The sequence below is a fragment of the Dendropsophus ebraccatus genome, chromosome 3 (genome assembly GCF_027789765.1).
Source record: "Dendropsophus ebraccatus isolate aDenEbr1 chromosome 3, aDenEbr1.pat, whole genome shotgun sequence".
Taxonomy (NCBI): domain Eukaryota; kingdom Metazoa; phylum Chordata; class Amphibia; order Anura; family Hylidae; genus Dendropsophus; species Dendropsophus ebraccatus.
In genome coordinates this window covers 139,252,817-139,531,137 of record NC_091456.1, presented here as the reverse complement: position 1 = coordinate 139,531,137, position 278,321 = coordinate 139,252,817, and the positions used below count along the sequence as shown (strand labels likewise).

Below are 278,321 nucleotides of genomic sequence, written 5' to 3'. Positions count from 1 at the left end.
AAAACACAGGTGAGTAGGTGCAGGTAATCCCTCACAATAGATAATATGAAATATAAATAGCAAAACAATACAATACATAAAAGGGTAAAAGCACAATGCATTTCCAAATCGGACTGGCCTCTTCCTCTTTCAGCACCTGAGCAAGAGGCCAGTCCGGCCTGGAAATGCATTGTGCTTTTACCATTTTATGTATTTTATTGTTTTGCTAATTAAATTTTATATTCCATATTGTCTGGCCCTTGTGGTGGATGACCTGCACCTACACACTTGTGTTTTGCATCAAGTGGATTGGAGGTTGCTGTTCCTCTTCAACTGTTATCTGACATATGTATGTTAAGATAGTGATTCTATGGAGTTATGACTGACCATCTGCTTCTCGGCACTATATACTACTAACATCAGGAGCTAGTTACAATTTGATTAAAGTGCATAAGCCCACACACCGCTTCCAGTTTCCTGATTTGTGTAGGTCTTTAACTTAAAAATGGTGCAGCCCACGTGGCAACCACCAGTGGCAACCACCACCTCAACAACAGCGCCACAGGAGGGAATGGCCCAGATGTCCAGCAACCCCAATTCTGCCAGACATAGCACTTTGGGCCACACCACCTGCAGACACAGTGCCGTCACAGCAATGGCCGCCGCATGGAACCAACACCATACAAGGAAAAGCAGATGCATTAAAGACACCTTACCCTGTGCTTTCCCTTTAAATGATGTAGTTATTGATACTTCCCTGTGTCCTTTGAAGTGGTTGGCTTGTAATAACCACTAATTAGACAACGTATGCTGAAGATAGTTCCTTAATAAATTTTACCTCTTTAATTTGTAGTTATAATAGGGCCAAGTACGTAGCTGCTGACATAGTCAATCAGTGTTACCAAAGTAATAGAAAAGTCTTTCTGGTGCAGGCAAAGTTTTTACTGCATTCAAGAAGTTTATTGTCTCCAAGTTACTGTAGATAGCATGTCCCTGTGCTTCCTCTATCTTCTACTTGGATGAAACCAAGGTGTTAATATGATTCCATTATGTATTTTCTTTGGATGCAGTAACAACACCAGGAGTATTTTTTGTGTGTGTGGACTTGGCAGTGGATGTTTCTGGCAAACAATACATTATACTCAGTGCATGACCAGCGAGGAACTGATTGTCGCTGAGGAATTCATTAACGAGACAGAAAAGATGGCTGAATGCCCGAGATACTTTGTTGGAAGCTGGGAAATGTCAATGCAATGTGAACTCTGTCTGATATATTTTCTAATACTTTCCTGAAATTTAGCATTTTCGGTATAATCTATGTACACGGGGAGCAGTTTCACTGGTCTTAAACCAAAGCTGCTTCATTGGTCTATGGAATGTTACTTATTTATGTAGAAATCTACTTATTCCAATACATTGAGGAAGGTTTAACCAGACTTTACTGGTGCACAGCAATTACAGTCTAAAAGAATCATTTGTTCTTATTGTGAAAAGCAAAACGTGAAGCTTTGTTGGGAAACAAATTAAATCTGTTTAAACCTCTGAGATGGGGTCTGCGCTGCGACAGTCCTAACAAGGCCCAGTGCTTGGAATTGCCTACAAAGGAGCTGAAAAGAAAAAATGCAGAACAGAAGCTCTATGTATCTGTGCAGTTTTAATGTATTTTTAAGGGAATCTGAATGACAGTAAAATTTGAAAGAAAAAAAAATACACTATAGACAAAAGTATACCTACACGTTATAGATTTTAGGATATCCCATTTTAAATAATAGGCATTAATATGGAGTTGGTCTCCTCCTTTGTAGTTGTAACAGCATCCACCCTGGGAAGACTTTGAAGGTGTCTGTGGGAATTTTTTGCCCATTCATCCAGGAAACTATCTGTAATGTTGAATGAAAGGACTGGGCTCACAATCTCTACTCTAGTTCAACCCCAAATGTGCTGGATTGGGGTTGAGGTCAGGGCTCAAGTTCTTCCACACCAGCCCCCCTCCTTCATGCCTTTATGGACCTTGTGTGTACTTGGGCACAGTTATGCTGTAGCAGAAAGGGACCAAACCCAAAACATAGCATCCTGCATTGATCCTAGTAATTTTATAGTCCACAACACCATTTTCAGCAAAATGCATGGACAGCCCCCAGAGAATGTCATTTGTGAGACGCAATTAACTGTGAACTGTGAGGCCAATAAAAGTCTATGGAGCCAGGGCCACAAATCAGTACATGTCCTATGTTTCTGCAGTTCAGGCTTCAGGAAAATGCACTGACCATGGAATCACAGTTCTTAAGATTGGCCAGCCTAAAGTGACTCTGTACCCACAATCTGACCCCCCCAAACCGCTTGTACCTTCAGATAGCTGCTTTTAATCCAAGATCTGTCCTGTGTCCATTCGGCAGGTAATGCAGTTATTGTCCTAGAAAACAACTTTTAAACTGGCAGCCCTTGCCTCTATGGGAGTGGCCTAGATTGTGTATGCATTAGGCTGGCACACCCTCTCTGTCCCTCCTCCCCACCCTCCTTATCATTAGGAATGCTCCAGGCAGATTGCCTCCTATTCGTCAGGTGGATCATTAAGTCACCTGTGCAAATGTTCAGCATGGAAAAAATGTTCCAGTGGCATTCCTAATGATGAAGAGGGAAGGGAGGAGGGACGGAGAGGGTGGTGCAAAGTTAGGGCACAGATACTCCCGTTGGGCACAGGGCTACAAGTTTAAAAGTTGTTTTTTAAGAAAAAAACTGCATCACCTGCCAAACAGACCCCAGGACAAATCTTTGATTAAAAGCAGCTATCTGAAGGTACAAGTGGTTTGGGGGGGGAGCTCAGATTGTGGGTACAGAGTCGCTTTAAAGGGAATCTGTCATCTGCAATTCACATTCTAAACTGCTGACACTGGAAGATAGCTGTTAGATCATTGAGACACATGGTACCTTTCATATATGAGTCTGGACTTTCAGAATGTAGAGAAATGGCTTTATTCTATAATAAGAAGAGTCAAAGAGGCATTCTCAAGCTCATGGAGAGCAGCAAGCTATAACACTTCCTCCCTCTCCCATACCTGACCCTGCCTGGGACTCAACTTCCAGGTGTCAAGCAGGGACTCCAGATTGCAGCAGATCAGGAGAGACTAACATCACTTGTACACCACTTCAGCTAAATATATATATATTAAAAAAAAAAAAAAAAATATATATATATATATATATACACACACACATATCAGCTGACAACCCTTTTAACTGAAGATGACAGAACATTTTTGCAAGATTTTTTTCTTGCTTAAAGTCCATCAAATCCCTGAAAGCCGCTTCCTCTCCAGACATATTCCGTAGTTATGCAAAATCCAGGTCACTCCTTGTTTATCACACAGATACTGTACATAAATACTGGAGTGGTTACTATGTACACACCCTCACCTGTCAGTAAAGTCTATAGGTCATGTTCAAAATCTACTGATGTTACTGTACCTTTACCTTTTTACAGACCTTCTGTACTTGCCTTTTCAGGTACTGTATCAGTTTGTAAGCCTGGAACTGATGTAGAAGCATTTCTGTGCCCTTAAATCAGGCTGAAAACATACATTCCCTTTTGTGACAGTTTGACAGTACTGTTTTTAAGCCAAAGCCAGAAATGTTGCAGCAGGAAGAAGGGCAATCTTTTCTTTATATTTCCCATTCATTTTGAAGGTACTCCTGGCTGTGGCATAAACAACTGCCAAAGAAACTGCATAAGTATAAACTTTAATGTTTACTGCTAAGACTATTAAAGATTAAAGGGATCCACAATTTGCATATGTTATTAAGTGGCTGTAAACATGAAAAAAAATAAAGATACTTACCTACCCATCTCTCCTGTAGCTTCCAGTCCAGTAACTTTTGGTCCCCTGCTGGTCTCCATGCCTTTATACTTCTAAGATGATCTGTCCCCTTAGTCATTTACAGGACACCCCAACTGATCTGAAAGTATGGGCCATGCCAATTACCTCCCCATCCTTTTTCCTACACAGGGGCAGGATAGGCTCTGTTGGTGACCATAGCAGTCATTTAAGAAGGTACGCATTTCCCCTGAGTCACTAAAATTAAGCAGGAAAGAAAGAAAATACTTAATAGGGTTAAGTTCCAGAGAATAGTTTTTTGCAGGACACAGTTTAATAGGAAAAGATTCTATGCGTTCACTTACTGGTTTAGCGGGAAGGTCGTTATGTTGACACCAACACAAGAAATTGCATTTCACCAGAGACTGGTAAGTATAGGATTTTCTTTCCCTATTTAACGACACACAGTTAGGGTCCTATTATTATCAAGTGATTTTTGGTTTTCTCCAATTAACCGTAAACAATCCCAAATGAATGAATTAAATCGTTCACCATAACACATGGAACGATAGTGGTAAGTTTTGATTGTTCATACACTCTGATAAATAACAAATAACGAACGAATAACGAACGAATAACAACGATTTTATGGTCAGCTCAAAAGATACGATCAACAAAACACAAACTAATTTTCGTCAGTTGTTCGATCATTTCCACAAAAAGATTATCGCTTGAATTGAAACGACATAATGATTTTTTGCACAATAATCTGTCTGTCTAACAGGGCCCTTGGATTAGAAAAAAATTTGGAATACCCCTTAAGGGTACAAACACACACAGCAGATATGCAGCAGATTTGATGGTGCAGATTTGATGCTGTGTTCAGTTATTTAGATCAAATCTGCTGCGTTTCTGCTGCGTATTTGCTGCGTATCGCAGCAGTAAATACGCAGCGTATATGCCGTGTGTGTTTGTACCCTAAATGTTATTGACCTGTCTTGCTCCTTCTTAACCAGTCCCTAGTGTTCTTTTTTTTAAAGTCATAAATCGTGCCAATCAACAATCTTCTAGATAACCACCCAATTCGCCTATCAAATGTTCTGCACCTGTTTCTACAACATCAGATAATGGGACAAACAGACTTTCCCAAACACATCTTAAGAAAGCCTACAGCAGTTACAGTAGCAAAAAATGGATGAGATTAAAAAAAATCATATTCATAAACTGCAGAAAAAAAATCTGTACAAAAATCCATGTGTAAATTGACCTACATTTTTTTGCAGTTTTCATTCTGCATCAACATCTGTAGTGGCAAATCAACAATCAATTCGTACCACAATCCATACAATTGGGTGTGGATTTTCAACTGTACTTTTGGTGTGATAAAGCTACAGATTTGTTGCCACACCCCTTCAAAAACTGTCGGAAGAAAGGTCATACACAGAAACTTTTGGCTTGGCCACTAGTTCCTGAATTCACTAATGGAAGGGGAGGGGTAAGAGAGGTTTACCTCTCCCTAAGCAAAAGGGTTGGGTGGTGATTTTCTATCACATCCAACCCCTATCACCACTGTCACGTTCTGTCTCTATTACATGGGACGATAGGGCCCTATTACACGGGACGATTATCGTGCAAAAAATCGTTTAAATTTAGACGATAATCGTTCTGTGTACTTGCAGGCAACAATCAAAAAATCTTTCGGATGTTGTTGATTGTTGATTTAGATCTGAACCTAAAATAATCGTTAATTGTTCGCTAATTGTTCGCTGTAATTCCACATTCGTTTTTTCGTAGTAATGACCGTAACTAACGATTATCGTTCTGTGTAATATGGTGAACGATTTCAGGTTAACGATAAACAATGTTGTTTGCGATCGTTTATCGTTATTCGCTAATCATTAAAAATCGCTCTGTGAAATAGGACCCTTACACCTTAGATTGATGGCAAAATCAGCTGTGAGTGGCGTGTACAGCTGACTAAAGTCTAGGGTGTATGGTGAAGATATTGTTAGCACAGTAAGGGGTTCAGAATCTAACTGGACACGGGGTGCAAATAATATTACTGATGGTTGAGCAAGAATATGTTTATTTTTACATTTTTGTAATGAAAAACTTCTAGTTTCTTGGTTCCAGGGCACATAATATAGAGGTGAATAAAGAAGGACAAATTCTGCTCAGAGGTGTGGTCTTCAGAGAACAAATAACAAGAAATTCCAGCGCTCAGGAAAAGTCCAGTTCTTCATTTGGCTTTATGTAAAATCTAGATTCACACACGTGTGAATCTGGATTTTATTTGAAGCCAAATAAATAATTGGGATTTTCCAGAGTTCTGGAATTTCTTGCTACATAACATGTAAATGCACAGACATAGAGTCCTATTATACAGAGCAATAACTTGCTGAACCAATTCAGCAGATTATCCTCCCATGTAATAAAGACAACGTTCAGCCAAAGAAACAGTCACTGGCTGTTCGTTGTAGTGTAAGCTAGCTTACAAATCATTGGCCGTGCATAGCTTCTTGTAATAGCAATGAGTGGCTGACAGCCGAGCAATGTGAAAAAATATTTATAGACTTTATACTTACCTTTACACACTCCCCTGTGTCCTCTAGCTTCTGCCCGCTCCCCGCAACTGCTGCTGAAACTTATAAGCTATTCTCTAAAGTGACAGGCTGCTCAGCCAATCACTGGCTGCAGCACTGTCCTGTCTCAGCCAGTGATTGGCTGAGTGGCCTGTCACTTCAGAGACCAGCTCAGATGTGGCCAGTGGCGGCTTTGGGAGCTGGCAGAAGCTAGAGGACACCAGGGAATATGGACAGGTAAGTATAAAGTTTATTAGTTTATACTTAAGGCAGGGCTAACACTGTCCGTGCACATCGCTTGCACTAGTCATTGGGCCGTGTAATACGGCCCTTAGGGCAATGATCCAACACAGGGGCTTTTTACTGGACTGCCTTAATATCTTGAGTGAGAACCAAGCTTAGTTATTAAAAATAGTTTCATTAGTACTATCTGTATTGCTGAAATAAGTAACTGGAAATAATTTTCCACGCTGTACTTTTAGGCCAAGAAAATATTCTGACATTGTAACGCTTATGATCCTGCTGGATTTGCTGACCTCATCCCGTCCATGCAGCTGAATTTGATCCACACTTTTATTGTACACTGAGAAAAGATGCAGGAATGACAAAGCCATTTATTAGTAACCCTAAGCCTCCACATCCAGAGGAGCCCTAACAAAGCCAGACTGTGCATTTATGTGCCTTTTATGTCAGTATCCCTGTGCAGGCATAAAACGTAATAGTAAAGCATGCAGCCATAATGACATCAGATTACTACATAGGGATTGATTTCATAGGAAAAATAGCAGTCCTAGCACAACCCCTATTTTTGTTACTTTATGATGCAAGGGTTGTATGTTATGTCATCAGAATTGCTAATATATGGTCACTAGAATGGTGGAGGAGCCAGGGGAACCAAAACAGACCATCTTCATTGGTGCTAATGGACAGCACCGTAGTGACTCTCCAGTCTATGACAGGAAAGTGTTTGACAACCATCATAGCTATATCTCTTATCTCCACATAAACATATAACCAGTGCTGGTTTGCAGTACCTTTAGTAGGCAGGTTTAATCAAGTGGCCGGGCTGCACAAATGATCACTGAATCATTTGTGCGGCCATTTAAATGAACCCATACACCTTCAGGCTATGTTCACACTACGTATATGTCCGGCCTCATATTTTCGCGGCCGGACATATATGTGTTAAACTCCGGCTGGGAATTTACGCAAGTTGCGGCCGCCTACGTACGGACCGCGAACTTACGCCCGTAGTCTACTTACACTTCCCGAGCACCCTACGTAGCGATCTGACAGTGGTCTTTTACTTGGAAATCTTCGCCTAGCCCCGGACACGCCACAGAACCTTTTGGATCGGCACAAAAAGCTTGCAAAATGAAGAAATCATCACTATGTACAGGACCGCATGTTACGCTACGGGCGTAAGTTACAGCATTTTCGTCCTCAAACAATGGTCTGGTTCGTTTTTTACGATCCGGGTGTAAGTTCGTACGTAGTGTGAACTGTGCAGCCGTACATCGATTACTTTTCATTGTACGCAAACTACGTAAGTCTCCTGCCGCTTATTCATGGAACGCGCTACGTCCGGAGACTTACGTAGTGTGAACATAGCCTCAATAAGAGTTTGTCTTTCAATCTCCCCAATACACGTGTTCCATGTGTTCACTGTGGTGAGAGGTAAGATACTACCAGTCAACTCTGACACCAGGCTAGTTCTCTGAGATCAAATTGGTCATTAACTGAGGTTCAATCATGATGACCCCTATATTCACCTATGTAATCTATAGGTGGGGGACTCAGGAGGCCCTGATATACTTTAAACTGATAGCTGATACTGATACACTAAAACATACAGCAGCTGATAAGTACTGGAATATAATACTTATATAATATTTATAACTTTTTGACACCAGTTAATTTAAAAACTTTTTTTTCTCTGGACTACCCCTTTATGGGTCTATCTCTAGAACAACAGCCCCTAGCCCTATCCAGACCTGATGCTGTGGCCAGAGGAGGCCAAGGTTATAAAAATGGCCTACCATAAGTAATATCGTTTAAGAAATCATAAGTAGTATCAATAGATTGGTGTACATCTAGGTAAAATTTGTCTGCTATTGTCCAGGTGGGATGGGGTTCCCATATTAGGAATAGACAATACTTCTGCCTTGATCCAAAAGCTCCTTTGTCACATAAGTAGTAAGGCTGGGTTCACACTACAGTACATTTTTGCAATCTGTTTTTTTTTCATTAGTTTTTTGGAAAAAACAGATGCATGTGTGTGCATCCGTTTTGATCTGTTTTTCCATTGAATTCCATTATAAAAAGGAACGGATCAAACGGATCTGTTTTTTTTATGGACACAAAAATAAGGTCGACTGCATTTTTGTGTACGTTAAAAAAAAAACTAATCCGTTTTTTATAATGGAATTCAATGGAAAAATGGATCAAAACGGATGCACACACATACATCCATTTTTTTGGGGAAAAAAAGATGAAAAAACGGATTGCAAAAACATAGTGTGAACCCAGCCTAAGTAGTATGAGAAATAGCTTATGGTAGGTAGGGGGCACTGTAACACATTCTGCAATGGGGCCGAGGTGCTTCAAATCAGGACTTTACCAGGACTTTGAATGTTATAGTACCATAGTACCAGTATTGGGTTCTCCAGCCACTATGTACACCTCTATTGTCATCACGTTTTATCGATTACTTTCTGGATCTGCTGATGTTTATTTATGTACAAGGATTTAGTTTATGATGGATACATTATGATTTCCCTCTTTAGCACTTCATGCTATAGAGTAATGATGAGTCATCATATGTAGATAATACAGCAAGTACACCCAGAGGAGCAATTTAACAAAAACAGCACTTTTCCAGAATGGGAATCTCAGTGACATCACAGACTGAAAACCAGAACCAGATGAACTGTGTCAGGCTGGATGTACAATGTGCAGCCAACCAGCTGTAGAAACAATAGCTGTTCATAGACAGTCACCAGCTGTTTTAGCGAGTCAGTCGGAGTGTTCCTGGACGCTTTATTTGACACTTGGAATGCATCCCAGCGGCTTTCTCAGGTTTTTAAAGCAAAAAATTGCAGCTCTCGGAGACATCACTCATAGGATTAAAATCTGCTGTTTCAATATTTGGCTTTGGAAATAATATGTTTTAACAATGAAGAAATGAGATGTGAGTAATCTGTCTGAAGTACATGCACATTGGAAATGACAAACAAATCATTAGTAACAATTTAAATGAAAATCCCGATTAAAGTATTGGGTACAGGATATTCTGAATTATAGGTACACACATTAAAGGACTCTTCCATCATGAAGAAACAAGAAAAAGTATAAAACCTCACCCTTTACCTCTCTCCAGATCCCCCACAGCTTAACGGTCCCCGAAGGAAGTGCCCCAGAGATGTCATTGTATACTGTGCATGGGATGCTGATGCCAATCACTGGTGCCAAGCTGGTGCACCTATCCACTAAGGTCTCTGACTGATAACGCTATACATCAATATAGTGACAGGAAAGGCAGCAGAGCTGGACCAGGAGCAACCAGGTAGGGGAGTTTTTCTTTTGTTAAAGGGGTTTTGTGGAGATAAAAAATTTTTTTTTAAATAAGCTGGTGTCACAAACTTATATAGATTTGTAAATTGCTTCTATTTAAAAAAAAAAAAATCAAGCCTTCCAGTACATATCAGCTGCTGTATGTCCTGCAGGAAGTGGTGTATTCTTTCCAGTCTGACACAGTGCTCTCTGCTGCTATCTCTGACCATGACAGGAACTGTCCAGAGCAGGAGAGGTTTCTTTAGGGATTTGCTACTGTTCTGGGCAGTTCCTGACATATACAGGGGTGGCAATTATGTTATATCCCGTAGGTAAATTTCTCAACTCTTTTTACCCATTTAATCTGATTTAAAAAGCCAATAGATCTCATTCAAGTTTCTTTTTCTATGCTCTGAAAATGTGCAGGAATATCTTTGGATAAGTAAAAAATAAAAAAAAGACCCCCAAAGCAAAAATATGTTTTTAACTATATAAAGAAAGTACATTTTCCATCAGATTCTATTTAGTAGAATCTGCTTTCTTGTTGTAAAATAAAGGTGCCCAATATACCAGAAATTAATAGCTGTTTAGGTATCAACGCAAACTATACCTTCTATGGAGATGATGGTGGTTGCCAAACCTATACAATCGCCGTTTTATTTTCAGCAAAGCATCATGGAGGTGGTAGCAGTGCTGAAATGACACATCCTGGCAGGTCTTCCTACTCTCTATTACCTCCTGGATTACCTACCTGGATTGACAGACAGGGCTCTGTACCTCAGTCAAGAAGGGGGATGGGAAAGGTGGGGGTGTGCATCTTGGCTCCACCTCTTTGGCACATGGCTGATGAATAAGGTGATTTTCTAAGTTTGGTAACCAGCATCAGCCTCTATAGTCTTGTATATCCTAGGCCCTATTCCACGGAATGATTATCATCCGTATTCGGCCGATATCGGCCGCTACGAACGATAATCGTCCCGTGGAATAGAGTGCAACGATCAGCCGACATCGTTCATGTCGGCTGATCGTTGCAGTCGCTTGTCTTTCAACATGTTGAAAAACAAGCGACTGATATAGCAGCCATCTGCTGCCGTCGCTCCGTTGAATAGGAGCATCGGCAGCAGACGCTGCTATATCCTATGGGCTGCCTACAGCCCCCCCGCACCTCTTCGCCGCCCCTCCCGCACTCACCCGATCGCTGCAGCCGCGCCGAATAGCGGCGGCAGCGAGCGGGGAACGAGGAGCAAACGAGCGCTGAGAGCGCTCGTTTGCTCCTCTGACGACCCGTGGAATAGGGGCTTAACAGCTATCCAATGGTGTCTTCAGCTCTAAGCGGCAAACAGAGCTAACTAATTCCCTTTATAATTATAATCTACCACATAGGCACAGAATAATTTCATTCTGTGATGGAGAAAGATCTATGGTGCATATAGAGTAGAAGCAGCCCATGCATCTGGCGGTATGCTTTAGAAGAGCAGGAGCCAAGCTCAAGCTTCTCCCCATGTTGTAAAACATAGGGCAATAGTCAGGCCACCTTTACACTAAGGGCCCTATTCCACCGGACGATTATCGTTCAGATTATCGTTAAATCGTTCGAATCTAAACTATAATCGTTTGGTTGAAATGCAGTTAAAGATTACCGACCGAACGAAAAATGGTTGATCGCTTTATAAGACCTGGACCTATTTTTATCGTTGCTCGTTCGCAAAACGTTCGCAAATCGTTCGCATTGAATAAGACATCGTTCGGTCGTTTGCAATAGATACGAACGCAATAGCGAATAAACAGCGAAGAAAAAACTATTGCAAATACGATCATAAGTAACGATTATCGTTCCATGGAAATGAGTGAACGTTTTCAGGTCTTTCGCAATAGCGGTCGTATGAGATCGTTAATCGTTAACGATTATGCAAACGATAATTGTCCGGTGGAATAGGGCCCTTAGACTGGGGTTATAAAAGTGCTGGAGAAATTGAGATATGTAGTATGGACCGGTACATCCAGGTAGATGACGATTCTAATTATTTTTCCTGGGAACCTTATACTTCATGGGTAGCTGTGGAAAACAACACTCCAACTTGTGAGCACTCAGTTGCTGCGGCTGCTCCTGATTGTTAATGCATTATGTTTTATCTCAAGTTCTTCAGTGAAATCCCAGCTCTTTCATCCATTTTCCTGTCTGTGAAGATACTTTTCTAGTTGTTATAGTTACCGGCCTTTTAAGTTCCACAAGTATCACATGGCAGAACATCGTACATAATTGACTGAACAATTGGCAGTGTATGTTATATAGTATAACTGTATGTTATATAGTATTGTCGGCTATGACTCATAGGTAAAGGCATTTATTCCTGAAATACTAAAATCATGTAGACAAATGAGGTAGCTGATCCTAGGACATTTGCTGGACTGTGACTTTGTGCACAAAGTATTATGAAATAGACAGAAATAGCAATAATAATGAATTAACATAACACCATGCTCTGCTGGCAAGAAAGCATGCCATTCAGTTTTTTTAAACAAAGCTAACAGAGGTAGAGTATGGGGCAATGTACTTTTATCATCAGTACTAGTCAAAACAGTTGTGTTTGCGTTCATGATGGTTAATTTATTTTTTACTGAGAGCAGTACTAATTGGTCTAAAGGCCCTATTACACCAAGCAATTATCTTCTGCATTTGTCTATTAGGGCCGATAATCACTTGGTGTAAGAGCAAGTGTTAAAAGGCAATCAATGATCAGCCGACAGAGGGAGAATATATGGTAAGTCCTGTCACAGCAGCGTGCAACCAGTGTGAACAGTAGTATTGTGGCTACCTCCTTTTGGCTTGCACATCTCCTGGGAGTGTTTTAAAAAGAGTTTAGTTGGATCCTTTATGCCCAGTTACAGTATGTAGACTTATAGTCCAACAGAGGTCAGTGTTAGGAACCATCTCTCTGAGGTCACCTTAAAGCGAATGTACCATCGCTTTAGGTTCGGCAAAGCTATAAAACCAATGGAATCAACGGAGCTGCATCATAGAGGGGTGGGGGTTTCCTCCCACTGATGGCGAGCCGTCTTTAACGTAGTGAGATGGTACACTCTATTTGATCAAATAGATTGCTAAGAACCTCATTTAAAAAAAAAAATCTTTAGGACAGGTTTTTATTTTATGTACAATGGAGGTGGTATGTACGGCGAGTCCTGACACTTGCAGTTTGCTGCAGCATTTTTCTGTTTTTGTACGTCTGGTGACATGTCAAAAGTTATTTTTGATGCCAGATGCTCTTTAAAAAAGACAACCTTAAAGGGATTGTCCAGAATTTTAAGCATCTTTTAAAATTTTATACCAGAACTAGTGGTATTATTGTCCATGGTCTGTGTCTGGTATGTGGAATTCAAGTTAATGGGAGGTGAGGTGCAATAAGAATTACCGCAAATAAACAAGTGTGGCACTGCATGTAGAAACAAAGACGACAATGGCAGTAGCACTTGTACATATTTTTATTAGAATGAATGCCGAGAATGCTGGCGATGAGGACTTTCAGTGCACACACCTGCTCCTTATCTGCCAGCATTCCCAGCTTCCCCTGTGCTAGTGAGCTCATAACTTTCTACAATCACAGGGAGAGTTCATTATATAGGTGAAAGAACAGGGTTCACTTGTAAGATAAGCCTGAAATGTGAAGGGTGAACATCTAATGAGTGATTCTTACATTCTTGAGTTACAGTATTAACAGTGAGGGTGTAGGGGTGCTATAGCTAAGATGTGCTTATGATGTTTCTAAAGATTTTTTAGTCAAGGGCAAATATAGGGCAAAAGAGAGATTTTAAGTAGAGGAAAAGAGGTTTAACTAAATGTTAAATGGAGGCAGGCCCGCTTCTGCCATGAGGCGGAATGAGCCTTCCGCCTCAGGCGGCAGATTTTGCGGTCCGGCAGGGGCGGCATTATGTCCCCCCTGCTGTCATTTTAGTTAAGTATTACTTAACAAAAATGACAGCGGCCGCCTGCCTGTCCCATCGTCCGCGCTCTCCGTTGTCTCCACATCCAGTCAGGTCCCGCGACATCACCCTGCAGCTGGCATCGACCTCCAGGCTGCTGTGAGTGCCCGGGGTCGGCGGGGGACGCGCTGGGGCGATCGGGTCGCGCGGGCCTCCGGGGGGTTGTTGCGGTTTGGTTTGATGCGGTGTGGGTGGTGCAGCACGTCCCCCACCGACCGCGGGCACTGACCACAGCCTGGAGGTCGATGACAGCTGCAGGGTGACGTCATGGGACCTGACGGGATGTGGAGACAGCGGAGAGCGCGGGGCGGCTGCGGCGCGGGACAGGTGAGCGGCTGGCTGGGGGGGGCGTCACTGAGGGGGTGGCCGTCTGAGGTTTGCCTCAGGCAGCAGAGACCCCAGAATCAGCCCTGGATGGAGGTGGGGCGGTAGAATCACATGGACTATAGGGTCTGTTAGAGAAAGGTGGAGAAGACAACAATTGTCCCGTGTAATAGAAGGCAATGATCAGCCGACATGAACGATGTCGGCTGATCGTTACTGTTGTTTGTCTTTCAACATGTTGAAAGACAAACGACTGTGATAGTTAGTAGATAGTGATAGACTGGTAGTAAGCGGGAAATGAGAAGCAAATGAGTGCTCATTTGCCCCTTTATGTCGCCCCATGTTATAGGGGCTTTAGTCTCACACATTGCATCATATAGCCCCTGCAGTCTTTCCTGTATAGTTGTATATAAATTAACTGTCACAGCTTGGGTTTGGCAGTTCAGGAGTCAGGTGGATGTTGTAGGCATGTTATTGTGGTCTAATTTTAACTCATAGAGGATGTTTAACCTCATGGTGGTAAGGTCCTCAGTAAGGGACCTGGGAAAATGTATCAGAGATGGGTTAGTAAGATTGGTACCCCATCAGAGGATAGTTGGGAGACTATTGGGAGGAATATCACCCTGGTCTCCTTGTGTGAAGCACACAGGCTAATCCAGTACAGGATTATCCGGATGACCTACTCTTCTCCTCTCATGCTTCAGATGATGGGGAGGTGGAGAACATCTGACTGCTACAGATGTACTCAGACTTGAGCGGATATGGTTCATGTTTTTTGGTCCTGTAGTGCCATCCAGTCATACTGGAGAAATGTATGGAAGGGCCTTAGAGCGAAAACTAAGACTGATATCCCTTAATTGTGGGAGACACTACAGGGGTACAAAATAATATTAAGTTGCTTAGTAGATGTCTATTCTATGGACGCTTGACGGTGTTGTGTCATTGGTTTGCACCGCGAGCTCCATCATTAATAGAATGGCGTAATAGAATTGGTAAAGTTTACCAATATAAAAGAGTATGGTTTGCCCGAAAGAAGAAAGGTGAAGAACAATTCCAGGCGGTTTGGGTAATATGGTTAAAGTGAGTAACATAAACTATATATCACTTGAATAAAATCTTTATCCACATATCTAGTAAAGGGGAATTCGTCTTTTTTTTTTTTCTTTTCTTTTATCCTGCTGCTCTTGAGGAGGGATGGGTGAGGGTGGGGTTTGGGGATTGTGGGTGGAGGTTGTTATAAAATGCCTATGTTTGAATTGTTGTAGATTATTCTTGCTAGTAGGTTCGCATTTTAGTGCACTTTGTCCGCTGAAACGATTCCTTTTGGAGGTTTGGAGGATAGACATCACTGAATAAGGAAAGGATTTAGTATAGATGATTTGGTGTATAGATAGCTGGATGTGGCGGCCCAAATAGGCTGGAGTATGCTATGTACAGTGGAGAACAGTGGGGGGAAAAAGTATTTAGTCAGTCACCAATAGTGCAAGTTCTCCCACTTAAAAAGATGAGAGGCGTCTGCCATTTACATCATAGTAAACCTACAAAGAAATACTGTGCCCAGATATAATACAAACGCAATTAAATTTTATTGATGACACAAACATATAACAATATACATAATAAAAACACAGACTAAATCAGAACGGATGATGACAAGAAACATGGGTAAAGTGCATATACTACAGTGCCGGCCTATAACATAAATGTGCAAAAATGCAAATGTTGTAAGTATATCAAGTACGATGCCTGGCACAATCAATAAATAGGATCTACATATTCAGTAAGGGTTCATTATAGTAAACAACATGTCCTAAAGGACCATGAACCAATCTCACAGACAACCATATCGCTGAACCATTACCTGATCTATGTGTTCATACAATACCCATGAGGTGCGCCCCGACGCGCGTTTCGGCAACACGCCTTTATCGAGGGGTGGCGCCACACTACTGGATCTGATCTTTTATATCCCCTATTCCTGGCTCTAACCAATGAAAGAACTCCATTCCACATATAATGATAACAATCACCTGCATGTATCGTCGGCGCATGTTCCCAGGGCCGTCCGTCTCAAACACTTCCGGGTCCGAACACACATGACCCACGCCAAGCGTGATCATGTGACAGTGCTCCGAGCCGCAAGTGATGTCGGGAGAGACCTCGCTCATGCGCACACATGCGGACACGATAAAGGAATGCATAAGTCTCATCAGTATGTAAATAGGCGTACTACCCAATCAGCTGAAAACCACATTAGAAAGTCCCCTAACATGGTTGCTATTTAATCAAATCTAAATTTCATTAAAGTCCCCCCAAAAAGAATATAGTAAAAGTGTATAAAACAGTCACATAATTCAATATATATAATTCAATTTATACACATTTATAGACTGTTTTATACACTTTTACTATATTCTTTTTGGGGGGACTTTAATGAAATTTAGATTTGATTAAATAGCAACCATGTTAGGGGACTTTCTAATGTGGTTTTCAGCTGATTGGGTAGTACGCCTATTTACATACTGATGAGACTTATGCATTCCTTTATCGTGTCCGCATGTGTGCGCATGAGCGAGGTCTCTCCCGACATCACTTGCGGCTCGGAGCACTGTCACATGATCACGCTTGGCGTGGGTCATGTGTGCTCGGACCCGGAAGTGTTTGAGACGGACGGCCCTGGGAACATGCGCCGACGATACATGCAGGTGATTGTTATCATTATATGTGGAATGGAGTTCTTTCATTGGTTAGAGCCAGGAATAGGGGATATAAAAGATCAGATCCAGTAGTGTGGCGCCACCCCTCGATAAAGGCGTGTTGCCGAAACGCGCGTCGGGGCGCACCTCATGGGTATTGTATGAACACATAGATCAGGTAATGGTTCAGCGATATGGTTGTCTGTGAGATTGGTTCATGGTCCTTTAGGACATGTTGTTTACTATAATGAACCCTTACTGAATATGTAGATCCTATTTATTGATTGTGCCAGGCATCGTACTTGATATACTTACAACATTTGCATTTTTGCACATTTATGTTATAGGCCGGCACTGTAGTATATGCACTTTACCCATGTTTCTTGTCATCATCCGTTCTGATTTAGTCTGTGTTTTTATTATGTATATTGTTATATGTTTGTGTCATCAATAAAATTTAATTGCGTTTGTATTATATCTGGGCACAGTATTTCTTTGTAGGTTTATTATATTGTTTTGCTGTTGTAGCACCCAGCAGATTACCCCCATTTAGTTTATAGTTTGCACTTGCTTGTTATATCTTTGGGGTGGAGTATCGGCTAGTACATTTTCTGTTTCATTTACATCATAGGTAGACCTCAACTATGAGAGACAAAATGAGAAAACAAATCCCGAAAATCACATTGTCTGAATTTGTAAGAATTTATTTGCAAATTATGGTGGAAAATAAGTATTTGGTCACCTACAAACAATCAAGATTTCTGGCTCTCACAGACCTGTAACTTCTTCTTTAAGAGTCTCCTCTTTCCTCCAATCATTACCTGTAGTAATGACACCTGTTTAAACTTGTTATCAGTAAAAAAAGACACCTGTGCACACCCTCAGTCAGACTCCAAACTCCACTATGGTGAAGACCAAAGAGCTGTCAAAGGACACCAGAAACAAAATTGTAGCCCTGCACCAGGCTGGGAAGACTGAATCTGCAATAGGCAACCAGCTTGGAGTGAAGAAATCAACTGTGGGAGCAATAATTAGAAAATGGAAGACATACAAGACCACTGATAATCTCCCTCGATCTAGGGCTCCACCAAAATCTCACCGCCTGTTGGTTCAAAATAATCACAAGAACGGTGAGCAAAAATCCCAGAACCATGCGGGGGGACCTAGTGAATGAACTGCAGAGAGCTGGGACCAATGTAACAAAGCCTACCATCAGTAACACACTACGCCGCCAGGGACTCAGATCGTGTCCCAGATCGTGTCCCAGACGTGTCCCACTGCTTAAAGGACAAGTCCGGCCAAAATTAATTTTTGATATGTTGTTACTTATGAAAAGTTATACAAATTTCTAATGTACATTAATTATGGGAAATGCACATATACTGCTATTTCCCTTAATTTAGTAGATCAGGAAGTGTTAGAAATATCTCTGAAGAAGTGACGTCACGACCCAGGGTGTAATTCCTATGGAGTGTCCAGCAGGGGGCGCTCTCTATATAGAAGTCTATGGGACTTTATTGTTTCTATGGGTTTCTATGTAATGTAATGTAATGTAGTGTACAGTGCTTTATTGAATGAATACATCTATGGAATACTTTGGGGAGCAAGTGTCCTTGCTCCCCAAAGTATTGCATAAATGTATTCATTCAATACATTCAATACACAGTAAGCCCGCCGATCCGCCGCATTTCCGCCGCATTCCCGTCGATCCGCCACACGCTGATCCGCCGCATTCCCGCCGATCCGGACCATATACATTGAACTACAGCTCCCATCATCTGCTTCTAGTATGAACAGGTGATGGGAGCTGTAGTTGGGTAAGGGATATGACATGCCGCCGGGCGCAGGGGGGAGCCGCTCAGTACACAGGAGCGCTCCCCCCTCCTCCTCCTTCCGTGATAACTTCCGCCTATATCAATGCTGAGTCCCTGCCTGGCCGCCGCTCTCCGCTCTCCCCCCCATACATACCGGCTCCCGGCATCAGCGCGGACACCAGGATGCATCGGGAGCCGGTATGTATGGGGGGGGGGAGAGCGGAGAGCGGCGGCCAGGCAGGGAGTCGGCATTGGTATAGGCGGAAGTTATCACGGAAGGAGGAGGAGGAGGGGGGAGCGCTCCTGTGTACTGAGCGGCTCCCCCCTGCGCCCGGCGGCATGTCATATCCCTTACCCAACTACAGCTCCCATCACCTGTTCATACTAGAAGCAGATGATGGGAGCTGTAGTTCAATGTATATGGTCCGGATCGGCGGGAATGCGGCGGATCAGCGTGTGGCGGATCGACGGGAATGCGGCGGAAATGCGGCGGATCGGCGGGCTTACTGTGTATTGAATGTATTGAATGAATACATTTATGCAATACTTTGGGGAGCAAGGACACTTGCTCCCCAAAGTATTCCATAGATGTATTCATTCAATAAAGCACTGTACACTACATTACATTACATAGAAACCCATAGAAACAATAAAGTCCCATAGACTTCTATATAGAGAGCGCCCCCTGCTGGACACTCCATAGGAATTACACCCTGGGTCGTGACGTCACTTCTTCAGAGATATTTCTAACACTTCCTGATCTACTAAATTAAGGGAAATAGCTCTATATGTGCATTTCCCATAATTAATGTACATTAGAAATTTGTATAACTTTTCATAAGTAACAACATATCAAAAATTAATTTTGGCCGGACTTCTCCTTTAAGCCAGTGCATGTCCAGGCCCTTCTAAAGTTTGGATGATCCAGAAGAGTATTGGGAGAATGTCCTATTGTCTGATGAAACCAAAGTGGAACTGTTTGGTAGAAACACAACTTGTCGTGTTTGGAGGAAAAAGAATACTGAGTTGCATCCATCAAAGACCATACCTACTGTAAAGCATGGGGGTGGAAACATCATGCTTTGGGGCTGTTTCTCTGCAAAGGGGCAGGACAAATGATCCGGGTACATGAAAGAATGAATGGGGCCATGTATCGTGAGATTTTGAGTGCAAACCTCCTTCCATCAGCAAGGGCATTGAAGATGAAACGTGGCTGGGTCTTTCAACATGACAATGATCCAAAGCACACTGCCAGGGCAACGAAGGATTGGCTTCGTAAGAAGCATTTTAAGGTTCTGGAGTGGCCTAGCCAGTCTCCAGATCTCAACCCTATAGAAAACCTTTGGAGGGAGTTGAAAGTCCGTGTTGCCGGAATGGGCCAACATACCAACAACAGTTTGTGCCAACCTTGTGAAAACTTACAGAAAACGTTTGACCTCTGTCATTGCCAACAAAGGATATATAACAAAGTATTGAGATGAAATTTTGTTACTGACCAAATACTTATTTTCCACCATCATTTGCAAATAAATTCTTACAAAATCAGACAATGTGATTTTCTGGATTTGTTTTCTCGTTTTGTCTTCCATAGTTGAGGTCTACATATGGTGTCAATTACAGACGCCTCTCATCTTTTTAAGTGGTGGAACTTGCACTATTGGTGACTGACTAAATACTTTTTTTCCCCACTGTATATGCGATGTACGTAAACATTGTTGTATTGTAATTTCGTTTTTTTATTTATTTATAATATTGTTATATATTGAATGAAAAATTAAAAAAAAAAAAAACACATAGTGGTGAACAGGCTGAGCCTTGGAAGTGGCCACCCGTAAGGATGCCATATTGGAAACATCATCCAGGGGCTGGGACAGTGATTAAGCACAGGAGTGAGGATCTTCAGTAGGGTCATTGGTTCCCTTAACCCCTTAGTGACCACCGATACGGCTTTTTACGGCGGTAACTAAGGGTCCTTATTTTGCTGCCATCAGCTTTTTACGGCGATGGCAGAGAATAAGGCTGCGGGGCTGGTTATAGCGGCGGCTGTCGGTAAGGGGGATTACCGGTGCCGCCGACGCCTTTCATCTACCCCCGCCGTGAATCTACGGTGGGGGGAGATGAAATAAGTGTCCCCCAGACCTCAGATCAGCCCCCCCTAGTAGGGCGATCACTAACCCCCCTCCCCCGGCGGCCATCAGATCCAAGATGGCCGCTGCCATCGCTGTGAACAGACTAATGTCTGTTCACAGCGATGGAAAAGTTAAAATGAATGAAAACCCCATTCTCTCCGCCACCAGAGGGAGCGGAGAGCATGGGGCAGTGATCGGGAACCCCTGTGGGGTCCCGGTACAAGCGATCAGCGGTATATACTATATACAGCTGATCGCTTGTGCCACGTGCATCCCGGCACCTTTTATCCCCTGTCATCATGAATGATTGGTGACAGGGGATAAAAAGTGATGTCCCCCCACCCCCCAAGTCGCCCCCACCCTCCCTGTCACCCCCGTCCCCCAGTCACCCCCCCTACCCCTTATACGTTACCTGATCCTGGAGCTCCTTCCTCTTCGGCGTCCTGGCTGGTTGTGAAGTGCGCATGCGCTCCACAACCAGCCAACTCTGAAAATTTAAAGTGACAGAGACCAATTTGGTCTCTGTCACTGAACTATGATTACTGTGATAGAAAATATCACAGTAATCATAGTAATACAGTGAAAATGAATGTATAAAGTACAAAAAGTGACATACAAAAAAATAAAAACACACTTTTTATTATAGTAATAATTGCAGTTTACTCCCAAATTACCCCTAACCCCCCCCCAGATTACCCGTAAACACTGCACGTTGCCCATAACAACTGCACGTTGCCCGTAACCACCGCACGTTGCCCGTAACCACCACACATTGCCCGTAACCACCCCAAATTGCCAGTGACCCCCTCCAGATTGCCCGTAACCACTCCAAATTACATGTACCCACCCCAGATTACCTATAAGCACTTCAGTTTATCAGTAACAATCCCAGAATGTCTGTAACCCTTCCAGGTTGCACATAACCCCCCCAGGTTCCCCGTAATCACGCCAGATTACATGTAACCCCCAAGATTGCACGTAACCACCGCACGTTGCCTCTGACCATGCCACGATGCCTCTGACCACCGAACGTTGCCTCTGACTACCGCACGTTGCCTCTGACCACCACACGTCGCCTCTGACCACGCCACGGCACCTCTGACCACCACACGGCGCCTCTGACCACCACACGGCGCCTCTGACCACGCCACGGCGCCTCTGACCCCCCCAAATTGCCAATGACCCCCTCCAGATTGCGGTGCCCATGCCAGATTACAGGTACCCACCCCAGATTGCCTATAAGAACTTCAGTTTATCCGTAGCCACCCCACGTTGCCCGTAACCACCAGAAGGTCGTAACCACCCCAGATTGTCTGTAACCACCTCACGTTGCCTGTAACCACAGCAGGTTGCCCGTGACCACCGCATGTCGCCTCTGACCACCGCACGTCGCCTCTGACCACGCCACGGCACCTCTGACCACGCCACGTCGCCTCTGACCACCGCAGGTTGCCTCTGACCACCGCAGGTTGCCTCTGACCACCCCAAATTGCCAATGACCCCCTCCAAATTGCGGTAACCATGCCAGATTACAGGTACCTACCCGAGATTACTTATAAGCACTTCAGTTTATCCGTAACCACCCCACATTGCCCGTAACCACCCCACGTTGCCCGTAACCACCCCAGATTGTCTGTAAGCACTGCAGGTTGCCCGTAACCACCACACGTTGCCCATAACCACCACACGTTGCCTGCAACCACCCCACGTTGCCTGTAACCACCCCAGATTGTCTGTAAGCACAGCAGGTTGCCCGTAATCACCACACGTTGCCCATAACCACCCCACGTTGCCTGTAACCACCCCAGGTTGCCGTAACCACAGCAGGTTGCCCGTGACCACCCGATGTTGTCCGTAACCACCCCAGATTACCTGTAACTACCTTAGGTTGCCTATAACCACCCCAGACTGTCCGTAACCACCCCACATTACCTGTAATCTCATTTTTTTTATTTTATTTTAGTAACTGCGCTATTCTAATAACCATTACTAGCTGCGTATTTGTTCCAGTAAATTGGCGCTCCTTCCCTTCTGAGCCCGGCTGTGTGCCCATGCAGTGGTTTATGCCCACATATGAGGTACCATTTTACTCAGAAGAACCTGCGTTACAGATTTTGGGGTACGTTTTCTCTCATGTTCCTCGTCAAATTGCGAAATTTCAAACTAAACCAACATATTATTGGAAAAATTCGAGTTTTTCATTTTTACTGGCCAATTTTGAATACTTTCCTCTAATACCTGTGGGGTAAAAATGGTCACCACACCCCAAGATGAATTCTTTGAGAGGTGCACTTTCCAAAATGGGGTGACTTTTGGGGGGAATCTATTCTGCTGACACTACAGGGGCTCTGCAAACGCACCTGGCGCTCAGAAACTTCTTCAGAAAAATCTGCACTTAAAAGGCTAATTGGCGCTCCTTCGATTCTGAGCCCGGCTGTGTGCCCATGCAGTGGTTTATGCCCACATATAGGGTACCGTTCTACTCAGGAGAACCTGCGTTACATATATTGGGGTGACATTTCTCTCCTGTTCCTCGTGAAATTGAGAAATTTCAAACTAAAGGCACTGCAAACGCACCTGGCGCTCAGAAACTTCTTCAGCAAAATCTGCACTGAAAATGCTAATTGGCGCTCCTTCCCTTCTGAGCCCGGCTGGTTGCCCATACAGTGGTTTATGCCCACATATGGGGTACCATTCTACTCAGGAGAACCTGCATTACAGATTTGGGCATGCAGCTTCTCCCCTGTTCCTAGTGAAATTGAGAAATTTCAAACTAAACAAACATATTATTGGAAAAATTCTAGTTTTTCAATTTTACTGTCATATTTTGAATACTTTCCTCTAATACCTGTGGGGTCAAAATGGTCACCACACCACAAGATGAATTCTTTGAGGGGTGTACTTTCCAAAATGGGGTGACTTTTGGGGGGGTTCTCTTCTGCGGACACTACAGGGGCACTGCAAACGCACCTGGCGCTCAGAAACTACTTCAGCAAAATCTGAACTGAAAATGCTAATTGGCGCTCCCTTCCTTCTGAGCCCTCCTGTGTGGCCATACAGTGGTTTATGCCCACATATGGGGTACTGTTGTACTCAGGAGAACCTGCGTTACAAATTTTGGGGTGCAGATTCTCTCATGTTCCTTGTGAAATTGAGAAATTTCTAACTAAACAAACATATTATTGGAAAAATTCAAGTTTTTCATTTTTACTGTCTAATTTTAAATACTCTCCTCTAATACCTGTGGGGTCAAAATGGTCACCACACCCCAAGATGAATTCTTTGAGGGGTGTACTTTCCAAAATGGGGTGACTTTTGGGGGGTTTCTCTTCTGCGGACACTACAGGGGCGCTGCAAACGCACCTGGCGCTCAGAAACTTCTTCAGCAAAATCTGCATTGAAAAAGCTAATTGGCGCTCCTTTTCTTCTGAGCCCGGCTGTGTGCCCATACAGTGGTTTATGCCCACATATAGGGTACCGTTGTATTCAGGAGAACCTTCTTTACAAATTTTGGGGTACTTTTTTTCTCTTGTTCCTCGTGAAATTGAGAAATTTCAAACTAAACAAACATATTATTGGAAAAATTTGAGTTTTTCATTTTTACTGTCTAATTTTGAATACTTTCCTCTAATACCTGTGGGGTCAAAATGGTCACCACACACCAAGATGAATTCTTTGAGGGGTGCAATTTCCAAAATGGGGTGACTTATGGCGAGATTTTACTCTGATGGCACTACAGGGGCACTGCAAACGCACCTGGCGCTCGGAAACTTCTGCAGCAAAATCTGCATTGAAAAAGCTAATTGGCGCTCCTTCTCTTCTGAGCCCTCCTGTGTGCCCATACAGTGGTTTACGCCCACATATGGGGTACCATTGTACTCAGGAGAACCTGCGTTACAAATTTGGGGGTACGTTTTTCCTCTTGTTCCTCGTGAAATTGAGAAATTTCAAACTAAACGAACATATTATTGGAAGAATTCGAGTTTTTCACTTTTACTGTCTTCTTTTGAATACTTTCCTGTAATACCTGTGGGGTCAAAATGGTCACCACACACCAAGATGAATTCTTTGAGGGGTGCACTTTCCAAAATGGGGTGACTTATGGGGGGTTTCCTCTCTGCTGACACTACAGGGGCACTGCAAACGCACCTGGCGCTCAGAAACTTCTTCAGCAAAATCGGCATTGGAAAAGCTAATTGGCGCTCCCTTCCTTCTGAGCCCGGCTGTGTGCCCATACAGTGGTTTACGCCCACATATGGGGTAGCGTTGTACTCAAGAGAACCTGCGTTACAAATTTTGGGGTGCATTTTCTCTCATGTTCCTTTTGAAAATGAGAAACTTTAATCTAAACGTATATATTATTGGAAAATTAAAATTTTCCATTTTTTTACTGCCTAATTGTGAATACTTTCCTCCAGCCCCTGTAGGGTTAAAATGCTCATTATACCCCTAGATTAATTCTTTAAGGTGTGTAGTTTCCAAAATGGGGTCACTTATGGGGGTTTTCAGGATACCAGACTTCTAAATTCATTTAAAAAAAAGAACTGGTCCCTAAAAAAATCAGTTTTGGAAACTTTCATGAAAATGTGATAATTTGCTGATAAATTTCTAAGCCCCATAACACCCTAAAAAAGTAAAATATGTTTGCCAAATTATGCCAGAATAAAGAAGACATATTGGTAATGTGACTTAGTAACTAATTTATGTGCTACGACGTTCTTTTTTTTAGAAGCAGAGAATTTCAAAGTTCATAAAATGCAAATTTTTTTAATTTTTCATGATATTTTGATGTTTTTCACAGAAAACACACAAAGTAGTGACCAAATTTTGCCACTAACATAAAGTGCCATATGTGACGAAAAAACAGAATCGCTAGCATACGTTAAAGCATCACTGAGCTATAAGAGCATAAAGTGAGACAGATCAGATTTTGAAAAATTAGCCTGGTCATTAAGGCCCAAACTAGCTGCAGCACGAAGGGGCTAAAGTTGCCTCTTATAGAATGGCAAGACAGAACGTGCCGCCCCCCTGAATTGCTGTCTGGCCGGGTGCTGCATGCCAGACAGGTTAGAATTTCACCTTATTTGTGAATTCCAGTGAATCCCTGCTTGGTATGTCTTGACAAGCCCCGCCCCGTGTTGTTATGCCCCACCCCCTGTATCAGCGGTAATTGCAGAATCTTACCCCACAGAAGTGTAGCTTCTGCCCAGCACAAAAAATCCCTTCTACCCCACAGAGCACAACTGCTGAAGGAGGTGCTCAGCATCGGACCTGAAGCTGTTGCTCTTGTGCTCAATGCTTCTCATTCATCTCTTGTCATCTCTCAGTAGCAGAGACGGGAGCTAAATGCGGTATATCTGGCTACATGGGGGCTAACCTGTGGCATACATGACTACATGGGGGGGGGATAACCTGGCTACATGGGACATAATCTGTGGCGTTGTGGTATCCTACCACGGGTGTTACTATTATATACAAATATACACCCTTCGTAAAAGCCTGTACTTATTGTACTTGTGTGGTGATGAAAGTAGTGATAAAGTTTCGCCACTAGATGTCGCTGTTATAGAAGTATGTGTTCAGATGCTGCACAGCTGAAGTGTGTAAAGGGTTATAATTTGTTTGTATGTCACATGGATCTGCGAACCTATATGAATCTTGTTTTCTTCTGTTCTCTCTCTTTACTTCTTCTATTGCACTCTTCACCCACTCACAGCGCACGTTAGTTACGCTGAGGAAGGAAGTCACATGGGTAGAGGAAGTGTGAAGGTCTTTCGTGTTGGGCATTGTAGAGGAAGGATGCAAGCTAGACAGCTCTCTACAGTGATCCTCCACGGGCCCTGGCCCTCTGCCAGGTCCCCTACTCAGGTCAGTCAGAACCTCGTATGGGTAGGACGTCAGATAGGACACCGCTAATAGTTTTCTTCCCAGTAATGCTACACAACCCTATGCAGTGTTAAGCCCCTTTCAAGTCAGAGATAACCTCAACCCACGCCGTGGACTAGGAGTGTAACAGAGCAGGACAGTATCCACAGACAGCAGTAAGCTAGGAACTGATACAGATAGAGCAAAGTTGTGCAAAGCCTAGGAACTCTACCTCGCAGCGTGGTTGTCAGCAGGGAACCATCAGCATTCCGCTCACCCCAGGTAACAAGGTCTGGGGCTTGTGTCACCCCCTAGGATGGTTCAGCCAAATCTAGTGAGCATTAGGTGGTGTGAAGACCCAAAGGCAGTGGCGTAGCGACCGCGAGGCCCCCCTTGCCACCACACTGCCCCCTTCCTCTCGTGACCGCAAGCAGTGTTTTGCTTGCAGTCACAAAAGGCTGGTCCCCCAGCTTACACCCAGCACCCGGCTCCCTGGCTCGGTCCTGTCCCATCAGTGACCTCTGTGTGCTCCAGGGAAGTACTTCCGGTGCAGGGAGCTTCTGTAACAAGCGCCTCTGAGCCGGAAGTAACATCCCCAGCGCACAGAGAGCTCACTAGTGTGTGTGCTGCCGGGGATGGGACCGAGCCGGGAGCCGCGCGTCAGCCGGGGAGGTGACCGAGCCTGCAGAAGAGAGACATGGAGGGGGAGCGAGTTGCAGGTGAGTGTTTTTTTTTCTCATCTGCTTTGCACAGGAGGGGTGCCATCTATAAGGCTGATACATGGGGGGGCTATCTATAAGGGGGATACATGAGGGAGCCATCTATAAGGGGGATACATGGAGGGCATCTATAAGGGGAATACATGGGGGCATCCATATGGGGGATACATGGGGGGCATCTATAAGGGGGATACATGGGTAGGCCATCTATAAGGGGGATACATGAGGGCATCTATAAGGGGGATACTTTGGGGCCCATCTATAAGGGGGATAACATGGGGGCCATCTATGAAGGGGGATACATGGGGGAGGGCCATATATAGAGGGAATCATGGGGGCCATCTATAATGGGGATAACTGGGGGCATCTATAAGGGGGATAACATGGGGGCCATCTAAAAGGGGGATACATGGAGGCCATCTATAAGGGGGATTACATGGGGGGCATCTATAAGGGGGATAACATGGGGGGGCATCTATGAGGGGGATAACATGGGGGGGCATCTATAAGGGGGATAACATGGGGGAGCCATCTATAAGGGGGATACTTTGGGGCCATCTATAAGGGGGATACATTGGGGGGCATCTATAAGGGGGATACATCGGGGGCCATCTATAAGGGGGATACATAGGGGCCATCTATAAGGGGGATAACATGGGGGCCATCTATAAAGGGGAATACATGGGGGGAGGGCCATATGTAGGGGGAATCATGGCGGCCATCTATAAGGGGGATACATGGGGGCATCTATAGGGGAATAACATGGGGGTCCATCTATAAGGGGGATACATAGGGGCCATCTATAAGGGGGATACATGGGGCCATCTATAAGGGGGATTACATGGGGGCCATCTATAAGGGGGATACATGGGGGGCATCTATAAGGGGGGATAACATGGGGGAGGCATCTATAAGGAGGATACTTGGGGGGCCATCTATAAGGGGGATACATGGGGGGGCATCTATAAGGAGGATACATTGGGGGCCATCTATAAGGGGGATACATGGGGGGCCATCTATAAGGGGGATACATAGGGGGCCATCTATAAGGGGGATACATGGGGGCCATCTGTAAGGGGGGTAACATGGGGGGCATCTATAAGGGGGATACATGGGGGGCATCTATAAGGGGGATAACAGGAGGGGCATCTATAAGGGGGATAACATGGGGGGGCATCTATAAGGGGGATAACATGAGTACTACCACCCACAGAAAGGAGAAATGTCTCAAGGAGTGTGTATTTGCTGTGTTGGTGTAGAACGAAGAATTACAGAGTCTCTTCACCATAAATAAAGTCTAGTTTACTCAGTAGGTACTTAGGTGCAGCAGAACATACAACTTTGCATTGACTTGATAAGACACTTGATAATACAGGATCCAGATCTGTGATCAGAGTGTAGCGGATAGTACAGTCATGCTGAGTGAGTTGCATGAGAGTCCCAACCCAAGTAGTACAGTGCTTTGCCGGGATGTTGGAGGATAAGCAATAGAAGAATACTTGAAAGAGAACACTAGTGCCTTTTCAATGACCCGTTAACCACCTGTTGCCTTACCAGCAGGGCCGGGACAAGGAGTTTTGGTGCCCTAGGCAGAGAAGGCAAATGGCGCCCCCCCCCACATTAGAATTGGTTCTCCTCGCACAGTATAATGCCCTGAATGTACCCCCACACTGTATTAAGAGCCCCAATACATACAGTAGTTACCTTATAACACTATTTCCACCATACAGTGATTACATATTACATGAAAACTGCACTGAACAGAACAGAAAGATATCCCCAATGATACCATTCCGTAATACCGCCACACCATGACCCCTATCACTACAACCCTATAACTGTGCAGTTACATCCAGTGACTCACATGGGCCGTCTTCTCCGATCTGTCACATTTTCTTTTTCCCTCCATCCAGCCTGGGCCACCTAAAAGTCGTCTTCTGGCTGTGAATCTTCTCTCCAGAATCTGTCAGAGAAACATTTTAGGCTCCAACACATACAGTAGTTAGCCCCCTCTGTACCCCTATATAGTAGTTACACTCCTTTGTGCCCCCATAGTTTTAAGGTGTCCCTGTGCCCCAGTATTGTAGTAAAGCCCCTCTGTGCAGCCCCAATATAGTATAGACTGCTGTGTGCTGCCCCCAGAAATATATAGACCCCCTGAGTGCTCCCCCATAAATATATAGATCTCCTGTGTGCTCCCCCAGAAGTATATAGAACCCCTGTGTGCTCTCCCAGAAGTATATAGACCCCGTGTGCTCCCCCAGTTATATATATAAATCCCCTGTGTGCTGCCCCCAGTTATACATAGACCCCCTGTGTGCTGCCCCCAGTTATACATAGACCCCCTGTGTGCTCCTCCAGTTATATATAGACCCCTGTGTGCTCCTCCAGTTATATATAGACCCCTGTGTGCTCTTCCAGTTATATATAGACCCCTGTGTGCTCCCTAACCCTTCCCATATAACAGTAATTCTCCAAAACAGACAAAAAAAAACCCACTTATACTCACCTGGGCCATGCGTCTTCTCTTCACTGCACTCTTGTGGCAGAGTTACCTGCGGTCACAAGAGGCCGCTCTCCCCATCGCATAACAGTGCACCAACACACCCCTGACCCTGCAGAGCATCACATAACAGTCCACCCACACACCCCTGACCCTGCAGAACATCTCATATCTATGCACCCACACACCCCTGACCTGCAAAACATCTCATATCTATGCACCTACACACGCCTGACCTGCAGAACATCTCACATCTATGCACCCACACACCCCTAACCTGCAGAACATCTTATATCTATGCACCCACACACCCCTGACCTGCAGAACATCTCACATCTATGCACCCACACACCCCTGACCTGCAGAACATCTCATATCTATGCACCCACACACCCCTGACCTGCAGAACATCTCATATCTATGCACCCACACACCCCTGACCTGCAGAACATCTCATATCTATGCACCCACACACCCCTGACCTGCAGAACATCTCATATCTATGCACCCACACACCCCTGACCTGCAGAACATCTCACATCTATGCACCCACACACCCCTGACCTGCAGAACATCTCACATCTATGCACCCACACACCCCTGACCTGCAGAACATCTCATATCTATGCACCCACACACCCCTGACCTGCAGAACATCTCACATCTATGCACCCACACACCCCTGACCTGCAGAATATCTCACATCTATGCACCCACACACCCCTGACCTGCAGAACATCTCATATCTATGCACCCACACACCCCTGACCTGCAGAACATCTCACATCTATGCACCCACACACCCCTGACCTGCAGAACATCTCACATCTATGCACCCACACACCCCTAACCTGCAGAACATCTCATATCTATGCACCCACACACCCCTGACCCTGCAGAACATCTCATATCTATGCACCCACACACCCCTACAGAACATCTCATATCTATGCACCCCCCCCCCCCTGCAGAACATCTCATATTTATGCACCCACACACCCCTGCAGAACATCTCATATTTATGCACCCACACACCCCTGCAGAACATCTCATATCTATGCACACCCCCCCCCCTGCAGAACATCTCATATCTATGCACACACACACCCCTGCAGAACATCTCATATCTATGCACACACACACCCCTGCAGAACATCTCATATCTATGCACACACACACCCCTGCAGAACATCTCATATCTATGCACCCACACACCCCTGACCTGCAGAACATCTCACATCTATGCACCCACACACCCCTGACCTGCAGAACATCTCACATCTATGCACCCACACACCCCTGACCTGCAGAACATCTCATATCTATGCAACCACACACCCCTGACCTGCAGAACATCTCATATCTCGCACCCACACACCCCTACAGAACATCTCATATTTATGCACCCACACACCCCTGCAGAACATCTCATATTTATGCACCCACACACCCTTGCAGAACATCTCATATCTATGCACACACACACCCCTGCAGAACATCTCATATTTATGCACCCACACACCCCTGCAGAACATCTCATATCTATGCACACACACACACCCCTGCAGAACATCTCATATCTATGCACACACACACTCCTGCAGAACATCTCATATCTATGCACACACACACACCCCTACCCCTCCCCCTGCTGACCAATGCCCTCAGTGTGGCTTACCTCCTGCTGATCTTATACACTGCCCTCACTGCCTCATAAACAGCCTAGGAAACTAGCTGCCTCATAGAGCATAGCAAAGGAAGATAGCTCCTCCCACACTGGTCACATGGGCATGATGTCATCAAAGGTCCTTTACACCTCCTGGACACTCTATTCCTGCTGCTGTATGTAACAGTTACAGTGCAGGGCGGGCCGGCAGACAGGCAGGGGGGCGAGCGGGGGGTAGGATGGATGGGTAAATAAATTACTTACCCATCCAGATGGCGCCCCCTGACGTTTGGCGCCCTAGGCCATCGCCTACCCCTGCCTACTCTTTGTCCCGGCCCTGCTTACCAGTATCGGGGAAACCATCCTAGTGGGTGACACAAGCCCCAGACTCTGTTAACTGGGATGAGCGGAATGCTAAGGGTTCCCTGTCCACACCCGCTCTGCGAGATAGAGTTCATAGGCTTCTAGCAACTTTGCTCTATCAGAATTAGTTCTTAGCTTTTTGCCTTTGTGGATACTGCCATGCACTGTGACTCTCCTTTTCCACGGCGTGGGTTGAGATGATCTCTGACTTGTCCTCTTCTGTGAAGGTTCTAACACTGCATAGTGTTGTGTAGTATTAGTTAAAAATAAACTGTTAGCTGCGTCTTGTCTTGCTTCTTCACTGTACAGGAACCTGACTAAGACTGCGACTGGGGACCTGGCAGAGGGCCAGGGCCCAAAGGAACCGCTGTAGGGAGCATTCTAACTTGCGTCCTTCTCCTACGGAGACCAATATCGAAAGACCACACACTTCCTCTACCCACGTGATTTCCTAATAATAATTTTTATTTATATAGCGCCAACAGATTCCGCAGCACTTTACAATTCTGGTAGTACATACATAGACATAAATTTAGACATTACAGAGATCTACATATAATTATCCATACATGAGGAGTGAGGGCCCTGCTTGCATGCATGAGCTTACAGACTATTAGGAGGGGTTTTGAGACAAAATGGCAGAGGGGCAAAGTCCTTCCTTTTTAGCATGGTCCGGCCATCTTTATAAATAAGGCAGTGCAGGTAAAGATCACCAACTAATTCCTGCATGCTACAGGTCTAAGTGCTTAAGTGCCTGGCGTATGTATTGGGGGGAGGGGGGGATCAATTTAGGGAACCCGGTAAGCCTGTTTGAACAGATGTTTTTTGAGGGCACGTTTGAAGCTTTGGGTATTGAGGTAAGACTAACAGTCTTGGGTAATCCATTCCATAGAACTTGTGCAGCTTGGGTGAAGTCCTGGAGACGGGAGTGAGAGGTGCGGATTAAGGTGGTTGTTAGTCTTAAAGGGGTACTCCAGCAGGCTGTCAATTTTGGGATCTGGCCAGGAAGGAGGTGGCTGAGAGAAAAAACGTCCACTTACCTCCCCAGATCCAGCGGCGGTTCCCATATCATGGCGCTCCGGTCCCCGGCTGCTTCCTGGTGTCTGACACGGGCTCAAGACATGACGTCTCAAGTCCGCGTTAGACACCAGGAAGCGTCCGGGAACCGGGGACCGGAGCACCACGATACGGGACCCGCCGCTGGATTCGGGGAGGTGAGTGGATGTCTTTTCTCTCAGCCACCTCCTCCCTGGCCAGATACCAAAATTAGATGCAGGTGACAGGAACATGAAAGGGATTGAATATGGGGAATGACGGACAGATCAGAGTCAAACATAACCCAAAGGCAGCAGGCTTGTTGTCTATCTACAGCTACTGTAAGGTGCGCTGTGAATGGGTGAAGAGTGTATATAGAAAAAGTAAAGAAGAAAGTGATAGGATAGAAGAAGGAGACACTCTGATAGGTTCACAGATCCATGTGACAGATAAGCAAACCATAACCCTTTTCATACTTCAGCTGTGCAGCAACTAAGTGCATATACTTACAATAGCAACATCCTGTGGCGAAACTTTATCCCTACTATATCACTATTTACTTTGCAATAAGTACAGGCTTTTGTGAGGGGTGTAACCAATAGCAACACCCATGGTGGGACACTAGACTGCACTGTCCTTCACAGCATACCCTACTCTCACATCTGCTGGTAGGTTTTGGCTCCTAATGGGAGATACTAGCAGCTGATTACCTATCATGCTGCCTGTATCTCACAAAGGGGGCACAGATAGATGGTGCAGGGATGCTGGAGGCTTCCAGGACACACAGTTAGTAGTGTGTGGCCAGTCTCTTTATACACACAATGCTACGCTCAGCTGCTGACAGAGGCACTATACATTGAGGGAGGCTGACACCCCACCCCCAGCCTAGCTGTCCCCCCTCCCTATACCCCAGTGTAGAGGTATCAGTATAAGACAGTAAGAAGTTAATGTAATGATGCTTAATTGTCTAGAGCAGTGAAGGGGTTAATGACAGAATCCCTGGTGGTCTAGGGCAGTGAATGAGCTGATGTTAGTATACCTGGTTGTCTATAGCAATAGGGGCTTACTTACAGTATCATAAGTTGTCAATGCCAGCGAAGAGGTTCATGGGAAAAAAAAACTGCCAATATATTCCCATAAGGCTTGGGATACTGGGAATAAAAGTTTTGTTCAACTTAATTCAGTTCAGTTTCATTTCAGTTGAATTATTATTTAAATTAGGTGGTTTGATGCAATGGAGGTGGGACTAAAACTGATCCACCCCATCCACCCGCTGCTGGTACTTTGCAGTGAAGTCACTCCAGCGCTCATTTCTGCAGAGCGCCAGATGAATATTCATGAGGCAAGGCAGACGGGGTGGATCAGTCTAGTGAGGGTGTCAGCCCCGCCACTTATTGCTTTACAAAGAACTAAAACACAATGGGGGACGTTTAATTACCCTGACAAATTTTCAAAGAGGTGCCTCAATAACCCTGACAAATTTACAAAGAGGCGTATGCCTCTTAGTACTAAGTAAATCTGGGAGGACTTGCGCTTGTCCCAATGTACACCAGCCCTGAAAAAGGGGTAGATTTCTGCCATGGTTTACGCCTAAGCCATGATAAATTAGGTGCAGGAGGAGTCCGCGTTTCCTCCCCGCTTGACCACGGGCAGATGGGCTGGGCTTACGGCTGGAATATGCACAAATCTTTTCCTCTTCTGTGGCGTTTGCCAGGGGTGCATCTTTTATAAATTTGCCCAAAGTCTAATAGATCGAGTTCACCATGCATTTGAAGGAAATGATTAGGTGTTAGCGTGCAATAACTTACAATAATGCATACATGGAGAGAAAGGAGCTGCCACACCTCACATCTATGGCTGACACTAATGCCTCTGGGCTGCATTTAAAAACCCATGCCAGGATGTTGGTATATAGTTTGATCAAACCATATTGCCTCATGTACCACGTACAGGTCCTCTGGCCCTCACTAAATCAATCAGCGACCGCCAACCCCGCAAAGCATGTAACAACAAGGGGGGGGGGGGGGCAGAATAGTCCTGCAACCCCACTGTCACAGGATCAAACCCACTGGGCTCCCACACCCTGCAGGTACCACTGGCAGAGAAGACGGCTGCCAAGCAACAAGAGTGTGAACAAGGTGTTACTACTCACCAATGCACCAGTAGGTAGAATGTGAGAAAAGGGAGGTACTTACCATATGTGCACAGGTGCTTCCTGCTAATTGGGGTCACATGGGTCTTACAAGGAGGAGTGCTAGGCACTCAGAAAGGGGAGAAAAGTAAAATACGAACATGGAGAGAAAGGAGCTGCTGCACCTCACATCTATGGCTTTAGTGTAGGGACTCATGTGGGCCAGGGGACCTGCACAGGATACATGAGGCAATATGGTTTGATCAAATTATATACCAACATCCTGGCACTGGTTTTAAATGTAGCCGAGAGGCATTAGTGTCAGCCATAGGTGTGAGGTACAGCAGCTCCTTTCTCTCCATGTTTGTATGTTACAATAATGCATCATACACTACTACACTAGGAAAGCTTTGGGTGCTTTTTATCTGCTCATGATTTACAGATCTTTTTCATTACAATTGGAACTTTCTTGTTTAAAGGATGTTATCTATATGGTATTTACTATGCCTCGCCTAGTCTTGACCCTATCAGCCAATACAGACAGACAGCTAAATCTGTTATATCTGCTAAAGTCTGATGAAAATTAAAGAACCATTGCATTTTAATCCTGGCTAAACTTGAAGGTTAATTCCACTGTTTTATTCTTTTAAATGAAAGATATACTGTACTGTATAAACATGTGTATCTTATATGGTATGTATATCAAGCATCATGGTCATCAATGAGAAGGAGGCCAGCTAGGTCACTACTCATCCTATGGGTAACGGGTTTATGCAGGGTTATTTATATTCCTCTTGCCAACTTGAGGCGCTGGTCACCAGGATAAAATTAACACTAACTATTTAACCGTAAGCTATTCTGGGCAATGACGCCTCTTTAGTTTCATTGTTTGCTCATTTGTTTTGATTACTTGTCATTTTACCTTACCTATTGTTCTAATTATAAAGCAAAGCAGAATATGTTGGCACTATATAAATACTGGAAATAGCCATGCTTCAAAACTTTCTATACAGCCAGTTATTTCCTTCCCTGATCCAACACAGAGTCTGCAGGTGCCCAGTGATGAGCTGTCCATGGTGAGATAGTGTGCCCTCCCGCTAGTGTGATACATAGATTGCCTCCTCTTGGAGGCAATAAAAATTGTACCCTGTCCTGGGTGGCAAGCAGTGTTAGGGCTGTATTACACGTAGTGTGAAAGAGGAGGAAGCGAGCGTTGACCTGTCAGGTCAGCGCTCGCTTCTTCCTCGTTCCCTGCTCACTGTCTGTGCTATTACACGCACTAACACTGACTATCTTTAGATAGTCTGAGCGGCCCATTGAAGAGAGCAGTGGTCTGCTATCGTGATTATTTACCCACAGGCGCTATTACACCAAATAATTCTTATCCGGAGCTGCCGGTAATTGGCCAAGTACGTACGATAATCGTTTGGTCGAATTGGGTCCTTAGTTACTACGTTTTTCATTTTTTTCCCCTATTTTTTAACATTTAATTTGGTCTTGTATCCTGACCTCGAAGTGTGTGCACCCTGACCACAGACTATGGGCCCTATCATACGGAGCAATAATCTGCTGAATTAGGCCAATTCAGCAGATTATCGCTCTGTGTAATAGATTGTATATGTATGTATGTATGTATGAGCAGTATTATAATTTAAAGTATAAACAAATGTGACAAAACCAGAATTTGTGAATATGCTCAAGATCTCTTGTCACTATTAAGTTACAAGGTAGATTGTGATCTAGTCAAAGTTTCCAAAATAACTTTTGATGATATGTGCATGCTATGCTGAGAATGCACTGCAGAAACAACAGGAATAGCTCTACATTGTGTCTTTCCGGAAACATTGCTCAGCGAAAACTGCAATTTTTAGCAACCACTAGAGAAGAGAGCACTTAAAATAGCATATGTTTGGGTTCGCCCAAATCCAAACTGGTGGTTGGATGCAGCCCCAAGGCTGTCGGGGAAATATGGATACAGCCATAGGCTATGTTCACACTACGTGAAGAGACCAGCCGTTCCATGACCCGGCCGGGTCATGGAACGGCCGGTCTCTGCACAGATCATCCCGGCCGGTACTGCAGTACCGGCCGGATGATCTTTTAGCCGCAGGGTTCTGATGTGGGCACATCAGCGCGCGCCCGCATCAGAACCTCCCACAGCTCACAATGAAGCAAGCGGCCAGAGACGCTCGCTTCATTGTGTGAACTGACAGGTCTTTCTGCGGCCGCAATTCACTGAATTGCGGCCGAGAAAACTGACATGTCAGTTATTTGCGGCCCCGTACCGGATCCCAGCCGGAGCGTATACAATGTGTATACGCTCCGGCCAGGATCCCATACAAGAAAAGGCAGTTTCACACCGTACAAAGTCCGGCCGTTGTTGCCGATGGCAACAACAGCCGTACTTTTACATAGTGTGAACATAGGCTGTATCCATGTTTTCCAGGACTCCCTAGGGCAGCAACCAACTTCTTTAGTTACCGTTAATCAAATGCAGAGAGTTCAGGTTTGGACAAGAGCAAATGTACTTGAAGTTCGCTCATCTCTAGTAACCGCCAAACGACATTACAGGTAAGTTCATCTATGATCCAGTACTACAGGAAGTTTACCATCAGAATATGCCCTGTGTTACTTGGCAACAACACATTAGGGCTGGGTAACACTACGTATATTTCAGTCAGTATTGTGGTCCTCATATTGCAACCAAAACCAGGAGTGGATTAAAAACACAGAAAGGCTCTGTTCACACAATATTGAAACTGAGTGGATGGCCGCCATATAACAGTAAATAACGGCCATTATTTCAATACAACAGCCGTTGTTTTAAAATAACAGCAAATATTTGCCATTAAATGGCGGCCATCCACTCAATTTCGACATTTTGTGATCAGAGCCTTTCTGTGTTTTCAATCAACTCCTGGTTTTGGTTGCAATATGAGGACCAAAATACTGACTGAAATATACTGTGTGTAAACCCAGCCAAACAATGTAATTGGCCATTTTTGGGACATAAACGTCCCTTTTACTGCTTAAAATATTGCCCAAATTAATGTGTATGAACATGCCCTTAGGGAGGCCTAGTATGATAACATATACTGTACATATATATTTATTGCATTTCTTACTGTGTTAGAAGTAGATTTCAAATCTATCTCAATCTATAAGATACCTTTCAAGGTAAACTAATATTGATTACCCTGCCTCCCATTGTCTCCTATGATTGTCTCCTAAGCCAGGTCTAAACTGCCATTAAGTTCTGTGAGATGAATTCTCCATGAACCTGACGTGTTTTGCAGCACATCCCACAGATGCTCCGTTAGATAAACATCTGGTCCATGTGGAAACCAACAACTGGAACACTTTATCATGTTCGAAGACCATTCCTGTGCAATTTCTGATATGTGGCAGGTGCATTATTCTAGAGAAAGGAGCCAATGCCATTAGGAAATATTGCCACCATTAAAGGAGTATTCTCGAGCAAAATACAGTAATACGACTTGTCAAGTTGAATATCTTTGCAAATACCTTAACATAGCAAACTTGTTTTCTTCTCCCTATATACCCGCTATATTCCCCCCTTCGTTTACAGCTCATTGTCTAGGGCACTATTGGTCTCACTAATATATATATATATATATATATATATATATATATATATATATATATATATTAATATTAGAAATGAGTGAAGCAGCCAGAAATTCGTGTTTGGGTCAAATTAGTTAATATTCATGAATTGAATCTAAACAAATTTTAATGAAACAGCCGAACTGTAGTAGCTACAGTACTGGGACTATGACAGAAGGATGAATTTGTTAATGCATGTTCTTTTACAGGTGTCATAAAATTGGAAAATAACAATTTAGAAAAAATGTCAGTCAGCCAGTCAATCATCAAGTTTCCGCTATGGACTGCAGTGGACATCGGTGGACCAGCGGCATAACAACAGTTTTCTCCCAGGAAAGCAGTGGACATCGGTGCATCATGAGGTGGCGGGTAGGGGCGCAGCTAATGTCTCCTGGGCCCTGATGCGAGAGGTCAATCTGACCCCCTCCCCCCTTTCACAACCAAGTGATGCTACTGGTATATATATATATATATATATATATATATATATATATATATATATACACCCCAAAACAGATATTACCAATAACACCAGCATATAGGAAAAAAAATTATTATCACCATACATAATACCGCCATACTGTTACTGACCAAATCCTGTATACTGAGACCAATATTATCAATAATACCAGTATAAAGAAAGGAAATATTACTAACACACCACAACCAGTACCATCACCACCATATTGTTACTGACTAAATCCTCTATACTAAGACCAATAAAACACACTACCAGATAAAAGTAACAAATAATACCACCACATACTGACTAACACCACCGGTGCTACTGAATAACATCCACTGTACACAGATCACTATCACCTCCTCCAGTCATATAGAGGTAGAGCCAGCTTTACACAGGTTCTGAACACCATTGACATTACAGTGCAGTTATATCAAGTGATTCACAGGGGACATATTTTCTGATCGGAGTTCTTCCCTTTTCATCTTCTTCAGACAAACATATAAGGCTCCTTGCTCCTCACCATCCTCATCTCTCTACAAACTGCACATCTGTATTGGCCCCTTTACACGCTGATTTAGTGGGTAGGCTGACTCTATGTAACCCCCTTATAGTATATGCCCCCCCTATGTAGTCTCCTTATAGATGGTCCCCCTCTGTGTATCCCCTATAGTATGTCCCCCCTATATAGCCACCTTATAGATGTCCCTTGTTCAGTCTTCCATATAGATGGCCCCATGTGCATCTACTTGAGAGCCCCCCCCTCTGTGTAGACCCCCTTTAGTAGATGACAACCTCTGTGCATCCCCTATAGTATATGGCCCTCCTCTCTGTAGCCCCTCCTTATAGATGGCCCCTGTGTGTACTCCACAATAGTAGATGCCCCCTCTATACATGCCCTATTGTATACACCCCCCATGTAGTTCCCCTTATAGATGCCCCCCATGTTGTCCCCCTTATACATGCCCCCCTATAGATGGTCCCCTTATGTTGTCCCTCTTATAGATGGCTCCCCCTGTGTTGTCCCCCTTATAGATGGCCTCCTATGTTGTTCCCCTTATAGAAGGCCCCCATGTTGTTCACCTTGTAGAAGGCCCCCCATATAGATCCCCCCCTATGTTGTCCCCTTATAGATGCCACCCCATGTTGTTCACTTATAGATGGCTTCCTATGCCCCCCCTTATAGATGGCCCCCTCTCCCCCTATGTTGTCCCCTTATAGATGGCCCCCTCTCCCCCATGTTGTCCCCCCATCAATGTCCCTCTCTCGCCCTATGTTGTCTCCTTATGGATGGCCCCATCTCCCCCTATGTTGCCCCCCTTTATAGATGGCCCCCTCTCCCCCTACATTGCCCCCTTATAGATGGCCCCCTCTCCCCTACACTGCCCCCCCTTATAGATGGCCCCCTCTCCCCCTATGTTGCCCCCCTTATAGATGGCCCCTCTCCCCTATGTTGCCCTTCCCTTTAAGATGTCCCCCTCTCCCCATGTGTTGTTCCCCCCTTATAGACAGCCCCCTCTCCCCCTATGTTGTCCCCTCTTATAGATGGCCCCTCTACCCTATGTTGTCCCCCTGCCTTATAGATGGCCCCCTTTCCCCCTATGTTGTCCCCTTCTTTATAGCTGGCCCCCTCCCACTCCTTTATAGATGGCCCCCTCTCCCTCCCTTATAGATGGCTCCCTCTCCCCCCTCGCTTTAGATGCCCCTCTCTTTCTTCCTTATAGATGGCCCCTCTCCCCCCCTTATAGATGGCCCCCTCTCTCCCCTCCCTTATAGATGGCCCCTTCTCTTCTTCCCTTATAGACGGCTCTTCTGACCCCTTATAGATGGCAAGTTTGCTAATTTAAAGAAAACTATCAGCAGATGTGTACATACAAACCTTCTGATAGGTACTTGTAGAGCACAGGAGTCAAACTCAAGACCTCCAGCTGTTACAAAACTACAATTCCCATCATGCCTGGAGACCCATTTCTGTATTTTCTGCGCTTTTATGGGTTTTTTTAGCCAAATATATGTAAATTCTGGTACACTGGGGGATCTTCCTCAACCCCTCAGTGCACCAATCCCGCCCATCCGTAATCTAGTCCTTCTACTTCTGTATATTCATATATGCATAGTAGTGACGTCTCCCTCCTTGGCTCAGATCTTGCTCTAGCCTGGGTGCTATTATTGCGTGAGATCTGGGGAGGCACTACTTAAGCATATATGATACCGCATAAGTAGGAGGCATAGGATGGACGGCCGCGATGGTGCAATGTGGGTCTGGGGAACACCTCTAGTGCACCAGAAGAGCTTATTTACGTATTGGATTTGGCAAAAAATACAGAAAAACGACACAGAAAAGGAAGACAAAAGATCAGTGCTGGAATCTGCTTGTCTTCCTCTACAGGTACCTATCAGCAGGTTTGTACAGTATGTTTAAACCTGTTAATATTCTCAGTTTAATGTATTTGCAAAAAAATTTAACTAGACGAGCTACACAAAGTTTAGCCATGTTAGCTGAGATGGGAATAACTCTTGAAGAGGCATGTTTGCTCTGCAACATTGTTTAAAGGGGTTATCAAAGATAAGAATTATTTCAAATTTGGCAGTATATGGTATATGTCATGGTACATGAATGGTACACGTCATGAATGCCAGGGTACAAGGTTTCCTTACAAAACTTTGTACAGAGCAGCACTAGCTTGCCTTCTTCCTCTGTGGGCCCCTGCATACCCCCCCCCCCCCCCCGCTCTCACTTGCTCGCTGCCGATGCATGGAATAGCGCAGTCAGTGTGTGGGGAACAAGGAGCAAATGAGCGCTGACAGTGCTCATTTGCTTCTCATTTTTTGCCCCGAGTAATAGGGGCTTAAGGGTATGCTCACATGTAGTGTACACACTGTGGATTTTCTATGGCTGATTTTACGCTGGAGATTTATGCTGTGTTCAATAATACTAGAATAATAACTCAATATAAATAAATGACTAAGCACACCATAAAACATACCCTAAAAGGGTTGATGATATACATATATTTGAACTACCACAATAAAAAGTACTTATATACATGTTTAACTCCTTCATGCCCTTTCTTTTAGGGTTTGGTTAAACATTTATTGGATTTGTAAAGGAAAAAAAAGTACAGTAATCGTTTGGCTTTCCATAGAAAGTAATAGGAATATACCTACATCTCAACAGGTAGAGAATTTACAAGACTGAAGGAAAAAAAAATCATTCAGTAAATTATGCTCAGTACTTATTCACTTCTACTAAAAAAATAATAAGTAATAAAGCTCAGTGCTCATTTATTACTAAATCAGACTCTTTCTGTGATAAGAAAAATCTAGTAGGTGGCGCTGATAGGTTACTGCTGCAGAACACAATGCTGTGAGCACAAGGGAAAGTCTATAGAAAGGAGAGAGAGAGAGAGGAGGAGGAGGAGGAGGGAGCAGCACAGGGGAGAAGGAGGAGGAGAGATCTCACACACTGTTACACAGCCTGAAAGCAACAGGCAGGAGAAGAAGGGACCTGAGTGCAGGATCCTGGGATCCATCTGCCCCTGAGATCTACTCGTTTTCACTGGATTGAAGCATCTTCTTCAAGAGGGAGAAGTGAAAGGTGTAGCAGCTGCTAACAGGATGCACCATGAGGAGATCTCACCCTTGCTTAGACCCAGATATGGCTGTAAGTGCATGCAATGCTTCTACCCTTCTCACCTGCAGGAGAGGTCAGAGCTGGGGGCACAAGTCCTGCCCAGACCACAGAACACCCAGATAGGACTATATGCATCATGCATGTGCTGGGGTTCCCTGTACCTCACCTGTTGCTTTAAAGTCTCACTCAGTTTCATTGTTCTGTTCTCTCAGTGGAGCAGCAAGTTTTTTGGAGGGATGTGCAGAGTTGAGCAGTTCTTTTCAGCCATGTGTGAAGCTGTTGCTTTCAGATGGGATCTCACCCTTCCAGGTGGACTCATTGTAGCCTGCAATGTTATGATTGGTCATTGTTACATGTTTTACTTACTGACATGAAGGGTGAACTTTACTAAGTTCCTATCACCTGAGCCATTGCAGGGGTGTAGCATTATATGAAGCTTGGAGATGGTGGGGGGTCAGAAGTTCTCATAACTTTTTAATATTTTAGTGGCTGAAAATTCAAGGAGCGTAATGAGATTTTAGGTTCTGTTCACATTCGAATTTTTGCTTTTAGTATTTTATTTTTAACCGCAGTGCTAGTGTAGCCTATGGTATTGTGCCTGCTGTTAAAAAAAATACGGATGTTCAACAGAAACTTCATTTTTATTGATCATTGGGATTCAGTAGATCAGACAAAGCTGTCATGATACTATAGAGTAGATTCATGTGTAAAGAATGTTTTATAGCCAAAAAATGACTTGAACTATTGAATTGCTCTTTACTGAGACTATGAGAAGCTTCTTTATCTGTTCCTTGGAAAGCTGTGTGATAACCAGTATGGCCAACAGGTACTGCAGAGTATGTAATGCAGAGTTCCTATAACCATGAACACAGAATGTGCCTACTTGTATGTTCATGCAACTCCCACTGCAGTATGGATCTATAATAATATCCAGATTTCCATTCAGGAGTCTAAGAAAGTTGGATGACAATCCCCTTACACGTTCCAACGTGGATTATATTCATTGTCGTATACACTGAAGATGGAACTAAGAAATGGTCTGAACAGGGTTTTTAGCAGTGTGACAGAAGAGGACAGCTCAAGGACATATCTTCTGCTGTTCATTGACTAGGCAGGTTCTATAGAAGTCTTCCTTATCCTGTCGTGATCATATATATGAATGTTATCAGTCGTCTCACTTTGAGATTGGAGCAGTCCAGACGAGCTGATTATAAGTGCTATATCGCAATGACGTCTGACTGCACAGTGAGTTTCATTCTGAGTGACATCGCCTTTCATTGTACTTTGACCAGAAATGTTCCATGCTCTTGATCCTATATGAGCAGACAATTGCTGTTCTGTTATCTGTGTATGTGCAGTTTGTCTATACAGTATATACCATGCATCCTATGCATAGATAGCTCAGAGGTAACATTATAATTATTACTTTTTAAAGCTGTTCCTATAGCGGTCATTCTGCACTGCTTGCCCATCGTGGTCCAGTTTCTGATACCTCAGCCTATTCAATCTCTAGGAGACCTTTTATACCTGCACATTGGTGCTTCTAGACACACAGTTTGCAGAGAACTGAAACAGCCATTAAAGTGAGGAGGGTTGCACATTGTGTGTGGGGGAAGGGGGATCAGCAATGCTGCTGCACAGGAAAAACTTTGAAGGAGTTGCAGCACTGGGGCCCATTCATTGTGCGAATAATGTACCGTCCTGGGAAGAAGATATTTCTCATTGATATTTTCTCTTTGACTTCTCCTTCTCATCATTTTTAGTGGGAAGACCACCTTTATAATTCTTCACAACACCTTCAGCATATGGCAGGTTTTCTGATAGCATGGTATATGTGTATTTTTGTATTCATATTACTGACAGCTGTCAGTTCTGGTCACCAGACCTGTGCTTGGGTGAAGACTTGTATCTGTTGTTCTGAATGCACTTGTGAGACACCAACCTGTGGCATCAGCAGTGTGCAGAGAGACTGTTACTGGGCTGTGCAGTGGTTTTCACTATAGGTAAATGACATGTTATCTAGTATTACCTGTAACTAAAAACAAAGCAGAAACATATCTAAAATGTTGGCGGGTTCCCAGAAAACGTGTAGTTATAGGAGTTGTCCCAACTGGACAACCCTTCTGCAAAAAGAAGGTTCCGCACTCCCAAAACCCTTGGTGTTCAGCCAGTGAGATATGTCACTCTGCCACTTGTGCAGCAGTGTAATACATCAGAGCCAGTCCTGCAATTCTAGGGAATGGATAGCCATTTAATACATGCTTACCCAACGCAGGCCTGAGTGGGAGACCCTATTTAAATCCAGAGTTTAAACATGTGTCTGGTGAGCTGGAGCTGTCCAGGATGAGAATGCTGGATCCAGTGAATCCAACCATCCCGTGCCCCATAGACTAAAATCGTAGCTTTGGACAGTAAAGTGACCCTGTATTATGATGTCTGCACGGGTTAGTAATGTATGTTCAAATATTAGGACATTCTGAGTCAAATATAGAGGGATTCTTGGCTTGTGATCTCCAATAATAAGCTAAAGCAGTGATTCACTACAAAGAGCACCTCTCTTTTCGTTAGACCATTCATTTTAAAGTGTTTCTGCCATCTTGACATGTCTATTTAATGGGCTTTTTTTTAATACTGGTCAGGGTCTGGTGGGCATTCAGACCCCCACTGATAGCTTAATGCTTCTCCAGCTTCATTTAGGCAAAGTGCTTCTCTCCACATCTTGCTGGTTGTTTCTTAGTGAGCCTAAGCAACCATCTTCTACAGCAACAAGCACAACAAGAAGAGAAACACTTGGGCTACATTCACATGTCCATTTGTTTTTAAGGATGAAAATCTGTCTACTCTCATTTTTATCTGCAAAAAAAAGTCTGTATTGCATCCATAGTGTCTTCCGTATTGTAATCCGTTCCGGAAAAAATGGGAGTGGCAAAAATGGTTGTCATTAGCTGTCCCATTCGCCCCTAAAAAGGTCACATAGTCATCGGGGGTCCCATTTTACAGTCATAAAATGCTTGCCAGGACATTTCTGGCAGGAGGAGCTTGGTGATTTCCTAAAAAATGGATCTGTGATACAAATGGTTTCGTAGATTGCAATGCACTCTCTGCAAATTTTGCACTGTCCATAATCTTCTATTGGGGTGTCTGTTCCGTAATTACAGACCGTATTACAACACTTCCTTTTTTTTTTCTTTTGGATTGCGAATCTGCAATATGAGTAGATCAATTAAAAATATTGGGTTGTAATAGATTCCGTATTTCCTGGTCCATAAAAACGGATGAAAAATACTGCCGTGTGAATATAGCTTTAGCCACGTGCTTCTCTCATCCACTTTAAGAAAAGGATTGTGAAGGATGAATTGCCCACGCCAACCAAGCAGATCTTGATTGATCATAACAAACTGCTTGCTCTGGGCAACTGCTCCACTATGCATTTGTACTAGTGTGAACTCGGCTTTGTGCCAGTATTTCTGGTGCCATTTTCCTGCTGGTGGCCAGCGTTTGTGCCTCATAAACTGCAGATCTGATAGCTGCTCCTCTGTATTCTGCATAATGCATTATAAAGGGATCAGGTTGACTACATTGCCATGTAAAATGGCCAAAGCTTTGTAAATCAATTTCTCCTCTCTGACAGGTTTATGCCACGGCTCACAATGAGTAATGCCTGGATGAAATGGCACTTTATAGATAATAAAGCATAGCGCTAATGAAAATTATGCTCTAGTATTTCTGGCCCCTGAGATTTGTTGGTCACGTGACGGTGGGTTTAATGTAATGTACACTTCTTAATGCTGTCTCCCTTCTTGTGTCCTTGTGAATGCTCTTGATACTTCTTACCATATGCAACATTGTGAACCAAAATTCTGTATTCTAGTCCTTCTAGAATAGACTCTGTAACCTCTTACATTTGTGGAGCTGTAATATCCGGTGCAGAATGTAGACTATGTTCTTATCGGCATCAGAGGCTCTGTTCACAGGCTTCTATAGCTTTCGACATGGGAAAAATAGTGCTGCATACAGTGTTCAACTTTCTGAGTAAGTGGCCGACTTCATAATAAGCCCGTGGGGTCTGTTAAGCACCCCTTGTGTCCTTCATACAACAAATTTAAGTCCCTATTACACTAAGCGATTATCGGCTGTGTTTGTCCGATACCGACTGTTATGGCTGATAATCGTTTAGCGTAATAGAAGACAGCGATCAGCCGACATGCACGATGTTGGCTCATCGTTGTCTTTCAACATGTTGAAAGACCAGCGATCACCATAGCAGTGATACGCTGCCATCGCTCCGTGGGCTGCCCGGAGGATCCAGCGATCACCCGGGCAGGCCCCCCCCCCTGCGGCCCCCTGCTACTACCCGCTCGTAGAACGATGAGCGGTGAACGAGGAGCAAGTGAGCGTTGACCTGACAGGTTGACATTTGTTTGCTCCTCTGAATCGCCCTGTGTAATAGGGGCTTTACAGTTATAAATGGAAGCTACCAAGGGAATCTGTCAGATCCCTACCAGGTGGAGCTGCAGATAGGTGTGGCATTTCAGCTTCCAGGGACAATACTATAAACTCATAGCTGTGGCACTTAAGCTTCTGAGGAAAAATGCAGTTTTATATCTTTGTAAACGGCCATGCATTTAAGCTGGCCATCCAGATGTCTGCACCAATTTGAGGACCAGACAACCTTCTTATGTGAATGGTGTTGGCAGAATGTTAAAGGAGATGAGGACTGGGCATTTGGATTCAACATGCCCCTTCATTTTGTTTTCAGAAGTCTGGCAGCAGCTTGCTTTTCATCTCCCTATTGAAAAATCTTTAACACACATCACATGCATAAATGTTGGCCATCGGCCTTCAGCTATCCTAGGTTTATGGCCATTAAATATGTATACCTGGGTAGGAAGGAGTGTGTTTACAGAGAGTGCAGAATAAGCGCACGCTGGACATGTCTGTTGGTATTTAGATATTAGTGGAACAAAGCATTGGGTTGTAATCCAACGTGATTCCTCCTTACCCCTACAACAAACTCCAGATTATATGGTTGACATTGTTTAGAGAAGAACTGCACTTTACTTGATAATTTTAGAGATAAGGGCTCATATTCTGAGCGAATCTATGTTTCGACTTGGACTCATTTTTTGAGTTAGAATAATTAAATCTATTGATGCGAGAAATGGCCCAAACATAGTCAACAGATACATTGTCATTCTGTTTTTGTCAAAGTAACTATGCCATGGAGTACACAAAGGTGATGTGAACCCTGCTAACTGATTTATTAAGTGTGTGACAGTCTTTCTCACCCCCCCCAATACATATAATTTTAGAATATATATTTTTGACTCTTATCAACCACAATTGAAACTTTTTTTTAATCCAGAGAGTTAACTGCTGAAAAACAAGATTGGAATTTTGACCAATATATGTTTTAGGAACACTGCCATCTATATACCGCAATGGCTGTGTTCCCCCACGAAATCTTTAATGAAATTTAATATATATGTTAATGATTTTGAAATGTATTGTTTGCGACTTTCATTCATTTGTGTTTTGCTTTTTACATTTGTTTGTTTATATATATATATATATATATATATATATATATATATATATATATACATATTTATTTATTTATTTATTTTTAATATTGCATGTTTTCTTAAAACGAAATCTTGTACTGTAGTTTGATATTTACAAGAGGCTTCTCCTGGGAGAACATATGCATCCGGTGAATGATTTGCACAAACCTTACTTTGCAATAGAAGTTATGCTTGAGCCAGCAGTGTCTGCATGTGATTTGTACACTTGTACTATGATCTTGTGAACTATTTATTCAGTGCATAGGGCTCTCATGACTTCAGTGCAGCATGTTAAGTACGTTCTTTTCCTGTCGTTCAGAGACGATTCTCAGGAAGTGGTTTGGGTGTCACTAACTGATCTCTTGTGACCAAAGTGTAAAATTAAAAATCTTCATAAATATAAAAATAGCCAAACCAACAAGAGGGCCTGTCTGCTACCTGGACACGTCAGTCTTAGCAAAAGTGTATTTCCTATGTAATAACTGCTTCAGCTGTCCAGGCACAATGGGAGCTGTAGATTTGCCACAAGTTTGGTAACACTGACTGACAACAATCTGAAGGCACATGACGTTATCATTGTGAGTAGTAGTAAGTGAATCTGTCAAAATGTTTGAGTTTGGCAATGTTATCGGATATACAAATGCTTGGCGTTTGATTCTCTGCTGGGTCCTAGGGTTGCCAGGAACACATGGATACAGCCTATAGTCTATGGCTCTATCCGTGTTTTCCAGGACTCCCTAGAGTGGCATTCACATTCGGCAGCAGCGGTGAATCAAATTCAGGGTTTGGATAACAATTGCTAATTAGTCATTAGTTATGATTATTGTCAAGTTTAAGTGCAGGAAACAAAACCATTGTTTAGTGTTGTCATAATTAATTGTGTTCATATAATCACTGCTAATGATACAGTATCGGTAAATGGTACTTGCTGATGGAAATGCACATCCCATACTCTAAACCAGGGGTACTCAACAACTTTTAGTGAAGGTCCACTTACCGGGGTCTATAGTCAGGTGAAGGTCCGAGCTGAACATCGTTTCACAAACGTTCAACTATTTACATACAGAATTGCTGCTTATTAGCGGGAAAACTGGCATTTTTTCCTCTCTAACCAGCCCTTTGATATAAGCTACAAAGGGGGTGACTGCCCTGGTAGTGTATAGCACCCCTGTGTGCTCTCCCCCAGTAGTGTATAGCACCCCTGTGCTCTCCCCCTGTAGAATATAGCCCCCTGTGAGGGCCCCCTGTGATCTCCCCCCAGTAGTATATAGCCCCCTGTGAGCTCCCCCCAGTAGTATATAGCTCCCCCCAGTAGTATATAGCACCCCTGTGCTCTCCCCCTGTAGTATATAGCCCCCTGTGAGGTCCCCCCAGTAGTATATATAGGCCCCCTTTTGCTCTCCCCCTGTGATCTCCCCCCAGTAGTATATAGCCCCCCGTGCTCTCCCCCTGTAGTATATAGCCCCTGTGATCTCCCCCCAGTAGTATATAGCCCCCTGTGCTCTCCCACTGTAGTATATAGCCCCCTGTGCTCTCCCACTGTAGTATATAGCCCCCTGTGCTCTCCCACTGTAGTATATAGCCCCCTGTGAGGTCCCCCCAGTAGTATATAGGCCCCCTGTGCTCTCCCCCCAGTAGTATATAGCCCCCTGTGCGCTCTACCCTTATAGATGGCCCCCAGAGAAAAAACAAAAACAAACCCCAACTCACCTAGCACCTCGCTCCCCCGCTGCGCCTGTCTTCTCTTCTCCAGTCGGTCCGGCCCCCGGCTGATACGCTCTCTGGGGATGTCCTGGGGATTTCCCAGCAGAGCGCGCCCCACTGACCTCAGTGTACGCCGTCGGCCTGCACTCCCGGTAGAGCAGGCCGACGGCGTACACTAAGGTCAGTGGTGCGCGCTCTGCTGGGAAATCCCCGGGACATCCCCAGAGAGCGCCTATCAGCCGGGGCCGGACCGACACTGCCCCCAGCCCCACAGGCGTACTGCAACCTAGGGACAGTATGCCTATGGGGCGGGAGGCAGTGCGGTGGGGAGCGGGACCTCCTAACTGTCCCGGAACGGAATGGATCCGGGGCAGTTTGGAGGTCTGACCAGGGGTCCGGACAGCTGGCCTCCGCGGTCCGGGTTCGGACAGCGGTCCGCCAGTTGAGGACCCCTGCTCTAAACGATTTTTCAAAACAGGATTTTTCTAGTAAACTGTCCTAATATGCATGTGGGCCTTCCTATTCTCCCCTGACAGATGATTTTTTTTTTTCCTATCCGAGCATCCATATACAGTATATAGGTAAATTGTGTGACAGGTCCCTACCTATCAGAACTTCTGATGCACTTCTATAACATGTCAGATTGATGCAGATTCTTCAAAGGATGTATTCTCTGGGGAAGGATAGATGTAGACTGACAGTATGCAGGGGTGGATTAACTTTACTATAGGCCTGGGATGTTAAACCCCCCCCCCCCCCCACACTCCACTCTCCCCCCCCACTCCACTCTAACTATGGCAGCACTAGCATGATGTTTACAGTACGGGATAGATAATGTCATGATGCCCTGATTTGTGCAAAACTGAGGTTAAAAAAAGCAGCGACTGTTTGCAAATCATGACAGATGTGTAGCCAGGGGCAGTACACCACTAAAAGTATAAGACTAGGTAGCCATGCACCCCCCCCCCCCCTCCGCCCAGTTGTGATGGCAACTGTATTATACCCAATCAGTATTATGCAAGTGTACCATAAACAGGGTAGGATTTATGCAAGAAATTTTGTAAAAAGAAAAAAAAGTGCTGCAGAATCTGTTGGCGCTATACTAATAATAATAATAGAAATAATAATTAAAAAAATAATATAATATATAATAATAATAGTTATTGTTGCTGTTATTATTTACACCAACCAGTGTGCAGTTGTGACTGTGCTTAATGTCAGGTCTGATAGGAGATTATCTGAAATCACCTCATTATCTGACCTTCTAAAAATCTGTTTGCAAATGATGTTTGAAAACAAAGAAAGATGACAGTAGGGGTTACTATTTGTTTCAAACGCAGCAGGGTTACTATTTGTGTAAAGGGGTAATTCAAGGGGCACTCTCTCTTTATAAAATAAACTTTAAATAAGTCAAAACTTTATTGGTGGAGAGTAGAGATGAGCGAACCTGGAGCATGCTGGAGTTCATCCAAACCCGAACGTTCGGCATTTGATTAGCGGTGGCTGCTGAAGTTGGATAAAGCCCTAAGGCATTGTGGAAATCATGGATATAGTCATTGGCTGTATCCATGTTTTCCAGACAACCTTAGGGCTTTATCCAACTTCAGCAGCCCCCGCTTATCAAATGCCGAACGCTCAGGTTTGAATGAACTCGAGCATGCTCGAGATTCCCCTCAGTGACGTATCCCTGCTTTGCAATGGGGGTACCAGGCCTGCCTCCAGTGTTCGGAGTCGGGCCAGTGCTCAAGCAGAAAATGGCTTTTGACATGTCTCACTAGGTTATTTTGAAAGAATACTTGTGGGTGACAGGGACACGGGGCCTCTTGGGTTTTTTTTCCTGGTGGAAGATATTGGGAAAGCATGGAGCAGCAGCTTACCCCCTCCCTTCCTAATTCGGAGCACAGAAATGTTGGGCTGAGAGTGTTCGTTCAGCTGACAGCTTTGTAATATCTATGGCAAGCCTTGGCCAGATTCATTACGGAATAATTTTAGGAAAAAGAACTATTTTTAATCTATAAAAGATTTATTTGTTGTTGCCAATGGCTGCTATAAAGGGGCAATAAGTCCAGGTCGTCTGGCTGAGGCTGATAACTTAGACCTGGTTTGTGTTCCCTTCCCTCTCATCATTATGCGGAGAGCACTTGATCTGCCATGACGGATAATGAGGTAAACATGCCTGAAGAATATTTACACCGTCTTCTCGGTAATCTGTTGGGACTCGTGAAAAACAGAAAAGCTTAACAACTGTAAGGAGTATATAAACAGCAGATGTCAATGGCTACGTTAAAGCAACATTTCTCTTTTATAGGCAGGTTTTTATGGTGAATTTGTGGATTCCTTTAGTGTATGGAGACTGTTTTATGCTTATGATTTGTGTTATGTTTTCGGGCCTATTCCATCCGGCATCCAGTTTATTAAGAATTGTATGATAATAAGACAAGGCCGTAGTTTTACTCCGGAAAGCTGACCTTTCACTTTTTCTTTAGTTTCTTTGCAATTTCTGTGATGTTTAACCTTCTGGAGATGAACAAGCCTTGAGTACACTCGGGTTTGTCCGGACCCAAACACACAGCATTTGATTACCGGTGGCCTAATGAAGTTGGATGCAGCCCTAAGGGCCCTATTCCACCGGACGATTATCGTTCATATTATCGTTAAATCGTTCGAATCTAAACGATAATCGTTCGGTTGAAATGCAGTTAACAATTAACGACCGAACGAGAAATCGTTGATCGCTTTATAAGACCTGGACCTGTTTTTATCGTTGCTCGTTCGCAAATCGTTCGCATTGAATAAGACGCCGTTCGGCCGTTCGCAGTAGATACGAACGCAATAGCGAAGAAAAAAATGATAGCAAATACGATCATAAGTAACGATTATTGTTCCATGGAAATGAGTGAACATTTTCAGTTCTTTCACAATAGCGGTCGTTTGAGATTGGTAATCGTTAACGATTATGCGAACGATAATCGTACGGTGGAATAGGTCCCTAAGGCTTCCTGAAAAATATGTATACAACCATAGGCCAGGTTCACATTCTGTAAGATAGCGACCGTCCGTTGGAGTGTGCCCGCATTCCATTTAACTATAGGCGAAAATGTAAAGTGCAGCCGGAGCCACACTGTACATTGTCTGCTCTGTCAGTCTTGAATAGCGGTCGCACAAAACTGACATGTCAGTTTTCTGTGCGGCCGCTTGGAATGCTGGCCGTATTGTATACACTCCGGCCGGGATTCCAAAGACTTAAATAAGATTGGCCAATTTATTAAATAACGGCTGTGGTTGCAAAACTGCAACTACGGCCGTTATTTAATAAACTTTCACATTGTGTGAACTTATATTTTTTAGGGCTTCCTAGGACTGCATCAAACTTCTTCAGCCATTAAAAAGAAAGCACACAGTGTTTGATTTTCAAAGTGTAATGTGTAACCTTTAAAAACTTTTGACATGTCACCCAGATATGAAAATGGAGATCCAACGGCACCATGAAATGAAGTCCATAAACACAGCCTGTGCAGGTAAATGCACTGTGGAAAAATGACATTCCCACTGTTGGCAAAAATCCCAAGATTTTATTGCAATGCTTGACAGTGCCTCTATGGTCATAACGACGCTGTTGTACAATGGACATGCAATAAAATCTTTGGCTTTCTGCTTCAAAATTGGAAACTGTTAGATTCCATCATTGTCACACAAATATGTCAAAAGTTTTGATCAGGCTGCTCAAGGGTGTTCAGGTCCCAACTAGGGATGGTTCGAACCCTCCGAGGTTCCGGTTCGTATGAACCCGAATGCTCGGCATCAGATTCCCGCTGTCTGCCCGCTCCATGGAGCGGGTGGATACAGCGGGAGGACCGCCTGGAAAACTGGGATACAGCCTATGGCTATGGCTGTATCTCAGTTTTCCAGGCGGTCCTCCCGCTGGATCCGCCCGTTGCACGGAGCGGGCAGACAGCGGGAAGCATTACCGAGAGTTCGGGTTCGTACGAACCCGAACCGAACTCTGTTTGGACCATGCCTAGTCCCAACTGCTCACAAGAGCCAGAAGAAGCACATGGCAGAGCAATTAACTGGCTGGATCACTGGTCTCATGGCAAAGATTATAATGTACCCCCCTATAATGGTGCCTACATATGACTTGGATCATGAGCCTTGGGTCATCTCCCCTCCCTTTTGTTTGTTATATGTATTTCCTCTCTGCCTCACCCAAGGGTGAAGAGGATAAAACAATGAAAGCCAATGCCCTCTATTTATAGCAGCCACATGGTCTGCCTCCATGTAACCTCTGTCCTCGGGTGCTGCAATCAGTTCCATTACATTCAAGGGGTGTTTGACACTTGTATAAATTGGTTTTGCTTGTAGACCTTTGATCCTTTGTGTTCTGTGTGTAACTTTGGCTTGCACTACCCTACTTCTATTGAATAAACTCAAAGCAGAATGTAGTCCCTAATGTCTGACAGGTCAGGTCGGAGCTATTGCTTTCATGATGTGATACCTCAGCATTCTATACATAGTGATCAGAAGGAAATTCCCATAGTGGCAAATAGCTGTTAGTGTATGTATGTATATATATATATATATATATATATATATATATATATATATATATATATATATATATTATATATAATATGTATTGTGTTTTTGTTTTTTTATTAAAAGAAATAGCTAAGCATGTAAATGAAAAACTTACAAAAGCTTGAATGATATATAGGTATATGTGTAAAACAATCCTCTACCTCAATAGAATAACTCGATACGTAATGAAATGTCAATGAGTAAGCAAAGGGCTTGTAATAGATGTGTGCACGCATGAGACTTATGACCTCCTTTTAGCTTCTGCACGAGTTGTGGCTTTTTCCTATGAAATAGGGTAGTAGGGTGGAACTGTGTGTCATAATGTCGATTGCTAATCCAGTTACTGTTCATTTGAGTCGGCTATAAAATAAATTGAGGGACAGAATTCACAAAGTGGATGACCTCCAAGTAAAACTCTCAGAAATATCACTGATGGCTGTGGTAAAGGGTTCATCCTGTACACACTGGGGTAGATTTATCAAACATGGTGTAAAGTGAGACTGGCTCAGTTGCCCCTAGCAACCAATCAGATTCCACTTTTCATTCCTCACAGGCTCTTTGGAAAATAAAAGGTGGAATCTGATTGGTTGCTAGGGGCAACTGAGACAGTTTCACTCTACACCAGGGGTACTCAACAACTTTTAGTGAAGGTCCACTTACCGGGGTCAATTGTCAGGTGAAGGTCCAAGCTGAACATCAGTAGGAAACGTGTTTTGTTACTTTGTCACAAACGTTCAACTATTTATATACAGAATTGCTGCTTATTAGCGGGGAAACTGGCATTTTTTCTCTCTCACCAGGCCTTTGATATTAGGTACAAAGGGGGTGACTGCCCTGGTAATATATAGCCCCCCTGTTGCTCCCCCAGTAGTGTATAGCCCCCCCCTGTGCGCTCTCCCTCAGTAGTATATAGCCCCCTGTTGCTCCCCCAGTAGTATATAGCCCCCCTTTGCACTCTCCCCCTGTAGTATATAGCCCCCTGTGAGCTCCCCCCAGTAGTATATAGCCTCCCCGTGCGCTCTCCCCCTGTAGAATATAGCCCCCTGTGAGCTCTCCCCAGTAGTATATAGCCCCCCTGTGCGCTCTCCCCCTGTAGTATATAGCCCCCTGTGCGCTGTCCCCCAGTAGTATATAGCCCCCTGTGAGCTCCCCCCAGTAGTATATAGCCCCCCTGTGCTCTCCCCCGTAGTATATAGCCCCCTGTGAGGTCCCCCCCAGTAGTATATAGCCCCCCTTGTGCTTTCCCCCGCTAGTATATAGCCCCTGTGAGGTCCCCCCTGTAGTATATAACCCCCTGTGCGCTCCCCCCAGTAGTATATAGCCCCCTCAGTAGTATATAGCCCCCTGTGAGGTCCCCCCTGTAGTATATAGCCCCCTGTGCGCTCCCCCCAGTAGTATATAGCCCCCTCAGTAGTATATAGCCCCCTGTGAGGTCTCCCCTGTAGTATATAGCCCCCTGTGCGCTCCCCCCAGTAGTATATAGCCTTCTCAGTAGTATATAGCCCCCTGTGAGGTCGCCCCTGTAGTATATAGCCCCCTGTGCGCTCCCCCCAGTAGTATATAGCCCCCTCAGTAGTATATAGCCCCCTGTGAGGTCCCCCCTGTAGTATATAGTCCACCTTTGCGCTCTCCCCTTGTAGATGCCCCCCAGACAGAAAAAAAAAATAACAAAAACAACTCACCTAGCACCTCGTTCCCCGCTGCGGCTGTCTTCTTCTCTTCCCGTCGGTCCGGCCCCCGGCTGATACGCGCTCTGTAGGGATGTCCCGGGGATTCCCCAGCAGGGCGCGCATCAGTGACCTCAGCGTACGCCGCCGGCCTGCACTTCCGGGAAGGACAGGCCGGCAGCATACACTGAGGTCTGTGGTGCGCACTCTGCTGGGGAATCCCCGGGACATCCTACAGAGCGCGTATCAGCCGGGGGCCGGACCGACACTGCCCCCAGCCCCACAGGCGTACTGACATCTAAGGACAGTACGCCTATGGGGAGGGAGGCAGTGCGGTGGGGAGCGGGACCTCCTAACCGCCCCGGGACGGACCGGATCCGGGGAGGTTAGGAGGTCTGACCAGGGGTCCGGACAGCTGGCCTCCGCGGTCCGGGTTCGGACCGCGGTCCGCCAGTTGAGGACTCCTGCTCTACACCATGTTTGATAAATCTCCCCACCCCATCTACAAATTCTGCCGCTTTTGGTATAGTACACAACTGCATGGAGGCAGTCCCTCAGGTTGGTTGTAGGGCTCAAATGGACTAAAGATTTAATTGACTCCTTATTCTTTCTCTTGGCCTCCTCCACACATACAAGGCGTTGTCAGAGGGTTATTTTTATTTTTTCTATACAGAAACGAATTTAAAATCCTGTAACAAATGGTATAAATGTCAAGTGCAGTGCAAGAAACCACAACATGGACGAGGAAAGCAAGCAACAAGCCTAAAGGTCTCAGATTGGGTGCTGGGGTAGCAGAAAAGCATGAGATGCTCCGGTCTTTTGGGTGAGGTGATGTAATGGCATTGACATAACATATTTGAAGCATTTTGACACTGCGCCCGTCCCATCTGTGAATTCCCTGGCCGTACATTTTTCTTTTAATATCCGCTATGCCTGACACTTGCTTTCACCAGGTCTATTGTCATTATCAGTGGTTTAGTAATTTGCGCTTGCTCTATTATGTATTAAGCTCGAAAGCAGAACAACTCAATCCATCAAGCTGCAGACACTCCTCCTCAGAACACTAAACTTTTTCCCAGACAATCTTCCTGTTCCTCCACAATTAGCAGAGATGTAAAAGATCATGTATCAGGTGTAGAACGTCTGGGGAGGAAGATGACCCATCAGATTAGTGGTTTTGGATTCCACACTGTCCTCCATTGTATGGTCTGCGAGACGTCCATCTTTATTACACTGCAGTAAGGGAAGAATATCAATAATAAACTATGTGTCATGTCTCCAAAACCATAAAAAAACTCTATGAAAAAATAGATCTTTCACACAATGAATCCTCTGAGTTGTCTAAGATTAAAGTCTGTTTTTTTTTCTTTTCCTAGACTAAACTGCAATTTTAGATGGAGCCCAAACATCAGTTTGAGGCTGTTCCCTAACCTTGGAAAATACCTTTTTAAGTTTTATTTTTAATCTAAAATGTTAAAGGAGTTGTCCGGGTTAATAAGATGTTTTAATACATGGTTGTTCGCTTGTAAGAATAAAAATTAGTGATAATCACCCCCCAAAGTTCCCCTTCCAGTCCCCCGTTCAACATTGCTAGTTCTTGCTTGGAGCTGCCTGCGCAGCTAATAACTTATTAAGGTGTGGCATCACTGTTTAAAATTTTGTAAACCTGGATAAGGTTTGGGTTTACTGCACTCAGGATAGCTAATCAGTCACTGAACAGTGGGGTGCCAACACCTGGCAACCATGCCAATTAGTTTTTTGGGGCCCACTCTGCGCTGTAAATAGAGTTTTTCTCTGTTCACTATCTAGTGGTGGCGATATGTAACTGGAGCTCAGCTCCTGTTCAAGAAAATAATAGCCGAACTGCAAATACAAGTTACCAGTGCCTCTCAGTGAACGTAGACCACCTCCATTCACTGTGTAATGTGGGTGCCAAAGAATGGATCGACACAGATGCCAGGTGTGGGCACCCTGATGTTTTGCCCCCCAAAAAACCTTTAACATCTTTAGGAGAAGTCCAGCGAAAATTTTTATTAAAGTATTATAATGCCCCCCAAAAGTTATACAAATCACCAATATACACTTATTACGGGAAATGCTTTTTAAGTGCTTTTTTCCCTGCACTTACTACTGCATCAAGGCTTCACTTCCTGGATAAAATGGTGATGTCACGACCTGACTGCCAGAGCTGTGCGGGCTGTGGCTGCTGAAGAGAATGATGGTAGAGTAAGCCTTGATGTAGTAGTAAATGCAGGGAAAAAAGCACTTTATAAGCATTTCCTGTAATAACTGTGTATTGGTGATTTGTATATAACTTTTGGGCGGCAATACAATATTTTAATAAAAATTTTCAACACAGTTTTCATTTAAAAGAAGAAAAGGTTCTGAATGGGTTAATCCGTGCACATTACCTGTGTAGCTGCTGAGGTGATACTGGGTGTTTTTTTTTTTTTTCCTGGCCTTTAGAATCCTTGGCAGGGCAATGTACTTATCAGCACAAGTCCTTTGAACATTGTTAATAGTTAACTCCAAACAAGGGCTTGAAATGACAGTCCTGTAGCTGTACTGGGTGCACTGAGCCACAGATGCCGTTCCCTCTGCAGACAGTATTGTTTTCAGATCCTTGTGTTAAGTCTCCTCCCTCTCATCCTCGCCTTGGGAGCTCAACAATAATGCACAATACACTTTGTAACAGGAAACGTAAACACTGCGGGAGAAGATTTTTGCTTTAAAGCATATCCTACCACTTCCTGCTCTGTGAAGCATAAGACCCTATCATATATATTCAAACTTCAGAGGAGCCACATCTTCCTTCATAAGGCAGAATATAACCAGAAAACCTATAAATATCCTTGCTTATTCTCCCGGGGTTTCTCTAGTACAACAAAAGTCCAGCTCATGTCCTACTATTCACCACCTCTGTACCTGCTTAAATCTGCCTACCCCATTTGACTGATAAATCACTACCATGGTTGGGAGGGCCCCTTGGACTTAAATCTCACCAATGGTAAAGCGATATAGAGATAAAAAGGAATGCTCAAAGTCATGATGAAAAACTCTATTTAGCCATGTTCTAATTTACACTCCTGTTTTTCTGCTGGCAGGTCAGCTTTATGTACCAGTGCCACCCAATGTAAAGTAAATGCAAGCATATAGTACTAATAATATATGCACAAGCCTGGAGGACAGAAATGGCTGCACATCGCACCCATGGTTGACACGAAAGCTTGTTCAGCTACATTTAAAAACCAACATCAGAAGTTAGTATATAATTTGATCAAATCATATTGCCTCATGTACCACATGCAGGTCTCTGATACACATCAGTCCCTAACCAAAAAACATCACTGTGCCGGTCAGCAAACACAATGCCCGCAAAGCGTGAGCAAGCAGAGAAGGGGGGCCACGGAATGGACCTGCAACCCCAATGTCACAGGACCAAACCCCTAAGGGCCCCCCCGAACCCCGCCGGCGGAGATGGTGGATGCCAAGCGACACAAGTGTGAACAAGCTTTTACCTCTCTCCATTGCTCCTGCAGGTAGAATGGGAGAACACTAGGAGTTCCTCCCCATATGTACACAGGTGCTTCCTGCTAATTTGGATCACATGGGTCTTAAATATAGTATAGTATAGTATAGCATAGTATATAGTACTTATAATACTTTGTAAATTCCAACGTACAGTGAAGAGATGCATACAGTACATAAGCTATAGCTAAAAGCAGTACAATGTCTATATAAAACTGTTATACAACCAATAGGTGCCAATCCTCTTTTTTTAAAATCCCGGAAGCCACCCATGTTTATCATGTAGCCCTGTGTGCCTCTCTGAGCCCAGTGTCATGGCTGTGTGTGGGCCGGCATAAAGAGATGTGTAGGATAAGCTTTTATTCTAAATGGATTGAGGAGGATTAGAATGTATACGTTCCATGTATTAGAACAGTGATATGTTTCTGTAGGTGGTATTGCCAGCATTATCATTGGGCAGAAGATTTATGATGTAAAACAATTCCAAGAATAGCTGCCTCCTACCAATTCTACAAACGTAGGAACTACGCATATCCTACCTATACCCTTGTCAGCTGCTAGATCAATGTAAGACGTAATATAAATGGTAATGCGGATATTCAGACTATTCCTTCTAGGTTGATTCCACTGTATGATGGCACTTGCAGTTCTACTAGAGAAGTGCATTAGCTTGCCCCTAGGCTTGTGAAGATTATCAGGGTTTTTTTTTTTTTTGCCTTTTTTGCCTACTTTTCTGCACTGTTGGCCAGTTACTATTGAGAATAGACCTTACAATTTGTAGTTCAGCTTGTGGTTGATGACTCACTTAACCATAAGACTGTGATTAAACTGTGAATAAAGGCCTGAACGGGCCCAGGCTGATGCTTCAATCCAAGCTTGGTAAAGAAACAATACATAGAAGTGTGAAATATTTGTGACCCATGTGAGACAAAGGTATTCCAGGTATTGCCCATTTTCCTCCTTGGGTGCATCCATTCACACTATGCTGAGGTCATCTTCAGTTCAGTCTAGAAGATGTCCTCTCCCAGCATAATTGAGTTATCTTCATCAGATGCCTGCATTATCTTGGTGACCACTTTTGCTTATGTGTACAGTGTGATAGTAGAATTTGAGGTGGAGATAAGATCACAGGAAATGGTAACCACACAGCAGGAGGCAGGTGAATTCTCCAAGTCTGCTCTCACCAGATAATCCTTATCAAACATTAGATTACAGATAATGTTGCAACCTCCACCCAATTCCAGGCTTACTTAACTACAATTTAGTCCTTTGAATGGGTCATTATCCACTGTTTTTTCTTTGCTTTCTGGCAAGGAGAAGGTATTAACTTCAAGAAAATGAAGAATAAACACAGATTTGCTTACAAGGGTATTCCTACCTTCTATAGTTATCCTCCTAAGGCTGCATTCACACGTTCCAAAAAATTGTCTGTGGTCACGGATTCGCGACCACGGACAATTTTGGGAGCCATTCAAGTGAATGCAGCCATTCGCGCAATCCGTACCGCGACCCCCACTGCAATCCGCACTGCAAAAAATAGGACATGTCCTAGTGCGGATCGCGGCACAGATGCATTACAAGCCAACCAATAGAATTAATTTAAAAAAGTCTAAAGCCAGACTTATCATACACGAATCACTGTAAAAACTTTGGAGCATCCTTAAGCTGACTAGTATAAGTTTACATTGTCGAAGTTTTAGCATTAATAAAAAAATATCCCCCAATGTTTGCTTAATAGGTCAATTTTCTGACTTTGTGAAATATACATCAAACAAATAAATACTTTTAATTCACAGCATCTGTTTTTCCAGATTAACTAGAGGAAAAATGATGACATCACACATCAGTGTTGAGGGAAAAAGTAATTTGCATTTCTGAAATGCAAATACTGTCACAATGCAAAGTCGTTTGAAGATTAAAGGGCAAGTGCTTTCAGACCCTACCGAGTTGTGGGCCTTGGCTGAATGAAAGAAAACATGGCCTCCACTAGAAAGCTGTTGATTGATACAATGGAAAGGAATATAAAACTACTTCACATTGGGAATCTAAGATGGAGTGTGGCAAAGATGTTGATTGTTCCCAGTCAGCTGTGTGTCAGATTTAGTGAAAGCATAAAGAAAAAGGTAAGGTTACAGAAAGAAAACATACAGGCCGTCCGTGGCCATTAACAAGGGATGAGATCTGTGTGCACTTGCAGTGGTCGGGCCGCATGAACAGTCCCTGTGTTGTTTGTGCGGCCATTTGAATACATTGCTATCAGCTCTATTACATGGCTTAATAATAAGCAACAAGCAAGCGCTGATCTGTCGGGTCACTTACTTGTTCCTCTATGAGCTTGAGAAGGGGCTGCCCGGCTGATCTATGGATCATCTAGGTGGCCCATAGAGGATAGCGGCCGTCTGTCTCTGTCGTCATTGTTTTTATTCAACGTGTTTAAAGACAACAATTAGCCAGCTTCACGCATGTTGATTGTTGCCTTTTACACCAAGTGACTATTGGTCAAAACAACTGATAAGTGGCCAAATAAGGCCGATAATCATTTGGTGTGATAGGGCCTTAAAAAGAGAAAGTTTACAATGGGGTAAAGAGATATGATCATGAAGTGTGGAGGATTGGTTTACGGAGCCATTCAGTATTGGCCAAGGAGGTGGTGATGAAACTTTTGTCTGGTGCCATTCTAATGAAACCTATAAAGATGATGCCAGAAGAAAACCATCACATTTCCCTATCATTTATCATATAGGGTAAGGGGGAGATTTATAAAACATGGTGTAAATTGAAACTGGCTCTGTTGCCCCTAGCAACCAACCAGATTCCAACTCTCATTTTCCAAAGAGTCTGTGAGGCATTAAAGGTGGAATCTGGTTGCTAGGGACAACTGAGCCACTTTTATGCTGTGTTTACACGGAACGATTATCGCGAAATTTGCACGATAACGGTCGAATTCGGACCATAATCGTACGTGTAAACGCAGCGAATGATCAAACAACGAACGAGAAATCGTTCATTTTGATCTTTCAACATGTTCTCAAATCGTCGTTGATCGTTCGCAAAAAACTCGCAGATCGTTCCGTGTAAACGGTCGTCGCGAAAGTCCGGCCCCCCACGCTTGCAGCCCGGCCCCCTGCTCATCCGCAGCGCGGCCACGCATCCTAAAGCCCCCTGCGCCGGCTAGATCGCCGCCCCGATCACGAGCATACCTTACCTGCTCGGTGTAGCGGGTGTTCGAAATTCCTGGCTCCCCTCTTCAGTGCATTGATTGGCTGAAGAGGGGAGCCGGGAATTTCAAACAGCTCCTCTTTAGCACTGATTTGGCTGAAGAGGAGCCGTTTGAAATTCCCGGCTCCCCTCTTAAGCCAATCAATGCACTGAAGAGGGGAGCCAGGAATTTCGAACACCCGCGGGGCGGGGGATGTATGTTTTGTATGTGAATGGCCCCCTTCCCGTGTTCCCCGACCCCCCCCCCCCGCCCGTGTACCCGGAAGTGTAGTGCAGTATACATACCTGATCCGTGTCGACCGACCCAGTCAAAGACGTCATCATCGGGAGGCCGGCCGACCCGCTCCTGCCGTCCCTCATGTCAGCCACCCTCTGCCGCGTCATCAGCTGCTCAGCCGCGATTGGCTGAGCATAACTCTGCTCAGCCAATCGCGGCTGAGCACAGTTATGATGCGGCAGAGGGGGGACGGCATGAGGGACGGCAGGAGCGGGTCGACCGGCCTCCCGAAGGTGACGTCTTTGACGGGGTCAGTCGACACGGTCCAGGTATGTATACTGCACTACACTTCCGGGTACACGGGAAGGGGGCCATTCACAAACATAACATACATTACAAAGTTGTATAACTTTGTAATGTTTGTTATTTTGTGAATAATTTCTTAGCGCCGCACTACTCCTTTAACTTTATTTACCAGTATATGCGTTTTTATTATACAGTTTAAAATAGATCTCAACGTTACAAAACCCCTTTTAAAGGGGTTATTAAGAGTTAGAAAATAAAATGAGGTCACTTTCTTCCAGAAACAGCACCCCTCCTGTCCTCAGTTTGGGTGTGATTTGCAGCTCCGTTCCATTAAAATGAATGAAGCTAAATTGTAATACCACACACAACCTGAGTACAGGCATGGTGCTGTTTTTGCAACAAAGTAGCTGTGCGTTTTGCTATCCTGAACAACTCCATTAAATATCGTTTACATTTCTAGTATTGTAATACATAGTGGATTTTCTACTTGCAAATCCACTGGAAAAAAATGTATAGTATTTTCAGCCTACATAAGAGTACCCTTACAGATATCAGACATTTACCTTGAATTAAAATCCAGCCATAAGCTGTGAAGAATACGACGTCGGCATCCGCTTTCATCCTGCTGATGCCAGCGCGCAGAGGTCCTGCTCTCAATTTTGTAAGTGTGGTCACTTTGCTGCGTCTAGCTCGGTATATCTTCTATTGCAGAGACTAGTCACCTCTGGCCTGACATAACACAAATATTCTTCATAGCGCTGGCTTCATTACGCTTTAAAGCACGTTCTGCGGAAAGAAACTAAATTTTTGCTATTATTCGTTTTACCTTGTACCTCACTGACTCATCCCTGTATATCTGATCTCGACATGAATGGCGCTTCACATTTCCTGTGCCAATTATATCTTTGTGGTAGAAGCCGAAATATTCTAAAAAGAGGTCTTAGCACTTGAACAGTTTAATGTCAATGCGGCTTGAATCATTTGGAACAAACAAGGATTATCTGCCTGGCCTCCACAAGCACAGCGAGAACCCCGCTTATAAAAGTACTTCAATGTTCTTTTACTATTGATGTAGGGTTTAGACGCAAATACAATTTGTGAAAAGCAGAATGTTTGTAATGTGTAGGTCTTTTTCATTTGTAGTTTTTATATTTTCTTCTCATTCATAAATTTAGACAATATTGGATGCCATTTGCTGCTCCTGGGATACGTGAGTTGAGCCTTCCTTTCATGCCTCCCACATTTTTGGAATAAAGCTAATCATTCGATAAGTGTCAATGTTATTGTGATCAGCCAGCAATCTAATGTGTGTGTCTTTCTAAAGGTGGCCAAACGATAGTTCAGCCGTCATTTTTCTCTCTTCCAGCTCTCCATACACAGGAACATTTAGCATGGCCAAGTGTTCTTGTGTTCTCTATGGGGAGTGGAGGGTTGAGCAAGATCATTTATCGGTGGACAAACCATACCACGACAGCTTAACTCCCTACTAGTGGCAGATACGGGTGATAGGGTGTATGAGGATTTTTTTTAGATATCTGGAGGAGAAAATGATTGAGAACATTGGATTTTAACAGCTTTTATTCTCAGGTTGATAAGCCCCCAGAGAAGTGTATCAAATGTGTGTGTGTGTGTGTGTATAAGGAGATTGTCTGGATAGGATAAATTCTCCTGCATCATTTTCCCTTCTGGCTCTGTAATTTTTGTAGTGGAAAATGGCAAAAATAAAAAGCCTGATGAAAAGCAATGTATTTATACTACGTGACCTGTGGTCAGATTCTGCATGAAAACGGATCATAATGGAATGGATATATGGGAAGCCAGCTTACACAATTTAATGAAAGTCGAAAGACCCTTAATCATGGCATACGGAGCACGATACAGGCGCACATTAGGTACTTCCGTTTCAGCCCTCCTAAGCCTTGTTCACGGCACCAAGTCCATCTAATATCTTAACATTGTCTAAAGACGTGCTGGTAGTAAGTAAACACAAGAGATGAATAAACCTTGAGCATGCTCTGGTTCGTCTGGACCTGGACACCCTGCTTTTAATTACTGGTGGCTAAAGACTTCGGATGCATAGACCATAGTCCATGTTTTTAATGACTGTCTAGGGTTGCATCCAACTCCCTTCACCACCAGTAATCCAATGCAGAGTGTTCAGGTTCAGACAAACCTGAGTATGCTCGAGGTTCGTTCATCTCTAGTATATCTGCTATATGAACCTATATCTGGATAACTCCTCCTCTACCGATCTGTTTACTTAGCTCGACTCTGAAGTAGAGTTCTTTGAATGGATTTTTCACCAGTTCTGTAAGCTGTCATGTTTTCTGGTTTAGCGCGTTGCTAAATGTGGATTGATGCAAGGAATTTCTTGGCATAGGACACAGATGACCTATATAGAAAAATGGAAAAACTGGGATGCGAACATTGAGACAGTTTTTCCCAGTAAGCCCACAGTGGGAGATCCACAAGGCTCTACACGCGAGCTATATAGAATTACCCTGTGATTATCACAATTGTCAGTTTTAAGAATGTTTATTAACTACACATTATTCATGCAGTTGGTATTATCTCCCGAGGGAATCCCATAGTCGCTTACAAAGTGGATATTGAGCGCTACCACAATTTGATCTTTGTCCTTTTTAGCTTTGAGCTCTGGATGCAGAATGATTGTGAGTAATGTTCTATTTGTACTAGAGTGAGTTAGCTCAAGGAGGGAACGTATTAGCAGATGTGTATCACTGCCGAGGAAATCAGCTTTTCCATGAATGCAATGGATCTTATCTGAGATTCAAGAAGTTACAACATCATGCCAAAGCCCGGTGAGAATACGGCATAAGTAATATAATATGTCCGGTTACAATGAAAATTAAATGGAAAAAACTTCAAAGGCGCAAAAATGCAATAAAGAATATTCCATAGAAGGGTGATTCAGAATGTGAACACTAGGTATCATACACCTTGCTAGTCTGACGTGCAGAAATCATGTAATGCTAAAAGATTCAAAGATACAAGACGTTTAAAGATTCAAATTTCACTCCCTGTCCCTCTCCGTTTTTTGTCTTGCTGCAGAACACAGATTCCATTATAAGTCTATAGAGCCCATCTCCTGCAGCAAGACTAAGGGTGCCTTTACACAGAGAGATTTATCTGACAGACTTTTGAAGCCAAAGCCAAGAACAGACTATAAACAGAGAACAGGTTATAAAGGAAAGACTAAGTAAACGCAGCATAGTGGGGGGGGGGGGGGACATTTATTAGGGTGTGCAGTGACCATTTTCTGATGCAGAGGGGTCAAATGCCGATAGAATTATTTGCACACGCTTGTTTTACAAATACATCTTTGCATTGAACTTCTAAACTGCTTTAACACCAGATCAAAGCATCAACACCAGATAAGATGCTGAATGAGGCAGTGTTGGAGCATGTTGCAAAAGAACATGTTTCAGTATCTGGCACGCTAAAAAAAAAAGAAAACACCCCCCCCAAAAAAAAAGTTTAACACACAAGAGGAAGTCCAGAGTGTTTTTTTTTTTTTCTTTACCGGCAAGGGCGGAGGGGGTGGGGAATGAATAGGGTACAAGTACTTACCTCTCCCTGATCCCCTAAATCAGCCTGCCAGAAGGCCCGGGACCCCCGCCGGAAACCATTTTCCCTCAAGTTGTGCCGATTTCACAACTCAACGGGGAAATGCCCAAACCAGCTGATGGACAGCCCGCTCAGCCAATCAGTGACTGGCCCGGAGTCCCATCTCAGTCACGTACTGGCTGAGCAGGCTGTCAATCAGCCAGGTTGTGATGTCGGCAGCAGAGGAGATCCTGGACCCCGGTGGGGGTCACAGGGCTGGTCAGATGGCAGTTCCCCCCCCCCCCCCCCCCCATGGCCTGCCATTTCCAAAAACAAACCCTGAGGCCGGACTTTTTGTTTAAATCAAATTTCTTAAAAGAAGTCATTTTCTGACGACACATTCCCTATAAATATCATTTCAGGATATGTTCACAGAACATAAAAAAATTACAGATATAATTTCAAAAATATAACGTGCTCCTCTGTCAATGGAAAGTATTCTGTCAGTGCAGACATTGTAGGAAAGAAAGCTTTTAAAATAATAAATATGTCCTTTATTTATGGTTGTGTTTTTGTAAAATACAGTCATCCAAAAATATGAGCTCAAAAACATTGTGTGAACATGTCATCATACTAAATATTTAATACTCTCATGTCACTAAATTTGTTCTACAGTCCTGATTTGTAAATCTATTTATGCAGCAAAATAGACAGTGTATAACTGGGGATTAAAGTATTAGTTTTTTTTTCCCAAAAACATGTCAGAAAAAGAAATTAAATTTCTTCAAAACCCTTTTCTGTAAAACTATATTCACAGCAGGGGTTGCAGACACATGGTAGGTAGGAAGCCTGTTTCCCCCCCCCCCCCCTTAATTGCCATTTTTTATTTACAGTTTACTTGAACTTTTTGGTTATTTTTTAACCCTATTTTGTTTTTTTAATGAAATATTTACAAGATGTGAATATCTAATAACCACTTCTATAACCTCCCACTCTTGTAGGAAAACAAATGTAATTACTGCTTTATATGTATGCTATTAGCCCTTGTAGCCATAGCTGGTACTTTAGGTGTTCACTTGGCTCTTAAATAAGGACTCTGTGGCCTCTGGAGTCAACTCTTTCACTCAATAGATCATTTTGTTAATGAAAAACGCTGTAATAATTGAAGTACCTGCTTGTCTTCAAGAAATGTCACATTATAAAAATAACTACATCTAGTATGGCAAGGAAATCGGCATGCAAAACATGCTCAGTCGTTTCCATGGCAATCTTAATAAGCCGGTCTAGACCTCAACCAGCGACACTGATTCTTGTTCTTCTCTGCACTGTTTGAGCACAGCCCCAAGTTCACACTATGGAATGTTTAGAAACTTTATCCCAGTTTTCCCGTAACAATCTGTGGAGAAGCAAAGATTTGTGTGTGTGTGTGTGTGTGTGTGTGTTTGTGTGTGTGTGTTGGGGCGACAGACAGATTTTCCCAATTTTCACACATTCTTTTTAGAATCCATATCTATTTTTCTCTTCTCATTCTATATATCCTCCATATTCATATAGTGAATCTTTTTAGCTTTGTCTAGTGGTGTATTTTTTTTCATTGAATAAAATTGCAACTTTTCCTGACAATTTAAGTTCTGCTTAAAATGAGATTTTTTTTTTTTTTTTTTTTGCCAGACCTAGTAAATTATATACCACTGTGCCTCTATATCTAACTTAGGGTGGGTTCACACTACTGAATCCGTGCGGATAAGTTACGGCAGATTCCGATGCTCATTCCCGTTCGCGGTGGCGCCGCTGTGAACGGGAAAGAGCCTTTTAAAAAGAAAAAGATAACACTGATCATCACCAGCAAAAAGTCGTCTATATATGTTAGACATTGCATGTGTTTTTCAAGTGGTGTTGGTGATGCCAAACGCTTCTATCTATAAATTGAAATCAAACAATCAAGCATTGATACACACTAGATGGATGATCATTTCCCTACAAATCATGGTAAAATCATTGTGGCCTGTCGCTGAAGAGAAGGTCCCAGAAGCGTCAGTGGTGAGCTGGGAACATAGGCCAAGGCTGCAGGACAACGGGGGAGTATAGGAAAGTATGAACTTTTATTATTTTTCATGTAAGGGCTGCATGGACATCGCTGACTCTAACACACACACAGCCCTCATTGCACAATAATCGTATATGGGCTCCGTAAGCTGATCTGCCAGAATGTGTGGTTGGGCAGTGTCCTGACCTTGTGTTGTGGGTAGTATTATATTTTGGCTCCATTGAGCTGCAAGACCACAATCTGTGAACATGCGTGGTGCTGTTTTTTCAAAGAAGGCTGCTATGTTTTTCTCATCCTGGACAACACAAATCTTTCCTTATTTTTTACAATGTTCAGAAGCACCATAGACCAGTGCTTCTTAATTCCAGTCCTCATGGCCCATTAACAGGTCATGTTTTAAGTATATCCCCATACAAGAAAAAACTGATGCACTGAGTGTAATGATATCACCTGTGAAATACTGAGGAAATCATCAAACCATGACCTCTAGGTGGACTATGAGCACTGGAATTGAGAAGCACTGCCATAGAGAATAAGTGGCTGGCTGTGCATGCGTGGTATGCTCCAGTAATTCAAGGCCACCATTTTTTCCCCCACTTTCAGCAGGGGACCCAGTGACTAAAATCCCATCAATCCATTAGGTGTGCCTGTCCTGTGGATAGGAGATACCTTGGCGAAATGAAAATTTTCTGGCTTCAACAAACCCGACATCATATTGTATAATGACGTTATAAAATTTTTTACTTTGTGTAGGATTTAGCCTTTAAATCTGTTGTACATGACTTAATATGTGTAGACATCTTGAAGGCCTAGAAAACGTAGTATACATTATATTAGAATATGGAATTTCTTTTCATTGTACACTTCATAAACTGAACCTGGAAAAAAACAATTAGTAAGGTAAATTTTTGGGTCCTAACACTCTTTGTCTGGCTTTGCTCCATGTTAAAATGTCTGCACCACTTAGAGACCATGCGCTAGCTATGAAACCGCATTGTGTGTGACTCATCTAGTCCTGGCATGTGAATGTGTTGTCTGTTTCTTGGTTACTTTGGTATAGAGATTGCAGAACATTGATCATCCTTACTAACGGCATGTACACACTTTGAAATCCCGATGGAAAACCCGTTGCGGATTCCGCAGCTCACACCAGCTAGCGGACTCTGGTGGCCGCGGGCATTTCCACGCCTGCCATAGACGCTATTCTATGCACAGGCAGATTCCGCCGTCCAAAGAATAAACAGCTTTATTCCTTGGACGGACAGAGGAATTTGCCTGTGCATAGAATGGAGTCTATGGTACGGGCAGAAATCAGTGCAGCCGCCGGAGTCTGCGAGCGGGTGCGAGCTGCTGAATCCATGATGGGTTTTCCCTTGGGGTTCTGTTTCATGCACATACCCTAATACAAGATTCACACATGGTGGAATTTTAAGCTGTGACGAACAACACTGTCCTGTATGGGATTTTGATGTAAAAATTTGGCAGTATCGCTGCAATGTTAAAGGTGAAATCCCCAGAAGGTCTGGATTAAAATCTGCATGTAAAACGTTAACATTTTGTGGCAAATTAGTCTATGGCAGTGCTTCTCAATTCTAGTTCTCGGGCCTCACCAACAGGTCATGTTTTGAGGATATCCCATACAAAGATCACCTGTGCTAATACCTGATGCACTGACTAAATTACAGTATATCACCTGTGAAATATTAAGGAAATCCTCAAAACATGGCCTGTTGGTGAGGCCTGAGGACTGGAATTGAGAAGCACTGGTCTATGGTGTAAGGTTATACCATGTGAGAATCTGCTGTAAAAGTCCCCATACACCTTTATTCCTTTGTCAGTGGAAGGTCCATAGGGTTCTCCCAACAAACCACAACCAGATGATATTGGCGGAGATGGGGGTAGGGAGTAATGGAAAATCATAGACCCCTTTGTACTTGGAGAAAGAAGCTGCAGTCAGAGCTCTCCATTGAATATATATATATATATATATATATATATATATATATATATATATATATATATATATAATATATATTATATGTGTGTGTGTGTGTGTATATATGTATATATATATATATATATATATATATATATATATATATATATATATATATATATATATAATATGTATGTATGTACATACATATATATATTCTCACATAGGAGCATTGCTTGGAAGAGAAGAGTAATGCCAAACGTTGATACTGGTGTAATTGTCGTATGGAGTGTACCCTGTGATTTGTATGGCTGCTATATTTGAAGATGTGCAGCGGGTGATGGGTGACTGTCAGTCTTCACTACATAATAGCTGCAGGCTGTGTTATAAATCCAGGCAGCTTGTCACCCAGGACAATTCTTTCCTCCCATGACAAGAACTCAGCTGCAAGTTTTATAATCCTGTCGAGTTTGAAGTCCAAAGTGTTGGAAAAATTGTAATGTGTAGAAGCAATGGTAGTCATGTGAAGTAGTGGTATACTTGCTTTATATTACTACTATAAAAACATATTTAAAGCGACTCTGTACCCACAATCTGACCCCCCCCCCCCCCCCAAACCACTTCGGATAGCTGCTTTTAATCCAAGATCTGTCCTGTGGTCCGTTCGGCAGGTGATGCAGTTATTGTCCTAAAAAAATACTTTTAAACTTGAAGCCCTGTGCAAAACGGGAGTATCTGTGCCCTAACTTTGCACCACCCCTCCGTGCCTCCTCCCTACCCTCTTCATCATTAGGAATGCCACTGAAACATTTTCTCCATGCTGAACAGGTCCTTAACGATCGCCACAGGTGGGGAATAGGAGGCAATCTGCCTGGAGCATTCCTAGTGATGAGGAGGGACAGAGAGGTTGTGCAAAGTTAGGGCACAGATACTCCCGTTTGGCACAGGGCTTCAAGTTTAAAAGTTGTTTTTTAGGACAATAACTGCATCACCTGCCGAACGGACCGCAGGACAGATCTTGGATTAAAAGCAGCTATCCGAAGTTACAAGAGGTTTGGGGGGGACAGATTGTGGGTACAGAGTCGCTTTAAGGTAGTCAAGATACAGTGATATTCATATCTCGAAATGATAGTCTTTAAAACGTCTAAAATAAGATATTGTGGGAACATGGCCTATTAGTTGGATTTTGTGTTTTTGAGGAGCACTGCATAAACTGTATTTACCCACTGCGTCAGACGCACTCATTCTTTTGCCTGTAGAAAAAAAAGCTCCTGGTCCACGGCATTGGGTAGAGGAGAGTTTACTTTACTTCTAAAGTTATTACTTCTGGGACCTGATGGTCAGTGCCTGTGTCATTTTGATTGTTTTTGGGCTATATAGGGAAAGCTAGTACTTTGTACATTGGTTAACTGACTGGTAGGATGGTGGGAAGTGAAGAACTGAAAAGTCTTTCAGACATTAGGAAACAACTTGACAGTAATTCAGGACTATGGCAGCAAAGAGGAGTTCTACTCGTGAACATCTGCTAATGTGTCAGATGGTGCGTCACACAACCTGAGTCTTTTGTAATTTCTTTTAATGATGCAGTTTACATGTCTCTAGCAGATTCTTGCTGTTCTTTTTATCGTTGTGTTACATTACACCTCCCTTGAGAAGTGATCTCTGAAAGTTTCCTCTTGCCCATTGATAAACCTAATGAAGAAAGTGTACACAAATCTCTGCACATGCAGAGAAAATCTCACTTTGCTCATGTCACGTGGTGACTATTTCTAGTTTTCTGTGCATGCTCTGTGACCTGTGCAGTGAGTGGTTGTACAGGGAGGGGGAGAAGATGAGTGCTCTGATCATTACGTATTGTTAAAGGGGTTATCCAGTGCTGCAAAAACATGGCCGTTTTCTTTCAGAGAAAAAACCCACTCTTGTCTCCAGTTCAGTTGTGGTTTGTAATTAAACTCCATTCACTTCAATGGAACTGAGCAGCAAAACCCCAACCAAGCTGGAGACAGAGTGGGGCTGTCTCTGGAAGAAAGTGGCCATGTTTTGGTAGCGCTGGATCACCCCTTTAATGTCCTGATCCAATGTTATAAACAGTATAATCGTCATTGAATTCTGTGATGAGACGGAAACTGATGAATAGTTTTCACTATAGAACAGGAATTGTCAGCTTGTTATTCGGCTTTGTGGTCAGAATAAAAGCTGCAAGATTTTTGTTGTTCTGTAATATACATAGTAAATGTAACATTAGAGGAAAAAAGTCTAAAAAATATGTTTAACATAAACTTATGATGTGGCCCAACTGGGTGCAGTTTCACATATCTATTAAGTCACTGTGTCATTTTAGAGTAAAATTCAGTTTTTCAAAGCACTATTTTTGCTTTGCAGCTATACTTCTCATTAGTGCACAGGAAACTATTTGTATATCACTAGAGATGAACTCTTGAGCATGCTTAAGTTGGATTGTTCGGCATTTAAATACTGGTGTCTGAAGAAGTTGGATGCAGCCCTAGGAAGTCCTGGAAAACATGGTACAGCTTATGGCCTATGGCTGTATCCATGTTTTCTAGAACTTCCTAGGGCTGCATCCAACTTCAGCCACTGGTATTCAAATTCCGGACTCTGGCATGCTTGAGTACAGCTAATCTCTAGTTGCCTGTATAGGATATGACATTCTACACAAACCACATTTTCAGTTTTGTTATAGCATAAGTTGGAGGCTAATTAATATTTTTTTTGTTTTGTTTTCTTTCTTCATATTTCTCTTCCTCTTTTTCAGAATTTTTCACTTGTTAAAGCAAAAAGCTTTCAAGCAATTTCTTTTGTCTTCCAGTCTTGACTACTATAGAGATCTGTACTTTTATCATTTAATTCCTGTTTATTTGTTTGCCATGGCATGTAATATGTAAGTCATAGTTCTTACAGTTACAGACGACTTTTATGGCTTTCATACAAGACTACAGTATGTTGACTTTTAGACACAATGGGCCTACAGACAGTAAAATGAGGTTTAGCAGAGGACAGCCCAACCTGTGGTTTACTCCCTACTATTGTTTGACGTGTTTCACAAATACATTTATCAGTAAAATTTTTATCTATGAAATCAGCAAATACTCATCGGCTTGTTTTCTAGAACTGAAGGTTGAATGGTGAGAAAAATTCCTTGGATAGGACCAATCCATTCTAGTCTGACTTATTATTTATTTCTGTATTTATTTTTAAAGTGCCCTTAATTCCAGAGCACTATATAAGTGATAGGGTGGTGTCAGACAGGTACATAGGGAGAGAGGACCCTGCCCGCGATGGCTTACAATTGAATTGTTTATAAAGTCTCAGCAAACAAACTACCATAGAAGAGATTAAGACTCATTTTCTCTAGCTCCACGCACCATGTAAAAATGGCTAAGATGTCCTTAGTTAAAGGGGTATCCATAGCTTCAAATGTTATTGCTGAGCTTGGCAACGTTGGGAATCCCTAAGAGAATGACTGGCCACGCACTTGCCCAGTGCTCTATTTATACAGGGGACAGTTTTACTCTATTCTATATCCCCTATTACATGAGGCGATTCAAAGGAGCAAGTGATTGCACATGTCGACAGCGAGCGGGTAAGAACAGGGGGCTGCGGGGGCTGCTGGGGGGGAGGGGTTTGCACTGCCCGGGTGATCGTTAGATCGACTGGGCAGCCCATAGAAGATACCCTATTAAAGGGGTAGTGCGGCGTTAGAAAATTATTCACTAAATAACACACATTACAAAGTTATACAACTTTGTAATGTATGTTATGTTAGTGGATGGCCCGCTTCCCCCCCCCACCCCCTGAAGTGTAGTGTACTATACATACCTGATTCGTGTCGACCCTGGCCGCCATCCTGGGGACAATGACGTCGTCTTCGGGAGGCCGGCCGCACCGCACCAGCCCTTCTTCATGCCACCCCCTCTGCGGCGTCATCAGCTGCTCAGCTGCGATTGGCTGAGCACAGTTATGCTCAGCCAATTGCGGCTGATGACGCGGCAGAGGGGGGCCGGCACAAGGGACGGTCGGAGATGACATCATTGGCACAAGATGGTGGACGGGGGTCGGCTAGAGGCAGGTATGTATAGAACACCACACTTCCGGGTCTGGTGTGGGTGGGGGGTAACACGGGGAAGGGGGCCATTCACTAACATAACATACATTACAAAGTTGTATAACTTTGGTAATGTGTGTTATTTAGTGAATAATGGTTTAGCGCCGCACTACTCCTTTAAGCGGAGTGATGGCAGCAGATCGCTGCTATCTAGATCGTTAATGTTTCAAGACAACGATAATCCGGAGTTGTGCATGTTGGCTTATCGTTGTCTTCTATTACACAAGGCCGATAATCGCTTCATGTAATAGAGCCTTGAAAATCCAGTAAATTGGAGGTACCTTTGGATTGTGGGAATGCTACTTTTTAGCACTAGTCTTTATTGACAGCCGTACATATGAGGCATGTGATGACCAACGATTATTTTGGCAGAACTGGCCATGTGTATGGTAGCCTCCTGACCGTCCCAGACAGATGATACCTGTTATTGGAGAAGTCTAAAAACCTCTTACCCTACCAACCTGCTCTCCATTGTAAACACATGCACAGTTGGCAAAGCAGCGTGTACGTGGAGGATCAGTCAAATGACCATTAGGTTTGTTTCACACAAGCATGTTACATGTGTATCTGATGCAAGTCTTGGCCAGATGACCTGTCTGATGACCCAAAATCACAGCTGTCCGTTCAAGTCATCAGAAACACAGAATCATTTACAGACAAAAAACAAAAGGTGCAACAGCAACCCACAGGGCTTACCGTATATACTCCTCCTAGCGTACACACGGTAAACACCTACTCTGTAGATATTAAAAATTAAAATATAATTTTTTTTTTAGAAAAGTGAGGATCTTAGCAAACTATTTGATCAGAGTGTACCATGTCGCCAACGTTAAGGCGTCCTCGAGACATGGACCCTACATTTTCACACTAGCAATGGCCTCTCCTGGGCTAAATAAGCCTACAACTGGGGAGATAGGAGCCAAATGATCTCTTTTATAGCAGCCTTGGGACATGGGTGGAGTGCAGGCCTACAGGAGGTAGCCACACCCCCCACATTCAACAGAAAAAAGGGAAATTTTGGCAGCACATCTATGACTCTGTTCACACTGCAGGTTGCACGCTGCTTGTGGCTTAAGTACAGACAAAAAACAAAAGGTGAAACTTTTTTTTTTGTCTGTACAAGCAGCGTGCAACCTGCAGTGTGAACAGAGTCATAGATGTGCTGCCAAAGTTTCCCTTTTTTCCTGTTGAATGTGGGGGGGGTGGCTACCTCCTGTTGGCCTGCACTCCACCCATGTCCCAAGGCTGCTATAAAAGAGATCATTTGGCTCCTATCTGCCCAGTTGTAGGCTTATTCAGCCCAGGAGAGGCCATTGCTAGTGTGAAAATGCTAGAGTAGGGTCCATGTCTCGGACGCCTTAACGTTGGCGACATGGTACACTCTGTTTGATCAAATAGTTTGCTAAGATCCTCACTTTTCTAAAAAAAATTATATTTTAATTTTTAATATCTACAGAGTAGGTGTTTACCGTGTATACGCTGGGAGGAGTATATACGGTAAGCCCTTACACCTGTGGGTTGCTGTTGCACCTTTTGTTTTTTGTCTGTACTTAAAGGGGTAGTCCACCAAAAAAAAATGTCTTTCAAATCAACTGCTACCATGAAGTGCCAGAGATTTGTAATTTACTTCTATTCAAAAATCTTAAGCCTTCCAGTACTTATCAGCTGCTGTATGCCCAACAGGAAGTTGTATTATTTCCAGTCTGGAGAGCAGGAGAGGTTTTCTATGGGGATTTGCTCCTGCTTTGGACAGTTCCTGACATGGACACAGGAGGCAAAAGAGAGCACTGGGTCAGACAGGAAAGAAAACACCACTTCCTGCTGGACACACAGCAGCTGACAAGTACTGGAAGACTTAAGATTTTTTAATAGAAGTGAATTACAAATCTCTGGCACTTTATGGCACTAGTTGATTTGAAAGAAATTTTTTTTGGGTGGACTACCCCTTTAAGCCACAAGCAGCGTGCAACCTGCAGTGTGAACAGAGTCATAGATGTGCTGCCAAAATTTGAAAGTAAAAATACGCTTGTGAGACACATGTGAAACCAACCTTAGGCTTACAGCTATCCTAGGTGTATGGCTATCTTTACACACTTTGGGGGAGATTTATCAAACTGGTGTAAAGTAGAACTGGCTCAGTTGCCCCTAGCAACCAATCAGATTCCACTTTTCATTTCTCTCAGACTCTTTTGAAAATGAAAGGTGGAATCTGATTGGTTGCTAGGGACAACTGAACCAGTTTCACTTTACACCTTGTTTGATAAATCTCCCCCTTTGTCTTTATTATGAACATATTTTCTATATCGTTTATAGAAGAGGAAAGGAGGAAACTACAGAACTTTTACTTCATCACTTCTTCCAGGAAAAGAAAGGCACGGTTGTTGGCACACTGATACTTCACAACATGATTAATTTCTCTTGTCAGGGCCAAGGTATATCATTGTTTCATCTGCTAGATGAATGGTCACTCCATCCAATTAGATTCTTTTGCTGAATACATTAACATTCAGAGAGTTACTATAGTTTCTAGGAAGATCAAGCGAAGTTTATAGAGACTGAAGAGAGATTTGAAAGGATATGAGAGCTGGACCCCAGACCTGTGTTTTTCAAGTCCTAGAAAGGGGTTGACATCTTCCCAGCAAGCATTAGCCACACATTCCAGGCTTCTAGATTGATATTCTCCTGACAAAAGTGGACGGCAAGTTTTGTCCTCCATTCAGAACACCTAAATTCAACTACCATAAGGGCGGGTCACACTACGGAATTCTCGCGCACAATGTCAGCGGAATTCCGTCAGCTGTCCGCCCGCACATCTGGGTGCCTTTCCGCCGGCCCCATAGACACCATTCTATGGGCCGGTGTATTCCACTATACGCTGAAAGAAGTGTCATGTCACTTCTTTCAGTGGATCGCGGAATACGCCGCCCCATAGAATGGTGTCTATGGAGCCGGCGGAAAAGCGCGTGCCCGTGCGAGCGGACAGCTGACGGAATTCCGCGGACATTGTCTGCTAGAATTCCGTAGTGTGAACCCGCCCTAACTCTGTATGAATACAACCTTTGGTAAGATAATCTCCCTGAAATGTTGACCTCATCTTATCCAAGATGCCTCCGGTCTAGACAACTTGTCCGCTGCTCCCTCCAGTGTGTGAGGAGAGTAAAAGAAGTGACAAACTGTATATATGAGGGCAACCAAAAGAGTTGCATAAGCATGGAGAACACAGAAATGGCTGCACATCACACCCATGGTTGATACGAAAGCTTGTTCAGCTACATTAAAAACCAACATCAGAAGTTAATATATAATTTAATCAAACCATTTTGCCTCATATACCACGTGCAGGTCTTCTGATACGCGAGTCCCTACTCTAGTCATGGTGCAGAGTTTGCCAGCGACCACCACCACCACCGAAAAGCCAGTGCCCACAGGGGGGAGCTGAACGAAGCCCCCAGGGCCAGAGCAGCACCACCCTGCAGGCACGGCCAGCAGAGGCAATGGCCAGCAGCCAACCAACAGAGTTGCACTGTTCTTTCATTGTAGACCTGAGAGACCATACCTCAAATCTTAAATGGGTACTCCTGTGGAAAAATGATTATTTTAAATCGACTGGTTTTAGAAAGTTATATAAATTTTTCATTTACTTCTATTTAAAAATCTCAAGGCTTTCAGTACTTATCAGCTGCTGTTTGTCATGTAGGACGTGGTGTTTCCTTTTCAGTCTGACACAGTGCTCTCTGCTGACATCTCTGTCCGAGACAGGAACTGTCCAGAGCATTACAGGTTTACTATGGGGATTTGCTGCTGCTCTGGGCAGCTCCTGTGTCGTACAGAGGTGGCAGCAGAGAGCACTGTGTCAGATTGAAAAGAAAACGCCAATTCCTGCAGGACTTAACAGCAGCTGATAAGTACTGGAAGACAATAATTTTTATTAAGTAAATTACAAATCTATATAACTTTTTGAAACCAGTTGATTTGAAAGAAAACTATTTTCACCTGAGTACTCATTTAAAAGGCTATTCAGGACTAGCACAGCTACTTTCTTGCAAAAACAGCACCACCCATGTCCTCAGATCACCTTCCTCACATTGTGTGTGGTTCAGCTCCATTAACTTGAACAGAACTGAGCTGCAAAACCACACCCAAACAAGAATGGTGCTGTTTCAAACAGACCCATAACCAACACAAAAACAGACACATTATTACACTTACTTACTTAATATATATATATATTCTACTTGAGCAAGACTATATAGATAAAATCAATAAATATAAAACAAATCATTTTTATAATTCATCCCGGCAGGAACTCTAGTTCCGAGGCGTAAAATCCATAACACCTTGCGTTTTCTAAGTATGTGTAACCAATCCCCACCTCTACTGGGTTTGCAGACCCTTTCCACTGCATAAAGGGAAAAGCCAGATGGATCCCCACTATGTATTTCCCTAAAATGTCTGGATAAACCCGATCTACATCTATTGAAAGCAGAGGTGTTTTGCATGTCGGTGACGTGTTCCATAATACGTGTTTTTAAGCTTCCTTTTGGTAGAACCAACGTATTGCAGTGGTTACAGTGGGCAGCATACACAACATACGTGAATTACATTTGATAAATTATTAAATTGAGTATGTAGCCCCTGTACACACTGATGAAAAAGTCTTGCATTTTTCCGTGAACATACATGTAGAACATCTATTCTCCGCACACTTATAGAAGCCTTGGAGATGTAGCCAACTATTATGTGTGTGGTATTTACTTCTCATATCTCTGGGTGAGAGAAGGTTGGCCAGGGTCTTACCCCTGCGGGCAACACATCTCACACCTGGCGACAGTATCCTTTCACAGATCTTATCCTGAAAAAGAATAGGTAATTACCTTTGTATGAATTTCTGTATCTCTTGGCTAAATGGAGTGGAGAACACTAAGCGCTGGTGTTCAGATGACATCGAACCACCAACGGATGTACTGCGATTTCTATCACTCAAATGGTACGCCCTATCCTGGGTCTCGGCAATCCACCTATTGTTTCAGTGTACGTCTATAATTCTTTGGTGCTAAGAGGGCAAAGACCTCTCTGAAGCAGTCTAGCCTTTACATGGCATTGTTTATAGGTAAATTCACAGTTCTCTTCACTTTATATTAAGCCTAACCCAATTACACATGATAAAGCATAATAAATGTAACTGTGATTCATTACACCCTAACCACTGAACAATATATTATTCTACTTCTCTTGTACAAAGATGTTCATGTTGAATAGCGACAAATCCCAAGGCAATCTTAAAACCACAAAATGTCTCAATTCTTGCTCATTCTTCAGTCGTGTTCTGCAAATTTACAGCAATATATAGGTTGTAAAAAAGGTTGATATAACTTTGCAGACCACGAGGGATGACCATAGTCGACATTAGAAATCTTGTCCATCCCCTCATGGGTGTCTTATTTTACGTCACCTTTGAACTCTCACTGACTTCTACATTTCATTACAATTGTGCGTTTCCTTTTTGAACTGCTGGCCTCTCTTTTCACAAGGTTAATAAAAAATTTTTGAGTTTAAGTGTTATGTTTATAGGTTTAGGAGTATGGTGTTGTCCTTAGACTGAAATTTACAGTGTTGTTAGGATTTTTATGCCTGTCTGAAGCTTCTGTTCTGTTGGACACATTTCCTTAAATATGAGCCTAGCAATCTCCTGATAGAAGAGGGAAAAAACTCCATGTGGGAAAGACTTATAATACATTGTGGCTGTAAGTGTAGATTTCCAAAGGTGAATGTATAAATTATGAACTTTTCCTTTTTTATGGCCTTGTACAACAGAATCTGTGTGCTTATATGATATATTATGGGCTTTTAGGCCCTCTGTGTAGTGCCATATGAAATGGATGCACCTCAAGAGTGCTGTCATATTGACTGTCTGTTCTGGAATACAAGTTATAACGTTTATAGTGCTTACTGATTAACCGCATTAGCACACTGATGGTTAGGGTGGATCTCATTTTATTATAGTGCTTGAAAAAGCACTATATTGTAATCCGTATTCTTCTTCTTCCGCTTCTTCTTCCAGCTATTCTTCTGCGATTAATACAGCCCGAACCACTTTGTACACAGAAACCGTTCAAACTGCATTTCGAAGCCCTCTGCAGTGACAGGTCTATTTTTCATTTCGATCGGATTTGTCGTTTTTAAGAAATTTACGTTTAAAGACCCCTAATTTCCCATAGGAAATAATGGCCCATGGGTAATAATGGCCACACTCTACAGCTTTAACAGCCAATCACAGCACATATGCAAATAGCTAAAATATAGCAGCCAATATAAATTCTAAGGTCTTGTCAGTCAATTCCTGATACATCCACACAGTCACATGTCCACTATTGGCCAATAGAAGATGTAGAAGAAGGAAGGTCCTTAACGATTTTGTCTTACTAACATGAGTAAGATTCTCATGGTAAGTGAGCAATGATCTTTACCATTATAAAGCTGTGAATTAGTGAAGAAGCAGAGCTGAGCCAGTGATCTAGCAGAGCCGATACCCGCATGGCACAGCAGAGCTGAGCCAGTGATGACATGTAGCAGAGCCGATACCCGCATGGCACTGAGCCAGTGATGACATGTACTATGCTGGTATCTGCTCTGCTACAACAGAGGTGAGACAGTGATTTAGCAGAGGTGAAGGTACCAAAGTCGCCCCTTAAGGCACAGTACTAAAGTAGCTCTTTAAAGGACAGTACCAAAGTCACTCTTAAAGGGGTGGTGAATAAGTCACTTACAGAGACAGTTGCTCTTCAAAGGGTGGTACCTAAGTCACTATTAAAGGGACAGTACATAAGCTGGTCTCAAAGGGACAGTATATGGTCAACTCTTAAAGGGTTGGCACCAAAGTTTCTCCTTTAGGGACTGTACCAAAGCCACTCTTAAAGGGAGGGTATAAAGAGTTAGTTTCTCTTAAAGGGAAGTCACTGTTAAAGGGGACTCTTTTCAAGCACTATGTATTTCCCTGGAAATGCAAATCTACTTCAAAGATGGTAGCCAGTTTATATATCCTGGGGGCGTGTTCTTCTACTAAGGCTCATGTCAGTACTTCATTGGCTGAGGTACAAAAAGAGTTGCTTGCATAGCACTAGTGTTTACTTACTTAAGCTTCCAGGAATGTAACCATCTCTACTTGTTTAAAGCCTCTGTAGAAAAATTCAGCAGGGAATGTGATGTAAAGCAAGTTTGCAATATACATTCTTTTTTTTAATCATGCCGTAAAACAATGCTATACTTGCCAGAAATCCAGGTCCAGTCTCCTGAAGGCAGACTTGTGCTGGTTGAAAAAAAGAGACTAAACGCATGAAGTCCCAGCCAGTACAGAGTGTCACGGCCTGATATGTCCATCAATTACATGACTGCCTTCTCTCTGAGCGTGCAGGTGACCTGGGCCTTCCTATGTTTAGCCTCCTTTTTTTTTTTTTTTGTCAACCAGTACAAAACTAAAAAGCTGCCTTCAGGAGACTGGATCTTGATTTTAACCCAGTATTGCTTTGTTTTAAAGCATAATAACTAAAAAAATGATAAATGTAAATTTCAAACATACTTTATATCACATTCTGTTGATTTAGGTATTGAAAGTTATAATGATAGTGACCCTTTTTTAAAGGGCCTGAGAATTATATGTTAAGTAGACATGAGCGTGATTCAAGCGTGCTCCCGTGTGATCGCTCACCATTTTAATACCGGTGGCTGACAAAGTTGTATGCAGCCCTAGTGAGTCCATGTTTTCCAGGACTCCCTAGGGCTGCATTCAACGTCATCAACCACCGGTATTCAAATGCTGAAGGGGAGTTATTAATCAGTTACTAATAGCAGTGAGATGTCTATTTTGAGTCTCTTGCCGCTAGCTGGCCAGTGAGAGGCTTTCAGTAATTTCCAGTTAAATGTACACTACCGTTCAGAAGTTTGGGGTCACATTGAAATGTCCTTATTTTTGAAGGAAAAGCACTGTACTTTTCAATGAAGATAACTTTAAACTAGTCCTAACTTTAAACAAATACTCTATACATTGCTAATGTGGTAAATGACTATTCTAGCTGCAAATGTCTGGTTTTTGATGCAATATCTACATAGGTGTATAGAGGCCCATTTCCAGCAACTATCACTCCAGTGTTCTAATGGTACAATATGTTTGCTCATTGGCTCAGAAGGCTAATTGATGATTAGAAAACCCTTGTGCAATCATGTTCACACATCTGAAAACAGTCTAGCTCGTTACAGAAGCTACAAAACTGACCTTCCTTTGATTGTGTTTCTGGAGCATCACATTTGTGGGGTCAATTAAACGCTCAAAATGGCCAGAAAAAGAGAACTTTCATCTGAAACTCGACAGTCTATTCTTGTTCTTAGAAATGAAGGCTATTCCATGCGAGAAATTGCTAAGAAATTGAAGATTTCCTACAACTGGGTGTACTACTCCCTTCAGAGGACAGCACAAACAGGCTCTAACCAGAGTAGAAAAAGTGGGAGGCCGCGTTGCACAACTAAGCAAGAAGATAAGCACATTAGAGTCTCTAGTTTGAGAAACAGACGCCTCACAGGCCCCCAACTGGCATCTTCATTAAATAGTACCCGCAAAACAACAGTGTCAACATCTACAGTGAAGAGGCGGCGGCGGATTTTGGGATTCAGGGCAGAGTGGCAAAGAAAAAGCCATATCTGAGACTGGCCAATAAAAGAAAAAGATTAAGATGGGCAAAAGAACACAGACATTGGACAGAGGAAGACTGGAAAAAAGTGTTGTGGACGGATGAATCCAAGTTTGAGGTGTTTGGATCACAAAGAAGAACGTTTGTGAGATGCAGAACAAATGAAAAGATGCTGGAAGAATGCCTGACGCCATCTGTTAAGCATGGTGGAGGTAATGTGATGGTCTGGGGTTGCTTTGGTGCTGGTAAGGTGGGAGATTTGTACAGGGTAAAAGGGATTGTGAATAAGGAAGGCTATCACTCAATTTTGCAACGCCATGCCATACCCAGTGGACAGCGCTTGATTGGAGCCAATTTCATCCTACAACAGGACAATGACCCTAAACACACCTCCAAATTGTGCAAGAACTATTTACAGCAGAAGCAGGCAGCTGGTATTCTATCGGTAATGGAGTGGCCAGCACAGTCACCAGATCTGAACCCCATTGGGCTGTTGTGGGAGCAGCTTGACCGTATGGTACGCCAGAAGTGCCCATCCAACCAATCCAACTTGTGGGAGCTGCTTCTAGAAGCGTGGGGTGCAATTTCTCCAGCTTACCTCAACAGATTAATAGCTAGAATGCCAAAGGTGTGCAATGCTGTAATTGCTGCAAAAGGTGGATTCTTTGACGAAAGCAAAGTTTGATGTAAAAACAATGTTATTTCAAATACAAATAATTATTTCTAACCTTGTCAATGTCTTGACTCTATTTTCTATTCATTTCACAACGTATGGTGGTGAAAAAGTGTGACTTTTCATGGAAAACCCAAAATTGTTTGGATGACCCCAAACTTTTGAACGGTAGTGTATGTTAAGACATGAGATCTTGCAAGGACTACTTTTCATCGGTCCTTTTTTGGGAAAAAAAAAATGTATTATTTTCATTACTTATCGGTTATTTTTTCTATATCCTAGATGGGCTTAGTAGTATAGCCTTACTTCGGGATAAGCCCTATATACTGGTAACAACTTTTTGTTACACACCTTTTTGTTTTACACCTAGAGGCCTTTTTGCTATATGTGCATATGGACTTTTGAGTGTTTTTAACGTCCTATAACCCGGTTTTAGAATGAATGAAGATGAATTGTTTGTCTTGTGTACTGTTTTTAGGTTTTATTACTGTATACTGTATATTGGATTGTCTTTTCATTCACAGGACTTTGCTTGCCTATGGTAGGGCACCCACAGTATAAAAACTTTACAGAGGTTTTGTTTCCAAAGCAGCACATAGAGGCCTTAGCGCTATGTTAGCTACATGCATCTGCTGTGGGTGTATGGTCTTAGTAATGCTCTTGCGGCTGGGGATAACAGCTATAATAAAAGGGTACTGAAACTAAAATAGAGCGAAGCAATGGAGTGTTTCAAATGGATTATACTGGGCATATACGGATGTTTTAAAGGGAAAATTTAAGATCTCGTCTTTCAGACTCTATATTTCTATTGTCATGAAAAAAAATCATGAACACACATGGTCTGTGCAGCTTCTTGGTTAAAAGAACACAAACAAAACCAAAAACACTTTATTTGCCTTTGTAACATAATTCTAATCTGCAGATTTTTGCTGCAGCTTCAGCCTGTGTGCTTCCATGTACATTACAAAACCTGAAAACAGTTTTTTAAAATCTGCATCTAAAACTTCATAAAAAAGTCCAAATATAAATGTAGTCATAGCTGTCTATCTCTGACTATCCTTAATAATGTAGCCAAAATGTCGTACAATGGAGCAAATGTAAATCTGCCCTCATTGCTCTGGTGTCTTTATTGGCTTAGCTGATGAGACATGCATAATGGAATGTGTGATAATGCATTAGCATGCGCCTCATAGGGCAGAGCTTTTTTTTATAGCTTTTTTTTATGAATGAGTTCTGAAGATCGTATAGCATTGTTGTGTGTGACGTGGCCATATTCTGGTGTCAGGTGTCCTTAAAACCGTATGCAGATGCTAAGCATGTTTCCTCACATACAGGACTTAGTTGAGGTGTCAGCGGAGCACGTGTTTCATTTCTGCCAGGATGTAGCAGGTTTTGCAGTGACTGCACTTTTCACTGATCACTAATCTACTTAACTATTCGAGAACTAGAGGAGGACATAGACTGCAAACACTGTCAGCAACTTAATATCTCTAGTGTTTAGCCACGATGTAAGGCACGTGTACAGGCTCCGGCAGCCAAGCAGTAACACACTCTGTTGGAGGAAAGCAATTGTATATCTGATGCATTTTGTTTTGCATCAGTAATTATATATACATACATAGATAGATAGATATAGATATAATTACTGATGCAAAACAAAATGCATCAGATATACAATTTCTTTCCTCCATGAGTAATTATATATACATACATAGATAGATATAGATATAATTACTGATGCAAAACTAGATGGATGTATAGATACTGTATATAGATATATATTTTTTGATAGCAGAAAGAATACTCTATTATACAAATGGATGCAAACAGTACTATAAATGATAGGTTGGACATCTGTAATAAGGGGGTCTCCTTGTTTGAGACATGTAACCCACATCTATGCCAAGCACAGGACTGTTCTTAAAAGTGGAAGGGTTCATCCTCTGCTGATCTTCTGAACTTGTTCTTGTTCTAAGGATCAGTGGTGATCCCATAGATCTGGCCCTATCAGAGTACTATTCATAATGAGAATACCCCTTTAACAATACCACTACTTCATGGTCCAAACACAATCATGTGATTTGGATTTGTAGTACATAACTCTATTTACCCACTGTGTAAAGCAGCAATGGGAATACTTTAATTACCTTCTGTTTAATCTAGTAATTAATTTGATAATAAATTTATGGCTCAATTATATTATGCAATTTAATCTTACATGGCACTAATATGTTTCCATGGCAACATTTACATCCAGAGTTTTTTTTTTTTAATGTTCATGGTTATATTATTTTCTTGTAACTAAGTGACAGTTTCTTGTGCCAACATTTCGTGAGTCAACTATTACATATTTTACCAATTAGAAGCAGTGGTAAACAGGATCTGCCCACATTATCTTCTGGATGCAGCTAACCATGTTCTTAGAGGGAACCTGTCGCCAACATGTTGCTATAGACCAGTGTTATTAAGAGGGGGGGGGGGGAGATGTGCCTACAATCCCTATCAACTCAATCATTAAAGGGATACTGCCCCTCTCCCCCATTCTGAGTGGTTCTCCGCACCATCCACAAGCTTCGATGTTGCTCATTCAATATATACCTGTATAAAACTTGTCTGTATCTTTTCTCCGCTCTAAAATAGCCTAATTGGTGAGCAGTGTCATCTAGGTGGGGCTTCATGGCAGTTGGACTCTCTCTTGAGAAAGGGTGCCCAACTGTCATGAAGCCCCGCCTAGGTGACACGTTCCACTGATGAAATGAAGCGGTTTTTGGGCCAGTAAATTTGGGCCAGTAAATTTGGTGGAATTCTGCTGGCCTCAGTGTCCCGCAGTGTCTGTATGGTAGGGCAAGCGCACCTCTGCTTCCTCCCCTCTCCACTCAAAGAATTGACATGTCAATTCTTAAAGTGGAAAGCGGAGGCGCGTGTGCCCTCCCATAGAGTCTCCTTTGGAAAGGAAGCAGGCAGGATTCCGCGGCAGAGAGCTCCGCTGCGGAATTCCGACAAATTTACTCAGTGTGAACTGGCACTTAGAGCAGAAAGAAGACACAGACAAGTTTTATACAGGTGTATGTTAAATGTGCACCGTCTAAGCTTGTGGTTGGTGGAGAGAACCGCACATAGAGTAAGGGGGTGATGGTATCACTTTAAGCTTAGAGTGCACTGGCTGTTTTTTTAGAGAACTGCCTGGCTTATTTGTGATGTATGGAGCAAACGACTCACTGCATTATTGATAACCTAACATATTTCCTCTGTAGGAATGCAGTCTCTGGCACAGGTACAATTTTTTCAATTACATTTTTGTACTCTATTAAGGAGGCAGCCATCTTGCCTGAGCTGTTAATAGCATTTAGAGGGATGCTTTACTGCAAGACTGATATACATGGTCAACAATAGACAAGAGTTGTCCCACTGATATCCATTAGAAAGGTGTCTGGGCATGCCCTGTGATCTTTGAAGAGGTAATTTCACAGGGGACGGGAAGCTAAGCTGTCTATCTACTGGTATCCCCTCTTGCTGTAATTCTGTCCAGATTACTTTCCAGTAGCTACCTCTTTATCATCACAGACAAAACAGGTCTCTACTATAGATAGTAAAATGTAAAATAAAATCAGAAAATTATTACTTTGAACATGGGAATAAGTTCTTACTTTTCCTGCTGAGTAACATTAGAGGGACACTTAAAATCTAATAAAAGTAGGACATCTTAATACAAGTGCGTCCTGTACTTAACAATTAAGTTTTAATCCAGCTTGTTGGCAGTGGTAATTTTAATCTTCTCTTAGTATTAATTTGTGTTTTGGCCGAAGTTCTGTATTAAAAAAAAATAGGAAAAAAAAAACCTGAATCTTGAAACTGTATCAGCGTGGTTCAGCACTACCAGTTTTATTTGAAAGTGGATTAGAAAGGATTGGGCGCTGCTTCCCTTTGGTTTTTCCATATTTCTATAGACTTTGGGACATGGCCATCTCCATTGGAGTCTACAGAGAATGGCTCAGACTTATCAGGTGTAAAATATACATCTGGTGTAAACTGCCCACAGCAACCAATCACAGCTCTGCTCAATAAAATAAAAGCTGATCTGGGATTGGTTGCTGTAGGCAGTTTAACCAGTATATATTTTACACCCTTTGATAAATCTCCCCCAATGTGTGTTTGAATTGATAAACTGAGGTTAAAAGACCTCCCTTCTCCCAGTAGATGAGGGTCCCAAAGGTGGGACCCCAGGGCTGTGGAGTCAGTAAGCCGCAGCTTCGACTCCAACTCAGACTCCTGAATTTTATCAGGAGTGACTCCGACTCCCGACTCCTGCTTCTTCATAAATGGAAACACTGCTAACAATGCCATATTCCTGTGATATAGAGGTCAGTCATAGTGATATACAGGGGGTCACACATAGTTATATAGAGGTCACACAGTGATATAGCAGGTCACTGTGGGGGCACGCAATAGCACACACACACACAGCCTGCTGCAGCCATAGCATACACACACACAGCCTGCTGCAGCCATAGCACACACCACACACACACACACACACACACACACACACACACACACACACACACACACTGCTTGCTGCGGCCTTGGCACACATACACACAGCTTGCTGCAGACATAGCACACACAGCCTGCTGCAGCCATAGCGCACACACACACAGCCTACTGCAGCCATAGCATACACACACAGCCTACTGCAGCCATAGCATGCGCGCACACACACACACACACACACAGCTGCAGCCATAGAACACTGAAGAAAACAAAACTAGCTCCGACTCCGACTCCAGCCAAAACTAGCTCCGACTCCACAGCCCTGTGGGACTCTATACCTTTCGGACAAACCATATAATGTTGGTATGCCATAAACATTTATGATGATGACAATAGTCCATCACATTTTTTTTTTTTTTTTTTACTTAAAGATATTATTTTTCTTCTTATCGATTTTTCTTTATTTTATTTTTTTTATTTTAGGTTTTAAAGTTTTTTTTTGTTTTCTCTTTTTTTTAAAGCAGGGAAGTATTTTTATCTAATGCCTCCTGGTTAGAGAACGCGAGCATGCTCAAGTCCAGTTTTTCAGCATTTAAATACCAGTGGCAGAAGAATTTGGATGCAGCCCTAAGGAATCCAAGAAAACGTGGATACAACCATAGGCTGCACAACGATTGGACTTGAGCATGCTCGAGTTGCGCTCCTCTCTACTTCTCATGCAGTGAAATAAAGCAGCAATACTCATCTGCCCTGATCCCCCCAACGCTACTTGGATGTCACCTGTTCCCCACAATTCTTCCCACTGCCGGATTCCTGTTTTTATTTTGTTTAAAAAATAAATTAAATAAATATTTTTAAGCAGGAAATAGCTGCTTAGCCAATCTCTGGGCTAAATTAAATGTCAAAAGAATTAAGAAGATGACAGCAGGCATTTGTAAAAAAAAAAAAAAAAAAATCTCTGTTTCACCATCAATTATGAAGATATGGTTGTTCCTGTCTGTTTCAAAGCTTCTTCTTCCTATCTAAGGTTTTTTGCCTGTAGAATAGTGGTATTGTTGGAATATTTTATACTCTCCAGAACTATTTCTACAATCCCTAAACTCCCGTTTTTAATGTCAAGTCCTGGATACTGGAGTGCTTTAAATGCAGGATGGATATGATTTAGTAGACCCAAATGGACATGGATATAAAAAAAATATTAATGTAAAGCTTATCTTGGATTTTCAAGCGTAAATGCAATTACAGTGAGAGCAAAATTGCTGACTCGTCAGATATTGTGATGGATTTGTTCCTGATCCCGCTCCCTTTGCTGGATCTTATCTGAGAGTGCCCTTGGCAATGTTTTGAAATGAGGAGATGGAGATAGTTACTGAAATATCCTGAGACATTGGGATGAAGTCACTGTGATCTGGTGAAAAAATGGAAAATTTCCGAGGTTGTGTTGGTATATTGACTAAACCTCATCTTCATGCAGTAATGGGATCTGGGGAACTGAGATCTGCTTAATAATCTTTAGTGACAGAATTAAATTTTTGCAGCTAAAGCCATAATGTAGTAGGCTATGTGTAATGACATTGTTAGAGACCATATGGGTCATTGCACGCTGATATTTGGCCAGTACTTTCAATAAAACGTTAACTTGATGCTCTGGTTTCAGCAATAAAATGTTATTCTTTGTGTAATAAACAGTCATGTAATATTCCAATACACTTTCCGCATCAATTTCCCATGTTTTCCCAAGATCTTGGGTTACTGTCGTTCATTAGAAATTTTTTACTTCCAGTTCACAGAAATCACATAATTTACTACCTGAAGATAAAGTTTTGTCCTTGTCATATGATGGATATTAGGTGCAGGACTGACTGTAGTTAAAGCAAGACTGTATTTAGATACCACCCCCCCCCACCCCCGAACCGCAGTTTTTTTTTTTTCGTCTGCTGAGCTGAAGTCTTTCTTGATCGTGTGTTCTCTATAATGCCTGTATAGCGGGCTAGTCAGTATGATTTTGTGTGTGTGTATATGTGTAATAAATATATAATATATACAGACTGACTATCCTGATATACGTCTACATTATAGCTATATATACACCAAACTGTTAATTTGGCAACGTTTTCCAAACCTGAATGCTCGGCATTTGACTCTCCGTGGTTGCAGGGGTTTAATGCAGCTCTAAGACTGCCTGGAAACCATGGATATAGCCATAGGCTGTATGCATGCATGGGTGTAAAAGGCTCAGTACTGGAAGCCAAACCCAATATATTTAATCATGCAGGTCAGGAAGCGGTGGGGAAGATGGAGGCGTGTATGGTGTAGCTGCTGCACTAAATTTACTGATTGTGATGGGTGGGGGACTGTGATGATCAGCTGAGGGAAAGCATTGCATTCTGGGAACTACTCAACCAGGAAGGGCATAGAAACAATACAGAACAACCCCCCCCCCCCCCCAAACAGATGGATTTTTGGTAGTTTCAAAACTGAGATAGATAGGTAAGTAATGCTATATGCTTCTGCAGAAGTTTCATTTTTTTAACCTCTACCTGGAGTTCCTCTTTAAGCTTGAAAGTAAAAGTAACAGACAGGTATTTGTTTTATCCCATTATCTTTTGGCCCATGATCTAGAGCTGACAGGTTCCCTTTAAGCTTTGCCTTGCCTAAGCTCATGCTCACATTGCAGTAGAGGGAAAAAAACAATAGAATCAAACATTCTTTACTATCCCACTTGTTTGTTTTCTTTCTCATTTGGAACAACATACTGTAGGTTTAAGGAAGTGGAGGATATCAGACGAGTTCCTAGCATTTATCGTCTTGTTTTGTTGTTTTTTTTTTTCCTCCATTTCTCTTTGAAGTAATCCTATAGTCACTTGGTTCATTTCTGAGCTAAATGCACAATTTTATTCCATTACAGTATTTTACGCCTGTGTAGTGTTTACCATAGAAAGTACACAGTGAATTGGAGGAAAGCCCCACTCCAGAGATGACCTCACTCTCCAATATCACATTTATAGAAATCGGCAACAACATCCATATTTAGAGCCTGACATTTAAATTCTGTTGCCATGGGATCCTGTTGCAGCAATATGTCTCTGGCAGCCGCTATGCTTTTACATCATAAGCAGTATAATGCTCTGATATTGCACTTGAGATCTTCCATAGAATACTTTGTTTTCTTATGAGGTTAAGACCAGAATTTGATAGGAAGAGCTGATCCATAATTGAAAACACTGATCAACAAATTTTCAAAAAGTTGTTTGGTTCAGAAATAAAATGATCCATTTCTTAATGATTTCTATGTGCTGAATTCAAATATCACAAGGAAAAATGTGAATTGTCTCTAGTTTCTATGATATGGAAGAGTTCTCATATTACTGTTTTGTGAATTGTATAGAATACAGTATAATAGCCGACATATTTATTCCTTCTGCAATCATAAGGAAGCAAGTTTACTGTTCATAAACTTTTGAAATATATTCATAGGAAACTGAGTTCTATCTGAAATCAACTACAATTTACAGGCAGATCCAAGAAGTTTTACAAATTAATTATTTTTATTGAACTCTGGAATCTAGGTCCTGCATTTACACATGTCTTTTTTATTCATACATTGGATTATCTCTGATAACTGTCCAACAGTAATCTGCAAGCATTGATGGGTTCCATTTGCCCCCATACCTAAGGGCCCTATTACACCAACAGATTATCTGACAGATCTTCTTAAACCAAACCCAGAAATGGATTTGAAAAGAGGAGAAATCTCAGTCTTTCCTTTATGACCTGTTCTCTGTTTATAGTCCATTCCTGGCTTTGGCTCAAAAAAATCTGTCAGATAATCTGTTGGTGTAATAGGGCCCTTAGGCTAGGTTCACACTGCGTTTTTGCAATCTGTTTTTTATTTGTCTGTTTTTTGCAAAAAACGGATGAAAAACGGATGCATTCGTGTGCATCCGTTTTGATCCGTTTTTCCATTGACTTCCATTATAAAAAAAAAAAGATCGAAAAGGATCCATTTTTTTTTTTTAACAGACACAAAAGTAGTGTTGACACCACTAAAAAAACTGCTCGTTTTTTTTTTTGTTTTTTTTTTATAACTAAAGTCAATGGAAAAGCAGAACAAAACGGATACACACAAATGTATCTGATTTTTTTCATCCATCTTTTAACAAAAAACGGATGAAAAACACGAATAGCAAAAACGCAGTGTGAACCTAGCCTTATACCATAACTATTGGTTATTCTAAGATGATGCAATATACCAGTTGATGATGAAATACTGATGATGAAAACTTTTCCCAGTTTTGTATCACAGGCTATGAGAAATATAAAAAGTACGTCTATATCTTGAAAATTAGAGCCAATTTCAAAATTTGAACATCATTTTTGATCTCAGCACCCCAAAATTAGTTAAGTTCAACTGTGTTCATGTCAGAACCTTTTTGGCTGTTGACCAGTGAAATTTGTCAGAATTTATCAGAATTTCTGAGGTTAATCTACTGCAGTTTTATGTGGGAAAACTGTCTATTCCATCTGTAAAGCAAATATTACAGTCACCGTTTTGCAATACTACAGTTGAAATTATTGATCAGGGCACCTTTCCCACCCAAAAGGTCCCTCTTCTTTGAATGGTGCGGCAAAATACCCTTTAAAACTCCCAGCAGGTCAGTCCACTCCTAAAGCAAGCAGTGTATTGCTGGAAGCCCCCATAGACTTGCATTGTATCACACGTACAATGCAAGTCTATAGGGCTTCCAGCAATTCTTTCTACTGTTCATTTTAGGAGTGGACTACAGAGCTGCAAGGAGTTTGAAAGGGTATCCTACCCCCACGGTACACTTTAAAAAGGTTCTCTATTTGGAAGCTCCTTACCTGTTAAAATGGCCTCTTGACAATAAGCTTGCCCAGTATTCTCTCCTATCAGACTCCTATCTGGAGATTATCGGCCTAATACTGCCCTGCGTGATAGACCCACTGAGTAAACACTTTCATGGACCCCACATCTTCCCATGTAATGGGGATATTCAATTGTTAAATAATGAAAGTAAAGGGCTGCACAAATAATCTAGCAACTGTTTGTACGGTCTTGCCTGTATGATAGTGGAACCATGTAATAGGCTCCTTTTAAACAAGCGCCGATCTACTTTCCCCAGTGCTTGCAATTACAGTCGTCTACCCATGTAATGCAGCCCTAACTGTAAAATATCCCTACAGCATAACCACTCTGGCTAAGAGAAAAGGATCCTCAACAACAGTCAGTAGTTGTAGTAGTTGTTGTTGTTGTTGTTTTATTTTTTTTTTAAACCATGTCGAACCGCTGCATAACAGAAATCCACAAGCTATAGTTCATCTGCATAGTAAACGTGATATAAAGAGGCTTATTTTGTCATTTCTGCAGTATAAAGAGCTCTTTACATAAAGGGAGCCAATTCAAAGGGCGGTTTATAAAAGTAGAATGGAGACCTTTCTCCCAGTATCCACTTGGTATATTAATTTTCCTTCAATAGAAAAATGATGGCTAATTTTCACAGTTGGAGCTCAGAATCAGACTACAATGTGCTATTTTCGAACCATGTCTTGTGGGTAGCAGTTTGAAGTCCGAGGTGAGCTCCAGTATCTCTATATAGTATTGGAAGATAATACAGCTGAACTGTGTATTCAGAACTTTAAATATTCATGTGCTGTATGTAAATCAGAGACTTTCAAGGCTGGCTGAGGCTCGCAAGATGCTGATTTACATATGTGTAGCATTGTTTACAGCATGGTGTACATGTTTCTGCTATTTTATATCCCTCTGCGCAGAATCCTTTACATTTATTCAGTATTACAGAAAAAAAATCAGCACATCAAGGTAAAAACACTTTTTGACTAGTGGGCAGAAGATTTTTAAAAGGACGCCTGCAGTTGATTTGATGATGTTTTATAGACCCTTGCTGTACATCCTTTGTGTTTTTTCTGTCTGTCCTAGTAAAGCTTTAGTTTAGCATTGGCTACACTAATGTAAATCATATTTGCTCTGCTCAAGTACTGACTGTACATTAGTTAGCGAGGACGCTTGATCTGCTGAAAACAGAGAGCATCAGTTCCTTTGGTGTTTTTCTTGTACCATAGCCAACACATTGTGTTAAGCACTGTTGAGGCGATCTAGCTGGCTGGAAAAGTAGAAATACATCAATTATTTTCAGCAGGAAAACAAAAGGTTCAATCAAGAAACAATGACTTTTCTATATTTAAAGTTTAAAGGGGTATTGTCCTTGAGCAGGCTTTTTTTCTTTTTTTATACTTTGAAGGAAAAGATTCGTTTAAGCTGTGTCCACACTTTTATATTTCAATTATGTAGACTTTTTTTTATTTTATTTATTTTTACTAAGAATTTTTAGTTCCAGTTTAGAGAACAGCTTATACTGTATATATTCATAAGATACATTAATGAGCCACACTTATGATCTCCCATCACACTGTAAAAATAGAGAAAACATAATCAAAATAATGTTTAACTAGAAGAAAAGGGAATCCATCACTCACCGCTGTAGTAGAAAGGCTCAAAATTTGTCATACCGACTTCATGAAGGGAAGGGATGTCATAGGGTGCAAGACGCGTCTCCTGAGGCTTCGCCCATTACGAGGCTAAGTCCCTTTATCCGGACAGGACTATGGTCGTTACAGGGCTCTGCCCCTTTTTCCGGCCAGGACTCCTGGCTTGGCCTCCAGGCCTAAGCTAGACTCCTAGCCTCAGAAGACGCGTCTTGCACCCTATGCCGTCACCTCGACAAATAAAGTTTGAACCTTTCTACTACAGCGGTGAGTGCAGGATTTCCTTATCTTCTAGTTATACATATTTGCGTCTCATTTGTATCAGATCTAGCACCCTGTTAAGGCTACTTTGTTATATGTTGGATTGTCCAGAGCGAGAGCCTACCAAGATACAGCACTTAACCAAGAGAATACTTTACTGATAAGATCTTTAATGCAATACAGCTTAAAGCGACTCTGTACCCACAGTCTGTCCCCCCCAAACTACTTGTACCTTCGGATAGCTGCTATTAATCCAAGATCTGTCCTGGGGTCCGTTCGGCAGGTGATGCAGTTATTGTCCTAAAAAAATACTTTTAAACTTGCAGCCCCGTGCCCAACGGGAGTATCTGTGCCCTAACTTTGCACCACTCCTCTGTCCCTCCTCCCCACCCTCTTCATCATTAGGAGTGCCTGGAGCATTTCTAATGATGAGGAGGGACAGAGTGGGTGTGCCAGCCTAATGCATACACAATCTAAGCCCCAGCCGTTGGGCACGGGGCTGCCAGTATAAAAGTTGTTTTTTAGGACAATAACTTCATCACCTGCCAAACGGACCCCAGGACAGATCTTGGATTAAAAACAGCTATCCGAAGGTACAAGCAGTTTGGGGGGGTCAGATTGTGGGTATAGAGTCACTTTAAGGGTGCCTTCACACCTTAAAGCATACATTTCCTCCTTGGCGACACGGCTGCATGTCAGGCTCCTGGCTCCAGTCCCGCTCAGCCAGTTAGTGCAAGGCAGCACTGATTGTCTGAGCAGGACTGGAGCCGGGAGCCTCACATGCAGCCGCGTTGCCGAGCAGGTAATGTATGCTCTCGGCGGCAGGCTGCGGGGGGTTAACTCACATACTCTCAGCGGGATGTCAATCCTGCTGCGAGTATGTGCTATCATAGTGATGAATGGCACTGGATCCGCAGCGGATTTAACTGCAGATCCGCAGCGGATTTCACTGCAAATCCGCAGCGTGAAAGCCGCTGCAGGTCCGATAGGTGTAAAGGCACCCTAAGAGTAGCTGCACACATACCATATTGCAGCGGATGCGATGGTGCGGCTCCACAGCAGATTTGATTTAAATAACTGAACACACCATCAAATCTGCTCCGGCTTGTTTGTGCACTGATTGGCTGAGCACTGTGTGATGCTAGTGTGAGGCACTCAAGTCACTGATTGGACAATAGAAAAGTAGTGAAAGGGTAAAATTGCAATTCATCTGAGTGTGACACCTGACGGAGATAACTTTCGACAGGTGGAAGTGGTGAATGTAGTGGCACACCTGTTCTGGGACACTAGACGTGTTCTGGCGAACTCCCTAGGGCTGCATCCAGCTTCTTTAGCCGCCGGTCTTCAAATGCTAAACAATCGGACTTGGGCATGTTCAGGTTGCATACCTACTGTGCTGTAGCCCATCCCAGTCTTATGCAGGTCTTTGGTCTTGACCATTGTGGAGAAGTTGGTTGAATGTTTCTTTTATACAGAAAGTTGAAACAGTTGTATTTGGTACAGGTAATGAGCAAAGAGTAGAAGGGCTTCTTAAAGAAAAACTAACAGGTTTGAGAGCCAGAATTCTTGCTGATTAGAAGGTAATCATATATTTATTTTATGCAATAAAATGCAAATTAATTATTTAAAATCACACAATGTGATAGATATTCTCCTATAGATTCTGTCTCTCACAGTTGAAGTGTACCTATGATAAAAACTGGACGTCATCCTTTGTAGGTGGGAAATCTTGTAAAATAGGCAGTGTATCAAATACTTATTTTCCCAACTGTATAACAAAAAGTGCTTTAATGTTATATGTGACTACTTTATTGATCTGTTAGAGCAGAAATCAGCTGAGACGTATTCCAACACTGCTTGGCTTTTGTGCTGTACTTTATTTCCTCTGTGCACATCTGGCTGCGCTTTCACCTTCTAGTATTGCAGCCTTTAGGATTTGGCTGAACAATATAGAGTTTTCACCAGTAAGACAAAACAGTAACCAGCAGAGGACAAAACTTGAAAACACACAAAAGGAAATGCTCACTATAAAGCCAAACATGAGTCCAAATCCGAGCAGGAAAACTCCACAGCATTCCCTGGAGGCTTAGAAATGATGATTATGTAATTGGCACCAGTTACTATGTAAATATATAGACCATTTATTAAATAGAGCTTACCGTTCTTCAGTAGTGGTCTGCCCTGTAATCATGTGTAGCTTGACTTTTTCTTTTCTTCCTGTTTTCAGCAATCGTGGATGATGAAAGGCTTTCTGCAGAGGAAATGGATGAGAGGAGGCGACAGAATATTGCTTATGAGTATTTATGTCACCTAGAGGAGGCAAAAAGGTAAATAGAAATCCTTATATTATTATTTTAGGCATAGCCGCCTTATGATGTTAAAGGACAACTCCCGCAGGACCCCCCCCCAAAGAACAAAACAAAACACAGACCCCATAATCACCATCCCTCCGGTGACGATCGCCACTCGATTCGCCCCCGCCGTCCGCCTCACCGTCACCGCCGCCCACCGTCCAGCGATGTCTCTCACTTCCGGGTCCATGAGAGAGAAAAGGCTGCCAGTGCGCTTGCGAACTGGCAGCCTTTTCATTGGCTGGAGTGCATCACATGGCTTCCAGCAAGCTCAGCCAATCAGGGCTGAGTAAGCTGGAAGCCATGTGATGTGCTCCAGCCAATGAATAGGCTGCTGGTGCGCATGTGCACCAGCAGCCTTTTCTCTCCCATTCACTTTCGATGAGGACGCCGGAGGAGGAAGAAGACCCGGACCGGCCCCCGGCTCTGACGTCGTCATCACCAGATGGCACCCGAGAGAAGAGGACCGTGATGACCGTAATCGGTCCGGGGGGGGGGGGGGGCGGGGGGCGGGGTCGGAAAGTGGGGGAAGGGGGCCAGACCGGGTATTAAACCACATTACAAAGTTATATAACTTTGTAATGTGTGTTAAATAAGCCAAAATATTATATTGTGGGAGTTGTCCTTTAAATTTTAGTGTTCAAAGGCAATCCCTTTTAAATATGAAATCAGGAGATCAGCTAATCGCTGGTCATCGGAAGAGTCCAGCCTTTATCACTGGGGGAATATATGGCTTCAGGGTATATATTATAAAGGCTGTATTACACGTGTAATCAATCTGCTAGATCTGTCCTCAATTACTGAGCCGATTACACGGTTCAACGATCATGTAGCAAGGACAGCCTTTCCTTTCACCTAGGAAGAAATAAATTTTATACTTACCCATTCTACCCCGGTGTCCTGGAGCCTTTATGCAGCTGTTGCTGCTCCCCTCAGCCGCCTCTGATGCTTCTGGCCCAATGTCTTCAGTGACAGGCAGCAAGACAGCCCCGTTGGCTGAACGACCTGTCTGTACAGATACGGGGCAGGGAACATGAGATAAAGGCTGCAAGACATCGGGGGAGCCAGGACACATAAGTAGAAACTTTATTATTTTCCTGTTACAATGTCATGAGCTGCTGGTTTCTCAACATGTTGAAAGACAACAATCAGCTGATTGTTGTCTTTATTACACAGAGTAATAATCTGCCGAATTGGCCTGATTCAGCAGATTATTGCACCATGTAAATAAGGCCTTTAGTTGCCGGACATTCAAATGAATGGCAATCCCTGTAAAGGCCCTATTACATGAACTGATAATCTGCCAAATCAGGCCGTTTTGGCAGATTATCACTTTGTGTCATAAAGAGGACGATCAGCTGAAGACACTAAGTATCGGCTGATAGTTGTCTTTCAACCGGCTGAAAAATCATCGGCTGCCGATTGCGCATCGATATATGTAACAGCGTTGCTCGGCAGACAGCTGATGACTGTTTAAAAAACAAAAAAAACTGTATACATACCTGTCCAAGGTCCCCGACTTCGTTCTCTCTTCTGCTCGCTGTCCGTACCGCTGCTGGAACTTCACAGCCGGTCTCTGAAGTGACAGGCTGCTGAGCCTGGGACAGGACAGTGCCACGGCTGATCGTTGCCGTTCAACATGAGCTATTACACAAAACGATTATCAGCAGGAACGGCTGGTAATTAGCCAAGTGCAGCCGACAATATTTTCATGCACAGTAGTCTCTGTGTAAGAGAAGCCAGAGTTTACACCAGCTTTCTCTTTAATATGCATATAAGTAAAATAGAAACATGGCATCTATTGTTATAAGGAACCTGTCATTACATTCATGCTAGCTACACCAAGAGTTATTAGGGTGGTCCCCATTGGCATCTGCACCAGTAGCCTTGATAAATTTCTTCCTCTTTGGGTATAGAGAGCTCTATCGAATAAGGCCACCCGAGCTACTGGGAACCCCCCCCCCCCAATGACTTATGGTCCAGGCAATGTGAAAGTGATGACAGGTTTTCTGCACTTAGCTGAGTGGTTAGCCTAATAGTAGACTGCTAACAATCTATCCTAGCTATGTACAGTATGGGTGACATTTATAAAGCAAAAAATGTGTATTTTTCGGTGGAAAGGGGCCAGATGCGAATAAATTTATTCGCAAATGGCAGTTTTGCTAATAAACTATTCGCATCTGGCCACTTTCCGCCCGGTACGCCGGGCTGGGCGGCCCTAAAGGGGGGCAGAATGGGGGGCTATTCATCACTTTCTTCGCAATAAAATAGTCAGGAAACCTACTCCAGCTCTGAGCTGGTGTAGGCTTCCTGTCGCACGCACTGGTGCGCACGGGATTTATGTAGAGGCAGTGGGCCTCTACATAAATCTCCGGACTGTCGGTGCTGCGGGGACATTTTTAAGTCTGGAGCAGAAAACGCTGGACTTAATAAATTTCCGCCTAAGTCTTTAGCCGGGCCATTTTTGATAACTATGATTTGTATGGTTAATGATATGGCCACCTATACGTAATGTTGAGTGGTATGTGACTCTGTGAGCCTCGCCTGTTACTAAGCAGTTATGGAGTAAGGCTCATTTCCTACCTCCAGAGGTAATAGTTATCTTGAGATCTACTCAGTACAACCTGTGCTGCTGTGGTAGGATGCATTCACGTATATGTAAAACATAGAAAACTCTTAGCACATACAGTATGCCTGCAGTGATAATGTATAGGGCTATAATGACAATAATAATTTGGACTGCAGTCAAGCGTTTAGTTCCTTATGTTTTTTTAAGCCTGGGGAGAAAATGATCTAGAAAGGCGCACTTCCCTTCATATCACCCAGCTGCTAGCGTAATAACATAACATAGACCTCTCCTGCGGATTACTGTGCAGTAAAAAGAGTAGGAATGATTTACCTGTATTAAACCACATAGGCTATAGCTTTACTCCGTATCGTATCAAGCTGTTCTACCAAGCAATACAATTCGTAGCTGTAGAGGTGCAAAGGTGGCACTGGTACCGCAAGAGTTAACCCTGCAATTCGGGGAATGCTTCCTGTCCATATACCAGGAGTAGAGCTGGCATTAGTCATACGCTCTCTCCAGGGCTGGATACTCATACAAAACACAAGTTATAAGGTAGCACTATAGGATAAGATGACCCAACGTCCTCCATAAAAGTCACTTTGGTGGTCCTTAGAAGGTTAAGCCTGTGTCTTTAAGATGTGACCTCCTCATAGTACCCCAGTCTGTGTTGAGGAGTATATAATTGTTCAGTTAATTGAAAAAGAGAAATGTGACAGATCAGCTTTCTAGCATTTGGTTTGTGCAGTGAGAGTTATAATAATACACATCCCGTCTCGACCTCTGAACCTATGAATTGAACTGGGGCAGTGGGTGATGGCTCAGCAATTTATTTCCTTCCTTGAAGACTTCAGCCTGGGGTGATCACGGCTACTTTAGATGTGTCAAGTGAATTAATAAAATACATGTGTATTTAAAGGGCTTGTCTAAGTATTTGGTTTTTTTTTAAGATTTGTAACAATTTTTTTTTTCTTTTTCCAGTATGCATTTTCTCAAAATAAGTTTAAACTTTGTATTGCCTAGATTTTTTTTTTCCTTGTATGTCCTATAGTTTTCTACCTTGCATGGCCTAGATTTTTCTACCTTCTGTAATTACAACCAGATACCATAACTTTTTTTCATTGTAATTTTTTTATTCTATTTTCTGTGCATGATTATGGGGCAGCCATCTTGCCCCATTATTCTTTACAGCAGTCACTTAGACCATAGGGATCGGTAATCTAGAGAATATTTTTTGGCTTCTACGAGTTTTCTAAGCATGCTTTGTGACCTGTGCAGAGGTCAGTATGCAGGGAGAGAAAGGGGTAAGAGGGGAGATGTGATCATCACTTAATTTGATTGGCGTATTTTGTGATATGTGTATATGGTAATCTTTACCAACCATGTGTTCTGTTTATCCTTTTTTTTATTTAACAATATTAAACTTTCAGTTATTGCTCCACTAAAAGCCGATAAGCACTACATTTCCAGTGTTTCCACTCCATCATATAAAGGTTTGATTTATTGCATAATTTCCTGCCCTGTTAATATTTAACAGATTCGGATAGGTGCAGCGCAGTGTTTGCAGTGTTACAGGGTGATTGTATTCACATCACTTCCCTCCTGGTTGCTCCCCATGGCCACTTCACAGCCAAGATTGTATAATATATGATTCATATGAATATGATTTTTGCCCCAGCAGTGGAAGCATTAATAATAATTATTAAATTATGAGATTATAATCTAACAGCATTTCAGAGGTAATATGAATGACGCAGATCCAGCAGTGTCACCAGTTGTCCCCTGTGTCTGTTATGTAACAACAGATTGCATACTTTGGGTGCAACATAGCCATAAAATGTCCACTATAAGGCAGACAAGCTGTTTGGTGAATTTTGTGGTTGCTCGCTATAGTTTTGATATGGAGTATTTTATAGCATGGTAACACAGAAGGGGCTCAAAGTAGAACCACAAAGACATGATTTTGACTAACACACGCTTAGGGGTCATTCACATGCTCCTTAATCATGGCTGTATCAATACAGTCCCACAAAGATTTAAAGCTAATGCACCACTAGGTACATCTTTGTTTTTTTTTACATTAAGAGACCGGCACCGGCATCCCTGCGCGGTGGCATGCCGATGCCGTGGTCTTTTTTTTTTTTTTTGACCAACACCCGGTTCCACGCACAGTGCTGGTCTAGTCCCGAGGTATTTACACATGATGTCTATTTAAAAGAACTTGCAGCAATATTTATTTTTTATTTTGTCAGGACCCGCAGATTAAATGGAATCTAAACAGACCTCTAATGCAGATGTGAATCTAGCCTTATATATATGGGCCAGCACCCGGTATATATGTGACCTCACACCTTCTCTCTTGCCAAAACTGCTGCAATCTAATATGTGATGACTAAGCCCTTGTATAGTCAGTGTATGGTGTCTGTTTATCCTAATAAAAGTATCTAATCAAATTCTATGTCCATAGTCTAAAATTACTGCTTGAAGAGTCATGGTTTCCTATGTGAAAAGACTCTGTACTCCAGTGAGAACTTGTGATCGGTGTCCCGTGGCAGGATTAACAAATACGCCATTATATGGAGGGGAGAAACAGAAAATAAATGTAAGGTTGTTGAGAATAAAGGTTACATAAATAACACCCCGGGGAAATCTCTCACCCATGTTAGCAAATAGCATTTTATATTGCTGCAAGTTTCTCCTAGAGTTCAGCATACTCATCTTATGATCAGATCAAGAAACTCGTATAATAGAGATACAGACCTAGAGAATAAGGAGTGGCTGCACCTCACACCCATGGCTGACACTAATACCTTTCGGCTATATTTAGAAAACCAACGCCAGGATGTTGGTATATAATTTGTTCAAACCACTGTCCCTACACTAAAACAACACTGTGTCGGTCAGAGACCGCCAAGCAAGCGCCAACAGGGAAGGGGAGGCCACAGAATAGTCCTGCAACCCCACTGTCACAGGACCAAACCCCTTGGCCCCCCCACACCCCGCAGGCGGAGGAGGCGGCCACCAAGCAACACAAGTGTGAACTACTCACCAATGCACCAGCAGGTAGAAAGGGAGAAAGAGTAGGTACTTGTGTGTGCACAGGTGCTTTCTGCTGATTGGGGTCACATGGGTCTTACAAGGGAGGAGTGCAAGCCACATAGAAAGGACAGAACCTTTAAAATGCAGACCTAGAGAAAAAGGAGCTGCTGCACCTCACACCCATGGTTTACACTAATGCTATAGCATTGTTTACACTAATGCTATATTTAAAAACCAACGCTAAGATGTTTATATAATTTATAATTTGAAATATATATAATGTGTGTGTGGGTATATGTATATGTATATAATATATATAATTTGATCAAACCATATTGCCTCATGTACCACTTACAGGTCTTCTGGCCCACATGAGTCCCTACACTAAACAACACTGTGGTGGTCACTGACAGTGGAGGGGGGGAGGCACAGAACCCCACTGTCACAGGACCAAACCCCATGCCCCCCCCCCCCCCACACCCCGCAGGCTTTTTCTCTATGTCTAAATCATATCATAGAGAGGTGGATCCACATATTTTGGAAACATACGTATACTATCACTTGTGTACCAATTGTTCATAAAAGTATTTATTTTTAAATAAAAAAAGGCATTGTAATGTTTTTCTTCAGAAGTAAAGGGGTTATACAGCATGCTACCCTGGAAATTCCTTTAAAGTGATTGTATCAGGTAAATTCGCTTTAAGTGTTACATGTAAACAGAATGGCGCTGGCGTGGGGGGCGGGATCCTCTTTTTGAACCGCAGCCCACTTCCCACGCACATGCTGGCCTAATAGAGCTGCAGCACAGAGGAGGCTTCCTCCCACTGGGGGGGGGGGCCTTCAGTGCTTCACCCTGAGCTGGTGCTTGGCAACATACTGGCGTTGTGCGCCAGTACCGTTCTATTCATGTGCAACGCTTAAAGTGAATGTACCTGATGGTACAATCGCTTTAAGATTTTGCATTGCATTATAATACTATCTTTAATACTGCTTGTAAGAACCCGGCAAGATTATAACAGGGCCACTTATCAGTTAGGTTCCCTTGGGAGGAAAGAGACTGCCCTCTCCTAGCCATCGCAGAGAGACCTCTGGGAGCCATCCCAGCCCCCTCACCTGCTATGACCCAAGTTACGAGGCAAAAAACCCCCCACTGACATAACTTCCACAGTGTTTCTGACCAGGATTGTGCTCCTAGCCTTAGTTTGCCTTGCACTGTGTTACATGAATCCTGGTCTGCATCCAAAAATGAAGGAGCAATCACCCAGTCCTGCCATGCGCTCATGTCTAGCCTTGGTCAACCTTGGAGTAGAGACCTCCCAGCTGAGCTGTTTATGTTGGCTACCATTCATACCCTGCAGAAGTTGCTTTGCAGACACAATTCTCGAGTTTTTGTAAATCAGGTAGCTCCCCCATTCACTCTAGTTTTTACATTACGTGCTTGGAATGTGATGTTTAACCTCTAAGAGGTTTCGCTGTGATCAGCAGATCCCATGTTTTTGTAAGAGTTACGAGTATAAATCCATGTGGCTGCCTTGGACTATTTCCTCATACTTTCTCTCTCTCGGTTTCATTTTTCTTTTGCTGTGTTGAAACTATTTGGTCATTTGTTAATTCAGGAGGAAAATTCCCCATCAGTTTCTTGCAGAAAGGATTCCCCCCCCCCCCACTCCACAAGGAAATTGATAAATAAAGAAATACTTTGCAGCTATAGGTTGTGATGGAAAGCTGCCTGTCATGGTCATCCACTTTTTTTCTTTACCGTAATTATATTTTGCAATGTAATACAGCTTAACAAGTTAAGCCTTTTGAAGCCCTTCTTAAGATTTACTTTAGCTTTAAAACACTTATATTACTAAAGGGGGTGGTCCGGAGAGTTTTTTTATTCAACTGGTGTCAAAATTTTTTTACAGATTTGTTAATTCTATTAAAAAAATACCAAGTCTTCCAGTACCTCGAGCCTTCCAGTACATATCAGCTGCTGTATGCCTTACAGGAAGTGGTGTCCACAGCAGTAGCAAATCCCCATAGAAAACCTCTCCTGCTTGGACAGTTTTTGCCAGAAACAGAGGTTGCAGAAGAGAGCACTGTGTCAGACTGGAAACTAAACACCCCTTTCTGCAGGACATACAGCAGCTGATATGTACTTGAAGGCTCAAGGTCTTTTAATACTAGTAATTTACACATTTTTTTTCCGGAGTTCCTCTTTAAGAATGCAAATAAGGGCCCTACTAAACGATAATCATCCTGTGTAATTGCAGGCAACAATCAAAAAATCAGTTGTATGTCGATTGTTGATTTAGATCTGACCCTAAAATCATCTCTAATTGTTCACTGTAATTTCACATTTGTTTGCTGTAATTCTGCATTTGTTCACTAATCGTTCAGTGTAATTCCACATTGTTCATTTGCTGGGATCAAATGGAATAAACGATCATAGTAATGATCGTAACTACCGATTGTGGTTCTGTGTAATATGGAGAACGATTTTAGATTAATGATAAGCAATCTCGTTTGCGATAGTTTATAGTTAGTCGTTAATCGTTAAAAATTGCTTTGTCTAATAGAACCCTAAGGATTGGTTCTCTATTACTTATTGGATGGGTAGTCCAAATGTGCATCTTGTTTTTATTGTATTTAATGCTTTTTAATGGACTAATCTATTTAAGCAGATAATCTGGTACATGCTCGATACTCAGACTAAGGGGCCTATTCCACGGAGCGATAATCAGTCGAATCGGCCGATTATCGTTCCGTGAAAGAGAGAAATATCAGTCGATGATTGTGTCATCGGCTGATCGTTCATTTAGGTTCAAACCTAAAATCATCGGTCGCCACCTGCGCATCTCTACGTGAAAAAGCTGGCGTGGCGGGCAACCGACGATTTCAAAATATCATACATTACCTGTCCAGGCGCTGGTCTTTTCCTTCTCCCGATTCTGCACCGCAGCAGCTTCAAAGCGCCCTGTCTGAGCTGACAGATCGGTCAGCCAATCACTGGCAGGAACTGCCGCGGCCAGTGATTGGCTGAGCGGTCTGTCAGATCAGACAGGCCGCTCCGAAGCTGCTGTGGCGTGGGACCTGGAGAAGGAAAAGACCAGCGCCTGGACAGGTAATGTATGAAACAAGGGCTGCAAGGACATCGGTAACGATTGTCAGGCCGTGGAAAAGGCCCAGTAAACGAGCGCCAATCTAGCAGATCGGCGCTCGATTACACCGTTGATCGGGCCCTGCTCGGCCCGTGGAATAGGACCCTAAAGCTGATTCTGAGATGTTCTTTGACGACTCAAACTAAAGATTTCAGTTTATTTATCCAAGTTTTACCCTGACTTCAATACTTTTCTGGAATGTTGTGTGTTGTTTTTTTGTTTTCTTTTTCTTTTCAACATTTTCAGGGCTTTTCACAAATTAAAGGCAGTCAGGGATTAATCTTTTCCCACAGACACAATAGACATTGTCTTTGGGGTGTTTTTGGAATGGCTTTATTTGTTTACTAAGACAATTGGATGAACCTGGAGCTTTAGATACTTTTCTCCTGTTATCTTAAGAGAAGCATCCTCAGATTGATTTCCCCTATTGTTATCCTGCTATATCCAATGTGTAAACTTGTCTGTGGGGGACAGATACAATGTAATAGTGTATGTAATGATTAAATCCCTTCAATAGACAGAAGGATTTGATAAAGTCTGTAAAGATAATGGCGGGTAAGAATTCATGCTATAAAATACTGTATTTAGTAATAGATAACTAAATGAATAATTATTGCAAAGTAGGTTCATTTCCTTTTGGGCATATGTTTCCAACGTGTTTCCAACAGAATTGCTGAGGTCCCCCCCCCTTCCCCCATGTATATTTAATCTTTGGTCATTTCTGGTTTCACAGCAAGGCCTGGGGTTTGAGTGGCCCATGTTGTGTTGGTGCACCTTTATGAGTAGACAACATTTTAAGTGACCGCTTTGGTCTTGAACAGTGTCCATGTAAGCAGGGGGGGGTCACATTTGCACCCATTTTTCAACAAGCTTTCAATCAGCTCTCTGTTCCATCATAGGCAGCTGGCACTTCAGGCTAAGGTGGCTGGGACCTACAAGACCCAATTTGAGGTGGCACAATGCATTTGTTATCTGACTACATCAGGGGGCGGACACAGACTGCATAGGGCCCCTGTGCAAGTATATAGAGAAGTATACAAGTAGAGGTCTATGCAGAAGTATATGTAGTGCAATCATCCCCGTCCCCCAGCTCCCTCCCATGCAGCAGGTGACCTCTTTAGTAACCATCTATCTCATTCCCTTCTGCCTTCCTCCCTTCCTGTGCTGCTCACTCATGTGCCTCCCTCCCCATGTTGCCCACTCATGGGCCTGGCGGGCCCCTCTGTTGGCCTGGGTCCCTGAGCAACTGAACAGGCTGCACAAGTGATATGTCCGTCACTGAACTACTTCCACATGTTTAGGACCCTGTATGATGTCTGTAATTGTGCCCAATCTGCAAAACATTTGTCCGCATTGCATCCGTAACTCCTATTTTTAATGGGTCAGCAAAGAAGGGGAAGGTGATAGTTATATTAGTGGGACTTAAAATGATTACTGATCCATTATTATTTACGATTTGCGAATGTTTCTTTGGACACTCCCACAAACATCTATGGGGCAATTTGTGTCGAAGTTACCAGAGCTTGCCAGTAATTTATGTAGCAGCAATTTCTGAGGATTTCAAATCCGTAAAACTACAGACAGTCTGAACAGCCCAAATGAAATCAATGGGCCCTAAATTTGTCTGTAATTACAGACAAAACTATGGAATGTGTGAATGGGGGGGGGGACACTTTTACTGTTTGAGGGTAGTAGAAAAGCAGAAGCTTGTTTGAAGAAAAAGGCCACCTGGTCCATCTAGTCTGCCCTTATATTATTACCTTTTTATCATCTTGGATCATGTTTATCCCAGGCAGGTTTACATTCAGTTACTGTAAATTTATTTACCACATCTCCTGTAAGCATGTTCCAAGTGTCTACTACTCTTTCACGAAAGTAATATTTTTTTGTGTTTTCAGATCTTTTAACTGACTTCATTGTGACCTTCTGCTCCTTGTATTCTTAGACCTGATTTAAGTTTCAATCTCCCATACTGTACTTTCCACACTCTAGGAGAAGAGAGCAATGAGAGGCATCTTTACTTAATGGTTGCACTTTTCTGTCTCCTCTGACTTTTGTAATGGGGCTGTTTAATGCCTCCATAACAGATTCTATCATCTCTCACACCAGCTTTTCAAGGTATGCACTTTCTCAATGACACACTCCTCAAGAAGAAAGTTAACCCCTATATTTCACAGGACAAATAGTGCAGCCTGCATTGTTATTCCTCCCATTAATATGACGAATACCACAGTGGAACCCACTCCCCCCATTATATATGGATGGGATTGGCCGAGCTCTGATGTTGTGTGACTAATCTGTCATAGCATCGGTTTTCTTTCTGTTCCTGCACTTGAACAGAAAATTGAAGTTAATAACACAGATGTGAACAGAGCCTTAGTGCAAAAGAGCACTTGGTTCTCTTTTCAGCGTGTTTATTTATAATGGCTAAGAGGCTCTTTAATTTCCATCAGTAATAAGAGACTTTAGACTTTTCTCATTGAAAACAGCTTGACAATAATACTAGAGTATGTGTGTGTTCTAAGAAGTCTCATGTGACAATATAGTTTTATTATATTTCACATATAGATGGTAATCTTTACTGGCACTGAGAGATTTAGATCCTAGTCATAGGATTTCTACTTTAGTGCCTCTAAATACATTCAGTGTAATTCCAGCCTTTTGGGTATTCTCAAAGATAGTGCTGCGGATTCACAGCCAGATTTTTAATGTCACAAACAAGTATTAAATTGTGCTTTCACAGTTGATGGACGCTTGTGTGACTTCAGAACTATTTCAGAGCTGTGTTCAACGTTTGAGTCACCGGCTAGTGGGAGAAAGTTCCTTTGTGCCAGAATAATTCCAGGCTGTGGCATCTTGGCTCTGTACAACACACAGACCCTCCCAAGTGCTTTCTGCAAGGTTTAGTTTTGTGATTAAATTGTGAATGACATATTATTAAAAGGGGAGAAAAGTGTTTAAATCGACTGGTGACAGAAAGTTACACAGATTTGTAATTTCTATTTTAACTCTAGTACTTATCAGTTAATGTATGCCCTGCAGGAAGTGGTATATTCTGTGCTCCTCGCTGCCACCTCTGTCTGCAAAGCAGGACAGGTTGACTGCAAAACCTTAAGGGTGCCTTCACACACACCGGATCCGCAGCTGATTTCATGCTGCAGATTCGCAGCGAAATCCGCAGTGGATCCAGTGTCAGTGCATCCCTATGAGAATGCACACTCTGACATCCCTCTGTGAGTATGTAAGTTAACCCCTCGGCAGCCGGAGCATACATCACTTCCTCCCCGCTCCAGCTTGCTTCAGGGGTTCCGGCGTCTGCTTGTCCCTCTCAGCCAATCTGTGCACTGCCCTGCCGCAGCCACTGATTGGCTGAGCAGGACGTCCTGCCGAGAACCCCTAAAGCAATCTGGAGCGTGTAGCTGGTGATGTATGCTCCGGCCAGAGGGGGGGGGTTAACTTACATACTCACAGCGGCATGTCAGCGAGTGTGTATTCTCATAGGGAAGCACTGGCACTGGATCCGCTGCGGATTTCGCTGCAAATCTGTAGTGTGAAATCCCCTGCGGATCTGTGTGTGTGTGTGTGAAGACACCCTAAATCTGATTTCTGGTACTAGTTGATTTGAAAAAAAAAACCTTCTCTGGAATGCCCCTTTAAGTCAGGCTTTCATTATATAGATTCTTTTTAGAGGTTAGCGAACCTCAAGCATGCTCTGAATTGGAATACTGGTGGCTGAAGAAATTGGATGCAGCCCTGGGGAGACCTAAAAACATATCTACAAATTTCTAGTTTTCTATGAATTTCAATTTTTAGCATTGGGAACACATGAATACTCAGCCGGGCCGAGCACTCATATGTATGGAAGGTCTGGGAGAGAACTGTCGGACAGCCACTATAGTTTGTATATGGAGTGGACACACAGAAAGGATGCTCTACATACCTCCCCGGTAACTGGTCTCTGGAGCAAGGCCGTAGTCCATCACTTTCCTGAGACTGTAATAAATCTCTGACAGTTTTTTAACACTTAAAAGTTTCTCAAAGCAACAGGCAGACTTTTAAATGTCCTAGAGAAATATTATGGATTTTTATTTTACCACTGGGGCAATAGATCTGGTAACCTATAGACTAGCCCCCTTTGACCCTCCAATAGTCCAAGCGATTTTAAGAAACTTTGTAATTGGGTTTATTAGGCAAATATGCCATTATCTGCATTCAAAAAGACTTTGCCCAGGTCCCTCCTCCTCCCTACTTTTTGTCATCCACTGCTCAGAATCAGGAAATCTCCATCAGAGGGATCCTGTCTGAGCTATGGGGAGGGGGAGGAGAGACAGAGGAGAAATGTGGGCAGCAAAGAGCAGAGAACAAAGTATTACACAGCGGGGGAGCTATTCAGAGTGCTATTCAGAGGTCAGTGGTGACATCAGAGGGGAGAGCCCGGTGATGTAGCTTTAAATTAACTCTTTGCTGTCCTGTTTTGGTGTTTCATTTCCCTCTCCCCATAGGAGAACAATGAAGACAGGGGGAGAGCTTCAAACTGCTTTTTCATGATAAAAATGCATTTTTCGGCTAATAAACCCAAATACAAAGTTTCTTAAAATCGCCTGGACTATTGAATTCTGCAAAAAAAAAAAAAAATTTTAATGACTGTGACTATTTAAATGTTGTGGATGCACAATAGCTTATGACCCTTCGGAGTTACATTTTCGGTAAGAAATTGTATCTATGGAGTTCTATAGAGAGAGATGGCTCCATTGCATCACATAATGATACATAGGGGTTGTACTCTGCAAGGTCATTCCATATGTAGATTATACAGTACAATCCTGTTTCCTTTGCAGAGACGTAAGATATACAATGATAAGCAGTGTACAATACCTTAGCCACATTGTGTAGGACTTGGAATGCAGTTTTTAAGGATATTAGTGTGTACATTGACTGTATTGTTCAGAAAGGATTGTGTGACAAAGGTCTAGTGTATACAGGACGAGCAGTAGAACTGGATCCTCTCCATTTTAGTTGGATATAGTGCTAGAAAAATCCTTCTCACTTTATTGCCAAATCTAAACCATAGTCATAAAATTGTGTTGTCAGGTACAAATGATCAGGACAAAGCTTCAACCTTTCCGGTTAGAGTTATCGGCTCAGAGCGTTAATCACGATGAATCACACTAAGCTGCTGTGGTATAATGCAAGACTAATGCAAAGCAATGGATACATTATATTGCATTATGGAATTGCTTGCTCTTCATTGCAATTTCATACTATTATAAAATGTATGAACAGTGTATATTTTGTGAATCATTAACTTTTGTAAATGTTTTGCATTACTTATCTCGTATTGGTTCTAAGATACAACCTGTATGATCCAGATCTGCAGTCACAATTCTGCTGGTAGCCACTGGAACCAGTCAATTTGCTTACATACCTACATTTACCCAAGGTCCCACAATGCAGTGCAAATCTAGGACTCTTTGGTATATCACATTGAAATTCAGATTTACCAAATGGTGTAAAATATACACGTGTGTAAACTGCCCCCAGCAACCAATCACAGCAACCAATCAGCTGAAAGCTGAGCTGTGATTGGTTGCTTTTGGAAGTTTACACCAGTGAATATTTTACACCCTTTAATAAATCTTCCCTATTTGTTAAGGCCACCATACACATTAGACCTTCCGGCCAGTCCTGCCGATTTGTGGCCTTACCAGACAATGATTTAGTGTGTATGGAGTCCATCACCTTTTGGAACATTGTGAAAGATAAGTTAGAAGGTCATAATAACATCTGCAGACAGAAGTAGCTGTGGTTGAAAGTCAAAGCTTGACAATATAGGTAATATATCATAATAGGATGATTGATTTGGCTTCTATTTCAAAAAGTGGAGGGTCATTTTCAGGGTTTCAGTAACAATGTGTCATTTTTGCTGCAAGTTGAGCCCTCTTCTGTCTCTCGTGTCAAGCTTCGACATCGGCCACAGCCACTTACAATGAAATGAAATTTCAATGACTGAAAATCTGTTCCCTAGATCTAAATGGGGTCGTGCACTACCACTTCAGAGCTGCATTTACAGTTCTGCCTAAAAAGATAGAAAACGTATTAATATAGTCGTTCCCAATGGCTTGTTATAAGAGTATAATATGACCTTCTATACCATTTATGATATGGGTGAGCTATTACACTTCCCAGCATGCCAATCATCACATCCATCGCTTCACAGACCCTGAGTAAGTAGGAAGTTCTAGAAGATTTCAGTAGTAATGTGAATACAGTCATGGACTGTTATAGAGTTTATAACCCAGGATTAGCATAAGATAAGTAATGTAATGTATGTACAAAGTTACTCTGTTCATTATGTTGCTCTGTCTGTTGTGTCTTCTGCATTAGGATTCAGTGTTTCTTCCTATGAATCCTTGCCCTAGTAGAAGCCATAACGCCTTGCACTACAATGCAGATGTATATTCTGAAATAATCTGTTTGCTTTTTCCGCCCTGTATAGATTCCTAAAAGTTTTCAACCAGACAAGTTGCTAGTGCCTATTCATATTTACAATGAGGGTGTGAGCAATATTCTAAACCTCAGCTTGATAAGCTATAGTGATGTGCCAGTTACCCAGAATTCATTGTCTACTGATTTATGAATGAGTTGGCGCTCTAGGAGAATTGCATGAACTGCATGGCAGCAGCTTACCTGTTCTCTCCCCATGGACAACACATGATCGATATGGCTGTGTGAACAGGAGAGTGAGCTATTGGCTGACAACTGCTAAAGGTGCCCATGAGGGATAAAACTGCCCATGTCCAGAATAGACCTTCATTGTACACCGGAAGTGGACAATAATCTGCCCTAATGTGTATAATGTGTAAAATCTAACTGAATAAAAATTTTCATACTTTTTGACCTCTTTAAATTATATCAGTCTATAGCAAGTGAGTGTGCAAGTTTTCTGGATGCCCTGATATTGTGGCTGCCGTAACACGATAGAGGGAGGCGGTAGATCGCTGCATATGCAATTAAATTAGATATTCTCATAGCACACTAACACAGGATTTCATCATAGTCTTCATGTACTTGGCATTGTTACCTTGGAGTGCTTAGGTCCTGGGTTCAAATTCAACTAAAAGCAATAGCTGCAGTAGACTCTGTATGTTCTCCTCATGTTTGCTTGGGTTTCTTCCCTCCAAAGACATACTGATTGGTTAGTTTGGAATTTAGATTATGTGCTACAATGTGGACAGGGACAATTGAGAGTGATGGCAGTCTGCAGGGCCGGTGTCAGCACAGGGCTTACCTGGGCATATGCCAGGGCCCACAGCACCTCTAGGGGCCCAGAGAGGGAGATGGGTCCGGTGTTCTAATGTGCAGCCCCCTCACTGTAGTGCAGGGGGAGGGGGTTAACATCAGAAGACACAAGACACAAGAGACTGAGCAGGACCTGCACAGAGAGAAAAGGGTGAAGGATCTGATCACATGCCCCAAAGGTCCTCAACCTAACAGGAAGAGGGACAAGACACTAAGCTACAAGTGCTGCATATCAGTCAGTCAGTGTCAATATTATTTGTTTATGTATGTTAGTGATGCCTCAAGTGACTGTGCATAGTGTGTGGATGATGGGTGCATAGTGGATGGATGAGGGGCCCACTGAGGCTCTGTCGCCCGAGGGCCCGCAAAAATCTAGTGCCGGCCCCGGTAGTCTGTGTACAGTTTTGTGGAATATGTTGGCGCTATATAAAAAGCTAGCTATTATCTGCTATTCACAACATCAGAATAAGTGCAGAAGTTTCTTCTTTTACTTAAATAAATGACTGATCGTGTTATAAACATTTTGCATTTGATAGTCATACCCTCCAGTATCTATGGGGGGTTTATATTCAGGGTCGGCTATAGATGATCTGTTTGCGTTAGCACAATGGACTTCTGGTGGGGTTTGATTTTAAACATCCAGTAATCCAGGTGCAAACAAGCCGCGATTATTCTCTGGATCTCTAATTGCTCCGCGGGATTAGAGCTGGAATTATAAATATTTTTTGCAGTCAATTAGACCTTGTAATTAGGCGCTAACTCATAAAGCTGTTTGGCAGCTTATGTGTAACTAAACCTCCTAGCATTGTCAATGGATGGTAGTATGTGAATGCATTTACATTATATTGTTTACGTATTTGCCTTGTTAGTACTCTATTGCTTCTAGAATAAAAAAAATAAAGCTGCTTGGTCAATATTTTTGGTGTATGACTGCCATTTTGTGCATATCAGTCCTATGTGGCCTCCTGTGTCTTCATGGTTTAGAGACTGCACTAAGCAGCTCGGGGATATCTTTGTATACAAGCTTGAAGTCTGTTTCCAGTAACCTGCAGCTCTGGACTGTAATATAGATTATGGCTTTGAAACATTATAAGATAGACATACTTTATGTGTATTATAAAAAGGGTATTCCGAGCTAGCCAGGACTAGTGATGAGGAAACATCCCAATGTTCAGTTCAGATCCTGAACACGAACATAAAAAAAAATATTGTGGTCGGTTCGTGTTCATGTTCGCTGAACATTCACGAACAAATAACGAACGTACAGTAGAAGCGTACATTTCAGTCTACGAACATGCGTACAGATTATCAGGTGCAAAGCATAAATTCCGCAGTTGCGTACAGATTGCGTATGTTTGAGAGTGACACACATGCGCATTGATTATCAGACGAAAAGCGTAAATTAAGCAGTTTTTATCTATGCACATGTGTACAGATTATCAGGTGCAAAGCGTAAATTAAGCAGTTGCATACATTTGCATGTTCCGATATACCATAACCATTCCGATCATCAAACAAGTTGTTCGAGATCGTCAAACATGAACGATTAGCGTCATGTTCGTACAAACATAGGAACATTTACGAACATGTTTGCTCATCACTAGTGAGGATACAGGAGTTTTAACCACTGGGACACCCAAGATTTTAAGAATGGGGTCTGGTCCCATGTTATGTTTATGTGGCAGGTTGCATGTGTACACTGCAGCTTCATTTATTGTCTGTGGTATATGGTTGAGTACAATGTTCCACTATGTTCACCTTCTCCATAGACACAGAGACATTCACTTCATAAAAAAAAAAAAAAAAACATGACTCCAGTCTCTGTTCTCAGGACCATAGAGGTCCTATGGGTCAAATCCCCTGCAATCTCACCCTTTATACCCTATTCTGTAGAGTAGTGGTTAGTGTTTTAACTCAGAGAACCCCCTACAATTATTTTCTGGTATATGTACAATATTGGGGATTCATCAATCTCATCCTCTGTACCCAACACACTAAAATCCATGCCACAAGCTAAAGCCCACCTTTTATTAACAAAAAATTGCCATAGTTAGAAGGGAAACAGCAGTTTGCTATTTTTGTGCCCTAGAAACTGGCATACTACCTCCACTTCTTCTTTCCTCCATAATCCTCATAAATGACTATAAATGTTCAGGGCTTTCTATGGCTACATTCCCTTCTCCCAGATTCTGCTCACTTCAGGTTAGCATAACATTTTTGTTACCTGGTAACACTATGCCCCCAACGAATATTCCGTGCCCATATTGAGTTACATAGTATGACAGTGACACAAGTCTCGGTATTGTTTATTTGCGCTCAGGAACCTTGTGTACACTAAGCCTGCCTAAACACACAGCGTTACAATAGAAGTGCCAAACCCAAATTTGTAGAGTCTGCATGTTCTTTTTATACAGCACGCATGCACTGCTATACTTACACAAGTGTACCGGACTGGTAGGAAAGTGTGATTCTTGGATTTGTGACAGTTTTATTGGGAGAATCGGATACTAGCTGTAGGAAATGCTGAGTGAACATAGCTTAAGGTAGCTTAGTTCAAATGAATTGCTGACTGAGTGTGTCAGTCCAAACCAATAGAGCTCTACATCCGGGACGCTAGTGAGTGGCAAGATAAGACTGGATTTTAATCACTTATTAACCCAGAAACAATGAAGGAAATGTATGTAGATTCTCTGCTGCCACCTTGTGAGATGAGCTGTGATGAAGGATATAATTGTGATGTGTTATGTGCACAATGTGCCTGGGTGTGAGACTAGTGATAATACTCAGTGGATGCACAGTCCATTGTGCTGGGAGAGCTACACCTGCTACATACATAACCTCATGCAGGGTTTCCTGGAAAATGCCATGCTAAGATTCTGTCTACTGTTCCGTAATGCACACTATGTACCCAGAATAGTCTGTAGGGGCACAGCTAGGGGCATCATGCTTGCTCAAGGATCAGCATGTGATCATGCCATCTGTCTCAGCAGCCTTTACTCCAGGTGCTTTTTCCTAGCTTAGAGATTGTTACACTACATGTATGAGACAGTCCTGTGTAGGGCGTAGGGCTTGGCGATATGGCCAAAAAAAACACAATCTTGAGAGAGTAGTTCCCTTGTAGGTACAGTCCGCCCCGATACAGGATGCTGCATTCAGGTCTGATGTGCTCCTGAATACAGTATCTATTTTCTTTTTAGAGCAGTAAACCTACCCTTAGCATGTCCTTCTCACAACTTCTGATTTGTTACAGTGTATTAGTGCAGGTTAGGCCTATCAACTTTTAGGGTACTATTACACGGAACGATAATCGGCCGAATTGGCCCGATTCGGCTGATTATCGCTACGTGTAATAAATGAAACAATCAGCCGATGACAACGATCATCGGCTGATCGTTGATATAGGTTAGAACCTATTTTTGTCAGGCGCCGACCGGGCACCGCTGCGTGTAATAGCGGTGCACGGGCGGCGACTAACGATATACATTACCCATCCACGTTCCAGGGCTGCTCCTGTCGTCCGCTTCTCCCGGGGTCCCGCGCGTGCTCTAGCTTCACAGCGGCCTGTCAGCTGATAGGCCGCTCAGCCAATCACAGGCTGCGGCAGTACCAGCCTGTGATTGGCTGAGCGGCCTATCAGCTGACAGGCCACTGTGAAGCTATAGCGCGGGACCCGGGGAGAAGTGGACGGCAGCAGCAGCCCTGGAACGTGGATGGGTAATGTATGCTAGTTTAGCAAGGGCTGCAAGGACATCGGTAACGATGTCCTTGCAGCTCTTGTTAAACGATTATCGGGCTGTGTAATAGGCCCATTAAACGAGCAACGATCTAGCAGATCAGCGCTCGTTTACAGGTATTATCGGCCCGTGTAATACCACCCTTACTCTAGGATGGGGGTGACAGATCACAGCGGACTGTCCAGACTGAACACAACTATAACAGCACCACAGCTGTGTCAGACCATTAGGCAATTAGACAGCAATGTACTGTCCCCTGCTTTTAACCTTTCCTGTACTGCAGCATAGAGAGGGTCAACAGGGACACTTGTCTTTTTCTGTTGACCTTCTCACAGTGCAGGAGTGCTTCAGCACAAAAAGGGTTAACTGCAGAATGCTATTTTATCGGCTCCTGCACTGTGCGAAGATCAAGTTGGAGGTCGCGGTGTAGAAGTACAGTAGATAGGACATGAATCTAGTAGTGTCGCCTGGTGTTAACCCTTTCTGTGCTCTAACATGTAAGTGATGTAATTAAGATAAGATAATCCTTTAATAGTCCCACCATAGGCAAATTCAGTATTATACTGTACATCACTTACATGCTGCAGCACAGAAAGGGTTAACAACAGGGGACACTACATTCCTTTCTTCTCTGATGTGAGATGCCATATTTTACAGCACCTCCTCAGTGCTTCTCATTGGGGAACTGGCTGGACACTTCGCTGGCTGCTGAGCCATAACTGACTATACTGATGAGGACACAGGGAGCTGCTCGGGGCAGGGCTCATGCACCTACAGCAGCGTGGCTGGTACCATTTTAAATATATGTGTAATCGAATTGAAGATTTAGCAAAAATTTAATTGTGAGGCCCCATAAGGTGCCCAGCCCTACTCTTAAGTAATATGGAAGTATGGGGGTCATTTAACTTCTCATAATGTCAGAATTGGTCCAAAGTTTCATCATAAGTCATGAAAGCCTTGGTGTAGTCCTCCTCCTGCAGGGAACATCTATTAAGGCAGTCTGTGTATAAGCATAGAGCAAGGAATTTAAAGGGTATTTTAGACTCGGACACTTATGCCACATATGTAATATGTGTATTTGGCTGGAATACCCCTTTTAATTTTTCTTTCTGTAAAACTAACTTATCAGTTCTTAGAAACGTGAAGACATGTTTAGTTGTTGCTTGGAAACCCGCTTACTCCACTGATGTTAAATACCATCTGTTATATTAAAATAAAAATGAAATTTATCTGCACAGTAAGTTGCATTTAAAGAATATTCACGTGACTGAGAATCTCCCTGTGTTCTGGCAGTGTTCAGCTATATATGTATATAAGTGATCTCTGGAATCACCTGGATTTCTGCATTGATTAATAAAATGTAGCCTGATTGGTATCCAAGTTATAAATATAGACAAACACAATGTAACAAGCTAATAGCACACAAATATGGACAGATGACAAGGAAGGGAACTTTTATAGCCACAAATGCCCAGTATATTTAAAGGAGTAGTTTAGCAAAAAAAAAAAAATCCTTTCAAATCAACAGGTGTCAGAAAGTTTCAGAGACTTGTAATTAACTTCTATTAAAAAATCTCAAATCTTTCAGTATACATTAGCTGCTGTATGTCCTGCAGGTAGTGTTGTATTCTTTCCAGTCTGACACAGTGCTCTTGGCTGCCACCTCTGTCCAGGTCAGAAACTGTCCAGAGCAGTAGAGAATCCCCATAGAAAACCTCTTCTGCTTTCCAGGCTGGAAAAAATATTACTTCCTGCAGGACATACAGCAGCCGATAAGTACTGTAGGACTTGAGATTTTTTAAATAGAAGTAAATGACAAATCTCTGGCCCTTCCTAGAACCAGTGGATATGAAAGATATTTTTTATTTTTTTTGCTAAACTAATCCTTTAAAGTCTTGCACACCAAAACCTCCTGAAGCATGGTGGAGGGCTCATTGTGGTTTGGTGCAGCTTTTCTGCCTTAGGGAATGAACTCTTTAAACTCATTGTATTCTCAATGATCCTAAAAGTGTTACTAAGCATTTTACAGGATTTTACAGAATGTAAGGACTGCAGGCCATGACCTCAAGCTAAAGAAACATTGGATTATGTAGTGAGACATTGACCCAAGGCACACAAGTAAATTTTCTAAAGAATGGTTGAAAAAGACATAGCTGTGACCCTAACCCTATCAAGATGATGTGGCATGACCTGAAGAGGGTTACCCATACAAGACATCACAGAAATAGCGATGAGCTAAAACAGATTTGAAGGCTGGAATAGTCAAGAATTTCTTCTTGCTGTTGTGCAAATCTGCTATAGGGTTACCTACAAGCTATTAAAGGGAACCAATCGGCATGATTGTGCTAATATGGTTCCCATATGCAAAACAGGAGTCCATGGAGCCTCGGTTGCGAGTCTCAAAACACAGGATAACCAGATATCTCTAGCCTGTTGCCACGGGGTGCCTCCATGATAGGGAGAGCACCACACCACCCTGATAAATAGCCCCTTAAGTCCCACTTGGTTGCGAGTATTGGAACATAAATAGGGAAACACCAGGGTGGCCCCTTTTTGTCAATGTCTAACTCAAGGTGCGAGTATTGCGATCATGACAAGGGCTTGCCAAGGCAGGCTTCCATCCACAGACAGCTGTTTCGGGGTTTTTGCCCCTCGTCAGTGTGGAGTAGGATTCTGGCTACAGGCTAGAGATATCTGGCTATCCCGTCTTTTGAGACTCGCAACTGAGGCTCCACGGACTCCTGTTTTGCATATTTAAATTTTTGGGGGCATCAGTGGAGACTCTTGATTGAGTACTTCATTGGAATTTTTTTCACTGTTCTCCTTGAGTTCAGTGATAACTGTGTTTTGTTGGTTAATATGGTTCCCAGCTGCACAGTATAGATCTACTGTGCAGCTCCCCAAGGCTACCAGCCGTGTCTGCGGTGGTAGCATTACATCTGGGGACAAAGTAGTTTTTTCCAGCACGCGAGGCTGGGAGAGGGGCAGCAACTATCAGGAAGCCGTCCATGACCAGTCACCATTCTCTGCCTGTTGTCATGCGGATGATTGACAGGCAGAGAGGCAACTAATGGGTCTCTCTGCCTCACAATCATCCCCGCACTGCGCACTGACAGGCAGAGAGCCAGGACTAGTCACAAGCAGCTGACAGCAGGATACAGACCAGGGCAGGGGATACAGACCAGGGCAGGGGAAGCTTTTCCTGCCTAGGGCCTGGTGCTATATAGGAAGACTTCAGTATTGTGAATGGTGATTTGAAGTGTTTGTGTGTGTGTGTGTGTGTGTGTGTGTGTGTTGCAAAGCCACTCAAGGAGTAATATGTAGTTACTGATTGCCTTATTCACACTGTCAGTTTTCATTTCAGTATTGCAGCTACAATGGCCTCTTAATGCCTCATTCCACTGCTTCACTTTTTTTTTTTTTTAATGACATTTTCCTTGGGTTAGATCAGTTAGTTTACTCAGCTGTTCAGGGGCGTGTCCAGCTGTTGGCCAATCAACATTCATCGTCACTGGGCCCGTCTGTGCAGAGCAGGGGAACAGATGACATCACTTCCTGCATTTGGTCTCTTTTTGCTGTTACTAAAGACCGAATAACATTAGTGACAGAGCCTTATCTGAACCTTTCTAGTAAGTGAGACACCTAGTGGCAGAATTTATAGCATTGTATTTCATATAGATAACAGGCAAAAAAATGTAAGTAAACTTAAAAAATGTAGTTAGTCACCTCCCCTGCTGATTTAACATTACTTATTGTTCACTGACAGTAGGCATTTAAATAAATGTTCCTATTTTCAGTGAATTATATCATGGGTAGCCTGTCTGTCTTTAATGGGAACGTAAGAGTTGCGTATCCAAGATTAGCAACAGTTCTGAGGATTTCAGGAAGAAAAGTAGCTTTGGCATAAAATATTGCAGTTATTTTATTCTGAAGTACTTGCATCTGTAAACACATTATGAGGTGTCTGCTGTAATAACACGGCTTATGCTGCGCTGCTTCAGGTTGACTTGTTTACAGCTGACAAATACAATGCACTGATCTGAACAAAGAAAATCCCTGATGTTATTATTCAGCTGCTGAAGTGATTTATTACCAGCATCATTGTTATATTTCAGAAAGAATGATATGTGCACTAAGCTCCTGCATTCATATAGTGTAGTCGTGCCTGAAACCATCACTGTGCAGCCTACATGTTGCGGCATGGCTCTTCTGTGGAGTACTGTAGCTCACACTCTGTTCTATCTTTAGTGTCTTTACTTCATGCTTGCCATGTTTTTGGTGTTTCAAAGGCCCATAAAGTGCTGACGGTGCATTAGCAACAGTTTATGCATTTATTTCACGTAGACACAAAACTTAAAGGGGTTATCCAGCGCTACAAAAACATGGCCACTTTCTTCCAGAGACAGCCCCACTCTTGTCTCCAGCTTGGGGGGGGGGGGGGGGGGGTGTTGCTGCTCAGTTCCATTGAAATGAATGGAGCTTAATTGCAAACTGTCGTGTTGTCTCTGAAAGAAAGTGGTCATGTTTTTGTAGCACTAGATAACCCCTTTAATTGAAATATTTCTAACCATTCTATAACTTCTTCATGGCATTTTCGCTAATTCCCCTTTTGCAGGAATCAGCTTCAATTTTCAGTTGTCCTTACACTGCTCACATAGAAGAGAGAATCCTGTTACTCCTCCTATTTTAATAGAATTATATGGGCAACTGTAACCTGATCCCTCAGTGAACTGAATCGCCTCGAGGTGGTCTTGATCAGTTTTTTTGAATAATTTAATACATTTAGGAGGGGATGGGGCAGGAAAGTGGGCTACCATAATCCGTTATATTGGATAGAGAACTGTTCAACCATTATCCGTCCATTGATAACACATTTGGCTCTACTAAACATGTATATTATTTGTGTTTCACATCAATCTCTGCCCCCCTTGCTTAGTGGCACTCTTACTGGGTGCTTACTCTTCGATCTCCTTTTGAGTGGACGTAGCCATAGTGCACATTTTTGCTGTCACTTCACTAAATCTTAATGGACTTCAATAGAGGCTTGACTACAGCACTCGGTTATCATTCCCATCAATGTTGGCTCAGGAGAAGCAATCTGACAGACCTCCTCTGTAGGAACAAAATGATCAAGTTACTTGTAGATTATACAGACATGTCAGTGTTAAATGGATTGATCAGTGTAAACTATCCACCATAGGCCATCAATATCCGATTGCCAGGCACGTCCGCCAATCAGCTGTTTAGCAATCACACTGCACAGTGAATGGAACAAAAAGCAGATAGCACCATTTTCTGTAGTGGCTGCACTGTGTTACTGCAGCTTAGGCTGGGTTCACACTACGTTTTTGCAATCCGTTTTTATCGAAAAATGGATGCAACTGTGTGCATCCATTTTTCCATTGACTTCCATTATAAAAAGAAACTGATCAAAATGGATCCGTTTTTTTTGACGGACACAAAAACCTGGTCGACCTAATTTTTATTTTATTTTTTTAAGAATGGAAATCAAAGGAAAAACGGATCACAGTTGCACCAGTCTTTTCCATCCGTTTCTCATCTGTTTTTCGCAAAGCCTTAGCTGTCATCAAAGTGAGTGGAAGCTGAGCTGCAGTAACCTTACACAGCCACTACAGAAAAATAGGAGCCATCTGCTTCTGGCTGTGTTCATTATAAACAGCAGATCACTAGGGGTGATGGGGGTTAACACACTCGACAGATTTAACATCTGCAATGTTCTTATGGTTCATCAGGTACAAACATAGTATCTGGGCTCCATATGGAGAGGAGGTTGACATTTTGTTCCAGATACTTCTAGTTTACCATCTGCCTAGCTTTAGAAGTATGCTACAAAATAGATCATCTTACAATTTTCCTCAGAAATGTTGTTGAAGTAAACACTCTTCCCTTTTGTATGACTATCTGCCCCGTTTTGTTGGCACCAGAGCAGAACTCCTTTCTATACATAATGGGCCTGAGGTCTCACTTCACTATACGCTGCATAGAAACTTTTAAAGTGAATTCATGTGTGACATTATAGTCATGGACATACATGGTGAGAGGACAAAAGTGCAATTTTGTAGTTACAATAATGTGTGATGGTGGGTTGTATGGCGTGTATCTGCTTGCTCTGGGTATATTGTAATTTATTGGTCTTAAAGCAATCCTGTCGGCAAGAAAGAAAAGGGGAAAAAAGTGCATGGCTATAAAGGACTCTGGGCATACCTCATTGATCTCTCTAGTCTTTTTCGAGGCAATGTGATCAAGAATGGCTGCACAATTTTGCCAGCAGAATCAAGCAATCATTGGCTGATGTATTTCTGCCAAATGCATGTGACTACTATTTGGCCTTGTCGTGGCGGGAATATAGAACTCCCCCGGCAATTTGATATTGAAGGCCTATCCTACAGATAAGGCCAATGTTGTTCCTGGAAACCTTTTCCTCTAAGGGCCCTATTCCACCGGACGATTATCGTTCAGATTATCGTTAAATCGTTCAAATCTAAACGATAATCGTTCGGTTGAAATGCAGTTAATGATTAACGACCAATCGAGAAATCGTTGATTGCTTTATAAGACCTGGACCTATTTTTATCGTTGCTCGTTCGCAAAACGTTCGCATTGAATAAGACGTCGTTCGGACGTTCGCAATAGATACGAACGCAATAGCAAATAAATAGCGAAGAAAAAACGATCGCAATTACGATCATAAGTAACGATTATCGTTCCATGGAAATGAGTGAACGTTTTCAGGTCCTTCGCAATAGCGGTTGTTTGAGATCGTTAATCGTTAACGATTATGCAAACGATAATCGTCCGGTGGAATAGGGCCCTAAGGAGAGATACTGTATGCTAGAGCAGTGCCTCTCACTCTCACTGTGAAGTGGACCTCACCAATGAGGCGCCCCCTGGTTGTGGAGACACAGCTGGGGAGGTGGATTTTTATATAACAATTTATAAGCTTCCAGATGTCATGTTCTCATCCAGATCAGTCATAATTCTGATCACCATGGTTAACATGACTGTTTTTCTTTGCACAAGGTTTTTTAAATGACCTTAGGGGATTGTGGTAACAGAGTATTTTCAGTGCTCTCGGATCACATGGCTGCTAGACTAGCATGGCTGTAATAGATAAATGCCTCTAAGGTTTTTTGTTTTTATCATATTTTCAAGCTCTGAAGTTGCTTGCTAGTTATTTTGTCTTTGTTATATGATGTACAGTTTACCTTGTCCAACAACTCCCTTGTTTCCTATGCAGTGTTTTATGCGTTAGGCTATGGTCACACTTCTAAAGTGGCCTACGGGTGTACAGAAAAGTATGCGGACATACTCTGATGTACTCGAACTGTGCTGCTTCAATTCAGTCCAGCAGAATAGCAGTATATGTATGGAAACGGAGTAAACATAGTCACTAATAGACTATATTCAGTCCCATGAACTTAATAAGCACAGCTCAGGTAAGCAATGCTATGTGTCTTGATGTCTTTCTGCCAGTATGTCGGTGTATACCCCACACATACTGCATTTTGTAGGGTGCAGAAAAAGCTGATAGAGCTACAGTAACTGGTCTCGGCCTGCTCAAAGATACTCTGTGAGGGGCCAGCAAACCAGGCCACAAATTTCAGCCAGAACTTGCTGAGAAACCTAAAACGCTGTTGCTGTCCCCATGCCAAGCTGCAAGAGGAGCAGAAAAATGGCTTGCTGAAAGGTTCTGAAAGCAGCTGACACCATTCCAGGATTTCTTGTCAAACGTAACTCTTTAGTGAATCATGCACTGCACAGAATTACAGTAAAGCAGACCTGTAAGAGTTTTTAAGCTTTCAAAATTGCTGACAGGCTTATGCAGAGGAAAGGGGGAAGCCAACTATACCTGATGTAAATAGCTACTGTTGAAGATGCAGATCACCGTCATAAGTGCCCAGGAGGTGGGAGCTCTGTGTTGAGAGTGTTCCCCTCGTCATCAGTTATGACTGTTTAGAGGTTCCCTGATTGTGTAAAGTGGGATGGATTGACCCATCCCCTCCAGCATTTGATAATTAGGGGGGCTATGTTTTGTTTGTTAAGAACTTGTATTTGGTACAATTTTTGTACTTAATGGGTTTTTTAAGACGTGAATTTGATTAAGAAAATAAAAAGAAATTATAAATTGAAAAAAAAAAAAAAAGAGTACCGGTTGTTAAAGAAAACTTTTGCTGACACTATTAATCCCACTAGGGATGACAGTTAGATAAGGGAAGCAACCGGATGCATAAAAATAAAAGGGGTTCCCTGATTGGATGCTAGAACTCTAGTCATAGCTGAGGAGGAGGGGCAGGGAGTACTCTTAATACAGAGCACTCTAGGCACCGAAAAAGAAGAGCCTATCTTCTGGGCCCTTGGGATGTCCAGAAGCTTTAACGTTTATCTCGATACATCATCACCAATGTATAGGCTTGTCATCAGTTCTTTTTTTTTTTTTTTTTTTTTTTTTTTTTTTATAGCTCAGATCTCCATCTTTGTACAGAACTTAAACTCGTTGCAGAGTGAACTAACCAAAGGTTAGCTCTTTGGATAAAGTGGTTGCACTGAAAACTTGCACGGCAAGTTACAAAGGGGCCTTCATGGGCAGTCATGGTGGGGGTTACGCACTACCTAAGGTGGAAGTGCAGAATATAAGTCCTACCACCCTTGGATGCAATGTCAGGTCAGATTATGACATTTTACGAGAGCCTTCTTGGGTAAAGGTGACAGCTAGTCACTACCAGCATGGCATTTTCAGCAATGGGTCGTAGTTGGAATGCCCTACTCACCTGCCCAGTACTCCACAGCTGCTGTACCAAAACCCCACTATTCTCTGCTGCTCCCTGCATCTTCTGACTCTTTAGTTGAACGGGTCAGTCAGTGGCTAAGATGGGTCACCTCTGTGACCAGTGAGTGGGGATTTCCTGTAGAGTCAACACATAACACTAGACGGTATTATTAAGAATAGTGCAGGGAAGTTCTCTAGCTAAAAAGAAAATGCTATGAAGCAACTATTAACAACTGAGACCTGATGGGTCCTATTTTAGATCAATGGAAATCTACCAGAATGATGGATGTGTTAAATATCTGCATATGTGCAAAGAACATTTGCACAAATATGACACAGTTTGGCACTAACCTCACACCTATGCACATGTTGTATTTAAATATTATGGCATATGGTTTATGTCTGTAACCAACGTAATGAAAGACAAAATGATCAAAAACATATGGACTATGCTTATAGCAAACTCCAAACTGCCCTGATAGTGTGTAACTATAGGATGTACAGACACACAGGACACACCTGAATCCAAAAGATCCCTCTGCCTGGTACGACACCAGTATTATAAATAGACATCCAGGTTAGGCGTCTGCTGCCCAGAATTTGGAGAAGCTACAGTATGTACAGTGTGTAACATTTTGGGCAACTGATAAGGTTTTCAATTTCTTCATCTTCAGCCTTATCTTCATATCCATGCACTGTATTTCACCTGTAAGTACTTGGCTCCCACAAGGTGTATATTAGACACATATGTAGAGTAATTCAAACTCCTATCATTTTGACACTTGCCCCCAAACAATAGCTTTTCATATCACACAGCTGGATTTCGAGTTATGATTGAATGTCTAAAGAAAAGTGAACTCGTCTCATCAATGGATTTGTTCCTTGTGCCAAAACTTTTTTTTGTTACTTGTTTGCAGGTGGATGGAAGCTTGTCTGGTTGAAGAACTGCCGCCAACTACAGAACTGGAAGAAGGTCTGAGAAACGGGGTTTATTTGGCAAAGTTAGGCAGATTTTTTGCTCCGAAATTGATATCTGAAAAGAAGATTTATGATGTGGAACAGACAAGGTTTAAGGTTTGTACTGCAACCTTTTTTTTCCATAACATGTCTGTTTTGCAGGTGTGTTTTCACCCTACATTATGAAACTAAATAACAATGTGTATAACAAATAGAAGACCAATCATTTAGGTAGTCCCAGGAGGCATCTCCCCACCCCACTAGGCTTGATTGACACATCTCTCCCTATTTGTGTATAGGAGATATTATTTATGGTTGCAGAGATGTCCAAAGTTTAGTTTTTTACCAATGTCCTAAACAAACAAGGAGAAGCCTATAGAATTTATCTGTTTGTTATAAATGAAGTGGACCCTACAGGGTAGGGAGAAACTGGTGAATTGTAGCTAATTTGTAATGAGGGAGTTTATTCTGGTTTCAAGCAGCCCCTGATTAGAAACTCCTAAAAGGTTCCCATTAAGAAAGTTGAACAGGATTTTTTTATTTTTTTTTTAAAAAAGGTCTACTATGGTGGCAATCTATCTGTAGATTTTGCAAATAGTTTTGACATGGTAGATGCAAAAGAATATGGAGATTATCGGCAATAAAAGACCCAGAGCACTAAGTGAAAGACCCAGGACACATGCTTTTGGTGCCATAAGCACAAATAACATACAGTACATAATCTAGCATAATCTAAATATTTATTTATTTTTATTTATTTATTTTTACCTATGCATTTTCAACGCCATAACTCTATCTAAGCCAGTGTTTCTTAAAGTGACTCTGTACCCACAATCTGACCCTCCCAAACCACTTGTACCTTCGGATAGCTGCTTTTAATCCAAGGTCTGTCCTGTGGTCCGTTCTGCAGGTGATGCAGTTATTGTCCTAAAAAAATACTTTTAAATTTGAAATAGGAGGCAATCTGCCTGGAGCATTCCTAATGATCAAGAGGGACAGAGAGGTTGAGTCTGTCCCTCTTCATCATTAGGAATGCTCAAAGCAGATTGCCTCCTATTCCCCACCTTTGGCAGCCCGGCAAATGGTCTGGATCGTTAAGGACCTGTGCAATGTTCAGCATGTAGAAAATGTTTCAGTGGCATTCCTAATGATGAAGAGGGTGGGTAGGATGATCGGAGGGGTGGTGCAAAGTTAGGGCACAGATACTCCCGTTAGGAAAGGGCTTCATCTGTGCCCTAACTTTGCACAACCTCTCTGTCCCTCTTCATCATTAGGAATGCTCAAAGCAGATTGCCTCCTATTCCCCACCTTTGGCAGCCCGGCAAATGGGCTGGATCATTAAGGACCTGTGCAATGTTCAGCATGTAGAAAATGTTTCAGTGGCATTCCTAATGATGAAGAGGGTGGGTAGGATGATCGGAGGGGTGGTGCAAAGTTAGGGCACAGATACTCCCATTTGGCACAGGCTTCAAGATTAAAAGTATTTTTTTAGGAAAATAACTGCATCACCTGCCGAACGGACCACAGGACAGATCTTGGATTAAAAGCAGCTATCTAACGGTACACATGGTTTGGGGGGGGTCAGATTGTGGGGACACAGTAGCTTTAACTCCAGTCCTCATGGCCCACCAACAGGTCATGTTTTGAGGATTTCCCATACAAAGAACACCTGTGATAATACCTGATGTAGTATAAATATATCCTTAAAACATGACCTGTTGGTGGGCTATAAGGACTGGAGTTAAGAATCACTGATCGAAGGGGTTTGGAGGTAGGGATGGTCCGAACAGAGTTCAGTTCGGGTTCGTACGAACCCTCGGTAATGATTCCCACTGTCTGCCCGCCCAGTGGAGCGGGCAGATCCAGCGGGAGGACCGCCTGGAAAATTGGGATACAGCCATAGCCATAGGCTGTATCCCGGTTTTCCAGGAGTTACTCCCGCTGTATCCGCCCGCTCCTCTGAGCGGGCAGACAGCGGGAATCTGCTGCCGAGCGTCCGGGTTCATACAAACCCGAACCTCGGCAGGTTCGGACCATCCCTATTTGGAGGTTTAGTTTAGAAGTTTCTCTAATCCCAGCTATCTGTCACAATTTGACTACTATTCAGATTAGATTCTCCTGAGGCACCAGGAAAACCATGATGTCCATGTTGCGGAAAAAGTTGGTAGTTGATTTTGCCAGTATTGCACTTCCTACCTCTATAAACCTATTTTAAAACTGTTTGATTAAGGGGAAGATTTATCAGTAATGTTTTAAGATGCATTTTAAATTAATTTTAATGGATTGCAACAAGGGGCAATATCCAACCTGATCAAAATGATACATACTGTATCATATGCTAGACATGTAAGACACATCTCTAATATATCTGACATGTTTCAAACCTGCATTTCGAACCATATAATTTTCACCCCTTTGATACATTTCATGACTCCACACTTCTTTGTATACAGTAGATATGTTACAAAACAAGAAGTCATAAAAGATGACATAAACATAAAGGGGTACTCCGGAGAAAACAAATGTCTGACACAGTGCTCTCTTCTGCTCCAGTGTGTGACTATACTTAACATTGCTAGATTGACAGGTCTGTTTCTCTTGAGCATTGTCTAGACAGCTTCTCCAGAGTATTTTCTCTTGTAACTGAGCCAGCATGATTATTTACTCAAAAAATTGACATTTTGTAGTTGCTTTTGTCACAGAGTGATGTCTGTGTCGGGAGTATTAACCTAGTTTCATGATGGGATGTTATCTAAGGGCCCGATTTACATGGAGCAATAATCCGCCCGATCTGTAATAATGACAACGATCAGCCGAAGAGACGATCATCAGCTGATCAGTGATTTTTAAACATGTTAAATAAAACAATCACTACAGTAAAAAATTAAAGATTATACTAACCTGTCCACGCTCCCCAGTGTTCTCCAGCCTTGTTCCTGTGCCCCCCCCCCCTCACTACACAGTCTCGTCCATTTTTCCGAACCCATCTCTGAAGTGCCAGGCTGCTTAGCCAATCACTGGATGTAGCGTTGTTCCATCTCAGCCGGTGACTGGCTAAGCGGCCTGTCATTTCAAAGATTGGATCAAAAATGCCTGAGGTTCTGTGTTGAGCAGGGAACACAGGAACAAAGCTGGATGACATCTCGGGAGCCTGGACAGGTAAGTGTTCTCTTTATTTTTACACCAAAGCAAGGGTTGCAAAGACATCGCTTACATGTAATAGGCTCAGTAAGCGAGCACTGATCTAGCAGATCAGCGCTCATTTATATTGTAATCTCGGAACCCAACACTCTAAATTTCAATTATGCAAATTAGAAGTGGCAGTTTTCTAGGTAAACCAAGTGTCCGACCAGCGTTTCGTATGCTCACCAGGAGGTAGTAATAGGTAATTTCATTTGTGACTCCTCCTATGAGAAAAAAAAAAAAAGAGTGGCCCTGATTCACCTCCAAACATGGCCGTTATATCAGAACCTGGGTCAACTGAAGAGCCAGTCTGACCCTGGGTACAGTAATATCTTCTGCTTGGTGAAAATAAGGTTACAGCTGGATGTAATATAAAATCTGTATCTCTTTATGGACTTCTTGGAATTACAAGTAACCCTTTTTACGGTGTTATTGAAATATAATAGCATTATTTTCTATACTAGCAACTTATGGTATAAATAGTAATTCTGTGCTGTTTCTGTTTTTTTTTAGCGCTCTGGTTTACACTTTCGGCATACAGATAATACTGTACAGTGGTTACGAGCTATGGAATCAATTGGACTTCCTAAGGTAAGAGACTGTTTGTTTGGATTCCATTGCTAATTGTTGATAGTGGAATATGACCTTTTTTCAATTTTTAAATGGACATTACATATTAGGGAGTTAAATTTTTTTTTTTTTTTTTTTTATTTTGTGGGCTATTGGTAATTATGTTCAAAGGTTAGAGAGCAAAGGATGCTTGTATGCTTGCATATTCGGTAATGGCATAAATAGCAATTCCCTAGTGTACTTCTGTCATCAGAATAGTTCTTTCTGTTTATAAGTTGAAGTGATCTAGTAATAGAGCAAGGACAGGAAAATTCCTTTTGGCTTTCCTGTTGGCAAGCCGCTCCTTCTGCAGAGGCTGTCGGACACCAGGATCCTGTCCGGCAGCCTCCTCCCCCTATGACCTGTATATAAGAATATACAGTACACAGCGGAAAAGATCCCTATCCTTTCTATAGCCCTGCATTGGTGCTAGACTGGAGCTTGTGATGGGGAACTGCATTGATTACAGCCCTACAGTTCTGGACACAAACAGTGGTGGCAGCAGAGGGACTGTGGAGACCCTTAGTGCTGCCAGGCACTGGAAATATATTTGTAAATTAAAAAATTTTTTTTTGAAGGGTAACTTTAATGTTTTGGAGGCTAGGCTACAGGATATGCTGTGAAAAACCTGACACCCCACTTCTGCTGGGCCCCCGATGCAGGCAATGAAAAGCACTGCTGGTAGAAATCCGTACCTGGCGCGTGCCTGCATCAGGAGCGCGGCAGGTTTTTTCACAGCGTGTCCTACCACCCCAGAAACATTATAATTACCCTTTTAATAACATTATATTACAAACTAATATAACTTTATTAAAACAACATTTTCGGAAAAGAAAAAGCTTTAAGCTTTAACCCCTTAAGGTCAAAGCCTATTTTCGTTTTTGCGCTTTTGCTTATTCCATTTTAAGTTTAAAAGTCCATAGCGCTTGCATTTTTTCACCTAGAGACGTATATGAGCACTTATTTTTTGTGAAACCAATTGTACTTTGCAATGACAGGCATTATTTTTCCATAACATATGCTGCGAAACCGGAAAAAAATCATTTGCGCTGTCAAATTGAAAAAAAAAAACGAATTTGTTTTGATTTCGGGGAGTTTTGCATTTACGCCGTCCGTCCTATGGTAAAACTGACTTGTTATGCATGTTCCTCAAGTCGTTACGATTACTATGATATATAACATGTATAACTTATATTGTATCTGATGGCCTGTAAAAAATTCAAACCATTGTTAACAAATATACGTTCCTTAAAATCGCTCCATTCCCAGGCTTATAGCGCTTTTATCCTTTGGTCTATGGGGCTGTGTGAGGTGTCAGTTTTTGCGCCATGATGTGTTCTTTCTATCGGTACCTTGATTGCGCATATACGACTTTTTGATAGTTTTTTTATTACATTTTTTCTGGATTTGATGCGACCAAAAATGCGCAATTTTGCACTTTGGAATTTTTTTGCGCTGACGCCGTTTACCGTGCGAGATCAGGAATGTGATTAATTAATAGTTCGGGCGATTACGCGCGCGGCGATACTAAATATGTTTATTTATTTATGAATTTATATTTATAAAATGGGAAAAGGGGGGTGATTTGGACTTTTATTAGGGGAGGGGATTTTTTATTAATAAAAACACTTTTTTACTTTTTTTTTTACTGTAACTAGAAGCCCCCCTGGGGGACTTGTATATAGACAGCACTGATCTCTCATAGAAATCAATGCTGTGTATATACACAGCAAAGATCGATTAGATCGGTCATAGATTACTATGGCCTGCTGCAGGCCATAGCAATCTATTGCCGAGCCGGGATCAGCGTCATTCCGACGCTGAGGCCCGGCACGGGCAGAACAACGGATCTCCCCCCCGCGATCGCATCGCGGGGGGGAGATCCGTCCCACTAGACACCAGGGACGTGCGGCGCAGTGCCTCTAAGTGCAGCTGTCAGGTTTGACAGCTGCACTTAGAGGCTTAATTAGCCGGCGCGTCAACGGGACCCGCGCCGGCTAATAGAGGCACTGCCCGGCTGCACGTGTCAGCCGGGATCAGCGCCGTTCAGAGCGCGGTCCCGGCGGGACCCCGCTCTGAGCACCCCGAGCGGCACCATGACGTATCAGATACGTCATGGGTCGCTAAGGGGTTAAACATTTAGTCCCATCTCCAGACAGCATGCTAAAGGGTTTTGTGGGTAAGGTTCCAGGAAAACTTGTCATTAATTGATCATCAAAGTAGTCATGTGGGCAGTCCTACAAAGTGATTGAAAGTAGGGATGAGCAAACTTTTGAAAAATTCAGTTCGGTTCGGTTCGATCCAGCGAACTATTGTGAAGTTCGGATTCGTACAAACCGAACCTAAAACGAACCTTGCTATAACGGCTGAATAATTGCAGCTACAATAGTGGGAGTCTGATAGGGTATAGTTTCAATTAGTTGCAGTTGCTATTACAATGAAAAAAGTGGAAAAAATAGTGAAAAAAATTAGCCAAGGTGTAAGTGATTACACGGGACATAGGAAACAAAGTTCCTTGGACCCAGTAGGGTGGAAAACAGACATTTGACAGTGGAACCAGCAGCAGTAATAGTACTGTATTGGACCCAGTATGGTTGAGAGCAGACGATTGACGGAGGACGAGGAGGCAGTAGCATTTGATTGCACCCAACCCAGTATGGTTGAAAAGAGACTATTGGAGGAAGCGGCACCACTTGATTGCACCCAGCCCAGTATGGTTGAGAACAGACTATTTGAGGAGGAGAAGGCGGCAGTACCTGATTGTACCCAGGCCAGTATGGTTGAGAACAGAAAATTGAAGGAGGAGAAGGATGTTCAGCCTTGGAGCGGTGGCCTGGGAATCCTCGTTTATGATGTTGTTTACATCACAGTGGCTCAGTGGAAACCTGTGCACTATGAGGTTTATCACATGTGCTATAAAAGGTGTATGACTCAGCCCTCCCTGCTGCACTGCAAAGAAAAGGTTCCTCCCTTTGTGGGCTACAACCCTTCCGACCGTTAGTTGACCTTAGGTCAGCCATTCATATATCTCCTACCTGATGGTCCAGGGGAGATCCTGCCCTCTGTGGCTCAGTTCACCCAGGCTCACAAAATGGAGGACAGTCTGACAGCACTGGGCCTGACATCGTTGGTAAGACACCGGGGCAGGTTGGACTGCAGTCAAAGCGGTGGATGGTTGCAAGCTGGTGGAGGCAGAACTTTTGCAGAACTGGCCCCCTAAAGCAGCGGGGAGGTGACAGTGGCAAGAATGGGCTAACTTCCTGATGGTCTTCTGGAGGAATGTTGACCCAATGGGCAGGAACAGACATGTACTGCCCTTGCCCATAATTAAAGGACCAGACATCAGCACTGGGGTGCACTGTCTTTGACACCAAGAATCCCAATGAGTCGCCAACATTTTTTTACACAACTGTGCAGTGATGGGACAGCCGATGGGATTTTTGTTTTTCTGGGACAGTGATGGGATTTCTTTGGACTGTTTTTTTTTTTTTTTTTTTTTTTGCGGCTCAACGGAGTTCTCCTATTTTTTGATCCTTTTATTGTAAAGATATGAACTGAGATTTTGACTTAATAAAGTAGATCAGCTTGAACACTGGAGTTGCTTTCATGTGTCTTGGTTGATACTCACAGACAGCTGTCACATTACATTTTTGATTAGGCACCACCCAGGTATATCTGAGGAGACTAACTTAAGGTCTTACCCTAACAGGGGTGACGTCACACATCTTGATATTAACAGAAAACCAGGATACAAGGGATTATAGGAGTAGTAATCCCTTGTATCCTGGTCTATTCTGTGATTTTATGTTATTGTTATTTTAACCAGATTTGTTAAAAACTTTCTCAAAGTTCGGTTCGATGACGAATCAAACTTTTTGCAAAGTTCATAACGAATCTGGTTCGTTGTGGTTTGGTTCACTCATCCCTAATTGAAAGCTATCTGTGTATATGTGTGCCTGTGGAGAATAGAACCACACACTTGACTGCTTTGCTAATTCAGCACTAAGGAACCAAATGTGCAGTCCTACGCAGTGATTGACAGCTCTCCCCAGATTCCACTACACTTTTTATTGTATTATAAAAGTTTTTTTTTTTTTAAATGAACAAATGTCATTTGTCATTGAAAAGAAATATAGGTAAGTGGAGGCAAGATGAAAAGAGAAAATATGTGGCTAGGCTAATGAAACAAAATATAGTCTAGAAGCCAGAAAAAGAGTGGGCGGAATAATAAAAGACGTAAATGTAGGTTCTATCAATTTGAAAAAGTGGTAACGAAGATAGCTGAAGCTATCAACATGAAGAAGGAACAAAAATTAACACTAACCCAACAAGGGAGAACAAAGGAGGGAAGGATGAGGAGGGTAGGGGAAGCTGGTCATCATGTCTAAGGGTAGCCTTTTTGTATACTTCACAGTAGGTGTTCAGTTCCTCTGCAGTGCCTCCACAGGGGAAATAAAGGATTACACTGTTGAAATGAATGGGATGTCCATGCTGTACATAAATGTGCTGGGTCCTCCAGAGAAAGACTAGATCTATTCAGCCACTCTTCTTTCTAGGTCATAGATCAGGGCCATCAGTGGCGTAACTAGAAATGGCTGGGCCCCATAGCAAACCTTTGATAGGGCTTCCTCTCAACTGACCACTAAGCCATGAAGTGTAGGCATAACTGCTGTTCTTTCAGTTAGAGACAGTTTCAGATCCTGGGAGCAGGCCTCTGGGCCCCCTGATGCGGTGGGCCCCATAGCAGTTGCTATGGCTGCTACAGTGGTAGTTATGCCCCTGACAGCCATGAATGGGAATGCAGAATAAGATTTGGGAGCTGTAATCCATAGAGGGTAGGTTTTGGTAAACTACTTACTTTCAGATTATTTACTGTGCATGTGAGGTATATGTCAAAAGGCTTCCTAGGGGCAGGATGAATGTAATAGAAGAAAATACACTGCTGTATGATACACAGGGAGTATATTCTCTGGTAATAGCAGTCTTTTGTGGATATGTAAAGTATTTTGATTGTTAGAATTAGTTAAGATACAGTAGTCTATATGTTGTGTATAGAGATGAGCGAACCTTGAGCATGCTAGAGTCCATCCGAACCCGATCGTTCGGTATTTGATTAGCTGGGGCTGCTGAAGTTGGATAAAGCTCTAAGGGTGGTATTACACGGGCCGAGCAGGGCCCGATAATACCTGTAAACGAGCAGCGATCTGCTAGATCGTTGCTCGTTTACTGGGCCTATTACACGGCCCGATAATCGTTTGACAAGAGCTGCAAGGACATCGTTACCGATGTCCTTGCAGCCCTTGCTAAACTGGCATACATTACCCATCCACGTTCCAGGGCTGCTCCTGCTGTCCGCTTCTCCCGGGGTCCCGCGCGCTCTCTAGCTTCACAGCGGCCTGTCAGCTGGTAGGCCGCTCAGCCAATCACAGGCCGGGACCGCTGCGGCCTGTGATTGGCTGAGCGGCCTATCAGCTGACAGGCCTCTGTGAAGCTAGAGCGCGCGCGGGACCCCGGGAGAAGCGGACGGCAGCAGCAGCCCTGGAACGTGGATGGGTAATGTATATCGTTAGTCGCCGGCCACGCACCGCTATTACACGCAGCGGTGCGCGGTCGGCGCCCGACAAAAATAGGGTCTAAACTATATCAACGATGAGCCGATGATCGTTGTCATCGGCTGATCGTTGCATTTATTACACGGAGCGATAATCGGCCGAATCGGGCCAATTCGGCCGATTATCGTTCCGTGTAATAGTACCCTAAGGTTGTCTGGGAAACATGGAAACAGCCAATGACTATATCCATGATTTCCACATAGCCTTAGGGCTTTATCCAACTTCAGCAGCCACAGCTAATCAAATGCAGAACGATCGGGTTCGGATGGACTCGAGCATGCTCGAAGTTCGCTCATCTCTAGTTGTGTATTATTCTGTATTCCACATTTAAGCTCCTAAGTTTCGATCATTACGTCTTTTTAGCTTAAATAAATGTCTGATTTTAATTTATTAAAATATTCACCTTATTATTTCCTAACAAGAATACTAAGCTTTTGAAGTGAAATTCAGTTCATTGCAATAAATTTCTCATCTGATTTACATTCATAGATCTTTTATCCAGAGACCACAGATGTTTATGATCGGAAAAACATCCCCCGAGTTATATATTGCATCCACGCTTTAAGGTAAAAGAAATTGTAATTCTTACCCTCTTATTTATGTGAATAAAGTCATGATGTTATAAAAATATTTTCCAGAAATGTAGAAAAAGCAAAGCTCGATCTGTTTTTCATCTGTCTTTATGCTAGACCATACCATTCTAATAATCACATTTAATATACAGTAGATGATGTGTGTTGGGGTTGATATCAAAGGGGGTCATGGGGCTACACTCTGAGAGTACAGAGGGGATATCACAACATAGTAATAAGAAAATGCACAGGATACAAGCTTAATCTACTTGGCAAAGATGGATTAATACTCCCACCGATCAGCTTGTTATTTCATATCCTTTGGATAAAGGATAACTTCTTGAGATAGAGCTACCCCTTAAAGCGACTCTGTACCCACAATCTTTCCCCCCAAACCACTTGTACCTTCGGATAGCTGCTTTTAATCCAAGATCTGTCCTGGGGTCCGTTCGGCAGGGGATGCAGTTATTGTCCTAAAAACAACTTTTAATCCTACAGCGCTGTGTCTAACGGCCAGGGCTTACATTTGTATATGCATAAGGCTGGCACACCCTCTCTGTCCTTCCTCCCCACCCTCCTCATTATTAGGAATGATCCGGGAGCATTTACTGCTGTTTGAGCTTTGCACAGGTGTATTAACGATCCAGCCCATGTTCATTATACACACAGGTGGGGAATAGGAAGCAATCTGTCTAGAGCATTCCTAATGATGACGAGGGTGGGGAGGAAGGACAGAGAGGGTGTGCCAGCCTAATGCATATACAAATGTAAGCCCCGGCCGTTAGACACAGTGCTGCAGGATTAAAAGTTGTTTTTATGACAACAACTGCATCCCCTGCCGAACGGACCCCAGGACAGATCTTGTATTAAAAGCAGCTATCCGAAGGTACAAGTGGTTTGGGGGGGGGGGGGGTCAGATTGTGGGTACAGAGTAGCTTTAAAGTGTAACATAGTCTCAGTATCAGGGCACACACATTGTATTGCCTACCTTTGCAGCTGCACATGGCCCTAGGGTAACTGCTGCTGCCTTAAAGCGAATGTACCACCAGCACATTGCTTTTCAGATATTTACATGGATAGAGTGGCGCTGGAGTGGAGACACCCTGGCCACTGTCTTTTTCTTTTTGAACAGAGGCCCAGTTTCGGCATATGACGCTGTTTTATTCCCGGGCATCGGCCGGGGGTGAAGCACTGCAGACAGGCCGTCCCGTCCCAAGTGGGAGGTAACCCCCTCCTTTCTATAACACGGCTTCATTAGAATCAATGGAGCTGCGTCATAAAGGGACAAAGATTTACTCTAACTGGGGGCGGGCCTGCCTGCCTCCAGTGCTTTATCCCTGGCTGGTGCCAGGGAATAGAATGGCGCCATATGCGCGAAATAGTCTGTGATTAAAAGAAGAAATCCCTGCACTGGCGCCGCTCTATCTACGCAATTCCATAGTACATTTCCTTTAAAGTGAATCTGTTGGCTTTAATTTATTTTCTAAGCTGCTGACACTGTTAGATAGCTGTTAGGTCAAGGATACACATGGTACCTTTCATATTTTCATCTGTGCTTCTAAATAGTGCAAAACTGCTTTTATTTTCTAGTGCAAAGTGTCAGAGTGGCTTTTCAAGCCCCTGAATAGCTACATGCTGGTATCCCTCCTTCCCTTCCCATCCCTATACCTGCTTGGGGCTCGGGTTCCAGCTGACTTTCAATCAAGCAGAGATAGGGAAGGGAGGGGGAGCGTGGAGGCATTGCAGCTTACAGTATTTCAGGAGCTTTGGAAAACCTCCTCTACAATTTGGGGCTGCATTTTGCCGCAGAACTTCCTATGAAATGATATGTGGACATGCATGTATTCTCTGTAAAAAAAAAATAGAGTAAGAAGGAGGATTGCACAGAATCCTTTGCCCTGGTTGGCCCAGCTCTGGTTAGTTGTCTGTTGAACTTTGCCTGCACAATATATTGGGCCATGTATGTGCCCTGGATACAGAATGTAACTTTATAGGCAGTCTGATATTTGGCAATCAGTGGATATGATTTCTGACCCCTATCTATCATTAGTACATGGACTTGGTCTAGAGCCCATTGCTAAGCATGAACAGCTCCGCTGTATATAAAGCTTCTGGCAATGTGTGAGCAATGGCTACAGATGTGAGAATCACAGCTGCATTAACCTTTGGGGTTACTTAGACGTCCATCTGTTTGGAAGGGTTTTCTTGCCAATCTGAAACCAGACAAACTTGGATGTTATCTTTCCTGATTTATTTCAGCATTAACTAGAGCAGATCTGAGTGTTCCTTCGGCTTTTACATGAAACAGACAGTTTTTCTGTGACTTTAGTCGTTCTCCTCAGTAAAAGGTCAGACCTCGGCTTCTCTGGACGTCTGTTTGCGGTTCATTAAACAGACATTGGTTATTGTTGTATAAGCGAGTTACACAGAACCTGTAACATCTGCCTTGTATTTCCTGTGGCCGCAGCCTGCACTATAGGCTTCCAGGCATCTGCTACCTAGAGGCTTACATTATCTATTTCCTGGCCTTGTCGCCTTCTTTCCTGTCTATAGAAAGGGGTTTCCTCTTCCAATTTGTAATGATGGCAGGTATTTACCTTTATGTATAGAAATACAAACACAACTATTCCCAAACACTAAAAATGACACCAAAAGATCTGTGCTCCACCCCCACACACATTATACCTTGAACGTCTTTCATATTAAGGCTAATGTGTAAGAAAATAATAAACAAAATTTAACATTAAAGGGGAATTATACAAAAAGTCCAGAGGCTAGTAGTTCCATTAAAATTGTCATCTTTATTGTACCAAAACCTGTATAAATCAATATATCCAATCCATACATAGAACAGGAATGCAACCATATATCAACCATAAAAAGGCACAGGAGCAATGCATGAGTTTTCTCTATTGTCTTAGTGCCATAGGGGCAGAACCTATCTTTGTCTGGGCCCTAGCACCACTATGTCTCACTTTATTGTATGCACATTGTGCATCGCTGATTGTGTAAAGGGGTGGACATATAGCGAGGCATAAGTGTATACAGATGCATATTTATAAATTACTTTTACTGCTACTGTATGTGCTACAGAAAGTGAGGTTTTCTTTTCAGCCTGACATGGTCTCATTGCTGCCACCTCTGTTCATATTAGGAACTGTCCAGAGCAGTAGCAAGTCCCCAAGGAAACCCTCTTCTGCTCTGGACAGTTCCTGACATGGACAGAGGTGGCAAAAGAGAGCACTGTGTCAGACTGGAAAGAATACACAACTTCCTGTAGGCTATACAGCAGCTGATAAGTACTGGAAGGCTTGATATTTTTAATAGAAAGTTATGCAGATTTATAAATTACTTCTAACACCAGTTGATTCAAAAACATATTTTTTTTCTCCAGAGGACCCCTTTAACCCCTTGCCATAAGATGGCATAACAGCTAGTCATGAAAAGCAGTTATTTAGCACATCATAATGAGCCGACACATCATAATATGCAGGGGCTTTATAAAGTGAGCTTACGTCATCGAGAGTGAGAGCTGGCTGCTATTAACTGCCATGTCCTCACCGTTATGATGGGCGGCAACGATCATGCTTCTGCCCGCCATTTACCACTTAAACACTGTGATTGCTGCGTTTAAGGGTTTGTGACAAGAGCTGCGCTCCTGTCACTGTCTGATTGGGACCCACCGCAGTGTGACTGCAGGGGTCCTGATTGCTTTACCTCTTTGCTGTCCAATCTTCAGTTGTCTAATACAGGTCTGCCCATGGCCGGTTCTATAGGAAGATCAACGATAATACTGATCAGTGCAATGCAATGGCATAGCATTGAACAGTATATGCAATCTAATGATTGCACGTAATACTCCCCTAGGGGGACCGGAAAAAAATATGTAAGTTTTTAAAAATGGTATAGACCCTCTCCCCAAATTAAAGTTTTAAATTGCTCCCTTTAAAAATAAAAAAATAAAACACATAAAAATATATCGATATTTCCACACAGTGAACGGCTTAAACGGCACAAGGATTGCTGATTTTTTGTCACATTATCGATCAGAAAAAAAGTAAATAAAGAGCTAAAATTCCTATCTACACAAATATGATACTAATAAAAACTAGAGAACATGGTGCAATAAATGATGCCCAACCAGCCCTGTAGGATGAAAAATAAAAGCTCATAGAAGGCGAGTAGAAAAAAAAAAAATGCAAAGATGAAAAATGGCCTGGTCCTTAAAGGGAACCAATAAGCACATTTGTGCTGACTGGGTTCTGAGAACGGCTGCACACACCTCGCAGCCGTCTCTCCTGTGGTGTTGGGGTTCCGGGCTCTGTAGGCTTCTTTTCCAGTAAAACGCATTTTTATCCCGCTTGCGAGGCAGAGGGAGAGCTGTGAACTAGTCATTTGGGCTGTGACTAGTCCTGGCTCTCTGTCCTGTCACCGCGCTGTGGGGTGATTGACAGGCAAGGAGGCCCATTAAAGGCCACTGACAGGACAGAGAGCCGTGACTAGTCATAGACCAGATGACAAGTTTACAGCTCTCCCCCTGCCTCGCGCCCGGGATTAAAATTTGTTTTACCAAACAAGAAACCCACGAATCCTGGAACCCTGATACCACCGGAGCGCCGGCTGCAAGGTGCGTGCAGCCCTTGTGGGACCCCAGTCAGCACAAATATGCCGATTGGTTCTCTTTAAGGCCAAAGTAGGTGGCAGAAGCAAGGAGGATAAGAAACTTGCAAGCTGTATCTAGAAATAAAAGTTGCAACTCGCTGTATAACTACTATGGGCAGTTACTGTAGCGTGATGTTGTTCGCAGAATAGATATTGCTGGACGCCATTGTAATTTATGTTATGCATATGAATTGCATGATGGCATAGTCTGTGAAATGAATGACTGCTTGAAATTCTGGTACTTTCCCATGTATTATTTTTGTTAAGTAAGCGTCTTTTCTAAGTGCTTCTGCACATGTTCACTTTCAAGTTTTATTGCCATAGTAAATACCTGATTTAATACAGGATTTGGGAAGCCTTAGCTTCTGTAGATACAACCAAAGTGAGAAGCAATGAGAGAGAACAGTCTGATTTATGTGACTTGCTAGATCGTGTACCCTAAACTCAGAGGAACGAAGAATTGAGTCAAATGGAATTTCATCAAATATGTAATTAAGGCAGCAGTCCGTACCAGATGTTACCTCTTACTGAGTATTAATATGGTATTCACTCTCGAGACTTCACATTCACTATTTATTCTGCGGCATATCAAGTATCATGTGCCTAAGGTTTTCCTAAGGTGCACACCTCAAGACTTCTATTTGAAGATGATAATGATGAGAGGGATTATATTACCATGTCAATAGGGAAGACAGAGTAGGGAATAAACAGATGGGGGCTGCTGGCATTGCTGAGAGGATTATATGTACAGGATTTTTAAAGATATATCATAATGGAATGTAGATGGAAATGCATTAAAAGGGTCTTCTCTTGTTCCCTGAGAGAGTGCCACTTTTGTCTATGGGCTTTCTGATTACACCTTTTGAACTTTTTTTGATGACATTTTTTTTTGTCATTTTCTTTTTAAAGAATCCCCATTTAAGTTATTGCCTAGAAACTTGTACAGTTTATCTATGTTAAAGAATCCTCTTTTAGAACTGAAGTTAACTGTACCATTTTTGTTGTGTTTTGGCTGTGCACCTGGGGTGGGATTAAAGGGGTATTCCCATATCAACTAATATAGTTATACTTGTAAATATTTTTGCACATACATTCATTTAGCAAGCTCGACTCCTTCTCCTGATATGCTGCTCTTTCCCCCCCATTGTTGACAGCTCGTTCTCTAGGTTACCCACCAGCACTCTGCTCTAAAAGCAGTGGTATGGTCAGTGTGTATATATTTGTATATATACACTATTGGGGGGATTTATAATCATTGTGTCCCTGGCGTACATCAGGGTGAAGACACAGATTGATCTCTTCTCCCTGGTGTACCCCAACCGCATCCTCTGCTCGACTGATGGGAGGGGGGCATGTGGGCAAGAGGGGGAGGAGACGTGGCCTCCTCCAGCACCTGATTTATTATTTAAGCCTGCTCGAAGGTGAAAATCATGATTGAAATCTACGCCTGCTGAAAGAAGGTGCACATTTGTTGGGCAAGGCCGGCCAGGTTTACTAAGTAAAGTCTAAGGAGAACCGGCTGGGGAAAAGCGGGCTGGGCCTAATTTAAGCAGAGTGTAAATGTCCCCCTATATCTTTATACATGTACATCATAGCTACAAATGTATTTTAAAAGAATATTTAACTTGACAAGTCCTATAACTATACCAGTCTCCTGCTTTTTAGCCATGTCAAAGATGTTTGCATATGGGAATCAGGTTTGTTTTATTTTTTTTAGATTAGTTGACACTGACAGGGTGTTAGGAAAGTTTAGTGACCTCTTGCAGGCCTATAAGTTTATGAAATGGGTTAAACCAGAGAAAAGTTCCTATTATGTCATGATAATACCATAGCCATACGACCAGTGTACACATGCTCTTAACCACAATGACTAAGAACTTTGTGCAATTGAACGTAAATCCCTTCATCAGTATTATTTTATCCCATCAGTATTTGCTCCATCTGTACATTACCTAAGTGTGTCTAATTTGCTTAATCTAGTGTTATGTTTGCCATGGAAACTGAGATTTATCCTATTCCAACAATCTCCTATTCTTTCATTATCACAATGAGCACTCCAACCATTAGCTTTAGTTATACATGCAGCCCATTTCTTTCACCACTGACCTTTTTTTTGCATTGTGAAATCACTTCCTAGAATACTAGCTCTAAGCCATGGCCACCAGATCGGTAACAACACTGTTCCGGGTTTTAGTTGGTTGGAAACAGTCATTTTGTTACCATTAACTTATGAATTCTAAACTAATAAAGTTAGCTAGATGTTGTGCATATGACTATATTTTTATGCAGCGATAGAAAGAAATTATATGATTTGTGGGAATCTGGGGTACCTGTAGACCTTTTTTTTTGTTAAATTATATAAAACATTACAAAACTAAGTCCATCTTGGTTTACAGTAGTCCATAAGTTGTTCAGACTCCTTTACACCACACATTGCATAATGGGGAACGCTGGTGTAAAAAAAAAAAAAAATCCCAAATCAACTGGTACCAGAAAGTTAACTAGATCTTTAAATTATGTCTATTAAAACATTTTAAGCTTTCAAGTACATATCAGCTGCTGTATGTCCTGTAGGAAGTGGAAGTTTTTCTTTCCAGTCTGACACAGTACTCTCTGTTGCCATCTCTGTCCATGTTAGGAACTGCTCAGAGCAGGTGAGGTTTTCTAACAAATTTAAGTTTTATTGTACAACAAAAATCAACATCCTTTTTCCACTTTTGCTTATACATAATATTCCAAAGTGATATTGAATCTGACCTAAAATCTACATAAAAATAAAGTTTTTTAACTTTTTAAAGAAAACAATTACAAACAAATCGGTTATTCTCTTATATATCTATAATCAATACACCAAATTTGTCATTGACAACACAAAGTCCACACTATAGCAAAATCACACTAGAAGGCACTTTATTTAAAAGGTGAGGTTTTCTATGGAGATTTGCTACTGTTCTGGATTGTTCCTTTCATGGACAGAGATGGCAGCAGATAGAAATGTTTCAGGCTGGAAAGAATATCCTGCAGGATATACAGCAGCCAATAAGTACTGGAAGACTTGAGATTTTCAAATAGAAGTAATTTACAGTTCTATGTAACTTTTTGGTACCAGTTGATTTATTTATTTATTTTTATACGAAGTACACCTTTAATACCCGAGCAACACATCCCCCACACATGTGCAAACCAATAAATGCTAATTTTTTTTTGAGATTTTATACTAATAAGGATAATGACAATAGCATTTATACACAATATATCTGACTATACTAAAAACTCCTGGTCCGATTGAATTCTGCACCTACCCAACAAATCATACAAATAAATCAGTTGTACACAAACCAGAACCAACCATAAAACTATAAATACAACACCACAAACATTTTTTTGTAGCCTTGAATCTGGAGTACCTGTATGTTTTTTCCAGTTACCTATTGCTGCAGTATGTGGCGGCACAGAGCAGGACCTCCTGGGGATGAAATTGCAATTCATTAGACCTCAGTAGGGGGCGCTGTTAATGGCAGTTGCTTTAAGAACTTCCATTTATGGAGCTAAAATGGGTTTAAATGATGAGAAATTTAGACACTGTATACCTTTCAGATATATTCAACTTCTATATTTAAGTGACTTCTATATTTAAGTGACTGTCCACTCTGGAGCCCAAAAAATGATCTGTAAGCCTGTACCTACAGGGTAGCCCTTTAAACCTGTGCTGATGTCCTTAATTTTGAACATTCATTCTTTACTTTCAGGGCATGAAAAATCTGTCCAGATCGTATGTGGCTCACACGGACGCACCACTATTTACTGGGGACTGTAACAAGTGCTGCTTTTGTGTGATCACCAGCTGACTGTGACTGCTGACTGTAAATAAAGGTGAAGAACTGTAATGCTGCGTTTACATGGAGCGATAATTCGCCCGACCGTACGAGTAACGATTTTGAAGTAACTATTTTTTTTTTAATACAGATCAGCGTTCAGACGGAACGATATATCGTACGGAAAAATCGTTTTGCGATCACTTAAGCCTATCTCGCACATAGGTAAAATCGGTGAACAACTGTTTACACGGAACTATCTGCGAATTTTTTGCAAACGACAATTTTAGAGCATGTTGTAAGATCAAAATGAACGATTTCTCGTTCGTTGCTTGATTGTTCGCTGCGTTTACACGTACAATTATCGTTCAAATTTGATTGTTATCGTGCAAATTTGCACAATAATTGTTTCCGTGTAAACGCTGCATAATGCTGCGTTTACACGGAACGATTATCGTGCGATTCTGCACGATAACAATCGAATTAGAACGATAATCGTACCTGTAAACACAGCCAACGATCGAACGACAAGCGAGAAATCATTCATTTTGATCTTACAACATGCTCTAAAATTGTCGTTTGCAAAAAATTTGCAGATCGTTCCGTGTAAACAGTTGTTCACCGATTTTACCTATGTGCGAGATAGGCTTAAGTGATCGCAAAACGAATTTTCCGTACGGTATATCGTTCCGTCTAAACTCTAAACGTTATAAAAAAAATTGTTACTTCGAAATCATTAATCGTACGATCGGGCGAATTATCGATCCATGTAAACGCAGCATTACACATAGTGATCAAATGAGATCCATTCATTAAGATCTCTTCTCTGCAGCTGATCCTCAATTAATTTTTTTTTCATTTCTAGAGGCAAAATCCTGGTTGTGTTGTGGACAGCAGGTGCATACCTCTATACAGTACACAGCACCTGTGTGACTATAACATTAGGCATTAATAAATGACTGCATGTCTATCCTAAAACCATAATAGACATTTAAATAGAACAAACACAGTTTTGTTTTGTTTTTGTTAAATACAATATGAATGACAGCTTGCCCTAATTAACCTGTGTATTTTCAAGACAAATTATTTTTTGCTTGGAGAACCTGACACCAATTGAATACTAAACCCATTTTATCAGTAAGAGTATTGCAGTGTCCTTATACCCTTATCCCAAATACAAAAAGTATAACAGTTGTTGAGTGGCCAAGGAGTCTCCTACAAAGTGTCTAAATGTGAATCTGAGCACCAGGAGGTAGCTTGTACACTGACATTTTGCTTGTTACACTGCTATTATTGCATACACTGAGGTACTATGACTTTGTGTTGCTGCTCCAGTTTGGTCACATGTCAAGGATGAATGGAAATTGGCTTCATGACCTCCTTTCAGACAGCTTCTTCAACTAGCCTGACGACTATGTCTAACTTTAACACCTTTTTTCAAGTTACCAGTTTATCTTGAGTGTTCAATCCCCCACATGGCATCCCTGGGACACCTCAAGACACCTCGCCAAGTGTATCCCAGTGTTAAGGGGTTATTCAGCCTTACAAAAACATGGCCACTTTCTTCCAGTTCAGCTGTTTACAATTAGGCTCCATTTACTTCAATGGAACTTAGTTCTGCTGGGTTTAGACGAAACGATAATTGGCCCGATCGTACGATTAACGATGTCGGAGTAACATTTTTTTTTTATAACGATTAGTGTTTAGACGGTACGATATATCGTACGGAAAAATCGTTTTGCGATCGCGCGCCCGCAGCCCGGTCTCCGTCCGTGTCATGGACTCCATTCTATGCACGGGTGGATTCCGTCGTCCGTTCCAAGAATGAACGTGTTTATGCTGCCCTCATTTTAAGGCACAATACACTTAGTGGCAGATTTCCATTAAAGACTTACACCTAGGAACTACTACTATGCTGAGCTGACCTCCTCATCCTCTCCACTCCTATAGCCACCTCAATACTTTCACACACGGCACGAGTTGCCTATATTTCAGTGACTGTCCCATGCATTTGAAAGGGGTTGCAGAAGACCCTGTGCTTTCAGATAAATGCCACTGGTTTTCACATGAAGGAATTTCTGCAAGTAATCTGCTGCACCCTTGTACTTGAGGCACCATTCCTGGTACAAACGTGTGTTTTTTTCAGTTTTTTTTCTTCTTTCTTGGCAGAAACATGCTTCCTCTCTAACCAGGTGGATTTACTTCCCCAGTACCATGCTGTTGAAGCCCACTGCTACTCTGTGTGACTGTCCAGTTTCTTTAGTGTGGACCTCAAGCCACTTCCTATCTGCCTCTATGTGCAACTGACATTGAGTGTTTCGTAGAGATTCATAGGGAACTAGAATATTTTTTTTTCGCAGTGCCATTTTAAGTAGTCAATAGCCAGTAGGGTGCCAGAAACTCGGTGTTGCAGGTTTTGAGTCAGTTCAGGCCTATTGTGTATCTGGGATTAAGGAATGATGTAAAGTCAGTTAAACAGAAACACATGTGGACAGCCAGTGTCTCTTGTGTGGTCACAGGACCTCGCCGTGTATACGAATTGTCAAGCCAACTTCACCCTATGAAAACAGTGCAGAAGAATGCTCGTAATACAATCCCAATGTGATTACAGAGCGCTCAGGAAATCGCAGCATTTTTCTGAATTTGACTGCTGACTCATCCACTTTTTATGCTCTTTATTCTGTATTATAATATAAAAGCTTCACCTTTTATCTGTGCTGATCATTGGTTTCTGTAGAAGTATAATTTTTATAATTTGGTACAAGTAAATGCATTTAGTAATGTTCCCTGGATTAAGTGTGTGTATATATACATATGTAGGGGTAGTAGTGTGTGCCCAAGAGGTCCCAAACATTAGTACCCTGGAACTGTCTTCTGCAGAAAGCTCTGTGCAGTGTTTTCCAGAATGATCCATAGGCCCCTATACACTAAGCTTATGTCAAAAAAGCATTCTGTAACATAGACTGGGCTGGTATGCATCAGCATATTATTTTATAGAAAAGCATACCTCCGTTCAAATAGATACTGTAAAATGTGAACTGTGCAATTTTTTTTCTTTTTTATATATTTTTTTAATTCTACAATGTCGTCTACACGATATAATGTATTTAACCTGGTCTGTAAATTTGCTTGTTGAGCTTTTTACTGTATTTTTATGACAATAACTCTAGTTGTTGCTATTAATATATAAATCCTTCCTGAGCTCCTGAATTGCTGAGAGTTGTAACGCCTCCTAATTCCTATTCTTGTCCCTGCTTGATTGACAGTCAGGGTTCAGCTTCCAACTGACTGTCAATCAAGCTGGGATGGGGATGGGAGGGTAAGCGAGGAGGCATTACAGCCCACAGCACTTGGGAAAATCTTGGGCGCTTGCATTGGAAAATAAAATCATTATGTCTCCTTGAACGAACAATGTCAGCACTTTGGAACCCTAACAACAGCTGACAGATTTTCTTTAATACTATAACAGCAAACAATCATTTTGCTTTACGCAGATTTTCTGTTTCAATGGCTTTTTAAGCTAGTATTGACGCAACCCCCCTCGGATTCTTTCCCTTCCACACAGTGAAGAGCAGTAGTTTTGTGCTTTGTGAACTTTTCATTTAAAGACAGATTAGGTTCCCAAACAAAACAAGATAAATTGAATTCACTTAAGGCCGGGATCTGTCTATAAAGACCGTGCGTCAGCGGGAGTTTGTCGGTCGTAATGAACCAAATTGATTCTTCACACCTTGACTTCCTCTATTCATTAAACTCCTCCACACTCAAGTGCAGAAATGCGCAAACCTTTTCCAAGCCTTCTGGTAAACTTTTCTCAAGTGCTTCACTTCAGTTTATATTTGTATCCAATATTCTGTCAGTAATAATAAATCAGAGGTGAGATTTCATTCTACTGCTTTCTTAAGCTTACAATTCACAAATAGTTGTCTGTTTCGCCTTTTTACTGCTCTTTGGGATACGTGATGTTAAAGGGAACCTGTCCCATTGAAAGTGCAGTCTTACCTGTAGCTATAATGTTATATGGCACATTAATATATAGTTTTGTGAAAAAAGCTTAAGTAGACATATGGGCAGTCCTATCCAGTGATTGACAGTTATCTGTGTATGTGTTCATATAGAGAGAGCCGTCAATCGATGTGTAGGACCGCCCACATGACTACAGGAACGTTTCCGTTAAAGTTGTATGCCGGTCATATATGCTCAGCTCCTTCTGCTCTTTAACCGCATAGGCTGATATTTGTTACTCGGTAAAGAATAAGACCAAAACAATATATTCATTTGTGAACAACAGAAAGCTGCTGCCAAGTATGACCACCCGACAGGTAGCGGCAGGTTGTTTCTGGCAGGCAAGGGTAGGGGCTTGCTCGTTTTTTTGGGGGAACTGACATGGGAAAGAACTGAGAAGTGGTGTATGTCATACCCAGAGGGAGCTGGCTGAAGTGAAAGGTCCTGCTGGGAATAGTAGTACTCCAGACAGTTGATCTTGTCACAGTGGCTACAGGGTTGTAGCTGGTCCCAGGGCACCTTCCTTATAAACGGAAAACTTTGCAAATGTAGGTCTTCATATGGGATGGTCTCTGCCCTGGGACACTCACAGCTGTTGTGTCTGGGGACAGATGTGCCTGTATTATTAAATGCAAATAATTGTAAACCAGCAAAGTTTTGAACTGAAATAATAGACAATAACTTTACCAAAGAGGTTTCTTAGTGTAAGCCAATACAGGTTAAAGGTAGTTGACATAAACTTTTGCTTATACTGTATAGGAGGTAGTATTACCCTTGGTAGCATGAACATAGGGTGGGATTTGGAGTCCCCTCCTAGTCTGTAAAGAGTTAACGTACAGATACAGTCCAGATATTCTGCTGTAAGGGATCTTCATGGGTTGGCTCCCCATGCTGAATATGACTGTCGAAAACTGTTACTCTGTTGGGTGTGCTACAATTCTCCTGAACAGGGTAAGTGGGCCGTAAGGGTGCCTTTACACAGAAAGATTTATCTGTCAAATTTCTGAAGCCAAAGCCAGGAGCAGACTATAAACAGAGACCAGGTCATAAAGGAAAGACTGAAATTTCTCAATTTTTCAAATCCATTCCTGGCTTTGGCTTCAAAAATCTATCAGATAAATCTCTGTGTAAAAGGAGTAGGTCATTTCACACAAATCCATGAGATTTACCATGAACAACCCAGACTGACACTAGTTGCAAATTAGCTTGACTTGTTTTACTGCTCTTCTGCACAGAGATGTTTTGATCCAGCACTCTAAGGGTACTATTACACGGAACGATAATCGGCCGAATTGGCCCGATTTGGCCGATATCGCTCCGTGTAATAAATGCAACGATCAGCCGATGACAACGATCATTGGCTGATCGCTGATATAGGTTAGACCCTTTTTTCGTCGGGCGCCGACCGTGCACCGCTGCGTGTAATAGCGGTGCGTGTCCGGCGACTAACGATATACATTACCCATCCACATTCCAGGGCTGCTCCTGCCGTCCGCTTCTCCCGGGGTCCCGCGCGCGCTCTAGCTTCACAGCGGCCTGTCAGCTGATAGGCCGCTCAGCCAATCACAGGCCGCGGCAGTACCAGCCTGTGATTGGCTGAGCGGCCTACCAGCTGACAGGCCGCTGTGAAGCTAGAGCGCGCACGGGACCCCGGGAGAAGCGGACAGCAGGAGCAGCCCTGGAACGTGGATGGGTAATGTATGCCAGTTTAGCAAGGGCTGCAAGGACATCGGTAACTATGTCCTTGCAGCTCTTATCAAACGATTATCGGGCCGTGTAATAGGCCCAGTAAGCGAGCAACGATCTAGCAGATCGCTGCTCGTTTATAGGTATTATCGGGCCCTGCTCGGCCCGTGTAATACCACCCTAAGGGTCCATTTACACTGATTATCTGACAATTATCTGCCAAGGATTTGAAGCCAAAGCCAGAAACAGACTATAAACAGAGATCAAGTCATAAAGCAAAGCCTGAGATTTCTCCTCTTTTCAAATCCATTTCTGGCTTTGGCTTCAAATCTTTGGCAGATAATGTGTCAGATAATCTTTCTGTGCAAATGGACCGTAAGCGTAAAACACACACACCGTATACGCAGCCGATCTGCAGCAGATTTGATTGTGCAGATTTGATGCTGTGTTCAGTTATTTAGATCTAATCTGCTGCGTATCTGCTGCATATACGGTGTGTGTGTTTGTACCCTAAAACAGTTCTGTTGCTGTTAAAATAGGTACAGAGCTAATTTCCATTGTGTTGAATGGAAATTCTGCTCTGCAGTTCACACGGTGGAATTTCCTCACTGAACGTTCCGTGGCTAATCCGCTCTTCGCCAGAAGAATGAACATGTTCGTTCATTCCGCTAGCGGAAGCCTATACAAATCAATGGGGCTCTGATTTTCTGTTTCAGCTTGGAATCCGTGCGTATTCAGCGCATAATACAAGCGGAAATTACGTGCTGAATCAGCGCGGAAATGGGGGGATAAAGGGTGGGGAAATCCCAAGACAACCCAAAGGAGGTGATACCAGGGGCCCACAAGAAAGAAATGACAATGTCAGCATGCACACAGCATATGACCACAGCAAAGGTTTCCCCAAAAAAACATACATACATACATACATATCTCTGAAATTAGTGCATCAATTGCAAAGCGGTGATGTTTTGCCATTTCTGGTTAGCTTCTCTCTGCTCAGCTCCTTCTCTGACAGCTCTGAGGTGATCTGTTCTCAAAAATTCAGGTACCATATAGTCTAGTCTCCAAAGTCTGCAAAATTGTTGTTGGCACCTCCCTCTATTATTACTCACCGAATACTCGCTGAATTTCAGCGCTGAATGCATGCGGAATCAGCGCGGATTCCTCGAGTATTCTGCACTGAAATACGCAGGGATTCCGCTTACATTCTGCTTACATTCTGCTCGGAATTCAGTGTCAGTTGATTTCAGGCGGAAATATTTCCTTGCGTAATCTGCCCCTTTTGCTCTGTGTGAACGTAGCCTTAGTGTCTTCCCTTGAAAACTACAGTATGTGGGAAGGTTATATGACCTACCTCTCGTACACCTTGGCTGTGTTTACACACATTCTGAATACAGTGAAAACCACCCACCATTTCTTCCCCTATAGCTTAGTGAAACATCTCCTGCCACACTGCAACTTATTTAATTCAGTAGGGAGTATGTTGTGTACAACCATCAGGATAAACCTTGTCTATAATCTCTACTAAAGGGGTAGTACAGGATAGCTCATCAGTAACTGATCGTTGGGGTGCTGATGCCCAGCACCAACGTTCAATTTGTAGGACCTGAGACACTTAATGAATGGAGAGAAACTGTATTCATTGTGTAGTTTAGCGCCAAACAGCTGATCGGCACACGTGCTGGGTGTCTGCACCTAAATGATCAGTTACTGATGAGCTATACTGTGGAAAGCTCATCTGTAAATTTTGCCTGGAAAACCAATTTTTAAATGGATATTCTAAATTGAGTCTTACATAAGGCCGCCTCTGTGAGCCAGGGGAGAAGGTGGCTTACAAGCAGAGGCTCTGACTATTGGGCCTGCATGGAAAATCCATAACCGGTTCAGTTGTTTACTGGAAGATGGCTGCTAAAGGTTTGTTTTTTTTTTTTATAATGAAGGTTTTCTTATCATAGGCAGCGACTTTCGATACTTTTTTTTTTTTTTTTTAAATCTGGTATAAAAATTTTTCCCTCGGCTATAAAGAGCACTTGGTCATTAAAAAAAGATAATGGCTCTCAAAAACTTTCCCCCCTTACAAAAGTTAATCTGTGTCAAACACTACTCTAGTAGGAGCTGCCAGCAAACCTTTGTTCCTTTAGAGCAATCTGTTGAAATCGAAATTCCCTTTTGCTGAGTTTTCTGGGCCAAAGGTCTCCTTATTGTCTAAAACTTGAAATCAAACCATTTAAACTCAAAATAATCCTAAACCAAGTTTACTGCCTGTATTCTCCAATGGGCGCTTGTGACAAAAGCCAAATGTGAATGTGCAAGCTTAAAAGAAACACACATGCAGATGGTATGAGCTTGCATGGCCGTGCTGCCCTCTAGTGGATGATTGCTTGCCAGTTGTGAATAGAATCTCATTGCATTGCTACCCACCGTATGTAGGTATTTGTACAGATGACTAATTCACGCAGCTTCATTTCAGCTTTATTTCACTTTATATCATCATGTGATGCTGGTTCTGTTTGTTCTTTTGTTGATTGCCATATATATTTATCTTTATATTTTTCTTTATTGTAGTTTATACCTGTTTAAGCTTGGCATTGCTCCTCAAATACAAGACTTGCTGGGTAAAGTGGATTTCACAGGTAAGTAATAAGTGACCAATAGTGGTCAATAATGGCTATAAGGGGTTAAAGAGGTAGAAGTTTTTTTCAGACCTTGGTACCTGACCTGAATATAGTCAAAGGGTGCTCTGCCACTTAAGGTCCCCATGCATCTTATACTTTAGTTGGTTGTACCTACCGCTCGCAGCGGGTTCATCCATTGGTACAGGGTGTATGTGGCTTACCTGTTTGACCACTGACAGACGATATTGGTAGAGATAGGGGTCGGGTGTGATAGAAAGTCAGCACTGACTCCTTTGTTCTTGGAGAGGTAAGCTGCCTCCAGGGTTCTGTGGCTGCATCTTACCCCTTCTTATAGAGAGCACAGATATACTTGGTCGTCCCTGTGTATGAGAAGGGCGGGTGCTGGACAGGAGAGATAACTGGACATACTAGGGGTATTCCTATCTGAACATGACAGGAGTATTGTCGAGTCCTCATATGACTGACCACCGCACTCCAACCCCCCAAAACCCCTTATAAATATTGATAGATACTGTCCTGGAATTTAATGGCCACAGCAGCTGTTTTATTAACTAACAAACATAACATGTACATGAAACAACAAACAAACAAGGTGAAAAAGATCGGACTTCACCTCACACATGAATCATAATCAAAAAGTATATTTTATTAACATAAATACAGGGGACAAACACTTAAAAACATTTAAACTGTACACAACACATCACTGTCCATGATGTGGTCCAGTGAGAACTGACCCCTCAATGCAGTATCCTGAGTGACAACAGAAATATTGCACAATATGATAAGAATATTCACAAATGGAATAAAGAAGTGTTGTAAATATTCCCTATAAACCAATATCAATGTAACGCAATAAATACCAAAAGTGACAAGTGCCAAAAGTGCAAGTGCAAAGAGATTAATAAGAGAATAAACTTGCAATACAATACTGATGAGGCCGTCACATGGTGGATAGGTCAGGACAGAACACTTCATGTGTTCCGTCGCTCAGACTGCCTCAGGGAAAATGATTGGATAAGATTGCCAAGACACCCCCACGTGGCACCCAAGAAACAAACCTCCCCAAATGCCCCACTGGACCAAATCAGAACTAAGGTAGGGAGGGAGATTTGCTTCCTAAGCTCTGTAAACTCCAAAAGAATCACCCAATCCTGTGACCCCTGCCTTATATAATACCTCCCTCTTAACTACTGCTTCCATTTCCACCTCAAAATACAATATTTACACTACCCCAACCACTATCTATTAACCCTTGCTATACCAACTAATAATTTGCGCTGCCTCACTTTTATGGCATATCAACAGGATAAGCCATAGGTGTGTGCCTCCAGCCTGCACTTGCTGAAGGTGATCTGGAAGCTTAAAACAGCTGAATAAACCATTTTTTGTAGTTGTGGTAAATGAGAGTAAAGGCCCTATTACATGAAATGATTATCAGCTGTATTCGGCCGATATCGGCCATTACGACAGATAATCGTCTTATGTAATGAACGATGTCGGCTGATCGTTGCAGTCGTTTGTCTTTCAACAGAGCTGTTGATGCTCTGCGGAATAAGAGCGGTGGCGGCAGACCACTGCTATCTGCTATGGGCTGCCAGGATGACCTAGCGATCACCCAAGCAGCCCCCCCAACCCCCGTAGCTCCCTGCGGCCCCCTCTGCACTCACCCTTTTGCTGCCTGTGCGTGTAAGAGCGCCGTCAGCGAGCAAGGAACGAGGAGCAAGCCAGCGCTGTCAGCCCTCGTTTGCTCCTCTCCATCGCCCCATGTAATGGGGGCTTAAGACTGGGTTCACACTGCGTTTTTGCAGTCCCTTTAACAAATCTGTTTATGATGAAAAGAAAAGCTGATACAAAAAACGTTGGCAATTGTGTGCATCCAGTTGGATCCGTTTTTTCCATTGACTTCCATTATTAAAAAACAAAAAAAAAAAAAAAACAGATTGAAACGGTTGACTAGGTTAGTGGCACACGATCCTAAAGTGGGACCCATATCTATCAGACATTTGTAGTTGATGGTTAATATTCTAAAGGGCACACGGTATCTGGGTGACAATAGTTGGGTTTATCCTTCCTGGTACAGTGATGTGGTTATATATATATATATGATGTGTATACCCACTTTCCCGTCTTCCATCTGATGGTTTCATTACCTTTTTATTCACGTGTATTTTCCTAAGAAACCCATTACTGTGGCGCATTCTCAATGACTGTTGGGCCTCCTGTAATCCTCAGACTACATTAGTCGCTTTGATGTTAGGAATCCTTTTCTAGATGGTTTTAATATCACATAAAAAAGTTATAAATCTGGAAATAGCTTATTCATTCTACTCGGTGCCCATTGTACTCATCATCATCTTTATTTGATAACTAGAGGAAGAGATCAGTAACATGAGGAAAGAGCTGGAAAAGTATGGGATCCAGATGCCGTCATTTCACAAAATTGGAGGGATTCTCGCGAATGAACTCTCTGTAGATGAAGCAGCCTGTAAGTTCATTGAATTTCCTATTTTTGCACCTCTTGGGTTGTGTCTAAGTCAGCACTTTTATGTTAGTGGGGATTACTGAAGTTGACCTGCGGCTGATCACTAGGCCGAACATATTTTATTGCTCCTTATAGTGCTCCTGACCTCTCGGTCGGATATAGGAGTCGTCCATTATATAACTTTCTTTGTTTTCAGTACATGCAGCTGTAATTGCAATAAATGAAGCTGTGGATAAGGGAGTAGCTAGCCAGACCATGGGAACACTGAGGAACCACAATGCAATGCTGTTAAATGTGGCCGAGGGCTTTGACCAGCAGTATCAAGATGAGCTTGATCAAGCTAAGAAAATAAAAGAAGATAATGCCAAATTAAAGGTAAAAAAGGATTGTGTCACTCCTCTAGTCTTAAAGCTGCATTAGTACCTTTCCGGGTACTACAGCAATATGTGGCCACAGCATGCATACTACTGTACGCTATATGCAGTGTTTTCTCCTGTGAGTAAGATTGTAGACTATTTGGCCAGATAAATGGGCTGCACATAGAAAAAAAAATGATGTTAGCAGGCCACATTGCTTTCATATATGAAACAATACATAATCTGATAGCAGCCTCAGGGACCACATACAATGAGATTGAGATTACTGGAGCTGTGAAAAATAGAAAAGGAAAAAAAAAAAAAAAGAGAAAAAAAGGCTCAACTTACCTACCTCAGTTCTTAGCAGGTCCAACTACAGCTCCTGTTTCCTCTGCTACTTCTGTCTTTTTCCTGCCCCCAAGACAAAAGATTTCCACAGCTCCAGCAATCTCATAAATTTAATAAATGCTAAATACCATTTTGCATTTAATACAGGAATTAGGCTGGGGCCACACTGCGTTTTTACAATTGTGTTTTTTTTTTTTTTTTTTTAATTTGTGTGCACACATTTTGATCCGTTTTCCCATTGATTTTCATTGTAAAAAAAATCATCTTTTTTTTACGTACACAAAAACATGGTCAACCACATTTTTAGGTACGTTAAAAAACTGATGTGTTTTGATCAGTGTTTTTTTGTTTTTTTTTTACAATGGAAAAACGGATCAAAACATTTTTTGCATAAAGCAGGTGGAAATAAAAAAACGGATTGCAAAAACGCTGTGTGAAACCAGTCTGATATTGCAGATTATCAGAGCTGCTCTATTTATAGACTGGAACAGTTACGAATATTGGGCACTAGATAAGAAACCACATAGACTGTCTGGTATGGCAGGTCAGCTTAGCCCTATTCTGACTAGATATTAGCTGGAAAACTAGTTGCAGGCCATCGAGAGACATTGTGATTTTCTTTTGTGGGGGGGGGGGGGGTACCTGCTGCCAGATCAGGTGTGATCTCGTCTGTTCGCCTGGAAGTTTGGGTCTCCATGGATACGAACAAGCAATGAGTCCAAAATGCGTGCCCCCCCCCCCCCCCCTTTGGACGTTTGTATCCTCAGAGACCTGAACTTCTAGATGAACAGAGGAAATCTCTGCTGATCCAGCAGCAGCCATGCTGACAGATTCGTATTCTTGTCACTTACAACTTAATGTAGGTTATTTTGTCTTGTAATTAATTTAATGCTGATGAACTTTTCAGCAATGCACCTAATATTTTCTAGTCTGTTTAATGTATGCTGTCAGTCATTCCTATTGTTATACTATGTACTGCTAATGACTGCTCTGATTTCCCAGAACAATAGCATTTCTGAAGACGAGAGAGACGTCTATGAGGAGCTCCTCACTCAAGCTGAGATACAAGGCCACATTAATAAGGTTAACAGTAAGTAGCTCATTCCACAGGGAGAGACTCATTGGAGGAGAGAACGACTGTGGATGTGACTGGATGGTGGAATAAGTAGTCGAGTGATTGTACTGTTTTGTTGCATGAATTTATTACTGCCCCGCAACGGCTTCTATTTAACCTGCAGCAATAGTGAGAAAGCTTCCTGCAGCTTGCTGAACTGCCTAATATTCTTGCTTCTAGCTTAAGACTTTACTGTGTACATTCTGAGCCTTTTTTAGGACACGTGAAGGCATATGTTCCATTTATGGACAAAATTCCAAATTATTGGGGAAAAAGGATCTAGAACATTTCCTCCTAAACTAATAAGTCATCAATGGATAGAAGTCTTTTTAAACTGTCTCACATAGTCAAAATTCTGTTCAGCCATTTTTGCCTTTTTGAAGGGGTTCAAAGTTGTCATCTGTATACAGGTTAGGTGATTACTAGCTGTTTGGCGAGGGTCAAACTTTTGTGGCCTCCATTAATCATGAAGACTGAGGTCCCTTCTACCCTAGGTGAAGGAGGTGGCAGTATCTGTGTTTCGCCATTGCTCTCTTGACTTTCTATTGAACTGTTGAAGAGAACCTAATGCTGTAGTCAACTATCAAAGGTAGTCCCATAGAGAGTGAATGAAACTTAACTTTTAATCTTGGGATAAACAAATAACAAGGTATTCCACTGTTAGTACCCTTGGCGAACAATCATAATTTGTAGAGGCGCCAGGCAGTAAGTTTCCCTACAGCACCACTGCAGGAGACATGAAGAATTACACTAGTCCTCATTAAAATGAGTGGACTGCTCATGGTGTGCACAGACATGTCAATTCATCCACATCAAGAAATTCTCGCTGTAGCCCCTTTCCTTTCTGTCTAATAGGTGGGATCCTGAATGAGGGACTCCCTTCAATAATACTGAGTAGGGTATTTTAGAAATGGCTGAACAGAGTTTTGTTCCTCTGTCACTCCTCGGGGAAAATGGATTGACAACTGATGGTACCTTTTCCCTTCACAATACTATGTGCTCCTACATAGTCTGGCATTGACAGCACTAGTCCGTCACTGTGAGACTGCTTAGGGACACGCCCTGTTGTCAAACAATTTGTTTCCTGGAGGAGTTAGAGCAGGGACTGGGAGTCTTTGGCCCTCCATGCCTGGACAGCCAAATCTCTAGCAACAGCTGGAGGGCCAAAGATTCCCCATCCCTGCGTTAGAGGAATTCTAAAACAGACATGTCAGGATAGCTGGAAAATTCTCTGTAAGGAAAAAAAAGTCGTAAGAAGACCTTGTGAATAACCATTGCAATTTTGTAAGCATGTCTTTTGTTTCAGCCAATGTGGCCTTAGTCCAAGTAAATGAGGCCATTGACAGGAATGATGAGGCGGGATTATTACAGGCTCTGATGATCCCTATGCTGAGCCTTTTTGATGTTCAGCAACAAAATTCACCCTGGTACCTGACTCAATTGTGTATGGCTAAAGACCAGAAAATGCAGGTAATGGCAACATCCCAGATCATCGTGCCCATCGCTCCGTTTGTTGCATGTGTTTCTTGCTATTAACCGGTTACCGAAAAAGAATGTTGTATTTGTATCAATGGTGTTATGGATGGTCATGTGAAATGTTTTATTAATTCCCTTTGCATGTATAGCTAACCCGGAGCTGTTGCACTGGCTTTATACTCACTGATAACATTTCTGCTATTCTAGCCCCTTCACAATGAGTAACTTGTACATATGAATACAAGGCAGTCTACATAAATACAGGTAGCACAGTCCTTTCAGAAATAATACTTAATATTAAGTCAATTATAGAACTAGGTTTATTCCTCTACAAATCAATTTTGCTGAAACTTTATTGTCCAAAACTTACAACACTGGTCAGGGGATAACAAGCTGAACAGTGGGGTCAAACCAGAGAATGGTAAAAAAACAAAAACCCTGTCCTTTAAGGCTGGGTTCACACTGTGTTTTTGCAGTCAGGTTAATCCGAGGGCAAGTTGCTAATGAACTCACAGTGATTAATCCTACCAGAATAACAAAGTTGCAGATAGGGACTTCTCTACATCAGCCGACTCAGAAGCGAGGGGGAGACGGAGAGTAGAGCTCACACAGATTTTTATCTTCAGTAGAAAGCAGCAGCTCAGAACTGGGGAAGGGGTCTCTAATAGTCCAGTGTGCCCCAATACCTCTTACTTCCCCTGAATGATACGCTTTCACTACCCGCTGATGGCGCTCTGAACACACAGATCGATGAGGCCAGAGATTGGCTGCGGTGTGGTGGGAACATAATCGGCGGAGCAGGGAGAGCGCATTATCCAGGGTAAGGAATAGACTGATCAGGGCACAATGGGCCATTAGCTATGGACTCAGGAAGCACAAGACATGTGACTATAGTGTATTTTTAATTTATCCTAAACAACTCCTGTAAGCTAGTTCCCTTGGGTATTAATCATTAATTGTGTTCCTATTACTTCTTGGCCTTACTTGCCAATATTTTTATTGAAGCATCTATATACACACGGAGCAGAATTAATTGCACTGAACAGATGTTGCATGTCGGCTGATCGGTTTACACTATTACACTAAGCAGTTATTGGCCTGAACAGTTAGTAATCAGCCATTTGAGACCAGTAATCAGCCATTTGAGACCAATAATCGCTGAGTGTAATAGGACCTTAAAGAGGACCTGTCACCCCCCGTGCCGGGTCAGAGCCCGTCCAACCCCCTGCTAGAGGCCCTTATACTCACCTCATTCCCGAAGTCCCGCTTCTTCAGCCGGTCCCAGGACAGAGATATCAGCGTGGGAAGTCCGGCGCGTGTGCTGCTGAGGTGAGTCCGACGCTTCTGAGATGAGTCCAACGCCCATAGAGAATGACAGCTCCATTCATTCTCTATGGGCGTAGTACTCATCTCAGCAGCGCATGCCGGACTCCCCACGGTGATATCTCCGTCCCTGGACCGGCTCCAGAAACGGGACTTCGGGAACGAGGTGAGTATAAGGGGCTCTAGCGGAGGGCAGCTGGGCTCTGACGCGGCACGGGGGGGGGGACAGGTTCCCTTTAAAGGTGTCTACAGAGAGTAATGGGTGATGCATATCTACAGGTTGATCTTTTCCCTAAAGAAAGTTTCTAAGGGTACATCTACACTGTGACTGTGCCTTCCGAGGCGTAGATGCATCAACACCCTTAAAATCTGGTGCTGACATATCTGTGCACAGTCAGGCCCAGACTCAGCTAGTTCAGGTGATTTCCTGCACGTAAACAAGCTTCCACTGGGCCTCAAAAGTAAACCACACTTTTGAGCCTGGGTGTAACCCGTATAAGTTCAGAAAATGACCCTAATATAGGTCTGACTACATGCAATCCATACTTGTCCATGCACACATACACTGGCACCAAATTTTGACAGAGAGCAGACATATCCATGTTTCAGAAGGCACAATCGTAGTGTGAACCCTGACTAACTTTATTTCAGTTACTCGGTCACTAAAGGAAACTTTGCACTAGTTATATGTTGCCCAGTTGTGCCTTATGCCCCATTGGAATCTTTTCCAATGTATTGTCTTTTTATTCTACTTCGGAATCCTATTGGTTCATCCCAGAATAATCCATTGCCTTGGTTTGGTTAAAAGTTCAACTCCAGTGCTGAAGAACATTTGTTACAACATTTCACAATTTACTGTAACTCGTTTTGTAGGTATGTAGATATATATATATATATATATATATATAGTGATTGACAGGGAATTCACACCTAGCACCTCTGCCGATCCGCTGTTGGCTGGCCGCATTATGCTGTGAATGGTGCTGGAAGAATTTGGCTCCATTCACTGTGCAGTGATAGCAACACACAACTACACCATTATACCTTATATTATTCGGTTTAATTTGTGCCACCAAAATTTGGGTGTTTGAAGTTGCATCTCAAGCCAGGCCATGGTGATTAGATGTTTTTTTCTTTTCTGGATTACAAAAACATGGCTGCTGTTATTCCAATACAGCACCAAACTTGTCCACAGGTTATATATTGTACTGCAACTCAACTCTATTGAATTGACTGGTGTTGAGCTCCAGTACAACACACAACCTGTGGACCAGTGTGGTGCTGTTATTGGACAAAAGCAGCCATGTTTTTCCAATCATCAAATAGAGAGGCATATTTTACCAACAAGATCTGTCTCATGGTTTCTTCTCTGTTCTCATCCAGACATAAATAATAAATTCTATCAGCTGCCTGTTATTAGAGAATCAAGGCTTCGTAGTGTTGTAGATAACCGTTGAACAGATCTGTAATGTCACATGTCTGACTACAGATTACGCCTGAGCTGTTGTCTGTTTCCAAGGGCAACCAGCAAAATCAGCAGCTCTAAATATCAAGAGTGGAGAAAAATGTTGTGTAAAAGAATAAAAATATCTGCAAAATTGCTCAACATTTTATGCAGATCTGAATTTCAAACTTGAAATGTTGGAGATTATATTGTAAAATGTCGTCATTGATCATCATGTGCATCGTAAGAAACACAAAAAGTCCAGTAACATTAACCTGAAGGTTTCTCTTTTCCCGATCCCAGAAAGCAGGTGTCCCCAGTTCTCTTGACAAAAGCGAGATTCAGAAAGAAGTTAGTGTTGCCAATAATGAAGCTGAGGCTCATGTGCTTAGTGAGTAACCACCGAAATGACTGTGTGTCCTACACCTGAGTCTAAATCTCCATATTTAGTGCATGCGGAAAATGTAGCTGATTAATAAAACACCAATAAATGTTTCTGTTACTGTCCTTCTCAGTGTTGCAATTGCTCCAATGACCACTTTATGCAGTATTGGGAGTATTCTTTATGTATCAGGTAGTTAATGTTTCTTTGTTTCAGTGTGTACAGCTTTTTCAGCTGTTTAGTGACTGTAACTGCTGAAATTGCTTTACAGATCACGCATCAGCCATATTGCAATATTACTGCTCCTTTCATACCTGAAAAATGAGATCACGCCATTAAATAGTGATTCAAAAAACATAAGCATTAGTCTTTATTCTTTGCAGCCTACATATAGAACTAAGTGCACATTTGTAAATGCATTGTATCGCATATGATGGAGTCTGTATTATGGTCCAGGGTTGTATTTAAGATTCTGCTGGATTTTCCATTATTTAATAATTTGTGAATGTTTAAAGGGGTTATATCCAGTGCTCCAAAAACATGGTCTCTTTCTTTCAGAGAAAACACGACTCTTGTCTCCAGTTAAGGTGCAGTTTGTAAAGCTCCATTCACTTCAGTAGTACTGAGCAGCAAACCCCGCCCAAACTGGAGACAAGAGTGGTGCTGTCTCTGGAAGAAAGTGGCCATGTTTTTGTAGCGCTGGATAACCCCTTTAATGGGGTCTGACCTCCCGGGACCTGTCCTGACTAGTATAAAGAAGGAATTGTGGTGATCCAGTGAGTACACATGGCTGACATGTACTGTGCTCAATACTGCAGCGCGGTTCTTTCCAGTCTTGTGACTGACAGGTGTTCCAAGGGTCAGACACCCACTAGTCAAACAATGACAGCCTATACTGTTCTTTAAAGGGTAACTCTAGGCAAAAGTTTTTTTTCCCTCCTGGTATAAGTAGGGCAAGGGTAAACTTGTCTCTTACTCTCCATCTCATCCGATTACAGCCGATTTACACAGAAGGTTTTGTCTGTACTAGAGGTCACTTTCTAAATGTAACTCTAATTGACGCTAATAGAGTTACATAGGGAAACCTGCTTTCAGTCCTCATACTTGAGAGCGGTGGAAATGGATTCGGTGTCCCATCGGGAACATGGAGCCATCTAGTAAGAAAGAGAGTAGGGCGTCCACTTACCCTGACCCTTTTTCTGTTGGGAGGGTTTAAAAAAAAACCATACTCACAGATTTCAGCTCTGGATCTTTTAGAATAGTAAATGCAGCCTGGATTATAAACTAAGACAACCCCTTAACGATCCTAGTCTTATATTTCTTTAGCGTTCAGTGACATTGAGGAGGGTGTCTCTTTAAGGACTGAAGGGAGCATTATATTGCTGTTTCATGTAAAGTGTGTTCTCTTCACAGTTTACATCTACAGAATAATAAAATGTGTGTTTTAAATGTAAATTGATGAACAGAATCTGTTTGGATAAACTGGAGACAACCAATCCTGTTCCATCTTATGTTCTTCTCTATTATGCCTTTTACTTGGTGGATACATTTAATGAATTATGAATCTTCAGTATTTCATGGTCACGTGAAGACATTGACATTCCATAACATATAATGTCTACTTTTCTATATTGTAATTCATAGTCTTTTATGTTTCCACTAACTTGCAAAGTGCCAACCATGCGCTTCTAGATCTAGCACCTCGCTTCTGTGCCCCTCCATTCCTGTGCGCCTTGTCTGCATGAGTATTGTGTTAATTGTCCCCTTGAAGATCACATTGCATTGCTCGCTGAACTTGAACCCAAGCGCACTGTGCTAACCTAGACGTACTAACACCGCTGCCTGGTGCAGGTCTGGCTGTGAGCGTGTGAGTCTAAGTTGTACATATCTAATTTTTCCCACTGTCAATAGATGAATCTATACAGGATCTACAGTTACACAGGAGTGGATGTACAGTAATTTGCTGTGAATTGCTAATTTTGTTAAGTGAATTTACACTATGTGAATATCATACTGAAATGGTTTGGCTACTGTAATCCCCAAGCCCAGGGATCCCCCCCCCCATTGTGAGGTGCACCCTCAGAAGCAAGCTGGGCATGGGTCATAGTCAACACTTGATGACACCTATAATCATCAGCATGTGAATATGCTTTAAGTCTTTTACAGATAAGATACAATGCATTTGGAAAGTCTTCTCACCCTTCACAGTTTTTGTTTCTACCTTGTGCTAAAATTTCCAAACCTCATGTGTTTGAGTTATGGAGGCCACTGTGCTCTCTGGAATTCTTGCCCCCTTCTCTAGATCTGTTCCTCTACACAAGGCTGCCTCCGAGCTCTACAAGCAGTTCTTTCCTCCTCATGGCTTGTTTTTTTTATTTTTTTGCTTATGCAGCTGTGTCTTTTCAAATTATGTCAAGATAACTTAAATTACCACAGCTAGAGAACTGGAAGGCCTCTCAAAGCTAAGATTTAAATTTTCTAACAATTTTAGCTTTTCAAAATGTCTTATGAAGGCATTAAGTGCAGATTGATGAGCGGAGACTGGAGACCTCACCGAAAAACAATATTGATAAAATAGAACTAGTCCAAAGAGTGGATACAAAAATTGTGGAGGGTGTCAGGCATAAAACATATCAGGAAAGATTTAAGGATTAAAATCAGTATATTCTGAAGGAAAGAAGAAAGGGGGGACATGATGAAAACCTTTAAATTTGTTAAAGGACTAAAAAAAAAGGGTTCAGGAGGGAGGTGTTTTTAGGGGGGGGGGGGAACAAGAAAGAAAGGGGGCCCAGTGAGAGGTTAGTTGGAGAAAAGATCAGAAGCAACGTGAGAAAATATTACTTTACTGAAAGAGTAGGTGAGCTTGGAACAAACTTCCAGCATATGTGGTGGGTAAATCTACAATAACACAAGGCTATAAGATAACAAAATGTGAAAAAAGTGAAAGGGTCTAAAGACTTTCTGACTGCACTCTACATTGTAAAGTCTGTGCAGAGTATAGTTGACACATGGAGGTAGTGATTCTGTAGCATGTTGTATCACTAACACATCTCAAAATATGAAAAGCACAGGTACCCGCACTTGTAGACTAAGGGCCCTATTACACCAACAGATTATCTGACAGATTTTTTTAAGCCAAAGCCAGGAATTGATTTGAAAAGAGGAGAAATTTCAGTCTTTCCTTTATTACCTGTTCTCTGTTTATAGTCCATTCCTGGCTTTGGCTCAAAAAAATCAGTCAGACAATCTGCTGGTGTAATAGCTCCCTTAGATTTAGATTGATCGGGAAGCCATGCACCAGCTTGCTTTTTGGGTATCATAAATCCTTGATTTGTTTCTGCTATGTACTATAATAGTAATCAGGAAACTTGCAAGCCCCTGGAGCATTTCTTAATGCTCACCGTTCATTCAACCTACAATATCATGGTTTCATAATTGGTGGTTGGTTGTGATTTTAGGTCTAGAATCTCATGTTTGACCTCACTTCCATCTATAATGCTTAGATATTTTAATAATGTCAGTATTTCTCCAATCTAGTATGTCTCCTGGGTAAGTATACCTGTCTCTGTTTTATACCAATCTAATCTTTATTTTTGATGTACTGTAATCTAGTGCTAGGAGCTGTGGACAAAATAAATCATGCCATTCGTAATGGAGATGCCTCCCAGACCCTGGCGGCTCTGCAGCTTCCCGAGGCGCACATGCCCGCCGTCTACCCATTTGCCGAGACGTTATATCAGAATGAACTATTGAGTCTCCAAAATCAAAATCCTGCGGTAAGAGATAACATGTGTGGACAAACCATAGTGATGTGCATTTATTTAGTGTTATACCAGCTACTATTTCCTTGAGGCTGGGTTCACACTATGTATATTTCAGGCTGTATTTGGTCCTCATGTCAGGTCCTCATAGCAACCAAAATGGCAAAATAAATGGCAAATATTTGCCATTAAATGGCGGCCATCCACTCAATTTCACCATTGTGTGAACAGATCCTTTCTGTGTTTTCAATCCACTCCTGGTTTTGGTTGCTATACAGCCTCAAATATACAGCCTCAAATATACGTAGTGTGAACCCAGCCTTAAGCTGGGTTCACATTGCGTTTTTGGAGTTCATTTAACGTATCTGTTTTAGGGGAAAAACAGAAGCAATTGTATGCATCTGTTTGGATCCATTTTTCAATTGACTTCTATTATTTAAAAAAATGGATTAAAGGAAGTAAAAAGAATCAAATTTTGAGGCATATGCCAAGAAGGGGGTGAGGTTTTAGCGCCACGGGCTTATTTTGTCAGTATAGAAGTGGTAACACAGATGCAGCCCCATAGGTTTGCAGGGTGGGCCTATGACATTGTGACCCTGAACCTGAAGGTGGCCGCACAGCAGGGACTGGTGTGCCACAATACCCAGCCAGGAGGGTAAGTGTATGTTAGATTTTTTTTTTCCCCCAGCATTTATGTGAATAGTGTCTTGTCTGGTTCCTATTGCAGGTAAAGATCCAAGAGGAATTGATACAAGAAGTATATTACAAAAATATCTATGGTTTAATCTTACTGATAATAGGGAATACCCTTTAATTGAATCCTATAAAATAACACCCCTCAAATAGTTCATGTTACATCCTAATAGACAATTGAACCTGTGTTCATATAATCGCTATATATGACTTGTCAGTATATACTTTGTGCTTCTAGAACCACCTGACACAAGAGGAGCTGTATATTGCTGTGGAGATGTTGTCTGCTGTTGCACTAGTGAATCAAGCTTTGGAAACAAATGATGTAAGCTCGGTCCACAATCAGCTTGTTAGTCCAGCCATAGGTCTCAATAATCTGGAAGAAGACAACATGCAGCGGTAGGTATAAACCACCCACCATCCAAAATACTGATATAAGCTATATAAGGGTGCTTAAAGGGGAAGTACATTGGAAATGACTCCTAGTGCAGTTGTTCTCTGTAGGATGGCTGTTTCTTATCCTAATGACTAATGGAACGCTCAGTACAACGCTTAGCCAATTTTGTCAGTCCCATAGCGAATGAATGGTGTCCTCTCCCTCCATTCATTTGTGGAACAATGGATTTCCATTCTCATTATTGGTAGGGGTCCCTGCAACCAGAGCCCCACCAATCATCCAGATAGGGCAAACTTTTAATCTTGGTATAATCCTTAATTGTCAGTATGCCAGAAAACGTATGTCTATTAGATATGTTTGTTGTTGTACTTGTCGCTCAGTAGGAACTGTTTCTTTGTACAGCTATGCCTTCTTTATTTTGATATGTCAATAATATGAACACAAGCACATCCAAAGATCATCCATTGTTTTGGAAGTCAAATCCCACTATGACAGTGGATTATAATAGACATTAAGTAGGTTTTACCACCCAAAAACTTCATCCATATTCACAAGATAGAACATAAGATCGCTGACGTCTATTGTGACCCCGCCATGATTTTGAGAACAGGCCTTTCTGGTTGATCTGTGTTGCAGACTCAACCGCACACTCTTTGTTGTTGTGGCAGTGCTGAAGGTCAAGTGCAAGGCATAGCTGTCCAATGACTCTCATCAGATGGTTGATTTAAAGAGGACTTGTTCCCTATAGTCACTTACTTTAATAAATACTTATACGTAGCATCTTTTTCATTGCTCTGTATAGTGCACTTCTGTTTTTTCATCTGAGTATTTATGAATACATTGACTATCTGTTAACAATTCCCTGTCAAAGAGGCGTTTCCTTACACAGTTTAAGGCTTTGCTTACACATAGTACTTTTGTGAGTCTTTTTGGTCAGTCTCTTTTGAACCAAACCAGGAGTGGATTAAAAAACACAGGAACGGTGCAAATCTTTCCATTATAATTTTGCCCTGTCGGATAGTATAATAGAAAACATGATAAATCATTGATTCCATGAATCTTTTCTTTCTTGATCTTTAGTTACATCAGTACACTGGTATCCAGTAAGAAGCAAGCGGCAGCACAGGGACAGAGCTATTTAAACTGGAATGAAATCCAGAACTACGTTGATGTAGTGAATAGGGAAGTCCAGGATGAAAATGAACGTAAGTAATGGATTTTCTAAACCTTTAAGTGACCTCTTAGTTGCAGGTCACAGATGTATGTAGTTGTTACCATCATTGTTCCTTTTTAGGGATCATTGCCATTGGTATCATTAATGAAGCCCTCGAACAGGGTGTTCCAGAGAATACGCTACAAGCACTTTTGGCGCCAAGTGCCAAACTTCAATCAGTTTTACCAGAAAACGCTTGGCATTACCATGATCTTCTGCAGCAGGCCAGGGTTCAGAAGTGCAAGGTATGTGTTTGGTTTATACTCCGTATAATAGGCTTGTAGAATGAACCAGTCACAGCCAAGCTATTAGCACAAGCCAAGCCAAGTCATTTTCCATCCATAGCTTTCCTTACCACTGTATCCATCTATACCTTATAAACCATCTAAATCTTTGCTGTGAATGGTCATCCTACGAAAGCTGACCCCAAGATATATTAGGTAGTAATGCAATTATTGTATTGTAATAATTATTAAAGGTCTGACTAATCAGAATACATTAAAGGGAAACTATCAGCAGGTTCGTGCAACTATATCTCCCTCATCTTTCCAGCGTCAGTCTTTTCTTTCTCAGTACAGCAGTTTTCAGAAAAATACTCTAAATTGGTCAAACTGTGTACCGATATAATGTCAAACTTGGTCTACAGTCACATATAGAATTAGGCAGTTTTCAACAACAAGGAAACTGTATAACCATTCTTTATCATGTGTGGATGAATTTATTACAAAAAGATGTGGTACACAAACAAAGACAGACATACAAGGTTCTATACATATATATATACATGACTACACTGTCCCTGCCTATACTAAGTACAGGACCCCCTGGTATAGGCGTCCCCAAACTCCAGGTGCAGGGGGGCTGAGTTACAATGGTGGCGCCAATCTTTCGGCTACCATGTGTCTACATAATATAGTTGAATAGCATTCAGACTATGTCGTCATAAAGATTTGGTCAAAAGACGTCACACTCGTCTTCCAGAGTACCACAGTTTTCAAAAAGTTTATTCAAAAAGAAATCTGTAAATAAGGTTGTTAGGGGCCCTGGGGGCATTCCTTGGCCCACCCGCTATCTCCTTTGGTCACTTTAACTACCGGCCTACAGCAGAGCCCCCCCCCCCCCCGTGCTCCTAACAGGCTCATTTACATATTTCTTTTTTATTAAAGTTCTTGAAAACGTTGGGACTGACAACGAAAAGAAGGTCAGCGTTGGAAAGAGAGAGGTACATGGCTGCATGGAGATATCATCAGGTTTGTTTTCACAAACCTGCTGATAGTTTCCTTTTAAAGAGGATGTACCACCAGGTACATCCTCTTTAATCCGAACCGACGGATCGTTCTATGCACCGGAACCGACCAGTGCTCAAGCACTGGAGGTAGGCCGAGCCGCCCCCAGTGGGAGGAAACTCCCTCCCCTGTATGACGCGGCTCCATTAGAATGAATGGAGCCGCGTCATACAGAGGAGGGAATTCTCTCCCACTGGGGGCGGGCCAGCCTACCTGAAGTACCATTATGAGTGGTGGGGGTCTGACACCTGAGACTCCTGGAAAGCCAAAACATTAAGAAAATTGAGGTCTCTTCTGTCTTTCTTGTGCTGTGTAACTCCTGGACACTTTCCAAGTCTAAAATTACAACATAGTACCATCTGAATGGAGCATGTTGCACTCCCCTGCACAGCTGGGGCCAGGAATATTGCTGTAGAGGAAAAATAAGGCCATGCCTAACATCAATGGTGCAGCCTTTTTATATTCTGGCACAAAGGCAGTTCCAAAAGGCCAGACCCCTGCTATATGTCCTAATGATAAGCCACCACTTCATGAAAGTGGACATTGCATATAGGGGAAGATGGAAATTGCATAGTTTGTTATATATGACGGTGCGTTCTTAAATTCATAAAGCATATATTAGGTGCAGCTTGTTTATATGGAATTGTGTACTGTAGGATGACAGCTGCAAAGTAACCAAAAGTTCAGCATAGTAAGGCTTACTGAAAACCATGTCCGTATGTCTTATATATGTCATCATTACTATTATGGTAAACAAGAATGTACAGCCTTATTATTAGAAAAAGTACGTCTGGTCTCCAGATGCCTGAGGCCTAGGAGACCAGGGATCATGCCTCTCACCCCACCAAGGCTGTGACTTGCTTCAGCACCTCAACACTGACCCCCACAGCCCCCCGCCGGACAGGATCAATGGGGCCCTGTACATGAGTACTGGCTACGCCCCTGTCCACAGTATATAAAGGAGCACTGATGCCCCCTGTGATTAGGTTATATAATGGAGATGATTCCGAAAAAAAAGGGGTTCCTAAAAGCTGGCACCCCCTTTAATTCCCAGTTGCTCAGATCTGTAGACATTTCTCAATGTGAACATTTACTTGTTTTTCTACCTTAATTCCATGAACGTGACTTACTCGTTTCCCAGGTTGCCCAACATCGCAATTCTGATTTTATATTCACTTGTGTGTAAGGATCAAGGACATCTTGCTTTCTTGGAAATAAACAGAACAGCAGCCTATATATATATATCTATTAGCACAGTGAATGTTGTATATATAGATATATTTTTCATCAGTGTCTCCATAACATGTCTCTTCATCAGGCTCCATGGAAACAAGGACCTATTATTGGCTCAGTACATGTGTTTGCTTCTTATAGTAATGAAGGGAAGTGTTGAAGACCCCATGTATACTATTAGTGTAATTAATATAAACTTAGTTCCTGTGATAGCATATTAGGATAGATCTTTTGGGAACAACATTGTATAATTTTTCACATCTGTGTTCACACGTGCAAATGTTCCTTTCCTTTTCTAAAGATGTTTTTCTCCCTTTATTTTTTATGGCCATTTATTTCCTGCTTTGGTATCTGCTGCCATCTGGTGGTTTGCTAGCAGACTGCAACATATGAGACGGGAAAAAACTCATCTTATGAATACAGTGAAACCTCTATGAGCCGATCACCCAATTTTGCACAAAAAATCGGTCTTTTATGGGGGTGGTCTTCTCAATGTAGAACAATGTGTAGAAAATGCAGAATTAAGTGTCTAATTGAAGCAGGAACATGTACAGGATACATGTATACAAATATAATGATGGAAGAAGTGATGGAGGTTATGTATTTTATCATGTGTCTAATGAGACGCCATTCATACAGCAAACAGGACTGGATTATGAACTTTTTTCATACATCCTTACAAATGAAAAGTATTGCCCAGCCCTAAAACTATTCTTGGAACTGAATACAGTATAGAAGGGGAGGGCGGGCAGAAGTTGCAGGAGTGTACTCTGCCAGCCCTCCCCTCTCTCTGTGGCCTCTGTCCTTGGCTACCATCATGTCTCTGCTATCATATCACAGGGCCCTGCTGGTGAACAGAGAGAATTCTCTCTGCAGCCCTATAGATGCTGCATAGGTTGTGCATTTATAGCGTTAACTGTCAGCAAAGTGCTGACAGTTGTGGCGGGCCCCGGCTATCACTGATAGCCGGAACCCAGCACGGAACACGCAGACAGCTTCTAATTACCAGGAAAAGAAAGGGGGTCAGTTTGGGGGGTCCTGGTGGCTACTGGAGCTGCTACCTGCACAGCTTCACTTTGGGTGCTTTTCCTGGAGGCTATGGCGCTCCTTCTTCCTCTTCCCAGCTCAGCCATGCCTCCGCCTTTCACCCTCCTCCCTTTCACATCCTGCTAGAACGCTTCCTCCTTCTTCATCATGGCCCTGTCAGAGCTTTCGGGGAGCAATTTTAACATGTAAGTCCTGCTTCTGGTCTTTTTATGGGGGTCGTCAACTACAAAATCCCCTTTGGTTGGATTAGAGGGTGGTCTTCTCAAAGAGAGGCAGTGTCCATAGGAAATAATGGTTATAAAATCGGTCGCAAAAAAAAGCGATCTGGAAAGGGGGGGGGGGGGGGGGTCTTCTCAAAGAAGTGGTCTGCTCGGCAGGTTTCACTGTACTGTGTTCTAGTCATAAATATTATTGTCAAAGTTACCAGGATATAACATGAGTAGCATTAACGTTTAGAGATGAGCGAACCTGGAGCATGCTCGAGTCCATCCGAACCCGAACGTTCAGCATTTGATTAGCGGTGGCTGCTTAAGTTGGATAACATGTGGAAAACATGGATATAGTCATTGGCTGTATCCATGTTTTCTAGACAACCTTAGAGCTTTATCCAAGTTCAGCAGCCACCGCTAATCAAATGCCGAATGTTCGGGTTCAGATGGACTCGAGCATGCTCGAGGTTCGCTCATTTCTATTAACCATACTTTCCCATCTCACAAATAAAGCAAGGAGTACAATAGCACCATTCAATCTAATATGCAAGTAATAAGAGATGCATGCTGGTAGTCCACAATCCTAATGAGAGAATAAAAGAACAGGATGCAAGGAGTCCAACAACATCCGAGTAGAATAATCTTCAAGTCTTTATGGAACAAAGTACAATGTTTCAACCAGCATACTTAACAAACACTAGAAACATCGTCCTTGTACTTGTTTCCATAATAAAGCATTGAAGATTATTCTGCTTGGACGCTGTTAGACTTCTTGTACTTCTTATACTTTTCCATCTGTCATACATGGATTTTATATATTACAGTAGGACTAAAAGCCGAGATTGATGATAACTACTTTCTTGTATGCGGTCAGTATTTGAAACATTAATGGGGTAAATGGGTATTTTTTATGTATAGTGCTGCTCAGGCACATGATATATAAAAAAAAGTGCACTATGTTTGGGCAGGACTGAAACCACACTTTTGGGCCCCATACAACTATATAAACAGAGACATAGAGTCAATGAGTAACACGTTAAGATGTGTGTCAGCATCACTTTTGGACAGGTTTCCCCATTTATAACCCAATACAGAAGAGCAGAAAACAAGGTATGAACCTAGTCTTAGGGTTGGACTCTATACAGGCCAAGAATTTTACACCGTTTGATAAATCTTGGCCATAGTGTATATATACTGTATAATATAAATAAATAAATATGTATACTGTAGCTATATATACATCCACCAGACCACTGCTTTTAGAGCAGAGTGGTTGTCTGTAACCTAGACAATGATTAGGAGGAGGAAACAAGTTTGCTAAATGATTGTATTTGCAAAAATATTTACCTTGATGAACTCTACAAGTATAACTATATTAGTCTAGATAATACCCGTTTGACAGGAGATCAAAAACAACAAAACTATCACCATTCCCAATCCAACATTCAAACAGGAAAAAAAGTTTGAATTGTTCTAAATAATTATTTATTACGATATAAATCAGTGGATATAATAATAAATGAATATAGTTGCAGCCAGGTGAAGATAAATGACAGCACAGGATGGTGTCCCATGTACAGTCACTTTTGCCTGCACGTTTCTTCCATTTCTTTCTATTTCTTCCTTTTCTAGCACTTGACACTAATAGTGCAGGAATTCAGTGTTTACAGTGTGAGCGTGCTAGTTCTTGTCACCTTGGGCCTCTGAGCGCATTGCTAGCAGATTGCTACATTGTATACAGATGTAGTTCCTAACCTTTCCATCTGCTAACTCATTATAGTACATGGAAACAGCCTATTCAGACATAAGCCTTTAATAAGCAGATCTGTCATCAGGCCATGCTGTCCTGTGTGTTACACAAATATATTGTGCTGCTTGGCTAATAAAAGCTACCAATGAGAAAAACACTTATACACCAGTCTGAACCCAGTCTGTGTGTATAAGGAGAACACAATCGCTGCCTCCCACTGTGTGTATAACTACATATATGTTGGTCCATCCATTTTAGGCTCACACAAGGTAAATTTTCAATAAATAACGGCCATTGCAACACCGGCCATTATTTATTGAAAATAAAAGTAACATTGTGTCCTGACAGTGCAGACATTGTAAAGTGTGGCTCCAGCCGCACTTTACATTGTCTGTCTATGGTGATTTGGAATGCAGGCACCCCCGACTGGGCCCGAACCCCATACCAGCCGGTGTGAACTTCACAGACAGACACATGACTCATGATCAATGTGTCCATTGTTTTCTCTGATCGCTGCTGTTAGCCAAAGAGTTCTTACTTATTTAGTACTCCCCATATTAAATAATGCTGCACCCACTGATAATAGATTTGCTTTAATCCATATCCGTGGTTTCAGAAGATTCTTAAAAGCATAGCTATTTGTCATTCCCTCCATTTCATGGAACCAGAGCTGGACTGTTTGCCAGTAGTGCACACACAGAGCTTTCTTTCCCTTACTTCACTGGCCAATCATTCTTTTTGCTGTGCCAAGGCATACTGCTGAAGAAAGTGTACTAAACTGAACAGCTGAATGTGCTGGGTGATGGTTTGCACAGCAAAGTGGGTGGGGAGAGCAGTTACTGATGCACTTTGTTTGCAAAGTTCTATGTAAGCAGAAAAAAAAGAAATAGAAGCAGCAGGGTCATAGTTAGAAAACAGTTTTACTAAGCACCAAGGTGTTGCTGCTGCTGAAAAGCTAAAGGGAAGGGGAGATGACATTGCAGCACTGGGGACCTACGGAAGTAGGTACACTGGTATTTACACATTGGTCAGCAGTGAGGCAAGACCAGAGGGAAGCCTTGATTTACCTTTTAGGAACTGTGGGGATCATATTCAGCAGGCTGACCAGCTCGCAGATTGCAGGTATATAGCCTAGGCTTTCTCAGGCTCTCACTTGCAGAAAATACAGGCAGATCTCTGCCCTACCACCTGTAATTTGTCCTGATCTGCCTGTTACTAGAGCCTTTTCTAAATTCAAAACATGACCAGTTGGTGGGTCTTGAGGACTGAAGTTGAGAAACACTGGTCTAATTTCTCTAGCAACAGGCAGTGCACAGCATTGTGAGCAGAAGTGAGACACCTAGCAGCCGAGATTTTAGAGCTGTCTCTTACATGGAGGAAAATAGTTTGAAACAACAGTGACGATCTAAAGGGAATAAATACCATTATGGTTTTTTTTTTATAATTAAAATCTATACTGAAACATATTGCTTTTTCTTAGTGTCTTTTTATTTTCTAATAGTACTTTTTGTATTCAGTAGTACATATGTAGCTGTATGTAATATACAAGATGTCCAATGCACTGTGTTCTTGGAGAAATGCTGGACATGAATGCCACCCAATAGAGTGCACTGGATTTCCATCATGGTGTTTGCTCTTTTACTGGCAAAATAGTGTTGTATGCTGTTATTTTGCCTTGGATTGTTGACACATAATATCTAATGAATGTAAACACAGAATAATGAGAGAAGAAATGTCATATTCAAGGTTTCTAGTAGTTGCAAGGGTGGCTTGCATTTTTCTCTTAGTTATCATTTATGTGGATTGGCAAATAAAAGTAACTTTAAAGGGTTACCCTGAAGGGATAAAAAAAATGTTTTTAAATTAACTGGTGCTAGAAAGTCATACAGATTTGTAAATTACTTCTATTTAAAAAATCTCAAGTCTTCCAGTACATATCAGCTGCTGTAAGTCCTGCAGAAACTGGTGTATATTTTTTCCAGTCTAACAAAGTGTTCTCTACTGCTACCTATCTTTGACGGGAACTGTCCGGAGCAGCAGCAAATCCCTATTAAAAAAAACCTGACTTGCTCTGGACAGTTCCTGACAGGGACAGAGAGCATTGTGTCAGACTGGTAAGAACACACCACTTCCTGCAGGACATACAGCAGCTGGAAGACTGGAGATTTTTAAATAGTAGAAATTTACCTTTCTGGCACCAGTTGATTTAAAATATTTTTTTCCCTCTGGAGTACCCCTTTAAGGCACATGGTTTCCCCATAGTATAGTAGTCATATTATGAACCTGCAGATGAACCACATTACAACCACCACCACTCTTTATCCCACTCGCCTTAGACTTACCCTTATTATAATGGAACTATTCCAACTTCCAAAGTTGGGAAATAACTGCAACAAGTAGCTAACTTTAGAAACTCTTTAGAAAATACATTTATATGAAGTCACATATGTACAAGAGTCACCAAATATAGTCTATAGATTAATATATTTTTAACAAGTAAAAAAAAAAAGTCAGTAATTTCATATACACTGGCAAGTTAAGTAAAGTGCTAGAATAATCCTACAAAATGTCAATATGTCACTTTCTGTTGGGTTGGACATTGGTTATAATGTACAAGCAGCCACTGCTGTATTCATCTTTCACATTTAGTGTTTGGTCAGAAACCAGCAGGTGGCGCACTAATAATGGTTGACCAGATGGAATCAGGCTGACCTGTGCAGCTAGGAAGCAAGTAATATTACTTGAGTTTCTTGAGGCAGCTTATTTATCGTCACATATTCATTGGTGGGTTTAGTCATTTCAGACATAAGAAAGTACAGAAAAGGATCCAGGCAACTGTTCAGACTGCTGAAACACAAAGCAATGAGGTAACTCCCATACAGGTCATCCAGTTGAGTGTAATGATATCTGACTTGGTGTATGATAAGGAGGATGTTGTTTGGAGTGAAACACAGGGCGAATATAACCAAAAGCAGCACGGTTATTTTTAGGTAGAGAAACCATTTCTGGTTGGAGCTTCCCAAGGTTTTTATGATGGAAAAAGAACAAAATGCAATCACTGTGAATGGGATAAGGTATCCAAAGACGGCTAGCGATATAAAGTAAAAGAACTGAAATGCGTCGGCAGAGGTTTCATACACGTCATTACAGGTGATAATGGAATACTTCCGTAAGTTGCACGTCTGTCGGTTTATGAAGAATGGTATCATGAACATGAGAACCGTGACCCACACAAGGCTACACATCAGAAGGGCACAGGTCCGTTTTGGTAAACTCCGGTATATGAAAGGGTGGGCTATTGCAATATAGCGACTGATACTGATGCACATAAGCAGAAGGATTGAGCAGTACATGTTTCCATAGAAGAAAATGGTTGTGATGCGGCACATTCCTTCTCCAAATATCCAGTTGTTGCCATTGAGGTGGTAAGCAGCCCTAAATGGTAGCATGAGGCAGAAAAGTAAGTCTGAAATGGCAAGGTTGGTGTAGAATATGGCAGTGCAGACCGTTCTGGCTCTAGAGAAGAGCATTTTTAGGACTATAGCATTGGAGGGTATCCCAATAAGGATCACTATAATGTATATGGCTGGAATCAGCTTTGTACTGGTAGAACTTCTAAGGTATGACAAAGTAGCATTGTTGATCAAAGGATTGGACTTGCTTGGCACTAAGTTTCTGCTATCATTTGATATAGCCTTTGAGAAACCTTGGTCTGGATTAGGCTTTGAGGTGCTATGTCTTGATGAAGGCTTTGAGGCATTGTTTCCTAATGAAGGCTCGGTGTCTTTTACTGATGGAGGCTTAATGGTTTCACTATATGATGGACTTTCAGAGTCTCCATGATTAGATGTATCATCCAAGTTTCCATCAGTGTCATTAACTCGCTCTGTTACTCCGGGATACAACCGAAACGTCCTTGGGCCCTCAGTTTTCGATTGATTTTTCTCCGCTCTCAAATGTTTACCTGAAAAATTAAGTGTATGTTAATATATTAGATGCCCTTTATATGACATTCAAAACATTCTTTCTCTGTACTGTTTTCAAGGGCCCCATTACACAGGATGATTATCTGCCGAATCAGGCAGGTACTGCCCATGTAAGGGCCATATTACATGGGACGATTATCGTTTAAAAAATTGTTAGATTGTTCGGATTTAAAAGATAATCGTTTCATGTAATAGTAGGCAACGATTAAACGACCAACTAGAAATTGCTGATCGCTTGATAGAATCTGGACCTATTTTCATCGATCGTTCACAAATCGTTTGAACATCGTTAGGTGTAATAACATGTTCGGTCGTTCTCTGGTCTATCAGCCAGGAAAGGAAGAGCGCAGAAACAACCGTAAGTAAGGGCCCTATTCCACCGGACGATTATCGTTTGCATAATCGTTAACGATTAATGATCTCAAACGACCGCTATTGCGAAAGACCTGAAAACGTTCACTCATTTCCATGGAACGATAATCGTTACTTATGATCGTAATTGCGATCGTTTTTCTTCGCTATTTATTCGCTATTGCGTTCGTATCTATTGCAAACGACCGAGCGATGTCTTATTCAATGCGAACGTTTTGCGAACGAGCAACAATAAAAATAGGTCCAGGTCTTATAAAGCGATCAACGATTTCTTGTTCGGTCGTTAATCGTTAACTGCATTTCAACCGAACGATTATCGTTTAGATTTGAACGATTTAACGATAATCTGAACGATAATCATCCGGTGGAATAGGGCCCTTACGATAATCATCTTGTGTAATAGGGTGAACGATTTAAGTTTGTTTGTCATAGCGGTCGTTTGAGATCGTTTATCGTTAATCGACAAAAAATCATCCAGTGTAATACCACCCTTATAGAGACAACAGTCAGCCGATGATCGCTGTCTTAAAACTTGTTTTAAAATCATTGTTCCGCCCCACACACAATTAGGCTGGGTTCACACACAGTATATTTCAGGCAGTATTTGGTCCTCATGTCAGGTCCTCATAGCAACCAAAACCAGGAGTGGATTGAAAACCCAGAAAGGCTATGTTCACACAATGGTGAAATTTGAGTGGATGGCCACCATATAACGGTAAATAACTGCCATTGTTTCAAAACAACGGCCGTTGTTTTAAGATTACAGCAAATATTGCCATTAAATGACGGCCATCCACTCAATTACAACATTGTGTGAACAGAGCCTTTCTGTGTTTTCAATCCACTCCTGGTTTTGGTTGCTATGAGGACCTGACATAAGGACCAAATACTGCCTGAAATATACTGTGTGTGAACTCAGCCTTAAAATGTAATACAGATGCAACGCACTGCCAATGGCTGAATATAGCAAGGGCTGCACAGATGCACAGAGATCACTAACACTGTCTATGCAGCCATGATACAAGGTTTTTAAGCCGTGTAATAAGCTCAGTATGAGATTCTTGAATCTAGCACATTGTCGCTCTCTTACAGTGCAGTGTTGGGCCATGAAATTCGGCCCTAAGGCTTCACAGAGGTTTTTGGTATCTATAAGCTGTAATCGTATTGCCTTTTTCCAAACTCTGGTAAATGTATTCACCAAAAAAAAAAGTACGACAAAGTAACTAATACGATCGGGTTTTTGCTTACATTTAATATAGGCTTTAAGATACAGTACCTTGACTGAGTTTAGGGTTCGAGGTTCTATGTCTTGATAAAGGTTTTGAGGCATTCATTCTTGATGGGGGCTCTAAGGCCCTTCTTCCTGATGAAGGCTCAATAGCTTTTACTGATGGAGGCTTGATGGTTCTGTGATCTGCTGAACTTTCAGAGGCTCCATCATTAGATGGATCATCCAAGTTTCCATCAAGGTCATTAAGATTGAGTTGTTCTGTTATTTCCGGGTACAATCGAAATGTCCTTGGCCTCAGAATTTCAGATAGATTTTTCTCCAATTGTAAATGTTTGTCTGAAAAAATTAGCATATGTTGATGGATTAGAAGTCTTTCGTAAGTGTTTCTGTACTTAAAAGCAGATATTTCCAACTACCAGATAGGAGATTTACTTGATATTTACTTCATCTGGACGAGAAGGGATGGGGTAAGGGGAGGGGGGCTTTTTTGGGGGGTGAGGTTGAGTTGGGAAGGGGGGATAGAGGAAAACTGTTTGCCATATATCCATTGATATGATGTCGCATATATACCCTAACCTGACAGGAGCGAGACACTCAAATCTTTGCTGTTACCTGCTATAATATTATTTCAAATGTATCTTATACACCTTTTACTCGCTCTGAACTCTCAGTCAGGGCTTATGCATGACGTTGTCGTTACTGTTAGAAATGATATCTCCTTTGTCTGTTCACCAATAAAATGTTTTTGGGGAAAAAAAAGGCAGATATTTAAAAACATTATTTTTCTATACTTACAATGCCTCTACCCCCACCCCTTTCCAAGGCCGCTCAGTGGATTTTGGTATCTAGAAGCTGTAATCGTATTACCTCTTCTAAACTCTGTTCAATGCATTTGCCAGAAATTATAATGCCCAGAGTACTCAGAGACTAACAACTGTTTGAATATGCTGGGAGCTGTAGTTTTCCAAAAGTTGGAGAACACAAGTCTAAGGGATGCCCCACAGTGGTAACAGACACCAGTAGACCCCCATTATAATATGACATTCTTTTGGCCCCTGTGATTATGCCTCTGCCTTTCATAAAGGAGCTTATAAAAAAAAAAGACTCTTGGATTACTCAATGTGAATTTACCTGGAGGCAGATTCCACACTGATGTCATTGTGGATTCAGCCTCAAAGTCTGCATTGAATCTGCGCCCCATAGATGTAAATGAGAAATCTGCAGGCATGTGAAATTCTGCTTCAAGACTTGATATGTCACTGGTTGAAGAGGATTTTATGAGAAGTTATACTATTGTTTGTTTTTTTTAATTCCTCCTTTTTTTAATTTCCAAATTAGTGTCGATGAGGATTTTGGCAAGAATTTGATAAATACTTAATATCCCTTTTAATCTAAATGTATAAGTTAAAATGGTAATCATTAGTATCCGGGGAATTGTTGTGGTCAGATGACAGTGTGTGGACCCCCACCTATTAAACATTGATGGCCTGTTCTTGAAGGTATTATTAATTTCTGCTCCCAAAGATGTTCTATGTTTTATTTTCAGGGGATGTCTTATTTTTCCATGGAGAATTCACATTTATTGATGAATAAAAAAAAATTATATTTATTGTATACTGTACAATAGTTGTCATCACAAACCAGCATAACCAGACATAACCCTGGTGGCGGCGGGGGTCTTAGATTTGGGGGATGCCTTATTTTAAGCTATCCTGTAAATCCTCCGCTATGCCTTATTTTCATAGGATGTCTTATTTTCGGGAAAACAGGGTATTACAAAAGTCCTACCAATTACAATAGCGAAGGTCCCCTTTCCCCTGAGTGAATGGTGCAGCACCATGCTTGGCCACTGCTTCATTTGTTCATAGAGGAAATGCTAAAGATAAGTATAGTTACTTTCATTTCACTCTTTTAATCGGTGATGACCCCACTGGTCAGACCCCCAACCAACCAGTACATATCGCCTATTCTGTGGGTAGATAATAGGTTATAATCTTAAGATGTCGAGGTTCAGGAAAACCCTTTTGTGGTAAGGTCTGAGAGCAGAGACCTACTTAGATTTACCTACATTTACCACCGGAATAAAATGGGCTCCTTGTAATCTACCATGTTTCTTGGGTTTGACTTTACTTTATATCTCCACGCTGGGCTGACATGTTCCAGTAGACCCTCAATACGTATCCATGAACACGCACATTAACAGTATTCATGGGTTAACTGTGTATTCTGCTATCACCATACTACAGTAAAACCTGATTTTCTAGTTTTTATCATATGGTTGCACAACTTTATTGCACTCCTCTGCTTGCTGCTGGTGGCCATGCCCTGATAATGTCTGAGAGTGTGATACCTGAGAGAATCAGATTTCATATATATGGCTATCTACTTACAGTTTATGCTGTGGGCAGTCACGGACAGGAGGAGCAGAACCAGCAGGACCTCCATTTCTCAGGATTTCTTGGCTCCGCTTGTTCTTTACTCAGTCATGGCTGTGGATCTCTTGAACAACAGCCAGTGCAGTCTCCTCAGTGGCTTCATGCCATATGTCTCTTGTCAAACAATGCAGTAGCTCAGTGGGCTGTGTAACATGTTTCCTCCTCCTTAAACGTAGTGACGCATACAAACATACATGACTGGACAAGGCGACGGGAGGAAATAAAGTTTTTACAGTGCTTCTTAACTCTTACCTGTCTGGTACCATCTGTCTTCCCTCAATATACTGGATGCTTTTTGCTTGCTTTGCAAAACTTTTATTCATGTCTGCTATCTATAATCTGAATGCATTTACTCCTCATAAACTACAATAAATAGTAATATAGTGTCATCTACTGATCCGACCCGAGAGAGAGAGACCTTGCCTATATAAGTTTACATTCTATAAGATATCAGGGATAGATGCAATAAGTTAACAAGCTTTGCCTTGTCTGGAGAGGAGACAATGGGAAAGTGGATTAAAGTGAAAATATAGCAGGAGAAAAGAATTTTCAGAAATTGTATATTTGAGAATTAGGGGCTGGTGTCTTCTATTATGGTCTGGTAAGAAGCGAAATATAGAAATAATAGAAATCTGTTTGCTGCTCAATTTCCTGTTGGTCTGGGTGTATAGCTGGTGGTCTAGATCAGAAGTGATTAGACACAGTTAGTAAAACTTTCTCTACATTATCTTGCTATGGCTTTGCCTCCTCCTTCCTATGCCCTACCCAAGTTGACTGAATAGTAGTCCCTATGTGATTCATGTATTCATTTTCCTAGAACAGGGTGGTGACAGGCAGAATCAAACAATAGCGAACGCTGTGACAATATTTGATCACATTTGTTAGAGACGACAAGGCAATAGTGTGGTGGCCTAATATCAAGATCTGTTGGTCCCTACTTTGGGTTTTAAAGGTAGATTGGGATCTCGGACTATCATTCATCTGGAGCACAACCAAACTGGTCTACAGCAAACAATGAATTTATTTGATATAAACTGATCAAAAGATGTTACTAGCTAAATTCAATGCAATTTAATCAAATTTGTTACAGAAATTGGAAGCATACATGATATTGATTAGGAAAGCCTTTTTTTTTGCCATTTGTATACAAACCAAACTTAGTCACTGCAGAAGCTGCTATAGTCACTAATCCCTTGGAGAGGAATAGCACGCATGGTTCTACATCCAAAGAGAACATCATCCACAAGTGAATAAGACCAAAAAGTGTTTTTTCTCCAAAGATGCTGCTATATTGGCCAAGATGTTCCTTCCCTCAGTTGTCCTGTCTTCTACTCAACCTCTTTAACAGGGCCCAGCTTATCCAACTTCCCTCAATGCAGCACTGGTGGTGGTTATTCCGAAGCCAAAGACAGACCCACCCTGTTCTATATTCTGCTGGCATTCTGATATTAGAATCCCCACTAAATACCTGACCAACAAATTACTTAAGTCATTCTGAACTTTACACATCTTGACTTCAGATCTGGCAAGTTAACAGACATCAAAATTAGGAAACTTTTCCTCAAAATTGAGTTTTCTTCTCTGTAAAGATTTCTGTAGGGCATTAGACCTACTTTTTTTTTTTTTTTAATTCCCTGTACACTATGTCCTCATATACCTTACTGATGATTGTTCTTCCTTACAATAAACCTAAAATATGGTCGTTTCTTACTGTCACTGTTGGGTCAATTTACTATTTTCAAATGATCCATCTCCCAAAATTCCTATATCTTTTGCATTAATTCCCTATCGCTCTGCCACTTTGCTCTTCTGCCAATAAGTTGCTATTTTCCATATTTTCTGTGGCTAGGTAAACCCCTAGTCTAGTCTTGCCACTAGAGATGGGTAGCGATTAGCAAACTTGACTGACGCTCGGGTTCAACAGTATTTGACTCCTGGTGGCTGGAGAATTTGGATACAGCCACCGGGAGTTAAATGCCGAGTTGGGAAGTTAAATGGCAAGTTTGCACATCACTAGAGATGAATGAAAATATGGTTTCGCAAAACCCTCAATGCTCAGCATTTGACTGCTTGGAAAGCATGGATACAGCCTATGGCTGACCCAAACAGAACTGTAGTTTCATCTCTACTTCCCACACTTTAGACCCCTAAGTTCTGTGGTTTTCTGGTTTTCTAACTGCCCCCAATCCGCTTAATTTTTTTCTTATTGGCCTCCCAGCTAGTCAGTGTGCACTGGTTGCTGGATGTTGACTATAGTAACGCAGTTGCTGACTTTCACAAGACCTTGTCAGGCTCCTACAAAGAATGTGCTAACACCATCTTCCGTTATCTTTATCTCTGGTGTGAACTGTGGCAGTCATGTCCAAAACAGTCCATAAAGTGCTGATCGGTGTGGAATGTTCCTAGGTACAGTGTCTTTGTTTCAGAGGGTGCAACACACCCTCTCCCAAAAAATTGGCACCTCGGGAAGTACTTTCTCTTGCTCTGGTTGCAGCCACGCATGAATGATCTCTGAGACAGCCCTGTGACGCCATAAAGCCCTTAGCTCTGATAAACTTGTTGATTTTGTTGAGTTTATGTAAATTGGGTCTGAGCCCCTCAGCTAAGGCCCTATTCCACCAACAGATCTGACAAGATTATCATCGCATCTCATCATGTAGAGAGGGAAAAGAGCTGACGCTCAGGAATAGTAAAGAAGGAGAAGCAGTAACATCTAGAGAAAGGGGGGGGAAGACAAGGGAGAGAAACTACAACACAGAGGAACACACAAAGGGAAAGGGCAGTGACAACCTACATACACACCAACAAAGGAAGGAGCCAAACAGGGGAGGTGGGGGAGAGGCGAGGCAGCTCACTGAGAGATGAGAGTCTTGTATTCGTCAGATTCAGCAAACTGTTCCCAGTAGTACCAGGTCTGAAAGAACCTGGAGTTCCGGTCGTGTAATTGAGCGGTAAGGTCCTCCATATATTTAAGGTCTTCCACCTTCCGCAACCACATGGAGATGAAAGGGGGGGTCTGCTGCCTCCAGAGGGCAGGAATACAGGCCCTGGCAGCATTGACCAAATGGCGGAGAAGGGAGCGGCGGTAGCCTCTTAGCGGGATGTCCGACATGTGCAGGAGAAACAGCGACGGAGAGAAAGGCAGAGGAGAGTCTGTAAAGGTCGAGGCAATACGCCAAACCTCTCTCCAAAAGGGGACCAATTTGGGGCAACTCCAAAAGGTATGGAGGAGGGTCCCTTCCTCACCACAGTTTCTCCAGCACAGGGGAGATACTTCAGGTAAGATTCTGTGAAGGCGGACCGGAACCCGATACCATCTAGAGAGAATCTTATAGCCCGCCTCCTGTAAGCGGGAGGAGATGGAGGAGGTATGAGTACAAGTATATATTCGGTCCAATTGTGGGCCCGTAAATGAAACATTTAAGTCTTGCTCCCAGGCGGTGAGGAATGGGGGAGGCGGCTGTTCCGGGGGGGGGATCCCAGCATGGCGTATAGAAGGGAGAGAGAGTGTCGGAGAGGGCCCGAGCCCAGGCATAACGTCTCTGAGTGAGTGTGCGAGAGAAAGAGGATGGAGCAGGTAGAGAAAGGAGGAAGTGGTGCAGCTGTAGGGCACTCCAGAACCCTAATGGGGCGGGGTCGGGGAGATCACGGAGCTCAGAGAGGGACACCCAGGCTGTCCCCCGTAGAAAGCTATGTGCACGGAAGGAGCCTGCCTGAAACCATTCCCGGAAAACAGGGTCAGAGGTTCCAGCCGGAAACTAGGGGGAGCCTATGACCGGGAACAAGGGAGATGGGTGAGGAGCTAGGGAGGCCGAGGAGAAATACTTCTGGCAGAGCTTAAGAGTCGGGGCGACTGTCGGGTGAGGCCCGACCAGTCTACTGGAGTTGTGAAGCCAGGGAGCTGCCAACAAGGAGAGGGGCACAAGTGACCTTTCAAGGTCGACCCATAATTTGGAAGAACTATGTCGGTGCCAGTCTATCACCCTGGCGAGATGACTGGCTACATAATAATGAAGGATATTGGGGAGGCCCAGCCCACCACGCACCTTTGGACGATACAGAACTGATTTCGCTATTCTGGGCTGCTTGTGGGCCCAAATGAATTTAGTTAGTAAAGAAGAGAGTTGTCTGAAGAAGCTCAGGGGCACCGTCACCGGGAGGGCTTGAAAAAGATACAGAAGTCTAGAAAGGATGTTCATCTTAAAGATGGAACAACGGCCAAACCAAGTGAAGGTGCAACGGTGCCACCCAGACAAATCCGCTTCAATCTTCCTTAGCATGGGAGGGAAATTAACCCTGAAGAGATCGGAGACGGAGGGGGTAAGCTGGACCCCTAGATAGGATAGAGAAGAACTCGACCAGCGAAAAGGGAAGGAGTCTGCGAGAGTGGAGGCCAAAGAGGGAGAGAGGGAGAGGTTCAACGCCTCAGACTTCTGGAGGTTAATTTTATAGTTGGAAAGGGTTTGAAATCTGGTAAGCTCAGAGAGGAGATTGGGGGAGAGAAACAGTAGGGTGAGTGAGAAAGAAGAGAAGGTCGTCCGCGTAGGCTGCTACCTTATGAGTGGCCGACCCCACACGAATTCTGTCTGACATGGCGTAGGAAGGGCTCCAGTGTCAGTATGAAAATTAGGGGGAGAGTGGGCATCCCTGACGGGTACCGTTGTGTATTGGGAAGGGAGAAGAGAGAAGGCCGTTGACAGAGACCTGAGCCGAGGGACGTGAGTAGAGAGAGCCAATCCAGGCCAGCATACGAGGGCCCAGCCCAAGGTGCTGGAGGGTGGCGGTCAGGAAGGGCCAGCCAACTCTGTCAAAGGCCTTCTCTGCGTCGGTAGAGAGGAGCATTGTTGGTGGAGAGTCAGAGTGGGTATAGTATATGAGGTTGATGACCCTAGTGGTGTTATCTCTAGCCTCTCGGGTGGGCATAAAGCCCACTTGGTCTAGGTGGATGATGGGTTGTAAGAGTGGAGTGAGGCGGGAGGCAAGGATTTTGGAAAAGAGTTTTAAGTCGAGGTTCAGGAGGGAAATAAGGCGGTAGTTCTGGCAAAGGGAGGGGTCCTTTCCGTCCTTGGGGATAACTGTAATGTGGGCACGCAGGGAGTCGAGGGGAAGATGAGAGTCGGCAGAGAGGGAGTTATAGGCCGCTAGAAAGTGGTCAGGGAGCAGGGGAGAGAAGGTTTTATAGTATGGGAGCGTGAGCCCGTCAGGGCCGGGGGCCTTCCCCGACAGGGAGGATTTGATAGCCCAGTTCCACTCCGTGGACGTGATAGGCGCCTCCAATAGGGATACGCTCTCATCCGGCAAGGAGGGGAGGCCTGAGCTCGACAGGTAGTCGGAAATCGCCGAGCGCAAAGCATCCGATGAGGACATTGAGGGTGGAAGGTTGTACAATTCACTATAGTATGAACGGAAAGCTTCCGCTATGTGCGAGGTTAAAGAAAGTTTAGAGCCCGACGGAGAGGATATGAAAGGTATAAAAGAGCGAGACCTTTGGACCCGAAGCGCACGGGCCAGGGTCTTGCCAGGCTTGTTGCCGAATTCAAAGTAATGGCGGTGGCAACGAGCCAATGAGGCATTGGCATAGGAAAAGGTAAGGTCCCGGAGCTTGCCTTCTGCCAAAGATTTGAAGCCAAACCCAGAAACAGACTATAATCAAAGAACAGATCATAAAGGAAAGACTGGATTTCTCCTCTTTTCAAATCCACTCCTGGGTTTGGCTTCAAATCTTTGGCAGATAATCTGTCATCAGATCTGTTGGTGGAATAGGGCCTTTAGTGTGCCTTTTAATGCTAAATTGACACATGCAAGTTTTTGGAAAATTGCCACTACTGTTTTTGTGCCTTTTGAATCCACTTGTGGCTTTGGCCCAAAAACTGCAGTGGCAGTTTTCCAAAAAAAACTACCATATGTGATACCAGCATTAAATTGTGTTACATACCCATAAAACCAGGGAGTATGGCAGTTGTAAAGGAAAGAGCTTTCCTACTTGTCCCAGCTGAGCCCCCTCCAAAGGGAGGAAAAAAGTGAGATCTGGACCTGCCGCAGAGCTACACCTCTTTAGTCCTCCTAAAAGGTTTACCACAGGATGTTCTAAACTCATTTCTCACCTTTAGGGTGCCTTCACACGTAACGGATCCGCAGCGGATTTCATGCTGCAATTCACAGAGACATCCGCTGCGGATCTAGTGCCTTTCATCCCTTTGAGAACACATACTTGCAGCGGGATTGACATCCCGCTGTATGTGAGTTAACTGGCAGCAGCCCGCCACCGAGAGCATACATTACATGCTTTGCGCCGCAGCTACATGTGAGGCTCCTGGCTCTGATCCCGCTCAGCCAATCAGTGCTGCCGTTAACTGATTGGCTGAGCGGGACCGGAGCCAGGAGCCTCACATGCAGCCGCGGCGCTGAGCAGGTAATGTATGCTCTCAGTGGCGGGCTGCGGGGGGTTAACTCACATACTCACAGCAGGGTGTCAAACCCGCTGCGAGTATGTGTTCTCATAGGGATGAAAGACTCTGTATCCGCAGCGGATGTCTCTGCGAATTCACAGCGCCAAATCCACTGCAGATCCGTTATGTGTGAAGGCACCCTTAAGGGATTCTGTAATCATAAAAGTCTATTCAGTCCATTTTACAACCCCAGATGAAGCGAAACAATGCCAGGGCCATGTCAGTATATTGTACTGAAGCAAGACGTCTATGTCACACTTGGTAGAATAGTGAAGAAGTCAGGTGATACCTTTTAGAGGCAAACTCAGTATATTTGATTGTAAGCTTTTGGGAGTCTAAAATCTTTTGATGATCTCTGTCTAGTGTGTATATAAGTCTGTAAATTCAGTTTTGTATTACATCATGTCTGATGAAGGGGGCTAGACTCCCGAAGGCTTATAATTAGCCTCTAAAAGATATTACCTGATTTCTTCACTATTCTAATGCTTTCTATGGCTAACACAGGACATTATTCTACTATGTCACACTTAAGAACAGACCTGTTTCTATTCTTGCAGGGTCCTGTATTCTTGCTGCGGCTTCTTTACTTACATTATATTACACATAGTCAATCACTTAACACGTTTTCCTTTCACCGCTAAAAATAAGCAGGGACCCATGTTCCCCATTCCTTAAGCACAGCAGGTTATCTGAGTTTCTGGATAGAAAGGTAAACCAGGAATTGTTTGGTGTATTTAGCTGTGATATGAGACCTGTAGGTATAAATAAGGTAACTAAGGTGTGGTCTGATATGTGTGACTGCTGAGCCAGCTCACTGATCCATACTGATAGTGAGGGTAATTTTGTATAGATTTAATTTCCCCTTGTGATTTCTACATCTGGTGCTGTAGTATAGGAAATACTAACTTACCTAATTCCACGAAGTATATGATTATAACTCAATTGCTTATGCCGTTACGCTAGATGTGTTTTCAGGACCATTTTTAGACTTTTTTTTACAAAGATTTTGTTCACTTCTCTAGTCCTTTAAATACCCCAGCTGTGGCTGAGTGCGCCTCTGCCTTGATCATATACCAATATGGCAAACAGATCACTGATCTCAGGGAGACCAGCCAAAGAAAACACTGTTGGCTGCTAGTTAAAGCGCACAATACAGGAAGTCTCAATATGCAAAAAAGTCTGTGGAGCCACAGTTATGAATCTCAAAAAGGTTAGCCAGATGTCCCTCCAGGGAAGGAACTAGCTAAGGGGTGGCTCCTGCATGGAGACAACCAAAATTATCATATTATGCAGCCCTTTCAATCAATATCCAACTTAATTACGAGTGTGATAAAATGACAAGGGGAATACTAAAGCCAGGTATCTATCCACTGTCAGCTGTTTTGGGGTGTTGCCCCTCATCAGTGTGGAGTAGGATTCTGGTGGGAGCCAACCCTTTGCTAGGTCTTTCCCTGGAGGGATATCTGGTTAGTCCTATGTTTTGAGACTTGAGACAATATGGCATCTTATTGCTCATTGGATGTGAGATTTTTGGACTATCATCCATAAATTACTTGAAGTATATGGAGTAATATACATATAGGGTAGGTTCAGACTGCGAAATCCGCATGGATAAATTCCGCTAGTACATACTCATGGCTGCGCGCCTTTCTGCCAGCTCCATAGACAACATTCTATCGGCGGGCCGATTCCGCTATCCGCCGAAAGAATTGACATGTCAGTTCTTTCAAGGGAATGCGGAATCCCCCTGTGCATAGAATGGTGTCTATGGCATGGGCAGAGAAGCGCACGGCGTGAACGGGTACAAGCTACGGAATCAGCCGGAATTTATCCGCACGGATTACGTAGTCTGAACCCACCCATATTATGGAGAAAAACAGGTGAGAAATGAATGGTGTCTAGAAGAAAAACCATAGGGAATTTGACAGCTTAACCCAGCTTCCGTGAACTGTTCCTCCGGTTAATAAAGGCAGTAATCCTCACTAGAATGGTAGTGAGTCACTTCCTTTCTAAATGCAGTAGTCATGATGATGGGTAAATATGTAATTGCTTTAGAGCAATAACTATTTATAAGACTCTAATTATATCATGCTTATAGGCAAACAAAATACAAAATGTAGTATATTTTCAGGATTTTACTATGCTTACATGTCTAGGATTATTGTAAATTCAATGGACATTTTTGTGCATTTATACTAAGCATTTATTTTTATGATCCTTCAGAAGCCTTCTCGGATGAAGGGGGAATTCCATTGGAAACTGAATTTTCCCTGCTGATTCCTATTGTCTTTATTCAGATAAGCAGTTTCAGAAGTGCTTGGCAGCTGCTCCCTTTCCTTCCTTTATAGACGTGAACAGCATTTCTCCCAGCTGTATAAATTGAGAGATTTTTAATCACAGTGAAACAAACTGTTACATATGTCATACCATAGTAAAATACATTGAGACTACATCAACATGACTTGTGGCATCTAATTTATTACAGCGTAATGAACTATGACTTCATACCCCGGTGACTTCACACATACCACATGACTATGAAAACAACAAAGCACACTATGCTACAGCGCCACCTACCTGCAACTTTGTAGACTAAAACTTTTAATTTAATAAATGGTGGGGTCCAATTTTTGGGTCTCATTTGGAGCAGCACAATGCCCTACAGAGCCCTCTGTGTTGGGAAATGTAAGATGGATGGTCCATCTAGTCTGCCTTTTTATAGTTTCATTTTTATTATTCTAGCTTAGGATATATATGTGTGTGTATGTTTATATGTGTGTAATAAAAAAGGAAATTATAACCTATAATTTAATTTTTTTTATTATTGTGTCCCATCCCATACCATCATTAGTCATGGTGGCATTTGTGACCGCCATTCATTTTGTGTCTTGGTTAACAATTGCTTCTCTTACTTGGCTCTTATGCCTCCAGCAACACTTCAGAAATTGGCAGTAGTAAAAGGCTTTCTTCCGTTTTGCTAATTTAGTTGCAGTCCCCATATAACCCTGACAAAGTACTATGGAAATACAATGAAACCGTTCTTATCATTGAACAGAATCTTCCGTAAGCTCATGAACAATATGCCATCTCATGATTGTATTTAGTGCAGTTGGATGAGAACTTAAATTTTTCTTTGAAATTGTGTAACACATAATTTGATAAGGGAAAAAGGGGACCTTTCTTTTCTATAAGTGACCATGTGAAAGGCGTTGAAAATGTTTCAACAGCAATTGTAGAAATTCATTTCAGTAGAATTTTCCAAAGAGGTCAGTCAAATTCCCTGTTACTTGTTTACCGGCAAATGCAGGACAATGTGCTTAAAAACATCTTAAGGGCCAGTTCACACTGAGCAAGTTCGTCGGAATTCCGTGGCGGAGATTTCTGCTGCGGAATCCCCCTGTGCTCAGTGTGCTTCTGTAAGTGAATGGAGAGGGCACGCACTTGTCCGCTGCCACCGCTCTCCGCTCAAAGAGCTAACATGTTCATTCTTTGAGCGGAGAGTGGCGGCAGCGGACAGGCGTGTGCTCTCCCATTCACTCAAAGCAGGACACTGAGCGCGGCTGAATTGCGCCGTGTTTCCTCAGTGTGAACTGGCCCTAAGTGTATGTACATACCACAGGCTGTATGTCGTTAGTATACTGGCGAAAAGGTATGCAGCGTAAGGTATGCTGTATGCTTTATTTTAAAGGGGTTGTCTAAGAACATCATTTGTTTTTCTACCTATGGCAGGGGGCGCATTAAAAAAATAAGTCCTCACCTACGCTAATTCCCTGCAGCTGTTGCAATGACTCCTTTTATCAATGCTTCCTGTAATTAGCCATCTTAAGCCCCTATTCCACAGGGCGAGTATGAGGAGGAACCGAGAGCTATCAGCGCTCGTTTACTCCTTGTCCGCGCTCACTGCATCTGCTATTACACGCGGCGGCAGCAAGCGGGTAAGTCTGGGGGGGGGGCTGCCCGGGTGATCGCTAGATCGTCCGGTCAGCCCATAGCATACAACAGTGGTTTGCTGCCGCCGCTCCTATTCCACAGAACGACGGCAGCAGATCGTTGCTGTATCGTTCATGTCGGCTGATCGTTGCCTTCTATTACACGGAACGACTATTGGCCGTAACGGCCGATAATCGCTCCGTGTAATAGGGCCTTTAGGAGGAACTGCCCCACCCTGCCAATTACTGACTGAGGCAGAACTCCTCTGCAGCTGATAATTTGTTGAGCAGGCAGTTTTCTTTGACGTCTTGTCACAGAAACAAGAAAGCAGTGGCCATAAAAAGGGATCAGAAGGTGTTTGAACAGCACCTGTGGGGATCGAGTATTTTTTCTTATCTTGGGTCACCCCCAGCAACATGCAAAAAATCTCTTTTAAGGGTACGTTCACACGTAACTGATACACAAGAGATTTTCTGCTGTGGATCTGCAGCAGATTTCATCTAAATAACTGAACACAGCATTAAATTTGCACCATCAAATCTGCTGCGGATTCTGTACATGTGAACGCACCCTAAAGGACCAATTGTAGTAAATTAGCAACTACTTTTGATCTTTCCACTTAACTTATAAATTTTTTTAACAGGACTTAAAGCGTAACTGTCATTTCAATATAATTTTTCTGAAAACAAACATCAATAGTACAAGCGATTTTAAGAACCTCTGTAATAGGATTTATTTAGCAAACGTGTTTCCTTCTGTACTCAAAAAGCTGTATTTCTAGCTCCCCCATCACTTCAGAAGAAGCAGGATTTCTGTATTCATTATGCTTTATGGAGAGGGGAGGGGTTGAGAGGAGTGAGCACAGAGAGGAAAGAAACCTGCACAACACCCTTTTTTTTACACAAGGTACATAGCTTTGTCTTCGCGTCATGATTGTAACTTGGCACCCACTTTTTGAATGCTATCCTTCCAAGATAGTGCAGAAGTGAAGTGCCAGGGACCAGAACATATAGACTTTCTGCTCTCCTTATAACCCATTTAAAATGAATAAGTCTGTTGCAAAATTTGTTGGTATACCTTTTGGCCAGTATCCAATGTTTATCTTGGAAGTACAGCCTGAACATGGTCTGAGATTTCCTAGAGCCCTGCATCTGTATCAGCAGCATCAAATGCAATAATGTTCTGAAGAAATCTACCATATACTGTCCATACACATTTGCTCAGTTTTCTGGAACAGCAAAACTTTTTTTTTAAAAACACTCTTGTAGCATATGACGTGAGATGGTTACGGGAATAGTACAGTTTTTTTTTTTTTTTTGTTCCGTAAATTCTTGATTTTGTAAATACAGGATATCCACTCTTCCACTCATAGACACCTCGGGACATTTATCTGGAAGGCACCCTTACAGTACTGGCTTCCTTTTTATTATGAGCTTCTTGGAAAGTCCTATTCAGAGGGTGAAGGGTGAAATAAAAGTGAATTCTTATAATCTGTCATTTTTAACATGAAAGCACAGGCTGAAACATACCTGGGGGGTAAACATGTGAAACTGTGAGGCACAAACTTATGTGAACTATGTAATGCTTTTGAAATTTCCAGTTCTTATGAAAAATGGCTCTTTATATAGAACCTGACTATAAGAGCAACGTCTCTTCTACATACCCTCTAAGAGGCAAAAACTGACATAAAAAATTAGTCATTGTGTTACATGTGTGAGTCCTAATCTTAGAGGGGTATTCCGGTAGGAAAAAAAAAAATAAGGAAAATGATCAGCAGGTTAGAAAGCTCTAACCTGCTGATATGTCCATTTTGTGCATAGAGTGCTGAGGATGAAGGTAAGTGTCTTACATTCATCCTCTGCACAGTTCCCATGCAGTTAGTAGTTACATCCTTATGCTAATTGGGAGGTTTGCCACACTTGGGGGGGGGGGTGGGGGCTACCGGCCTTGGCAGGCCCACTTTGTTGATTTTCATTAGAGTCGGGTTGGCTTCAGACAGCCCTGCAGTTCCTGACAGATAGCTGTCAGTCACTGATTAAGACCATTTACTGGACTACTACGATCTGTATGTGACTACATTATATATATATTAGTTTCCCTCAACACTATTTATCAATCTGCTCTAATGCTATGATGTTTGCAACTCTGACTGCTTGTTCAACATGATTGGGTCATATTAAAGGGGTATTCCGCTTAAACCTAACTTTTAATATGTTGCTGCCCTTGGTGAGACTAATTCATTCCATACTTGTTGTTATTTCTTATTGTTGTTATCTCCGTCCCCCGTTCTGAGCTGCTGCTTCTGCTAAAGACACCAAAAACACTTTGTGAGTTTTTCTCTCCGTCTTCAGAAACCCCCCCCCTTCTAAGACAGCTGATGTAAACAAGTTCCTTGGAGGCTGTATCTGCAACTTTGTAGCTTCTTTGTAATGCTGGCATCAAGATCTGAGATCAAGTTGCTTACTATCTCACTGTGATCATCCCGTCCGGCATTACAAAGTTGCTACTAAGTTGCAGTCTTGTTTACATGAGCCATCTCAGAAGGGGGGGGGGGGGAGACGTAGAGAAAAACTCACACACAGTTTTTTGTGTCTTTTTAGCAGAAAGCAACAGACCAAAACTGGAGGAAGCAGAATGAATAGATAATAACAAGTATATTGTTGGTGTCACAATGGGCAGCAACATCTTAAAAGTTAGGTTTAAGCTAAATACCCCTATAAGTAGTGGTAAAGAGTCTTTATATACCCTGCCGACTTTTCTCCAGTAGCAGATGCTCCTGTACTAGAAAAAAGATGTGGAATCATATATTTGTTTTTAATAATACACATCTGGAAGCGGAGGTTGGTTTGCCCTTCAAAACTTTGGACAAAAGACATATGCATTATTATAGTAGTTGCAGGCTGTTAGAATTATACTTGATATGAGAGTCCTGGCACATCTCTATTCATTTCCTGTTCTTTTAGGAATCTAAAGACGAGTCTGCTGCACTGTGGCTGGATGAAATACAGAATGGAATCAATGATGCCAACCAGAACAGACTAGATGCTAACAGAGGTATGTTTGCTTTTCCTTTTATCTGTATAATGTCCAGTGCTCGGGCTACAATTTTTGAATTTTATGGCAATGCCAGGTTTTTAGGATGTAAGGTGTGTGCGGGGGGGGGGGGGGGTAAAGTTCTGTTACTTATTAAAGGTAGTCGGGTTAGTATTGTTGGAACAGATGACTGGTAAGGAAATCAAACCCATAGCAAACTACAGCAAAGCGGAAATAATAGTCTTTAGTCTGTCTGTTGGACCCAGTGGTATCCAGTTTACTGCTAGTATGGAAATAGTCTGGTATCTGACATCCCTGTAGTTTTCCTGATCTCTCTTGCCCTCATTCTGACTTGGGGGATTCACCTACTAAATGCAATGCTCATAATAATAAAAAAAAACATTGGAATTAGGGATGGTCCGAACCTGCTGAGGTTCGGTTTCGTATGAACCTGAGCTCTCGGCATCAGATTCCCGCTGTCTGCCCGCTCCTTGCAGCAGGTGGATACAGCAGGAGGACCGCCTGGAAAACTGGGATACAGCCTATGGCTATGGCTGTATCCCAGTTTTCCAGGCGGTCCTCCGGCTGTATCCACCCTCTCCACGGAGCGGGCAGACAGCGGGAATCATTGCAGAGAGTTCGGGTTCGGACCATTCCTAATTGGAATCACATGTTAATAACGGAAAAATGCTTTCTTCTATATAGGACACCTTTTATAAGTCTCTGTAAGTAATATATTCTGCTTTTACATCAAAAGTCAAAAATATGCCAGTCTACTGAATAGGAGGGCTGGATCAGGAAAAATATATTACAAACATTCAGGGACAAATAAAAGTATAATATAAAGGCAGTGTAGTAGTAATGCACTCCAGTAAACCAATATTAGTGCACTATAGCTACCCAATAAGAAAATATACACTGCTTGTGTACATTGGGCTACCGTGAAAAATTATTGCGATGTATATCATCAGTATATAGCTGAGACGCAGTGTCATTTGACATGGCATTGTAAGAAATTTGGTCACATTTCCCTTTTAAAAGTTGCTTGTTAAGCAATAGGAGTAAGCTTTTGATCATTTTAGTGTTGCTAGTGGTGGTGTATGCTGCTCTTGCATTGCTAGTAGAGATGTGAATACACATATACACATTCTAGTTAGACTAATTTCTGCTGTAGAGGACTCTTAACAGATTTGGCAAACTGCAGTGTAATTTACTGAAGAAAACATTACACAGTTGGAGGAACAACTTTTCGGACTAGAAAGTTCCAGCCCCCAGGGTAGAGATGGGTAGACTAAGCGCTGTACATGGCCCTACATTTCCAAGTAAGTGAGCGCTGATTTGCTAGATCGTCACTCAGTTACCGAGCCCATACATGGCTTAATAATCAGACATTGTTAGTGATGTCAATGCTGCCCTTGCTTTAAAAAAAAAAAAGGAAATTCATACATACCTGTTCTACCCTATTGTTCTGTAACCTTTCCCTGTTCACTGCCACTGCCGTAGGAAGGTCAAGTGACCAAACTCCTTACATTTTTGTCATGTGACCACTGGATGTGGCAAATACAAAGCAGTTTTAACTCTTGCACATCCCTGATACTTCAGTGTATGCTGTGTTTAGCAGTGTAACAAGAAAAGTGACAGTATATAAAATTAAATTTATGATACCCAGACACACTTTAAAATTCATGATAACTTTACTGCAGCAATATGGAGTGGGAAGACCCATACATTTCAGAGGCCTCAGATAAATTGTCTCTCCTAACTTTTTTATACTCTGGCCTTGCTGAAAAGATTGCTATGGGGAAAAACTACAGACATGTGACTATTTATGGGTATCTTTCCTGCTCCAAGGCCCTATTTTAGCATTGCATTAAGTTTTCTGGTTTTACGTAACAAAAGCTTTGTCACTATATAACAGAACACAATGTGATGTTCTAATAGGACTTATGCTTTAATTCCTTACTGTGTGGAGATGCCAAGACTCCTAATACGTCAAGATTTCCACAGTCCTATACAGTGTATCCAAAACATCCTTTCTGTGGACATGTGTTTACATAGTGACATCCGGTATAGTGACAAAGCTGGGACAACTTTTTTTTTTTTTTTTAAGTATTTAAAAATACTTCTGCAAAAGCTTCCCTCGAAAAGGAATGAAAAGTCTCTACAGTGTTACCATGTACTCTGGTGTCACCGCAGGAATCTTAGGTTGGCCATAAACATCAAGGCTTGTCTGCTTTATGTTTGCTGCTTACTGTAATAGGGGAAGGGGCTTCTCCCCTTATAAAACATATAGACATACTGAAATCAATATATAGGTTGTCTGATCTCATCTGTATTAGTAGGATGTGCTGACCGAGAAGTATATGGGCAGTATATGAACTTGTTACCTCTTGTTCTGCTGTTCATCAGGTGTTATGGAAAATGCAGCTGACATGTACAATACTTTGCGAGTAAGATGCTATATTTATAGCTGACAGACGTCCAGTGACATTATCTCAATGGGACTAAAAAGGAACCAATATAACATATAGGAATGCCAGCCTGATCAGAATTCTATATCGTCTATCTCTAGAGAATTATGTAAAAGCTGGATTCTATGCAGTGGATGACCCAGTATTAATATTTACATTGTCACATGGTTGGTTTTCTTAGGAAGGATATGAAAGATAAAGCTCACTGCACTATTGTGTGCACTTACCGCTATTGTATCCAAAAATCAACTGGTAACCCTGTCTATACCTCTTGTCTATCACACAACTAGATCGCAACATTATGTACAAACCAGCTCATTTGTGCTAAAATTAGCAAATTTGATCATCCCGTAAGCCAGTTGGCTGGCATGTTCCTGTAAGCAAGGGCAAATCATTGTGAAAATCTATGGCAATATTGTGAGATTGCTGCACAACAGCCACAGGATGGCAGGATTTATTGAGAGGCGTGCGTTTCTTGATAAATCCAACGTGGGGCGCAGGCAGGAATTTAGTTATAACGGGAATATACATACACACACACACACACACACACACACCACACAGACGGTTTTGTAACCAACGGGAATACACATACACACACACACATGGTTTTGTAACCAACGGGAATACACATACACACACACATGGTTTTGTAATCAATGGGAATACACATACACACGCATGTTTTTTAGCCAGCGGGAATACACATACACACACACACACACATGGTTTTAATGGGAATATACATACACACATATATGTTTTTGTAACCAACGGGAATACACATACACACACGTGGTTTTGTACCATATCTTAGAATGTACAGATAAAAATAATACAGATGCAAAATTCTGTGTCAATAAAAAGCGCATAAAATCATATTAAGTTAAAGCTGTTAAAATGCTAACAAGTGTTTAACCAGAAAAAGAAGATGCCAAAAAACACAATAATCAAGTAGTTGCAAAGTTTTTTCTGGAAAACGTAGATGCAATTCAGTTAACCAGGTTATAGATGTGATGTAATGTCTTTATCTACATTGTTTTGTGATTTGATCCCTGAGTGATAATCTCCAGGGACTACAGAAGGGAAGGTGGTTTATGTCTTTCAGTATCACATTATCCATGAATGAGGATGAATTACGTACATTAAGGATCCATTATTTTACTATAGATAAAGACCCCCTTGCTATATGTACAGTCCCGGGAGATCATCACTTAGTGAGCGGAGTACATCTCGGGCCCTGTTCACCTTTCTTTGCGGAGTGATGAGGATGAGGGTAGAGCGCTTAACCCGACTCCCAGAGCTGTGCGGGCTGTGACTGCTGGAGAGGATGATGGCAGGGGGACACTGAGGGACACAGGGCACTGGAGGGACACTGAGCATCCCTCTGCCATCACCCTCTCCAGCAGCCACAGCCCGCACAGCTCTGGGAGTCGGGTCGTGACATCACCATTCTATCCAAGAAGTGAAGCCTTGATGCAGTAGTAAGTGCAGGGAAAAAGTACTTTATGTGCATTTCCCGTAATAAGTGTATATTGGGGATTTGTATAACTTTTGGGGGGCATTACAATGCTTTGATAACATTTTTCGCCAGACTTCTCCTTTAACACTAGGGGCTGCTTACATGTTTATTTAGTAGAATTTTGAATTGTAACTCTTGTGGAGGAAGATGAGACAACATATTTAAGTACTACTACAAAATGAAAATGAAATGAAATGAAAATCTATTGGTTTTGGAAAATAATTAAAATTTTCTTAATTTTTCCTCTGATTAATGTTTAGTGGCGGCTGGTGTAGCTGAAATTAATCTGGCTTTAGAAAAGGACGAGCCTCAGCTTACATTAGTAGCATTACAGTCACCTAATGCTGGACTGAAGGGAATCCTTCCAGAGTGTGCTGAGGTGTATCACAAAGACCTGTCTGAGGCCAAGAGAAAGAAGAGCAATGAAGGTAATGCCTGCACCTGGACAGTGTGAACAAGGGCTCTGCTTGTAGAAAGAAAACAAATGCGTTGTAGTTATTGCTCATATTTTATAGCTTATAGAAATTGTTTGTGAATAAACATCAGTATCATCCTTATAAATATCCTTTAAATATCCTTAAAAAGAGTTTTCCCAGTCTAGTAATTGATCATGTATATATAGTCTGAGGTCTGACCACAAGAACCCCCATCCGTTTCTAGTATAAAGGAGCCTCAGCACTAGGACAAAGCTCTATGTACAACAGTGGTGCTGTGTTATGTTGCACATTTTATCATAAATTTGGATTACGTTATTATTAGAGATGAGCGTACCTTGAGCATGCTTGAGTCCATCCGAACCTGATTGTTCGGCATTTGATTAGCGGTGGCTGCTGAAGTTGGATAAAGCTCTAAGGTTGTCTGGAAAACATGGATACAGCCAATGACTATATCCATGTTTTCCACAGAGCCTTAGGGCTTTATCCAACTTCAGCAGCCACCGCTAATCAAATGCCGAAAGTTCGGGTGCAGATGGACTCGAGCATGCTCAAGGTTTGCTCATCTCTAGTTATTATCTTTAGTGCAAAGTGCCCCCGCACTGGCTCTCTGCTGCCTCCTGTGGGCGTGTCGGGAATTACCAGTAAGCTACTGTGCTATAGATAGTGATCCTTTGATATACACAGCAAACTGGTCTGCAGGTTATCAGTATGTGTAGCAGGTGTCTGCTAGGGCCCATAGTTTCTATCACTAGTTCTGGCACATGACTGTGTATACCTTCTCTACCACTAGGTTCTGCAGAGACAGAAGAGAGTTCGTGGCTGAAAATAAGATTGAAAGATAAATTTGACTACTATTACAATACAGAAACAAGTGAAGGCTGCTGGTCTCCACCGGAGGGAATTACTCCGAAAACCACTTGGCTTAACCGAGAAGATATTCAGGTACTTTGGAAATAAGATAAACTACATATGGAGGTTTGTGTTTAGTTTTATAAGTTCAGCCAAGCAGCATTGGTGGATGGCTGTCTGACAGTTTATGACATGGACAGAGGTGGCAGCAAAGTGTCCCATTTCAGACGGCATACAGTATTTATCAGGGCATACAGCAGCCGATGAGAACTCAAAAGCTTGTGGTTTTTAGATAGAACTAATTAACAAATTTGTATAACTTTCTGAGACCAGTTGATTTTAAAAACTATTGCTTTTCTCCAGAGTACGTCTTTAACCCCTTAGCGACCCATGATGTACCTGGTACGTCATGGTGCCACTGGGGGAGTTCAGAGAGGGGTCCCGCCGGGACCCTGCTCTGAACAGCACTGCTCCCGGCTGATGTGTGCAGCCGGGGAGTGCCTCTATTAGCCGGCGCTGCAACGGGACCCGCGCCGGCTAATTGAGGCGCTCCCCGGCTGCACATATCACGCGGGAGCAGCGCCGTTCAGAGCTGACAGCTTCCTTGAAATGCTTCAGACCTCACGTTCCTGGTGTCTAGTGGGATGGATCCGTTCTTCTGCCCGTGCCGGGCCTCAGCGTCGCAATGACGCTGATCCCGACTCGGCAATACATTGCACTGGCCTGCAGCAGCACTGGCCTGTATCACCGATCTGATGGATCTTTGCTGTGTAAATACACAGCATTGATCTGTATGAGAGATCAGTGTTGTGTATATACAAGTCCCCCAGGGGGACTTCTAGTTAATGTAAAAATAAAAGTAAAAATGTTTTTTTATTAATAAAAAATCCCCTCCCCTAATAAAAGTCCAAATCACCCCCCTTTTCCCATTTTATAAATAAATAAACATATTTAAAAATCGCTGCGCACGTAATCGCCCAAACTATTAATTAATCACATTCCTCATCTCGCACGGTAAATGACGTAAGCGCAAAAAAATTCCAAAGTGCAAAATTGCGCATTTTTGGTCGCATCAAATGCAGAAAAAATGTAATACAAAGCGATCAAAAAGTCGTATATGCGCAAACAAGGTATTGATTGAAAGTAAAGATTATGGCGCAAAAAATTACACCTCACACAGCCCCATAGACCAAAGCATAAAAGCGCCATAAGCCTGGGAATGGAGCGATTTTAAGGAACATATATTTATTAACAATGGTTAGAATTTTTTAAAAGCCATCACATAAAATAAAAGTTATACATATTACATATCGTTGTAATCGTAACGACTTGAGGAACATATAAAACATGTCAGTTTTACCCTAGGGTGAACGGATAAATGCAAAACTCCCCGAAATTCAAACAAATTCTGTTTTTTTTTCAATTTGACAGCGGAAATGATTTTTTTCCCGGTTTCGCAGCATATTTTATGGAAAAATACAGCCTGTCATTGCAAAGTACAATTGGTTTCGCAAAAAAAAGGGCTCATATGGGTCTCTCGGTGAACAAATGCAAGCGCTATGGACTTTTAAACATAAAGTGGAAAAAGCAAAAGTGCAAAAACGAAAATTGGCTTTGACCTTAAGGGGTTAAAGCTTATAGAACTGGGATGAATATTAAAGTCGGGCAGGGGGGCAAAAAATCACTATGGACAGGGGGTGGGGGGGAAATTAAAAAAGACAATAAGCTCACCTGCTCAAGTGCCCACGCTGTGCCGGATCATGGGGCTCCCGTACCCTGCTGGGTGTCCTCTTCTTCTGGTTTCTAAGTATGTCACAACCCGGGCTTAACGTCATAAGCGGGGTGGGATTTAGCTCATTTAGCCAATCTGTGACTACAGCTGTCCCACTACAGTGTCCCACCCCAGTCACTGACTTCGCCGAGTTGGGCATCCATCAGCCGGGGCGTGACATAGGGAAGCTAAGGCTAGGTTCACACTGCGTTTTTTTCATCTGTTTTTTTCATCCGTTTTTTGTGAAAAACGGATGAAAAAAAACGAATGCATTTGTATGCATCCGTTTTGATCCGTTTTTCCATTGACTTCCATTGTAAAAAAAAAGAAAAACGAATTCATTTTTTTTAACGGACACAAAAGTAGTTTCAGCTACGTTTTTGTGTCCATAAAAAGAAAAAAATGGATCCATTTTGATCCTTTTTTTACAATGGAAGTCAATAGAAAAACGGATGAAAACAGATGCGCACAAGTGCATCAGTTTTTTTCATCCATTTTTTGCAAAAACGGATGAAAAAAATGGATTGCAAAAACGCAGTGTAAACCTAGCCTAAAAAGACAGCTGGCTGCAGTCCAGGTGCGGGATGCGGCGATGCGTGGGCATTGGGACAGGTGAATATAACTTGGGTGACTCTGCAGGAAATTGAAGTCAGGCCTTACATAAAGTGTTTTGTGGGTGTTATTTTTTCATTGAGTCACAATGTAAATCATCCTAATTAAAAGTTACTTTCCACACAGAACGTATTGTCCCATTATAAGATTGGCCTCCTGATCTTTAATAGTTTCAATAGCTCTGGCTGCAGCCCAGTTCTGTCTATCTAGAATACGCGTCCGATAGGGAGAATGGCCTTCAAAGATTGTGTTTCTTAGTGTTCCTGGCTGCACTTTTATTCATATTTGGCTGGAAATATTTTGTAAATGCAAAGTGCAGTTTTCTTAATAATTCCATGGAAGAAGAAAAAGTATTCACACCAAAGGTCAAGAGACCTTAAAGGGGTAGTGCGGCGCTAAAAAATTATTCACAGAATAACACACATTACAAAGTTATACAACTTTGTAATGTATGTTATGTCTGTGAATAGCCCCCTTCCCCGTGTCCCACCACCCCCACCCATGTACCCGGAAGTGTTGGTGCATTATACATTACCTGATCCGTGTTGAGGGCCGTCCGCCATTTTGTGCCAAACGTCATCTTCGGACAGGCGGCCGAGTCGCTGCTGCCCGCCCCCCCCTTCGGCGCGTCACAGCTGTGCTCAGCCGCGATTGGCTAAGCACAGTTAGGCTCAGCCAATCCTGGCTGAGCATCGGATGACGCTGCAGAGGGCGGCCGGCATTCGGAACAGACGGAGCTGTTAGCCGGCCAAAGAAGACGTCACTGAATGAAGATCAGAGACTGGTGTCGGCATGTGACAGGTGAGTATAGCGCACCACACTTCCGGATACACGGGTGGGGGTGGTGGGACACGGGGAAGGGGGCCATTCACAGACATAACATACATTACAAAGTTGTATAACTTTGTAATGTGTGTTATTCTGTGAATAATTCTTTACCGCCGCACTATGCCTTTTAAAATTGCATTGTAGCTCAGTGTATGTGATGAGCCAGATTTGCATTGTATGTCTATGTGGTCATCTTGGGCGCGTAGAAAGAAGCACTCAGCCGTAGACTTCTTTCTCTAATCATTCCAGTGATCAGTTTGTGTCTAAACACTTCCCCCACTAATCAAAACTTTTGACATGTCTAAAGTTTTTTTTAAAGTGACAGTACACTTTAATTATATGACACTGTAGGGCAGTTATATATGCAAGTATCCATATGCATCTACCTGTTCAAATGAGCAGAGAAAATAAATGTGAAGTTTTCCAGATGCATCTTATCACATACTGTGTAAAGACATATTTTTTGCCTTCATTGTTTGTTATAAGTTATAGCAAATCAATGTAAAATACTTCAAGGTTTCTTAGAACTTAATTACATAAGCAGCGATGCACTCCACCTACACTGCAGTTTCCTGCCAGCTGGGAAACCTCAGATTCTGATCCCCGCTGTAGGAGAAGTCTCTAATAATGATATTCTATTTACTGCTGTGGAAATGCAGAAGGAAAGCTGTTCGGGTTTCAGAGGTCCTAAGGCAAACACTAGAAGACAGTAATTTCCTTAAGATTTATTGTACATAGTGGCTGCTGAAAACCAGTGATTCAGAGCGACAGGAGCAGCAGACCTCTGCTATCTCCTATTGGCTCCCCCCCCCCAAACAAGGAGTAAGCGAATGCTGACATGACAGGTGATCACCCCATGAATTAGGGGCTTAAGGGTCAGTGCAGCAAAAGTTCATTCAGCTCACCTGGCTGGTGCAACGACCTAGAGGGATCCAACACCTCAACAGTAGTAGATAATGAGAAGAAGTGATGGTCGGCACTTTCAAGAGTAAAAAGATTTCTTTATTTCTTTGCTTTAAAATCCATGTCACAATTTCCAATAAATATACAAGGCACGATCTGACGCGTTTCTGGCACTCAGCCCTTAGTCATAGATAACGTGCATAAGACAAACATGTTACTTTTGTAGGGAGCCAGAGCCCTGGAACTTCCCCCACACACACATGCAAGCTAATTAATTAGCTGATGCAGGCTTCACATTGATTGCATGTAACAGATGGAACTACATCAAACTACATAAGTTAAATCAAAATACATACAAAATAGTAAAAACAAATCAATAATTTAGTAACAAATCTAGTCTATGATTTAAGTCCTGCAGGAAAGGATGTACCCATCATAAGTATCCAAAAACCTTCTCGGTTCAGGAGCTTCTGTTTCCTATCTCCGCCCCGATCAGGGTTAAACACCCTTTCTATGCCAGTAATAGTGAGCGTGGATACGTCCCCTGCATGGACTGAAGAAAAATGTTTAGATACATTAGAGGGATTGCGTACTGTAGTTTGTTTAGCACCATAAATATGTTCCCTCAATCTGTCTTTTAGACGGCGGCTTGTACAGCCCACATACCCTACATTACATGAGGTACATTTAATATAATAAACCACCCATGTAGTATTGCAGTTAATGTATGATCCAATTTTATGTGTTTTATTATCTATGGATTTCTGAATTGTTTTATCTCTGGTGATAAAGTCGCAACATCCACATCTGGTACCATTACATTTAAAATTACCTTTATGCTGTAACCAAGTTGCGGATTTAGGTGTGACTATATGAGAGGGTGAGAGAAGTGTCCCTATTGTGGGAGGTCGTTTTGTAGAAAATCTACACCCTTTCTCTAAAATGTTTTTTAGTTTTTCGTCTTGGTATAAAATTGGAAGATATTTGCTCACAATGTTGCGTATGGCATGAAACTGTTTAGAGTAAGTGGTAACAAATGTGGGAATATTACTGGATTTATTGTTAGGCATGGTTACAGGTATTTTAGATAAAAGTAATTCTGTTCTGTCTCTATTTTTAACTTTTGTAAATGCCCGTTCAATGGTTTTGTTACAATAGCCGCGTCTTTTTAATCTGGATGAAAGTTGTTCTGCTTCCTGTGTGAATAATTCCATAGTGGAGCAATTCCTCCGAATTCGGACGAATTCCCCCACTGGGAGTGTGATTGGAGTGTAATTGGGATGACATGAGTCTGCCCGCATTAACGTATTGCCTGCTGTGGGCTTTCTATAGTTATTTGTGATGATTTCACTCTCATGTCCAATCAGCTGTATGTCCAAAAAGGATATTTGGTGGTGATTCCACATATGAGATAAAGTCTGGTATGGCCGCCACATCAGATGCCCACACAATGATGACGTCATCTATGTAGCGGCCATACCAGACGATATCTGACATGAAGGGATTGGAGACGTCAAAAATAAATTGTTCCTCCCACCATGCAACATACAGATTTGCCAACGCAGGTGAAAATTTTGCGCCCATAGACGCACCTGTACATTGCAAAAAAAATCTTTCATTGAAAAGAAAAAAATTGTGTTTGAGCAAATATTCGATGGACATGAGAATGAATGTGATCAGGTCTGGATGATATGTAGAGTATTTCTCTAAATGATACTGTATAGCGGTTATAGCCAAATTATGAGGGATACATGTATACAGTGTTTCTATGTCACTTGTAACCCACGCATAATGATTTTTCCATGGTAGATTTTTAGTTGCATTGAGCACATGTTTGGTATCTCTCAGGAAACCGTAACATCGTACTACCAAGGGTTGTAATAGCCTATCTACCCAATCCCCCAATCTTTCATTCAGGGACCCGATCCCGGCCACAATGGGCCTTAAGGGTCAGTGTATGACCAAACATAAGTCATGCCCCGCTCCTAAGCCCTGACCTAGGCATTACACTGTGTATTCCTTCAACTCATTTACATCCAATCAGCACAAATGATTTGGGAATGGGCTTTGAGACGTTGAGTGCGTTATAGGTTCAGCAAAGGGCACTGACTGGCGAGGAAGCCAGCTCTGATTTCAGTCATTTAACCCTTTAGATGTCATGATCAGTAGTTACTGCTGCATCTAGGGGGTTTCGTTCTCAAATTGGCACCACTGCAAAGTAATTGTGGGATGCCATTCGGTTGTTATGGCAGCCAGGGTGCTTGTGAAGGCCTCCATTGACACAATAGCATCTCCATTAGTCTAAGGGTTTATTTGTGTTTCCCACCCACAATTGTTCCTAAATGGAATTTATGAAAGTGATGTTCACTATTTGCATTTTTGTTGGAATATCATGCAGTGCCCTCTGGTGGTTGGAGGTGCATGCATACAATACAACATCTTTTTTTCAAGCAGCAGGGGAATTGTGTTTAGTAGGGAAATATTGAAAACCTACTTATGTTGGTGCTTGTCTAACATAACCAGTAATTCAGTGTAATGTTCAGGGCTATGAAGCTGATGTCTTCTATCAAAGTTAGAAATTGAGAGGCTGTATTTTTTTTTAATGATAAGTAGCGCCAGCTGTATCTTGAAGCTTCTTATCTCCTTCACCCACTTGAAATAACAAGCATCTAAGACTTGGCTTATTAAGGGCAATGGCTTTTGGCCAACACGTTGCTTGGCTGTCTGTTGTAACATGCTCTTTAAGCTCACTGAGGAAAAGCAGATCGAGTGCCTATCAGATAATAGGAAAACACATGAAGTGTAACCAAAACTGAGTTTTGAACCTATAACACTAAAGTGCAATCCAATCTGTAAGTAATATGTTATAGAGCAGGAGATGCTGTTCAGATTACTGTATAGATTGAGAATAGATTTGGTATAACTTGTCATTTATTCATCTAAACCTCTGCTTATTTTGGACTTTTATTAGTTTATCTGTATACAAAGTCATACAGGAAGGGCTGGTAATTTTTGAGTAGGACCGCCCACTGGACTCCTGAGGTTAAAAAGAGCAAGGACTGAGTTTAATAGATCACTAGTTATACTGAATCCTTTCTCACAAAACGATGTATCTATCTACTCAGCTCCTCCTGCTCTAGTACATGCTGCTGACAGATCAAACAGCATAGATAACAGTTTGCTTTAAAGTGTACTAATGCTTGTAAAAGAATTTTAGACACTAAAGGTAGGGGGGATTAGGTTCAGGAGATAGTAGGGACACTATTAATTTCACCTAGGAGACTTGCCCAGAACTTTATAAGTGTAAAGAGATAAGAGGAAGTCTTGATTTACCTGTCAGGTACAGTGTGGATCATCTGAAGAAGGATGACAGGCTCAGGTTGCATGCATACAATGCTTGGCACAATAGTCTACCTGTGTTCCATCTTGAACTCTGCTGAGAGACTGAATTTCCCTAACCGCAAAGAGGGAACAGAAGTTTGTAGGGAAGTGTCAAAACTTTATAGAACTTTTTTTTTTTAACCTGGGGTATAGAGTCATTTTTGATAAACTAAACTAAAGTTTTATTGTCACACCCCCCGGACCCTTATGTGTGGTTCTCCACAAGCCTAGATACTACATATTTGATATATAACTGTATAAAACTTGTCTGTTTTTTCTTTCCGATATAAAAGCACTTCAATTTCATTGGTGGACCGTGTCTCCTAGGCAGGGCTCCACAGCAGTTGGGCCCTCTCCATGGCAGGGAGATGGGGCCCAACTGCCATTAAGCCCCACCAAGGTGACACTTTCCATCAATGAAATGAAGCAAGAGCAGATAAGTGATTTATAAATTATGTTAAAAAATCACACAGGAAAATTGTTTAAAACAAAAGTGACATTAAAACTATTCTATGCTTCCTCACTTTTTCCTGTTGACACGTGAACTGGGTTTAATTGAAGATTTAGATAAGAGCAGCTTTCATATGACCGCTGTGTCATTCTTTCACCTGTAAGAGGGGCCCATATCTGAGTACATATGGTAACGAATGGCTGCAGCGTGTAAATCATCATTGTCCATTCTTACTGAGGCAAATGACACTCTTCTAACATAAACATAAGCATATATTCTATGTCAAATTTCCCAATTTTATGACTTCTATAGTGCGAAGCTACAAATAATAATTTTATACTTATTTTTTTCTCCCCCCTCAGACCATTTGTGGAAAACTTACGTCTGATTACAACCGGGAACAGCTGTGGATGGCCAATGAAAACCTGATCACCCTGCTGCAAGCTCACATGCGGGGCTACCTGACCAGGAAGGCATACCGGGAGAGAAAATCTTATCTCCACCAGCAAGAGCCATATGCTGTTAAAATACAGGTAACACTAGGTTATTGCAAACATACAAACGCCTATCATTCTACTATATTACTTATCCAGCCATGTGAAAACCCATTCTTCGCTAAGCCCCTATAAAGTATCTAAGGTTGTGTTGTTTAATGTAGGATAAAATGTTTGACAGAGATAAAATTCCATCACTGATAGCTAAATTGTTTCCAACAACAAGTAATATCTGACTTCTCTTGTATAAAATGTCTTCCTTGTACTTCATACTTGATTGCGTCTAATGTACTTTGTGTTTTTTTTTTTTTTTAATTGATGGACAGGCCTCCTGGAAAGGATACAAGCAGAGGAAGTCTTACACTGACAGAATAAAATTACTACAAGGAAACATTGTAGGCATAGTCAAGGTATGGTATTGTTATTACAATCAAATTCGTTGAAGAAAGTATAATTTCTTTGTAATAACATCATTTTAGAAAACATTTCCATTGTGGTCCATCTACTGATACAAGCTGACTGCAGATTTTTCTTGGAGCTTGGCCCACTGCCATCCACTTGTGTCCAGGGACCCAAAATCCTTAAAGGGGTTGAGACCTGCACTGTTTCTAAACAGAAGTTTCTTAGCCAAGAGAAAAATTATATCTAAAATATTTGCTTTCATAACCTTCAAGAGAATACCGGGATCATCCTTAAAATCATTGACCTTTAGTATCAGAATTTTCCTGTTCAACTGTAAGTAAGAGAGACCAGTAAATATACTGACTAATCTGAAGGAATTCCTTTGAATTAAATAAATTGCACAAGCTCTGTTATACTGAAGTTCAAATCCATACCATCCAGGCATCTTTGGCATCCTTGGTTTTGGTCCTGCATGTGAATTATTACTGTAGAGAAGAGACAACCCCTTTAAGATGATACAGTATGAAAGTATGTTTGGCTACAAGGGAAACTGCTTCCACCAGAAAAATCTGAATGTAGTATCTGCTGTATGTTAACTTTTTGTACAGTCAGGAATTTTTTCGGTAATAAGGTTAAAAACCTATTTCATACAGTATGTCATGCCTTCAGTCCACTGGGACTCAAGCTGATTGTCTTCAGTAAATGAAAAGATATATATTTATTACCCTTATAACATATATTATTGTATTGTTTAGATTCAGTCTTGGTACAGGATGTTAAAAGCCAGAAGAGAATATCAGAAGAGACAGAAGTTTTTCAAGGATCACGTATGTTATTTCTTTTCCTCAACAAAATACAAGATAAATCAATTAAGGGTGATGAGATTAAAGTAACAGGCTTTTCTTTGTTTAGGAAAAAGAAATAGTTAAAATCCAAGCATTCTTGAAGGCCAACAAGGCAAGGGAGGACTACCGGACATTAAGTAAGTGACAGCAAAAGGACAAAGATTGTGAATGGAAATCTGTACCTATGCACAAGATGTGTTTTACAAACCACTGATTGTTCTGGTGGCTGATGGGCAATCTCCATCAGAACTACCATTGGGGAGCATTTGCAACTGCTTAGGCTAGGTTCACACTGCGTTTTCAGCATCCGTTTAATGCATCCGTTTTTTGCAAAAAACGCATGAAAAACGGATTGCAAAAAACGGATTCATTTGTTTGCATCCGTTTTTCCATTGACTTCCATTATAAAAAAAAACGGATCCGTTTTTTTTGGCGGACCAAAAAACGTTACTGACCCTATTTTTCTGGACGTTAAAAAAAACGGATCCGTTAAACGGATGCTGAAAACGCAGTGTGAACCTAGCCTTAGTGACAAGGTCTCTATACACCGTATACCTTTGGTGGCCATAGCCACCGACTGACAGATGGTGTTAGTAGAGAAAGGGATGGATGGAAAATTACACATAATTGTAACTGTGATCTTTACTTAAGCTATTGACCTGTAGGTTTGCTCTGGAATCAACATTTTCATTTTGTCTACCTTTAGTCTGCTCAGAAAATCCACCACTGAACGTGGTGCGAAAGTTTGTCTATCTCTTGGACCAAAGTGATTTAGACTTTCAAGAGGAACTGGAAGTGACCAGACTTAGAGAAGAAGTTGTCACCAAGATTAGGTCGAATGCGCAACTGGAAAAAGATCTCAACCTCATGGACATAAAAATTGGCTTGTTGGTGAAAAACAGGATCACTCTACAGGTTAGCGTTATTGTAAATGGCTTGTTCTTCATTCCTAGAAAATTTAGGAAACAGGATGGCACTCCCATAAAATTTCTTTAGAACAGCAGAAAAGATGTAAACCTACAGATTTCCTATATAAACACATCCTGCATGACCATCTGGCCAAGATGAAGCATGATGGAGGTTGTAGTTTACATATGCTTATGTACATATCAATAATGCTCTCAATGTATACCTTTTAAAGGGGTTATCCAGCGCTACAAAAACATGGCCACTTTCCCCCTACTGTTGTCTCCAGTTTAAGTGGGGTTTTAAAACTCCGTTCCCTTGAAGTAAATGGAGCTTAATTCCAAACCGCACCTGAACTGGAGACAACAGTAGGGGGAAAAATGGCCATGTTTTTGTAGCGCTGGATAACCCCTTTAACTGAATGTGAACAGAATCTTACTAGATAATGTCTGGCAACAGACAGGCTGAAGTTGATAGACTTTGAAAGGGTCACTGTTTGAACAAAGAGATGCAGGATGGTTCTTTTGACAAATTGACAGTCATCTAGGCTGTTCTAACCAAGCTGTGTTGGGAACAGTGGTTACGAAAGGCGTGCATACATGACACACGGGCTCCATACGGCCCTGTCAGACCACCAGTACAGAGTAGGATTGGATATTCTAACAAGCATGAGCAGCTCCCAAAGTTTTCTTGTCCACCATCTAGACACAGTTGGCAACATAATTAAACACCCCTTTCTCTGCCTGGACCATTCTCAAGCACTTAGCAGAAGTAAATCTAGTGTCATGACATTACATGCGCTGACATTGACAGTCAGCCAGGCTACCTTGGTATTGTGAACAAAAGATTTGGACTGTTGTGGACTAGAACCATATCATCTATAGTGATGGATGACGGTCAGCTTTTTGGGTATGGAGGCCTTGTGGTGAGCACTTCAATCCTGCTTTGCTGTGGAGCAACACACTGCCCTCTTCTGGTGTGATGATTTGGGGAGCCATCACATAGGACAGTCGGTCACCCTTAGTAGCGATACGAAAGACACTAACCGCTCAGTGATATTTGCGGAACATGTGTTGCCATGTGTTAAAGGTCAGCTGCAATACTGGACACTACTGAAGGACAGATTGCTTTCTTTTAGAAACAACACAACACCTTTTTTGTGGACAAATAAGCAAATGTACTATTTTATGATTGGCTAAAAAACAGCAACAAGTACTGGCACTACATATTCCTAGGGCTCCTTAAAAAACCCATCATTTATTTTGGCAGTAGAAGAATTTGTGTGTCTTACCGACAGTTCATCCCTAAAATGTCAGTTCTGAGAATGCTCTTGAATTTACCATATTGATTGAAGTTAGTCTAAACCCTGGCCCTTTTGCAGAGCAGTTTGTGGAGCCATGCCAGGGGAGCTGTACATCCCAGTATTTAGGTGAAAGGTAGGGAGCGGTTCTCAGTAATATGACACATGTAAATATAAGGTTACAACATGTTATTAAAGCAGGATGGTTACAGAAAACGGGAACCATAAAAATTGCCGTTTTCAGAGGAAATGTGTCAACTACGGAAAACTGCTTTGTTCATCTGGGAAAGTCCTCTTAGAAGTAGATGAATGTTGTGTACATGTGTATGCTAAACATGGAGCTCTGTGTATCTCTGTGCAGGATGTTGTGTCTCACAGCAAGAAACTGAACAAGAAGAGCAAAGGTCAAGTAGAAGAGATGCTAACAGTCGATAAGCAGGGTATTAAAGGGCTCAGCAAAGAGAAAAGGAAGAAACTGGAGGCATACCAGCATCTATTTTATCTCCTTCAGGTAGGTGTGCACACTGAGGCATACAGGCTGCAATCCAAGAAGCCCTTATATATACACTAACAGTATATGAAAATAAGAAATGGTTGTTTGAAATAATAATTATAATAGGAAATGTTTCCTTTTAATTCTCAATGTGGTGTCCCTGTCCCACCACTGGTGTTTTTTGTCTCTCCTGTGCACCTGTCAAAAAGCCTTTTCTCTCAGGTTAAAGTGGTGATGAGGTATTCTAAAGTTTCACCACTGGGTGTCAGTATTTTCTATGTCCTTATTTATGTGCACAGCTGAAGTCTGTATTGGGTTAATGTTTTATGTATGTCAAGTGTTTATTGCTGACAAATAGGAGGTGCTCTCCTCTTTTGACCTATTGTCTTACTCCTTTCTCCTGCACACACGCATCCCCACCTCTCACAGAGAGGCACACTACAAGCCCCTGTAGGAGGAGTTTACACTGGTGGAGAAAGTGCAAGTTGGTCTTATCCAGATTCTCAGAGAGGAAGGACACAAAAAAACACTGTTCCTGCTGTATTTAAGCCAGGGCCTGGCTGATGCCAGGACCCCTGTCAGGGACAGAGTCGTTCAAGTTCAGTTGAGTCTAGTCACCTAAGTGTATAGATGCAGCAAGAGACCAACAGTTCTTTCAGTACTACTATACCTGCTAAGCACACCAAAGGGAGAGGTAACCGAGGAACACCCTAACCTATGCCACAAACACGTCTACAACGAGCAGGGTAGTATCTTGACCACAAGAGGAACTATTCCGAATAGGACAAAGCTACCGTAAAGAAGGTCTACCCGCAGTGTAGGTAAATGGGACACCTCGGACACCTAGCTACACCCAGATAACCACGTCTGGGGCTTGTACTACCCTCCTGGGATGGGTTCCACGATACCAAGGACAGAAGGTGGTCAGACCAAAGTCTATACACAAGTCTTTACTTCAAAGATATTTTCAGGAGTACATTGCTACACGGGGGTTGGGGCTCCTCTGGCCAACTCCTCTCCTCTACTCTACAAGCACCTCTACAATTACCTCTCTTACTTTTTCTCCAGCACCTTCCTCCAGCACAAAAGTCAAGCACTAAAGTCTGTGTAAACATTTATCTATTCTGTGAAATGTGTACTGTTGTATTGAAAAGCCTGACAGTAAAGCTGTTCTACTTCTACTACTGGGACTGTCATCTTCTATATGCACCGGTACCTATACACACAACCGCACACCTTGGGTCATTTTCCCCCTTTCTATGGGTGCCGGTACTGACAATCCGGGTGGGTCAGTTGCCACTCAGGACTGCCATGACAAGAGCCCGAGGGACCTGCAACAACCCGCCAGGTTACCAACCATTTAGGGAACACAGCCAGCCATACAACAAACAGGTCCCAACATCACACCTGTGTGCTGGACTAGCACTGGCGTCACAACACTAACACCTCTGGCTGAGCTGATACAAGCGGGCACTCACCACATCAAGAAAGGGCTACACTTTGTTTACTGGTACTGAATCTGTGCCTTATTTAATTAAAGGGGGACAAGTTGCAGTACCAAATACTGCCAAGGCGTTTCATAAAAGAAAATAAACTTTTTTTTTTTTTTTTTTGCGGATCGCATCTAGTACACGTAATACATAGGAAGCACTGTGTAGCTGTTTGTTTTACTTTGCTGCTTTTCTTCCCGTTACAATCCATCTCCTTGTCATCGCTTTCTTCTTTTTGTAATGTGGCAGTTTCAGCACTGACATTTTGACTTCCACATAGATGAGATTCTCATTAACCGCGGCTTGTGGAAATCAAACAGAAAGATAAAAAGAAAGGTCTGGGAACCTCAATGTCAACTATATATAATGACACATGTTAAATCAGGGTACAAGATGTCCGGACGGCTTCAAGTGATCAGTCAGGTTTTCTAATTTTGCTTACATCTCTACAAGAATAAAAAGCTACAAAGCCTCCACTACACTTGATACAGGGTCATACTCTCCCACCGGACCCCTGGCTCTACCACAATAATTAGATCTGGAGTAAAGAGAAGGCAGCCATGTTTGGAGCTTGTCACATCCCTCTATGGTCTATAATTATATTCTTATTAAGGATGTGCATACAAAAACAACTAAAATGAGGATGCAATTAAAGATGAATATGCATGCGTTCTGTATACATGGAGGGGGGACCCTCAGAACCAATTCCTCTGGTGGGTCTAAGGAACTGCTGTTGAACTTGAGTATATATTCAATATGGTTACTTAAAAAGTGCCCCAACATAACAAAGCTGCCGCTGCTACCTTTCCTCCGATGGGGCTGTCCCAGTAAGATCCTCCTTACCCAACCAGCAGAAGATATATGTGATAATATTACAATTTAGCAAGATGGCAGACAATACTCTATATCATGATCACTGTCTGTTAGACAAGGATTTATTTAAGGTTGCAATGTTCCCTCTCTCTATATATACAACTTGCTGCAAATTTCCATTTACGGCATCACTGGGAAGAATATTCATTTCTTATTCTTGTATGTACAATTTCATATATACTGTATACATTAGACATTTTTTTGCTAACATTGGGACAAATTTATTAATTCAGTGTACAGTATTAATGCCAGTTCTTTAGCTATAAAAATCTGATGTTTGGGCTGTATGTCATATTCGAGTTAGTTGTGGCCATGCCTGGTATTACAATTTAGAGAAGCTCAGTCCCATAGTAAAGCTCATTACTATGCTGTTTATAATGTACAGTACACAGACCGTGAAGGGATAGTTTTAAAGACTTTGGTAATGCTGAATATTAGTGATGTGTAAGTGTTTATATAAAGAGAGGTCTAGAGTCATATCCCCTGCTATGTCTATTCAGGTCTATGTTGCCCCTAAGTTTTGGGCACTATATTACTATAATTTTCTATTGTGGCACTACACTGTGTGAATTTACATCTTCTTTTTTTCAGACTAATCCAACATACCTGGCCAAGCTGATTTTCCAGATGCCTCAGAATAAGTCCACCAAGTTCATGGACACTGTGATCTTCACCCTGTATAACTATGCTTCCAATCAACGGGAGGAATACCTGCTTTTAAAACTCTTTGAAACTGCATTACAAGAGGAAATAAAGTATGTATTGATGCGTTTAGCATGTCCTACATTGGTGGTCTTCAACCAAAAACCACTTATACGTTCAAGTATGGCTCATTTCTGTTTGTTTTAAAAGGTCCAAAGTTGACCAGATACAAGATATAGTCACTGGGAACCCAACAGTTATAAAGATGGTGGTCAGCTTTAATCGAGGAGCCAGAGGGCAGAACACACTGCGTCAGCTGCTGGCACCTGTGGTGAAAGAGATCATTGAGGATAAGTCACTGATCATCAATACCAGCCCGGTAGAGGTGTACAAAGCCTGGGTGAATCAGCTGGAAACAGCCACTGGAGAAGCAAGGTTAGATTATGGTTTTACCTATTGGCTTACATAGGGGCTATTCGCTTTATGCTGGTTCAGTACAGTAGCGCAAAGATATGAACAGTTTCTGAGCTCCTAGCATCATATTGAACGATTATGCCAGGAGTTCCGAGGTCTGGTACATAGTATACAATCCGTGTACAAACCATATATTGCGGAAATGTGAATTGCCCTTAAGACTGAGTTTACTTCTGCTCAGGAGGAAGCGATGATGGAAACACAACAGGACTAAAGTATGGTCAATGAGGTCATCAGGGAAATAAGGCACTGCCATTACTTTGCTTTATGCTCCTATGGTGAAACAGAAAAACAGAAATAATATGCAATTATCAACCCTGTCTTTTATACATTTTGGTCCAATCTAGGTTCTAGCACAGTAAGATAAAAATATTTAGCAGCATTGCTGTATTTTTATGTGTATGGCACTGAAGAATTAATATGTAATGCACAGCTCTAGCTACCCCAATGTAATAATCAATATTCTATGTAAAACAGACAAGCCCTCAGCTTTTAGTGAAACCTACATAGTTTCTTAATTATTATTTATTTCTCTGTTCTGTTAGTTTTTTGCAGCCTTTTTTTCTCACTGACTCTATCAGGTAGTCCCCTCTACTATTGCTGTGGGCACTATTAATACCATGATACTAGTTTGAACGGAATATTAGTGCCTCAATTATGTTGGAGGCAAAAAGATACATTGCTTCTTTTAAAGGGATTATCCTAGGACTTTTTCTGAAAAGGAAATATGCTTAGACACAGTTAAAACAAAAAAACAATACTCACCTGCTGCCACTGTTCCAATTGTGCCCATTACCACTGAACAGCACTTTTTGTTTTTTTTTATTCTTGACACAAAGAAGTGCCCACTTTTCAATCACTCAATTCTTTATAGCCCCATCTAGGCTTATTGCCATGCAAAAAAAAATTTGTTTCCGGTCTCCCCCTTTTAAACAAGGACCACCATAATACACTGAAAACAAAGCAGAGAAAGTTGTCACCTATGAACTGTAGAGTAAAGCTATTTAAAAATAAATAAATAAAACTGCAAAAGGAAGCTATATTCTGGTTGATGTGAGGAGGAGTAAGGGTAAAGTTAGGTAAGCAAATCAACTAAATGTCTAAATGGCCAAGGTGTTATTTTTTTCCAGCAAGCTACCTTACGATGTTACCACTGAGCAGGCGTTATCACATCCCGAAGTTGTCAGTAAACTGGAGTCCTCAATACAAAGTTTACGTACTGTGACGGACAAAGTTCTGCAGTCCATTTTCTCCTCCCTGGATCTCATTCCGTGAGTAGTCTTGTACTTGTACTTGTAGTTGGGGTGTACATTGTTTAATATCCTAATTTACTTATGTATTTGCTTAATGATAGCAAGGCTTTTTTGACCGTTTTATTGGGAAGTGGAGTATTACTCAATACAATTTGCTATCTAGAGAAGTAACTATTATGTCTCGGCACACACCCAACACCAATGATCATAAACCACCATTGTCTCGCGAGCTATGTACTTGTTCATTGGAGACAGACAATGCGTTTAGTTTATTTATTTATTTTTATTGAGCATCTTGAAGATTGTAGATCCCAGGAGTACATCTTGGATATTCCATTCGAAGTGAATGGCTCTTTTCTATGCACACACCTGTTAGCTCCCAGTGTAGGGTAATCTGTAACTCCGGTTTATTTTTGCACTTCTACCTTGGGAAGTCTTGATGTCACCTCATCCTGTTCAGCATTGATCAGGTTTCTTGCTAGAGTTAAACTTCCTAAAATACGACCAAGCCAGTAATGATAAGCATATGTTCGCTCAGTGCTATGAATAGCTATAGTCCTGTCTGACCTCACTTATTGAGCTCTCAGTGTGCAGCAATGTATAGCTAGTACATAGGTATGCTAATAAACTCTGCAATGGAGTTCATGTGATGTCTGGGAAATGTTATGTTATCGTAGTTAGGATGGTAATAGTAGAATAATTACTTCATTTACCACCAATTCCATGGTAATTCATTTACCGCAAATACCTTCTTTGTAAGTTGGAACCAGAATGTGACCCTAAATGTCATAGCTAGATTGTGGCTGAAATCTATACAAATAAATGGCAATAATAGTAGGATCCATTTCTCTATTCTGAAAAAATAGAATGAGAAATAGGAGGAGGACTCTCATGGGTTCCATAACTGCATTCATGGCTCGAAAATCAACAGGTACACTGTAGAAGGCCAAATATAGTCTATTCTTGGTCTGCTATACACTGGTGTATGATTTATTTGTGGGATACAAAAACATGGTATACTATGCTTTATCTGTTAAAATAATGAGAAAGTAGTCCGTTATATTCCAGTGGTGGAGACTTAAAACAACATCTTAATGGAGCTTAAAGGGAAACTATCAGCAGGTTAGAATTACTTTGATCCTCAATGCTGTTTTTGGGAACTTGGTAGTTTATTAGATATGTAAATGAGTTTGGTGCACTGGGAGTGGGACTACCACCCTCATGGCACCAAGCTGGCCCAGCCCTTCTAATGAATATCGGGGTGTGCTCTGCAGTGGCGTCACTCCGGCATTCATTATTGCTGTGTGCTGGGTAAATACTCATTAGAAGGGGCGGATCGATACATTCAACATGGTAGTCCCACCCCAATTAACCAAACTGCCTCATTTACATATCAAATAAACTACAAAGTTTCCGAAAGTGCGACATAGATCAAGGTAAGAATATTACCATCTTCCTCAGCACCCATTGCACTATGCATATGACATATTAGCAGGCTGGATGCTGGATGTTTCCCTTTAACAGGTATATAGAAAAGTGGGAGGTGAGAACAACAGACATGTTTTACTATATTTTCGCATAGACTGTAGACCATTCTCCATAACTTTTAAATTGTGTGCAACTTTCTGCCCCATTTTATAGTAGAATGACCTGCTTTGGAGCATTCTACCTAGTGTAAGGGCCCTATTACACATAACAATTATTGTTTGAAAAATGGTTAGATCATTTGGAAAAGAACAATAATCGTTTGTTTAATTGCAGGCAACAATTAAACAAGAAATCGGTGATCGTTTGATAGAATTTGAACTTAGTTCGCGAAATGTTCGCACATTGTTATGTGTAATAAGACGTCGTTAGGTCGTTCTTTCTGAAACGAATGCAGTAGCGACAACAGGATGACCGCAAGAACGATCATAAGTAACGATGATCGTTCCGTGTAATAGGGTGAACGATTTGAGGTCAATCGCCATAGTGGTCGTTTGAGATCGTTTATCGTTAATCATCGAAAAATTTGTTCGTGTAATAGTACCCTAAGGAGACCAAATGCTTTCCTTTATCACCCCCTTCCACTAGCCAAATAATTAGTTTCATTCCCCCTAGAGTGTGGTGTAGGGGTTCCCACGATAAAACTCTAATATTATAATAATATATTGTATAGGCTTTAAACTACATGTGACCATACTGTACATTAAACATACACTACACATCATACACTAATGATGGGGCTATACGGTAAGCTCCTATTCTTTAATACACTTGTGTCAGTATTGTCTGTATTCTCATTAGCCCTATGGAGCAGACACCTTGTTATTAGAATAAGTAACAGATCATCAGTCCCAATAATAATAATTTTCCACCTTGTTTGACTCTTCCTGAAGGTATGGCATGCGATATGTGGCAAAGGTTCTGAAGAACTCCCTGCATGAAAAATTCCCTGATGCTACAGAAGATGAACTCCTAAAGGTTGGTGATTTTACTGCTCTTTGATAACAATACACTTGTAATTGTAATTCTAAATTGTTAGTTGTTGTCCCAATACTTCAACATGATTAGAGCCAAGACAGTAGTTACAGGACAGAAATATCATATAGGCTGCTGTAAAGCCCAGGGAATGGACATTGTTGACCTATAATGGTGACCTTCTCCATGCAGGTTACACAGTCCTGGCATTAAGAGAGTCAGTAACTGATCAAGTCCGTCAAAGAGAAGGACAAATCTACTGTAGCAGTGGGAGGGGTTTGAAAATAAATCCGGAGAGAAACTCCTCAAAAAATGGCTATATAGGCTGTGTTACTTTAGAAAACTTTTGTCCTCTCTTTAGAAACATGGTAAAACTTTTGAACTGTTGTAGTTCAGGTGTTGAGACCCCCACTGACCATTAGAACAAGCTGGCAGGAGCGCTTGACTAAGCGATTCTCTCCCCTCACCTCTCCTCGCTGCATTCTCCATCTCGCTGCTGGAGACAGACTACTGTGGTGACAGTCTCCTGCAATAGGACAGAGGGCCCAGCCAATTGGGGAGTGAAACACTTAGCAGAGCGCTTCTCCTGGCATTTTCTAATGATTGGTGAGGGTCTAAACACTCAGACCCTGACTAAAAAACGCTTTGACCTGTCACACAGACATGTCAAAAGTTTTGATTAAAGTGATAGTCGCTTTAATCACTTTGATATTTGCTGTTCATGGTTTTAGTTCCTTGCATTAAAATCTAAACATATATTCAGCCTTCTTAACGTTTCTACTTTGCAGTACTATCAGTATGAGTGAGCTTTTCACTGAAGCCACGATGTAACTATGTCCCCTATTAATTGCTGTACTCCATTGTGTTTGGATATCATTCCATTGTTTGTACTCCTCCTTTTCTGTCTTGGTTTAGTATACTGCCACTCTCACCCTGCAGGTGGCACTGTTCCAGTTAGTGTTCCTGTTATATAAGTACATGACATCATACAGAAGTTACAGTCCTGTATTACTCAGACTCTTGCACAAACTTTTTATAAACTTGGCCAGGCTGGCATATGCATCACATTACACATGCGCCAACGTGGTTTAAAAAAAAAAACAAAAAAAAAAACAGTGCCCGTTTGTTCTCTGTTCTACATATCCAATGTTTTCATAGCAGTTGCATATCTGTCTTCCCCTTCCTTACAGATTGTTGGAAACCTCCTTTATTACCGGTACATGAATCCTGCTATTGTAGCTCCAGATGGGTTTGACATCATTGACATGACAGCAGGAGGGCAGATTCATTCAGACCAGAGGAGGAACTTGGGTTCTGTGGCTAAAGTCCTTCAGCACGCTGCTTCCAATAAACTCTTTGATGGAGAAAATGCCCATATGTCTTCTATGAATGGCTACTTATCTCAGACCTACCAGAAGTTTAGGTTAGTCATTTCTATTCATTTCATTGCAAGCGTTAAAGGAGTTATCCGGTGTTAGAAAAACATGACCACTTTCTGCAGAGACAGCACAACTCTTGTCTCCAGTTTGGGTGCAGGCTTTGCAGCTCAGTTCCATTGAAGTGAATGGAGCTTAAAGGGGTTATCCAGGGCTACAAAAACATGGCCACTTTTGAACCACTCTTGTCTCCAGATTGGGTGGGGTTTGAAACTCAGTTGCATTGAGGTAAAGAGAGAGGGGGAAAAGTGGCCATGTTTTTGTAGCACTAATTGCAAACCACACCTGAACTGAAGACATGAGTCATGTTGTGCTTACATAGTGAGTCTAATGCTACGTTTACACAAAACGATAATTCGCCCGATCGTACGATTAACGATGTCTGATAGACGGTACGCTATATCGTATGGAAAATTCGTTTTGCGATTGCTTAAGGCTATCTCACACATTGGTTAAATTGGCGAACGACTGTTCACACGGAACGATCTGTGAATTTTTTACGAAGTTATTGAAAGATCAAAATGAACGATTTCTCGCTCGACGTTTGATCGTTCGCTGCGTTTACACGTACGATTATCGTTCGAATTCGATCGTTATTGTGTAAATTTGCACGATAATCGTTCCGTGTAAACGCAGCATAAGCTAGTCGCCTCGTTGGTTCAGGCTGCTATTCTCTTCCTACCCTTGCAGCTCTGCCCCCCCTAAATGTTTTTATACACAGCAGACAATCACAGTATATCCAGGATTATAGTTCATTACAAAAAAATGGTAAATGGGAAAGGTAAAAGACTTGTTTATAGCTATTAAAAGGGTATTTCCATCTCAGCTTGTTGTCTCATATCCAGACACCAACAACAGCTCCACAGAGAATGAATGGAGCTCAGGCTGCAGTGGCTGCGCACTCCATACATTAAGGGATCACATGCATCTCCTTTCTTAGGATCGATGGAGATCCCAGAGGTGATAACCAGCTGATATAAGAATACCTCTTTAATCAGATGGATGCCTTTTTATTAACACGTCCTTCACTTTTAAGTATTCATGACCACCCCATATTTGTTTCATCAGTAGTTTACCTTATTGCATTACTTTCTATTCATTAGGAAGCAGGAAACAACACACAATAATGCAAATGCAAATATCTTATTTCGTCCTTGTATGTAGAAAATTCTTTCAAGCTGCCTGTGAAGTTCCAGAACCCGAGGAGAAATTCAATATTGATGAGTTTTCTGACCTGATCACGCTAAGCAAGCCTGTAATATACATTTCAATAGAGGAAATTATCAATACCCATTCGGTAAGTATGCCAGTAGGTAAACTTCCCTACATGTTTCTCTATTTGCGTTCAAATCTTTAAAGATGCAGGAACTACAGGACTTTAGCCTGATTGACCTATTCATTAAAACAATAGAACATTAAAGACGGGGAGAAGGGAGATACAGCTGCACTTCTCATTTAGATTTTAGTTAAACGCAAGGGGGTAAGAGGGGAGGGGGTATTAGGGCAGAAACAAATACATTTGCAGATATACAATTTTAGAGACCATCAGAAGGAAGAGAAAAGCAAAATGTGCTGGTTATGGCATATGTTCTGCTGTTGCACCATGTCTTTTGAATAGCTATAGAGGGGATTTTTGTGAAAACAGGTACATTTTAACAGGATGTATTGTGTCTTACATTATTTGCGTATTTCAGATGACTTGCCCATTGTCTGTGTGATCTGATAAGAGATGAGTATATGACCACAGGAAACTGTTGTCTCTCACTGCAGTAGATTGCATCTTTGTGGCTTGGAGGTTAGCATTGCAGCGCTGTACATCTAGGTTGACTACATCAGCCTGCAGTTTGTATGTCCTTCCCATATTTATGCAGTATCTCTCAAGATAGTCCAGCTTCTACCCTCCTTCTAAAAGCACAATTCTAGGTCATGTAGCAAGTAGTCTGAGATATTAAAAAATTTGTAGTGATTCCCTAAATTATGTGGGGTCCAGAGAGTAGCCATTGTAAAGATAAAGCAGTAGCCACCATTTGCTTACGGAGACTGGTCACTGTAGGTAAGACTGGCTCACAGAGACTGGTCATTGTAGGTAAGGCAGGCTCACAGAGACTGCTCACTGGCTCACAGAGACTGCTCACTGTAGGTAAGGCAGGCTCACAGAGACTGCTCACTGGCTCACAGAGACTGCTCACTGTAGGTTAGGCAGGCTCACGGAGACTGGTCAATGTAGGCACAACTGGCTTGCGGAGACTGGTCACTGTAGGCACCACTGGCTTGCGAAGACTGGTCACTGTAGGCACCACTGGCTCATGGAGACTGGTTACTGTAGCCACCACTGGCTCATGGAGACTGGTCACTGTATGGTTACTAGCAATTGGCTACTGTACGCTAATAGTGACTGGTTACTATACTGTATGTACTGGTTACACCAGTAACTAAAAGCAACTGAAAAGCACCACTGAATATAAGAGGCATAAAGCAAACACTTTTTGGCCCTTAGCATTACTTGTTCTAGTGTTTGTTACCATCAGCTCAGACAGTGACTCAACACACAGAGGTCTTCTAGGGACCAGTTATTAAACTTTGTGTCCAGGGGAGGATGTGAATGAAATTTACACTAGGAAAGAATTACACACACATACATTTCTGTATGTGTCCTGGAGATCAGCGACCGGCGGTGTGTCACTGACAGCTCTGCCGGTAGTTACAGTGGCAGCATCCCCCACTCATGTCTCTTATCAGTAATGTAATAAGCTGGATATTCCTAGTCACACAATATATTTACACTTAGCTGCGGAAATTAAGAGCTATTTCCATCTTGTTCCTTGTCATTTGTCCCATCTGTTATTATTTGTTCTGAATGAGGCTGAGAACAAAACTGCAGAATGTAACATTTATATCTTTTTCCATCTGGAAAGAGGAACGACGTGTTCCACTATACTGTTGGTATTTTTTCTGGGTAAAGTGAATACTATCAGACAAAACCTCATAAAAACATGAAGGGACGAGAAAGAAATGTTAAAGTAGGACTCATATTATTTGTGTCAGACAGTAGTGTTTATTGGGGATGAGAGGACTGGCAAAGAAAAGCCTGATCAGGACAGACAGAAAGTCCTCCCATCCCCTTCTCATTCATCAGGTACTTTTAGCAGTTTCTTGTTTGCAATCTTATATGTGATTATAGGGTCGCTGCCATCGTGTTGACTTTGTGCTCCACACAGTTCAGCATGGGGAGATCTAGCTTAGGTTCAGTGATTGATTTGCCAAAGCAATGTCCCATGCTCCGCAAGTTCTGTGCACAAGCCATGTTCTACTTAATAGGACTCATGCACAGAACTCGCTGGGCATTGGATGGTTGGCTTGGTTGAATTTTTCCATGCCCAACTGTGGAGAGCACATGACAAAACATAATGACAGTGATCCTTTAAGATAAAACCCATTCTAGACCCCATGGCAGCCACATGGTCCCAGTGGTCCCCCCAATGTGAAATGATCATACTTGTTTTACGGTAGTAGTGCCCAAGATTGTTTCTATCCCAATTTGCAACTTTACATAGTGTTACACACTGTATAGTCAGTAATGCTACTGCCTATTAATTTACAAGCTGTGTGTTATGTTTGACCCATGGGCTTCATTTTTCTAAAAAAAATAAATAAATAAATAAACCGGACGGTGTTCTGCGAAACGGATCTGGGAGATCCTAAGCATCATGATTATTATGATGTCTGGAGCTCCTAAACAGTTTAAAAGTCTGCGCTAGTGTACTGACACAGCCATGTGACTATGTCAGTGCACTAGCGCAAACTTTTAAACGGCATAGGGGCTCCCGACATCATAATTAATCATGATGGCTGGGATCTCCCGGGTCCAGTTAGCAGAACACCGCCCCTGTACTGACGGAATTCTACGGACGTGTGAATGACCCCTTATTCAATTGGTTATGGTGGCTCTATCTCTGCTGGGAAATGTAGTTTACCAAAATTTGTCACACAAGTTTTGCAAGAAGTAGAGACCAATGGTCTAGAGCAGAGCTTCTTAATTCCAGTCCTCATGGCCACCAACAGGTCATGTTTTTAGACTATCCCATACAGAGAATACCTGTGATAATACCTGATAATATTATCACCTGTAACATACTAAGGAAATCCTCAAAATGACCTGTTGATGGGCCATGGGGACTGGAGTTGAGAAACACTGCACTAGAGTATATTCACAGACTACACCTACTATTTTGGGCTCAATGTGGTTGACGTATTATGAGACTTATGTAGCTTTCTACATGTGAACAAAGCTTTATGACCCTGTTGTCCTTTTTCCTTTGTAGCTGCTTTTAGAACACCAGGATGCAATATCCCCAGACCACAATGACGTCCTGCATGAACTACTCGAGGCTCTTGGTACAGTGCCTGACGTCGAGTCTTTTCTTGGTAAAAAAAAACGTATTTTATTGTATTTAGCGTGCTAGTGTGGTTTGCTTCTGTCAAGTAATTTCCTCTTTGCAGTTCTGTGGGGGACTAGATAAGTAGTACAGATGAATATTACTAGCTATTTTTTGTCACGTTCCAAAACAATGAAGCTTCTGTGAACCACAACCTACGTTTAAAGTAAAAAATGGTCTTTTAGAAGAGTAGGGTGTTATAGAAGATGGCCAGTACACACAAAACCTATGGGAATTCCCTCTGTTATGTGGAGTGGGAGATCATCACACTGGGGGCCGGCAGGCTTGCCCTCAGTGCTCTGGGATGGGGCGTTGCTCCTGAAAAGACCGACGCCATGCACAGTAAACCGGGCAATGGTTTTAAAAAAGGACCATGCCACCACCACCCCGCTCTGATCCGTAAAGGTAAAAAACCCAAAGCTATGTACTCGATGTTCACTTTAAATCTTTGGTGTTAAATGGTCTCTGTGATGGCATTAATTGGAATTTTTCACACACCTCAGTGAAATAAATAAAATCCAAATCCAGGTAAATTCTTTATAAATACATAAAATCAGAATAATACGTCCAAAAGTATATAAATATATAATATTACAATGGAGTGATTTTGCATGCTAAGTTACATACAGTGCTGTATATGAAATAGTTTACAGAAGTTAAAGCAAATTCCTTAAACCTGCATAGACATCATATGGTTTCATTTATGCCTACAGACATATAGTTTGATTTATGTACAGAGGCTTTGTACACGTAATTGTTTTTCTCTAGAAATTTCACAAAGGCTGTATGTATGCATAAACTTGTTGCTCTTTCTGATCAGTGATTTCTGAGAATGGCGATGGTGGAGCAGAGGTGAATGATATTTATCATTTAGAGTGTGTGTGTGTGTGTGTGCATATATATATATATATATATATATATATATATATATATATATATATATATATATAATTATGTATACTATATATATATATACACCAGCCAGACCACTGCTTTTTGAGTAGAGTGGTGGTCTATAACCTAGACAGCAAGCTGTCAACCAAGGGGCGGGAGAGAACAGCATATCAGAAGAAGAAGGCATGTTTGCTAAATGAATGTATATGTAAGAATATAAAACTTGACGAGCCCTACGAGATTAGTATAAAGCTAGATATATTATTTTTCATGGCAGGTGAGGGAGCCATTGACTCCAATGATCCCAACAAAGAAAATGCACTTAGTCAGATGGCAAAGACTGAAATTTCCCTGTCATTAACGAGCAAGTTTGATTTGCGAGAAGGAGAAGATAAAGATATGAAGAGCCTTATGATCAAGTAAGTCACTAAATATGGGATTAACACGACATAAGTGCACAAAGAGCCTGGATCATAAAATCATTATTTGAATGGCAATGCAATGTCCTAGCTGTTCCTACATGGCAGATGTTTAGGAGGGGGGGAGCCCTAGAGAAGGATTGGGCATATTTAATCATGCCCAATCCTTTTGTTCTCATAGGAGATAAACCACCACCAGAGGATTCTGACACATGTTCACTGCCCTTTTAGCATTGTGAGACAAGTTGAGGAGAAATATGTCAGCTGACTAAAGGCCCTTTTACACAGGCTGTTTACCGGCAATGAGTGTTCCGAAAAACCCTCATTCAGCTGATAATTGGCCCGTATAAAAGTGCCATTGATTAGGCGACGAGCTGGGAAATGCCTGGAGAAGTTGGATGCAGCCCTAATGAGTCCTAGAAAACATATGGATACAGCCTATGTTTCCAGGCAGCCTTAGGGCTGCATGCAACTTTTTTAGCCACTGTTATAAGAGTCACATGGGAACACCTCTTAAAGGAATTAGAAAAAACACAGCTACTTTCTTTTAAAACAATACAGGTTGTGTATGGTATTACAGTTCAGCTCCTTTAAAGGGAACCTGTCACCCCCCGAGATCTCAGACGCTGCAGCCCGGCGCGCGGGCTGAGGGATGAGTCCAACACCCATAGAGAATGACAGGAGAGTCCAGCGCTCCGTCATTCTCTATGAGCGTTGGACTCATCTCTCAGCGCGCGCCGGGCTGCAGCGTCTGAGATCTCCGGGACCCGACCATCTTCAGAAGCGGGACCCAGCACGATGAGGTAAGTATAGGGGTCTCTAACGGGGGGTCGGGAACCTGTCACCCCGGCATGGGGGGTGACAGGTTCCCTTTAACTTCAATGGAACTGTCCAGCAAAACCCACTTAAAAATAGGAGAGGAAAGGACAGGAGAGGTGCTGTTTCTGCAAGAAAACAGCCATGTTAACCCCCTTAAAGTACTGTGCAAATCAATAAATACTATCTGTGAATTTATCAGTCGATCCATATTCATCCATCCTGTCTGTCAGATTAATATTTTGGTTCTCTTTATTAAGACTTATGTGCCTTGAAATATGTGGCATTTACCTTTTGTTCACTGATGCTTTATGTCATGCTCAGAGCTGCATACAGGGGAAAATAATTGATAGGGAGATAAAACAAAGTAGACCTGTCTCTTAGCCTATGGCTGTTTTGCAAAGTTATAAAATCATGCTTTCCTCCTAAGCTCCTTTTGCATGCATGCTTCCTGCCTCTCCCATCTCTCCCTGCTCTGTATGATTGATGTATAGTGCTCAGTACGGGTGGCCAAGCAGGGAGGGGTAGGGAGGGCGAGGAGGTGTGCATGCAGCAGCCAAGAATGGAATTTGACACTTGAGCTTTGAAAGAAAATGTGATTTTATAACTTGTTTAATCACCTTTAGTTATTAGCCCATGTCTGCAGCTATAGGCATGAGAATAGAACTGACATGTTTCCTTTAAATGCTTTAAAACAATCTTCCTCTTTATTATAATGGGAATCACTTGTTGTCCTGCCTTTCTGTTAACAAAACTAATCAAAATCTTCTTAAGTAAATTGTGTATGCTTTTTTAAATTTATTTGACTGTTCAGAGACTGGACTGCAAACTTTCCCATGTAACTGGATGATAAGTTCCTTTCATAACTCTTAATAAACAAACTACATGGGAATCAACTGTGACACACAAGGACAGGCCCATTTCTCATATTTCCTGACAGTGTAACCATAATGCCCCCTCACACACAGCCATAAGTTTTAAGAAAAATGTCCTAGTCTACTGTGACGCTGAGCAGATCTGTCCATAAAAATCATGGGGTTCTAGTATTTTGAGACCAAAGAATATTATATTTCCTACAAGTGATGTAGGCAGAAACTGAAGTACCCAGAGGAAACCCACACACTTGGAGAACATACAAACTCCATGCAGATGGTGGCCCGGTTGGATTTGACCTCATTACAATGCCACGTCCATGGGCTGTTTCTGGTATTGTAGCTCATCCCCATTTAAATAATTGGGGTAGAACTGCAATATAACAGACAGCTTGTGGAGAAGAGTGGTGATGTTTCCAGGGAATATGAAAAACTTTATCCCCCTAATCCTGGACAAACACTGAGTACTGTCACTTTAAAAAAAAAAAAAAGTACATAGAATAAATTTTGTATGTTTGGGTATTCAGAAATAAGTTTCATTTGTAAGTCTATGAAGCTTGTCTCCTGCAGCAAGACGGAAATCCCAACAAGCTATGGAGTGAAGTGCTTAGTGCTTCTCCTGCCTAAGGATTGAGGGGTTTGTGAACACCCAGACTATGACTGATCAAAACTTTTGACCTGTTATTAGAACATGTCCAAACTCTTTTTTTTTTAAGTGACAGGAACACATTAGAGAACATGGCCACTTTGGACAACTCCTGTTTTGTTAGAAGGGCCTGTGAACAATAGGGGGACCACCTGGTTATGTGTGCCGCTAAGGCCCCAATGATCAGCTGTAATCCCTGCAGGAACATGGCCATAAGGTTCTGTTTACATGGTATTTTTCCTCTAGTTTTAGTATGTTTATTAGTTAAATGAAGCTCAAACTGTCTGGACAGTATGTGTCAGTCAGAGACTCTTGTAAGCCCAGCCTAACACATAAATGTATCTGCCATGGTGGTGCCAGGGAAAATAACACAGTTCCTATTGAAACCAAGGGGCTATCTAGGTCATCTACAAACATGGCTGATCCTCCAGGGTAATTTTGTAGCTGCCCTAAACTTTGGCTAAATAGTACGGGGTGCATTCCAGCAGAATTCCCTAACCATATCTGAGAGTGAGTTTGCTAGACATAACACACAGTTTTTTTTATAAGGATTTGTAAGTGACTGTGGGCACTGAATGTATGCCAAAAGCCCAGATCCTTCTAAGGCCGAAACTGAGGCTTGAAACTATTTCTGGAATTTACGCAACTTGTCACATCTAGACTCTGGTATTTTTCCGTTTTTCCCTGATATAGCTCTTGTTTTCCTCATGGGACATGCAGTTCTGAGGGCACTTTGATGTGTTCTGTCTTCTTTTCATTGCAGAACTAAGAAGTTAATAGTAGATGTTATTCGTACTCAACCTGGAGAAAGACTCTTAGAAATTTTGGAAACGCCAGCTTCCTTGCCGCAGGTAAACCCACTCATGGCAAGTCTGACTTGTTACTGTCATTTGCTTGTTACTTATATGTTCAATCCTACATATGAGTTATTTATTAAAATCTACTGTATATAGGTGCTCTCACAGACAGTGTACGAGCATCCTATGGTTGTGCCTAGCACAGTAACTCAGCCGCAACTATCATATATTAATGGAAATAAGAACAGACCATCAATGTTCTTTATTAAAGAAGCATCTGATGAATACCAAAGGCTGAGATGAGACATGTGTGAGCCTAAGGTGAATTGCTTAGTAATATAAAATAAGGATTATACTTTAAAAAACAGAATAGTTACATTGTAGTTCTGTAAAAACTGCAGTACAATGCCAAGAAAGACTACTTTGTATCCAGAGGCTCACTAAGCTTCTCCATGCAATTTGCTTCTAGGAAAATGAGCACTTGAAGGTCATCGAGAAACGTGCTGCTCTTGACGCCAGGACACCTGATAAAATGAAGAGAAGTCAATCAGTTTTAGAAGATGGTCAGCTCCCATTGGAACAAAAGAAAAGGAAAATCCTTAGAAATCTCCGCACCTTAGAACAAGCTGGACTAGTGTCCGAGGAAATGAAGTACCAAGAAATTATCAATGAAATTGCCAAGGTTCTGTCATTTCCTTTCATACCAATTTTCATAATTTTAACATATCCTACAAAGTTGTATATACTCATCTTCCCTATGACACCCAGTAATGGGAAGCACACACTCTGCACGCAACCAGCAAGTGCACAGATTGCTTAATCATATATGGGGTTTTTGTCCCAGTACATGCCAAAAATGCCTGCAGTGTGTGTCATGTACCCAGTAAACTATTAATTTTTTATGTGAGAAATATTCCGAAATGTTCCTTTTGTAGGTTAAAAAAAATAAAAAAATGTACATCAGATCATTGAGCTGGGAATCCTCAGCACCTCACTGATGTGTGACCTGTGCCCATTGTTCATAGAGCTTCGGCATCCAGGCCTCAACACTAGCATTATCTTAAACTGGTGGCCAATAATAGGCTTCAATGGTCACATGTTGGACAACATGCTTCTTATTTTTTTTGCATTGTAACCTTAAAGTGTCACTGTAGTTAACATTTTTTTTGCAGAAATCAATAGTACAGGCGATTTTAAGAAACATTGTAATTGGGTTTATTAGGTGAAAAATGCATTTTTATCATGAAAAAGCAGTTCGAAGCTCTCCCCTCTCTTCATTTTTCTTTATAAAGAGGAGAGGGGGGAAGGGGGATGAGGCACCTAAACAGAACATCATGAGTTAATTTAAAGCTACACCATCAGGCTCTCTCCTCTGATGTCAGCACTGGTCTCTCTCACCTCTAAATAGGGGCTTTCAGCAGCTCCCTGCTGTGTAATCCTTTGTTCTCTGCTGCTGACTAATCTCCCTCCTCCCCCCTCTCCATAGCACAGACAGGATCAGACTGATGTAAAACAGTCGAGATTTCCTGATAATGAGCAGTGGATGACAGAAAGCAGAGGAGGGGGGGGGGGGGCTGGGAAAAGTCTTTTTAAATCCAGATAATGGCATATTTGCCTAATGAACCCAATTACAAAGTTTATTAAAATCGCCTGTACTAAAAAAAAAAAAAAAAAAAAACACGACAGTGACACTTAAAAAAAAAAAAAAAATAACTTTTGACATAACATGTTTTATTGGCTGAGGTTGGGGTGGTCAGACCCTGACCGATCTCTAGAACAAGCTGAAATAAGTGTGTGTTGAGCATGTTCTCTTCCCAGTTATGGGAAATTGGGATATCAGTCTATGAGACCATATTTTGTTGTGAGCACAGAACAGGAGAGAAACATGTTTCAGCAACCGGTTGGGGACTGATCACCTTGAACCTAATTAAAACTTTTCTACTACATGTCAAAAGTTTACACTTTAAACTCTTTAAACACTTTAAAAAGGTACATTTTGAACTCACATAAACAGCAATATATTCCCCCATCTCCAATAACAAAATCTGTTAGCGGCAGCAAAATCCATGTAGCTAGATCCATGTGCAATTTGGTACTTAAAAGTGATTGAAGTAAAAGATTGAGTCATTTAAAAAAAGGTTAAAAAAATTATATATATTCCAAACATCATCTTTTAAGTCTGATGACATAATTAAATATAAACTGTATTTTCTTACTTCATATCCACACAGGACATCCGTAACCAAAGGCGACACAGGCAGCGGCGAAAAGCTGAACTTGTAAAACTGCAGCAGACTCTCAATGCTCTAAACTCCAAGACTGCCTTCTTTGAAGACCAGATAACATATTATAATACATACATCAAGACGTGTCTGGACAACTTAACTAGGAAGTATGTTCTGTTAACAGGTGTTCATTGTATGTTAATATACAGCTTCTGAAAAGAGGAGTCATTGGGGCGTATATATATATATATATATATATATATATATATATATATATATATATATATATATACACTGTATGCAATTTATATAAAGAAGTGTCAGGACTTTGACTTTGTGTTTTAAATTCAAAAACACATAAAAAGTGGTGTATGCATACATTCTTCTATCTGAGCTTATAAATGTTTAATGGCCTCTTCAAAAGAACATGCACCATCATCGCTCATGTAGAGCCGTGGCTTCATGGATTCTGGTGGGGCTGTGATTTAGTTTTTTGTAAGGTTTCTTATAGAATAGGTGATAAATGCTAAATGGACATATGGTATATGGTAAAAAAAAAAAGCAAAAAAACCACAAACCTTGCGAGAAGCCCCTCTATTATAATTTGAATTAATCTTTATCTTGCCAATAGTTTCTAAAGAAAATAAGTACAAACCGAATTAAAAACAGAATAATTCACTATAAATCCCACAGTCCAGTTTATGGTAGTCTACAGTCCACTAACTCTATGTGGAATACTGACTCATGTGAGTCATTATGTGGTCAAAAGAAACAATAAAACAGATTTAAAATTTGCTATATTTGGGATTTATAAAATACAAAAGGCTTTTTTGATTATCGGGACAATGGGTGTTGATTTGTTTGTGTGTGTAAAATTATAAACTGCTGTGACATTTTGATCCTATGTGGTACATTTCATAATACTGTAAAATTTCACATAGGAATTCAAGGCGTTCTATAAAAGTGGATGGGAAAGGAGAAGAGAAAGGCAGCAAGAAGATGAAACAATCTTCCCTTAAGTACACAGCAGCGAGACTACATGAAAAAGGCGTAATACTGGAAATAGAAGGCCTGCAGACCAACCAGTGAGTAACGATAGCTGAATACACGTAGTGTGTGTGTGTGTGGGGGGGCTACCTCCTTTTAGCCGTGCACTCCAGCCAGCTCCTGTGGGGTTTTTACACAGTTTAGTTGATTCTCTTTACCTAGTTTTGTAGATATATAATCCGAGAGTATAGGTTCCAACTCTGTGAAGTCACTTTAATGTGGTAAGTTGGTACATTCTATTTGATCAAATGGTTTGCTAGAACAGAGCCCAAAATTATATTAAAGGGACAATCCAAGCCTCTAATGCCTCGCTCCACCGCACCGTTGGGGCCTCTGGATTGCCCGACGTGTTTCGCTACCCAAAGCTTCACTCCTGACAAAGCTTTTGGTAGCGAAACACGTGTCAAGTGATCCAGGGGTCCAAATGGTGCGGTGAAGCAAGGCATTAAAGGCTTGGATTGTGCCTTTAATATAATTTTGGGCTCTGGTCTAACTTTCTTCCTTATTATCATTAAAGGAGACCTGTTACCCCCCCGTGATGGGGTGACAGGCTCCCGACCCCCCGTTACAGCCCCCTATACTCACCTGAGCCGGTCGGGTCACGGAGATATGAGCGCCCGAAGCCCGGCGCGCGCGCTGACAGGAGGGTCCGACGCTCATAGAGAATGGATGGGGAGTCCGATGCTCCGTCATTCTCTGTGGGCATCAGACTCTCCTGTGAGCGCGCGCGCCGGGCTTTGGGTGTTCATATCTCTGTTACCCGACCGGCTCAGGAAGCGGGATCAGGTGAGTATAGGGGGCTGTAACGGGGGGTCAGGAGCCTGTCACCCCGGCATGGGGGGTGACAGGTCCTCTTTAAGCTTTTTACCTGTTACCATTACTATATATGTGTGGGTTACTGAATTTTTTTGTTTATATATAGGGCTTGTATTGCATGCCCTTTTGTGATTGTTCCCCTATATATGACCAGTTTACCTTTATGACTACCGGTAACCTCATTTTGTGATATTTATATACATATACACTCTGCAATAACATTGATGCTAAGCCTCCGTAACCAAGTGTGTGCCCCTGGCTATTTTTCTATGTATCTGTGCATGTCCCAGTGAAGTATATTGTGTTTTTTATGGATTTTACTAATTGAGTGGATTTATAAATAAAGATATATTTTTGTACAATATGGTTTTGTTAATCATTATGTAGCTTATGTATTTGGGATTTTGTTGATTAACTATTTCACTATTGGAAAGTTTTTTTGATAGAATATTGGGTGTGTATACGCAAAAACGTAGTCAACCTCATTTTCGTGTCCGTTAAAAAAAAATGATCCGTTTTTTATAATGGAAGTCAATGGAAAAACGGAACAAAACGGATGCACACAAAGGCAGTGTGAACCAAACTTTAGTTCAAACATACAGGATCCGCAGCAGATCTGCTGCAGATTCAAATCTGCGCCATCAAATCTGCTACAGATCTGGTGCAGATCCTATATGTGTGAACACACCCTTAAAGCGACTCTGTACCCACAATCTGACCCCCACCCCACAAACCGCTTGAACTTCGGATAGCTGCTTTTAACCGAAGATCTGTCCTGCGGTAAGTTCGTCAGGTGATGCAGTTATTGTCCTAAAAAAATACTTTTAAATTTGAAGCCCATGCCAAATTGGAGTATCTGTGCCTTAACTTTGTACCACCCCTCCGTCCCTCCTCCCCACCCTCTTCATCATTAGGAATGCCACTGAAACATTTTCTCCATGTTGAACATTGCACAGGTCCTTAACGATCCAGCCCATGTGCCGGGCTGCCACAGGTGGTAAATAGGAGGCAATCTGCCTGGAGCATTCCTAATGATGAAGAGGGTGGGGAGGGGGGGACAGAGAGGTTGTGCAAAGTTAGAGCACAGATACGCCCGTTTGGCACAGGGCTTAACACAAGTTTAAAAGTTGTTTTTTAGGACAATAACTGCATCACCTGCCGAACGGACCGCAGGACAGATCTTTGATTAAAAGCAGCTATCCGAAGGTACAAGTGGTTTTGGGGGGGGGTCAGATTGTGGGTACAGAGTCACTTTAATATGTAATTATAAAAGTTTTGGCCTACATTGTCGAGAATGATGGGAATAAACTTAAATGTTCACTAAATTGTCTTTTTCAGATTCAAAAATGTTCTCTTTGACATCACACCTGGCGATGAAGTTGGTGATTTCGAAGTGAAGGCGAAGTTTCTTGGGGTGGAGATGGAAAAGGTCCAGCTTCACTTTCAGGTATTAACCATGTAAAGAATTCATAGAGAACAAAAAAAATGAAAAAAAGTTAATAAAATGTGTCTGTGGGTATCTCTTTTAGGTTTTGTTAAATAAATGTCATCCTGTAACCTTATTTAAAAATCATTTGTTTTCTTCCGTTTTTCAGGACCTACTGCAAATGCAGTATGACGGCGTGGCTGTAATGAAAATGTTTGACAAGGCAAAGGTCAATGTGAATCTCCTTATATTTCTTCTAAACAGGAAATTTTATGGAAAATAATAATATAAATTCAGGTGAATGCATGGGAACGTCTGGGTTAAATCAATATCAAAATTATTTTTTGTAACTTTTTTAATTTAATATATTAATTCAAGTCCTTTGAAGAGCAAAATCTATTTGATTTAAATTTAAAAAAAAATTTTGTGAAGTAACCAAAATTTGTAAGCTGATTGTATTAAGGTGCCTTTAACCCCTTCAGTGACAGGGGAATCTGGGCTCCCCTGAACATTAAAACATTTTAACCCTTCCCACACCGAAAGGAGTTTGCAGTGCATGGCTGCACTTTAGCGTCTGTAAGTACTGCACGTTACAGGTGGTTTGGTTTTTACTGTGGGAACACAGGTTCATTTAAATTCTTTCAATTTTACTAGATTTCTAAATTCACAGAGCAATTAAAATACACAATAAAAAGTGTTATCTATTTTTAATATAGTGATGGATCTGAGAAACAAAAATGCAAAAAAAGTATATGCGTTTAAGAAAACAAAACTTATTTGTAGTGGTATTACGCTCACAGCAGGGCTGAATGAAAATCTAACGTGACAAACTAGATTTAAAAAAAAATAATGTTAAAAAATATATTTAAAAAAAATGTCAGTGCCGATGGCTGTCAAAGTAACATTGCAAAGGTGAATTTTTGGGGAATTTTGTAATGTTGTTTTTTTTCTTATTAGTAACACATAATTTATAAATGGCAAGAAAATATTTACTGTAAAACATTGCATGAACCTGACTTCTGAATTAATGCACTACTGCCTATGTCGGCCCGTGTATTCTGCTCTAAAATGGCGGTGCGGTACCAGGGTGACGATAGCTGTTTTAGTTTCAGAGGTTTAGCCACCTCAGTGCTGTGGTGTGTGTGTTTGGGGGAAGAAGCAGTGCATTGTGGTCCACTGCTTTCTCTTCCATCACTGAATGGGCTACACAATTTTTTGGTTTGTGCCTTTTTATATGTCAACTGCTCTGTCTTTGTAATTTCTTTATTTTTTAATGCAATAAAATTCATTGTTTCATTAAAAGAGATTATATGTAAAGTTTAGTTGTCGTTTGCGTTTTTTTTTTTTTTTTTTTTTTTTTTAAATCTCTGGACATTTAAAGTGGCTGTACCACCAGGCCCAGGCAGAAGAACTGGAGGCGGCCGACCCACCCTTAGTGGGAGGAAACCCCCGCCCCTCTATGATAGGGTTCCATTGATGCTAATGGAGTCACGTCATGGAGGGGCTGGGGTTTCTTCCCACTGGTGGTGGGTCGGCCTGCCTCCAGTGCTTCAGCCTGGGCCTGGTGGTACAGTAACTTTAAGGTAAATTGTGTCATATAATGCACATATATATATATTGTGTGTGTATATATATATATATATATATATATATATATATATATATATATATATAATATACACACACACACACACACACGCGCACACTGTTTCCTGCTGCACCTTCTGTTCATGAGAAGATCTGTCCAGAGCAGTAGCAAATCCCCATAGAAAACTAGAAAACCTCTCAGTTCCTGTCACAAACAGGGGTGGCAGCAGAGATCAAGGTGTCAGGCCCCGTTCATACATCACGTCAGGAATTCCTGATCAGGAGGCCTTCAGAAAACCATCAGGAAACCTTCAGGATTTCCTGACAGTGATAGTTTTTTCTGTTCTGGAAACAATCAGTAGTGTCTTCAAGATTTCCTAATGCGCATCAAGAAAGTATCAGGAAAGCATCAGGGTTTCCTGAGCTCCCATAGACTTCTATGGGAGCACCCGTTCAGGAAATCCTGATGAAAATAGGACAGGTTCTATAATTTCCTGACTTATTTTTCCTGAACGGACACCCTTCAGTAAAAGTCCTGAAGGCTGTCAGTATTCAATGTAACCCTATGGGTCAGGAGATCCTGACAGGATTTCCTGATAAGGGAAGCGGAAATATTTTCCTGAAGTGTGAAGGGGGCCTTAGACGGGAGAGAATACGCTACTTCCTGCAGGGCATACAGCAGCTAAGTACTGTAAGGCTTACTTTTTTCCCTCTGTAGTACCCCTTTAAGTTGCAGAAGACTTGGTGCGGTTACAGCCAGTGCCCAGTGATTACAATAGGTCCCTGGTGGGTTTTGCTTGCCCCGTCAGCCTTGATTGATAGATCTGTCCCTATACCTAAACCGAGAAAGAGCTATTTAGACTGGTGGGTCTGGGAGAAGCCACAATGGACCTCTTTGATAACTCAAGGTTAATGGTGTTCATATCATGAATTCACCACAATTCACATAATTTACAATATTTAAGGGTATTATTCAGGATTAGAAAAAACACAGCTACTTTTTTATTTAAAAAAAAAAAAAAAAAAAGGCACCACCCCTGTGTGTGGTATTACAATTCAGCGCCATTCACTTTAGTGGGACTGAGGTGCACAACCACACCTAACCTAAGGACAGGGGAGGTGCTTTTTATGGGAGAAAGCTGCCATGTTTTTCTAGGTCTGAATAAGCCCCTAAAGTATGACAACAGTAATAGAGCTTAGGACCATTTATGCCAAAAAAAAAACAAAAAGACTCATAGTGGTATGGCAATGTGTACCTAAAAAATTTCCTACTTTGAATTTTTCCATAAAAACAAATGTCACTAAGGGAACATCACTCCAATTATTTATATATTTCTGTGATTATTCTGGGAATCTAAATTAAAGGAGTTATTCGGAGGAAAAAAATGTATTTAAATCAATGAAAAAGTGCAAAAAAGTCATAAAGATTTTTAAAGATTTTTAATTTACTTCTATTTAAAATTTCAAGTCTTCCAGTACTTATCAGCTGCTGTATGTCCTGAAGGAACCAGCATATTCTTCCCAGACTGACACCGTGCTCTTTGCTACTGCTCTGTACAGTTCCTGTCACAGGTAGAGGTGGCAGCAAACACATCTCCTGTCCTGGACAGTTCCTGTCATGGACTGAGTTGGCCAAAGAGAGCATTGTACCAGACTAGAAAGAAAACATCACTTATTGCAGGACATACAGCAGCTGATAAGTACTGGAAGACTTGAGATTTTTTTTATATAGAAGTAATTTACAATTTTGTATTAAAAAAAAACCTGGAGTACCCCTTTAAGACTGTAGGTTTACACCATTATACTCCAGAATATTGATCACATTTGCAGAATTTGTAATATATTATTTCACTTCCTGTCTGAAACAAAATGCACTTATAACAATAATGGTCTAGTCTCCTTCATAAGAAAAGCTCTCTTCCCCTGATATAATTATATATAATCTAATAAGTTCTGTGTACAAGTAACATTAGATCTTCAATAACAATTAAACTATTATTCTCACTAAAGATAGAATGACGGAGTATAGATGTCCAGATGGGCTTCCTGGGTAATATTATGGGCATCATTAGGAAAGTAGATAGTACAAGCCGGATTGTAATACTAGACGACAGATGAGAATGTAGGGTCTGAGTCGCTGTAGTAACTATTGTGCATCAAAGTTATATAAAGAGTATAACGGAAGATTGGTGTCTCTTCTGTATTTTGGAAGCATTATACTACTGTGTGAATAAAGCTTTTCCCCTTTTTTTTTTCTTGTTCACCAAGTCCACCATTGTAGCTCTAGGGCGCAGTATTATAGAGGCCGGTGCATATGGGCTATTAGAAGAAACCTTGTCATTTATGGAGTCTGTCCTCCCCTACTGTGAGAACAAATTGATAGATACTTCAAAGGGACAGATGTAATGGTGTCGGCAATAATCATTAATAATATAGATAGAAAGGGCTTATTACTCCACAAGGAAACTAATGCTCATTACAAGAACTGTTTCTGTAAAATAAATACATAAAAATTTAGCAAAACACGTTTTAGGACAAAGTATATGTATTACAGCTGTTAATATGCTTGTATAGGATGATGATGTACAAATTAAAGGGTAGAGAGAATATGTGCAGCACGAAGAAAGCAATAGATAAAGACCCCAGCAGTTGTGTATGTGGTTCCTGCTTTATTCTTCAAGCACACATCTACTTTAACATTATCTGTTCTATAGGTGGACTATATATGTAATAGATATATATCTATCTATCTATCTCAAAGTATTTGACTTCTCTATCCTATGCGCCCTTTAGCCTGCTTTACAGTAAGTCACACTTCTGTACGTGAGCAGCCTTGTGGTTTACCATATCTTTACTAAAATAGTAAAACCAGTAATCAATGTAAAACCATCATGAACAGAGTCCTGTCTCTCTCAGAATACCAACCTCTGTATTCTCTTTATAACCCTGCATGCTATCAGTCATTATTGATTCATACAATTTTCCAGCTGTCATTTAAAGGGGTTGGCCACTTTACACTAAAATAGTTCAGTGTAGAGTATTCGTAACTGTACTCAATGTATATACTGACAGCAGCTCCCTGTGTACCTCATAGAGCTAACATCAGGCTCCCCTCCTCCTGGCTGTGCTGCCCTGCTCTATGGTGAGTCTGTCCATAAGATGGCCGAGTATGGAGGGGCATGTGACCATGTATCCTCCCAATGTGTCCACAACTGATTTTGTATATGCCTTTGGAGGACACTGTGGGCGGGGCATGGTCACATGCTCCTCCATGTTGGCCATTTTATGGACCGAATCACCACAGAGTAGGGCAGCACATCCTGGAGGAGGGGAGTCTGATTTTAGCTGTATGAGGTACACAGGGAGCTGCTGTCAGTAAGTGCAGTAAGTACACTTACTAATACTGTACACTGAGCAATTTTACTATAAAGTGGCCAACCCCTAAAATGTTGTAGAGATGTTGCTAGAACAAGCCAGGGGAAGCACTTGGCTGAGCACTTCTCTCCCTAGCTTACTGTTCTTCAATCTCACTGGTGGAGATGGAGTCTATAGTAAGTCAATGGAGTCAGTGTCTTGCAGTGAGCTAGAGAGCTTCAAGTGCTTCTTCCACCTTATTCTAGCGATCAGTGGTGGTCTTAACACAAAGAACCAGATTAATCTAAACATTTGACTTGTCTCTATGACATGTGAAAAGTTTTTATAAATGACAATAACAGTTTAACCTTTCACATATGCAAACCTTGCAAATTAATAAAGCTGTAAATATTATAAAATAATGAGAAATAAAACAAACACTACTCTTAAATCTCCTATCAGTCTAGCACAGCTGTGCCAGCGTTTCCCAGCCGTGTTTTCTGACCTCTACACTGATGTGCTGTACCTTTCCATGACCGCTACAGCCAATCGGTGATTCCCATAGTCATGTACGGTACCTACTGGCACCACCAAGCAATGATACTGACACTTGTAGTATTGCATATGCCTGTCAAAGCCACTGACTGCTGGCAGTTGTCACATGCTTGATTGCTGGTTACCTGTACACAAAGACTGTCAATGAACTCCCAGACCATTCACGCTGGATTAGTGGGGGACAGGAAAAGTAAGTAATTTATGTATTTTAAAATATTTGTATAGAATATTTTATTTTTTAGGATCCAGATGATTCCTCTAAATAGGCAACCGTCTGACAGAAACAACAACAACCCTGTGTGAACGCAGCACATGGCATCAAGTCATAAAATACCAATATACTGCACTATATTCTCAGTCTAAATACAGTGGTGCCTTGGATTACGTACATAATTTGTTCCTGGACCGTGCTTGTAATCCAAATCCACTCCTAAACCAAAGCAAATTTTCCCATAACAAATCATTTAAAAACGGCTTAATATATGATATTATAATTATAAGTGCATAAACCTGAAAAAAACAAAAAAAAGAAGCCGTTTGTAGACACAGGATGGAACTGCAGATCCCCATAATGCAGTAGTGTAGTACAACAGGTTAGAACAGAGAAGCAGGGCTGCTGTCACAAGTTTGTGTGGTCACATGACAGCAGTGGGGGTGGGGGGGTTGTTCAGCATGGACCAATCAGGAAGTGAGAATCACAGAGCGGTACAGGAGGACAGTGACAGTGTGTATAGCTGAGTGTAAGTGCAGGCATATTAAAGCAGCAGTGTGTATAGCTAAGTGTGAGTGCAGGCACATTATAGCAGGAATGGACAGGATGGGAAACACAAGGGCTGACAGAGACTGCAGGGAGCATGAAGGAATGAGCAGGGCATATGTAGGCGTATACAAGCAGCACTCTGTCCGGGGAGAGAGGGGTTACAGCTATTAAGAGATTACCTTCACAGTCCTGTCCCCTGATGTAAGCCCCAGCCTGAAGTGGATGTGCCATGATTTGGAAGGTGAGGGAGACTTCCTGGGCCAGAGTACAGTGCTGTAGACCACACTTTGCAGACCATGCCCCTCCACCACTCCCCCTCCCACCCAGTGCTTTGGTTTAAGTCATAATTTAGAAAAACTGTGAGCTCTTCTTGCAAAACACTCTTAATTTGAGTTACTCTTAAACCAAGCTACCACCGTACCTCCATAATATGACATACACCTATCAACCATTACACCAAACAACTGAATAACGTAAGTTATGTTGTGACAGCGGAATCTATAGGTAACATATTTTGGGAAGCAGGTGCCAGGCAATTCTAAACATAGGAAAAAGAAGTAAATGTTAGGATCTGAGCAACTTTAACAAGCGCCAAATTCTTTTGACTACACAGCTGGACCAGAGCCTCCCCCAAACCACCGGTCTTGTTGGGTGTCCCTGGTACATATCAATCAGTACCAAAGAAGAACAACCAGTGAACTGGATACAGTCATGTGCCAAAGGTTCACTGATGTGTGTGGGAAGTGAAAGCTAGCCCATCTTGCCTGATTCTACCAATGATCTACTGTAGGACAAATTACTGAAAAGGTTAAAGGGGTTCTCTGACAGAACATATCTAAAACAAAAAGAATAGTTTTCTCGCCTCTTTACACTCTTCCGGTGTCCTCTTCAGGGTCTCTGGTTCCTCCACTCGCCTTCAGCCCATTCAGCCAATCACTGACTGAGACGGAAACGTGTGGCGGCCAGGGATTGGCTAAGCAGGCTGTCCCTCCCGAGACAAGCTAGTCTCAGAAGTAACGGTGGCTACAGATAGTGGGGGATACCAGTGACTGCATGAAGACACCGGGGGAGCGCGGAGAGGTAAGAATAACAACATGTTTGTTATGTTTTATTAACATATTAAAAATGTTTGCGTATCATATAACCCATTTAAAGTTCGGCGAAGTTGCCGGACCAAACATTTGTAAAGTCTGTTCATCTCTACTGGAAACCCTTGAGTCCTGACATATGGATTACACTTTGAAGCATACCGCCTACTAAACACTGTACAGACCTCACAGTAACGCTATTCCCTAATGGCATTAGCCTCTTTCAGCAGGAATGTTCTGCCCACATTAAAAAAAACTTGTTCAGGAATGGTCTGAGGAACAGGACAAGGAGTTCAAGGTGTCCACTTCATCGCCAGATTTCCCACAGGCCAGTCAAGCATCTATCTATGAGAATAGGCTGGAAAAACAAGTCTGATCCACCTTGCAACTTTTGAGGACTTTAATGCCCCTATTCCACGGGCCGTTTTAGAGGAGCAAACGAGCGCTATTAGCGCTCGTTTGCTCCTCGTTCGCCGCTCGCTGCCGCCGCTATTCAACGCGGCTGCAGCGAGCGGGTGAGTGCGGGAGGGGCGGCGGGGAGCTGCGGGGGGCTGCTCGGAGGATCACTGATCGTCCGGGCAGCCCATAGGATATAGCAGCGTCTGCTGCCGATGCTCCTATTCAGCGGAGCGACGGCAGCAGATCGCTGCTATATCAGTCGCTTGTTTTTCAACATGTTGAAAAACAAGCGACTGCAACGATCAGCCGACATGAACGATGTCGGCTGATCGTTGCACTCTATTCCACGGAACGATTATCGTCCGTAGCGGTCGATATCGTCCGAAAATGAACGATAATCGTTCCGTGGAATAGGGCCATAAGGATCTGCTGCTAACATCCTGGTGCCAGATACCACAAGATATGAGAGTCCTGCAGAGATCATGTCTGAATGGGTCAGAGCTCTTTAGACAGTTATACAATATTAGCACAATGCTTTTGTTAATCCATGTGTACATTTATGTATACTGTATATGCACCGATTTGATACATACTTATGCATAGAAGCCATCAAAAACTAGTATTTTTGTCACTTGAAGAACGCCTGTGGGAAGTGATAAGTGAGCACATTTTCTCTGTGTCACTTTCTTCTCCTCCAGGTGTATTGCTTATACTGTTACTGATCTAATATATAACACCTCTCTCTTCACTTCTACATTTTTATGCCATTTAGATTTCTTTCCCAGCTGATTTCATCACAGTATCACAAAGCTGTTATCAGGAATACAAAGCGTTTTATGGTGTCAGTGCTGAACATGAGCATTCCATCTACATCACTAACACCCTGCCAACAGTCGCCCAAACTAACACAAAGGTATACAGTCTGCTGAGACAGCAAATATATACATACAGTATAGGAAACCTACATACAGTATACACAACAAAATCCGGTCAAGGGACATAAGATCATTTTATATGTTTTTCTTTGAGCTTTGCCTCGGTTACACTTCAAGTTCAAAAGATCACACTATATATTGGATGCATGCCATTCCTGTCTGGTGGGAGCGGCTGATAAGAAGAATCCACTTCCTGCTGAACGTCTGAAAGGCCACTCCAAATCTTACACCATTCAGATGCCAGACATAAAACTCTTTACATGTAGAGGTCATAGCGGGGAAAATGTAATTACACACTGGTCATTCAAATGATATATTGGTTATTTAAAGGGATTTTTTTTTTCAGTGTCAATGTTCAAAAGTGCTCTTTACTTACAAACTGGTAATAGCAGCAGCCCTGTAAGGACTATTTGTTTTATATTTCTTTAAGAAAGTTATATAACTTTATTAAAAATAATGTCAATGTTTTCTAAATTTTTACATTGATTGGAAGCAGTTAGGGGCAAAACGGTCCCTCTGCTGCCACCAATGGCCGTGTCGGGAACTGCAGGGCTGCACAAGGACAGTTACATATCGCTAGTAGAGATGAGCGAACTTCAAGCACACTCTGGCTTCGACTCTCTGCATTTGATTACTAGTGGCTGAAAAGAAGTTGAATGTAGCCCTAGGGAGTACAGCCTGTGGGCCCTATTCCACGGGACGATTATCGTTCAGATAATCATTATCGAAAAACGATCTTAAACAAACACTATTGCGAATGACCTGAAATCGTTTACCATTACATGGAACAATTATCGTCATCTTGTTGTCGCTATTGCGTTCGTCGCTACTGCGAACGAGTGAACAACGTTTTATTCCATGCGAACGATTTGCTAACGAGCAACGCTAAAAATAGGTCCAGGTCTCATTAAGCGATCAATGATTTCTCGTTCATTTAATCGTTAACCGCTATTCAACCAAACGATTATCGCTTCATTCCGAACGATTTAATGATTATCCGAACGATAATCGTCCCGTGGAATAGGGCACTGCGGCTGTATCCTTGTTTTCCAAGTAGCCATAGCACTGCATCTAACTTCTTCACAATCAAATACTGAGAGTGCAAACCAGAGCTCGCTCGAAGTTTGCTTATCTTTATAGATGATCGAACATCAGTATCCCTGTTTTCCAGGTGGTACTCGGGCTGTCTCCACCTTCCTCACAGAACGGGAAGGCAGCGGGAGTCAAATGCCGAAGGTTCGAGTTCGAACAAACCTGAAAATGCTGATGTACAACCATCTCTACTTCTCTCTAATCACTAGAGCTTGCAGGTAAAAAAAGAAAAATACTAGGGCACTCACCTCCTCCTATCTGTAAAACACAATCTTTATTGTTCTATTAAAGTATGGTATCAGGGCGGAGGAAGGTTTCCAGACAGACTGTGCAGCGGCTTTTTAACCGCGTAAAAAGAGTCGTTGAGTGCCACAGTTTTTTCTTTTTTAACTTCCTTTCACTTTAAGCGATTGTGTACGTTTTTTATGCCGATGGTGCTAGTGTCTGTTTTCTTGCTTATATGTGTAATAGATGATGGTCGGCACTCCTGTAGGTGGCGGTGCCCGGGCAAGGCACGATATGACGACAGGAAGAAATCCCGGCATGTACGACGCATTTCGGCACGTAGCCTTTCAGCCGAACAGTCCTGTCTGTTGTATGGATTTTACACCTATGTAAATCACTGCTCGTCCTGCTACAGCAGAGTCTCTTAGCTAGCACAGATTTCAAAGCCTGGTACATGGACACTATGGGGGAGATTTATGAAAGGGTGTAAATATACACCTTGTGCAAACTGCCCACAACAACTAATCACAGCTCAGCTTTGAGCTCTGGTAGAATAAAAAAGGAGCTGTGGGCAGTTTGCACAAGGTGTATATTTACACCCTTTCATAAATCTCCCCCTAAAAGTATGTGCTGAAATTATTAAAGGGGTTGTCTGAGCAGTGGCCTTTTTTCCCATATATGCCCGTTATTAATAAATATATACAATTACCTCCCTGTCTCCCGCATCGCCATCGGTGACTTACCGCTCTGTCCCCACTGTGTGGCTGCTTCTGCGTTCTGGAGTTGTGACGTTGCAGGTTACCCAGCCAATCAGTGGTTGCAGCAGTGTCCCACCTAAAGGGCCCTATTCCACCGGATGATTATCATTTGCATAATCGTTAACGATTAACGTTCTCAAACGACCGCTATTGCGAAAGACCTGAAAACGTTCACTCATTTCCATGGAACGATAATAGTTACTTATGATCGTAATTGCGATAGTTTTTCTTCGCTATTTATTCGCTATTGCATTCGTATCTATTGCGAACGACCGAACGATGTCTTATTCAATGCAAACGATTTGCGAACGAGCAGCGATAAAAATAGGTCCAGGTCTTATAAAGCGATCAATGATTTCTCGTTCGGTCGTTAATCGTTAACTGCATTTCAAACGAACGATTATCGTTTAGATTCGAACGATTTAAGGATAATCTGAACGATAATCGTCTGGTGGAATAGGGCCCAAACTACTGACTAGCTTCAATAACCTGCAACATGACCTTACAACCTGGAGGCAGCTGCACATCTGGGACAGATACTGGTAGCAGAACAGGAACCAGAGGTAAGGGTGGTTTATATTCCTCTATCACCCCTTCCGCAAGACTATATATAAAAAAAATTCCCTGCCTGAACAACCCCTTTTAAGCGATTTGACCCTTAGAATAAATTTAGTACTTATTAAGGTAGTGCCCAGAAATGCTAGTCTTAATAAATTCCCCACCTATGCCGCTGTGAGCGGGGATGAGCGATGGAATCCGCCGGAACTTATCCGCGCGTATTCTGTAGTATGAACCCACCAGAGTATACAACCAGAGGTGCTGCTGCCTCTATTGATCCTAGCAGTTACATAATCATTAAATGTAGCCATTTGCCAACTGTATAGTGGAGAGCTAACATATGGTTCTGATAGCATGTGACAGCATGAAGAGCATCCGATGCCGCATCTGCACTGCAGAACTTTATAGGGGAGATTTATGAAAGGGTGTAAATATACACCTGGTGTAAAGTGTCCATAGGAATCAATCACAGCTCAGCTTTTATCCTACCAGAGCTGAAAGCTGAGCTGTGATTGGTTGCTGTGGGCAATTTAGACCAGGTGTATATTTACACCCTTTCATAAATCTCCTCCTATATCTATCCACCATGCTAAACTTAGGGCGGGTTCACACTACGGAATTCTCGCGGACAATATCCGCGGAATTCCGTCAGCTGTCTGCCCGCACATCTGGGCGCCTTTCCGCAGGCCCCATAGACACCATTCTATGGGCCGGCGTATTCCGCTATAAGCTGAAAGAAGTGTCATGTCACTTCTTTTAGCGGATCGCGGAATACGCCGGCCCATAGAATGGTGTCTATGGAGCCGGCGGAAAAGCGCATGCCCGTGCGGGCGGACAGCTGACAGAATTCCGCGGACATTGTCCGCGAGAATTCCGTAGTGTGAACCCGCCCTAAGTGTGCAAATGAATACAACACATGTTTAAAAGGAATGTACCATCAGGCCCGTGCTGAAGCACTGGAGGCGGGCCGACCCACCCCCAGTGGGAGGAAACTCCTGCCCCTCTATGATACGGCTCCATTGATTCTAATGGTGCAGTGTCTTAGAGGGGAGGGGGTTTCCTCTTGCTGGGGGTTGATCGGCCCGCCTCCAGTGCTTCAGCCCGGGCCTGATGGTACATTCCTTTTAAGAGTACATTCACACGTACAGGTTTCGCAGCAGATTGAAGCTACATATGTGATGCTGTGTTTAATCATATCATTACATGGATACCTGCTGCAGATCCTGTATGTGTGAATGTACCTTTAGAAATTAAAATGTAAATAAGAATTATAAGAATAAGAACAATGCTGCCTTTAATCAGGCAGGTATCTGATCCAAAGCCAGTGGTGTAACTACCAGGGTCACAGCGGTCGCCGCTGCGACCCGGCCCACCACAAGGGGGGGCCCCTGAGGCCCCCCCTCATCAATCCCTCTTGTGAGCGCAAGCATTGTTTTGCTTGCGGTCACAAGAGGCCGACTTCGTCTGCCCCCGGATCATGCGCTGCTGCCGGGGGTGTTGGGGTTCCCTTTGCGCCTGTTACCTCCGGCACAGTGAGAGCACGTTAGAGACGCTCCCTGTGCTGCAGGTCCCAGCCTCGGCGCACAGGGAACTCTATGATGCGCGCGCTGCCGGGGATAGGACGCGACACCCACGGCAGCAGCGCATGATCCGAGGGCAGACGGAGGCTGAAGAAGGAGAGAATCGCCGGGGGAGCGCGTTGTTAGGTGAGCTGTGTGTTTTTTTTTAATTTTTTTTATTTGTTTTCATGAAGGAAATCTATAGGAGGGAGGGGGAGAGGGGGCCATTTATAAAGGGGGTGGGGAGAGGTGGCCATCTAAAAAGGGTGGCAAGAAAGGGGACCATCTATAAGGGGGGGGGTGAGAGGGGACCATCTATAAGGGGGGGAGGGGACCATCTATAAGGGAGGGGGGTGAGAGGGGACCATCTATAAGGGAGGGGGGAGAGGGGACCATCTATAAGGGAGGGGGAGAGGGGACCATCTATATAAGGGGGGAGGGGCCATCTATAGGAGAGGGGGCCATCTATAGGAGGGTGGGAGAGGGGGCTATCTGTAAGAGGGGGAAGGGGCCATCTATAAGGGGGGGAGAGGGGGCCATCTATAAGGGAGCAACATAGGGGCAGAGGGGGCATCTATAAGGAAGCTACATATAAGGGGGCATACACTATAAGAGGGTCACATAGTCAGCCTACCCACTAAATGAGGGCATAAAGGGGCTAATACAAATGTGCATTGTGTAGATAGATAAGGATGGTGCCACAATGAGGAGCCTAATATGTCTGTCTGGCAGATTCTGTGGATTCGTGGCTTGGAGAAGTTCTTATGGAGGCCCAGGAGGGATGGAGAAGAAGATGAAAAGGGAAGAACTCTGATCAGAGAAGACGCCCTCTGTGAGTCACCTGATTTAACTGCACTGTGATGTATATGGTGTACAGAGACTGTGTGGAGCTGCATCCACCTATATATGACTGGATGCGGTGATAAGTGTACAGTGGATGTTATTCAGTAGCAGCGGTGGTGTTAGTCAGTATGTGGTGGTATTACTCAGTAGCAGCGGTGGTGTTAGTATGTGGTGGTAATAGTCAGTAGCAGTGGTGGTGTTAGTCAGTATATGGTGGTATTAGTCAGTAACAACGCTGGTGTTAGTCAGTAGCAGCAGTGGTGTTAGTAAGTATGTGGTGGTGTTAGTAGCAGCGTTGGTGTTAGTCAGTATGTGGTGGTGTTAGTCAGTATGTGGTGGAAATATTTGTTACTTGCTATCTGGTACTGTGTTTTATTGATCTTAGTATACAGGATTTGGTCAGTAACAATATGGTGGTGATGGTAGTGGTTGTGATGTGGTGGTAATATATCCTTCCTATATACTGGTAATATTGGTAATATTGGTCTCAGTATACAGGATTTGGTCAGTAACAGTATGGCGGTAATATGTATGGTGAAAATATTTTCTCTTCCTATATGCTGGTGTTATTGGTAATATCTGTCTTGGTGTGTGTATGTATATATATACAGTATATAAATATATATACCAATAGCATCACTTGGTCGTGAAAGGAGGGGGGGGGGGGGGGCAAGTTGACCTCTCGCACCAGGGCCTAGGAGTCATTAGCTACGCCCCTATACGAAGCCACACAGTCCTTGCTTAAAGGGGAACTCCGGATAAAAAAAACTTGTTTTCTATTAAGTACATTAAAAGTTAAATATATGTGTCTATATAATGTATTACCATAGCTGTACGGTTCTGCCACACTGGTGGCTGATAGAAATCCAGGAAGTGAAAAAATGGCCCCTGTGTCAATTCACATTGTCTCCTGCTCCCTCTGCTATCCCCCCTAGGAGACAAATCTTCCATGCCTCTGTCTCACATTGTGTGTGTTTGCTGAGATCAGGCTGATGATGCAGACAGGGGGCAGGGCGTGATGTTACAGGAGGCTTGGCTGGATCCACCATCTCTGAATGGTCAGAAGCAGGTGCAGCACAAATTTTACTGATTGTGATGAGTGGGTGACTGTGATGATCAGCTGAGGGAAAGCATTGCCAGGTTTTCCAGTGGAAAAAAAATTGAATTGGCCCAGGTACAGGTCAGGACAGGAGAAGTTGTACTGTGCAGTGCCTAAATATACAGAGTAAGAGCAGATACTGAGGATTGCACCCAGTATACAGTACAGGAGAAGTGGCACTGTGCACTGTCCACATATACAGAGTAAGATCAGATGCTTATAGATTGTAAACCCTCGCGGTAATGGTCCTCTTCCCCATGTACCAATCCGCTATTTGCCTTCATGTAATTTGTTGTGACCTTGTAATGTTCTTGTTTGGTACCCCTGTCGCCTGTATAGCGCTCTGGAATTAAGGGCGCTTTATAAATACATAATAATAATAATAATAATAATACTGGCCCACTCAGGGGCCTATACTGATCAATCATGGTAGGCTGTGCTAGTATTGTATAGATAGTGACTAAATCCCATACCGTACAGGGACCTCGCTGGGCGTGCGCACACAGCTCTCCAGGCAAGCCCCGCCCCGGACGGATTTCATTGGCTGCTCCACTCTGGGCTTCCTAGCAGCCAAAATCAGACCCCAACCCTAATCCGAACGTTTAGTGTTAAGGTTGGGGGTCAGCTTAGGGATACTACCAACATATCACTTAACTATCCCCTGCCCACACAACAACCCTAACCCTAATCAGGAAGGTTAGGGTTGGGGCTGTGGGGAGGGTTAGAACATGACAAATCAGTGGGACGTAACCCTAATCCGCCCACAACCCTAAAACTAAACGTTCGGATTAGGGTCGGGGGTCCGATTTTGGCTGCTAGGAAGCCCAGAGTGGAGCAGCCAATGAAATCCAGCCGGTTGGGGCTTGTCAGGGAGCTATGTGCACGCCCCCAGCGAGGTCCCTGTACAGTATGGGATTTAGACACTACCGTATTGCATAACATTGATTGGTACAGTTAGACACCCAAGGGCCCCCATAATCACCCCCCCCACACACTGACTAGAACAGTTAGAACCAAGGGCCCCTTAAACCCCCCCCCCCCCGACTATTTCGGTTGGACTCAAGGGCCCCCTAACTATCCCTCTCACACTGACTAGTACATTTGCTTTCACAGACCTTTTCTGTTTGCTTGTAAGTGGTGATACAGCTCTCCGCCAACAGGGGGGGAAACACTTACTTGGCAAAGCGTGCCTGTGTGTGCGCTTGCTTCTGATAAGCTGTTGCTCAGAAGATGCATGGATGGCTGCGCTGCGGGGCTGTGATGTCACAAATCCCTCACAGTATGTATACAGCGGGGGGCTATGTTAGTAAATCCGCACTGGCTGCCTGACACCATGGCTGTCTAAGTGCGCAGGCTCCTTTCCCTCTTGGGCCCCTGTGCAGCCAGACAAGCACATGCAGTATGGCCAACGCTAATTATATATATTCTCACAAAGATAGTACAGTAGTGCCTTGAATTACGAGCATAATTCGCTACGAGGCCGTGCTTGTAATCCAAATCCACTCTTACACCAAAGCAAATTTTCCCATAAGAAATCATAGAAATGCAGACAATTGGTTCCACACCCCCCAAAAAATGATTAATTATTCTGAATAACATGTAAAACAGATGAAACAAACAGAAACAGCAGAATGTGATATTATAAATTACTGTACAGTAATGGAGAGGATGGGAAACACAAGGGCGGACAGAGACTGCAGGGAGTATGAAGGAATGAGCAGGGCAGATGTGGGCACAGTATAGCAGCACTCTCTGAGGAGAGGGGTTACAGCTATGGAGAGATTACCTCCACAGCCCTGTCCCCTGATGTAAGCCCCAGCCCCAGGTGGATTTGCTATGATTTGGAAGGTGATGGAGACTTCCTGGGTCAGAGTACAGGGCTGTAGACCACCTTGTGCAGGCCATGTCCCTCCCCCACTCCCCCTTCCACCCGGTACAGGGAGCTCTTAAACCAAAGCAATGCTCTTAAACCAAGTCACAATTTTGAAAAACTGTGAGCTCTTAAACTAAAACGCTCTTAAACCAAGTTACTCTTAAAACTTTTTTCCATCTATTTTTTTTCTTTCTGTGAATACTATTATCTGGAGAATTAGGCTGCCAACAAGGATAGGTGATAAAACAGGATGAACATTTTCTCAATATAATAGTATTTGCGGAAAGAAAAAATATACATAAGAAAAAAAAGGATCACTAGTTTCCTTCATAGCATAAACTATAGTGGGAATCCTTACAATACTAACATAAAAGCTGACCTGACTGCTGTACAATAATCTGCATAATAGATGCTGGGGCCATAGAGAACAATGGGCAGACAGATAGGAAAGCTGCAACTAGAAGGAAGCCAGGACCCCCATCCATAGCAGCCCTCCTTATTACAGCAGCTCCCTATATTAGCAATACTGGGGAATACAGCGTAATACATAACTACATCTCTAATATAATACATGATACATTTCCTTAAAGAAAAGCCTATATGAATATTATTAACATGAAAGAACTATGTCATGGGGTCTGGCGCCTGTTGCAGCCTGGTGAGATCTCCAAAGGTCGCAGCACGCTCTGGAAGATGTCGCACAGGACTCAGGGAACACTTGCTTAATGTCTTCAAACATGACTCACTGAGACAGATGAGAACGGTGTGACCGGAGTGTACACCCTCCCCCACATCCCCATCACCCCCTCTCCACCATCCTCACCCTCAACTAACAAAGACTGGAGTCCTCAGCGTCTCCTGTGGATATTGGTCCGAGCTGAGCCCACAGGGAGGAGGCGCACGCTGCTCCCGCCTACGGCCGCACTCCACCCGCACTCCACCAGCTCAGGGCTCCGCGGCGGCTCCACACTCTGCGTGTGTGTGACACAGGACACGGAGGCATGGAGGGGAAGCGGGGGCTCCGACTGCTCTGCCTGGCAGGCCTGCTGTGTGCCGGGATATGCCAAGTTCAGGGAGGTGAGTGATCCGCACTTGAGTATATACTGTATTACGTGTGTATGGACTGGAGAGTAGTATGTATATATATATATATATATATATATATATATATATATATATATATATATATATAGTGCAGAGATGAGTGACCAGCCCTGGAGTATATCATGTGTAATGTATAGTGTGTATGGACTGGAGAGTAGTGTATATAGTGCAGAGATGAGTGGCCAACCCTGGAGTATATACTGTATAATGTATAATGTATAGTGTGTGTATGGACTGGAGAGTAGTATGTATATATAATATATATATTAGTGCAGAGATGAGTGACCAGCCCTGGAGTATATAATGTGTAATGTATAGTGTGTATGGACTGGAGAGTAGTATATATAGTGCAGAGATGAGTGACCAACCCTAGAGTATATACTGTATACTGTATAATGTATAGTGTGTGTATGGACTGGAGAGTAGTGTATGTAGTGCAGAGATGAGTGACCAACCCTGGAGTATATACTGTATAATGTACTGTATATAGGGTGTATGGACTGGAGAGTAGTGTATATATAGTGCAGAGATTAGTGACCAACCCTGGAGTATATACTGTATAATGTACTGTATATAGGGTGTATGGACTGGAGAGTAGTGTATATAGTGCAGAGATTAGTGACCAACCCTGTAGTATATACTGTATGATGTATAGTGTGTGTATGGACTGGAGAGTAGTGTATATAGAGCAGAGATGAGTGACCAGCCCTGGAGTATATACTGTATAATGTATAGTGTGTGTATGGACTGGAGAGTAGTGTATATATAGTGCAGAGATTAGTGACCAACCCTGGAGTATATACTGTATAATGTACTGTATATAGGGTGTATGGACTGGAGAGTAGTGTATATAGTGCAGAGATTAGTGACCAGCCCTGGAGTATATACTGTATAATGTATAGTGTGTGTATGGACTGGAGAGTAGTGTATATATAGTGCAGAGATTAGTGACCAACCCTGGAGTATATACTGTATAATGTATAGTGTGTGTATGGACTGGAGAGTAGTGTATATAGAGCAGAGATTAGTGACCAACCCTGGAGTATATACTGTATAATGTATAGTGTGTATGGACTGGAGAGTAGTGTATATAGAGCAGAGATGAGTGATCAGCCCTGGTGTGTATACTATATATTGTATATACTGTGTTCTGGAGATGTATAGTGCAGAGATGAGTGATCAGCCCTGGTGTGTATACTATATATTGTATATACTGTGTTCTGGAGATGTATAGTGCAGAGAGCTGAATGACCAGTCCTAGAGTATATACTCCTATATATACTGTATATCTGTATATAGAGTGTGTGCTGGAAAAAGATGGATCTGGTCCTGGAAATTGCAACAACGGCCATGAATAATTCCATAAATATGTTGTGTAAACATAGCCCCATCTCAGTAAGTTTGATTGGTGGGGTCTGACTGCTGGGACCCTGTAATGAATGATGTGGAACTACAGTGCCCAGAAACGTTTGTTGGCCCCATGCACAGTGACTGGAGTGGTGGCCGCACAGGAGCTGGCCACATCACTTATTCTAGCGACGATTATCTTCTAATTCTCGGGAATGGTAGTCAAACCTTCAGTCATCTGCTGGCTATCCTCTCCCTCAGGGATAGGGAACCTGTCCAGCTGTAGCAAAACTACAACTGCTGTCATTTGTGGCAAGTGGCATCTGCGTTGTGTGCCATAAAGTGGTGGTCAGTCCAGTGGTCACTTCAAGGGGATGTTTACATGCAGTAGATCTGATGCAGGAATTTCTGGGAGTGAATTGCTCAATTTACACATCCACAGCTTCAGACAGGATTACAGAAGTGCTACCGCAATTGTCCGCAAAGCGTCTGCAGCTGCACAGACCTCGCCAGGTGATTTGTATGGCCCTGAATACGGGCCGTATAGTGGCTTACTGTTTTGTTTTTTTTACAGCACGAATCATAGTCCTAACTCAAATCCGTACACATGCATACCTCCCAAGTGTCCCTACTTTAGAGCCACGCCCCCCTGTCCCTCTTTGCCCCTTACATGTCCCTCTTTTTGACCTAGGAATTAGATTGGCATTAATTGTTTATGTTGCTCTATTAGACCCAAAATGTGCATATTATTCTATCATGTGGTGCACGAAAAATCCTAAAAATTTTTGTATTCAGATGAATCGTGTAACATTATTGCCTCCTGTCACACATCATTTCACACATGCAGATCATATGGCCCCATACACACATCTGTAGGTGTTACGGATCCGTTTTGGGGCAATAATGTGCCACAAAAAATGATGAAACCATTGTGCGTCCGTGTTATCTATATGCCAGCAGGTCCCTGCAAATGCAGCCAGCTACTGAAACACATTCCTAATCCTGTCCGCAGTTTACGGTCCCCAATTACAGACAGGGTTACTGATGGGTCAATGAGACCTAAAGTCCCTATTACACAAAGTGATTATCAGCCGTATTCTGATAATCGCTGTGTGTAATAGAAGACAACGATCAGCCGACATCAACAGGCTGAAAAACAAACGATTCAGCCTAGCAACTATCTGCTGCCGTTGCTCTGTAGAATAGGAGCGGCAGCAGCTGACCGCCACTGCCTTCTATAGGCTGCCTGGACAATTTAATGATTGCCCGGGCAGCACCCCCGCAGCTCCCCGCACTTACCCGCTCGTCTTTAGGATGCAGTCATACATACAGGATCTGCTGCAGATTTGCAGATATCAATGTAACTAAATGCATCAATCTGCAGCAGATCCTCTATGTGTGAATGCATCCTTGAATTAAAAAGCATAGAAATGTCTGAACAATTTTCCTACAGTGATCTACAAGTATCCCTCTTTGGCCGTCCAAAAAGTTGGTAAGTACAGTATGCACATGTTAAAAAAAAAAAAAAAAAAAACACATGCTATTTTTGATTTATTGTGCCAGTTCACAAACACTGACCTTAGTAGGACCCAGTCTGTCTGTATAGTGGTACCTGACCTGGTAATCACCAGCACAGAGCTGCTGCTTCCCAGTTTGTGGCACTGAAGGAGTTAACTGTCAGGATCCAGGCTTTCTGCTATTGGGAATGTTGCAGGGAGAATGGTACAGTGTATAACAGCTCTCATCCTGTGGGTATGGTATCAGTGGACCTTCCTCAGGCGAAACCTGCATCATTCTATGATCACCCATTGCATATATGGATATAGCTGCTATACACAATATACTGCATTATTTCCCTCTTGTACACAGCACTATTATAGCTTCATGTTGTACAGAGCAGATATAGGTCACCCATAGACTTGCCTCCAGTTAGGAAGTTGCCTCTTGTGTTAGGGTGGGTTCACATTGAGGAATTGTCACGGACATGTCAATTCTTTCAGTGGAATGCGGAATCAGCCTATTCTATGGAGCCGGCGGAAAGGCGCGTGTCCGTGAGCGCGTACAGCCAGCGGAATTCTGCGGAGTTTATCCGCGAGAATTCCTCAATGTGAACCCACCCCTACTTAGAAGACCCCCTTTCCCATATGATTCTAGAAACACCGCTTTTCTCTAGGCAGGAGATCTTTCCTTGTTACAACCTGCAACTTCTGCTAACAAAATGTTTCCCTTCCTCGGTGTTGTGTATGTTCATTCTGCTGTTCAGAATGGCCTGGGATTGATACATTCAGTCCGGCTTTGTGCTCCTGGGACCTTTTGTTTCAGCTTTCTCGGAAGTTCAGCCCCCTCCTATTCAGCTATTCTGGCACTATATTGAAAGCCCTTCCCAGGGTGGAACTATTTGGGCTGGCTGAACCATGTGTACGCCAGGGTCTATGTAAATCATTGCTATTGTGGTTTGTACGTGTTTATATTACATTTATCCATGTCGTGTTGGATTACTTTATGAAGGCGTCTGAACGCATGAAATCTCTATACTGGAATATAAGGACTTGCCCAAATAGACTGGGACTAGACAAATATTTAGAGCCCAATTGCGATGCCCTGACCCGTGAGGGCCACTCCGCAGTGCAGGTGTTACTAGCAGGCAGGAACCGGGCAGCTGCAGGGTATAGAGTTGTCACGGTACTGGCATGAGGGTGGCACAGCTGTAGGCCGGTCTGCAGTTCTATGCGGGACACTGGGCATGCGATTCTTCGCTGTACCTAGTCGGGGCACCAGATAAGCGACACCAATGCCAGGGTTCAGTAACAGCGGTGGTTACAAGTTTATTGTAACTGAGGTAACTGGTAGCAACAGTCTCCTCTGGATGCAACCGGGTATATAGCAGGATTAAACAGACAGAGCAAAGGTGGTGCTGCATAGGCTGAGGTGAAGCGTGCCGGATGATGGGAGTAGTAGGGATAGAGGAATAGAGAGGCTGGGTGGATTAGAATACTAGCGGTGAATATCTTGAGTTGATGAGGAGATAGAGAGCAGGAACGACACCCAGATGAGAGGATACTCCAGGCACTTGAGCAGGCGGACAACCAGGAACTGCAACAGCAGAGCACCAGCCACTCTTCTGAAGGTGAAGAGGGACACACACACACACAACCTCCTTGCTTGGGAACAGGGGCTGGAACCGCGCAGCAAGGGGAAGTCACATGGTACCCCTGGCCAAAGCTAGACGGCCATTGGAGAAACCATGGTTACGGGGCACGGTCACGTGATCACCAGCCTTTGCATACCACTGCACATAGTTATGCACACAAGATACACATGAACCTGAGAGTAATAGGGACTACACAGTAAACAGTTGCAGTGCACATAGTTTCCAGGACAGGCATGGCTATAGTAATAAAAGTAAACTTAAAGTGTGAAACAAACAGCCTGTTCTGGGACACTGCACAATTGCTAATGTACCTGAAACTTTTACTTTCCTGTCTTTATAATATAATATAGGAATGTATTTCCGCATTAGAAGGAAGGGGAAACATTCTTAGGGCCCTATTACACGGTGTGCTTATCTGCAGAATAGGTCAGTATCTCCCTATGTGGTAGGGCTAGCGATCAGACCTTGTTTATTGGCTGATTGGACCATTGTGGCCTGCTTAAAAGTCATTGGCCATGTGATAGGAGATGTGTGGCCAACAGCTGATTGCAGCAATAGAGTGATTCAGCAAATGTTAATGAGGCTCTCAAGAGACAATAGTCTTTATAAACGAAAGCAAATTACGGGACCTTTTGCAGTGTGGTCTTATAGGGGTATTCCACGCAAATATAACTTTTCATATGTTGCTGCCCATGGTGAAACTAACAATTCACTCCATACTTGTTATTATCTATTCAGTCTCCTTCTCCCAGTTCTGAGATGCTGCTTTCTGCTGAAGACACCAAAACTGTGTGTGAGCTTTTCTCTCCATCCCCCAGCCCCCTTCCAAAACTGATGATATAAACAATAGAGATGAGCTAACCTGCCGAGGTTCGGGTTCGTATGAACCTGAACTCACGGCTTCTGATTCCCGCTGTCTGCAGGCTCCGTGAAGAGGGTGGATACAGCCGGTGGACCCCCTGGAAAACTGGGATACAGCCTATGGCTATGGCTGTATCCCAATTTTCCAAGCGGTCCTCTGGCTGTATCCACTCTCTCCATGGAGCGGGCAGACAGCGGGAATCAGAAGCCGAGAGTTCAGGTTCATACGAACCCGAACCTCGGCAAGTTTGCTCATCTCTAGTAAACATGTCCCTGGCAGGCTTCATCTGCAACTTTTTAGCTTTTTATAATGCTGGGAGGGTCAAGAGGTCAAGTTGCTGATGAACTCACTGTGATTGTAGGGAATCTGTCAGCTCCTGGGCCCCACCTAAGGTGCTGACAGTGTGCTGTAGTTGGCAGTCCCCTAGTGAGAATGGCACTTTTTGGTAATTTGTCTCAAAACGATAATAAATGTAAATAGCAAACTTGCTTTATATCGCATCTGCTGTTGATTTAGTTTTTAACCCCTTAGTGTCCCATGACATACCTGGTACGTCATGGTGGCACAGGGGGAGTTCAGAGAGGGGTCCCGCCGGGACCCCGCTCTGAACGGCGCCGCTCAGGGCTGCTATCTGTAGCCGGGGAGCGCCCATATTAGCCGGCGTGGGTCCCATTGCCGCACCGGCTAATTAAGCATTCCAGTGCAGCTGTCAGACCTGACAGTTGCATTGAAATGCTTCAGACCTCACGTCCCTGGGGGGGAGATCCTTGCTTCTAGCCGGGACAGGACTCAGCGTCGCAATGACGTTGATCCCGGCTCGGCAATAGATTGCTGTGGTCTGCAGCAGGCCAGTGCAATGGATCACAGATCTAATGGATCTTTGCTGTGTATATACAAGTCCCCCAGGGGGACTTCTAGTTAGAGTAGAAAAAAAAATATAAAAAAGTGTTTTTATTAATAAAAAAATCCCCTCCCCTATTAATAGTCCAAATCACCCCCCTTTTCCCATTTTATAAATATAAATAAATATGTTTGGTATTGCCGCGCTCGTAATCGCCCGAACTATTAATTAATCACATTTCTGATCTCGCAAGGTAAACGGCGTAAGCGCAAAAATTTTTGGTCGCATCAAATCCAGAAAAAATGTAATAAAAAGTGATCAAAAAGTTGTATATGTGTAAACAAGGTACCGATAGAAAAAACACATCATGGCGCAAAAAAGGACACCTCACACAGCCCCATAGGCCAAAGGTAAAAAAAACGCCATAAGCCAGGGAATAGAGCGATTTAAAGGAACATATATTTGTTAACAATGGTTTAAATTTTTTAAAAGCCATCAGATAAAATAAAAGTTATACATGTTACATATCGTTGTAATCGTACTGATGTGAGGAACATGCATAACAAGTCAGTTTTACCATAGGGCAAACGACGTAAATGCAAAACTCCTTGAAATCCAAACAAATTCCTTTTTTTTCCAATTTGACAGTGCAAATGATTTTTTCACGGTTTCCCAGCATATTTTATGGAAAAATAATGCCTGTCATTGCAAAGTACAATTGGTTTCGCAAAAAATAAGCGCTCATATACGTCTCTAGGTGAAAAAATGCAGGCGCTATGGACTTTTAAACATAAAGTGGAAAAAGCAAAAGTGCAAAAACGAAAATTGGCTTTGACCTTAAGGGGTTAAAAGGTATAACGACAGGGACACTTTAAGGCTGGGTTTCCACTTTTTTTTTTTTTTTTTAAATATATTTTACAAGGTAAGGTTACACTCACATTTCCGTTAGAACTTTGCCACAGATACTGTTTATTTAGCAAAACTTGAGTCTGCAGTAGTTTATTTTATTTTTTTTATCTGGTCAATAAATAAACAGAAGCTTGAAGGAAACCTGACGGACCCCCATTGAAGTTAATAGGATCTGTTTGGATCCATCAGGATCTGTAGGTTAGTGATTAGAGATGAGTGAACCTGGAGCATGCTCGAGTCCATCCGAACCCGAACTTTCTGCATTTGATTAGCGGTGGCTGCTGAAGTTGGATAAAGCCCTAAGGCTATGTGGAAAACATGGATATAGTCATTGGCTGTATCCATGTTTTCCAGGCAACCTTAGAGCTTTATCCAAGTTCAGCAGCCCCCGCTAATTAAATGCAGATCGTGCGGGTTCGGATGGACTCGAACCCGAACCCGGTTCCCTTATCTCTATTAGTGATCCATTATGCAATTGACCATCTGGCTCCGTTTTGTGTCCCTGAACAGAATCTGCAATAAGGAGCTCTGATGCAAATGTGAATGTAAACTAAAAAAATTAGGAAGCCTTATAGCAAAGTGATCAAGAAACTGGCAGAAGAGTCTCAGTAGAGGCAGAAGAGTCTCAGGGTGCAGACTTTAAATTGGGAATGTAACAATCAACAATGAGCACTGCTATCTGCAGTGTGAAAGGTTCCTAAAGTTGGCCATAGCCTTTAATAGTCATTGACTGGCAGCCTTAGGCCTTATTTACACGTCCCTTAAAGTTGTCTGTAATTTTGGATCCATAATCACGGTTCAACTTAGAGCACATTGATTTATATTCGGCTATTCACACAGTCCGTGTTAATCCGTAATTCGTACAGATTACCAATAGAAGTCTATGGGACCCGTACTTTTTATGGATGTCACATTCGTGACGTCAACAAAAAACTAGGATCAAATCTATGCAAACTAGTACTATTCACATTTTAAAGAAACAGATACAATTATGGAGGATTTTCCACAGATCACAGAGAAAAAATAGCGGAAGGTTTTGCGGCCCAGAAAAATTACTGAATGTGTGAATGAGGCCTTAGGCTGCAGTCACACATTCAGTCTTTTTCCTGGTCCGTGAATGTAGTCCGCTAGCTACCTCCATGATCCGTGCAAAACCTACCGTATTTACATCCGTTCTGCTTCGTGTTTTTCACAGATCTGTTTAAGGGTCTGTTCACACGTACAGACTCGCTGCGTATTTATAGCTTTGAGTTTCTCGCACATAAATTCACAGCGATACTGATTGCTATCAAGTCAATGTATGTGTATTCTCGCTGCGTGTTTGGTGCAAATTTTTACATGCGAGTTTTGATTTTCACATGATTTTCCCAGGCAAGTTCAACACCACAAAAAACGCAGCTACTTTCATGCGAGTTTGATGCGAGTTCTGTGCGAGTTTTACGCAGCGAGTCTGTACGTGTGAACAGACCCTAAAGCATTTTAAATTACACTGATTCCATCCCATCCGTATCTTTTGTGGATGAACACAGATATCACATCCGTGTACATCCGTGTCTCATAGATTTCTGTGCGGAATGGAATCTGTGCCGTACTTCCATTCCAAGTTATTACATGTCCTCTTTTTAAACGGAACAGATTGGAGATCTGTGAAAACACTGAACATGTCAATAGCACAATACAAAGCAATGGGCTATAAATTTGTCCATGGGCATGGACAACTTCATGGAACTTGAGAATGCAGCTGTAGTCATAAACATTTTTAATTCAAACAAATTTTTATAGAATTTTTCATAGTTTAAGACAACAATGAACAAGTATTGCTGTTTTCACAGAATAAGGTCCTGCTAATACAGGACATGAAGGTACCATAGTAACAAACAGATCATAGAAATGGTGAAATAGTTGTCATAAACATTTGGCACAGTCAAATGATCATGTGTTCTCAGTGAAGATTGGAATAAGCCGTTGCCAGACAGCTCTGGTGGCAGCTAAGTCAGAGTCAGAAGGCCCCCATACACTGTAGATCAGGGGAGGGTAACCTGCAACCTTCCAACTGTTGCAAGACTGCAATTTCTATAATGCCAAAGCTTTGACTGTCCAGACATGATGAGTATTATAGTTTTGCAACAGCTGACGATGATAACAATAACAATTTTTGCACTGATGTTCATTATTTTATTAATGAAAAATGCTAATTTAGTTAAATCATAAATAGTCATGAGTGAGCTTGCCAAACGGTCAGGTTTAGCTGAGCCCGAACGCTTAAGTCCTGGTGACTGGAGAAGTTGAATACAGCTCTAGGGCTGCCAGGAACACATAGGCTGTATCCAGGTTTTCCAGGACTCTCTAGATCTGAACCGGACTTCTCCACCATCGGGAGTCAAGTGACAAGTGTTTAGGGTCGACTGAACCTGAACGTTCGGCAAGTTCTCTCATCACTAATTATAAATAGAGATGAGCGAACCGGGTTCGGGTTCGAGTCCATCCAAACCCGAACGTTTGGTATTTGATTAGTGGGGGCTGCTGAAGTTGGATAAAGCTCTAAGGTTGTCTGGAAAACATGGATACAGCCAATGACTATATCCATGATTTCCACATAGCCTTAGGGCTTTATCCAACTTCAGCAGCCTCCGCTAATCAAATGCCGAAAGTTCGGGTTCGGATGGACTCGAGCATGCTCCAGGTTCGCTCATCTCTAATTATAAAGAATCGGATAAAGAACTGTCTTTTCCATGAATCACCACACCTAAGTGCAGTGACTTAGCTGCTAAGAATCCCGTATTTTGAGAGCATGGTGCCGATTATGAAGCATCTGGGCGATCATTGTATAAGGTCACATATTGGCCTCTGGAGTAATACCTTCATTACTACCACATGTGCAGAATAGTCATGGCCTGTATTAGTTGAATGTCCTCACTCTTCTTCCCCTAGGCTTACATGTCTGACTTTTGACTTTGTCTGTCTGAAACCTCCACAGAATGTAAAATGTACGTCTCTTTGCACATGAACCTGCCGTTAGGATTATTCCTTGCAGACAGCGACAGAAGCAGAGATCACCCTGTGTTGCTCTTTCCTGATCACTTTTAGTTTAGTATTTTTATTGCTGATAACCTAAAACGTCTCCTCCGCAGCAATCACCAGTAGGTCACAGTTCATTCACGTCAAAACATTTTAATGGGGTGACGTCATGTGACTGCCTGCTCCTGATAGTGTCTGCTTTTCCTATGGCACTCATCCAATGCATTCCATTCCTGCCTTCATGTGAACGAAAGAGGAGAAGAAAAGAATCCCAGTTTACTGGAACTTGCCATTCAAATATTTACATTTTGGGCTCCTTTTGTATAGGCTATACAGTCCTTCCATCCATTCCTTGCTTAGAGGGATACAGGTGTTATATTTATCTTAGACCATGGGTCTCAAACTCGCGGCCCTCCAGCTGTTGCAAAACTACCATTCCCATCATGCCTGGGACAGCCAAAACTTTAGCTCTTACACTCCAGGCATGATGGGAATTGTAGTTTTGCAACAGCTGGAGGGCCGCGAGTTTGAGACCCCTGCCTTAGACTACGTTCTTCTAGTCTAGCGCCATAGTGGATAAAATTCACGGAATGTAAATGTTCCTTCTGTTGAATGTATATGACAAACCTCTATCAGAAACCTGATGCATACAAAATAACCATATGGATTGTAGACTTTTATGGGTGCTATGTAATGGTTTGCTTGCCGCTTAAGCTTGTATGTATGCACACACAGCCATGTGCATGACGCCTTAAAGGGGAACTATAAGCAGGTTAGGAAGATCTAACCTGCTATGTCCCTATAGCGCACTGGGTGCTGAGGATGAAGGTATGTCTCTTACTTCCTCCTTGGCGCTATTCCTGTGCACTTAGTTGTTTACTCCATGGTCTGTTTAGACCATTTGGACCACTGGGGCACCGTTAGGATCTCTGCCCCCGTCCCCATAGCGCTGATCTGCCCCAGAGGGCCCGCCCCTTCTAATGAAAATCAGTGGAGTGTGCCAGATCGTCGCTATGGGGGCGGGACAGTGTTCCTAATGGTCTTACCAGACCGATGAGTAAATGACAATGTGCACAGGAACGGTGCCAAGGATGAAGGTAGGGAGGTATCACCAGGTAAAATCCGTCTAACCTGCTGATAGTTCCCCTTTATGGTGCGTTCACACCTACAGGATCTGCAGCTGATTTTCTGCAGCAGATTTCATTTAAATAACTGAACACAGCATCAAATCTGCTGCAGATCTGCTGCAGATCCTGTAGGTGTGAACGCACCCTTAAAGGTTTTTTTGCAGGCTAAAATGATTAATGGCCTATCCACCCAACTCCTGGGACTGCACCACTTAGCTTTTTGTGAAAGCCATGTCACCTTGCACTACACTGTGAATGGGGTCATAAGCTGTGTGTTATTCATTGTGTAGTGGTGGCCTTGGGTTACTGAATGGGAGCAGCTGAATTGCAGTAACCAGATGCCACCCCTACACAATGAAGGATTTGTGACTTCTAGCCTTGTTGACTGTGTAGTTCTTGCACCAAGTAGCTGATCAGTAGAGGTGCCGGGTACCCAGTCAATCAGCTATTGATGGCACCATCATCATTTGTATTAGCCCAGGATATTTTCTCGCGTATGTTGAGTTACCTATAATTTGCAAGAGATTGTAAATTGGATTTTTACCTACAACACACAGCATGGATTATTAATCATCAATAAACAGGTTACACTCTCGTTTTGGATACGGTTTGTAAAGAGGATTCTAAACTACAAAAAATCTATAGATGTTCAATGTGACCTACAATCTAGATATCTACTCTATGGGAATTACCAAGACCGGCGTACTCGTACTCGTAAATTAGGCCCCGTCCCCCTTTCCCCAGCTGAATTCACTAAGAGACGCACAGCATACCAAATCTACACCTGTGCCTTCTCCCTGGCGTCCACCCCTGCCGTACATTGTATAAATGTCCCCTTATGTGTTATGGTGTATTGCCACAATTTCTGATTTGTGCTCATGATTTTGCATGCCTTTGTGGACTATAATTTGTGATGTTGTAGGTTATATATTTTACATAGAAATGCCCTTATTATTCTTCCTGTTATTTAGCACAAACAGGAGTGGTGACACGTCATGTACTTATAACGCAATGAAATGGATTTAGGTGAGATTACGGAAGTTGTTTTTATGACCTGATCTTATTACAGGGACAAAGTTCCTTCATTATGTGTGTGGTAACTATTTCTATAGAGTAGTGTAGGTCACAGTTCTTTACTGCTGGATGTGTGACCAGTCCCCAGCTATATATGGGAAATAAAAGGATGGGATCTTATCTTTAAAGTAAATATCTGTTAATTTCCTTAAACTGCTTTATTCCAGGAAGCCAAAGATATGGGTTATCTATAACGTCTAAGATAACGGATATGATCTCTATATCCACTGATGTTGCCTTTTAAAGAGATTTAATGTATCATATGCAAACTCTATAATGTATATATCATGAAACTGAGAGGTAAAAATGTTTGAAAACAGCACAGCACAGAATAGGAAGAAGTCCTAGTGGTCACAATGGAAACTACAAGATTTTAGGATAATTTTATAACCCAGACAGTAAAATGGAAAATTAGAAAAAACGGCACCAAAAATTCTTAGTTTTTTTTTTTTTACATAAAAATTTAGGGGATTATCCAACGCTACAAAAACATGGCCACTTTTCCCCCTACTGTTGTCTCCAGTTCAGGTGTGGTTTGCAATTAAGCTCCATTTACTTCAATGGAACTGAGTTTCAAAACCCCGCCCAAGCTGGAGACAACAGTAGGGGGAAAGTGGGCATGTTTTTGTATCGCTGCATAACCCCTTTAATTTAGACAATAGATGATTTCCTGATTCCCTTTAAGTTTGACCATCTAATGTGTATGGTGTGTATAGGGTCTCCTTCAGTCCAATTCCGGCATATAAGATTTAATGAACAATGCTTTTAGTCTCAGGAAAAAAATACAAAATGCAGACGCAAATTTCAGTCAGCAAAAATATATTGACATGTGAATGAGGCCTAACTGTGGACAAGACAGAGCTGCATGCAGTGTATGTAAAGGCGTGCAGGCTGCAAATTAAAAAACTGAGCAAAATTTTCTTTAAAGAACATAAGAAGTACAATGCAATTTAGAAAAATAAAATGTAGATTTGTAGAAGAAAAGTGTTTTAAGCTGCGTTATGAATTTAGCTTCAATAAAATGTAAATGAGCACATAGTGTTGAGTAGCTTGCAATGTATTGTAATGCATGCAAGCTGCAGGTGCAGAAGGGGGCAAATATTTTATTAACAACTACCGTATTTTCCTGCATATAAGCCAACTGAAAAAATCTCTTATACGCCATGTATGGTCGCCGCATATAGTGGGGGAGCTCCTGTGGGGATGCGGTGTCCACTATAAAAAGAAAAAAAAACTATTAACTCACCTGTAACCCGTTCCCAGCAGCCGTGCGTCTCCCGTTATGTTTCCGGCGCAGGCAGTGTAATGCAGAGACACTGCCTCTGCCAGAGGTCCCCGAAGCTCTCCCGGGCAGCCAAGCGTCTTTATCGGAGCTCAGAGACGCTTGACTGCCGGGAAAGCTTCAGGAGAATGATGGAGGCTCCGGAAGTTCCCAAAGCGTCTGTCATTATCCCAAAGCTTTTCCTGCAGCCGAGCATCTCATCAGAGAAGTTTGGCTGCCCCGGAGAGCTTCAGGGATCTCCGGCGCAGACAGTGTGAGTCACACTGCCTGAGCCGGGAGCGGGACGATAGATGTGCGGCTGCTAGGAACGGGTTACAGGTGAGTTAACTGTTGTTTTTTGTTTTTTTTGCTTTAACTGCAGTTAACCCCTGCCTCATTGCAGCAGGGCTCTAGCTAGTAAACCCTGCTACGGTCAGGCAGGGGTTAACATTTTCCAGCATATAAGGTGAACCCCTGACAATCTTATTGAAAGTCAGGGGTCGTCTTATACGCCCAGGCATCATATATGTCGGAAAATACGGTAATTACAAATGTACTTTTTATCACATAGATGCAGTGCAATAACTAAATGGATACAAAGGTGTTCATAGCCCATGAAGACAATATTTATACTGTGACTTAACTATGTTTATAATAAATACTATTTAAAAAAAACTTCAAATATATTATTTTCTTTTTTCTTCAGGTAATGACAAAGGAAATTTGACCCTGAAAACATTTTATAGTGTTCCTGTTGATGATGATTTTGAAGATTTTCCAGAGGATGCAATTGATGCGTCTGGTGAAGAGTCAGGGCATGACCCAGAACATGAGCCGCATATGCCTCGCAGCCGGGGGATAGTAACAGATAATAAGAAGAATATTACTGCTCAGGCCCAACACTATCTCAGCGGTCAGTGGTTGACCAGGCTTGTACCATCAGTCTACACTCTGGTATTTTTTGTAGCTTTGCCTCTGAATGTGCTAGCGATGATCATATTCGTATTTAAGATGAAGGTTAGAAAACCAGCGGTGGTATACATGCTGAACCTGGCCGCTGCTGACGTGCTCTTTGTTAGCGTGCTTCCTTTCAACATCATTTACCGCTTCTCTGGAAATAACTGGTTCTTTGGACCTGGAATGTGCCAATTTGTCACTGCGGCGTTTTACTGTAACATGTACTGCTCCATCCTGCTCATGACCAGCATCAGTGTGGACAGGTTCCTGGCTGTGGTCTATCCAATGCATTCACTCTCCTGGCGGACAATGAGTAGGGCTTGGCTGGTCTGTTCCCTCATCTGGATCATATCTATTGCTAGTGTAGTGCCACTTTTCTTGAGCGAACAAACTCAACACATTGCCTCGCTGGACATCACAACCTGCCATGACGTCCTGGACCTGAAAGACCTTAAGAACTTCTACCTCTACTATTTTTCCACTTTCATCCTTGTCTTTTTTTTCATTCCCTTAATTGTTACCACCATCTCCTATGTTTTTATCATCCACAGTCTGAGCAGTTCTGGCATTGAGAACTCATGTAAGAAGACCCGAGCCTTGGTCTTAGCCATTATCGTGCTTTGTGTTTTTATCATGTGCTTTGGACCAACAAATTGTATCTTTCTGATTCATTACTTGTATTTCCACCAGGGGGCCAATGAGTCTTTGTATTTTGCCTATATACTTTGTGCCTGTATCAGCAGCATCAGTTGTTGTCTTGACCCTCTGATCTACTATTACGCATCCTCTCAGTGTCAGAGATACCTGTATAGTCTGATATGCTGTAAGAAGGTAGATGAACCCATAACCAGCAGCGGTCAGTTTATTAGTTCTGCAAGCAAAAATGAGACCGGTGTCACAACAGCCAAGAATAGTATATACCGGAAGCTGTTAACCTAGTTGTTGCATTCCCTACCTAGATGCCTCAATATCTTTTAAAGCACAGTTTAGACTTTTCTGTGTCTTTTTGACTGCTTGTGCTGTTCCTTGCAGAACAGTCTTTTTTTCCAGCGCAATGCTCATATGCGATGACCTACCAAGGAGTTCATGATTCTATCGATATATATAAGTTGTATGTAAAAGTATACTCAACACCTTCACAAAATACCACAGCTAGGTATATATATATATATATATATATATATATATATATATATATATAAACTTTTGGAGTGGGATTTTTGATGGTATCTGGCGAAGCAACTTAAATGCAATATTTATTCTGCATATTTTGTAGAGTTCATCCCACAATATATAGATCTTATATATTATTTCAAGTGGTATTCCCATCTTTACTAAAATAGTAAATGTATAGGGGACATCAAGTTTTGCAAACATGTTGCAAATACATTGTTTAGAGAACTTGCCTCTTTCTCCTGATATGCTGCTCTTTTTCTCCTATTGACAGCTTGTTGTCTAGGTTACCAACCACTGCTCTGCTATGAAAGCAGTGGTTTGGCTGGTGTTTATTATCCATCTACATTATAGCTATATATACACCAGCTGGACCTCTGCTTTTAGAGCAGAGCCGTGGTTGGTAATGAGCTGTCAACAAAGGGAGAAAAAGAGCAGCATAACAGGAGAAGGAGGCAAGTTTAAATGTACTTGCAAAAATGTCCTACAAGAGTTCTACAAGTATAACCATTTTAGTTGAGATGAAAATAACCTTGTATACCACAACCACATAACGTCTCTTTTTGTACAGAATTTAAAATAGAAACTGTTGTTTGGCTGCGAAATGATGGCCATTCCAATAAACGGTAGTCAAATGGCCAAAAATAGATGTATCGTATGGCCTCAAAGTTAGACAGGACTATGTTGTATTAAACATCACATTAAAGATCTTCGTGAAGGGTAGAGAGTCTTTAAGAATAAAAAAAAAAACGGAATCTGCAACAATTTTATGTGGGTGATGCTGTGTAACCATAGCCTTAGATGGTGATCTGTAAAGTATTGATAACGTGTATAGAACTGCACCTCGGAGAAGTTTGAGCTTGTTTTTTTTTTTTTTTTTTTTTTTTTGGCAACTTGTACTTCAGGTTTAGTAATAGACAGGACAGTGGGAGTGTTGCCTAAAGGGTGATGTGTAAATAGTGAATTTATGCAGAAGAAAAGACTGATATTTGCTGTGTAATAGGCCCAAGCAAACGCACATTAGTCAGAAAATAAAACCTTTATGCAGGTTTAAAATGGATGAAAAGCCAATAAAGATGGAAACAGATGGCCATATGCATGATCCAGTGATGGGCCCTGCCTGTGTGATTATCAAGCCAAGTAAAAGGCTCCTTAAAGGGGTGCAATCTGCTTGATTGGCACTTGTATCGGACATGGGCCTGCCTGTCTAAAGGTGGCCATGCACCTTTAATAATTGTCAGCCAACATTTATATCATCCTCCCTATACAACAATGGTAGATCAACTAGTGTCAGAAAATAAAATAAAAGTAAAAATCTCAAGCCTCCCAGTACTTATTAGCTGCTGTATGTCCTGCAGGAAGTGGTGTTTTCTTTTCAGACACGGTGCTCCCTGCTTCCACCTCTGTCCATGTCTTTACTGGAAGGCTTGAGATATTTAAAAATGTGTATAACTTTCAGACACCAGTGCTAATTCGCAATTTTGTGCTAAAATATCCATATTTTATTGCAAATTTCGCCATTCACATTAAAATAGAGCTCATTAACACTAATTAAAGATGCATTAATTAAAGATGCATGCGATGTGTGAATATAGTCTAAGGGTCCTATTACATGAAACAATTATTGGATGGACTAGGCCGATTACTGGCTGTTCCGGCTGATAATCATTTCATGTTGTAGCTCATGCTGAAAGGCAACGATCGCAGATGTCAGATGATGGTTGTCTTCCATAATTTCGACAACAATTGTGACGGTCGGTCGCTCTCTTCTATGGGCCACTTGGATGATTTAAAGAACAATTTTCCAGGCAGCTACCCCTTCAGCTCCCCGCAGCCCCCCAGTTCGATGTCTGTGTGTGTAATAGCACAGACTGCGAGTGGGGAACCCTAATCATGTGGTTATTTAATGCAGGGACTGATTGTTCCCAGGATCCCTTATTATTGATAATCAGACTGTGTATAGGGACCTCCGGCCTGTGTATAGGGCCCTCCGGCTGCTGTCACACCCTGCAGTTGTTTGGGGGGAAACTATAGCAGAAGTCCTTCCTATATATCTGTTCACCTTTGGTTTTGGCTTAAAAATAAATGTAGTCGCAGTTTTTCCTGTACCTGATTAGATAATTTCTTATACTTGAAAATGCTCAGCTTTTGCCCTTGGCTACACTTTCCATATAAGTTGACATTGTCCTTTTATGTTTTATATACATAGAGCTGATGTGATCCTAGCCATGTGATCTGTCAGGATTATGTTGTCATAATATTATTCTTTGACGCATTCACAGTCTGACGGACTCTTATGTCACATAATTCTATTAGGTGTCCAAGCAGCTGTGTGTAATGTTGTATATATATTATAGTATTTAAATCAAGGGGGTTTGGCTAGTTTCTAGTCACACTGCTAAAATTTCCAATCAACATATCATAAACCACCTGATCAATTATTTATGTGCTGCAAATCAAGGGCCATACTGTAAATAGTGGGCGGTAGTGGTGTCCCCCTCCATAGGACTCGATGGTCGGGTGATTTACCCAAGTTATTACATTCCCTTCTTTGCAAATACTGAACACTCTGTTTGCACAGAAGAACATGTTGAAAGGCAAACGACTTCAATGGTTAGCCGACATGAACGATGTTGGGTGATGGTTGCCTCCTATTCCAGAGGACGATTATTGGCCATGACGGCCGATATCGTCTGAATACGGCGATAATCGTTCTGTGGAATAGGGCCTTAAGGCATGTTATACAATTAGCTATAGGTGGTCACCACAAATGCCATGAAAATGGGGTGCTCATAGTGCCTGAAAGCAGACTAAATACATGGAGAAGAAACAATGGGGGAGATTTATTAAACTGGTGTAAAGTTTAACTGTCTTGGTTGCCCCTAGCAACCAATCAGATTCCACTTTTCATTCCTCACAGACTCTTTGGAAAATGAAAGGTGGAATCTGATTGGTTGGTAGGGGCAACTGAGCCAGGTTCACTTTACACCATGTTTGATGAATATCCCCCAATGTTTTTAGCCGGTTTTCTAATAATGCTCAGCTTATCATTATCTTTGGGTGTGTTCACACTTATTTTCTTCTTCATGGATTGTTATGCATTTCACACGACTGCTGCCGGATGGGGATGCCACCAGTTTCCACGGTTTACATGGCTGATCCTTGGGTACCTGGGAACCTTAAATTAAAGTGCAGGGATAAACAGTGCAGGTATGTAAGAAGAGGACAGTGTAAGGCATTTTAGTCATTTATCTACAATAATTTATTAAAGGGGTATTTCGGGGGGGGGGGGGGGGGAGGAAATTTAAATCAACTGGTGCAATAAAGTTATACAGACTTGTAAATGTCTTCTATTAAAAAAAACGTAAGCCTTCCAGTACTTATCAGCTGCTGGAAGTGGTGTATTCTTTCCAGTCTGACACAATGCTTTCTGCTGCCACCTCTGTCTGTGTCTACGAGTAGCGAGATATCTCTGCTCTGTACAGTTCCTGATATGGACAGAGGTGGCAGCAGGGAGCACACAAAGGTATTATAGGAATCTGTATAACTTTCTGGCACTATAAGATCCACCGCTGATGAACGAGCATTAGCTGTCTCGTTGCTGACCCTTTAGGGTACAAATATCGTGACCGGGGGTTTTAGTAATGCTTATTTGCTTGATAATCAACCTGTGTAAAAAAAAACTGTTTTTCCCCACAAACACTCTGCCTAATTTCATAAGAAGCCAGTGAACCCATCCTTATAGTTTGGACCAGTGTTTTTTTGTATATTATTTGTATCACTGTTTTTATACTCTACAGAGCGGGTCTCTATAGTGTGTAATGTTTGTAGGTGTAGTAGAAATAAATCATTGTATAATAATGGGCCATGCTTATACTGTAGCTACTTATCTGACAGGACACCCCGAAACCTCTGACTGTACAACGGTTACAACAGCATAGCCTAGAACAATGCAGGCATTACATGGTATTCACTGTACTTATCCTCAAGTATTAACTAGCTTTGCATTCAGTGTTATGATTGCTTCATGTTTGCACATATCTACGTTGGATGTAAATATGGATTCTAAATGTTTTGTATTGATGTATTTAATAAATGGTTATCCTAATACTGAATCCTTGTTTACTGTATAAATACATGTTCTTATCCCCAGAGAATGTGCCCTTTGGTGTTAGCTTTTGGGGAGGTAACCTGTTTATAACTATTACAGGAAGCAGATGTCCTGGATGCTAATCAGACTTGCCCTACAGTCCCTGGCAAACACTGTGGAATCCCTACACTTGGAGGATGGTCACCCAGCTTCTTGGAGGATGATCACCCAGCTTTTATACTTGATAGTGAATACACAAATCACACCTATGACGCAATACATTGTTTAATGGTTGTACATTATGGATTTGTGTAACATGCCTAAAGGTCTCCATACACCTTATACTATTGTTAGATGTACCCACCGCTTGTGGCAGGTTCAGCTGGGTTGGGTGTGATGGAATCTGGGCTAAACAGACTCCAGAGACTTCCTAGTTGTCCTGCACTGAAAAGTGGAATACGTAGACTTTCCGTACCTTTGTTCCACTGGGGTCAAATCCTATGACTCTTAAGGTAACTGCCCTGCACTTTGTAGAGAGATTCCTGGCGTGGACATAGTAATCCCTATTTGGCTTCTCTCTTCCTGTGGAGTACTAGCTCTGTGGTGTTCTGGTGCTCATCAGAAGAAACTGGCTGCTTAGTTGTGTCCCTGTCAGAGGACCTGGCCAAAGCCAGGCCCTGGCTTGGCTTCAGCAGAGACATGTCTGTCGTGCTGTCTCTCTCACTGAATCCACACTACAGCTACCTTACTTCACCCACCAGGAACTAATTCCTAACTCCTGTCTAACCCTGTCTGTGATTGGTGGGCTGTGTGTGTGCAGAGAGAGAGAGAGAGAGAGAGAGAGAGTGAAGAAGTTAGGTTAAGGAAAGGAGAGAAAGCACCTGTACCTGTGAGTGGACTGAAAGGCAACAAATTATACCCAACAGCTAACCCTTGTGGAGCTTCAGATGTGCATAGAAATAAGCTACATAGAAACACAGTAGTGACACCTAGTGGGAAAAACACTTACTGCAGTGGATAACTCATCCCACTTGTGTGAAGCCGAGGGAATTACCTTCCTCAGGTGCAATAAGACTTAGGGGCCCGTACCAAGTCACTACATTTTCGTCAGCTGGGGCAACCACTTTAAATTTATAGGTGTAATTTTTATGGCTATAGATAGCTAAACAAAACAGATGAAAACAACTTCTAGAAACACAGACCCAGGAAACTGAGTGGGAACATAGCCTTTAGTTAAAGTGACTGTACCACCAGGCCCAGGCTGAGGCACTGAAGGCGGGCCGACCCACCCTTAGTGGGAGGAAATCCTAGCCCCTCTATGATAGGGTTACATTGATTCTTATTGAGTCACGTCATGGAGGGGCTGGGGGTTCTTCCCACTAAGGGTGGGTTGGCCTGCCTCCAGTGCTTTAGCCTAGGCCAGGTGGTAAAGTCACTTTAATTCAAGTTTCATGTGTGGGCCGTGCTAGACTGTTTTCAGTTTAGCAGCTTACTTTGCTATATTTCTTATGTAAGGGTGACATCTAGTGGTAAAATTGTTAATTTCAATGTGAAAGAACTTTGACTTTGTAAAATCAGCAAAGCTAAGATTCACATATTTTACATGCCTTCTTTAAAGGGGTTATCTAGCGCTACAAAAACATGGCCACTTTCTTTCAGAGACAACCCCTCTTGTCTCCAGCTTGGGCGGGCTTTTGCTGCTCAGTTCCATTGAAATGAATTAAGCTTAATTGCAAACTGCACCTGGAGACAAGAGTCGTGCTGTCTCTGAAAGAAAGTGGCCATGTTTTTGTAGCACTGGATAACCCCTTTAACCCCTTAAGGACAGAGCCTGAAATGGCCTTAAGGACAGAGACAAATTTTATGAATATGACCAGTGTCACTTTATTCATTAATAACTTCGGCATGCTTTTACCTATCCGGACGATTCTGAGATTGTTTTCTCGTGACATATTGTACTTTACATTTCTGGTAAATTGGAGTCGATACTCATAACGAATCTTTATGAAAAACACCAAAATAACGTGAAAAATTGTGAAAAAATGCATTTTTCCAACTTTGAAACCTTTCTGCTTATACAGAAAATGGTTATGCCACATAAATTATATACTAAATAGCATTAGCAACATGTCTACTTTATGTTGGTAGCTTTTATTAAACTATATTTCATTTTTTTTTAGACAATAGGAAGCTTAAAACATTAGCAGCAATTTTCCAAATTTTCAGTAAAATTTCAAAATCAGATATTTTTAGGGACCTGTTCAGGTTCAAAGTGTATTTGAGGGGCCTGTATGTTAGAAAGCCCCACAAAGCATCCCATTTCAGAAACTGCACCCCCCCCCAAACTCTGCAAAAGCACATCCAAAAAGTTTTTTAACCCTTTAGGGGAGTCACAGAAATAAAAGCTAAGTGTGTAAGAAATTTGAAAATTTTTATTTTCTTTGCAGAGATTTTATTGTAATCCAATATCTTTCATAATTATAAACCTATTACCAGAGAAATGCACCCCAATATTTATTGCTCCGTTTCTGCAGTTTATAGAAATACCCCATATTTGGCCCTATTGCGCTATTTGACGCAACCACAAGCCTCAGATATAAGGGAGCGCCTAGTGAATTTCAACGCCTCCGTTATATTTGGTCATTTTTGACCGTACCACTTCAGGTTGGCAGAGGCTCTGGGGTGCCAAAACCTAAAAAACACCCCTAAAGGGACACCATTTAGAAAACTGCAACCCTCAAGGAATGTAACAAGGGGTGCGGTGAGGATCTGGACCCCACAGGTGCTTCACAGATTTTCAGAACAATGTGGTGTAAAAAAGGAAAAATTCTATTTTTTACACTAAAATGTTGTTCTAGCATTTATTTTTCATTTTTACAAGGGGATAAAAGAAAAAAAAACACCAAACGTGTAGCGCAGTTTCTCCCGAGTACAGAAATACCCCACATGTGGACATAAAGTGCTAAGTGGGCGCAGGACGAGCCTCCAAAGGGAAGGAGCGCCAATTGGGCTTTGCAAGCTGGATTTTACTGGAATGGATTTCAAGGGTCATGTTGCATTTACAGAGCCCTCGTGCTGCCAAAACACTGGAAACCCCCCACAAGTGACACCATTCTGGAAACTACACCCCTCAAGGAATCTAACAAGGGGTTCAGTAAGCATATGGATCCCACTGGTGATGGGCACAAATGTGGAACAATGTGACGTGAAAGGGAAAAATTTCATTTGTTCACTTTCACGGCACAAATGTGGCCGTCATCAAGGGGTCCATATCCTCATTGCACCCCTTGTTAGATTCCTTGAGGGGTGTAGTTTCCAGAATGGGGTCACTTGTGGGGGGTTTACAGTGTTTTGGCAGCACGAGGGCTCTGTAAATGCGACATGGCGTTCATCATCCATTCTGGCCACATCCAGCCTCCAAAATCCAAATGGCGCTCCTTCCCTTCGCAGGCTTGCCCTG

The 278,321-nt window shown here is 42.2% G+C and overlaps 3 protein-coding genes across 4 annotated transcripts; 2 read left to right on the top strand and 1 right to left on the bottom strand.

The window, feature by feature from the left end:
• Positions 1–42,693: 42,693 nt before the first annotated feature.
• IQGAP2 (IQ motif containing GTPase activating protein 2) lies at positions 42,694–238,579 on the top strand. Of its 2 annotated transcripts, XM_069962768.1 has the most exons (38): positions 42,694–42,905; positions 98,190–98,289; positions 127,803–127,959; positions 131,539–131,616; positions 137,736–137,812; positions 154,552–154,619; positions 156,997–157,110; positions 157,304–157,482; positions 158,814–158,901; positions 160,232–160,395; positions 163,472–163,559; positions 167,163–167,326; positions 168,243–168,403; positions 169,482–169,606; positions 169,696–169,859; positions 196,506–196,596; positions 200,829–200,996; positions 201,796–201,947; positions 210,163–210,333; positions 210,621–210,704; positions 211,452–211,523; positions 211,609–211,678; positions 212,248–212,456; positions 214,109–214,258; positions 217,195–217,358; positions 217,456–217,680; positions 218,850–218,990; positions 221,351–221,435; positions 222,623–222,855; positions 224,033–224,165; positions 227,191–227,293; positions 228,476–228,617; positions 231,715–231,802; positions 232,218–232,430; positions 233,980–234,140; positions 234,915–235,058; positions 237,175–237,283; positions 237,432–238,579. In XM_069962768.1, the coding sequence occupies exons 1-38, from the start codon at positions 42,860–42,862 to the stop codon at positions 237,543–237,545; spliced, it is 4,995 nt and encodes a 1,664-aa protein (XP_069818869.1). In that variant the 5' UTR covers positions 42,694–42,859; the 3' UTR covers positions 237,546–238,579. The 2 variants fall into 2 exon arrangements, with proteins under 2 accessions (XP_069818869.1, XP_069818870.1); XM_069962769.1 differs by lacking the exons at positions 160,232–160,395; positions 163,472–163,559.
• F2RL2 (coagulation factor II thrombin receptor like 2) lies at positions 174,763–183,368 on the bottom strand. The gene is made up of 3 exons (XM_069962770.1): positions 183,119–183,368; positions 180,774–181,064; positions 174,763–179,103 (listed from the first exon to the last, which is right to left on the bottom strand). Exons 1-3 carry the CDS (start codon positions 183,171–183,173, stop codon positions 177,860–177,862), a joined length of 1,590 nt encoding a protein of 529 aa, XP_069818871.1. The 5' UTR covers positions 183,174–183,368; the 3' UTR covers positions 174,763–177,859.
• Positions 238,580–254,776: 16,197 nt separating the features above from the next.
• On the top strand, positions 254,777–274,879 carry LOC138786080 (proteinase-activated receptor 1-like). Its single transcript, XM_069962767.1, has 2 exons — positions 254,777–255,024; positions 269,348–274,879. Exons 1-2 carry the CDS (start codon positions 254,949–254,951, stop codon positions 270,535–270,537), a joined length of 1,266 nt encoding a protein of 421 aa, XP_069818868.1. The 5' UTR covers positions 254,777–254,948; the 3' UTR covers positions 270,538–274,879.
• Positions 274,880–278,321: the final 3,442 nt, after the last annotated feature.

Excerpts from the sequence above, each read along its gene's own strand:
- LOC138786080 (XM_069962767.1), top strand. The coding sequence starts at position 254,949 with ATGGAGGGGAAGCGGGGGCTCCGACTGCTCTGCCTGGCAGGCCTGCTG. Across the intron at positions 255,025-269,347 it reads GATATGCCAAGTTCAGGGAG|GTAATGACAAAGGAAATTTG; the intron begins GTGAGTGATCCG and ends TTTTTTCTTCAG.
- IQGAP2 (XM_069962768.1), top strand. The coding sequence starts at position 42,860 with ATGCACCATGAGGAGATCTCACCCTTGCTTAGACCCAGATATGGCT. Across the intron at positions 201,948-210,162 it reads TTAACCGAGAAGATATTCAG|ACCATTTGTGGAAAACTTAC; the intron begins GTACTTTGGAAA and ends CTCCCCCCTCAG. Across the intron at positions 217,359-217,455 it reads GCATTACAAGAGGAAATAAA|GTCCAAAGTTGACCAGATAC; the intron begins GTATGTATTGAT and ends TTGTTTTAAAAG.
- F2RL2 (XM_069962770.1), bottom strand. The coding sequence starts at position 183,173 with ATGGAGGTCCTGCTGGTTCTGCTCCTCCTGTCCGTGACTGCCCACAGC. Across the intron at positions 181,065-183,118 it reads GACTGCCCACAGCATAAACT|ACAAACATTTACAATTGGAG; the intron begins GTAAGTAGATAG and ends TAATTTTTTCAG. Across the intron at positions 179,104-180,773 it reads GAACCCTAAACTCAGTCAAG|GTAAACATTTGAGAGCGGAG; the intron begins GTACTGTATCTT and ends TTAATTTTTCAG.